The sequence below is a fragment of the Rhinoderma darwinii genome, chromosome 6 (genome assembly GCF_050947455.1).
Source record: "Rhinoderma darwinii isolate aRhiDar2 chromosome 6, aRhiDar2.hap1, whole genome shotgun sequence".
In the NCBI taxonomy this organism is placed as follows: Eukaryota; Metazoa; Chordata; class Amphibia; order Anura; family Rhinodermatidae; genus Rhinoderma; species Rhinoderma darwinii.
The window spans coordinates 21300942-21553831 of NC_134692.1; the positions used below are offsets into that span (position 1 = coordinate 21300942).

A 252890-nucleotide genomic window follows, 5' to 3' on the forward strand; every position below is an offset into this window, starting at 1 on the left:
GTTTTTACCTGCGTATTGCTGCGGTTTTGGTGCATATTTTCCGCAGCAAAGTATGCAACATGTGCATGTAGCCTAAAGCATGCTTCTGATATAAAAAAATGTTTCGAAATCCAAACTTGTCCGTAAAAAGCGTTTACATCTTCCCTAAAAAGCACAAGGGGGAAATGTTTCCCCAAACATCTGCAAATCATTGAATTTTGGCAAGGGTTAAATAATGGCATTGTGTAGTACAGAAGTGATATGGCTCTTACAATTCTCCATGTACTGACTAATATGAGATCATTTCCTTTGAAATGCCAGACATGCAAACAAAACCTCCCTGTCAACTTCAAGTCTTTTTATAAGTTGTGAAAACTATAATTGGTGCTAAGTTAAACCAGAATTGCTATTGCTATACTGTATGTAGACAAAACTAAACTTCCCTGTCACGGCTTCTTGAATCAGAAACATATACTGGAACCGCAAGTAAAAAATGTATCAGTCTCACGCAAGGCAAAGGAATATGAATTGATTCCCTATTTGCTTGCTGAGCACCACCACAGGACATTTCAGGTTAGGGGTGTCACACCCTTCCTCAGGCCTCCATATGTTTAAAGGAAGACTCCACTTTTAAACAACTTTTTACAACATGTAACTTTGTAAATACTTTGCTTTACTTATCTTGTTTTGATTTAAAGTTACATGTTTTATTCTCCACTCATTTCAAAAGCTAAATTCAGAAATCTTCTGATCCCCCAAAGATAAATTGATTACAGGGTGTCTAGTTGTAGGAGCCCACAGCGATCAGTTGTAATCTGTGGGGGGAATCCAGCATTAATTGTTGAGTTTGCCTGCAGCGCCAGCTAGGAGTAAGGAAGTATTACACAGTTCTCATTTAAATCAATGGGCTGTCCATGTAATGCACGGACGTGTTGGGTCCTCCAGAGTGTGGGACACTCTTTGCAGCTGCTCTTCGTTCTGGCGAATAGATGAGAGTCCGGAATGGTGGAAGAGAAATTATGAGGGACATTAAATCAGAATGCTTTAAAAGTACCGTATATATATATAGTATAAATATATACAAAAAAACAGGCAGCTCTCCAAAATAGTTTATTGATGTAAATTAAGAACTTTATTAGCCAATATGTGCAATGTTTCGGCCCACTATACTGGGGCCTGCTCACTATACTTGGCCTTTCTCAACCTTGAGGGGCCCCAGTATAGTGGGCTGAAACATCACACTAATGGCTAATAAAGTCCACAATTTATTTCACCAAACTATTTTAGAGAGCTGCCTATTCTTTGAATGTTTATGGATTGGGAGGATGTGGAGTCGGGGTCCTGAGTCTTGCACCCATGCCGGTGGCTTCACATTGCTGCTCTACTCTTTTTTATTGGTGTATTTGTGTGTGTACATATATATATATTCTGTAGTGATAACGGGTCATCTCTGACGGCAGTCAGGCAGGCAGCGGCAGGTTGTATTCCTCTTCCATCCAATTTCCAGGTAATGCATCATGGGACTATTTATGTCCTATGGCGGATTACCAGGATTTCCTATCGGGTGCTAAATTATAAAAATGTTACCGTACATGCATTGCATGAGTTGCTTTTAAACAGTATAAAATATATATAGGTCATACCTCAACAGAACAAACCTCGTGTTTGCATTTACATCCAATAAACCTCCCCAGGCCTTTCCATGCTGCGCAGTATAAGTGGTTTTATATGTACCGTTTATCTAACAAACAGCAAGTTAAATTGACTGCAGCAGCTCACATGCCAACATCTGATCTGTAATGTCGTATTGTAACCGTGGAAGAAATTACAAGCCATTAAATGCAATTAAGCCTCGCTGTTCTGCTTAAAAGCAAATCCGAAAAAGTCAAGTGAAAAACGTTTCCTTTGTACACTAACGTGTGATTGTTTCCACCCTGCAGGGTTCCATATCTGTGCTGCTGGATGGCTACACAAGGGGAGAGTGGGTTATCCCATAGTCAAGCCTACGTTCAACTGTGGATTTGGAAAGAAAGGCATCATTGACTACGGTTACCGGTTAAACAAGAGCGAAAGATGGGACGCCTATTGCTACAACCCCCATGGTAGGTTAAGTGTAAAGTTTAGATTATGGAAAAAGTGAGGAGTTAGTTGAAATTTAGAACTAATTTAGCAATTTTAGGAAATTAGCTCGTTAGTATCAATTATGCAGAAAACCTCTTCTGGCTGAACTCTACAAGTGACACCAAGTAACCCTCAGTCCAATTTATATAGCCCTAGAAGATATAAAAATAGATATTTAGTGACGCTGAAGAAATTTATAGTTCATGAAAAACTTTTTGAAAATGTTTTATTAAAGCTGAAATATTCAGACATGATGTATAGTCATTTTTCCCAAAACCACCAAGTAATTAAGTTTCATTAAAGGGTTATTCCTATCTTATGAAGTGATGGCGTATTGCTAGGATAGGCCATCATTTTATGATCGTGGGGGCTCGACCTCTGGGACCACCACCGATCCTGTAAATGAAGGGGCTGCAGCTCTAATTTAGCACTGCATCTCCTTTACTGGTTTTCCCTGCGCAGCACTGCCCCGGCCACCCGCAGTGCAGGCAACTGGAGAACGGCTCCATTCAAGTGCACAGGACGCAGTACTGTGGCCCCATCATTCTCAGGATCGGTAGGGGTCCCAGAGGTCATCACTGTGATATGCCATCACTGTATAGGATGGAAATTTCCCATAAAATAATTTTCTTTCAACTCTGCATTCTACCGTAAATATGTTATTCCTCCTGTAAATTTTAGAATAAATAGATAACTGGGTGTTACCATTCCCCATGTCAGTGAGGTGTTTTGCCCAACACACTCTGACACAGTTCAATTGGTGTTGACAGTGTCAAAATGTGTTGGGACACATTATATTGAAAAGTGCAATGGTAACGCCCAGCTGTAAATTTGTTCAAACATTTCCAGGAGGGATAACAGAGGAATTGCACAGTGCAAAGTTCTAAAAAAAAGATGCTCTAGAATTTTTATTTCACGGGGAATACAAGTATTTACTAAAATAAACATGTCAGATGTCAGGAAGGTGACTATGCTCTTTACCAAGCTTTTGCTAATGAGTATTCGTTATTGAATTTCTACAGTAATGACACTGAAATAGAGTGGACAATTGCCCCATATAAATTACACTAATGAGTATATATGGTGGGTCCCCACTTCTTTGAGCCCTGAAGTCCATGCTGAGAACGGTCTCGGGATACGCTTCCCTACAACCATAAGAGGAAGGATTCTGTTTCGAAGTAGTATGGGGTTTCTTCTGGCCACTATGGCAAATTGAGGAATGTCACTCAATGGGTGCAACAATTTCTGCTAGTTCAGCCTTGACTGAACATTGGAAACATGGCCTCATGTAAATGGAGCACGATCATGTGACAGGTCCCCTATAAAAAGAAAACAGAAATCGCTAGAGCAGATGAGCGATATATTATCTATAGACTACGACAGAAACACATTTGTATCTTCATAGCTAAAAAATCCAAGTGTGAAGGCTTAAAATAGGACACTGTAGATCCACGTCCTTCTGCCCAACTATAAAATTATTCATACCACATAACGTAAGTCACAAGGTGCCTCAAATAGCGCTAAATGCCCCCAGGTCTGCTGTTTTTTTTTTATTCTGATTGGGTATCTCGGATCCTAAAAAAATAACTATCAATCAAAACAGTGGTTACTGCCCTTCTTCCAACACAAAAAGGGGACATAGATATTGTAAACTTGGGACTTCCAGTTTTACGTATTGTGGACCAGGAGGCCCTCTGTGAGGCAGTATGGTGTATGGTGTTTGAGGCACTATATTTGGGTAATATGGCATGCAATTCTTCTCAATTCCATATAAAATAAAAGCGACACAGCGTTACGGTATGTGCCCATACAATATGGATCCATGTATGGCCATGTGCATGAGGCCTTTGTGATTCATTTAAATGGGCCCATGCACACAACCGTGGTTTCCACGGTCCGTGCGTCGCCCAGGAGCCTGGACCGCAAAAAGATAGGGCATGTCCTTTTACGGCCGTATTTTGCCATCCCGGCTCATAGAAATGAATGCACACGGCCCGCGATTTTCAGGTGGCCCGCGGGTGACATTCCGCGGCCGTCCGAGCCGCAAATCTCGGCCGTGTACACCACTACGGTCGTGTGCATGAGGCTTTACCCTTTAGGAAAGGGTCAGGGTGGTCCCTGTTACATAAAATTATTGCAAATGACATAAATATTCGTAGATATTTTTAGGTTTATAGGCTATGGCTGTAAAGTAGGTGCGTCCAGGAATATGTTTCTCCCAGCAACACCTGGGGCCAGCCTTAACCAGAGCATCAAAGATCGGACCGTTCTCTTCAGAGTGCAGTTCTTTACGTTGTTACTGCAAGTCCCAATCACTACTATGGGAGCTATGGAAAAAACGGAGCACATAGAGCTCGACTGTTTCCGTAATCCTGGCCACCTCTTCGTTGATTCTTAATCAGGATGCGGCAGGATAGTGGTCGGGGGACCCCTATTATGGAGATAGGTGCAGGTCCCAGAGGTGGGACCTACATCTACCAGACATTTATGGTGTATTCCATCGATGTATTAAATGGGAATACCCCTTTAAAGTATTACCCATCTAGGCACATGATAGATGATTCATATAATCTAGAGATGCCATATACTATGGGAATACTGGATTATAAAACATAGGCCTGTAGGTCCAGAAAAAAAGCATTTCACAGCCTTGTTACAATATACGGTAATGTTGTTGCTGAATAAACTGTGTTTTGGGTAATGCTTTATTTCTTTTCTTTAATTATGTCTTTATGGCTATTTTTGTTTTGCTCTAGCTATAATAAGTGACTGCGGTGTACTTATATTGTATGATGGCAGTCTAATGAAGTCTCATAAGAAGCAGAGGTTATTGCTCTGTCCCTCCCAATGCTTTACACTGCTGGTAATGATTATTACTGATATTTTCTTGCTTTTTTTTTTACCCAGCAAAGGAGTGTGGAGGAGTCCTGACCGAGCCAGAGAGAATAATTAAATCTCCAGGATATCCTAACGAATATGAGAATGAACAAATCTGTTACTGGCACATCCGGGTAAAAATTGGTCAACCCATTCTTCTGCAGTTTCTAGAAATGGATATTGAAGAAGATACCGACTGCCTGTCTGACTACCTGGAAGTATATGACAGCTACGATGATGTTTATGGTTTAGTGGGAAGGTAAAGTATATAAAGATAGATATATATATATAGTTTGGAAAATGTTATTAAATGTATGCCCACATAGCACACATAGAAGTTGCGCAGTAATAGGTGCACTTTATTGAAGTTAATGACATTCGATGCATTTAGAGGGAATCTGTCACAGTTTTGAGGCCCCAAAACTGATAACACAGATATATATGGGACAGGGAGGGCATTTTAAACATGCCTTTTGTCTTTGTCATGCAGATTCCCTTTAAAATTCTGCAAAATCTGAGCTAAAATCTCCAAACATATCCTTCCTGTTCAGTGTCTGCACAGCGTCTCCTTTGGTTATTTGTTTTTTGGGATGTGTCGTTTTTATACCAGGTACTGAACAGTAATCTAATATAAAAAAGAACTCCTTCAAAATACAGTGTAGCAGAGAGATAAGCTTTTAGGGGTGTGTCTGACAACAAGCTCGTTGACTGTTTCCAATGACAATCAGCAGAAGTGTGAATGCAGCTCTGAACTAGAATGCAGACACTTAACTCAGTACAAATAATGCAATGTGCTGCCCTTCTTTTTTTTTTTTACAAAGCAAAACTTTTTATATAAATGATAAACCTGTGCTTTATGGAGGAATACAAAGATTTGGCCATAGTGACACAAAGGTTCCAATATCAGAACATTTGTCTTTCAATCACATGAATGCAAATACACTTTTACCAATACTGGAAATAATGACTGAGAATAATTGTTGGGACAACTATTTCCATATTGCCTAATAGGCCATATGCATGTAGTTGAGGGGGTGCCCTGTTTAGGACCACCTCTATGAGCTAAGAGTGGATAGCCGCTGTAAAGAGAGCCTTAAGCAGACTCAATGCAATCATGTATAACGTCATCACCTCGACATTTCAATTGGCGCCATGAAATACAGTACAACATATCCCTGAGCTTCCCCTGACAGAGAGCTGATCCAATACATTTTCAATTGCTATATTTCACATAAATAACTAGAACATATACAAACTAGTAATCCAAAATGTACACAATTTTTTTTTAAATGTATTTTATCTTAATTGTTTTAGATTTTGTGGAGACATGCTTCCTTATGACATCATCAGTACAGGTATGACTAATTGTGTGACATAATAATGCTTGGCAGCTTTACACTACAACAATTAAACAACAGCTGATATATCTCTTTACTATGTGTACTATTTGTGCTATAATTACTTTGTATACCATTATAATCATAGGGCCCCATAATAAATGTTAAAATGGTCCCACCTTATTTCTTTTGCTGCCGTAGTTTACAGTAACTTCAGTGGCAAGAAATACGGCACAAGAATCCCCACACCAGTTGCCTGCAGCTGTCAGAACATGATGGGAGTTATAGTTTTGCAATAGATGCAGAGCCACCGGTTGAGAAGCACTGCCCCACATATCAGTATCAATAAACAATTTTTTCACAATGTCTGTACTATGGAGCTCTAGGCACTCAATGGGCTGCCGTATAGTATCTATGTATGGCACCATATTCATATATTTTCCACTAGAAGCAATGCCTCTAGTGAAAAATATATTTATGATGTGGCATAAGTTATATGGAGGTACAGCATGGCCCCATATGAATTCTATGGGTGCCATATTATAGCTTCATAAACTCGGAGTTTGCAGAGCCGTGGTACACCTGTGTACATCAGGCCTAAACGCATAATGTGGTGCCCGTACATGGGTGCCAGACAGCCGTGACAATTGAGTACAACTACAAATCCAATTCAACATAGCAGTGCCATAAAGCAATGTCCAAATAGCAATGCCACACAACAAAGCTCACAAGAGCTGAGCAAATTGCTATATAGTTTTGTTGAAAAATATTCTATTTAAAGGGGTTGTACAGGTTGGGGCTGTTATTTATACTGATGACCTTTCCACGGGATAGGTCATTAGCATATAATTGGTGGGAGTTCGACACCAGGATCCTGCACCGATCAGCTGTTCCGGCTGCCTCCTGGCACCAAAAGCTATGCAGTGGTCGGTGCCGGAAGCAGAAGGCTCCAGTCACTGTATAGTGGCTCTGCTCCAGTACTGCAGCTCTGGTCCTATTCAAGGGAATTGGAGTAGAGCTGCAGTGACCCAGCGCGGCCGCTATACAGTGCTACACTCTATAGAGGCCATGCTGGGTTACTAAAGCTCTCCTCCTAGTCACTTGAGTAGGAGCAGAGCTGCAGTACTTCAGCACGGCCACTATACTGTGACTGGAGCCATCTGCTTCCGGCACCGACCGCTGCATAACTTCTGGTGCCAGGAGGCAGCCGGAACAGCTCATCGGTGTGAGGTCCAGATCCCACCGATCATATACAGACGACCTGTGGATAGGTCATCAGTATGAAAAACCGCACCATGCCCGGAAGACCCTTAAGTGCTCAATAGTGTCCAGGAGAAGGCAACACATTATGAAATTGTATGCAGGACCAAGTAATTATAATTGGATCCACTAATTAATCGAGGCTGTTATTCTAACATTTAAGTGGAGATTTACACCCAAACAGAGTTGTACAAATATTAAAAATTCTTACTCATACCTCAGTAAAAGTTTTGTTTTTCTGTTTCAGGGAATGTCATGACGTTAAAGTTCTTGTCAGACGGTACCATCACGGGAGGAGGTTTTCAAATCAAATACACAGCACTAGAGCCGTACTCCATGGGAATCCCCGAAATGATCACAAACTTCACCTCCGAAGCCAACATTGACTTTTTACATTAAAATATTGAATAAAAACAGTTAAAGAGTACGTTTTCAAGGCAAGAAGCAAGAGAAATTATATCAACGGTGGTGATTCATCTGTCCTCACTTTGGCTAATGTGGACTGTTCTGGGCAAAGCTCCAATTGACTTGAATGGGAAAAGACGGGAACACTTAACGTCCAGCAGACTTTGATAGATTACTTCTTCAAGTTTCCATGTTACATACTGTAGTGACGATGTTACTGATGAGAAAGCTGGTGGGTTGACATTTGTACATACTCAGACTGGTTAAGTATTATTGGTTGTTGGGTTCTTTGATACAGTTCAACTAATATCTCTGGAAATAATGTAAAGGTATAACTTTGTATTCCTAAATTAAACTCGGTTAACTAGATCCAAACCATGAAGTTGAGAAAAAAATCATAAATTATATTCACAATAAAAAACTTGGTATGGAATGGAATAGGACGGGTGAGATTTGATGTGATGTATTTCATAAAGACAGATCTTCAATAGAATTCGAGGAAAGGAGAAATATTCAGAGACTTCTGCGAGTGCGGATGGACCAACGATGATCGATGACAGTTATACTGAGGCCATACTGGTCTCTTCTTCAGCTGCATGTCTATAATAGACAAACCTCCTATCGCTCATACAGAACTCATTAAAACAGAAGAGCCCTGATCAGGTTGACCTCATTTTCCTTTTCTAGTGGCAGTATGAACCTGTGCAATGCTCCATCGCTCCTCAAGAGGAACCGGGAACTGGCCAAACATTAAGGCTAAATTCACACGAGCGTGACAGATTTACGCGTGTAAAAAACGCTCGTAAATCTGTCCGTGTGTGTTGCATTTTTGCATCAGTGTGCTTTTATGTGTGGCATGTGTTTTTCACGCACTTGCAAGCACTTTTTTTTTTTTTTTTCAATGTATTTCATGTGTGAAACATGGACAGCACACGAATGTTTGTCCGTGTGGGGTCCGTGGATTTCACGCACCTATTGACTTCAATGGGCGACTAGGTGCGTGAAAATGCACCAATATAGGACATGCAGTGAGTTTTAGGGTATGTGCACACACACTAATTACGTCCGTAATTGACGGACGTATTTCGGCCGCAAGTCCCGGACCGAACACAGTGCAGGGAGCCGGGCTCCTAGCATCATAGTTATATACGATGCTAAGAGTCCCTGCCTCTCTGCAGGACAACTGTCCCGTACTGTAATCATGTTTTCAGTACGGGACAGTAGTTCCACGGAGAGGCAGTGACTCCTAGCGTCGTACATAAGTATGACGCTAGGAGCCCGGCTCCCTGCACTGTGTTCGGTCTGGTACTTGCGGCCGAAATACGTCCGTCAATTACGGACGTAATTAGTGTGTGTGCACATACCCTTACACAACGCACCCACGCTGCATGAAAACTTCTGCATTTCTGAATTGCCCCATTGAAATCGATGGGTCTGTGTTCCTTGCGTTGTTTCCACATGGATGAGACTCACACTCGTCTGAATGAGCCCTGAGGGTATGTTCACGCCGTCAAACAAAAAAATGGCTGTAAAATACGAGCTGTTTTCAAGGGAAAACAGCCCCTGATTTTCAGCCGTTTTTAAAGCATCAAGCGTTTTTGGATGCGTTTTTTACGGCCGTTTTTGGAGCTGTTTTTTTCTGTTGCCCCAATGAAAAACGGCTCCAAAAATGGCTCAAGAAGTGACATGCACTTCCTTTTTATGGGCCGTTTTTTTTACAAAACACCCCATAAAAACGGTGCGTAAAAAACGCCCCGTGGGAACGAAACGCCATTTTTCCCATTGAAATCAATGGGCAGATGTTTGGAGGCGTTCAGACCCCGTATTTCCAGATGATTTTCGGGGCGTTTACTGCCCAAAAAACGGGTGAAAATAGGCCATGTGAACATACCCTTATTCAACCGCATTCTTCTGCATGCGTTAAAAAGTTCAACACCTCTCTAGAAATTGGCCAACTGTGTAGAAAGAGGCCTACACCTTAAAGGCTTTGAATGGCATTTTTTTTTTAAATATAAAGTTCAGTCGGTGTGATGGGTGCAACTTTCTGAATAGTTTTTTATTACAAATTATTTTTACTTTTTGAGATACAGCTGCTCTGTATTCTCTATACCAGGGGTCAGTAACCTCTGGCCCCAGTGCCACAGCCGGCACTTTGGGCATGGTTTGCTGGCACACTTCCCTCTCTTAGTGTCCAAAGCCGTTATGTGCTTAAGGGCGCTGCGCACAGGGAGAGAAAGCAGCCCTTCATAAGGCGCTTGGCGGAGCTGATCACCAGGAGAGAGCAGTACTTCATTTTGTTTGTCGCTGCTGTACCCTTAAAAAAGCACACAATGCAGCACCACTCTCTCTCCCTTTGTTTTCAGTGTCGCCAAGTGCATAATGAAGCGCTGCTCTCTCCTAGCGATCAGCACTGTAAGGACGGCGTTCAGTAACCGCTCTGTAGAAGAAAAAGTTATCAAAAGTTGTCAGCTCTCTGTCCTCTGTGCATCCCCCTAAGCTGGTGTTCAGTAGCCACGGTCTCTCCTATGTGCACCACCCCCAGCTGTTGTTCAGTAGCCTTGTACGCACCACAGATGGATCATCTTTGCAAAGAAATTCATGAACAAGGGTTACACTGAAATATAAGTTTAATTAACTGATTGTTCTATGCAGGGCCGGCCTTAGGGGTGTGCGACCTGTGCCATTGCACAGGGCGCATCCCTCCAGCAGGTGGAAGGGGGCACAGTGCTGGCTCCCTTCCCCTGCTTGTGTTTCAGAAGCGCCCAGCTCAGCAACTCAGCAGCTGCCTTTTCACCTGGGCGATTCTTCTCTCAGTGGCGTTGCCACCACTGTAGCAGCCATAGTGGCTGCTAGCGATGACACTGGGCATGAGGGCACCCGTGCCGCCCGTCGGGATGGCTCCCCCCCATGGCCGGTGGCTGCTACACCGGTAGCGACGCCACATTCAATAGTATCTGCGTCCTTAGGTCGCAAATACTATTGAACACTATAGCAGAGCAGGGAGGTATCTCCTTGCTCTTCTATCTACTGGCGCCATTGTAGCTCCCTGAAGGAGTGGAATCCCCATGTGGCCGGGGATTCCGCTCCTGGACAGATCACTTGATGTCTCTGTTCATATATGGACAGTGACATCAGGGGCAACTCCTGAAGCGGAATCCCCGGCCACTTCATTGCCGACGCTGTGACCGGGGATTCCAGTCTACGAGAAGCTCCTGACGTCACTGTCCATAAATGGACAGAGAGGTCAGGGGCTTCTCCTGGTCTGCGCTGGGCATATGCCTATTAAGACATGCCAGAGGCACGTCCTAATAGATTGCCTGTGAGACTTAGGGTATGTTCACACGCACTAATTACGGACGTAATTCGGGCGTTTTTGCCCCGAATTCCGTCCGAAAAATGCGCCTCGATAGCGTTGACAAACATCTGCCCATTGAAAGCAATGGGCTGACGTTTGTCTGTTCACACGAGGCGTATATTTACGCGCCGCTGTCAAATGACGGCGCGTAAATAGACGCCCGCGTCAAAGAAGTGACCTGTCACTTCTTTGGCTGTAATTGGAGCCGTTATTCATTGACTCCAATGAAAAGCAGCGCCAATTACGTCCGTAATGGACGCGGCGTTCAAGCGCCTGCACATGCCGTTACGGCTGAAATTACAGGGATGTTTCCTCCTGAAAACATCCCCGTAATTTCAGCCGTTACGGACGCTGTCGTGTGAACATACCCTTACACTGACAGGCAATAATGCTTTGGTATACGAAGTATACCAAAGCATTATAGCAGCGATCTGAAGATCGCATAGTAAAGTCCCCTAGTGGGACTAAAAAAAGAAATAAGTAATGTGAAATAAAAACTATTAATAAAAATTACAGTAAAAAAAAAGTGGTTTTATTTAGCAAAAGTGTATAGAATAAATAAAAGTACACATATATGGTATCTCTGTGACCGCAATGACCCAAATAATAAAGTTAATATGTAATTTAAACCGCAAGATGAACACCGTAAAAAAAACAATGTTCCAGTAGTGATCAGCACATATTACCTAGCCCTAGTGATAAAGTCTAGAAGACTAGATGGAAAACACCACATTATTGTTGAATAAGATTTAAATGATATATAGCTTATTTCTTCATGTAAAGATTTCGGAAGGTATACTAGAATTCCACTTTTACTTCCTTTATACAAATTTTAATATAATGTTCTGCCACCTTCTGGGCATATGTGGTACAAGAGAAAAACGTCTTTACTTTTGCACAGTAGTGATTATTCCCATTAAAGCTTTAAAGAGACACTCCAGTGAATTTTTTTATTGTGGCTACCATTTGTAAGGTACACCCAGTAAAAGGTAGGGCAGATCAACCTATTACCAGGCGCAATTATGGCATGTGACCGCAATGTGACCGGCCGATTCCTGCAGCGCCTGCGGTGTGGACCGGAAGTCACTTTCACTGTACAATCCTATGAGATACTCAATATGAATGAATAGTGAAAAAGACTTCGGTCCACACAGCAGATGCTGAAAGAATCGGCTGGTCACAATGCGGTCACATGACATAATTGCGGCCTGGATAATTTGGCAACAAAGCGGCCGGTAAGAGGTTAACCTGCCCTAACTTTTACCGGGTGTACTTGACAAACGGGGGCCACAATAAAAAAATTCACTGGAGTGTCTCTTTAATAATTGGCTGCTAATATTTTTGTAGACTCAAATTTAGGCCTCGTGCACATGACGTAACAGTAAGGGTTTTTACTGTCCGCAAATACCGATCCGGAAATAGCACATCCGAAAGCCGTTCGCAATTGCGGAATCGCCCATAGACTCCTATGGGCGAGTCTGTGCCGCAATTGTGGACAAGAATAGGACATGTTCTATATTTTGCGGATCATTTCTACAGCCCTTACACACATCCGTAAATAGGCGGAAAAGTGTCCATGGCCTATAGAAATTAATGGGTCCACAATTTTATCCATGATTACGGATGAAAACTAGGGTCGTGTGCATGGGGACTTAGTTATAGGAAAAAAATTGGTGCTCAACTACAGGCTAATCAGTCCCTCTGTATTGTATAATCCATAAATTAGCATTAATTACCTAAAAGCCTCAGGACTCATTCACATATGGTTTTTTGCATGTTTCTTTTTTTCCTATAATTGATGCATTACTATTTTTTAAAGAAAGTATTCTAGGAAAACCTGCACAAAAGTGCTCGCTTGTCCGTAATTAAATGTTTGTTTTTTTTCTGAGAAATGTCCTGTTAAAAAGAACAAAGCTCATTAACAATATAGGAAAATATTTAAAGGGGTTGTCTGGCGGCAACAACCCCATACCCTGTCGGGGATATGGCTTTCTGATGCCCCAATTGGGACTCCTTTTTATTACATAGAGTATGACTGGCTGCAGCTTCCCAGACAGATAACTATTGTGCGTTGGACAAGGGAATACATATCATAAAGGCAAACTAAGCATCCAACATAGGGCTCTCGAAGAGACAGGGCCAAGCCCTGGTTGGTCCTATCCTTTTTGTTATAGTGGTGAGAGCCTGTGCAGGACTCCCTTCTAGAGAAGAACTGCAATGTTGGCCAGGAAGGGAGTGAGAAATTGATCGAAAGGTCATGGAAAGGGTGTGAAGTGGGAACCCACCACAAGGCCCTTCTGTCCTGGGGGAAAACAAATGGCACAATGATGGGGGAGCCTGTATTGAGCTTTGCTATGGGGTCTCTCCCCTTATATGTACGCCACTGTTGTTGGGGGTTCCAGGAGCCGGACCCACAGAGATTAGCTGATCACCGGGGCAGCTTTCTTCAGAGAAGGGGTTGTCAGAGGAAGGAAAAAAAGGAGCTTGTCACGTCATTTGCCATTCCAGGATGCAGTATTGATTAGATTTTTCTCAAAATAAATTTAGGTGGAATAGATAAATTATCTTCTTAGTTATCTTACAAGATGATGAAAACTTTGCCAAATGATTTGCTCATCTAAAACATTGTTAGAGTAATCATCATTGACCACTCAATTTTACAATAACAGAAGTTGTCCAGGACCATCAAATTTACCACCGGCCGTGAGAAAACGGCACGCCACACTAGTTGGTGTACAAGAAGTCTGCGAGGCTGAAAACTGAGCCTTTATTTATACCTTCACACTTAATACAATTAATACACATCAACCAATCAGATAATGACCACTGTAGAATACATGCGTCCAATGTTACGTCTACGTATGGTAACGCTTCCTTCTTCCAAATACATCTACCACAAAGAGACAGAAAAAAGCCTTTAACGCCAATATATATATAAAAGTATAAATCTTTATTACACAAACACTGTACATAATATAAAATAACATAAAGAGACTCAAGTATAGAAAAGCGGAGACCGCATCAAATGTTATTGCTACCTGTCATCCAAGAGTAACGCTACGACTATTTCAGCAGTTCTCTAAATATCAGTCATCAGAACAATAATACACCATCCTTGAAATGTAAGAGAAAAAAAGGGGAGAACGATGTCTCCATAGGTAACAAGTGTATCAAGGAACAAAAGTGTAGTGCATGTCATAACAGACAATAATATGCTCAAAGCATGACTGCTAAGTCACAGACTTACCCATAGATAGAATCAGGTGAGTGTAAAAGAGTGATGTCCGCTCCGCTGCAAAAACGTCATGTGTCATAAAGTGAAGGGAAAGGAGAATGTGCAGAAAAAATAATAATAAATAATAAAAAAAAAAATTATATATATAATATAAGATATTACATAAAAAATAGTACATAAATTGCACTTTATGTACTATTTTTTTATGTAATATCTTATATTATATATATAATTTTTTTTTTTTTTTATTATTATTTTTTCTGCACATTCTCCTTTCCCTTTACTTTATGACACATGACGTTTTTGTTTGTTATTTATAAATGGGTCATATACGTACCCCTGATTAGTAGCACATATATATATAATGTGAAAAAACTCTTTTGGCACGTTATGTATCACATTTGTTATGTATATTCTCTTCTCTTCTTCCTTCCTCCTATACTATACTTATAAAAGCCCGCATACGTCCGGATCTGTGCATATAAACTCTTTCACACTAACATACATATAAGAACATATAATGAAATAAAAATATCTTTTTTTACTTTGCACATATATTCCTCTATATAGCCAAGACACAAGGATACATATGGGTAGTTCATGGCCAGGGCTATAGGTCTATGGCCATGGCTATTTAGTCTATTAATAAGTTCCGCGACAGCACTATTCATAGTGAGAGGTTAATGGGAACAATTGACATAAGGTCTGTATGCAGGGTTTTACACTCAGACTCTGGTGCCGTTGTGCGCATGCTCGCTGTGGTGGCTGTCGGCGGTGCCGTCCCCCTCTGCTTCCTTCGGCGCACTGCGCATGTCCGGAACTCCCGTTACGCGTCGGGAGCCCGGACGTGTGCTGCCTTGCTGGGAGCAGGATGTGGGGACTGCCTCGCTTCCGGCGGTCCCAGCGTGGATGCGCCGCTGTATGACATCACAGTCTGAATACTTAGGACACCATATAAGGGCTAACATGGAGCACACAGTAGTATACATCCACCTGAGGAAGCACTACGTGGCGAAACGCGCGTCGGGGTTTATGCAGCGGAGCGGACATCACTCTTTTACACTCACCTGATTCTATCTATGGGTAAGTCTGTGACTTAGCAGTCATGCTTTGAGCATATTATTGTCTGTTATGACATGCACTACACTTTTGTTCCTTGATACACTTGTTACCTATGGAGACATCGTTCTCCCCTTTTTTTCTAATACATTTCAGTTCTGATGACTGATATTTAGAGAACTGCTGAAATAGTCGTAGCGTTACTCTTGGATGACAGGTAGCAATAACATTTGATGCGGTCTCCGCTTTTCTATACTTGAGTCTCTTTATGTTATTTTATATTATGTACAGTGTTTGTGTAATAAAGATTTATACTTTTATATATATATTGGCGTTAAAGGCTTTTTTCTGTCTCTTTGTGGTATATGCATTATTAAAGAGCTGCCTATAAGATATGGGGGGACGGTTGTGATATAGACAGCTCCCAGCCCTTGTTAGTACTCTGTTTGGAGTCTATATATCTGTCCCTTACAAATACATCTGCAATATCTCATGAAGTTATCTACATCCTGCCTCTATGTGATGGGGCATGTTATTCTTTTTAATAGAATCTTTCATGCAGAATTTTAACAATGGGGCTGATGTACGCAACCAAACTTAAAACTTTTACATATCCCTTTAATGGTTAAATGCAGCTATTTTCTTCCTGAATGTACTTTTAGGTTATATGGACATCATAGAGGAGCTAATAAGTTACAGCTTTCACTCTGGCGGACTCGGGATATCCATATATTAGATGCACAGCCAGACATTTAAGTGACTGCCATGAAACATTGCAAAACTTGAGCTGCCGGCCTCATCTTCACCCGGCTATATTGGCTGTTTGCCAGGTTCTTGGGCCCCCGATCTGTGGTAAGAGACATCTTTAAATAATCAACATAGGTTAAATGAGGTCAGCTAGCACCGGCTGGCAGACCATATCACACATCCTTAAGACCTGGTGGGATAACTTTTCCCTCCTCTAAAAGGAACACAAACAAATAATTTTCTAGAAAATTCTCCTAAATATTAATTTTAGTTGGGCCTTTCTATAGGAGTAGGGTTTTCAACAGGGGTGAGTCGTTAGGTTGGCAGTATCCACGCCTCTCTCCATAAGGTCAAAGTTTCTTCTATTCCCGTCATATAAATAGAGCTGAGGTTTACTGCTAGAATTGTGTGGGAACTTGAGACCAGAGAGGCCATAACAGTGTTGCCAATTATAGTACATTGCTGGCCTAGATTGTCATCAAAGTGCGATGATGCTAACCAATGTTGGCCTAGCAAAGACATGCAGACATGCTGGGGCCAGGGCCGGCCTTAGGATAGATAGCGCCCTGTGCAAATTTTCTTTCGGCGCCCCACCGCACCATAAAAAAAATGCCCCATAATAAAGTATTATGCCCCCCACAGTATAATGCCCCTTATAGTACCCCCACGCATATATAATGCCCCCTTTAGTGCCCCCCACACAGTTTGATGTCCCCTAAGTGCCCCCACATAGTATATTGCCCCACACACAGTATAATGCCCCTTTAGTGCCCCCCACACAGTATAATGCCACTTTAGTGCCCCTCATACAGTATAATGCCCCCATAGCTGCCCCATACAGTATAATAATATTTAATAATGTAATATAACCCCTTTAGGGACATAGTATTTTGACCTTTAAGTGTGCCCACACAGTATAATGCCCCCCTAAGTGGGACACACAGCATATTGTCCCCTGTACTGCCTCTACACAGGATAATGTGCCTTTAGTGGACCCCACACAGTATAAACCCCATTGTGGCCCTCACAGTATAATGCTCCCCTCCCCTGGGTGCCACAAACAGCACCCCCTTGTAGATAGTGCCCCCCTGTAGATAGTGCCATACAGCCCCCCTGTAGATAGTGCCATACAGCCCCCCACCTCCCCCTTGCAGACAGCTAAAACGAAGTGGCAGAAGTGCTCGTTTGAGCGCTGAGCTGCTTCGTTTCTGTTTGGCTTTTTCCGGAAAGTCGATGTATCAGAGTACGGGCTCATAGCTTCTATTGAGCCAGTGCACCGCTACATTGATTTCCGGAAAAAGACAAACAGAAACAAAGCGGGTGAGCGCTCACATGTGCACTTCTGCCTCTTAGTTTTAGTGATTGGTGGGGGTCTCAGTGCTCGGACCCCCACCAATCAGAACTTCTGACATGTCACCATGACATGTCAGAAGTTTTTTGAATGTTTAGTTACCCTTTAAGGAGTTAAACGGCTGGGATCGGAGGTTTCTTCCCTTCCTATGACGTGCAGGTACGTGATAATGCTTTAAGGGGTTAAACTGATAAACACCTAATGACAAAACTATTTCCTGTTGCCGCTCTGTCTATCCTCTAGACATCACACACAAGCGGAGTTACTGTGTCACAACATTCTGCTTTCTTCACAGCTTTACCGTCTTTTTTTGTTGGCCGTCACTATCCTCCTTCTCTCACCCTTTAGGCACTCTATCTCCATCTTTCAGAACTTACCTCCAGGGCGCCTTGCCACCTAATAGCTACCACCCCGGCTGACAAATACATGTATTCACCAGGCAACCTTCCTCAAAGGGCCCGCCCCAGTCCGTTCTAGACTATATAAGTAGTCGGCTCACATTCTTCTCCATGACTCTTGCCTCTTGCTTTATTCCACACAACAGCAGTCTTCTACTTCAGTTCTGCACATGGCTTGTCATCTACAGCATCCGACTGCAGAAGCTGCAGTCTCCAGCCTTCCACTGCCCTCCCGCAATAAGACCCCCCAAAAGGACCCCCTTATAGGGACTGCTCATTGTCCCTCCTCCTATCAGCCCGATGACTTACTTTAAAGTGGCTGGTTCCAGGCAGACTCCACTTTCTCTAAGTGTATCAGCTCCCTCTGCACTCCATGTGGCTTCAACCACAGACTGTCTGCACTTCATACAGTAAGTCTCTTTAACCCCTTCTCTCTGCACCCATTCTTCGGTTTTTCTTTTTCGCTTTTTCCTCCCTACCTTCGAAAAGCCATAACTTTTTCATTTTTCCATCTATATACCCGTATGAGGGCTTGTTTTTTTTGCAGGACGATTTTAAGTTTTTTCATGGCACCACTTATTTTACCATATAATGTACTGGAAACTGGGGAAAAATTATTTGTGGGGTGGAATGGGAAAAAAACTGTGTTTCCCCCATTGTTTTTTGGGTTTCATTTTTGCGGCAATAACCGTGCAGTAAAAATGACATGTTAACTTTATTCTGCGTGTCAATACTATTACGGCAATACCAAATTTATAAAGTTTCTTTTGATGTGTTTCTACTTTCACAAGGAAAAAATAAAATTGTTAAAAATAAGGTTTGTTGTCGCCACATTCTGAGAGCCATAACTTTTTTTATTTTTTAGTCAATTGCGCTGCATGAGAGCTTGTTTTTTGTGGGACGAGCTGTAGCTTTTATTGGTGTCATTTTAGGGTACATACAACTTTTTTTTATCACTTTTTGTGTCTATTTTTTGAGGGAGATGAGGTGACCAAATGTCACAGCTATGGGGTATGTGGACCCACTAGGCCGATCCGCCGAAGCGGAGTAGCAGCTGGCCAAACAAAAGTCAATAACAGTTTCTAGGACAAGAGTACCTGGATAGATGATTTGGCAAACACTCGGCGTGCAGACACTAGGCATAGCAGACACGTGGCATAGCAGACAATTGGCACAGTTGATACTTGGCACAGGTGACACTTGACACAGATGACACTTGGCACATATGATACTTGCCACTATGACACTAGATTACGCACTGGAACAAACACAATTATTGGATACGGGATAGAGGAACACTGGATACAAGATACAACTAAGGGACCATTTGCAAAGACTAACATGGGCAGACACAACAATGCCAGGCAAGGAGGAATAGGACACAGCTTTCTGGGATAGGATGGGGGGATTTTCTTGGTGCGCGCGCTGGCCCTTTAAGGCCAGGAGCGAGCGCGCGCACCCTATGCACAGTAGCAGCAGCAACCGCCGAGGACAGTCTTGTGTGCCGGTGTCTCACAGGTCTGCGGTCTCACAGCTCACAGCTCGTCAGTCACGTCCGTTGGCGGGTAAGTAATGCCGACGGTCCGCGACTGCAGCCATTACAGTACCCCCCCCCCCTTACGCCCCCTCTTCTTAGGTCCAGAGCGTGAGAGGAATTTCCTGATGAGAGCCGGAGCATTCACATTTTCTTCAGGCTCCCACAATCTCTCATCAGGACCAAACCCTTTCCAGTCCACGAGGTAGAAGGTCCACCTCTTATCCTCTTATAATCCAGGATCTCTCTTACTTCAAAGATGTCAGAAGAATCACAGGGAGCGACTATAGAACCAGGGGATTTGCTGAAGCTGTTCAGGACCACAGGCTTAAGAAGGGACACATGAAATGAGATTTTAGCTTATAGGACACAGGGTTTATTTGTTGCAGAACTTCAAAAGGACCAAGAAATCTGGGGGCGAATTACACAGCAATTCTGACATTTTTATTTAATTTATATGCGTTCGCTGGGGGGGTTACATAATGTATATTGTGATAGTTCAGACTTTTATGGACACGGGGATACCAGTTATGTTCATTTTTTTTTTACATAGCTTAGGGGGAAAATGGGGAAAAAAACTTTACTTAACTGTATTTAACTTTTTTACTAGTCTCCCTTGGGGACTTGAACCAATGATCGCTTGCTCGATATACTGCAATGTTAATGTATTGCAGTATATTGTGATATTTACAGACTCCTATTAAGCCCTCAGGCATGGATTTATAGGAGCACAAAGATGGCAGACCTAGTGGCCTTTATTAGGACCCGAGGCTGCCATGACAACCATCTCTTGATCTCGTCGCGGGAGGGGGGGGTTTGGGATATTGAAGGGGGCCGTTCCCCTCTTTCTAAAGCCTTAGATGCCGCGGTCGCTATTGACCGCGGCATCTAAGGGGTTAAACGATCGGGAACCTGCTCGTTGCAATAAAGTTGATAGTTACATAGGTTCAAAAAAGACGCAGGTTCATCAAGTTCAACCTTTCTTACTCAATTACACATTTTTCATTGCTAGATTAATTATAACCCTTAATGCCATTTGTCAGTAAATAATCATCGAGCCTTTTTTTAAATGCAGACATAGTATCTGGGGGTAGGACATTCCATAGTTGGACTACTCTAACTGTAAAGAACCCTTTCCTATATTGATGTCTGAAACGTCTTTCTTCCTCATGCAATGAGCATTTTCCAAGCTGAACAAGCGCAATTTTTCTAGCCTTTCATTGTAACCTGGATTCACACGAACGTGGCGTTTTTGCGGACGCAAAAACGCGGCGTTTTGTGCGCGCAAAAATCACTTGCCAGCTCCGTGTGTCATCCGTGTATGATGCGCGGCTGCGTGATTTTCGCGCAGCCGCCATCATAGAGATGAGGCTAGCCGCGCCCGTCACTGTCCAAGGTGCTGAAAGAGCTAACTGATCGGCAGTAACTCTTTCAGCACCCGCGGCAGTGAGTTCCGATCACCATATCTAGAAACCTGTTAAAAAAAAAAAGAGGTTCGTACTTACCGAGAACTTCCCGGCCGTTGCCTTGGTGACGCGTCCTTGGTGACGCGCCTCTCTTGACATCTGGCCCCACATCCCTGGATGACGCGGCAGTCCATGTGACCGCTGCAGCCTGTGGTTGGCCTGTGATTGGCTGCAGCTGTCACTTGGACTGAATTGTCATCCCGGGAGGTCAGACTGGAGGAAGAACCCGGGAGTTATCGGTAAGTTAGAACTTTTTTTTTAACACGTTCATGTATATTGTGATCGGAAGTCACTGTCCAGGGTGCTGAAACAGTTTAACTCTTTCAGCACCCTGGACAGTGACTATCTCCTGACGTCGCGTACCGGATATTTTTTTGCCGGGTTCGGCCAAAACGAGTTCGGCCGAACCCGGTGAAGTTCGGTTCGGTTGTCCGGGTTCGCTCTTCTCAAAGACACTCCGTTTGGATGTTTGTAAACAGAAAAGCACGTGGTGCTTTTCTGTTTACATTCATCCTTTTGACAGCTGTTGCGCGAATCACGCAGTTCGCACGGAAGTGCTTCCATGCGGCATGCGTGGTTTTCACGCACCCATTGACTTCAATGGGTGCGTGATGCGTTGAAAACGCTGAATCAACGGACATGTCGTGAGTTTTTTGCAACTGACCAGCGCAGCGCAAAACTCACGCACATGTCTGTACGGCCCCATAGACTAATATAAGTCCGTGCAACGCGCGTGAAAATCACACGCGTTGCACGCGCGTATTTCTCGTTCGTCTGAATAAAGCCTAAGCGAAACCTCCCATCACTTTTAATAATCTAGTCACCCGCCTTTGAACCCCCTCCAGTTCTCCTATATCCTTTTTACAATTTGGAGCCCAAAACGAAATTCCATATTCAAGATGTGGCCTTACAAGGGATTTACAAAAGTGTAATATTACATTTAAAGAGGCTCTGTCACCAGATTTTGCAACCCCTATCTGCTATTGCAGCAGATCGGCGCTGCAATGTAGATTACAGTAACGTTTTTATTTTTAAAAAACGAGCATTTTTGGCCAAGTTATGACCATTTTTGTAGTTATGCAAATGAGGCTTGCAAAAGTACAACTGGGCGTGTTTAAAAGTAAAAGTACAACTGGGCGTGTTTTATGTGCGTACATCGGGGCGTGTTTACTACTTTTACTAGCTGGCCGTTCTGATGAGAAGTATCATCCACTTCTCTTCAGAACGCCCAGCTTCTGACAGTGCAGATCTGTGACGTCACTCACAGGTCCTGCATCGTGTCGGCCACATCGGCACCAGAGGCTACAGTTGATTCTGCAGCAGCATCAGCGTTTGCAGGTAAGTAGCTACATCGATTTACCTGCAAACGCCGATGCTGCTGCAGAATCATCTGTAGCCTCTGGTGCCGATGTGTCCTCGCTCGTCTGACACGATGCAGGACCTGTGAGTGACGTCACAGCGTGATCTGCCAGAAGCTGGGCGTTGTGAAGAGAGGTGGATGACACTTCTATACACAACGCCCAGCTAGTAAAAGTAGTAAACACGCCCCGATGTACGCACATAATACACGCCCAGTTGTACTTTTACTTTTCAACACGCCCAGTTGTACTTTTGCAAGCCTCATTTGCATAAATACAAAAATGGTCATAACTTGGCCAAAAATGCTCGTTTTTTAAAAATAAAAACGTTACTGTAATCTACATTGCAGCGCCTATCTGCTGCAATAGCAGATAGGGGTTGCAAAATCTGGTGACAGAGCCTCTTTAAGTCATGGATTTTTCGCTCTCTTTTTATACACCCTAAAATCCTATTTGCTTTTGCAGCTGCTGCTTGACATTGAGTGCTGCTGCTTAGCTTATTTGATACCAGAATCCCCAGGTCCTTCTCTTGTTCCGTTATCTCCAGTTTTATTCCATTTAATGTATATGAAATAATACAATTATTGCTTCCTTGGTGCATTACTTGGGGCGACATCCAAGGAGCGGCACCAAGCGGAGATAGGTCTCCAGGAGTGGGTTGGCGTGTCTGTTTCTCCAAATGCTGTACATATTGATAATGGCAATTTATGGAGCGATTTCAAAAGTAATAGAGGTAATATCCGGAAAAATTGACCGACTCCTAAAAGTCCTTTAATTGCCACCCCATCTCTCCCTCTTCAATAATAGGCCACGTTTTACCATCGGAATCACCGCTAAACTTTTGCCATGTAAAATATAAAACAAGATTTAAAAAAAAAACGTAAGGCAAAATAAAATAATAAAAAGTCACAATTTTACCAGAAATATGTCTGAACTTGTTACATGGAGGCAGATTGTTATCAGCCCCATCGATAAGTTCTGTGTTCTACTATCTTGTCTCTGGCTTCCTATACCTCCGCTCAGAGCTCTATTGACGAGCACATCGACCAGCTCGGTACTCTGTTAATCAGTTTCGCTTCAAGCTCTCCTCTCCAGTCTGGCTTCCAATCGATTCGCTCGGCGTGTTGATTATTCATTTATGTCAATACCAATCGACGAGCTCGGTCCTCCATTAGTGAGCCCCCTGCTTTTCATCCAATCTGGCGCCATTTTAGTCGGCGGGAGCTGAAGGGGGAGGTGTCAGCAGAGCGCGGGTAAATCAGGAGGCGACAGCAGCAGCGGCAGCAGCATCAGTGGCCGCGGCTCGGGATAGCGGCGCTCCTGTGTCTCGGGCCTCCCCGGTAGTGTTGATTTCAGAACGGGTGAGCCTGGGAGGGGGCTGTTGAGGGGAATGGGGACCTTGTGGTAGTCCATGTGATCCCGGCGGTCTTGGAGTTAAAGAGGGCTGGTGACATGGAGTGGATCGTGTCTTCTGGACATCATGTCAGACAACCAGTCACTTCATGTGTAACTTATAAAGAGGTTCTGCAGCAGCTGAGATGGCTGATGGGTGTGCACATGGAGCAGACTGAGGATGGCCTGGGTTGTTATATTTGGGACTACAAGTCCCAGCGTGCCTTATCAATTAAGGAGCATTAGATTGATTTTGATTGTTTTATATGAGACCATGTGACTTGTTAAAGGGGATGTCTATATTAGAGCCTGCGGATGCCATAGTGACTGTCTCCTCGGGGTCCCTATTAGTCAGATCAGAGGAGTCTTCTCCACCATGTAACCCCCCCCCCATGTCAGGTAACATGGACACCGGCCACCCTCCTGACGGTCAGCTGACTGGGGGGGGGGGTTGTCCGCTTTGGAGATCCAGCGCAGTTTCTCCGGTGACAGTACCGGTGTGTTATTTACGTGCTTTGTATGTGACCGCTGCAGCAAATCAAAGGGCTCAGAAGCCACATGTTGCATTTCGGACATTACGCCAAAAATACGTCACAGTAGAGCCCCCATGAGCCCTTTAAATGGCTGCAGCAGTTACATGTTAAACAGATGGTTACTAGCGGCAACCGTAGCCTACAATGATATCTGTTTAACGTATATCATTAATAGGGTCGTGAGATTTCATAACGTGCGCCATTAAACGCTGCGGTGACGGATGTCGCTGTTAGGCCGTGAATAAGGGCCCATTCACATCACCGTTCCGGGGTTCCGTCGGGTGAACCCCGCAATGGAAAGTGACAGCACAGCTTCCGCTTCAGTCACCATTGATCTCAATGATGACGGAAACATCGCTAATGCTTTCCGTTCGTCACCATTCCGGCAGGTTTCCGGTTTTCTTATGGAATCAATAGCGCAGTCGACTCCGCTGCAAATGTAATGGTGTGAGCAGAGAGGAGAACCATGTAAACAATAAAGGGGTCACGGCCCCTTCACATAGCTGATCGCCGGGGTACTAATGGTCAGGCCCCCACTGATCTAATATTGCTGGCTATCCTAAGGATAAGTCATCAATCTTAATCACTCCTTCTATGATCGTCAACCCCCAAGGACTGTGACAGGTGTCATCCCCTGCTGTGTCAGAATATACATACACATGGAGTTCCCCTTTAATTTCTGATAGTAAGCATAGCAGGTAATAAGATTGATGGGTGTCACGTGACACCCCCCCCCCCCCCGTGACCATGCTCATGGAGTACGAGGATCGTGTGTACGTTATTATGTTAAAGAAAGTGCGGGGCTTAATTTCAGTCCAGGGGGTCCCCAATTTGCAGCCATAATTGAACGGCTTTGGTTTGTCAAGCATATGAGCGTGCTCGCATAACGCACTGATGGCCAGAGAAGCCGAAATCTGTAGTTCCTCGATGTGTGACGAGACGTTGGCTCTGTAATAAAGGTGACACACGTGCGCCTCCGTGTTCGTTGGTTCGTGCGTCGCTCTTCTGGTGTAGTTAAGGCCAAAATGGAGAAAATTGCGACTTGGACAGTTAGAGCGTGTTCACACGCAGAGCTTCCAGGCGTTTTTTTGAGGCGTAAAAGCCTGCATTCATCTGGCCATTGAATTCAATGGGCTGTTCACACGACCGTTTTTTTAAAGGACCGTGTGAAGTTCCCGTAAACAAATTTGGGACGTCCGATTTTTGGCCGTTTTCATGGATCCCTGAATAGATTTAAAGTGCAGCTAAACGTTTGACAAACTTCTCACATGTCATAGTGACATGTCAGAAGATTGGATTGGTGGGGGTCCGAGCACGGAGACCCCCACCAATTGCTAAAATGAAGCAGCTAAAGTGCTTGTGTGAGCGTTCAGGCGCTTCGTGTCTGTTCGGAGTCCGTACTCCGATACATCGGCTTTCCAGAAAAAGGCAAACAGACACGAAGCGGCTGAGCGCTCACACAAGCACTTCAGCTTAGTTCTAGTGATTGGTCGGGGTCTCCGCGCTCGGACCCCCACCATTCCAAACTTCTGACGTGTCAGAAGTTTGTCAAACGTTTAGCTACACTTTAAGGGTATGTTCACACGAGGGCGTCCGTAACGGCTGAAATTACGGGGATGTTTCCGCCTGAAAACATCCGCGTAATTTCAGCCGTAACGGCATGTGCAGGCGCTTGAACGCCGCGTCCATTACGGACGTAATTGGCGCTGCTATTCATTGGAGTCAATGAATAACGGCTCCAATTACGGCCAAATAAGTGACAGGTCACTTCTTTGACGCGGGCGTCTATTTACGTGCCGTCATTTGACAGCGGCGCGTAAATTACACCTCGTGTGAACAGACAAACGTCTGCCCATTGCTTTCAATGTGCAGATGTTTGTCAGCGCTATTGAGGCGCTATTTTCGGATGTAATTCGGGGCAAAAACGCCCGAATTACGTCCGTAATCAGTGTGTGTGAACATACCCTAAGAGATCTGTGAAAACGAGTCCTGCACGGGTGTGAATCGGATGTGAAAAAAGTCTGTTTTTCATGGCAGATGGACATGTGCGGAATCTGACTACAGCCTTCGCACGGCACACTTAGAATAAAGTGGAAGGGTTTATGCTTAATGGCCGCTGGCGAAAAACGCAGTGAAAATCGGCGTGCAGGCAGAGGAAAATCTGACTAAAAATTCCAAACAAATTTTGAGGCAGATTTTCCGCCTGCAAAAAAACTGTGTGAACCCGGCCTAATGCCAGAGTATTTTGACGAGTTTTTTGACGCGGAAACCGCGTCACAGAACTAGTCAAAAACGGCCTGAAAATGCCTCCCATTGATTTCAATGGGAGGCATCGGCGGCTTTTTCCCGCGAGCAGTAAAACTGCCTCACGGGAAAAAGAAGCGACATGCCCTATCTTCGGGCGTTTACGCCTCTGACCTCCCATTGACTTCAATGGGAGGCAGAGAAAGCTTATTTCGCTGTGTTTTATGCCCGCAGATATTCCTCCTGCAAAATACCCCGTGTGAACATAGCCTAACACTTGTGGTCGTATATATTGTTTTTGTTTTTTTTTGTTTTTTTTTTCATTGAAAAAGTTTTTGTTTGTAAAACGTTTTGTTTCTGACTTGACATTTAGGAAAAAAAATGGCTGCTGTGTTGGATGATTCACATTTGGTGCCTTTACTAGAAACATTAGAGGACTCCTCTACCTCGCACACAGAAAAGACAGATGCCTACCTCTCCATTGCCAAGTGAGTGACTATTGCTGGATGTAATGTTCAGCCTGGGGATACATCGTTTTTATGTTTGCGTTTGTTTCAAAACTTTAATGTAAAAAGGTGTTACAAGGACGCAGAGAAAGTTGAGCCCCCCCCTCCCCCACCACCACCCACACTTAGTGATTGACAGTTCTCCCTGCAGACCATCTCATACATCTGTATCCGTGCTGTGTAAAGCTGCCGTACTGGGTCAGTGCACGTGGCACGTCCGATGAAAGCCGACTGGAGATCTAATGTGACTGGGGATCTCCCGACTCTCCTCCCGATGACCCTCCTCCCGTCTGTTGGGGGCGAAAAAAGGATCGGTTATGCTGGATTCCCAAACCTTTTACCTTCTCTCCATTAAAATAAACATGCGGCGAGCGTGCATGGTAATGGTGGAGTCAGGAGCATCTAATGCCAACAGCGATCTAGAGTGTACGGGCGTCTTAAAGGAGTATTCCCGCCTTAAACATATATAGAGAATATGCCATGTCTGATAAATGCAGGTCCCAGCTCCTATATCCAGAGCCGGGGTCACCTGAACCTCGCCGGACGCAGTTCTTTAAATGGGGTGATTTATGGAGGTTTTCTAATATATAAGGCCCTCAAAGCCACTTCTGAACTGGTCCCTGAATAAATAGGCTTTTGAAATTTTCTTGAAAATTTTTCACAAATTTATCGACCAAATTTTTTTCACTAACAAAGTACAATTTGGCACAAGAAAACCATCTCAGAATCGCTTGGATAGGTAAAAGCGTTCCAGAGTTATTACCACAAAGACAGACATGTCAGATGTGAAAAAATCGGCCAAAACAGGCTGCGTCCTTAAATCCTCATCCCATGAGACGTTTATAACATATCCACAGGATATGTCAGATAGGTGTGGGACCCGCATCTATCTTAAAAAAGGGGCCCCCTCATCCCCGTTCGGCCACTCTGTGTTGCGGCTGAATGAGGTGAATTCCGACCATGAAAAAGGTTATATGGTCGGGAGTTGCGTAATCAGAGTAACTTGCTGGGTTACGCTGTTTCCGTAAGTCCCATAGAACTGAATGGTAGTTATGGAAACAGCGTAGCCCAGCAAGTTACTCAGATTATGTAACTCACGACCATATAACCTGGAAGTGGCCGGGAGTCAGCGAGATCAGACCAAGCTAGGACGGGGTTTAGGGGGCCCCCTTCTAGAGATGGGTGTGGGACCCGCATCTATCTGACATTTGACACGTCCCGTGGACATGTCATAAATGTCCCTCAAGGGAAAAGCCCTTTAAGGGCTTAAAAATAAACTTTTTACAATAACCATTAGAATAAAAGTCTCAATACATAAAATATACACAATCGGTATCGTCGCGACCGTAACAACAAATTTATATCATCATTTATGTTTATGCTGTTAAAAAAAAACTAAAGAAAAACCTTTCTTTCACTTATTAATGTGAGGCACACGGAGGTTCAAAATTCATCACACCTCGCGCCTCCTCACATCAGAAAATGGAAGAACTTTTTTTTTTTATTATTGTTGGCTATCGTTTTGGTATAGAGTATTGCAATACTACACAGAGTATCGGTATCGAAGTCCAAATTCTTGTGTCGTGACATCCCTAATGTGCGCTCCTCTCTCCTTTCTGTTCTATGGGAGTTACAGAAACTGCTGAGCAAGCGTGCTCGGCTGTTTCTGCAACTCCCATTGAAGTAAGTGGATAGGGCGACACACAAGCGCGCCTACCTCTCCATCCATCCATTCACGTGTGGTGGCCGCCTAGCCTGCCGGGATGACCGTGGCATGACCCCCGTTCAGGGGAAAGTTTGGACTTTCATCTATTAGACCTTTATAGTATATTTCTGGATTTGTGACCGTCCAGAAAAATCCCTGCCCTCCTGATCACTACTTTATTTAGCATTTCTCCATTTCTTAAAAACTCCAGATACCTTTTATATACATATGTGAAAATAATACTAACTTTCTATACATTTCATCTATGTTGGCTGCCGACTTTATGGTTAGGCCATGTTTTATCCTTGGTGGATTTCAGTGCATGCCGCAGATCTTCATACCTACTCTATACCCAATATGTCCTGGTTGGAGGCATCTGGTGCTGGTTTTCTGCACTCCACCCGAGATGACAAATTGTCTATACTGATGAAGCAGAACCAGATTACCCGCTGTTTTTTTTTTGTTTTTTTTCTTGTTCTAGCCGTATTAGTGGAGAGGATGGCAAAGAGTTTACAGCCCTGGTTGGAAAACAATTCTCACGACTTTGCAAAGCTTTTAAGGTACGAAGATTAATTGTCCTGTTCTCGAATAATGCTGGACCCTAAAATTATAGATTATTTTCCTGGTATGTGACTGTGACCCCTTTTATTTAAGAAATGTATGTGAGAGCCATTCGCCCCTGTGCCTATTAATGCCTTTTTGGCACAACACCGCTCCTCTGCTACATGGTAATGGCTACTGGATCGGGAGTGGAGCTGTGCAAAGAAGAGAAGCCTAATCTGCAAGGGTCCTGTATACTAGGGAGTTGGGGGAGGGGATTTACAGGTCAGCCCTCCACGTATCTGTATGTTATGTGTAGATACTCCCCTGTAAATCTGGTTTGAGGCGGAAGCCCGGCTAATGCAGTCAACGTTTAATGTTTGTCGTTTCTCTTACTGGATACGTCGGTGTAAATAATCTTCTTCTATCTCCCAGACTCACATTGATCACCAGGATTCTGATCTCAGTAATGCGGCACTTCAGACGCTGGGATTTTGTGTTTTTAACAGTACGATCGCGTCTGGCGTATCAGGTAACTTCACGTTACGGAGTGTGCGGCTTTTTTTTGTATGTTCTTGCGCTTGATCTGTGTTTTATTGCTGGTATACAATTGTTATGTTGCCATTATATCTTGTGTTATGTACCTTCTGTTGCAGTGTCCTTTAGATACTTACATTATACTTTGGGGTTGGCTTACACATACTTCAAGAAAAGCAAGCCAGTGGTAGGAACCTGTTCCCCCCCCCCCCCCCCCCAATCTGAACACAGAGGTTGCAGCACTCTGAACAGACCACTCCGGTCACTTGGCCACTTTCTTGTTTACTTTGCTATATTTGCGTATTTTTTTTTTTTTATTTTTTTTTTTGCGAGCGCCAATCAACCAGACAGATCGTTGATCGGCGCTCGTTTGCTCCTGACACAAGGAGCTATGAATGGGGACTAGCGGTCGTCACTCCTATCGCTCGTCCGCATGCGTTTACACAGGTAGATGTGCTGCCAACGATAATATTTTACTTTTTTACAAACTATACGACCAGCAGATGAACGAGCGTTTGCTCGTTCATCTGCTGATCGTTCCCCTGTTTACACCGAGCAATAATCGTCAACGAGCGTTATATGAACGCTCCTCTGCACGATAATCGCCCAGTGTAAAAACCCCCGTAACCCAAGATTGGGAAATTGCTAAAGATAAAAATAGCAACACATGGCAAATGTTGCCGTTCTGCCGCAGAAATCGCAACTCCACTAAATAAAATGAAAAGCTTCTAGTTCCCCTGTTCTCCGTAGTCATGGCGATGTGTCCCCCTCTTCTCGGACTGGCCTACTGGGATGACATTTCATCCCATGTAGTCAAAAAGGAAGAAGCACGGCAGCACTTCTAACACAAGCTTGAGAAAGGTCCTGTCGGACTGAAACGCCGCATGGGGTGAATAAAGCTGCCGCTTGTTTTGGAGGTGCTGCCGTGCTGCTTTCTCTTTGCCTATTCCAAGGGACTTTGGATGAAGTTCTGTTGAGGCGTTCACCCATATCTTATCCAGTGCTGTCATATTGTTTTTTTTTGTTTCATCCCATGCGATTTCTGTCCTTGCAGTGGATGTTCTGCCTGAAAAACTGCACCACAATTTGGTGCGGTATTTCAGCCAGGGTTCCCAGCGGGTTCCAGGGTAGATACGCGGTGTACTTTTATCCTCCCTGTGTGAACACATCCTTAAGGATTCTGAAGGGTCTCCGTATTTTACAGCAAGGATAGCGATGCAGACTGTGCTTTATCTTGCCGTCAAAATACCGGAAAGCCAGACAGGTCCCTGTATTGCCACAGGTTGTCCCGTAAATCCTTTTCATACAAAGAGTCCTGAAATGCTGCGCGTTGCTGTTTTTAAAGTAATTTGTAGTGTTTCTAAAAATTAATACTACTTTTAATTATTTTGCTTTCCTGAGTCTTCCTTGGTGTTGCTGCCGGTGGAGGGGCTTTGGGCTGAATTAGTTCTTCTCTCCCCCCCCCCCCCCCCCCCCCCTCTGGCAGGTGACAAAATTGTCCCTTAATTTACAATCCTAACCATAAGAAAAGTCGTTTCCTCAGCTATACTGCCGTGTTACTGCAGAGACTCTGCTCCTTCCCTGACAAGCAGGGAGGAAAGCTATTTTTATTGGCTGCTCTGCAGTGAAGGGAGAATCACTATGCAGAGACCCGGCTGTGTGGAGAGCGACTGAGCAGTCTTGGCTACTAGCACTCCTCATTAGGATGACGTTCACATTGCTTACACTTTGAACACCAGGGGGCGCCATACTATATAAGTAAATGTAATAACTCCCTGGATTATTATAAAAAAAAATTTTTTTAATTCTCTAAATAAAGATAATCTTTGTGGGATAACTCGTGTGGGCTTTTTCAACTAAGCACTACAGATAAGTGTCTGATCAGTTCTATAGAGGGGCCAGCAGGTTAATGGTGCTGACAGATCTTCTTTAGAAATGTAAGATCATACGCCGCTAATCATACTTGTGTATTCCCCTTGTAGCATCTGAGGTGCAAGAATTGCTGTCTACACTAAACCGTATTGCTGTGAAAGCAGTCGATAAAAACTCATGCACTAGAGCACTTTGGGTAATTTCAAAACAAAACTTCTCCCCTGAAGAAGTTGGGAAGGTGGTAAGTGGTTTATTTTTTTTAATGTATGTTTCCATCTTGAAGCAGTGACTTGTCCCTTGATTGTGACGTGGTCGCTCTGTTGTCTTTTTAGGTTCCCTCTATACTTTCTACATTAGAAAACGTACTTAATAAAGATGTGCAGTCACTTGTCATTGCCTATGAAGCACTTAATGTTGTGATCAGGTAAGAAGAAATTCTGTCTACAGTGTTCACGTATGTCCTGTTCCAAATTTCCTGTCTGGACTGCAGTTCTCAGATGTTGCATGTCTTTATACTTTGTTGGTACCAGTTATATTGTGTGTATGGCGAGCCGACAGTTTGTCACCACATATGCTGCCCTCTCTGGCCGCAGCATGAAGTCGTGACAATCTGATTTCAGCTCTTATACGTACGTGCCTGTGGTGTACTTTTTTTTGTGAGATGTACACTCTCTTCTAATTATTATTTCTGAGCTGCAGACTATCCCTGTGTACAATAATAGGGAGATAGCTGTCAATCAGCGGGGGAGCCCGCAGCTCATGAGTACTGAGGACTCCTGTCTCACAGGGCGCTGGTGACTACAATAGTGCACCACAGACAAATATAACAGATGCAGAGCTGAAATGAGCATGTCTGTCACTACTTCATGCTGCCCTCAGAGGGCAGCATAAATCGGGCAACAAAATCCCTTTTAAAGGGGTTGTCCGAGCATGGACCGTTTTTTTTTTCCTCCTTGAAAACCTATCCTGTGGATAGATCAGTGTGTGATCGGTGGGTGTCCCAACACCCGGACCCTGCACCGATCAACTGCCTCCGGGCACCGGATGTCCATGCTGGCAGCAGAATGCTCCGGTCACTGTATAGCGGCTTAGCTGCAGCTCTACTCCTATACAAGTGCATAGGAGTAGTGGCAGTACTGCAGCATGGCCGCTATGCAGTGTAAGGAGCCATCTGCTTCCGGCACTGAATACTGTGGAACAGCTGATCGCTGCAGCATCCGGGTGTCTGACCCCCCCCCCCCCCCCCCCGATCATATACGGTGGCCTATACTGTGTATAGGTCATCAGTATGAATAACTGGTCCGTGCCCGGAAAACCCCCTATAAGCTGGCACATACACACAATATAGCTGTTGGCTGAATGGAGTGAGGTAAGTGCTGTTCAGAAACTTAGACCCACCCAAACTGACCTTTTGATTCCTTCAATGGAAGAAACCGGCAGGATACTTGTCCCCGTGCAGACGTTAGGTTGCCGTTCGCTCCAGCAGACATTGGATGTGTGGCCACAATGCTGTTATATTTGATTTCAGAAATTCTTTGTGGCCTGATGCCTTTTTTTTTAAAGTTGTTTTTTTAGTATATGTGATGCGAAGGCAAAAGTGTTTCCCAACCGCCTTCATCCGTATCCAACTACAGTATGCAGATACGTCAGTCCTGTGTTGTATTCAGCCTTTACTGTGTTTCAGGCTTTTGGAACAGAACCCTGGACAGATGACAACTGAAGCTGTTCGATGGGCCAAGTTAATTATTCCGCTAGTTGTTCATTCTGCACCCAAGGTTCGGATAAGAGCAGCAACAGTCCTAGAAATTGGAGTACCGCTGTTACTTCAGAAACCGCAGGAGGTGGCGGCGGTAACAGAACAGCTCATGACCTCTGTGAGTAATCTGATTGCATGCATTATTTAATGGGCTCTTCCACCCGTAGACATGGGATACAGTGGCCCTGTTTTGGGGAGTAGGTGGCAGAATTATTTTTTTTTTTTTCGATTCCTGGACAACCCCTTTAAATTTACATAATGCTTAGAAATAGTTTGTGCCAATAATACTATTTTCTCTTTTTATACAGAAAATTATTGCTGAGCTCCACAAACTGTTCTCATGTAAAAATGAGACCTATGTGCTGAAGTTGTGGCCCTTGTTCGTGAAGCTGCTAGGGAAGGTAATGGTTATTAACCGTTTGGGGTTGACTGTGGATCGGTGGTTTATTTTGGTTTACAGTAATGTATTTTCCTTTTTTGATATTAGACTTTGCATCGTAGCGGCACCTTTATTAACTCTTTGCTGCAACTGGAAGAACAGGGCTTCCGAAGCGGAACCCCAGCTGTGAAGAAAATTGCATTCATCGCTTGGAAAAGTCTTATTGATAATTTTGCGTTAAATCCAGGTAATCTACCGGTTTCTGTTCAATAATCCTATGAATTGTGCAACCAGCTGCTCCATAGACTGGCGCAGCAGAAAATGTGTAATAAACAATTGTGGATCGTGATATAGCAGAAGTAACGCACCTGTACAACCCCCCCCCCCCCCCCCGTTGCTTATATAGTGGCAACATATTCCATGTTGCTGTAGAGAATGAGAATTGTTGGTCTGATTTGAACCCACAACCCAGTGTTGTATAGGGATAGTGCTGCCTCTTTTCCAAATGTAGACCTGCTGGCAATCCGCTTGTTATATCTAGGGGCAGCTGTGGGCAGCCGCACCTCTCCCAGCTGCTGGCACTACTGTTATTACATGGATGCCCATTCATTACTTGGCTGTTCCCTGGGCCACACGCAGTACTATGCCTGAGCTATATCCGACCTGATGTCTCTAGACATACGCACCAAATTCTATCACTACATTTCATGTACTTTGCGTTTTGTATGAGCGTCACAGATTTGCGAATGTGAACTGGGATGTAGCGCCTCTGGGATCGGTTGGCTTCCCAAGTACGTACGGTGGCATGAGGCTGTGAGCTCATCCGTTAACCCAGAGGATTGAGACCCCACAATGGCGGTGCCAGGGTGGTAAATAAAATGACAAAGTAAGAACATTGGAACATCTGCCATCGAGAGAACCACTTGAATTCTAGGTGTAGGTTCGCTGCTGTGGTAGAAAGTGATGGGTAACAATGGTCCGATCTTAGCTATTTGTGTTCTTTTCATGTTGTGCAATTTTTTTCTAATGCATGCACATTATTTAATATCTCAGATATACTCTGCAGTTCGAAGCGACTAAAACTACTTATGCAGCCATTAAGTTCTATCCACGTTAAGACCGAGCTTCTGGCTCTCACAAAAGTCGAGGTCTGGTGGTATCTGCTGATGCGTCTGGGCTCTCAGCTGCCCGCTCACTTTGAACAGGTAACTATGCTCCGCTCTGGTGCTCCTCTAACCCGGGCATTACAAGTGGTAGAAACAACCCAAAAACTAAAATGTTACTATCACTTTTTTTTTTTTTGTATTAACTAAGCTGTAGCCTTAAATCGGATGAAGTTTTTTTTAGTTCATAATGAGGTAGATGGCTTACGGAACTTAATCTCTTTGCTCAGGTCTGTTTACCGCTAATTCAAAGTGCATTAAGCGTAGACTCTTCTTCAACGACGCCATTACGTTCCGCCAACCAGAGTCTGACTTCATCAACACCTCTTCAGAAAGGTAAAACACGTCATAAACCAGCCGCACGGTGTTCAGTGGGCATGATCTGTTGTCTTACTACTGCCTTATGTCTTGTATAGTCTAATTTTTTTTTTACAGGTTTGCTTAAACGGGAACTAAACTTTCAAAGAACTTTTGGCATGTCAAGAAGTCTTGATCAGTAGGGGTCCGAGCACTGGTACCCCACTGATTATTAAAACCAATCTGGTTAGCACTGTGCCGGTTAGTTTCTGACCAACTTTCCTCTGAGCGGTGTACGGGCTCAATAGAAAGTCAATGAGCCCGTACACCGCTCGCTCGGCTTTAAAAAGGAAAGCTGATCAGAAACCGAGCACAGCGCTCACCCGAGTGCTTCTGCCACTTCGTTTTAGCGATTTAATAGGGTTCTCAGTGCTCGAACCCCCACTGATCAACTTTTCTGACGTCGCTATGACATGCCAAATTTTTTTAATAAAAGTTTATAATTCTATATTATGCCCTAAACATTTTTTACTTCTGATCAATGTGTTACCAAGTCTTAAACATACATTTTTATGCTAAAGTTTTTTGCTGATCATAAAGTGGTGAAATTGCATCCTTTGGGTGATGCTCTCAGAAGACTATATATTATATAATTCAAACATCAGTGATCGTACGCTCCCCCTAGTGGTTCCTACAGGAAACCAGGAATGTATCATTTTTACCTCCTGGTTTTGTGTAGAGCAGATGATTTGGGGCTCTATTAGAAAATGGAAATCCTATTTATGGTACTTCTATTATAAAGAGATATTTTGAAACAATAAAAATAAAGCTACTTTATTAGATACGAAACTCTAAGGCCACATTTTATGTATTAGATCTAGTAAGTGTTAAATAGTGAAACCTGTGAGTTATAATCTCTTGTTACTGCTGTTTTTAGGAAGCTTCCCCTTCGGCAGTCCAACAACCCCAAAAATAAACTTGAATTCCAGCCTTCTGGCGACTGTTGCGTTTCCGTCAGTTCATCTCCTGGGCGTTGAGATGATGCTTCATTTCCTCCTGGGTCCAGAGGTGGTTCAGTTTGCTGCTCAGCACAAGCTTGCGCTTAGTTTAGGTATGTGATCGTTGAATGTTTTTTGGTTTATTAGATCTTCTTTGTTCCTTCACTAAAGAGCATATTAAATCTCTTCTGCAGAACCTCTCCAGCATCGCTTGGTCAGCAGCTCGACGTTCTTCACAAAACATGCGGGCACACTTTTTGGCGCTGTACAGGATGGCTTTATTACCATAGGAAAAGATGCCTCAGGTAAATCTTTCAGCCTCCTCCGGTAACCAACCAATTATTGGATACAATTTATATATTTTTGATGTGCAAATTTTTACTGTAATATTTTTCAGGTGCGGTTCTTCATGCTGTTTGGAAGGACATGATAGAATTTGTAAAGACAGCAATGGAAACAGGTACTATAGATTTCATATTTTTTTTTTACCACCTTTAATGGAGGTTGATGTTGGGCTTAAGCCGCCCATACCCATTAGATTCAGTAGATATTCGCCTGACCAATGCGTATTTTGGTTTCCTGACTTTTGCCCCTGACACCAAATCTCAGGGGCGGAGGGGGTTGGACATGTTGGATTTACTTTGTCCCAGTGGGAGATTAGCGGCTGCCAATGGTGTCCCGCATGTAGGATGTGTGAATAGAGACCCCTTTACAAATTCCACTCCTATACAGAATCCTGGTATATGGACCTCCATCCCTGCAGTTCTGGTCCCGAAGATCGGTGCAGATATAAATATTGACAAGTTGCAGTTCCACACGGGCTCAGTTATTTCTAAGCTTTAGATTACTAAAATATTTAGTCTTTCCCACATACACAGGATGTTTAATAAATGTCTGACAGATGGGGGTCCCACCACCCCGGCTTGCTCCGCTGGTTTTTATAACTTCCCCATAGACTTATTGAAGAAGCTGCGCACGTCGGCATTCTGTCTTCGCCTTGACGTGGCCAGAAGTGGCGGCCTCTGCTTGCAAAACCGGTCAGCGGACCCCTGTTTTCTTAAAAGGGTGGGGTTCCTAGAGATGCGACCCTCCATCTATCATGTTTATGGCATATCCTGTGGCAATGAAATAACTGTAAGGCCATGTTCACATGGTATTTGTTCAGGCAAAAAAAATACGAGACAGATTTTTAAGAGAAAAACGCCTCTAAAATCCTGCCATTCTTAGAGCTGTTTTTCAAAGTGTTTGAAAAAGGTGGTAAATACTCATGTAAAATGCTTCAGCAACGGACATGTCACCCCTTTGTCAAACTTTTTTATTTTTATTTACACGCAGCGTTTTTATAATTCAGCAGTATTAAAATACACTTTGTATGAACTCGTGTATTTCCCATTGACATCAATGGGAAACTGTTTGCAGGTGTATTTCAAGATCGTTTTATGCCAAAAAATATGGCGTGTGAACATGGCCCAAGATGTGAAATTCCACTTTAAACACTTGTAGTACTTTATTATCCTTTTATGTGGTATGATAGGGAATAATATAACCAATTTACAATAAACCTTATGTCTTACATATCGGTGTTCATCCGGGTGCTCTACCTTTTTATATAGCCGTTCTGTATTCGAGTGATTTGTTGATTCTAATTTTTACTCATTGCTAATAGGAAGCAAGAAAGAAAGGCAAGGCTCAGACGTACTGACGGTCTTGCTGCAAACGTTGAAAAACATCATTGCAGCCGACGTTCTTCAAGTGGAGAAGTGTCTGGTAAGTCCAAAACTAAAGTGGTAAATCGGATTCCTTTTATTTAGAATATTAAGTTTTTATAAAATTCTTTCCCTTTTTCCACCAGAGTCTGCTTGAATGCACCGTGAAGGGACTTCCTCAGAAAGTGCTCGCGTCTGCAGCTTATCAGGTGGCAAATATGGATCTTCTTAATGTAAGAAATTGTTAGGCATTTGCCACTTCGGTGCGATTTGGATCAATCTTTTGCACTTCTATAAAGGACCAATAACTCTAAAATCCAACAGTAGTTTTTAATTAGTATCCAGGCAAAATGTAATGGAGGTCAGAGCCGCACAAACCTCCCCATGGTTTTGAGGCGGACGTTAAAATGCTGCGTAAAGCTGACCTTGGGGCGAAGTTATGGCGTGTTGATGATCTGGCATTAAAAAAAATAATAATAATAATTGTGCAATGGCCTTTCTGTTCTGATAGAGCGTAAGCTACATGCACAAGTTCCGTATTTGGCTGCGGAAAATACGCCGCAAAACCAAGAAATTGGCAGGAAAAAAGGCACCCGAAGGTTTTTTTTGTTTTTTTTTACACACTTTGCTTCGTAAATTGCAGCGTTTCCATGCTGCCGGTTTTGCTGCGTATTTCTGTAGAACTACAGGGATAGAAATCACAAACTGAGTCGCAAGAAATTGACATGCTGCGGTTCCAGGAATACGCACCGTGGGTCAATTTACGTCCCAAAAAAATACCGCAGCGAGGGTGAGAGATTACCTGGAATCTCATTGACTATGCTGGTACTGTATTGCGCGGCACTTTTGCCGCACGCAAATACGTGTGGCAAAACTGCACGTAATACGCATCGTGTGCATTGACTCTAAATGACCCACATGCTGCACCGTATTATTGGATGTTGATGGCAATGTTCGTTTAAGCACCCTGCATAGTCTCACAAGCCTGCGCACGCGCACCCTCGGCTGAGAATAGGAACTTCTACTTTATTGTGGTGTTTGCTAAGAAGCAATTAGAATCATTACTACGGCTAACAGAGTGCAACGGGGACCCGGCTCATCCATTCATTTGAATGGTTATCAAGTGATACTGCACTCTGCTCTCCTCCCCCCCCCCCCCCCCCCCCCCAGTCTTTCAAATAGTGTTTTAGGTTTATTGGTCTTTTATTACACAGGGCGCTCATTTGCCTCTGTGATGTGCAGTTTCTGTGGCCCTTAAGAGTTTTTATAGACATATTTGTGAACATTCAATCCCTGCGTTTGTTGCTTGTGCGTTTTCTTTACATAATCTATTTATTGTAGGGAACTCCAGCCCTGTATTTAATCCAGCTTCATTTTCACCCTGGACTTCTGGAGCGTGTTGTTATGGAGGAGAGGTAAATTGCTGCAGGCTTATGTGCGTTTTGATGTCTTTGATTTTCATTATGTTTAAAGTCACGTTCACATGTCGTTTGTTGTGCAGGAAAGTACAATCCGAGCGCGTTTTACAAAAGCCCGTTCATGTGCTGGGGGAGAACTTGAGGGACTGCTGCAAATGATAAAATCCAAAGCACATCTCTATTCTGCTGCAGAGTGGTCTGGGTTTTTTTTTTTTTATGGATTTCACCCTTGGCATTCCAATGGGTGAGGGTAAAATCCACACTTTGTAATCTTCCCTGTTCCACTTGAATTTTGCCTTTAACCTTTTAAGGACTGAGCCATTTTTGACTTTTTCCGTTTTTCACTCCCAGTATTCCAAGAGCCATAACTTTTTATTATTTTTGTATTTTTAAATATTTCCGTCAAATATCCATTTCCTGGACAATCTCTTGGTGGGCGCTCTATCCAGAGTACTACCTTTTAGTGCCTTTGATTGGATTAACAGCAGAGAGAAGTCGTCCCTGGTGCCAGTCCAGCACATGTTATTCAAGGGAGTTATTCTCTCCATCAGGTCTACCAAGTATTCCTCCTGCAAGAGCAGATCAGTGCCAATCAAGTCGGGTGGCTCTCCTGAGGGATTTTTTTTCTTTGCTTCTGCATGTGGGCACTGGGCAAGATGGTGTCCGTTTACAAGGCGATTCCTTAACCCCAAATTCACACGTAGCCTCTGCTTGCGGACATGATCTATCATGGCGATTTCGGCTGCGTCACAACCTCCTTTCCATGGGTCCACTATGCCCACCTGACTTTTCCTAAGTTTAGTTTAACAACGTGGCTGTTCAAGCCGGTGTTTTGAGGTCTTGCGTTTTCTAACCCTGTCATTAGATGCTTCTTGTCTGAAAACCACAATCGGCCAAGGTACATCACCGCACCGGTGGAAGAGGTGGCCAGGTATGCCTCTATCCTTTCCCAACTCATGTTGGCTGTTTGTTCCCAGGTCAAGATGCTTTTGCTGCCCTATCTGAAGGCCGCATAAACTAGTGCCAGAGACCCGCATTCCAACGCTGTATTACTTGGCAATGTTTAGTAGTTTAAAAAAAAAATTAGACTTTCTCAAGCAGCCCCGTATTCATGAGTTGTGGCTGGCCCTGCCAATGTCCGATGATTGGCCACGTTCTCCCTAGACTGTACAAAGGGAGAAAGCTGGCAGTCAGGGGTGGCCGGGGCTACCCGCAGCTCAGGCGTACAGGCTGCATGACCAAAATAAATCTACTTTATTCTGCCCTCAGGCCAGCATAAACCTGGTGACAGATTCTCTTTAACCCCTTCAGGACACATTTATTTTATTTTTTCACTCCACCTTCCAAGAGCCATAACTTTATTTTTTTATTTTTTCAGTCAGGTCTTTTACGGGAGGAGTTGTAGCTTTTAACCCCTTCAGGACACAGCCTGTTTTGGCCTTCAGGACGCAGCCAATTTTTTCAAATCTGACATGTTTCACTTTATGTGGTAATAACTTCGGAATGCTTTTACCTATCCAAGCGATTCTGCGATTGTTTTCTCGTGACACATTCGACTTTATGTTACTGGCAAAATTTGCTCGATACATTAAGTATTTAATTGTGAAAAACACCAAAATTTAGCGAAAAATTGCAAAAATTTGCATTTTTCTAAATTTATATGTATCTGCTTGTAAGACAGATGGTAATACCACACAAAATTGTTGCTAATTAACATCCCCCATATGTCTACTTTAGATTGGCATCGTTTTTTGAACAGCCTTTTATTTTTCTATGACATCACAAGGCTTAGAAATTTAGCAATTTCTCACATTTTCAAGAAAATTTCAAAAGGCTATTTTTACAGGGGCCAGTTCAGTTGTGAAGTGGATTTTAGGGCCTTATATATTAGAAACCCTCTAAGTCACCCCATTTTAAAAACTTCACTCCTCAAAGTATTCAAAACAGCATTTAGAAAGTTTCTTTACCCTTTAGATGTTTCACAGGAATTAAGGCAAAGTAGATGTGAAATTTTCAAATTTCTTTTTTTTTTTTTTTTGAAGAAATTAATTTTTCATCTATTTTTTTTGTAACACAGAAAGTTTTACCAGAGAAACGCAACTCAATATCTATTGCCCAGATTCTGCAGTTTTTAGAAATACTCCACATGTGGCCGTAGTGCACTTACTGACTGAAGAACAGACCTCAGAAGCAAAGGAGCACCTAGAGGATTTTGGGGCCTCCTTTTTTATTAGAAAATATTTTAGGCACCATGTCGCGTCTGAAAGGCTCTTGCGGCGCCAAAACAGGGGAAATCCCCCAAAAGTGACCCCATTTTGGAAACTATACCCCTTGAGGAAATTATCTAGGGGTATAGTGAGCATTTTGACCCCGCAGGGTTTTTGGAGAAATTATTGGAAGTAGGCCGTGAAAATGAAAATCTACATTCTTTCAAAGAAAATGTAGGTTTAGCTAATTTTTTCTAATTTCCACAAGGGCTAAAAGGAGAAAATGCACCACTACATTTGTAAAGCAATTTCTCCCGAGTAAAACAATACCCCACATGTGGTAATAAACGGTTGTTTGGACACACGGCAGGGCTTAGAAGGGAAAGAGTGACATTTGGTTTTTGCAGCTCAAATTTAGCAGGAATGGTTTGCGGAGACCACGTCGCATTTGCAAAGCCCCTGAGGTACCAAAACAGTGAAAACACCAAAAAAGTGACTCCATTTAGGAAACTACACCCCTTGAAGAATCCATCTAGGGGTGTAGTGAGCATTTTGAACCCACAGGGGTTTCATAGATTTTATTAGAATTGGGCAGTGAAGATAAAAAAAATACTTTTTTTTCCAATAAGACGTAGCTTTAGCTCTAAATTTTTCATTTTCTCAACAAATAAAGGAATAAAAAAAAAACAACAACATTTGTAAAGCAACTTCTCTGGAGTACGGCAATACCCCATTTGTGGTCATAAACTGCTGTTTGGGCACACGGCAAGGATCTGAAGAGAAGGAGCGCCATTTGGCTTTTGGAGCACAGATTTTGCTGGATTGGTTTCTTGACACCATGTCACTATTGCAAAGCTCCTAAGGTGTCAGTACAGTGAAAACTCCCCAAAACTGATTCCATTCACAAAACTACACCCCTTGAGGAATTCATCTAGGGGTGTAGTGAGCATTTTGACCCCACAGGTGTTTCATAGATTTTATTAGAATTGGGCAGTGAAAATTAAAAAAAATCCTTTTTCTTCAATAAGACGTAGTTTTAGCTGAAAATGTTTCATTTTCTCAACAAATAAATGAAAAAAAGCACCACAACACTTGTAAAGCAACTTCTCCTGTGTACGGCAATACCACATATGTGGTCATAAACTGCTGTTTGGGCACACAGTAGGAAAGGAGCGCCATTTGGCTTTTGGAGTACAGATTTTGCTGGATTGGTTTCTGGGCGCTATGTCACATTTGCAAAGTCCCTGTGGGACCAAAACAGTGGATCCCCCCCCCAGAAGTGACCGCATTTTGGAAACTACACCCCTCAAGGTATTCACTTAGGGGTGTAGTGAGCATATTAACACCACAGGTGATTGGCAGAAATTGGTGTGCACTCGATGTTGCAGAGTGAAAATGGGATTTTTTTCTATAGATATGCCAATATGTGTCGCCCAGCTTGTGCCACTGGAGACACACCCCAAAAATTGTTAAAAGGGTTCTCCCGGGTATGGCGATGCCATATATGTGGAAGCAAACTGCTGTTTGGGCACACTGTAGGGTTCAGAAGGGAGGTAGCGCCATTTGGCTTTTGGAGTGTGGATTTTGCTTGTAGTAGTCTTGTATTGAGTCTTACTGGTGTTTCCGTTTATAATGTGGGGGTACATGTAAGCCGGGAGGAGTATATAAGGGGCATAGTCAGTTGGTATAGTGGGGTAAAAAAACGCAATAAAATAATCCATAGATGTGTGTTACGCTGTGACACAATCCTTTCTGCACAGGCCGGTGTCGCACTGATAAACTGTGTCCTTTCTTATCCCCCTTTTGGATCACACTCCGCACCTTTGCAGTTTGAGGAATTTTGCAGGAAAGTGTTGTCCTGGTATAATACGGGCACCCTCGCTTTCAGCAGATATGTTTGGGCTCTCCCCTTCCTGGTTCCCTAATTTTAGGGGCCTTGATAAATCGCCACTTGAAACAGAAGAAATGTTCCCCTTTGGCCGGCACATCTGCATATTTTTATTTCCTGGCTTATTGGGGCCTTGACTAATTTTATTTTTTCATAGACGTAGTGGTATGAGGGCTGTTTTTTTTGCGGGACGAGCTGTAGCCTTTATTGGTACCATTTTGGGGTACATGCAACTTTTTGATCACTTGTTATCCTTTTTTTTTGGGAGGCAAGGTGACCAAAAAACAGCAATTCTGACATTATTTTTTTAATTCTTTTTACACCACGCGTTATAAATTACACGTTACCTTTATTCTGCGGGTCAATCCGATTCCGACGATACCTAATTTATAGAACTTTTTTATGTTTTACAACTTTTTGCACAATAAAATAACCTTTGGAAAGAGAATGGATTTTTTCTGTCGCCAAGTTGTGAGAGCCATAACTGTTTTAATTTTTTCGTTGACGGAGCTGTATGAGGGCTTATTTTTAGCGAGACGAGTTATAGTTTTTATAGGTACCATTTTTAGGTACATGCGACTTTTTGATCACTTTTTATTTCAATTTTTGGAAGACAAAGTGACCAAAAAATAGCAATTATGTCAGTATTTTTTAGTTTTTTTTTTACGGCGTTCACTGTGCGGAATAAATAACATAATATTTTTATAGTTACGGTCGTTACGGTCGCAGCGATACCAAATATGTATGGCTTTATTATTTTTTTCAATAATAAATGACTTGATAAAGGAAAAAGGGCGATTGTGTTTTGTGTTATTATTTGAAACTTTTATTGTATTTTTACAACTTTTATTTTTACTTTTTTGACACTTTTTTTTTGACACTTTTCTTTAGTCCCACTAGGGAACTTGAAGGTCCAACTGTTTGTTTGATGTTCTAATACATTACACTACCCATGTAGTGCAATGTATTAGAACTGTCAGTTGTTCACTGACAGCAGGCCGATCAGGCTCCACCTCCGGGCGGGGCCTAATCGGCTAACATAATGGCAGATAGGAAGCCTTTGTTAGGCTTCCATTTGCCATAGCAATCGCCCCCCCGCAACAATCGGCCCCCGCAATCGCGTAGTGGGGTGCCGATGTTGCTATAAGAACTTAAATGCGGCGGTCACTATTGACTGCTGCAATTAAGGGGTTAATCGGTTCGGATCACCGCTGTGATCCGACCCGATGTTTTCCCCCAGTACTAAGGCTGCTAGTAGCAGCCTGTACTGGGAGATGCCGGGCTGCGGGGAGCGTCTGTGTGCTCTGTTAGGAGCACACGTGGATTAACGGGCTGCAGGCACAACGACCAGCTTTGCAACCCGTTAATCTACGTGGGGTGGTCGTGAAGGGGTTAAAGCACCAAATGTACTAGGAAGTTGAAAAAATACTAATTCTTTGCTGGCTGAAATTGGAAAAGAACTGCCATTCCACTATTGTTTTTTATGGCTTTTACCGTGCGGTAAAAGACAACGTAACTTTTTTCTGTGGCTCAATACAGTTACGGGGATACCAAATTGATATTTTTTTTTTAAAATATTTTACTACATTGAAAATTCTATTTTGTGTCACCGCATTCTAAGAGTCGGAACATTCTTACATTTTCTATGGATTGAGCGGTGTGAAGGCTTATTTTTTGCGGGACGAGCTGTAGGTATTATCGGTACCATATTTTGATACATACAACTTTTTTTTTTTATTTCTTTTCAATGCTAAGTTGACCAAAAAACAGCGATTTGATGTTTCAAATGTTTTGTTTTTTTACTTTATGGCGTTCACTGTGCGCATTAACTAATGGTATATTGTAATAGTTCAGACTTTTACGGATGCAGTGATAACAATTTTTTGTTAACTTTTTTTATTGTCTACATTACTTTAGAGGAAAAATGGGATGTTATTTTTTTGTTTTTTTTTGGTTTATTTTTGAAGTTTTCTAAAAAAAAAAAAAAAATGTACACATTCCATTCGTCACTAATGTAATGCAGTATATTGTCATTTTTACAGGCTTCTATTAAGCCCTGCCACAAGCAGTGTTTAATAGAGGCATAGTGAAGGCAGTCCTAGGGGGTCTTCATTAGGCCCCTGTGCAGCCATGACATCCCCCGATCTTCTTGGGGAGGGGGGGGGCGCGCGCGATGAGTTGTCCCCCTCTTTTCAATTCCTCAAATGCTGCGGTTAAACACTATTGCTGTTCCTGGCAGTTAGTCCTGGGTGTCAGCTGTTAAACACAGCTGACACCCGCTGAGTATGGAGTGCGCTACATACATCACCCTGCGCACTATGATGTACCTGACATGTAATTTTGTGGGAAGGGGTTAACCTAGTGCTGGGGGTTCTTCAGGCTTTCCCCTCTTAACCATTGGGAGACGTCTCTCTGGTTTCCTTCTTTTTGTCCATATCCCTTCCATCAGATGGGTTTGGGTGGTGACAACATTATCCTATAAATCGTGTCATCCATAAGAATATAGTGGTGTCCCAGCTAGCGTTGGCACCATACCGCGATTTGTATTTGGGTACCGATAATTCATGTAGTATTGCTATTCTCTCAAACCATACTCTGCCAACAACTAAAAAAAATAAAATAAAAATAAAGTTCGTCTATTTTCTAATGTGAGCGTTTTGTTATTTTGAACCTCCATGTGCCTCACGTTAATAATTAACCCCAACATGAAGTCATAATGGTCTACATTGGGTTAATGTGTGAGGTGCATTTTGGGTTTAGTGTGTGTGTGGGGCGCGGTTTTTTGCACAAACACTGATCATTATAAATGACACTGTAAATTTGTTGTACTGGTTATTATGGTCGTGATTTATACAAAATGTGTACTTTATGTATTAGGGCTTATATTAATTTTTTATAATTTAAAGATTTATTTCATTAAAATTACCTTTTTAAATTTAACACTTTCTTTTTTTACTTTTAGGGTAGGAACACACAACGCATTCAGGGCAGATTCACTGTGTCAAGCTGCACAGCGTATCCGCCCTGAACACCACAGGGAATCCCGCCCGAAATCCCACACCACGCTGTGGTGCATTATTTCGGGCGTACATTCTGCTGCATAAATTAGTGCATATATTTACCCCCCTCACTCCCTCTGACATCCCCTCCGGCCTCCCTGAATGATGATGCAGGCCAATGTGACGTCATCCAGGGAGGCCAGACTGGAGAAGAAGCAGGGAACTCTGGGTAAGTCTAAATTTTTTTTTTTTTTGCGTCACTCGCTGTGATTCTGCTGAAAATATCGCAAAACACAAACCTTTGCGGGTTTAAGCACCCCATTGAATTCAATTGGTAAACCTGCAACGGAAGAGTTGCGTATCCGCATAATTAATTGACATTCTGCAGTTGAAGTAACCGCACCGCAGGTCAATTTATGTGCGTTCTTTTCGGCGGAAATTTATCAGTGTGGGGATGATTTGTTAGAACCCACACTGCTGATACTGTAAAACGCTGCAGAATTTACGCAATTAATCCGTTTCGGAAAACCCGCAGGGTTTACGCTGTGTGTGTTCCTACCCTAAATGTACTTGCATATATCTATGGACTGATAGTTCACAGGCAGTTGTTAGAACATACCTAAGTATGCCCTAACAGGAAATTGTGGGCAGATATCCCTGATGTCCTTCAATGGACCCTGGGCTGTCTATCCATAAAAGGTATGTCTCTCGATTGTGTCACAGGGATTCCCTATGACTCAATCAATGGAGGAGTCCCCCCTTCTCATTTTCCCCTTGAATGCTGTGGTCTGCTTTGATCACGGCATTCAAAGTGATATCTGCAGAGATCAGAGGTTTCTCTGATCTCTGCTGTTAGAACGGGTCTCTGACTGTATTTCAGCCATTGCCCCGCTCCTGATCGCTGAGCCAACACTTACTTAGTTCGTGTCAGACTCCTATTGGGGAGGGCATATACGCAAGCTGTTGTCTACCCCAATGACTTTAACAAGAGGCATTTTAGGGTGAGTACAAATTTTCAATTATTTCTTGTACACATATAAATATTTAACAATATTTTCCACTTATATGCTGTTAAAAAGATTATCCAGGGAAGAGCAATTGCCTATTAGTTTGACGCCTACTGGTGGTCAAAGTATATAGTGATGGGCACGTCCACCTAATGTGCTGAGTGTTGGACACGCCTGCTCAGTCACTCTCCCCACAGCCTGTTCTTTCCATAGTGATCTTCTCTTCGCTGTAGAGCCGCTAAATTAAATCGCATTCTGGCCTTCTTGTCAGGGAAGGAGCAGAGCCTCTGCAGTAGCATGGCAGTATAGCTGAGGAGACTCCTGCAGAGTAAGAAAGACAGGACTATATGGTCAGGGTCCAGATGGAAGGAGACTGGTTCTTCTCAGAGCCTCTATCCAAGCAGCACACGGAACACATGGAAGCAAAAATTATAGAAAAAAAGTGGTGTGTGCGCGCTCTAAAGTGGCCAATACACCCTGTCCAGTACATCAGTAACGTTCTATATACTTATTTTATTTGTGTTTTTTTGTTTTTTATTCTCTATCTGCTAGATTCTTTATGAATTATGAAACTCTGGTAAGCTATGTCTTCTCGGGTCCTACTTCTCCTCTGGCATTTAGCCAGTCTGTGCTCCACGAGTTAAACCAAGGAGCCAAGTTACTTGAAAATAAAGAGCTGCTTTGGCGTATGTGGAGTATTTTAATTAACCCATTGACAGAAAGGATAAATCAGGTGAGTGTTCTTTGTATACGGATATTTAACGTCACGTGGTCGGCTTATATTTTCTGGTTTGATCTTGTACTAAAATGTAAAGTTGAACTTGTTGTTTTGGGGTTTTTTCCCTTAAATATTTTAGACAAATGAAGTAAACCAGGGAGATGCTCTAGAGCACAACTTCACGGCTTTGCACAATGCTTTGATGCTGCCTCTAAATCACATCTTTCCAGTGGCAGAAGTCCCTCAGGTAAGTCATGTTTATTACGGACTTGTAAACTGGTGGTCGGACACGTGACAAGTTTTGATTGTATTCATTTTATTCATCATGGCAGCCCACTATGAAGACTTTGATGCGCACATGGTCAGAACTATATAAGCCATTTTCCCGCTGTTCTGCGCTGGTCACAACCACCGATGAAAATGTCTGTTGTGAAGAACTCTGCTCCCGAATTCTTGCTGGACTTGGCGATCAGGCCTTGGTGTGTAATATAGTATGACTATTAATTCCACTTTTCTAATGATATATTGTAGTAGTTTTGTGTTTTTGGTGGTTTGTGCTTTTTTTTTTGTTTTTGTCCCCCCAATTTGTTTAGCTTTCAAACAATTCTTGTGTTTTTGGATGTTTTCAACAATGTCCAAACTAATATATATATTTATTTTTTATTTTTATTTTTTGAATCCTTTTTAGAGTTTGCCACTTTTGGAAAGACTCGTCCAGGTCATCGCAGTCATTGTGGAATGTGTTAACTTCTCCCCTTACAGCACAAAATTCCAACCCAAAACAAAAGGTATTGTGGTTTTGCTGCTATCGTGTCCCTAGAACATGTGTGATGTGAAATTTAAAACTATAAGGGCTCGTTCACACGAATGTGTATCTAGTCCGTGTGACACTGTTAAAACAATGACCGTATCACGGACCCATGCATTTCAATGGGTCCGTTCACACAACAGTTTCATTAGGGCATGTGAACACTCAGTTGAAAAAATAAGACTTGTCCTATTTTATTGCGTGTCACGCATCCCTCTGTAGTCTGTAGGGGCCCGCACGGGTCCACCTCGGACGTGGAAAAAGGCCGTTTTTCACGTCCGAGCTGGGTTACGTTCGTGTGAATGTAGCCTTAGGATTGAGGCTACACAGTAATGTGAAACCATTATTTCCTTATTGAGAATAAAAATTGTATTTTGACCTTGTTGGAATTTTGATGTTTGCAAATACCCCCTTGTGAAAAAATTGGCGTTGCATCGTAACCACAACGTGGCTGCAGCCTAGAGATGAACACGCTGACCTGCTTGTTTTGTGGGCTGGGATTACAGACTTTGCATTCTACTTCAACTGTTCATGAGATCTTAAAAACGAACTGCACTTACCTCAAACTTTTTGTCAGAGACCTATCAAAAGGTTTGATTGTTGAGGGTCTGGGTAATGAGACCCCCACCGTTGCTGAAACGAAGGTGTAGAAGTGCTCAGATGAGCGCCGTGATTGGCGCTACCTGTCAGTCTGAAGACGGCTCTCATAGATTGTCAGCTAAGCGCTTCTGCACCTTCTTTTAAGCAACGGTTGGGGGGGGGTCTCCGCACCCAGACCCCCATCGATTCAAACTTTTGGTAGGTCAGAGGCATATCAAGAGTTAGTAAGTGTAGTTACTCTTTAATGAAGCTGTTGTGTAACAAATATATAAATAAGGAAGACATGGGCTAATAAAAAAACTGGATGCAATGCTATAAAGTCTGTATAAGCCTCAGGCTTTCCACCTGGATCTATTCATCTAAAACTGAACTGAATCACTGGATCTCTCGCCTCCTGGTTGCAGCATCTATAGTGAAGGTGCATTGTCCCCAGGTCTCTGCCTCCCCACACCGCCGCCTGACTCGAGGTTACTGTGTCTCAGGGTATGTTAGTATCTTTGCCGTGTTATGGGCTTGACTATTATCCCTTATTGGCTCGTTTTATGGCTTACAATCTTGTGCTAGGGATTCTACATTCATTGGTCAGTACCTTCTGACCTTTGTATTTTTGTATGTAGCCGGCCCGGTACGTCATTTTTCATCCATAGCCCATACAGTTATCGATTGTTCTTGAATGTGTGGGTGTTTATGTAATATTCCATGTTTGCGTTACTTATGGTTTGTTTTTTTACTATCGTGCCTTTGTGGTGTCTGGGTGGTTGTACTGGATACCACATGGCAGGTTTTCCATCTTGCCCTTGCTGTATCTGTCTAGTTATGGTCCTGTTTTAACGGCTTTATTATGTATTATATTTTGGCTATTCTATACGAAAGATTTACTATTTTTGGGCCCTTGAGTTTGCGTATAGGTTGTCTACTTGTCATCTAAGAGGCCCCCTTTTTGTATTGGTTCTAGTTAAGAGGTATTTTGTAGGTTGTGCATTGTCCCCCGTAAACTAGATACAAAAAAAAAAAACGTACTAAACTTTTTATCCATAATTCTTTTTTTTCCAGCTCCTCAAACTCCCACAGATTGGGCTAAGAAGAAGAAAGGACCCCTGGGAAACCTGCATTCTGCATTGAAGCTACTTGAGAAGTTAATTGAAGCATTTCACGCATTGTGCTCTGATCAGACTCTCACAGAGGACCGTTGCCCAACTCTGACTACCGCTGGCTCTTCGATCATAAGCTGCCTATCTACCTGCATCAGCCACATAAGTTTACCGTCAGTCCTCAGAACAGTGTTTTCATCTCTCACAAAGCCCATCTCTGTGTTCTATGCAAAAACCAAGTAAGTAGCTGGTAATTCATTTATTATATCTTGTTAAAGGGCCAACCTCTGTCCTATATGCCAAATTAGAGCACATGGGCGACAGGGTTCCTCCGCTCCGGATTCCTTTTCCCAGCGGAGTCAATACAAAGCAGCAGCACTCGCTCTGGAGCTTTCCGAGTGCATGGCTTCCTAAAGAAAAAAAAAGAAAAATTGACCTTCGGAGTGGGTGTCCGAGAGGGAATTTCTATTGTCTACTCCATTGGGGATGGACGAATTTGAATGGCGACAATTTGTGCAGCATTGCGGAATATGTTGGCATTATGTAAGCAAGATAAATGAATACGCTGAACAGAGCCTAAGGCTTTGTAGCTTCAAATGTATAGCAAAAAAATTATACAAACTCGTGATATTGATGAGATAGATAAATAAAGATTATATATATATTTATATTTGTTAGGCCTCAGGGCAAAGTTGTTTGTTTTTTGTTTTTTCCTGTTTTTCAGACTGATTAAGGGCCTGTTCACATCACCGTTCATTTCCGTTCCGTCGGGTGAACCCTGCAACGGAAAGTGACAGCACAGCTTCCGTTTCAGTCACCATTGATCTCAATGGTGACGGAAACATCGCTAATGCTTTCCGTTCGTCACCATTCCGGCTGGTTAGTGGACTCCGCTATTGATTCCGTCGGAAAACCGTAAACCTGCCGGAATGGTGACGAACGGAAAGCATTAGCGATGTTTTCGTCACCATTGAGATCAATGGTGACTGAAACGGAAGCTGTGCTGTCACTTTCACTTTCCGTTGCAGGGTTCACCCGACGGAACCCTCCGACGGAACCCCGGGACGGAAGTGAACGGTGATGTGAACAGGCCCTAACTTAGTCATTTATGTCAATTGTTTTCTGCTCTGGAAGTAACGTTGTGTTCTGTCATAGATCTGAATCACCAAAGGTTTACAGTAGTCTCAACAGTAAGGTAAAGATGGCTTTGATGTTCCGTTCTATTGTCCTATTATATTTGCACTGACCTATTAAAGAGCCTCCATTTCTTTTCTCTTTAGTTGGATAAACTCCTCGGAGATGTCCTCTCGTGTCTCGGCTCCCGGTACACCGGTTCCTATGACAATGAACTACTTGACGTACTTTCACCTCTACTCTCTGCCATATTTCTTCACAAGAACAAACCTTTCAGGAATCAAGTTGTCCAGTTTTGGAATGGGTCATTTGCCAAGGTTGCTGCATTGGATTATCCAGAAGAGTTGATGTATGAATTTTCATAATTTTGTAACTTTTTTTTTTTCTTTTCCCCCCTTCTTGATTTGTTTTAGGAAAGTTGTATTTGTGACATGATGAAAATGATTGAAGTGCCGCACTCTAGACACTGGGCCTGTGTGGTTGTTAAATGTGTTCTTTGTTTTGGAGGCCAGTGATTTGTCATATATAAAAAATGTAAAAAAAAAACTTGACTCTGTATAAACTCTGGCAATGTAATATTTCTGTATTCATTCTGTTTTTTTTTTTTTCTTTGAACAGACCTGTGTTAAGCCAAGTTAAGCAAAAAACGCCGATACTGCTGCCTGGCTTTACCTGCTCAAATCCAGTGGACGAATCGATCTGTTCATATTCTGATAACGTAAGCTCCTTTTAATTTTAAAGGGTGACTGCTTTAGGCCTAATTCACACGAGCGTGTTCGGTCCGTGATATATGGGCCGCATTTCCCGGACCAAGCACAGAGCAGTGAGCCGGACTCATAGCATCATAGTTATGTATGACGCGAGGTGTCCCTCCCTCTCAGCGGAGCTACTGTCCCGTACAGAAAACGTGAGCGTTAATGGATCCGCAATACAGCTGTATGTACAAACCATTAAAAGTGATTTTCTCAGAATGATCATTTATCGCTCCACTGAGAGGCTGCATGATGGCCGAGCTTTCTTCGGTAGCCCCATAGAAAGTGACACGAGTGGTGGCAGAGCATGCTACATTCACATAGGACACTCCGGGACCCCTGTTCACGAGATCAGTGGGGGTCCCAGCAGTCAGACCGCTGCCAATCAGACACTTACCTATCCTTAAGGGAGCTGTTAAATGGTCATTATGCGAGAGCCCCTTCAAGAGCTACCTTTGCAAATTGCAGATTTTGGGTGCAGTGTAAAGCGCTGTTTACCCCAATAGCATTGCTCCGGGGGATACGGAGTGTCTCCAGCTTATTCCCCCCCCCCCCCCAACTATAGCAACTGGTTGTGGATTTGGGGCCACCTGTGATCAGCTCACCACTGTGGAATAATTTTGGTTTTTTTGGAATATTATTTTTTTTTTTAACTCATTTTGTTTGATTTTTGTTTCAGATGGACTGCTCTGAGTTTGGGACGAAAATTAGTGGAATAGAAGTGAAGTCTGCAGGGAAAAGAGAATTCCCACTGTCCAGATCTGAAGAGTTGAAAGATAAAGGAACTCCAACTAAATCAACTCCGACCAAAGCATCACAAGCTAAGGTGAGATTAAAAATTCATTACCTAAAAAAAAAATGAAACTGCTAGGAAAATATCTTGTTTGATCTATGTTGGTATCTGCGTGTTTTCTAGTTGAGTGCTTGGTTTTTTGGGACTGGATGTGGTGTACCCCACCCCTGAGCTCGGGTATTCTGCATGCGTGCTGGTTCAAGCCTCTATGTGCATCTTATTGATGCTCTTAAGAGCTGGTAACGCTTTTAATGTCAGTGGAGGTTTAAATGGTCAGTTGTGTAGATTCGCATTGAAATACTGTTGGCACAATGTAAGGGCTCTTTTACACGGGCTAATCTGCAAACAAGCGTTCATATGATTGTATCGTTTATGCAGCGAGAAATATGATCGTTTTCTGCACCGTATCTCCCCGTGTAAACAGTGACTTATGCTACTGACGTGATAAAAGGTATGAGGACGAGCGATCGTAGTAACAACCACTTGTCCCCATACATTACTGTTTATTTCCCCTTTTGAAAGGAGCAAACGAGTGCCGATCAACGAGCTGTCTCCATCGCGCTCATATTCGCGGCCCATGTTCACTGCTCATATACCTTAATTCAGCGTCTCTTTAGAACCGTTAATAAATGAGGCGAACCTTGACTCATACTATAAAAATACTTATAACCTAATTTGATTCTCCATTGGCACCACGTATACATTTTTTACTACAGAATCATGATATTGAATTAACTTGCATGTTGCCCTTCGAAGGCGAGGTGCACCGAACTTGCAGCGAACTTGTGTCCTATGTGGTTTCTCCAACACAGGATATTTGGGGGAGGGGTTCTTCCAGCACATGGACCGTGCTTTTTAGGGGGGGAGACACTCAAACTCAGGACCTGCTGAACGGGAGGCAGATACTGTTGACCACAGGCTGCACTGCTTTCTATGAAAGGGTTTTTTTGGTTGTTTTTTTTTCCTCTGCTTGAATACCTCAATATTATTATTCCTCAGAGGCATCATATACTGGTACATAGGGAGAGATCTGTATATATCCGTACATTAAAGACAGAAAAGACACATCAGAACTAACCCCCCGCCCCCTCCCCTAATGACACTAATAAAAAAAACCTGTCTGTTAACATTCTTAAAAACAAATTGCAGTCAACACATTTTTAGAACACTTTATTTAATAACCCTGTTTGGTATGCCCATAACTGTAACAACCCGCACAAGACAGTGAACACAATTTTTGTAAATTTCTTTTCATCCCCCACCATTGAAAACTTAAATCTAAATTTCCTATAAAAAAAAAAAAAGTACGTCTCGCAAAAAACGACCTTTTTAAACCGTTACGTTGACTTATCAAGAAAACGATAGCTGTTGGCGAGCTCTGTTTGGGGGGCTGGCACCGGGAGCAGGAGTCCAATACATTTGATAGCTGCTCCTCCAGCAGCCTCCTGGCTATGATTGACAGGTTTTTCACGATCATTAATCTTAGTTGGTGGCAGGAGAAGATTATGTGGAATATCTCCACCTCCTGCTGCCAGCGCACAGAAAAAAACAAAGCAATGAAGGTCAAAATCAAGAATCTCCTCTAAGCTTGATGACCATTAAGCTTTTGTTTTCAGGCCATATGATCCAGCACCCTGTAACCTAAAGTTACACTTCTATTATCTGACACTAAAGTATCCTATCTTTTTAGAAATACTTGTTGCTGGATGTCTGCAAATGCAAGTCCTCCATATACTGCCGATGTGTTCAAGCCGTTTGTCATTGAATTATATGTGGTAGTCTTTTAAGCTAACATGGTGACCTATTTGCGTCTTTCCAGTTGAAGTTGGATTTTTCTTCTCCAAATACAAAAAAGAAACTTTTAGAAGAGGAACAATCTGTTGACTTTGTATTTATCCCTCCTGAAACAAAAGAGCGAATACTAACCGAGCATCAGAAAGAAGTTCTTCGTACAAAAAGGTTGGTAGTTCGGACCATAGAATGTTTCAAAGTCCATGAAAGTCCACAAGTGGGACAAAGTTCAGTTCTTTTGAAAAACTTCTAACATGTCAGAAGTTTTGATCGGTGAAGGTCCGAGCACTGAGATCCCCACGAGCTCGTACGCCTACTGCTCGGCTTTCCGAGAAGAGTATCAGAAACCCAAGCGGCTCAGCGCTCACCCCACAACTTCTGCAGTTTCATTTTAGTGATCGGTGGGGGTCTCGGTGCTCGGACCCTCACCGATCAAAACGTTTGACATGTTACTATAAGTTAATTTACATTTTAAAGAATAAACACATTAAAGTTGTCTGCGTGTGAGGTTACCCTCTCAAGTGACTGTGGCTCTTCCTACTTTTGATTCCATCGACCCTTTTAGTTCGACTTTCTTCTTTCTCTTTTTAGGGTGGGCATACCGACCATGTACAACAATTTGGATGCATCTCAAGACACCACTTTATTTTCACAGTATTCGCAGAGCCAGGAAAACTTGCTGTGAGTGTACATACATTTTTGTTTTTCATTCTTTCACTAGCAATAACTTTTTTATATGTATGAAATTATTTTTTTTTTTTTGTTCTCGCACTAGAGAGAAGCCAGAAGTTTTAGACGAACCAAAAGAAGTTGCTCCTGAAGTAAAGGTAAGTTTTAATACATCTCAAGGTGTCTAAAAAAAAAATTACTATTTTCTTTGCTGACATGTGCAAAACTGCTCTCCTCCAGAAAGAACACCAACTTACTGGGTAGTAGCGCTAGAGTCCATGTCTGATCCTTTGAAAGGGGTTGTCGCAAGATTAAATGTTATCACCGAACCACAGGATAGGTGATAGATAACATGCTGATTGGAGCGGCATGTCCATCATTCGCACTACCGCTCCATTCACTGTCTATAGGACTGCCGGAGGCAGCCGAGCACAGCACTCTATCTCCAGTAGTGCCGTAGAGAGTGAATAGAGTAGAAGCGAGCGTACTCTACCTGCCGCTCTATTTGGAGGAATTGGGACCCTTGTTATCAAGATCGTTGGGGGTCCCAGTGGTTGAACCCCACTGATCAGAGTGTTCTCAGCTATTGTGTGGTTAGGGGAGAACATTTAATCTTGGGACGACCCCTTTAAATAGTTAAAACAGAGTTTGTGGATGGCTGATAACCAGTCGTCGTGTTTCAATGTTCTTTAAATGGCCGGAAGTTTCCTCTTTTTAGTGCCTGCAGCCCTGTAATTTAGTAATCTTTCATCTGGAGGAGAGCTTTTTTTGTAAACCAATTTCATCAACTTGTTCTGAGTGGTCATTTCATGAAGTTAGTCTTAAATTTGCTTCTTAAGGGTAGGGACACGTAGCAGCCGTGATGCAACCGAGCACCGAGCTGCCATACTGTTCCACCGCAGATCAGTGCGGTTTTTAAATGGTGTTCGTGCATTTTAGCAGTTTACCTGCAAAAACATGCAAACGTTAACCATTTAAAAAAAAAAAAAAAAAAACACTTTGTCCCCACCCTAAACCCTTTATACTTCTACTATGAAGTTCATTGTGTTTGTAAAAGAAACCTGAGAATAATATATAATTAAAACCAAATGGTAACGCTAGGAAACGGCCCGTGTTGTACAATTTATTTGAACCATTTTACTTTGTCTGTGCAGGTAGAAAAAACTGAAGTTGAAATATCTGAAGCGTCAATTAAGGAAGAAAAGACTTTGACCGATGTAATAGATGTTGAGATGTTGGTGGACAATGCTGAGAACTCCAAAACCATCAATGATTCTTCAGTCTTTAACGCATCAACCGATTGTCAAACTACATCAAATGAGGCTCCGAGTACATCAAATATAAGCAATGGTTCTGCCTCGTCAGATATGGTTTCAGGTACTCCTCCCCCGCCAGTGAGCAGGAGGCAGTCCTTCATCACTCTTGAAAAATTTGACAGCTCTGGAAATTGTTCCTTTAGTCCCTTGGCAGACAAAACATTTGCAAAGTCAAAAGAAATTATTTTGGTTCCAGATAGCCAAGAAGCTGTGGAGACCACGAAAAAAGACGGCGAAAATATAGAGAAGAATACAAAAACCTTGCGTACTCCACCAACAAAACAGCAACAAAATGACGCCTCAAAATCTGTATCGAAGAGGGAAAGGAGAACATCACGCGCTACTGAAAACTCTGAAACCAACATTTCTATATCCGAAAGCGATAATAAGAAATCTAGCAAAGAATCTGTAGAGATGGAAGAAAGTGATGTTGTACCTGATTCTCAACCTCGACAGGTGGAAGAGAAAGCTGAGGAACTTGATCAAGGAAAAGCTGTAACAGTTAGCAATGTCAACACCAAGGAAAATACTCCGTCAGACGCTGATGGCAAAGTCCGAAGCAAAGGTCATCCTCCGAAAGCTACAAATCAGGTTCCTTCGAGACGTTCCTCCAGGCGACAGTCTGAAATATTAGAAGCTGTCAAAAATGAGAATGAACCAGAAAAACCAATCCAAACAAAGGGAGAGCCAAAAATGGTGTCGAAAAAGACGATGTCTACTAGAGAGACTTCCAAAAGGCAACAGAGTGGGACACCTGGGAAAAGTGAGGGTGAAGATGACCAGAATTTCTCCAGGAAACCTCAAGCTGATGCTGAAGTTAGAAGTAAAATAACAAATTGTGAGAATGAGGAGGAACTTCCAGATTCTAATTCCAAGGACAGTCAAGAGAAACAACAAGTCAGACCCCATTATCAAACGAGACGATCTCTGCAAGCGGTTCTGCCTGCCGTGGACAATCCAGAGACGGATGATTCGGAAACACTTGAAGGCTCAGGCAAAAAAAGGCGACGGGGGAGACCAAAAAGGATGGAAAAATCTGAAAAGGGCGAATCTCAGATCGAAATGGAACTTTCTTTAAAAACTGAAGATTCCTCCGACCTCAAAGTGGAGAAATCTCGCTTAGAGATAGATGATAAAACGTATTCGTTAGTCTCGGATAGTTCTGCATCGCATTCAAAGGTTTCGCAGTTTGAGTCAGACGGACTTGCTCGACTGGACTCTAAATTGGTGACAACAGTTAACAATAAAACCTATGATATTTCTAAGGTTTCTACCGAGGTTAATAGCACCATGGAAAGTTTAATGACTGAACCCACCGCTGGAGACTTCTCAACTGCTGTCTCCGATGTTTTTCAAAGTGTTTGTTCCCATAAAAGAAGTAAGAGAGTAAGAAGGTCCAAGAATTGTGACTGCTGCTGTGAGTCCGTAACTAAAAGCTTTAAATCTGAAGAATCTGAAAGTAACAACCAGAAAAGGCACATGTTGTCCACCTTGCAACTTAACGATACGACGTTCTCTGGGCCGTGTGCCATCAGCACTCCACTAGCAAATGATCAAGTCTTCTTCAAGCTGGCTGGCGAGATCAAATCTGATACAGAGTCCGAACAAGAGCGGACGATCGCTCCCTTAAGTGACAGTAACGATGACACTGATGAAATAACACAAGTTTTTGTCCCGGAAAAGACGGCGCAAGCCCCTGAGACTTTATCTGACATCAATGTTGATGAAACTGTGGTAGCGGGAAGTCCAAAGGAAATAAAGTCCGAGTCTGTGGTTTTGGTGAAGGAGTGTGACGGTGCAGAATATGAAGAAATGGAGGTAGGTCACCTAAATCAGGAGGCAGCGGTCTACAAAACATTCGATATAGAGGACAATAATGTGTCTACAAGTAGCATCGTTGATGAGGAGGACTTGGAAAATGCTCAGAATATAATTACTGATGAGGATGGTAAGGAGAGAAATAACACTGAAGCTGAGACAGTCCTAAGTGGTGGTGAAGACGTTCAAATTCGAGAGGCCCAAGAGTTGGAAGAAAACACTGAAATTGTTTTGAAGGCTGCGGAAGGAAAAAGTTTTCCAGCAGATGAGACCAGTACTGTCAACCGGGAAGAAAAGACTGGTCTGCATGATATAAATGCCCAGGCCGTCTCTGAGGAGCGTGCCCAGGCCGTCTCTGAGGAGCGTGCCCAGGCCGTCTCTGAGGAGCGTGCCCAGGCCGTCTCTGAGGAGCGTGCCCAGGCCGTCTCTGAGGAGGAGAATGAACTTAGTTCTGCTCAGTCTGATGCCCTAGATGCAGAAGCTGATGAGGAGAAAGGTATTGAAAGTCTTTCAGCTGCTACAGAGACATCTGCTGCAACAAAAATGACTGAGAAAATGGTATTCGAAGACTTTGGTGAAGGACGTTCCAATATTGAGTCTCCAACAAAAGTAAAAGAACTGACTTCTATGGTCATGGCCAACGACAGCCCCAGTGGAAGTTTCTCTTGGTCTCCATCTGCATCTCCTTCTACAAGTATTTTAAAGAAAGGGTTAAAAAGACAGCAGGAAGTTGACGCTACATCTCCACTCAACAAGGTAATATGATTTGCCTTTCTTTATCCTTCCGGTTCTGTGTCTGTACTGAGCATACGTTGTGTTGCATTGTGGGTAATGTACAAACTACCGTAGATGGAGAACCACGTTTCCTACAATGCTGTACAAGGTATACCGTCTAAGTTGTGGGGGTTGTTGGATTCAGACTTTTTTGAATGTGAATGAAGTCTAATACAAGTGCAGCAGTTTATTTTTTATTGCCACTTTTTTTAAAACCTCTTTTTATGGTAGAGCTACAAATCTGACGACATAACTAAACAAAGGGCCATTCAATGTGGCACTGCTTAGTTGTCCAGTAAGTGTAACCTGTGATTTTGGGCTTTCCCTGATTTAAAGCGGCTCTGTCACTACACTATAAGTGGCCTGTATTGTACATGATGTGATCGGCGCTGTAATGTAGATTACAGCAGTAGTTAGAAAAACGATCATTTTTGCCGGCGTTATGACCTATATTAGCTTTATGCTAATGAGTTTCTCAATGGACAACTGGGCATGTTTTACTATATGACCAAGTGGGCGTTGTACAGAGGAGTGTATGACGCTGACCAATCAGTGACCAATCAGCGTCATACACTTCTCTCCTTTGATTTACACAGCACATAGCGATATAGCTATATCGCTATGTGCAGCCACATAAACACACTATAACGTTACTGCAGTGTCCTGACAGTGAATATACATTACCTCCAGCCAGGACGTGATGTGTATTCAGAATCCTGACCACTTCTCTGTGATTTACAGCACATCACAGCGAGATCTCGCTGTAAATGACCGTTTACAGCGTAATCTCGCGAGACTACGCCTGCTATGCTGTAAATCACAGACGCTACAGAAGTGGTCAGGATTCTGAATACACATCAGGTCCTGGCTGGAGGTAATGTATATTCATTGTCCGGACACTGCAGTAATGTTATAGTGTGTTTGTGCCTGCACAATATTTCTATGGGGAGAAGTGCATGACACTGATTGGTCAGCGTCATGCACTTCTCTCCACAACGCCCACTTGGTCATAAAGTAAAACACGCCCAGTTGTCCATTAAGAAACTCATTAGCATAAAGCTAATATAGGTCATAACTCTGTCAAAAATGATCATTTTTCTAAATAAAAAACACTGCTGTAATCTACATTACAGCGCCGATCACATAATGTACAATATAGGCCACTTATAAGGTGGTGACAGAGCCTCTTTAAATCAGTGGTGATCTGCACTCAAGGACTTGGCAGACTAGGATTTCCATCATTCACCATCTGTCTGCGACCTGTCAGAAGATCAGAGTATTGCTACTCAACACACACCTGAAATTTAGAGGTTCTGCAACTTCATATTTGTTTTTTTGCAGATCCGGAGAGTTTCTTTTGCTAATCCGATATATCAGGAAGGGCTGGCAGACGACATTGATCGACGAAGCCCTGTAATAAGGAATAGTTCCTCTCCGTCTTCGAAAAGCCTAAAAATGTTGAGCAGCAATCAGCCAAAGGTAAAAATTATTTCCAGTTCCAACTCTTCTCAGTGATTTAAAGGGGTCGTTTGGTTTAGGCCGGCGTTTAAGTGGGGACATAATTAGTCGACGTCGTCCTATAATATTGTGATGCTGCTGCTATTTGTCATTGATGCCCTGAAGTTGGTGACGGGGGAGTGGGTGCTTTCTTCACATGACGCATCGTTAAATATGCGGGGGCATGGAAGGGGTAAGTGCATGTCTCCAGCCTTTGGAGATGGATTAGAGGGCCATAAACATGTGGAATACTGTGCCGGTCTTGACACCAGTACCGGCGCTCCCCATGCAAATCAGTCTTGTTACCTCAATTTAGGCAATGACACCTGCTCCATCACAGCGCCACTTAACAGAGCTTGAAACTACCTGCAGCAATGCTCCGATGAGGGTCATCCTGCAACGGTGGAATAAGGAGGGTGTCTGACAAAAGCAGGTCCTTGGTGCACACATACACCCCCCCCCCCTGTTCTGTGGACTCCCCGGGGTGCACATATCACCGGTTAAGAAACTTTGGTATAAACAGCCCCTTATTAAACTTCCTTTTGCTCTTTATTGACATTTTGATGCTCTTTAAAAGAAAAAAAAAAATGGAGTGCAGTCATTTGGTACCAACATTTTTACTTTCCAGGTCTACACCACTCCAACCAAGGGATTTGTGTCTCCTGGGCCCCGAGCGCTCGGATTTAAAAGTTCAAAGAAGAGTCTGGTAAGCAGCGAATGTCTTCGCTGGAAAGTTAGAGATCTCCTCTACATGAACGTCTGCCGATATCTTCACACTCGTAGCTTTAATTATATTGGAAATCTACTTTACTATTTCTGAAGTTGTCCTTCAGCATTAACCCCTTCCAGACCTCTTTCGTAGATGTACGGCGCCCGTCGTGTGGGGGAGTATGGAGCGGGCTCACAGGCTGAGCGCGGTCAACGCCGTAAAAAACTAAACCCCCGGAAAGATTGCGGAATCGCGATTTCTTTTCCTATTCCACCCCACATCTTTTCCAGTTTCCCACTATTATATGGGACAAGAAATGGTGTGGTAAAAAATCTACAACTCTTCTCTCAAATAAATAAGCCCTGATACGTCTCTATTGACAGAAAAATAAAAACGTTATGGCTTTTGGAAGGTGGGGAGGATAAAACTAAAGTGAAAATCTGAAAAATGGCTGTGATGGGAAGGGGTTAAAACTTCCAGAAGAATTGTCCATATTGATGGAAATAGACCCTGAAGGTTTTCCAATGGCTCAAACGTCCCAGTTCTGTCTTAGACCACTGTAAGCCTATTATGAAAAATCCAAGTAATCTGAAACTTAAAGGGGTTCCCCACCCTCTGACCTATCCATCGGAGAGGTAATCAGTACATGACCTGTGGGGGTCCGACACCCGGGCCCCGCACAGATCCGCTGGTCCAGTGCCTCCAGACGTACATGCCGGAAGCAGTTTGCTCCAGCCACGGAACAGCGGCCGAGCTGCAGTACTATAGCATTCAAGTGAATAGCAGCAGACCTGCAGTTCTACAGCACGGCCACTATGCTATGGACGGAACCAACTGCTTCCGGCTCCGTACATAGCATTATGTGCCACAACATCCGGTGCCCGCAGGCCACCGTAGCGGCTTATCGATACGGGGTCTGGGTGTCTGACCCGCACCGATATACTGATGACCTATCCGGTGGATAGGCCATCAGTTGTCAAAAGGTAGAAAACCCCTTTAATTGGAACGCTGCTTATCAATGTGAACACTTTTTTTTTTTTTTTTTTATAGAGCGCTCCATGTTAGGACATACACATTGTAAATACTTAGAGGCTCTGTCACCAGATTATAAGTGCCCTATCTCCTACATAATGTGATCGGCGCTGTAATGTGGACAACAGTGGTTTTTAATTTGGAAAACAATTTTTGAGCAATTTTATATTTATGCTAATTAGTTTCTTAATAGACAACTGGGCGTTTTATAGAGGAGTATATGACGCTGACTAATCACTGACCAATCCGCGTCATGCACTTCTCATCGTTCTAGCCCGGCTTCTTTCACTGCACACACAGCGTGATCTCACAGAAACTTTACCGAAGTGTCGAGAGTGTGAATAGACATCGCGTCCTGGCTGGAGGTGATGTCTATTCACTCTCAAGACGCTTCGGCAAAGTTAATGTGTGAATAAGTGACAGAATAGCGATCTCGCTGTGCGCGCAGTGAAAGTAGCTGGGCTGGAACAATGAGAAGTGTATGATGCTGATTGGTCAGCGTCATACACTCCTCTGTACAACGCCCAGTTGTCTATTAAGAAACAAATTGGCATAAATCTAAAATTGCTCATAACTTGCTCAAAAATGATCATTTTTCAAAATAAAAACCACTGTTATCTACATTACAGCGCCGATCACATTATGTAGGAGATGGGGCACTTATAATTAAAAAAAACACTTGCTACCCATTCGCTGGTCCCCATGGATCCGTGCTGCTTTCTTGTGAATGCCGCATGTGCCGTCTACTAATAAAGTTCTGCTCTAAGGAAAATAATCCTAAAGGCTGGGGATATCATCTTGTCTTTTGCCACTGTTTCATTCCTTATATTTCTGCGTTGTTCCCCAAACCATTCATTGTCTGAAGCTTTTGTATCGTAGTTGGTCATTTTATAGATTTTAGGGAATGAGTTTTTTTTATTAATTTTTTTTTGCCCTTTGCCCTACATTATAGTTACTGAGACTTTCATTTTAGATTTCAGAAATGACAAAAGAATCCATGCCTTCTCCTAAAGAGAGCGTCTACCCAGCACTGATGAACTGCACAACTTCTGTGGATGTCATATTGCCTCAGATTACGTCCAACATGTGGTAAGTTTTTGGGGAATTTTACTGCATTAAAAGACCTCAGTCTATAAATTTAAATGTATTTTCTAGAATAAAAGGATTAAGGAAAATGTTTACATTTTAGAGAATGTATAATAGATTTAAATGGTAACTAAACTTTCAAAATACTTTTGACATGTCAGACACCCACCGATCAAAACTTTTGACATGGCACGGAGACCCCCACCAATCGCTAAAACAAAGCAGCAGAAGCACTCGGGTGAGCTCTATGCGGTTTGTGTTTCTGATCGGCTTTTCTTGGAAAGCTGAGCAATTGGTGTACGAGCTCAATAGAAAGTCTTGAGTCTGTATACCGCTTGTTTGGCTTTGAGGAAAGCTGATCAGAAATTATGCGGCACTACGCTCACCCAAGCACTACGGTCTCTTGGATTTAGCGATCGGTGGAGGCCTCAGCGCTTAGATCGCCACCTACCAATTTTTCATGTCACTGTGACATTTCAAAAGTTTTCTTTGAAAGTTTATCCTTTAACACTTAAATGCAGCTGGTGTTGGTGTCAGGTAGAATTGTCTGCGGAGTGGCTGCCCTCCGGCTTCACCTACTAGGTTCACTATGATTTGTAGGTCTCTACCTATTTGTGTTTAGGGGAGATCGATCAATCACAGAGATCTGTCTTCACTAACATGTGCCAGCCCTTTAGCACTAAAGTTAATTCCTTTAAGATTGCGGTCTGCACAGCATGAACTTGCTGACTGGTTCCATTCTCCAATGCAAATCTGACAAGTTTCCTCTACCGTGTGTAACTTTGATGAACAAATTTATTCAGTTACAAAATATTTTTGCACTTTTTTTTTTCCTCTTCTATAGGGCAAGAGGATTGGGACAACTGATCCGTGCTAAAAATATTAAAACCATTGGTGACCTTAGCACCCTGACCCCGTGTGAAATAAAAACTCTGCCCATCCGTTCTCCAAAGATTTCTACAGTGAAGAAAGCCCTAAGAGTCTACCATGAGCAGCAGGTAAGGGCCAATTCACACCAACGTGCATGGAAATCACGCGCCGCACACGGACCCATTGATTTCAACGGGGCCATTCACACATGCGTGAGTTATCACAGTGAGAGTCGGCTGCGTGTAACTCGCTGCATGTCCTACATTGGTGCGGTTTCACGCACCTACGCGCCCATTAAAGTCAATGTGTGCCTGAAAATCACGCAACGGATGCGGTGCGTGATTTGTGCATCAATTAAACTGAAAATAATAATAAAAAAAATGTGCTTTTCGCAAAGCACACTGATTCAAGACGCACGGACACGCTTCACGCGCGTGAATCTGATACGCTCGTGTGAATGTAGCCTGAGAATTAAAACTTCTAGATGTGTCGAGTGAGTAATTCAACCCCCCCCCCCCCCCCTATCTGTTCTTGTAGACGAGGTCTAAAGGTTATGATGAATTTGCTGCTCTCGATGAAGTCGATAAGCCGTTAAATGGTGTTGCTGAGAAGCCGGTGACGGCTGATGAAGAGAAGATTGAGACAGGTACTGTGACCTCACTATGTTACCGGTACTGTGACCTCACTATGTTACCGGTACTGTGACCTCACTATGTTACCGGTACTGTGACCTCACTATGTTACCGGTACTGTGACCTCACTATGTTACCGGTACTGTGACCTCACTATGTTACCGGTACTGTGACCTCACTAATGTTACTGGTACTGTGACCTCACTATATTATGTATATTACCGGTACTGTGACCTCACTATTATGTATATTACCAGTACTGTGACCTCACTATATTATGTATATTACCGGTACTGTGACCTCACTATATTATGTATATTACCGGTACTGTGACCTCACTATATTATGTATATTACCGGTACTGTGACCTCACTATATTATGTATATTACCGGTACTGTGACCTCACTATATTATGTATATTACCGGTACTGTGACCTCACTATATTATGTATATTACCGGTACTGTGACCTCACTATATTATGTATATTACCGGTACTGTGACCTCACTATATTATGTATATTACCGGTACTGTGACCTCACTATATTATGTATATTACCGGTACTGTGACCTCACTATATTATGTATATTACCGGTACTGTGACCTCACTATTATGTATATCACCGGTACTGTGACCTCACTATATTATGTATATTACCGGTACTGTGACCTCACTATTATGTATATTACCGGTACTGTGACCTCACTATTATGTATATTACCGGTACTGTGACCTCACTATATTATGTATATTACCGGTACTGTGACCTCACTATATTATGTATATTACCGGTACTGTGACCTCACTATATTATGTATATTACCGGTACTGTGACCTCACTAATGTTACCGGTACTGTGACCTCACTAATGTTACCGGTACTGTGACCTCACTAATGTTACCGGTACTGTGACCTCACTAATGTTACCGGTACTGTGACCTCACTAATGTTACCGGTACTGTGACCTCACTAATGTTACCGGTACTGTGACCTCACTAATGTTACCGGTACTGTGACCTCACTAATGTTACCGGTACTGTGACCTCACTAATGTTACCGGTACTGTGACCTCACTAATGTTACCGGTACTGTGACCTCACTAATGTTACCGGTACTGTGACCTCTCTAATGTTACCGGTACTGTGACCTCACTAATGTTACCGGTACTGTGACCTCACTAATGTTACCGGTACTGTGACCTCACTAATGTTACCGGTACTGTGACCTCACTAATGTTACCGGTACTGTGACCTCACTAATGTTACCGGTACTGTGACCTCACTAATGTTACCGGTACTGTGACCTCACTAATGTTACCGGTACTGTGACCTCACTAATGTTACCGGTACTGTGACCTCACTAATGTTACCGGTACTGTGACCTCACTAATGTTACCGGTACTGTGACCTCACTAATGTTACCGGTACTGTGACCTCACTAATGTTACCGGTACTGGTACTGTCTTCGCCGGTTGCGGTCTCCTGCTGCTGACTTTCATAGGGGGTGTCTGATTACGTTCCAGTTGCTCGGCCTGCTAATGAAGTGCCTCTGTGTCTAATACATTCATTCTAATAAAACAACATAACACTGGCACCGTTGGCATTGGGGTGGATACCCTATTTACATCCAAATCTTACGTGTACAATCGTTTACATTCCCTGCACTGTACAGATGTTAGTGGACTTGGCAGCATATCGAGCGGTTGGAAAGCCACAATGAGATCATTGGGGTCTTTACTACCACAGCTGTACCCCTCCCCACTTACCACCTATAGATAGAATTTTATTCTTTTTTTTTTTTTTCTTAAAGAACTGCAAAGTCCATGGTGCGTTTTTTTTTTTTTTGTTTTTTTTTTTAAGTTGCAGAACCTTTTTAAATCTGATACTAGCAAACTCACTGTACAGATGTCACTGCAAGGACTTGCTCTGCATAAAGGGCGTTAGAAGGAGCGCATGCTGCTCTGCTTACTATGCATTCTCTGTATTGTCCCTTTGTTTGGGGACTTCCGGGGGCTCTAGATTTTATGCCAATGTAGCCAATAGGTTAGCACGGTTATGGCTTCCTAATAGGGGAGAGAGGTTGAGGATCTGTTATAATTTCATCTGACTCTAACGAACATTTTATGGTTTCCACATTCCCAGATTTACCAGAAGCATCGGCTACAGCGTTCGCCATAGAGGCATCGGCAACTCCAGACATTGTGGCCCAGATCAATGCGCTTTCCATACTGTTTACTCCAGAAGAGCTTGGGAAGTATTCGGGAAGCCAGCTATTCGAGATACAGGATAAACTTGAAAAATTCTCACACTGTGTTATCCAACAAGTCCAGTCCCGGTGGCGCTCTCCACCTCATGATGGTTCTGTGTGACGCCTGGACTGGGGCCTTTACAGGACCTTTTATTCTTTCTGGAGTTCTTCTAAGACTGAATAGCTTTTCCTTTTAAGAACTCCTCATGGGCGGTCCCTTCGCCTTGTCTAGAGTCTTGCTGCTATATACATAGTGCATTAAGTGCCAGGTTTCTACTTTTGTCTTTTTTTAATAAAGGGTCAGTCTAGTATAGTACCAGCCATCTATACTTTGCTTCCGCTCCGTAGTATTTGCTTGGCCCATAACATGGCTGCTTCCTCTTTAAATGTGAGACAAAATATTGAAAGTGTTTTTTCAAAGTTTCCATTTTGTACATAATTCTAATATTTACACGTCAGATCTTTATTATGGAAATAAATACTAAAGTTGTTGGGGAGATAAGATGTAATGCACCTTTTTAAAGGTCTTGTCCAGGCACGGGGTGGCTTTTCATACTAATGACTTGTTCACAGGATCGGTCCTCAGTATGTGATCGGTGGTGGTCGGACACCTGGACCCTGCACTGATCAGCTGTTCCGATGCCCGGAGGCAGCCAGATGTCTGTGCTGGAAGCAGATGGCACCGGTCACAGTATAGCGGCTGCACTGCAGTAACCCGGCACGGCCACTAGACCATGTACAGAGCCGTCTCCTTCAGACACTGGCCGCTGCATAACATCCGGTGCCCAGAAGCAGTAGGAACAGCTAATCTGTGTGGGGTCCAGTTGTCGGACCCCCACACATCATATGCTGATGGCCTATCCTGTGGCCAGGTCACTAGTATGAATAACAGTGTGCCCGGACAACACCTCTTAATCTTTGGTGTTCCCCCTTTATAATTTTTTTTTTCCATACCCAGCCAACGATTAAGACCGATTGAGTTATCTAACTGAACTCTGGTGTTTTTACAGTTCCCTTTCCCACCCCCATTAGTTAAATGCCTTTCTACAATGATCTAGATAAGCCCTTGGATATCTAAGCAATAAATGTGATTTTGGATACTGCGTCTTCAGGGAATAAGGGACCTTTTATATACTCTTGTCTATATGGAGATGGTGCGTGCCTAAATCACTCAGCTGCTTCAACTTTTCTCTTTCAATGTATCCAAAGTAAAAAAAAAAAAAAACTTTGCTAAAAGTCGTTTAATGAAGAGCATAATCTGACAGCAGTGTATACAGCTCCTGTGCAGAGGTGTCACTTACAAACAAACCATACAGTCGTGTGTAAGGCTCTGTACACACTTGCGTTGGTTATTTACGGTTGGGTTTCCGGTTGGCGTGTTTTGGTCTATATAGGATACCATGCACCTCTATCCAGTAAAGAGAAAGATACCTGATCTAACATGAGCCAATGGTGTAGAAGGAAAAAAACCAAACCTGATCAGAATGGTTTAGTCAAAAATCTCCAGTATGAACAGGGCCCAACTCTCCTTCTGAATGACCTAGAGAACAAATAACATGACTGCAATGTGCTTGATTGCATTCTGTAACCATGGAAACACATAACTGTATAGGAGCTGTATACATTAAGAAAAAATCTAACTAATTTTAATCACTTCTGCAAAGTTGCTTTTTTAAAAAAAATATATTTGATGCTTTGGAGTGAGAAAAAAAATCTGTGACAGTGCAAATTTAAAGTTTTATGTAGGGGACATAGTCTGAAAAACTAGCGTTAGAACGCAGGGAGCTTTAGTGTTAAGAGCCTCATTTGTTTCACTTTCCATATTTCCTAGTACAATTTTTACCTCACCCCTTTATAACAAGTTTTGACTGTCCGCTCTTCTTCTAGTACTTTCTGAACAGTCCTTTTGTATATTCTGTATATAGTGTTGACTGCAGACACTGATCCCTTGTTTTTGATGGTAATCCACATTGTACATATAATTTAAGTCGGTTCCTCCGGGCTTCTTAATGACATTTGCTGCATATGTTCCCTTGTTCCCTTTTTAGAATTTATTTGTAAAATTATTAAACTATTAAAGTACTTTTTCATGTTTACAGAACTTGCGTTATTTGTAGAAATAAACCGTTTTTATAGTCGCTCATTCAGTTCTAGTGATTGAATCACCCGTCACCGTAGCGTGCCGCCTCGGACATTATACTGGCGGTGTTCAAGGACATTGTTCTTCCTCCAAACCAAATATAAAAAATTTAATTGCTGCAATTTGTATAAAGTAAAAAAGGCAAATTCATAAATATTCTTCATTAGATCTGCTGTTTTGTGGCTACAGCTTATGTGCAGATCTGTGACAAGGTTGGCTTGTTGTGTGGACACCGTCTGATCCTTCACTCTTATTCTTCCATTTGTCCCTTTTTATACATCTAAGGCCGGATTCACACGAGCGTGTTCGGTCCATATGGACTATATGTTGGCAGTATTTCCTGGACCAAACACCACTTCATGGAGCCGGTCATGGTTACGCTAGGTGTCCCTGTCTCGCTGCAGGAAGACTGTCCCTTACCGTAATCATGTTTTCAGTACGGGACTGTTTGACCCTAGGAGTCCCTGCCTCTCTGCGGGAATAGATAACTGACGCTAGAAGCCCGGCTCCATGAAGTGTGTTCGGCCCGGGAAATACTGCCGACATACGGTCTGTATATCACGGGCCGAACACGCTCGTGTGAACCGGCCTAAATATGCCACAATGGGTTAGGGGCTGTATGAAGGTCCCTGGGTCTGCATCTTGGTCTGCCAGTAGCCGGGCTTAATAGGCGACTGTTAAAAGTGCAATACAGAAGTATTGCTCCAGTGCATGGTTTTAGTAAACCATATATCGCTGTAATTCTGATGACCCGCAGAAGAAAGTTAACATTTTTACCGTAAAGATGAAACCCTAAAAACAATGGAGAAATTTTGTCTTTTCCATTAGGTTCAAAAAAAATACTTATTTTTTTATTTTTTAAAAGTTTCTCATTACATTTTATGGTCCTCTAAGCGTATGTTCACACAGGGCGGATACGCTACGTAAAAGTACACAGCACATCCGTCCTGGACACCGCAGGGAATTCCAGCTGAAAAACCACCAAATTGTGAATTTTTTCAGCTCTAATGTCCGCTGCGGAAAATAGCAGGTAAAAAAACCCGTCTACTTAGCCATGGTGATGCGTCCATCTGATGTCTGTATCCCAGAAGGCCGGGCTGCAGGACATCACATGGGCTGAAACGTCCGAAATAAAGATCTCACTCACTGAGCTTTGATTTTTGAAACCGAATCGCAGCTTTTCTGCTGCAGAAGTTGCGCTATCTGCTATTTGTGGCGGGTTTTGCTTTCCTATTGAATTACAAGAGCAAAACCCGCAACAGAAAAAAATAAAGCGATTCTGAAGCATAAATTGACATTCTGCAGATTCAAAAAAGCGCACCGCAGGTCAATGTATGAGCTATTTTTTTCCACAGGGTGCGGATGTTATTTATTAAAATCTCATCCACTTTGCTGCTGCTGTATTATGCTGCAGATTTTTCACAATGAAATCCGTTGTGAAAAATCTGCAGTATTTACGCTACGTGTGAACCGGGCTTTAACCCTTTTTGGACCAAGGGTCATCGATGCCTGAATGACCAGGCCTAAATTTAAAGTTTTGGCATACATTCTTTTACACAGTTATGACTTTTGACTTAACCATTTTTTTTTGTTTCGTTTTTCAGCGAACTTAAGGCTCTGTTCACATCTGCATCAGAAGCTCTGTTTGGGCCCACAGTCGCAGATCTGGCAGGGTTTACATGAGAAAATAGCGCAGCATGCTGCAGTATTGCGGCCGGTAAAATCGGACACCACGACAGAAAGCCAACGGAACCTAGTAAAGTCAATGGGTTCCATCAGCACTGGCGATGTCCGTTGGTTCCGTTATGCCCTTGTTCTGCTTCTCTGACTGAGCCGAACAGAATGATACAACGCAGGTGTGAACATAGCCTTGCCTACTATGCCTGCTTGCCTATTCTAAAACTAAAAGGCACAAAATATATACTTTCTATATACTTTGAGAGAGAATACGCACGTTTCTCTTGCCTTCTCTCACTCTTTCACACTCACGACACCGGGCAGTGCTTTATATTTTCTGCAGCCTGAGAAGAGCCGGGGGAGAAGTAAATAATTTTATTTTATGTCCAATGGAGGGGAGGGATGGGGTCTGCCAGGTGGACCCAAAATAATTACGCCGTGCACCTTTTAATAAATCTGTTGTATCTTACTCCAGTTGTGTAAAAAAAAAACGGGTAGGTTCACACGCAAAATATTTCAGACGTTTTTGCATGTACTCGCGTTTTTCGCGGCGTCTTTTACGGACGTAATTGGAGTCCATGAAAAACTGCTCCAAATACGTCTCAAGTGTCCTGCACTTTGACGTGGGCGTATTTTTACGTGCCGTCTGACAGCAGTCTGCACAGAACCTCGTAAAACCCATTGCAAGCAAAGGGCAGATGTTTGCAGATGTAATGGAGCAGTCTTTTCAGGCGTAATTCAAGGCGTAAAACGCCTGAATTACGTCTGAAAATAGGTCGTGTGAACATACCCTAAGGCCTCATGCACACGACCGTAAAAACACCCGTTATTACGGGTTGTAATTACGAGCATGGTCGTGTGCATGAGGCCTAAGACTGGCATATGAAATGCCCGTCTTTGTAAGTCTGCCCCTAGGGATTGCTGTAAGGCATAATTCAAGTGAATGCTTTACCTGGCACTGGGTCCTTTCATTATAGGCAATGGTAGGAGTTGAAGCGGCTATTCATCCATATCCCAGCACTATAAGTCCATGTCTGTGGCTCTTCCCTGTAGTGACCGTGCCACACCTGTCCATGGGTTGTCTGTTATTGAAGCTTGTCATCTTACAGAAGCAAATGGGACTAAGCTGCAAAAAACAAACAAAAAAAAACACTAAACCGTGGCCCCGGTCTCTGTCTGATATCTGGAGATTAAGTCCTGGTTCGCACAGTAACAACATTACTACAAAAAAAGAAGAAAAGTGATTAGGAGCACATTAGCCCAAAAACTGTTATGGTTTGGCTGTTATTCTATGGTGGAAAATGTGACCGCTGTAGACAAGAAAAAAAGGAGATATATTGCGGTGTTTGCGTCTATTACCACCTGATCTGTGAAATATTCACTGTTAATAGGGTGTTTTTGCTCCTGTTTGTCCCTACAGGGGACATAACCAGTAAGTAAATGTATTTTTTGCTCTGCAGACTTTTTTTACAATCTAAACACAATCTTAAATTTCGAAGATCAAGTTCTTCTGTATGGTATATGTTGATAATCACTACAGAAAGTGTTACAAGACCATGTAATAAGTTCACCTTTATTTTCCCCCATTTGTAATTCGAGGGCCCTTTAATATTCCCAGCCGAGTGCCCTCCATCCACAAAAGTACCAGCAGAATATAGTATTGTGGTGTAGGGCAGCAAAGGGGTTAAAGTGACGGTCATGATCTAATAGCTGCATCTCCTGCTGATTGCAATCGGTGGGATGAGATACAGTATTAGAGCAGGGTGGTCCACTTACCGAGGCAGCTTGAACCGCCCTGTATCTCCTGTTTCAAATTTCAGAAGAGTCATTAAAGGCAAGGGGTCATGGAAATATTATTTTTTTTTATCATTTCTTTTAATATGATAACAAATTTTATTTGTGCTCTCATGTTCTACTTTTTACTTTGTTTTTACTTCTCTGTGGGGGCTGCCATTTTTTTTTTCATCTCTGTGTGTCGATTAACGACACATACATCCCCATAGAGAATGCGAACTGGAGCCGTTCCATTCTCTGAAGCGTACGCCGTCTGTGTGGGAACGGCACATGCGCCGCTCCCACACAGACCAAAACAAAGCTCGTTCGCAGAGCAAAATCCGGCGCCATTTTCATGCGGATCGGAAGCCACTGCCGGACAGTAAGATGACGACTTCCAGCCGCGGCTTCTGGCCATATGTTCAAGGAAGCGAAGGCGCAAGGAATAGGAGCGGAGGCGGCAGCGGCGGCAGGAGCAGGTAATTTATGTTTCGTGTTTGTATTATACTGTCTGCTGAGCACTGTATCTAATCCTCCTACACTGTGCAGTTGCGCAGAAAATGGCGGCACACGGTGTAGGAGGTTTGAAGATTCAAACACCCTCCTTCTGACACTAGCCAGAAGAAGGGAGGGGGTATTGTGTGAGGACACTAGAGAGAGTGTGTCTACCCCACATTTGCAGCATAAAGCAATGAGGTTGCTTTACCACATTGACCATGCTGCAATTTTGGGAACTGCTCCCTCTAGTGGCCAGCACATGGAAATGTAATAAATTAGAATCTAATTTATCATATTTCCTGACTGGTGAAAAAATAAAAAAAAATTAAAACAATGTGTAATCACTTAAATAATTGGTTAACTAAAAACAAAACAAAAACATTTCTAGCGACAGATTCCCTTTTAACTAGATTGTGACAGCGTCGCATTAAAGCATTAATATATTTTTATTTGTCTAAATAGAACCAATGTCCTTTGCTGATACTTCTCTATACTTCATTTACACAGCTATATAATTGCCATTCAATATTCTGGTGGCCTACCGTTGCCACTAGAGCAGGGGTCTCAAGCACCCGGGCTGCTTGCGGCCCCTGAGGCTGTCATCTGTGGCCTGCGGGACACAGCCGCTAGTACTGGCTCTGCTCCGGTACTCTGTCAAATCCCTGACATCGCTGTCTATGAATGTGCACGTGATGTCTCGGTCTTCCCCAGAGCGGAGTCCCGGGCAGAGCGCTAGCATAGGCTCTGTTCCTGGACTCTGTGGAATCCCCTGACATTGCTGTCCACATATGGACCGCAATGTCTAGGGCTTCCCCAGAGCTGGACAGTGATGTCAGGAGCACAGCTAGAGTCCCAGTAGGAACGTTAGTAGCGCTCTGCCCGGGACTCCAGCTCCGGGGTTGCCCCTGACATCTCTGTCCATATATGAACAGTGATGGCAGGAGCAGAGCTGGAATCCCAGGCAGGGTGCTAGAAGCTGCTCTGGGACACCAGCTCTGGGCAAGCCCCTAACAGCACTGTCCATATATCGACACTGATGTCCGTTGCTTCCCCAGAGTTCCGGAGCAGAGCCTATACTAGTGCTCCGCTCCTGGGACGCCGGCCCTGGGGTTGCCCCTGACATCGCATCACATTCCGGTCCAGGAGGATCCCCTGACGTCATGGTTTATGAACAGTGACATTAGGGTCTCCTCCAGCAGAGGAATCCCTGGCCAAAGCGTCGGCAATGCTGTGGTTGGGGATTTCACTCCTAGAGGGAGCCCCAATGGAGCTATCTACTGGGGGTGTCTGTGGCACTATCTGCAAGGGGTGTGTGTGGCATGATCTACAGAGGGCACTTTGGCACGATCTAAAAAGGGGCTGCCTAATTTTGACATTTGCCTGTCTGCCAAACTCTGCCAACTGAGCTGCTGGACTGCATTTAGCTAAACTTAAACTGGAAAACCGGATCGTCGAACTCTTTACAGTAAATTTAAACCTAGCGCTATTATTATAGTAATGTAGTATTGTTATAGTAATGAAGTATTGTTATAGTAATGTAGTATTATTATAGTAATATAGTGTTAGGCTGGGTTCCCATAACCTATTTTCAGGCATAAACGAGGCGTATTATGCCTCGATTTACGCCTGAAAATAGGGCTCCAATACGTCGGCAAACATCTGCCCATTCATTTGAATGGGTTTGCCGATGTACTGTGCCGACGACCTGTCATTTACGCGTCGTCGTTTGACAGCTGTCAAACGACGACGCGTAAAATGACTGCCTCGTCAAAGAAGTGCAGGACACTTCTTTGGATGTAATTTGAGCCGTTTTTCATTGAATTCAATGAAGAACCGCTCTAAATTACAGCCGTCAATGACGCCTCGCAAAATGCGAGGACGAGCAATTACGTCTGAAATTACGGAGCTGTTTTCTCCTGAAAACAGCTCCGTAATTTCAGACGTAAATGCAGTTTACGTGTGCACATACCCTTATAGTAGTTCAAATAACTAATTGATTAACAATTTTGTGATGTATCAAATTTGAAAGTAATGCGGCCCGTCAACTTCACATTTTTTCTATATGTGGCCCACTGCACTAGAGGGAGCTCACTGCATGTAGACTTATACAGCTCCCATGGAAGTCATGGGGAGATGTAAAATTGCATGTGTGTCAAGCTTCCACTAGTGGTGGATTTGGAGAATTACTGTCTGGACCATTGCAGTATCAGACTGGTGGAAGCTCTAAAGAAGCACGCACGTTGCGAATGTAACAGACACGCCTATAGAACTTCTAAGGGAGGAGAATCATGTTGTTTTTTTGTTTTGTTTAGGCCATTGAAATAAAACAAAATTATAAATTATGCACACTGACAAACATGGTATGTACTGCAGGAACCCCAGTTTTATTGTTCACTAATGTACAGGGAGCACAAGTTGTAGACCCTAGAACATAATCATATGCATGCAGCGTTTACAAGCAGAGGAGGGTAGAGGCTCTTCCGTCTTCATATATCCTACAGTTATTATGTCAAATAAGTGGTGGCATTTTCCCCACCAAAAATGATGCTACGTCTGTGTACAGTAAAATGCTGAACATTGAAATATCCAGTAAAAATGCAGATGGCGCAGTCCAAGTCAATCACAATATACGTGAGCGGTGAATTAATTGGTAAACAGTGACCCTCTATGTAATTCCTAAATTAGTCAGCTGATGTCACAAACATAGAAAAAAATAACTAGTATAGTCTTATAAAGTACAAATCAAGTGTTAGGAAAATGCTACATAAGATGTTAATGGTTTGAATAGTTTTTATTTCATAGATATAAGGCAAGATGACAAAAATAAAACAAAATATCTTCCGCTCCTTTAACAGATGTTTTTGCGATGGGTCTTGTTGGGAAGGAGCGGGCCTTTCAGTGGTGCTTTAAATGGCTTCCACGTAATTCGCTGGCAGCATGCCAGTCTTGCCAGTTCTCTGGACTGTCCCATACATCCAGCCTTCATCTATGGTCTGGACGTTTAGTATAGTATCACCATCCTTGAAGGACACTTCATCGGCATCTGCTGACCTGTAGTCATACATGGCTCTGAAGGTTTTCTGGAAAAGGAAATATAGTTGAGTGTCTCTGCAGCATGTTTGATACCACAATATGGTTTATGGCTATTGCTTAACCAAAGACTATATTGAGCTCATAGTATAAGAGACTGATATCTGGGTGATATTTTTTGAAATGTTTGCACTGATTTAGACTTATCTCCATTTTTTTATTTTTTTTTATAGCTGCTTTCCAAATATTGATGGTTGCCCTTGGAAACAGACAGCAGTTTAGCTCCACCCCTGCTGTCAGACATGTGACCTAACAGCTTAGCTGTACTTAGACCTCTGAAAATAGAGTCCTCCAAGACTCTAACCTCAAGCTACACACGAAAAAAAATGTTTGAGACTTCTAGTTAATTGTTACAACCATATATAAAAAGATTCAATGAGATACTTACTCCAGTAGTGGATGGATGTGACGGGACGGATGATGCTGTGGTTAGCTGGGTGGCCACAGAAGAAGACCTCTGTTGGGGAAGCTCAGTAGTTTTGGTTTGTTTGTAGCCTACAATGGAACATAAAACTCATGAGAACACGGAACCTCTATGAATTTTGTGTAAGCGGTAATTGCTGCTACAAGCGGTTATTTATTGCTCGGCTGCCTTGTGAAGCTCTACTGAAGTACATACCTTGATAAAACAGTATATGTGAACTTTCCTTGTGGCCTATAGGTATTATGGAATAGTGATATGATAAGTATTTATGTAGGGCTCTACGATTGTTATCTCACATATTAATGGTCATCATACCTGTTGCAACAGTAGTTGTGAAAAGGCCACCATTGCTATAATAGGACTGGTGGTGGTCAGCGGCTTCGGAGAGTTCCGATTTCTCATCTCCTGCGCTCAAGCTCAAGGCACTTGCAGAACGGGACTGTTCTCTGCTGCGACGGGCTTGAACTGCAAATTAAACGTAGGTGTTACTCGGTGCTGTACCTAGGAAGGAGGGGTTCCCGTAACAAAAAACAGAATGGGCTCCTCATTATGTTGCTGTGTTTTGCTACACAGGTCAGAGGTGCCTGGTGGTTGTCCCCTCTGCCCTTTTCATGATTTTTGGATCACTCCCCAACCACTTCAGGGGAGTCCTGCACAGGTTCTTCCTACCCAGTAGCAAAGGTAATGGAACCAACCAGGGTTGGGCCCCCTTGCTCCAAGAGCACCACTGTGGTCTGCCTCTATGGTATATACACCATTGGTGTTACTCTTTATTCACCAATGACACTGTACAGCCATGTCCAAAAATATATTAAGCAACGCACCAGAAAGCATGTGTAGGCTTCTTGATTGGATATTGTCTTCTGCAGGGTCATAGTCAAAGACTGATCCAGGATTTGTACGCCAGACTCTGAGATCTGCGAGGAGAAATATATAGTGTTAAATCTTCAATGAACTGGTTCTTTGGCCAATGGCTATGTCATAGAGAATTGCTGTAACTGCTGCTGCTATATCATTGTTCAACCTTGGACAAAAAGTTCAAAGTTTTCTTATTTTGATCAGTTGTTCCGAAGGGCCACAAGGAGACAACATCATAATGTGTCCAGCACCTGTTGCATCCTGATCCTGTTCACTCCTCTTTCGTTCAATCTCCACGACCTTCCTCTGAATTCCACGGTAGTTAATGTCACTGAAGTCAATGGTATTCTTCTTCACCCTCTCTGTTATTGGGTCACTAACCACAGGTGTGAAGCTTCCCTTCTGCTTCTCAAATTCTTCATGGTATTTCACCTAAAAAATACGAAGTAATCAAAATGATGTTGGTTTTCGTAACACAGTGAAGGATGATTTTTCTTCACCTAATTAAGGCACATTATAAAGGGGGTTCCGAGCTTGGGCCCAGTTTATGGAAGAGGAACGAGTTAGTGCAAACAGCGACTCCCACTATGGCAGACTAAACACAAGTATGTATTACATGGTGCCCGTTTGAATGGGGGCCGGATTATATTCGATTGAGCAGCTGCATGGAGCCTCCCCCGGTAAAAAGAGCGGATTGTCAGGGGTTAGAGTAGCAGGACCTGTGACGATCATGTGATCACTGGGGCAACTTCATTCTAAGGGTATGTTCACACGGCCAAATTTCAGACGTATACGAGGCGTATTATGCCTCGTTTTACGTCTGAAAATACGGCTCCAATACGTCGGCAAACATTTGCCCATTCATTTGAATGGGTTTGCCGACGTACTGTGCAGACGACCTGTTATTTACGCATCGTCGTTTGACAGCTGTCAAACGACGACGCGTAAAAATACAGCCTCGTCAAAAGAAGTGCAGGACACTTCTTTGAACGTTTTTGGAGCTGTTTTCTCATAGACTCCAATGAAAACAGCTCCAAAAACGGACGTAAAAAACGCCGCGAAAACGGCACGAAAAACGCCGCGAAAAATGCGAGTTGGTAAAAAAACGTCTGAAAAGCAGGGTCTGTTTTCCCTTGAAAACAGCTCTGGATTTTCAGACGTTTTTGTTGACTACGTGTGAACATACCCTTAGAAGGGTTTGTCCAAATGGGGCAACTTCTTTGAGAGTTAGGGAGTCTCTCTTCTTCTTCCTCTGACTATCCTATCCTGACAAGGAAGGGAAATTTTCCAGACTCGTTTCCTTCACGCTATAAAAAAAATATTACAGCCATTGCCGGATCTAAAAGAGTACTACAACCATTGATGGAACCCACAGAGGTGTTCTGGGAAGCAAGTCTGAAACCTTACAACCATGTTCTCTATGACTTGTAATAGGCAAGGTGGGCAGCTTGTGGGAGAGCCTAGACCAAGTAGACACTTATGCAGAACTCTCAAATTATGTGTGGAGTTTGTTTTAAATTAGTGCACCCACAGAGCTGTTAGGGGGGGGGGGAGCATGTCTGATGCCTTACAACCATGTACCCTATCACTTGTATAAGTGAAGGGAGCAGCTTGGGATGGGGAGCCTAAAGGAAGTAAAAACACTGCTGCAGAACTTTTAAGCTTTGGGTGGAATGTCTTCATTGATCAATGTAATATATTATTCACCTTGTTAAAGAGTTTATATGAGATTGGCATCTAGTATTGCAATACCAGACACAGCCTATGTATAAAAGTGGCGCTGTGTCAAGAAAAAAAAAATAGTTCCTTTTTTTTCCTAATCCTATACAACACCATAGTATATACGCGCACACGTAGCAGATTTGTAGCGGTTTTCCGCAATATTTCTGGAGCAAAATCCGCACATATTATGTGCATATTTTATAGCAAATCCACTGCTGATTTCACTCCATCTACCATGAAAAGCGTGACCGAATTTGAAATTCCGCAGCATGTTCGATTTTTCAAACAGAAAATGGTCCTCAGCATGTGGATGAGATTTGTTCAATTTGTACATAATTTCCCTCTCATGTAAACCCGTCCTTAAGGGGTAACTAAGCGCTCAGCAAACTTCTGACATGTCATAGTGACATGACAGAAGTTTTGATTGGTGGGGGTCCGAGCACTGAGACCCCCACCAATCGCTAAAACGAGGCGGCAGAAGCGCTCGTGCGAGCGCTGAGCCGCTTCCTTTCTGTTCAGCTTTTTCCGGAAAGCCAATGTAGCGTTGTACGGGCTCATAGATTTTCTATGGAGTCCGTACACCGCTACATCGATTTCTGGAAAAAGCCGAACAGAAACGAAGCAGTTGAGCGCTCACCTGGGCGCTTCTGCAGCTTCGTTTTAACGATTGGTGGGGGTCTCAGTGCTCGGACCCCCACCAATCAAAACTTCTGTCATGTCACTATGACATGTCAGACGTTTGTTGAGCGTTTAGTTACCCTTTAAGCTAAATGACAAAATCATTTTAATATACAGAATAGAAATTGTAAATAAGGCAGTGATACAGACGCAGTTAAAAATACGTTACCGCTGAAATGTGGCGCTGACTTTCGCGGACACGTCTCATTTCAGGAGTATCCATCAAATAGGCGGCTCTACCTTGTATCTGTTTGCGGAAGCTGTCAGAATACAGAACCTGAAGGTAAAGACGGGAGTAGTCAGTGGATGGCGGAGGTTGTCCGGCTGCGGGGAGGTTATTACCGGTGGCATTAGTAGTGTGAACTAGAAGCAGACCGTGAGTACTTCGAGTCTTAACAGGTGTGAGACACTGAAAACAGGTTTCTTACCGGATCTTCAGAAAATAACCTCAGACTGAAATCTCCAGTAAACTTGACTCTGTTACTTGTCAGCAATTCTTCATCACAGAAGACTAATACACTGACTAGTACTTCCCGTTAGATCTACTATAATGGATGTCCTCAGCTTATAATGGTTTTGTAGTAAATACATATATCGCTTTTAACTATTCAATACTTCTTATCTACTCATCCTCCGTAAAATCATGTTTTATACTCTATTCACATCCAGAGCTCCATTCAAAATTCTGCTGCATTCCTGTTAGCTCCTAGGCTACAGAACCACTTTTGCTACCCCTGCTGGTTCTGTGTCTTTACAGAGCATGTTATAATGTGTTGCATTGTGTGCACTATATTGTAATATTAGAGCTGTAAGACAGCAGGATTCTGAATGCGGCTTTGTATGTGACTGGAGTATAAGACATGATGTTACCCAAGGGCAGTACAAAATAAGTAACGCCAAAGATACTCAAAATGAAATGTAGGTTGAAAAGTGAAACTTTGCTTTACAACGTGAACTACCAGAAGATCTATATTCTATCAATCTTATACTTATACTGTTTTAACACATTTACCTTTTTTTGTGTTTTTTTTAAATTATTATTAAGTAGAGTAAACATAGATTAAAGTTACAGGCCGTCCCTGGGCAGAGCTTCCCTATCTGTATCCCTATGCCAATACTGCCTACCTTGTGCTCTGGACACCAAGTGGTATCATAGGGCCTCATTGCAACCAATCCGATCTTTTCTTTTGTTACCCATACTAGGAAAATGAAAGCCAGATTCTGGTTCCCTACGATAACACTGAATTGCCACAGGAGCAGGAAGTGTTATCATGGGGATACAAGCAAGAACATCCTTCTTAAAGGAGACCTGTAGCTTCAACCTCTAACTTTTTTCCACTATTTAACAAAAACACTTTAGTATAGATTTTTGGTAGAAATTTTTCTTTTCTATTATTTTTATTTCTGTTACTTATGTAGTCATTTTAGCTTGTCCATGAGGTTAATGTCTCTTACATCACAATGAATATTCATTATTGGGGAAATCCCAGCCATTGACGGCGGTGATAATTTAGTATAAACCTGGGGATGTTATAGGATTGTAATCTGTGATTAAGAGAGGAGAACACCGCACATATTAAACCATTATCAGTGTTATATTAATAGAAGAATAGTGGCTCTTATACAAAAATACCGAGCTAATATTTTCCTGGTTGCGTTTAACCCTCTCCATCTCTGGAGTGACAGGCGTCGGTGTCGATTTTCCCATATTTTCTTTGTATGTCACCTACAGCGTATAAAGAAGCATCCACATATCACTATACAGAATTCTAGACCGCGGTGTAAATGTGTAAGTCCAGGAGACACTGCACAGAGGATGACGGTGTAAAGAGGAATACGGTTATTCGTAAAGCAAATACAGGCACATTAGTTTGGAGCCTTCCAAATCATAAACCAAAAAGTTCTCAGATGGTCCCAGTTGGCAGGTTTGATATGAGAGACTTGGCAAGCAAGGTGTAAATTCATAGAAGATATCATTGGTCAATTCCACATTAACCTTTGATATCCTAAAATAAGTGCATAGTGTCCTAAAACATAAAAGGGGAATAGCTATAGGGGGTGCAGGGGTAGCAGTTGCACCTGGGCCCTAGTGTCTCTCTGGGGCCCCAAGGCCCTCTGCCACCAGTATTCTAAATGGTACATGTTAAGTAGGGGACCTGTTACAGATTTTGCATTGGGGCCCAGGAGCTTTAAATTAGGCCTTCGAAGCATAGGTTCCCCTTTGTTATTCACATGTGGATTCACAATTCTGCAGGCTACTAAGCTAACACCTCCAAGCAGTCCCTGCTGGATCAGAGTCCATATGGAGGATGCTATTCTGGGAGGTGTCGCATTTACACCAGAGATTCTAATCTACTACATTAGATTATGGCTACAAGGTTACAAATGGATGTGAGATGGTTCTTTAAGTATCGTCCAATGTGTAGAAACTTTTTGTATTAACGCAATAGAAGTGCGCCTTCCTGCGATACCACTATGGAATGTGTGAATCCAACCTTAAAGGCACCGAAGAATAGCATTTGGTTCCCACCAACCATCAGCGCCACATGGTGTCAGTGTGTTAGATACAATGGGTATGGTTATGACTTTTTTGTAAACAATTGGGTATATTATTTTATAGCAGGATTACTGGATCAATTATAAGGGCATAGGGTTACTGCGGAGTAACAACTCTTGGATGGAGCTTTGTTACTTGGGTTCATCATAGGTGTATACACAATAGGTGGCTAAGGGAAAGCAGTTGGATTGTAGAGCGTATTGTCCAGTTGATACCATGCTAATGTTTTCTTGATTGCGTCTGACCCTCTCCATCTCGGGAGTGACAGGTGTTGGGGTTCCTTGCCCCAAGTTCTCTTTGTAAAAAACCTACAGGTTATAAAGGCAGTCAGCATTAGCTATTTCAGACAACAACTAAATAACTCCATAGCTGCCAAAATAGTATAAGGGTATGTTCACACGCTTAGCCAGAAACGTCTGAAAATACGGAGCTGTGTTCAAGCGAAAATAGCTCCTGATTTTCAGACGTTTTTGTAACAACTCGCGTTTTTCGCAGCGTATTTTACGGCCGTTAATGGAGCTGTTTTTCAATGGAGTCAATGAAAAACGTCTCCAAAAACGACCTAAGAAGTGACATGCACTTCTTTTTCGCGGGCGTATTTTGACGCGCCATATTTTGACAGCGACGCGTAAAATTAAGCCTTGTGGGAACAGAACACCGTAAATCCCATTGCAAGCAATGGGCAGATGTTTGGAGACATAATGGTGAAATTTTTTCAGGCGTAATTCGAGGCGTAAAACGCCCTGAAACCACTGCGTGTGAACATACCCTTATACACAATAAAAAAAAATTCTGTTCTCCATTGATTCTCCAAGATGTGATCAGTCTGAGGCCTGATTTATATGGGCATAGTACGGTCGCAACAGCCAGACCCCGAGTGGTTCTTCTGATCGGACTTAGATTACCATAGAATTGAATGGTTCACGGCGATCCTCGCAGTGTGGTAAGTAGAGATAAGTGGATCGTTCTGTACTATGTGCTAATTGGCATTTTCGCCAATCCTTAGAGTTTAATCGGAGAATCTATTTGCCTACTATTTTGTTAAATTTGCCAAAAGTTTATCTCAAACCTGGTAAATCGATTGGCAGAATGTATCTTAATGTCTGGCAAATCTTTTCTGAATCGGTAAAATTCCTATATAAAAAAGTTTGCTCATTTTTTGTAGTAAATCAGGCTTCTGAACGCGTCAATTCATGGGATAAATTGGTTAAAATGTGAAATCCTCATAATAGTCCAAACTGTAAGGAGTAGTAAAACTACAACTCCCAGCATTTATCAGATATTGGAGTCCGCAACTCCAGAATGAACATTGCTACGCTGTAGGCCAATGGCTCCCAACCTGTGGCTCTCCAGTTATGGTGAAACAACAACTCCCAGTCTGCGGCTTTTAGGGCATACTGGGAGTTGTCGTTTTGCCACAGCTGGAGAGCCACAGGTTGAAGACCAGCATTATAGTGAGTAGAGAATCATATAGGAGACAACACTGTAATCAATAAATACCATACAAAACTGTTGAGGATTCTTATAGGAAGAAAGGGAAGGTTATAAAAGGGGCAACAGAAAAAAGGTGGAAGTTCTAGTCCGGGATCATATGGGAAAAACGTTAGCAGACATGACATGTGCGTGAAATGGGGTTTAGAGGGAAATGGGTAACTGGAACTGTGATAGGTAATTGAAAAGGAATTTAGGAAGGAAGATGTGTGATTTTTTTAATGCAGATTATTGACAAGAATCGGCCGGGAGGGCATTTAGTTTCAAAAAATTTTTAAATACTGTTAAAGGAATCTTTTTGGCTTTATAAATACCGAGCTTATATTTTCTTGATTTCGTTTTACTCGCTCCATCTCTGGAGTCACAGGGACTGGGGTTGCTATTCCCAAGGTTTCTTTGTACATAACCTGAAGGTACAAAAAGGTACCCCAAAAATATTATAAATCATAAGGCAAAAAATATATATATATTTTAGACTTCTGTGCAGTGATTGACAAGTTACAGATCAGTCAGATCAGTGATATTCGGCACTTATTTAGTAAGATAGTTAAATATTGGTATAAAAGGTAAAGGTAAAATTATTTATCACGCTTCAAAAATAATATAATTTTAATTTAATGTTAATAGAATTATTCTACAGTTTGAGTGTAAATGTTAACAGACACTCGAAGAGAAATGTCAGTCTAGAAACGTAAAAAATTAAAATTAAAATAAAAAAGTCCTGTATTGGTTACAATGTCATTGTTTTAGAAACTTTTTGTTAAGGGGGAGCGGGGTTTAAACCAACTCCCAACATATGACAGTACCATGCTAATGTTTTCTTGGTTGCGTTTGACACGCTCCATCTCAGGAGTCACAGGAGTGGGGGTTCCATGCCCCAAGCTTTCCTTGTACAAAACCTAGAGACACAAAACAGCGGCCAAGATAGCACCGATAACCAAATGCGAAATTCACTCAATTCAACTAAGTTAAAGTCCAATTTCGTATAAGTTGGTTTTTTTGTAAAATGTTTTGAAAATAAAATTACTAAATTTCTATTATTTCTAATTGTTTGCCTTAATAAGGCAAAAGGTGTTTATTTGCGTCGCAATCCTGAAGCATTTTTTTCCATCCCCATTCTCTACAAATTAAATATCCTATGTATAAAAACTAGCAAAGACAGAGGGGGCAGCACTTTCTTAATGCCTGTAATTTTTGGGGAAGGGCGCTGAGGTTTATTTTCCCTGCCATTTACCTCTCTGCTCTTAAATAACCACACGCTCCATATATCACCAATTATATTTCTATCCATTCTTGGGCTGGCCCTCTGTAGGCCGGGCTCTATGTCTCAGAAGGCCGGTGGAAAGGGCCAATACCATAATAAAAGATAATAAAACTAATTTTATAAAATTACTATGTTTGAGAAATATAAAAAATTAACCTATACAAATTGCTGACCAAAGATTTTTTTTTTTAAAACTTGTCACTTTTATGAATTCGGGCCATAACATAAACCTACATAAGCTTATATAACCTTAGGAAATAGGCAAGGAATATCTCATTTGTACAATATTTATAACATGCTAGTTCCAGAAAGTCTTGCCAGTTAGAGTGCCACTAATATAAAACTCAAATGGCTTTGAAAAAAAATTTAATCTTTACATTAAAAATATAAGATAAAAAAACATGTAAATGTGCTTGTGTACATACAGGATGATTCACATTTTCTAAAGTGAAAAAACTATTGGAATCAGGAATGTGAGGATGTTGGGCTGCTTTGACCAACTCAGGGGAGTAACCAAATCTGGCCCCACCCTCGAGCAGTCATTAACACCCGCATTTTAAAGTTTTGCCTGGTCAAAGTGAGAAACACGCACTTACACTTACACTTACACTTACTTTGTGCCGGTGTTCATCTACAATGTAGTGATTACACCCTCAACTCAATTACAACTGTCTAACATGATATTCTGATAGTGGTTGACTGATGTAAAGTAATAATACAGTAATAAACAGCTGAATCAGACAACTTGTACTGATGTCTGCTCATTATTGGCTACAACACCGTTATCCATATTAACATTATTTTCAATAATGTCAATATCTCAATTTGAAGATTTTTTTTTACCTATTTACAACATGACTTTCCGGAATCAAATCGGTAGAGACTACAAACAGTTAAGGTAAAAAAAAAAAAAGAATCTGTCACCACTATCAAATACCAACTGTATACAGAAAACAAGCAGACCTATCTATCTATCTATCTATCTATCTATCTATCTATCTATCTATCTATCTATCTATCTATCTATCTATCTATCTATCTATCTATCCCCTCTTTAATATCTATCTATCTATCTATCTATCTATCTATCTATCTATCTATCTATCTATCTATCTATCTATCTATCTATCTATCTATCTATCTATCTATCTATCTATCTATCTATCTCATATCTATCTATCTATCTATCTATCTATCTATCTATCTATCTATCTATCTATCTATCTATCTATCTATCTATCTATCTATCCCCTCTTTAATATCTATCTATCTATCTATCTATCTATCTATCTATCTATCTATCTATCTATCTATCTATCTATCTATCTATCTATCTATCTCCTCTCTCATATCTATCAAAAATCTATCAATCTTTCCCATATCTATCTATTTACTCTCATATCTATCTATCATCTGCTATTTGTCTATCTGATACCTATCTACCCAAAATCTTCTATCATTTATCTTTGTGATTTTTATTCATCTATATTCTGTAACTTATCATTTAATATTGTTGCAGCTTATAATACACATTTTCACAACAATAAAGTATTAACGACATCAGTTATAAAATGCAGTTATGGAGCATATACCTTATTACACGACAGTAGGAATGAGGAAACAATGAAGACAGATCTACTAGATACTACGTTAGTTATGGAATTAATGTATTGTTAAAAGAAGATCATATAATACCTCGGCTCTATTGCATTCTGAACACAGGGTGAGACGTTTCTATCGTGTAATGGATTAATATTGAGGCGTATGAGTGATACTGACATTAGGCCGGAAGTGAAGGACCATTTAGTAAAGGGAGAAGGGAGGGACGTTGTCAAACACAATGACTGAGGGGGAAAAAACTTATCAGCCACTACCGAGCTGATGTTCTTCTGTGTCTCCTTTACTCGTTTGACTTCTGGCAGATCAGGAATTGGCGTTCCTTTCCCAATAGTTTCCTTGTATTTAATCTATGAGATTACACATAAAGGAGAGACAAAAAACCATGGACATTTAGCACATTGGACACTTCCATACATGACTGCATGTATGATCGTACACAGATGTCATACATATAGACAATGGAAATTAAGACCCATAAAGATCCATAATATTGGTGCCTGCTGCATACTCAGATCCATTATATTAATGTTTGCCGTGTAGTAAGATTGGTGTTATTGGTGTCTGCCGTGTACTGAGGGCCATAACATTGTGTACTAAGACCTATAATACCGGTGTCTGATGTACGGAGATCCATGACATTGGTGTCTGCCGGATACGAAGGTAAAACATTTTTTGTTGTCTGCCATGTACTAAGATCCATATTATTAGTGTCTGCCATATAATAGGATCCATAATATTGGTATCTGCCATATACTAAAATCTGTAATATTGGGACCTTATCATCTCATCTAAGAAATTAGAGAACATTTCTAATAAAATAAATTTGTGGATGGCTTTCATCTTAAGCAGCTTTAATGTATAAATACAAAATTAAAAAATCCTCAACCCTTGTCATAGTAAACCTAGCCTGGCCATGTTTTACACACAAGCTCCGTTTCCCTTCACGTTAATGTGGGGGAAGGGACGTGACAACCACTCGGCACATTCATGATTCGGCGTCGTAGTTGTCACTATTTACTTCTGTATTATGGGTGCTGGTATATTGATATCTTGAGATTTGACTAAAAGTGTTTGATGTAAAGCAATATTAACTATTATGGCAAAAATAACCATTGTATGTAACAATACACAATACAGTTTACAATGAAGGTTGTGTTATAATGACATACTAGTTATTTGTAATCAAACAATTAGCTGTGTTTATTTTAAGCACAAATACTTTATATAATGATCATACAGTCACTATAATGTTATATATATATATTAGTTATACAGGTGTTGTAATGTTATATATAGTTACAGTTATTGAAATATTATAATGTAGTTATTGTAATGTTATATATAATTATACAGTCATTGTAATGTTATATAGTTATTGTAATGTTATATATAGTTATAATGTAGTTATTGTAGTGTTATATCTACAGGGTGGGCCATTTATATGGATACACCTAAATAAAATGGGAATGGTTGGTGATATTAACTTCCTGTTTGTGGCACATTAGTATATGGGAGGGGGGAAACTTTTCAAGCTGGGTGTTGGCCATGGCGGCCATTTTGAAGTCGGCCATTTTGTATCCAACTTTAGTTTTTTCAATGGGAAGAGGGTCATGTGACACATCAAACTTATCGAGAATTTCACAAGAAAAACAATGGTGTGCTTGGTTTTAACATTACTTTATTCTTTCATGAGTTATTTACAAGTTTCTGACCACTTATAAAATGTGTTCAAAGTGCTGCCCATTGTGTTGGATTGTCAATGCAACCCTCTTCTCCCACTCTTCACACACTGATAGCAACACCGCAGAAGAAATGCTAGCACAGGCTTCCAGTATCCGTAGTTTGCTGCACATCTCGTATCTTCACAGCATAAACAATTGCCTTCAGATGACCCGAAAGATAAAAGTCTAAGGGGGTCAGATCGGGAGGCATTTCTTCTGCGGTATTGCTATCAGTGTGTGAAGAGTGTGTGAAGAGTGGGAGAAGAGGATTGCATTGACAATCCAACACAATGGGCAGCACTTTGAACGCATTTTATAAGTGGTCAGAAAATTGTAAATAACTCATGAAAGAATAAAGTAACGTTAAAACCAAGCACACCATTGTTTTTCTTGTGAAATTCTCGATAAGTTTGATGTGTCACATGACCCTCTTCCCATTGAAAAAACTAAAGTTGGATACAAAATGGCCGACTTTAAAATGGCCGCCATGGTCAACACCCAGCTTGAAAAGTTTCCCCCCTCCCATATACTAATGTGCCACAAACAGGAAGTTAATATCACCAACCATTCCCATTTTATTTAGGTGTATCCATATAAATGGCCCACCCTGTATATATAATGTAGTTATTGTAATGTTATATATATTTACAGTGTATATATACCCAGCAATGGTAATATTTATCACTATATTTAATACAGTTATGGTAATGTTATAAATAACACAGGGATAGTAATGTTCGGCTCTGTTCATATGGCATATTTTGGCGCGTAAAATGCTCTTATTTCACGTTGAAATACACTTGCAATACGTTTGCAAACAACTTCCCAATTTACTGAAATGGGAAATACGCTGTGTACTTTATGCAAAGCATCGTTTTACACTGCTGAATGAAATGGTGCTTAAAAAGACGCTTCAAACTAAAATACGTCTTTAAAATAAACTTCAAATGCGCTCGCAAAACTGAAAAATGCTTTGAAAATACTCGAGTAAACGGCTGGATTTAGAGGTTGATTTCTTTTGAATTCGGCCTCGTATTTTTCAGTCATTCTGCCATGTGAACATAGCCTTTTATATACGTGTAATACAGTCTTGGTTATGTTCTATATATTAAAGTGATGCCTATGTTATATATAATAGTTATGGCAAATTTATTTGTAGTTATAGTGGATTCTAAATTGAAAGATAAAAGCATTAGTAATAAGATTTTTTGGTTTATATGATTTTTTTATACTTCAAATAAATTGCTTAGAAAAAGTTAATATAATGAAGTATAAAACTCTTGCAGCAAGTGCTTATTAGATCATATGTAGGATTTTAATGTGTTATTCTGACAAGTCATTTATGTGGCTTCAATGATTTATTTTTTAATTTAATAATTTTGTACCGTGCTAATGGCGTCCTGTGTTCTCTTAATTCTCTCCATCTCTGGGGTGTGCCCAACAGATGTTCCTGTTCCAATTTCTTCTTTATACTGAATCTTAATAGTCGGAATCAAGGTGACAGGTTAACAACACCACAAAACCATTTGGGGGGGGGGGGGGGATTATGGTTTGTAAATGCCGATGTTTTTAATAGCTCCAATCTTCAGAATTTGGAAATTTATCATTTATACGTTTTAGTATTGATCAAAAAAATTGGTCATCTAATCGGTTATTTTGGAATTGCATCTTGAAGTTAATCTGGAATCCGGAAATTTCCTAGTCATTTAAAATTTTTGGACCTTATTTTTTATAGTTTTTATTTGCGTAAATGAAAATATACATCACGTAATATAAAACAGATGACTTACTAAGACAAGACTAAAAAAAATGGACACATTTAAAAACATACAAGCGGGACAAAGTACAATTTTGATCAGACCCCACAAATATAATAAACTGGATCTATCTAGCCTATTAAAAAAAAGGGATCTAATAATACGGACACAGAAAGCAGGAGCTGATCAGATCAGTGGCCGTTATCTTGTTAGCTTGCTCTATGTAGGACTCGGTTAGAGTATTTGTCTCATACAATATTATGGTATTATTTTTGTTAGAACTTTTTGTAAAAGAATCTAAAAATAATATACCGAGCTGAAATTCTTTTGATTTTCTTTAACACGCAGAATTTCTGGCGTGTCTTTAACCACTGTGACTTTTCCTTTACTTTGTTTAAGGTCAACTTGGTACTGTAGCTATAAGAAAAGAGTAGACATTGTATTAAGGTTTAAATTAAAATGAATCTAGAATTCTAGAAGATAAATCAGTGAATTAGATAATTTATGATGATCAAGATCAAAATCAGGACATGGATACAGACTTTACGAATAATTTAACAAAGTACCGTTATTGCATTACACAATGTAATGCAATATATATGACACTAATATATTTAAGTCAGAACAATAAATAAACATATATGTATCACATGGCGGGAGACAAGCAGTTGACATGTGATCACATTTCGAGAGGATAGACGGCATTCTGGACGAATGTTTTTGAAAAACTGGTATTTGTGTGTTACAGACTTTGGCACAGTTGGAGTTATATATAAAAATATAAGTTTTTCTTCGGTAGAAGTGTCAATTCAAGTCCTAATGTATTAGGATATATGAAAACATTAAATATTCTATAAATATTCTAGAGAAGTCGAGTAAGAAGAGTACTGATATATATATATATATCTCAATTTAATGTGCTTGTACGCTTTGGACAATCCATTTTTTGTTGGAAGGGTACCCCAATGATAAGCTATTCACAGGGCTTGGACCTTCAGTGATCAGCTGTAATCCGTGGTGGAACTTGTCAGAAAGGGTTGAATTCTCCTGGCGGTAGGGCATTACATGGAGTCCATTAAAGTCAATTGGCTGTCCATGTAATGCACAGATGTTTTGTGTCATCCAGGCACACTCTCTTGGTAGCGGCTTCTGCTCCAGCAGATGGGGGTCCTTCATGTTCTTACAATGGGCAGAGACGTACATAGAGTGGTCCTATAGCAGAATTCAAAATGGGGCCCCACCTCTTTTACCAGTTCACAATGTTGCATACCTGTATTAAGGGTCTAAAGATAACAGTGCTTATTTGCCTAATACCCTTCTCACATTCTCACATTCCTTACATAGAGTGGAAGGGCAGAATGATCCTCTGTTTACAATGCCATTTTTGTAGAGGATTGTCCTTCTTAGGTTCCTACCACCCAATGGGTACTGGATCCAACAAACCTGGTATAGGCCCCATCTTCTCAATGGGCCTCCTCTCTATGGTCTCATAGCAGGTGAATGTTCTTCATCTACTGTATGTACTTTCTTTACAATGTGTTCTCTAAATCCGACAAACCCTTTAACTGTATCAGTTGAAATTAATGTCATGTTTTAATAATATTAAAAAGATGAAACAGAACATGACGCAATGTTTTTTCTTATGACTATCTTACCCATCTTCTGGGTTCTTCCCGTAATTGTGAGGTACCAAGATTGTCATAGTGTGAATTAATTTTACTGAGAATTTTATTTGAATGTGACCTTTTTTTTTTTTAAAGTGAGAATTTTTTCTAGTATTTTTAGTTTTGGTAAATGAAGTAATAATTGTAATTTATAGAAATGGAATATCGTTAATAGACTTACAGTACTGAAGTTCTTCTGGTTTTCACGGACTCTCTGCATTTCTGGGGTGTCTACTACAGGTACATAACAAGACATTGTTCTTTCTGCATCCTCTTTGTACTTTTTCTGTTGGAGTTGAGGAATAACCAAGTAAGAAATGTAAAAAAAAATATAAAAAAAAATTGAAATGTTTTGTACTTTCTAAGTTTTCTCCCTGTAACATATAGGAAATTTCAACTATATAGAAATATGTATGAGATTTTAATAAAAAAAAAAAAAAAAAAAGTTAATATAACCACAAAGAACATATTCATACATGACCGCCATTGTGGTTTTGTAAGAAAAGGATTGTCATTCAATGTGCATTACATTACTGTGCTTTACAATGCCTCATGCACATGGCAAAGACGTGTTGGTGGAGCCTGTATGACGTCACACAGAATCTCTATAGTTCTGTATCATGGGGCCAAAGCCACTTCATGTACTGCCATGCGGTACTTTTTGTTTTTGCCCAAGAACGCTGCAGCCAGATGTTACTTCAAAAGGGTTTTCCACTTTCTGAAAACTGATGATCGGTGCGTGTCCGACACCCGGCCTCCAGGTGGCGGACGATGTTGCCGGAAGCAGCTTGCTCCGGTCAAAGAATAGCGGCCGAGCTGCAGTATTGCAGCTCTGCTCCTATTTAAGAGAATAGGAGCAGAGCTGCAGTTCTGCCGAACGGCCGCTATGCAGTGGTCGGAACCATCTGCTTCCGGCTCCAACTACTGCATCCCGTTCCAAACAACCGGTACACCGAGGCAGCCGGAGTTGCTGATCGGCGCGGGGTCCGGATGATGGACACGCACGGATCATATACTGATGACCTATCCGGTGGATAGGTCATCAGTTTTCAGAAAGTGGACAACCCCTTTAAGGTTTGTATTAAAATACAAGAAAGCCTACATACACAGAGTTTTGGTTTGTGCTGTTTTTGTGGAATTTATGGGGTCAGCATGCTCTAGGTATGGTGTTTTTTCTGACATTTTTTTCAATAGGCGTCTCTGTAAGATGTCAACAACACCAGAAAAATGCATGTACAAAAACTATTCTAAATAAAAAATTTTAAAAAAAAGCACCAAAAATGCAGCTTGAAACACTAGACAAAAAAACCTGTATGAAGGAGGCTTATATGGCATGCAATGGAATATACCACAATTCTTTTCTTATGGTTTCCGTAAGCCTCCATATGAAATCTGAGGCATGCAGAGTCTATAGATTATTAGCCTATAGATAGTAAGCCTATGACCATGTCAACTTGACATGTACACAACATATTTTCTTAAGAATTAGACTGGATAAAAAGAAGTCTAAGGAGTAACATTATGGAGAATGAGTATTGTTTTTAAAATTTCCCTTCGTTGAGTAATATGGGTAGTCCCATCACAACTGGTCATCTCTCCGACCCTAAGCTTACTCAATCCACCTGATGGCACAGCAACAAAGTATTATTTTTACTAAAGCATCATAAGGAAGTCCACAGTTAATGAAGAATGAACCATATGATCACCTGGCTAGAAAGATTTTTGACTTGTTGAGCATGGATAATTTCCGGTGTGTCCACAACCGATGTGTAATTGGCCTTATCCATTTGGGCAGATTGCTTGTATTTCACCTATAGTAGGATAAATACAATTTAAATGAAACCTAAAAATATGTTACTATTATTAGTTATCACATTTGCCTACGAGTGAAAATGTTCAATGGGCCACTATTCAAATTCCCCCAAAGTCCTACCTTTTAGCTTGGCATTGTTTCACTACAGATGTGTCCACCCTTAACTTTTCATGAACTGCGTTGTTATATGATTTGTGATGATACTAATTCACTACAATCTTGAGGTATCCGTTTGATTTTTTACATGTTTGTTTAACATCTCGGGCCATGCATCTCGGGATATGTTGGGTTTGGAGATGAGGTAAGGAAGGACACATCTGTATGTTCATACAAGGCTTGACTTCACTAGTCTTATACTCAGGCCCGGACTGGTATTCTGCCCAACTGGGCAGATCCCCAGTTGGATGCTCAGGTTGGCACTCTTTTGTGGGCTACCCACCAGACAGTGGCGTCGCTAGAACAGAGCGCCACTTTCAACAGTATCCGCGTTCTTCGGCTGTGGATACAGTTTAAACATATGGCAAAGCAGGGAGCCAATGGCACCCTGCCCTGCCATTCTTTGTCTTGTAGGCCATGGGCCGCTGTAGCCGGTGGGGTATTTGTACCAGGACTGCTTTTTAGTCTCAGTTAGACTTTATATGAAATATGGTTTGTGCAAACAATCAAGTACCTGGCTTGCGATATCAGTTGCGTTCTTTGCTCTCATGTAGTCTGGCGTTTCCATGACCAATGTTGATAGACACCTTCCTTTGATCTCCAGTTCCAATGTTTTCTTATATTCTTTCTGTTTTGTAAAATAAAAAATGGGTATGTGTTTATTAAATCGTTAAGAAAAAGTGTTAGTCAAGAGGTCCATTGTATTAATATGACATTATTCAAGATTCGACACAACTCAATACCACTGCATGTATTTTTTTTTCACAGCAGTATTTTTTCTGGTTGCATGAAAGTCCATTATTGACCATGACATGAGTAGTTCATGCAACGATGGCCAGCGGTTTAGGGAGGAGAATAGAGTTACATCATAAGTTGTCTATTTAGTTGTCCCATATCAAAAATGTGCGTATGTGTGTGGCTTCAGTCATAAAGCTGTAGTCATAACTTGTCATCTCTTTCAAACAAAAATGAAGAACGATTTTGTAATGGAGTGGCCCTAAAGGGGGGTTGAGCCCTGTATAGTTTTAGAAATAGGCAAAGGTCCAAGTTTATAGACTGAATCTAAATGGTCATTGACATGTCTCAATGGAATCAGTTTTCCTCTTTATGTTAATGTCGTGATACCTTTTTTAGAGGTTTTCTGTTAGTTATAACTCAAACTAATAAGATTATCAAAGCCAGTATAACTTAAAATGCTCATACCGCATTTAATATTTGAGTTGCATTTTTGGCTCTTAATAGCTCGGGAGTCTCTTCCAATGCAGTGAGGCCTCGTCCTTTGATAGTATCGTCCCAGTCCTTTCTGTACTCCTTCTACAGGGTTAACAGAGAAAAAAAAAATTCTAGGCACAACCACAAATTGCTCAAAAAAAAAATCCAAAACGACATACAAACAACAAAAAAAAAAACAATACAAACTACCAAACAAACACTACACCACTCAACTGTTATAAACACACACTATAACATACAAAATCTTTACGTACAACAGTTATTTGTTTTATTTTAATAGGAAAATGATCTAATAATTGCTGAGATTACATGTCAAGATTAAGCGGAAACCGTTAATTGGTTTGAAGCGGTATTTAGTATGAATCTGCTATATAAATAATATCTCAAATACAATGAGCACATACAACAGGCGTACACATACGAGCAATACTGTGTACAAGACAGCAACATAAAGAAATGGGATGTAGTGGTTATTAGTGGAATTATTCTGATTGATTGTAGAAGTGAGAGATTGAGGAGATGCTACCTCGCTTGCTATTTTTGTTGCATATCTGACATGTAACAATGACGGCGTAACCTCCAAACCAGTAAGGTTTCTGCCCTTAATACATTCTTCCAAGTCTTTCTTATATTCTTTCTGATGAAGGTAGGAAGAAAAATATGACACAGAGTAGAATGCTATTATTTCATTTTTTATACTCAAGACCATAGTTGGGATCAATGGCTCTATCCGATACAGGGTAAAAATATTTTGTTTCCATTCAATTATTTTTATATGCTATTTCAAAAGCGCTGGCTTTTTTTTTATGGAAAGTAACTCAAACATTTATGACATATGGCATACCACCTCTGGAACCGGCACCTATATCCAGAATAGTGGTCACCCAACCTACTTGGTGAGGCGGCATCCAGGCAAAGAATATATGGAGAGGTTGACGCAAATGTGTTTGGCTCTCTCCATTCATTCCTATGGGAGTTACGGAAACAGCCGAGCCCACTGCTTGGCTGTTTCTGTAATGCCCGTAGAAATACAAAGAGAGCCTCATCAGACGGGACAGGGGTCGGTAAACCCCTGTTTTGGAGATAGGTGTGGGTCCCAAAGGTGGGGCCCGCATCTGTCAGACATTTTTGTCATATCCCATGGATATGCCATATATGTTTAAGTTGGGAATACACCTTTTTGAATAACTTTGAGAATACATTTTTTCACTTATCGTGTACAGATCCTGGGATATAGCTATGCATTATAGTCCAGAGCTGCATTCACAATTCTGAAGGCTTCTGACCTGAAATCTCCCAGCATTCCTTGATGTCTTAGTATCTGCGCAGAATGTCTGCTTGCTCTGGTAAATTGCATTCTGGTATCTTCCAACCAGGCAATGTACATGAATCGACTGTATGAAAAACTAAACTATTCTAATGCATTATAGAAGCTCAGCTAAGCTGCCAGCCTAGGGGTGTGTCTGTCAACAAGCTTGTCGATTGTTTACAATATCAACTAGCAGAATTGTGAATACAGCTCTGGAGTATAATACAGCATGAAACTCAGGATCATTAAGTAATGTATACATAAGTTACTTAACTTTTAATCTTGGCTTTACACACAGCATTTTGCTGTGCTTTTCCTAGTTTTTGTTGGTGTTTTTTTTGTGAGGTCAGATGTTATATTAAAGTCTATAGCCAAATATAAAATGCACTACATACACTGTGTATTGGTTTCTGGCGTCTTTGTAGTCAGTGGCATTTTTTTTTTTTAAACGCAGCATTCTCTGGGTGTGGCGTTTTTCTGGCTTTTTTCCCCCCATAGGCTTCTCTATAATACTTCAAAAACGCCATAAAAAAAATGCCAGACGAAATCTGTATAAGGGAATCCCTATATAGTATATAAAATGGTGTTCAAATGTGAACATACCATTCAAATATTGTTGAAGTGGCTATTTTTTTTTTCGTGTTTAAAGGAAATACATAGACTACATTAAATGAAATCTGAATGGACCAGTACAATTATATTTCTTATACCTGCATATTTCAGCTTGTATAAGTTTTCCATTTAACATAAAAACAACTTCAAGCTTCTAGGCTTGAGTGACTAACATATCAGTTCATATACAGCGACGGCTTAAACGAACATGGACCCAACTGTGTCTTTAACACTACAAATATATTTAAATATATTTGAGAAGGAAAATGTAATAATAAACAAAATACATTTTATTTAAAAACTAAAAGCAGACCACCATGACAGAAAAAAAACAAAGATATTCAGAAATAAAATCAAATTTGTAAAAAATAAAAAAATTAAATAATTTTAAACGTTGCATTAACATCCAAAATTAAAACCTGGGGAAAAAACAACAAAAACAATAAAAAGTAAAAAAATAATTTTTTTGTTTAATATTTTTTTAAAGATATTTAAGGAAAATTAAAAGGAGTTGTCCCCCTAATAAATATAATATTTCCCAGTTCAAACACGCAAAACATAAGAATTTTTCAATTGAAATAATTTTGAAAAAAATGCTCCTGTCTCTAGATATTGCTGTTACATACATGTTTTGGCGCCCCCTGGTGTTCTTTTGATTCCCTCTCAGAATGTCCACCTATGCTGTCCAATGCCGGTGGTCACACATGTTTACTAGCTCAGTCCCACCATATGAACCCTCTTATATACGGATGACGGAGTGATTCCTGCTCTTGTGCAGGCCAGACAGTATGATTCAGCGCACTAGAAGCTTCTTCATAGCACTTAATGAAGTGGAGATTCTGAGAGTGAATCAAGAGAATAGGTGGACAATGGAGAGCTGAGAGGAGTCGTGTACGGGATCATAGAAAGTCTATGAGCGTGTACACCGCTATGTTTGGCTCTCCGAGGATCAAAGCCGATCACAGCTGAGTAGGTACAATACTCAACTGATTGATTCTGCCGCATTATTTCAGCAAACAGTGGTGGTCTTTGCACCCAGACCCCAACCGATCAAAATTTCTGACATCTCACTATGAAATTTTTTTCACAACTTTTATTCAATAATTAGACCTGATGCTATTAATATTATCTAGGATTAAACTTGTTACTATATACATCAAAACTGACTTTAATGAGTGCTGCTGCCCCTGCGTTTCAGAAATCGGTGGAGGTCTCAACACCCCGACCCCCAGCGATCAAAACTTGTGGTCTGCAGAAATTTTTTCAAATTACATTTACCTTTTAAGCAAATTATTTAACACCAGTGGGGTATATATGTTCCCTGTAAATATGTTAAATACAGTAGTAGCCACAAGTCTATAATACTTACGTCACTTTGCATGTGTTGTGCCTCTTTAGCTGTCACATAGGTTGGGGTCTCAAAGTCCAGCATTGCTTTACCTTTTTCTTTTTCATACTTCTCTTTATATTTAACCTAATTGTTGTAAAGTGTAAAAAAAAAAAAAAAATAAGCTCAAGAAACCAATTGTTGCATTAATATTTTCAATATAGTTAAAAAAAATTACTATTTTTCAATCGCTAGCTCGTTCATGATTTTTGGCAAAAAAATAATGTTTATATAATATTAAGGCCCAGTTTTCTATTAGGCTTCGTTCACATCCGTCATTTTGACAGAATCAATACTGTAGTCGGCTGCGCTATTCCGGGAAAACGACGGAACCCTTACTCAACTGAGACAAACGGAAACCATTGGCACCGGATCCATGACCATTGAAATCAATGGTGATGCAAACGGAAACCTATGGTGTTCATTTGTTTCAGTCAGGGTCCCGTTCTGACGGGAAGCTCAGACGGAACGTCAGAACGGGACCCTGACGCAGATGTGAACGAAGCCTTAGATATACATTTTTAGTAAATACCATTTTCACTCCCGGTTATCTTAGTAAATAGTTAACAATCTCACACTTTTCAATTACTTTAGGAAAAAATTATTTTCAGGAGCAGAGCAATATCTGTAGGAGATTTCTAATTTTGGAACATACTGGGCAGCAGATAATAGTTATTTCACAGTAGCTTCATTTATAAAAGTTCAAGAGATTTTATCTTTATGAAAAATACTAAAAAAAGATGTATATACTACTTGTCTTCTCCACTGTCGAAAAATATAACAAAGGAAATGAGTCTTTGATACAAGACATTACAAAAAAAAAAAAATCATGTTACAAATAAATGACTCCTTGTTCTCTTTGCTGTTGGTGAAAATGGTATTTGCAAATTTTTCAAAAAGACTTTTGTGCATGGAAAGCTTGCAATTATTTTTTTTCAGTTTGGTTGATAAAGATATAATATTTGTTAGGCCCCTTTCACATTACATTATGTTCAACGCATACGCGTTTCACTTATATGTCATGAAAAGCTATTGAAATACTCATGACGTTACCTATAGGCTCCCATGTTAAAAAAAAAAAAAAAAATGTATACTTTTTTTTTCGGAATCCTGTGTATGGAATAGTGTCGTCTAGTAGGCTGTTCCATAGCTAAAATAAAAAAAAACTATATGCCAACATATACGGTACCACCCGACGGAACCCATTAGGACACTCTTTTGGCCTCCGTCGAGATAATGGAGTCCAAATATCACATTTAGTACGTACGTTGGGAGCTTTCTTGTTGTACATTCTAAATGTAGGCGAAATGTAATGTGAACAGGTCCTTAGTAATGTCTTTTTTGGAAATAAAACAAAAAAAAGGTGTAATACCATACTGTTTTTTTTTTGTTTTGTTTTATTTAAGGAAACCTGTCGGCTGTTTTATGCCCCTTCAAATGCGATATAGGTGCTGGAGAGTTTTTTCTGAAGATACCCATGTGTGCCACAATAGTCTTTCTCAATGGCCAGCATTGGTGGCAGACATGGGTATAACTTACAAATATTTTTCCATCGACTATATTGTGGTTACAGCAGTTTAGGTGGCATAAAATAGTAGGTTCCCTTTAAACCATTTTACATTTTTTCCTTTTTTTTTCAAATGTGTACTGTGTTATTTATTGATTAAATGGATTCAATTTATATGGATAAATGAATGATATAAAATTACTGTATTGATTAATTAAATATTTTAATATTAAGTAATTATTCAGAGAGCCAATAAAATGAATCCATTAGGCCTCATGTAAATGACCGTATTATGTATTCACGCTGTATGAGTCCATAATACGGTGCCCATACTGGTTCAATGTTATATGGAGGTTTTCTAACAGATTCATATGGAAGGATTGCGTTTAGAGGAGAATACGGTGCCTATCGGGGAGCGATTTCGGGTCCTTGTTAGGCCTTAAATTCATACAATACATCATAAGGATAGAATTTCCATACAGTATTAGACTTACTATGCTCTGCAGTTCCGTGGCCTCCTTTACATGAACTTGTTCAAGTGTATCAGGCACTATTTGGTAGTGACCCTTACTCTTCCGATATTCCTTCTTGTACCGGTACTGAAGGGAAGTGTCAAAAACTGCCTCAATCATAGCCTAACAAGTCATCTGTCTGCTATTGGACCCAAGGTTATTTTGCGACATTAATTTAAAATAATCTAATTAAATAATAATGCTAGAAAATAATAAAAATAATATAATAATCTTTATATAGCGCCAACCTTTTCTGCAGCGCTTAATATAATTCTAGTAATACATACATCAATATTTAAGGATTTATCTAAATAATATTAATATAAAATACAATTAGCCTTGTTCTTTCGTTTCTTATATAATATATATCGGTTGGTTGAATCCTGCTAAAAATATCCATAAAAATAAAATATTACTTTTTTTTTCTCATATATACGTTGACGTTTTGATAAATGATATTATTATTTTTTTTAAATGTCACTTTTGTGAGAGGAGAAATCAAACCAAAATTAAGGTTATGAAAAGAAATATCCAAACTACTGTATTATTATTAGAAAAATAAATAGGTTACAGGGATTTTATTTTGGTTTATAAATTATTTAGAATTATTAATGACTATATTATTTTGTCTAATAGTTGTTATATTAAAATATCTGAAATATTATTCAGCATAGTTAATTTGAATGAATAAAAGAATGAAAATAGTTAAGGACTATTTGAATTAGTGGTTATGCTCATTATTTTGTAACGTAAAATAAGGGTCTACCCTTAAATACCATTTTGTTATTTTTGTCTAAATTGGTTCAATAGTATGCACTGATTTAATTTCTTACTATATCTTCATAGTCATCTAAGATTTTTTTATACAGAGCTCCAAATCCCCTGCATAGACATAGAGATAAATGGTAGAATTCTGTCTGCAGCCACCACTAGAGGGAGCTTGCTGCATACAGTCTATACACTGAACTCAATAATAAACCAGTATGCAGTAGCTCCTTATCTCCCTCTAGTGGTGACTTCAGGCAAAATAAATGTTAAAGGGACACTCCGGCCAAAACTAAACTTTCCCATGTGTACCATTATGGTATTCCATGTGTCAATCTCATCTGTTATTTTTCTTGCTGCTTCTATCTCTATATATCAGACTGGGATGGTTGCTTAGCAGCAGTGTGAATCAGGCTCAGTGACACACTTTCTCTACTTGAGTCTATGGAGATCTATGTGTCACCCATCACAGGCCTTAGCAGTTCCTTTACCACACTAGTTTTGCACACGGGGCGACAGAAATGTCTATCATCAGCTACCACTGATACTTGGACAGGTTCCTGTCACACAGGTATAATGTAGAAGAATATAGTGCAGCATCCCTGTGTGTATACTTATGGTTTGTTAGCTTATTTAGGAGAATATTGAGAAAATGATAATCGCAGTGTCCCCCAGCATGCAGAAATGGTATGGTCTTTAGCTGGTCATGTGATGCTGTGCTGAAGCATCATAGGATTGATAGCAAAGCAGAAAGGAAGAGAAAGCTGGGGAAATCTGAGAATCAAGATGGAGGCTTTTTTAAAACACAGACAAGGCAGCAGTTCAAAAAGTAAGTAGAGTATATATAACAGAAGTGTAGAGTGCGGAATACAGTCAGGTGGGGGGTGCAGACATGGAAAGTTGTGTTTACACTGGAGCTCTTCTTTAAGTTTTAAATCTATGTCTAAGCAGGGCATTCGGAGCTCTGTGTTTTAACTATAACCACTCTAAAATTATATTAAGAAATTAATCAGCACAGAATTTTGAACCCCAAAAAAACAACAAGATTATAAAGGGTGGAGATTCACGTTCAGTTTAACGAGCTCAGCTTTATTAATATCTAGTAAAGAGCTGAATGGAAATTAGGTGGGTAAATAAGAAAAGGATAGCTACCAACTGAGGCCCAAGACGAAATGCAGAGCAATTAGCTTCATCGGTTATAGCAGGAAGAAATAGAAGTGAGGATTATGGAGGTAAAGTGATTATTTTTGGTTTGGGACTTACATCACTTGATAATTTGCTTGTACTAGTGATATGCTGCATGTTCAAGGATTCCGCCATATCTGTCACTGGTTTGTGGAGCTTCTTAAGGTCGGCCTTATATTTAACCTACAATCAAATGATGAAAAAAAAATTGTCAGCCTAAAGCATATATAAAAAATAAATAACAATGAGCCTCATTTCCGAAAACTGTCCAAAAAGTAAAAAAAAAATGGCCTTGTTGCCAACAGGAACCAATCAGAGCTCAGCTTTCATTCCATACATTTTTTTGGGAAAATAAAAGCTGTACTGTGATTGGTTGCTATGGGTAATAAGGTCGGTTTTTCTGTTTGACAGTTTTGATAAATCGGGTCTAATGTGTTATTTAAAATAAATATCTAATGCTCCATTTGACAGCTTTGCCATCTTATAATTTACCTCACTAGCAAATGTGTTTGCGTCCTTCATTGTCTGGTAAATTTGGGCCTCCTTGTGGTCGTATTGAGGTTTCTTGCCCTTATCTTTTGAAAAGTTTTCCTTGTACTTCACCTGTTGAGTAATATCATGAATGTCAAATTAAGCAAAATCGTGAAAAGAATTCCTATATTCTCGTGAGACGGAAACACCTAAAATAAAGGCAGACATAATAATAACAACAAGTAAAATGTAAAGATTCTTGCAGAAACATTCTCCAAATCATTACCTAACAAATATATATGATAAGCCTGTTTATGTATGTAAAAAAAAAAAAAAAAGTGCAGGATATCAAATAAAAGGGCAAAATGATGTGCATTCTGTGTAAGAATTTGAACAAGAAATGAGCTGAAAAGCAATTTTTGTTCGAAAAAGAAATTCCCAAAAAGTTAAACATTTGGATATGAAAAATAGAGGTCTAATTACTTGCAGTAAAAATATTTGGTTCGATTCATTTACTAAGTACAAACAAATGCACATTATTTATGATTTAAAATTGCGGAATGCATGCGAGAGACATAAAAAATAAATAAATAAAAATGTACAAAAACCTAGAATATATTTAAAAAAAAAAAAAAATACAAACAAACCTCAACACCCATTCATTGAAATGATGTACATCTATTACATTATACTGTAAACCAGTAATCTTTAACATTAAGTTTTCCAGTTGTTGGGAAACTACAACTCTCAGCTTGCCCAGACACCTGTAGTTTGTCAGAGCATGCTGGGAGTTGTAATCTCCCAACAGCTTGTTAGCTACAGGTTGGAGACCACTGCTATAAAGGGTAATTTAACACGACTTCACTAAAATATTGTGCACTTACTACAAACTAAATTTGACAGCACATATAAGGTACATGAAATAAATCAATGTGCAGATATACAAAAAGTTGTCTGTGACTTACAAAAAACAACAACAGGCAACTTTTACTCCAGCATGCACGATGGACACTTATAAAGTTTTGCTGTCAATTTACATTACAAAGAAGCAGTTTCCCATTAAAACATGTAACAGCAAACAATTGTAGGTGTCCCATGAATTAAAGCCACTTAGGCCTCATTCATACGGGGGTATTGTACCCAGACCCCAACGCTGTTCTACTCAACTGAATTTACAGCACCATGAACCCCTAAAGTGCTATAAGTTCAGTTTAGTGGAACCATGTGGATGTTGGGTGTTACACCTGGAATATGAACAGTTAAAGGACAATACACCAGTGTGAAAAAGGCCTTAGGGTGTGTTCCCACATTCCATTTTAGTGCTGTTTTTGCAGATATTTTTTTTCCATTTGTTTTGCCACTTTTTAAGTTTTTTCTAATTACAGTAAAATCTTTAGCTATAATAGCAAAAGTTGTGGCAAAAACGGCATTTATTAGTAGAGTCTGATGAGATCTAATCATAAAATGAATTACTAATACTGGTTGCATGCTTTTCCATGATTGGCCGAGAATTATTATTATTTTTTTAATTTGTTCAAATTCAATTTTTATCATGTTTTAAAGGAGAAAACTGCAATTTTATGGAATTTTAAAAATCTTGCAGAGAAAAAATAGAGCACAGGCAATGCACCACATAAGTCACCCTATATATTGAAAAACCAATGCATTGACGAACATGCTCATCTTACATTACTAGTGAGATCATTAGCTTTCTTAAGTGTCCGCATCATGGGAGTGTCATAAGATGCTGCTCCGTGGCCCCACAGTTTTCCTTTGGCATACTCAGCCTACAATATGCAGCAAAACATTGGATTAGTAAAGCATGTTAGGTCTCCTCCAGCCTCAGAGGACATTGGAGTATCCATTGGCCTAGCTCCTCTGAATATGGATGAAAACAAGGCATGGTTATACAAGATAATGCTTTTACAATTATTAAAATTTTTGTAAAAAATTGTTACGTTTTGTTTTGTAATTTTTTAATTTGTCCACAGTCCAGGGGTTGCCTCATAAGTGGTAATATCCCCAGTAATTACCAGTTGTGATCTAGAGTTACATACACGATTGGAGATAAGTACAATAGGTTTCCTTCAGATAATTAAACTTTTTTATTTTATTTTTAGCTTGTAATTTCAAATCAATGGCCATAGACGAGCAGACTTCCCCCATTAGATTATTACAATTTTAATGACTGAATTTCCAAGAAATCTACAAATTCTTTGAACTACAGGGGCTTATAGCCAATCTGCTCAAAAGTTCCATGAACACTAAGATTCAGTTGGGATAGGAGTACTTTGTTAACGTTCTTAGTGTCCCAGGGAGGGTGGTAGGGTAGATGCAGATTTTCCCACCAATAAGTATATTTTGAAATGTTTTATTTGAGTGATTTGGGGTCACAGGCCAAATGTGTAAAGTGTTCTTTAATACGTTGTTTTCTTTTTATTATTTTAGTGGCCAGGGTACAAATGCCCCATTAGGTCTTACTTGGCTTGTAAGTTTGGACACCTCTTGGGCTAACTCAATGTCAGGTCGTCCCAGGGTAGTGATACCACGGCCAGCTTCTTCTTTAGCCTTTGCTTTGTACTGGATCTAAAAGAGACGTGGAGCATGTTATATTATATTACACACATGTAACCCTGTATCATTAACTATATAAAAACTGGGTACTCACATTGCTGACCAGCTTGGCCACCTCGGTTGCTTTCTTAATGTCAGGTCTATCGACAATAGAGGTGTAGTTGAGGTTAGCTTTGGCATCTTTCCTGTATGACACCTGCAAAATTAATTTACGAGTCATTTTTCCATATTTGGCTTTCTATCATGCAGAACATTAGATAAATACAAAAACATTATAAACTATTAGTCAACTTTCTATGTACTTCTTTACAACATTGTCTAAATAGGGCCGCGCAACAGGAGATCAGATTGTTGTCTTGGCCTCTTGGAGCCACCATTAGTGGTCAGAGTAGATAAGACTACGTAATATGGACTCCTCCAGGTAGAGAAGTCCTTGCATGCGGAAATGTCATTTGCCTGGCCAATGTACCTTGCAATACAATTTTTCGAAACATAGGTATATATACTATACAATCAGCATGAACTATAATCCTACAAAATCTAGCGCTGTCTTCATCATGTAGCAGTCAAACTGGGGTGTGTTGGTGATGATCAAACTATAGACCCCTTCTGCCTATATATATTTTTCATTTTTGATAACCCACCAGGACCACGTTTACTTTATATGTAGCATATAACCCACAAAATATGTTGCATTTTATCATTTACTCACATTACTTTGGGCTTTGGCAACTTCCATCGCATGTTTCACCTCAGGTGGTTCCTGCATGATGGCATAGTTGGACTTGCCCTTATCCTTCTGGAACTTTTCTTTATATTGTTTCTAAAAAAATATGGATTACACAAAAGAAGATAAAAAAAACAATTGTGTAATTCAATAAATATATAAATCAGTAAATTTTAGGATGTCATTCTTCTAGGTCCTTTAGTTAATAAATAAATATCTATTAATGTTTCATCAAGACAACCCCTTTTTAAAATGAAGCCGTTCCAGCTGATCAGCAATCCCCGGGGGAAGCCGCATCTGGCCATACATTTCTCTTCTCAAGAGTTTTTGAAATGATAAGTCTTTGTTCACATCTGGGTTCGGTATTTTCGTAGCTCTGCTCCATCATAGGAGCAGAGCAACAAATATACCAGAAACACCGGATCTGTTGCATGATGGACACTGGCCGACGGAACTCATTGACTTTAATGGGTTTCCGTCGGGTTTCCGCCATGGTTTCCGTCATTTTACCAAACAAAATAGCGCAGCATGCTGTGCTATTTTGTTTGGCATTTTTTACTGCTTCTGTGACAGAGACCCCTTAACGGAGCCTCCAATGCAGATAAAAACAAAGCCTAATTCAATGGTGACAACCGATATGGCTGCACTTCCCTACGAAACGGCAATATCTTTTTAGTGAATAAAACTTAATTACCAAACTTTGGTTGCTGATCTACTAATTTATGAACATGTTTAAGATTTGGCTGGAAATCCTCTATAAGATTTGACAAAGATGGATCACCTTAGTGCCAGGTCGGACTGGATCACCAGAGAATCCTCTGGTGGGCCCATGCTCCGACACGTTTATGGTCCAGCAGAAGGCAATCCCATTTGGAGCTGACTGTGGAGCCAATCACTTGCCACTAGGGTCCATTTTTTTAAAGGATGATTTACAAATACCCTAATAGATCTTATTAATGATATGTCCTGTGTACAATGATAACAACAACGATTACAATACACAGGTTCTGTATAGATGAAGGACAGGCACGGTGTAACCATCCAATGCCGCCTTGGTGGATGCCCTTGGAGTTGGTCACATGCATAAAGGGGCTGTACAGGAACAGTGTCCCACCTCTTCACAGGTTGTGTGCAGTATTGCATCTCAGCCCCATTCACTTCAGTGGACCTAAGCTGCAATACCAGACACAAGCCATGGACAGGTGTGATTCTGTTTCTGGAAGAAATCAGCCATGTTTTTCTAATCCTGGACATCCCCTTTAATATGATGCATATGTTAGTGGCCGCTAAACAACCCCCTGAAGTCGACTGATTAGCCCTCCACACTAATAACTGTTAATAGTCATAATGGTCTCATGACTTCCACTATTTATTACAATCACACTTTTGTAAGATGCCATGCTCACCTCACTAACAATCTTAGTCACTTCTTTGACATGAGCCGTGTCTCGTGTCTCAGGCAGGGTTGTAAATGTGCCATGTTGCAGTTGCTTCTTCCCTTCCTCCTTGTATTTGTTCTGGAAAAAAAAAAAAAATACAGATTTCATTTTCTACCAGTCAATTTTTCATTGTTGATTTCAGTACTAGCTGTACACATCTATATTTAGTTAGCTCCCCCTAGTGGTGACTACATATAGACAGAATGATACCATTTATCAAGTCAGAAAATCAGAGCTCCGCTATTCTGTCATATTTTGTGATCGTTCTGCACAAAAGTTTCATTATTTTATTTTGGATTGAATAGAAATTTAATTGCAGTCGATTGTTACCATGATTGTTACCAAATCTAATAAAGACATTTCTGAAAAAAATAGAAGTGTTGTGCATTAGGTGGAGGTCTTAAGTGGTGCCCAATCTGAGCTTTTCATTGTTTGGTGTTTGGCATCTGGCAGGAACTTACATCAGATACAAGAGTGCTGACCGATTTAGCATGGAGGATCTGAGGTGTATCTGAAACAACTCCAAATTCTCCTTGGTACGTTCCTTTTTCATATCTCTTCTTATATTTCACCTGCAATGCCACCAAAATATCAGTTATATTACATAAACTGCACCAGTGGATTAGAAATGCACAGAACTCTTAAGACTTTTAAAGTGAAGACGCCGGTGATCACTTTTTTTTTATAAATCTAAAAAGGTCTAAAATGTTGGGCTATATATCTTTATAGTGGTTAAAGTCCAGTTTTCCCTGATACAAAGCACCAAATCCCCTACAGATAAAATAAAACATACTGTCTATGCAGGGGATTTACAGTTTTGGATTAGAATAAACTGTGACCGCTATAAAAAATAGTTTAAGAAATTAATCAGCACAGAATGTTGGACATAAAATTACATTGTGTTTGAAAGGTGGGGAATCACTTTAAGACCGAATATTATGAGACGCATCTTTACAGTCCAATATATTGAAGGATGAAGAATTTAAAAAAACATATAAACTATCTCAACTTAAACTACATTAAAACAACCTTTTTTATTGGAAAGATAATGCCCGCCAATATAATATATGTATATGTGTGCAATAAATACAGCATTATATATATAAATCGTCCATTAAAGTTTATGGACAAATTTTGGGCGACGTTGTTATTTTTCTTGCATGTATTTTGGGCTATATATAATTTTTTTATTTGATTCAATTTTAGTTTAGATCAGTGTTCAGGAAATCACAGGAGCCACTGGAGATTGACCCCGACTATTGGATTTCACAGTGAATGGCATTATGCAGCCTGCTTTGTATTGGACTCCATGCAGGCTGCAGAATGTAAAAAGGTTCAGATTTAAAAAAAATAAACAACAACCAAAAAACAAAAACTATTTCAAAAATTATTTTTTGGGGACCAAAATACAGGCAATAATTAAAAAAATATAAAAATAAAATATTGCCCCAAAGGTGTCCATAGCCTTTAACAAATCTAAATCTATGATCTTGAAATTTACTACCCTGATGCTTTGCAGTAAGGGAAATATTGATACTGGACAGGCCTTCCCCCAACTTTAGATAAGAGTTTTCAATCCCTTAATGTTAATTTCTAAATATCTAACAATCGAATGAGTTGATGTTTTTGTTGATTACTTACATTACTGTTCATTTCTGCATTCTTGAGGGCCAGGACAGTATCCATGTCGTCGGTGACTGAGAGCTTGCATCCTTTCTGGAACTCTCTATCCAGTTTGTATTCATACTGGGAAATAATGTCATATGTGATTTAATATGAAAACTGATATGGAGATGATAAGAACTGACATGCAGATAGAGGCATAGTGGACCCCAATACAAAATTGGTACCAGGTCCCCCCAAAAACATCACATGCAAGGAAATACACCTTATTGGACCAGTCTAGCTGCTCATTGATACAACTGTTGACTTTTATTGCATATGGTGCCTTTGGGTTCTCATGGGTACCTGGACCAGGGTATGACTATATACCTGTAGTACTGCATGTATAAAGATATTTGTTAAAAGTACTGGCTCCAGCTGAAAGTGGGCATTTGGGCTACAAAGTCAAATTAGGCCCATTGTCTACCCCACCATTAGCTTTGACCAGAACACCATGGTTCCCCCGAGCCCAGCGGACCCTGGCATCCGCTAATGTTTGCCTGGTGCTCAGGTTGGTCCTGATTGTTGACAATACAACCCCCGAAAGACAATAAATCATGATATTTTTTTAAAAATTTCCTTCCAAAATTTCTCTAATTTTTCAACAGACTTAGGACTTCCTGTAAATTTTTCTCATTCGATACTGAATCAGATATCGTATGAGAAAATACATGTGCAGCAATGTCCACGAACAATATTTGGAATGACTGTCCATGTATGACCCTTTAATGACCAGTGTTCTCATATTGGATCACATTGGGGGGGAAATTGCCACATGTAAGGACCTGTATGAACATTTGGTAAGCACTAAAAATTAATGAAATCCTTTAATACTGAATAATGGACCGGTATTATGTTGTCTAGTCGTCTCCAAGAACTAAGCCGCTTACATCACTCTGCTGCAAAGATGATTTCGCATTTTGCAGAAAGTCGGGTCTATCGACAGTCCATTGCCATTGAGCCTTTGTGGCTTCATACTTCTTCTTGTAATCCAGCTATACGAAAACAGGAATAATGTAGAGGATCAATGTCCAGATAGAGGAGACGGGGCTTATAATGAGAGCTAGCATAGCGACAACTTACATTGCTAATGGATTTGTAGGCTTCTTTGGCCGTCTTGATCTGCACGGCATCGCCCACCATGGTACAGTGCCCTCTGCTCTTCTCATACAGTTCTTTATATTTCAGCTGTGAAAGACAAAATCAATTACTGATCGATATAATTATTGTCACTTGTGGTCAGCTTCAGTTCGGAGAAGAAGGTGAAGTCTGTTCCTAATTTCCAGTCCATTATGGACGAGCTATAATTCCAGCTTGGCTATTATCAGGTTATTACTTACCTCACTGATCTTGTCTTTGACCTTGCGAGCATGTATCAGTGATGGCGTGTCGTGGATCGTGGTGTAGCTTTTGGCCTTGGCTTTGTTCCAATCCATTTTGTAAATAATCTGTAATGTCACATCAAAAACATTAGTACATATGGAAAACCCAATTTCTATTACATCAAATAACTAATCCGAATAGCTTAGTAACAGAACCGGGAAGATTTGTTGATTACAGATTGCAGGGACAATTATTTTTCTTGTTTAAGAACTTCATATGGCGACTGCAATTTAAAAAAAAATAAAACTGCAATACTGGTGTCTTCGAATTTTCCAAAAATCCTAAATTTGAATACTTTCAAAAATGTTATTATACACAATAGAGTCAAACATTAGTTTTGTTGATGGGTCACATTCCAATATTTCCCCCATTAGACCATGGAAGCTGAAATACTAAAAAACATTATGGAAAATTTATTAATACTGGCACATTTTAAGGGCGGTGCACCAGAGGCACCAGAGTCACCAGTGTCAGCGCTGGACCAGTGGGCATTTCAAAGGGTAAGTACCTTATATTATTAGTATATAATTATATTTGAATTTTTTTTTCTGACCTTATGTAAATAATCTCCTTCCTGTATTAAATCTAGGTACTCTTTCCTGCCATAGACCAGCACCATTAACCCCGTCACCATCCCACACCATCAGGCATATTAGTTGTTAATTCCTGCAACCAACATAGATCATCATGGATAATGGATATTGCCATTAACCCCTTTATCACCCTAGACCACCAGAAATACTTGGTATTTCCAGCTATACCACGATAAGCCTTTAATGAATATTACAGGTATAGTATCACTAATCCCCTAAACCATTCCATTCCAAAAATATGTTTGGTTTAGTACATGTAAAAAGTTGGCAAAGTGAGTATAATCAGAGGGAATTTCGCCATGTCCAACATGTGTGGAAACCCCCTTTAAAAATACTTCATTCGCTCTTGGTGAGTTCATATACCTAGGTAGTCTATGGACACCATACCCCTGTCTACTTACAAGAGGAACCTATCACAATACTCACGTCACTGCTCTGTTTTCCGGCCTTCTGAGCGCGGTTGTGCTCGGGGGTGTCTATGACTGACGTGTATTTGTCTTTTCCCTTTTCATAGTTCTCCCTGTACTTCCACTATAGAGAGAAGCACACAGTCATATACACCAGGCTCAGCAAACACCCTTATTTTGTTTTATTATACGCATGAGGCATCTAAATATTTATAGGTGTTTTCTGTTTGTTTCGTTTCAGTTGTTTTGTAGTATACAGTATAGTATAACATCAGGTAGTATATAATGTAGTATATTAGAATTTGGTATAATGTGCTATAGTATAGTATAGAAAAGTTTAATGTTGAGTACAGGGTATAGTGTAGAATAATCTACTGTAGTATATAATAATATAGGAACAGGTAGTATATAATGTAGTATATTGATATATGGTATACTATAATGGTAGCAGCATAGCATCAGTTAGTATATAATAAAGTATATTAATATGTGATATGGTATAATATTATATAGTATTGTGTAGTGTATTATAGGGTCATTTAGTATATAATAAAGTATATTGATATGTAAACTAATATATTATAGTGTAGTATAGTATGATCTAGTCTATTATAACATCAGTTAGTATATAATGCGCTATGGTATAATATAGTATAGTGTGGTATAATATAATTTAGTGTAGTATAGGGTCAGTTAGTATATTGTAAAGTATATTGATATGTGGTATAACATAGCATAGTGCAGTATAATATGATCCAGTCTATTATAACATCAGTTAGTATATAATGTAGTATATTAATGTGTGATATGGTATAATATATTAGAGCGTAATATATTACGTATAATATAGTGTGGTAGAGTATAGCATCAGTTAGTATATAATGAAGTATAGTGCAGTCTAACATAGAATAAGTTACCATTGCACTGTAGATGATAGTCAAAACAACATGTTCTTACTAAATCTACATATATCTTATATGACTAAGTCAGAAGACCATCAATCTTATGCAGCAGTCCAGCTGAAGCATTCCCACACCATGCAAAACATAGAAACGTCTACCACGGACACCAGACCCTAAATATTCACATCTATAACAGAAACGGACAACTTTTCTGAAACAAATAGCATGCGACCTGAGGGGGTGGATGTGATCGCTGCGCTCGGGGGTTTTCTGCCACAATGTTTAATTAAATTGACAGAAATAATGGCGTTCTCCCCATGTCTCTGAACCCCGATGGATGTGCAGTGCTACCTGTCTCATCCCATTCAGACTGAGGATTATTTGATTGTAGTTGTGCAGTCTCTTCACTCCCACGTTAGATCTCCTTAGTGACAAAATGACACTTGCCTGTCCGTGTGATCAGTCCAGATGAGATTTCTTCTACACAGAAGCTGTTACTTATCCGATGAACTGAACAAGTGGCAGAGACATTGTGCACATCACGGTAAGCGGGGCCTGGTCGGCACTACAACGATCTGCTCCACCAGCGAGGAGGATTACATCGCTCATTGTTCATTATGTAACAGGTGACATTTGCAGTTAGACCTGACCTCCGCATACATTGTGCTGATTGGGCATTCTGAGCCCTCTCTATACATCATGTGGTCGATATATTAATATACCGCATTGGATTGGGATGGATTTTTGATACATGACATTACAATTAAAGGACATTTCCCCTTTAAAAAAAGTGGAAATATAATTCCCTATCTTGTCGACTTACGTGTTCGATGATCTTTAAGGCCAGGATAACACACGCAGTACCAAAAACTGTATCAAAACTGTGTGTGTGGGAACCCAGCCTAAGGTTATCATGATCACCTAGACCAAATCTTTACTAAAAAATAGATGGACATTCAGGTTTAAATCCCAAATATTTCCACTATATTGGGTTATAGAAAAATAGTGTCTTTATTATTTACAGAAACAGCATCACTCTTATCCGATATTGCAGTTTTTGAGTGAATGGGGTCGACTTGCAATACCAGATATAGCCAGTGCAAGTAGGGTGGTGCTGTTTTTTGGGGGAAATAAAAGTAGACCTTTTTCTGATCTCATTCAATCCCTTTAGGATTTAGGACATAACATCTACCAGACAATCGTTCAATATGTAAAATTAGTATTATCTGAGCATATATGTTAATATGGAGAAACAGGGAGTGTAGACAGTAGGCTCTTGTATCTACAATATTGGTAAGTTCTAACTCTGATTATACCCTCAAAATTGGTCTTCTAGGATTTTTTGATGGGGCTCCTAGACATAGGACTGGTACGTAATGTATTTTGGCACTCTTAGTTTGTGGCTTAATTCTAAGCGAAATTCTTGTTATACGTCTCAATGTACCAAATTGTAGAATATAATTGTAGTATCATTTTTTATTTTGATTTATATATATTTTGGAATGTAATATGACTAAATGGGTTGTTGGGGCTAACAGGACGGCAATCAATCTTTTTTCCTAGGATGTTTTTGAGCCATGACCGGTATGACAGATTCACTGTCAAATGCAACCCAAAAAAATCCTGTTGGATCCCAATGACTTATAATAGGGTCCATTAGGTTTCCGTCATGTTTCCGGTGATATTGACAGATGTTTTTGAGACTATGCTATTTTTTGCTCTCAAAATCACCAGATGCTCGGCGGAATGGAACGAAATGCCAATGTGAACAGAGCCTTAGAATCATTTCTGTTAAAAAGGTTGTCCAACATTAGAAAAACATCCCTGCTTTCTTCCAAAAACAGCACCACACCTGTCCACAGGTTGTGTGTGGCATTGCAGCTCAGCCCCATTCGCTTCAATGGAGTTTAGCTGCAATACCAGACACAACCCCTGGACAGGTGTGGCGCTGTTTTAGAAAAAAGCCGCTTTTTTTTCTCTAATCCTGGACAACCCTTTGTGAAATATATACACACAGTTGCATTTAATATTACAGCATTTCATTTCTGTAGTTATTCTAAGATTAATTGCATCTAGTCTAAGAGTGTGGCATATTATTGCTGTATTAGTCCGCAGTATGGCAGCATTCTTATGGGTAAGACGAAAGCTGCTGCTTTTAATATTTGACATAGCGTAAAATGAAACACGTCTTTTCACTTTTCATATTACCTGACTCCACATACTGGTGTTGTAAATTGCCCGTAACATATCTGGCCTTTGAATTTCATTGCATCCATGTTGGAGCAGCCTCTTGGCGTTAGATTTGTACTTTTTCTGTTCATGCAAAGACCAACGGGGTACAGAAAAGACATGTAAGACAGCACTAGATCCCTTAAAATGCATACGAAGGGATGTAGGCGGAGAAACTCCATGTACTAAGGTAAAACCTGGCAAACAATACCATTTTTGTTTTTTTTTGTTTTTTGCTATAGTTTTTTTTTATATTTTTTTAACCTTTTTTTTTTATATAATTTTTTTTTCATTAATGTTATAATTTCAGATCTGTATATTTTCCTTTGATCCGGTTTCTAGCCTTGCGAGGAAAGTTTGCCATGTTTATTTCAGAGTACATAAAGCATTCTTTAAATGCTCACTCAAATATGTTTGAGACATTTGAGTGGCGACCACATATGAAAATAAGACATCCTAGCCTGAAGACACCCTACACAGACGAAGGACAGAATGGCCACCAGCCACGATGTGCCGCCACTACCGGGCAACTTCGTTACCTGACTAATCTGTTCACTTGCACTTTTAGCCAGAAGGTGTCTAGGATCATCCACCACAACGCTGTAATGTGTTTTCTCCTTCTCATATTCAGCTTTGTATAATTTCTGCTCAGAATAGCACATTGGGTTATAGTTTAATAGCAGCATATTTTTCAGATAATTTTTGGGATTTTAAGATAATAATTAAAAAAAATGATATTAATAATATTTATCTGGACAACCTTCATGGCACTCGTACTTCAGAAATGGAAAATAATAATAAATAATAATAAAAAAAATAATCATCATTATTGTCATTCTGACAATAATGCCCCTGATGCTTTGACATTTATATTAATAATTTAAAAAAAAAACCACATATGTATGCATATAATATTCTCAATAATTTTCAAAATAATTTTGTAAAAAAAATTACAATTATTAATAGCAAAAAATTCTTAACTGCATAAATCATATTACAATATCTGTAAATCCGGCTTTCAAATTGCATATAAATAATAAAATAAAAAAAGCTAAAATCCGTAAAAAAAACTTCTAATTGCATATAAATAATAAAGATAAAATTCTAATAGTTTACCTAAAACCAAAGTAAAAGAGAAAATAAAGACATAATTAGTAATTATAGTCTATAAATCCATACATTTAACTCAATCAAATATGTATGATCTACATTTAAAGTGACACGGGCTGAGATGCGACTAGGAGTTTGTAACTATTACTTTCATTCTTTTATATTGCATAAAAGGATCAGTAAATGTTATATCTAATAAATAGCTATTGCATAAAGTAACATATTATCCCCTTTATATAATAGTTAAGTAATAGCTATAATATAAGTGTCAGGCTTATAGCCCAATTCGCATATTTTTTTGTATCATTTTTGTATGTATAATAATGCATTATTATTATTTTTTTTTTAAGGTGGTACAGAACTACCCCCTAAACTTGTATTCATGAAAATAAACTTTAGGCCATGTTCAGACGTGGCGGAATGTTTCCGCTGCAAATGTTGGTGCAGATTCGGGGCAATTACGCAACTAATCTACACCAACATTTGCATATTTGACAGGTAATTCAGACGTTGCAGATATCACAGCGGACTTCCCGCAGATTTCAGTTTTTGCATTGCAAAGGCTGAAATCTGCAATGAAATTCCGCTTCTTCTCCGCAACATAATGTGCATGTTTCCTAAAAATGTATAGAAAGAAATGTAAAAAACGGCTGCTGCAGAATTCCATTGCGGACTGTCCACAGCGGAATGCAACTGCAATTCCGCTACGTCTGAACGTGCCCTTAAATAACATAGTATCATATAATATAATGGAGTAAAGGAAATATGTATATATATATATATATATATATATGTATGTGTGTGTGTATATATATATATATATATATATATATATATATACATACATATATATTTATTTAATTTAACCAGCAATTAGCATCTTATGGTCAAAGGTTCATTACTGGCCTTAAGGTATTAAACAAAAATTCTGATGCCCATTTTTTCTGTGGTCGCCGTACCTCGTTTGCCAACTGAGTTGCGTATTTGAAGTGGTTAAACAGAGGAGTATCGGCAGTGTATTTGAATACCGACTTTGTCTTTTCGAAGGACTCGCGGTACTTGTGCTGAGGAATAAAGGAAAATAAACAGTTAAAAGGAAATAAGTTTTTTCTATTATCTTAAATATTTTATCCTTCAAGATTCTAAACTGCAATGACTAAAGTATTACAGAGCTCTGCTGTGCAGAGGATGCGGCTGCTTTTCTCACCCAGAATACCGGCGTCCTCAGCCTATGGGGGAAAGTGAATTGTGCACAACACACCGAGCCCGGCTATAACTTCATAAAAAAAAATATTTTTTTAACCTGCCTCCCTTATGATATGGGAGGCAAAAATAATCTGAGCTAATAAGCTTTTCAAGTCCTGCTGAAGGGGGTTACAATGAATTGGGGGTACTATGTATTTTCTATGGGGCCCCCACTGCTACTGGCTTTGCCCCCTGATGCAAATGGCTAATGTTTGCAGCTTCCTCTAGGATAGACATGGTTATAACATTTCCTCCGTATATAGTAAGGAATGATTTCTGTAACAAGCCCCAAATAAATGCTCAGTGGGAGATCAATAGTTTTGAGGCTAATGTGAGGCACATTGTAGGGCTGTGTGGCACTACCAGGGAGGGTGGCTGTGTGGCACTCCCTGGGAGGGGGGGGCTGCGTGGTAGTACCTACGAGAGGGGCTTTGTGGCACTACTGACAAGGTGGGCTGTGTGGCACAATCTACAAAGAAAAGAGGGCACTAAATATATGGGGGCACAAAATCTGGGCCTAACTTCTATATGGGGGCACAAAATCTGGGCCTAACTTCTATATGGGGGCATAAACAGGGCTTAACTTATCTCGGGGCACTGAGTCTGTGTCGCCCAAGGGCCCACATAAACCTGGAGCCGGCCCTGTTTACAGCCATGTCAGATATATGTCTCTATACTTACTCCACTGTACAGTGCTTTGTTTTGTCCTGCAAGAGTAAAATCAGGAGTGTCCCAGGCGTAGCAGCCGATACCCTTCAGCCAGGTCAAGTCCTCTTTGTATTTGAACTGCAAGTAAAAATACATATGATTAGCATTTCATTATCAAATAGTCATTACTAATCATTAATAGTCTTCAGCCACAAAACGGGGGACTCGGAGACTTTAGTTACATTAGGGTGGCATATGCCGCCTTAAACCTCATGCACATAAATTTAAAGGCTATGCAGTCCTTTGAAAGTGATTTATTTTTATTTTCTTTATAAAATTGTCAGTCAGTGTGTTTGGTGCAACTTTATAATTCGTTTTTATCAAAAATCCTTTTTTACTTTTTGGGATACAGCTGCTTTGAATCCTGTATACAGAGCAGCTGTATCTTTTGCTAAGACCTGAATCTGCAAGTCCTGTGCACCTGACGGGTTCAGTGTCAGTGGGTCCTGCATATCGATCCACCTGGAATCTGTCACATCTAAGTTATGAACTTAGATGTGCAGGATAACAGGTGGATCCTGCGTGTCAGAGACCCGCTTTCACAGAACCCGCCAGTCCTGCGGACCTGACGGGAGCAGGATTCAGAAAATGATACAGCTGTTCTGTATACAGGATACAAAGAAGATGTATCTCAAAAAGTGAAAATAATTTTTAATAAAAACGCATTATAAAGTTGCACCAAACACACTGACTGATTTTTTTTAAAAATAAAATAAAATAAATGTCACTTTCAAAGGTTTACATAGCCTTTGATACAGATTTGTACTAGATAGATTTGTAATATGGTGGCCATACACTCCCTTGGGCCCATACTTTACCTCCACTGGTCCATTTTTTCTCATGGATTTATATTAAATCGGTGAGAAAAAAATCGAGACATGACCTATCACATGCCATATAATGGAGGTAATCTACCCTGGAAGTATTGCTTCAGGAGGAGAATACAGTCCTCATGGAAGAGTGCCTACCGGTCCATGAGCCCTAATGTAAGGCATTCCCGATATAGTGAAAACAGAGACAAAACCCTGTATCAATGTAAAAGTCGGATTTCTAACAGGTCAATACCTATAATGACATAAATCAATTCGCTCTTTTGCACATCATAGAAGGTCCTCTATGAGCCAGATGGAGAGTCGCATTATGTTAGCCGTCCATTACATGATCACCGGGGGTTTCTAAAGCTGGACCTGCGGCGATCAGGTGATTATCAGGCCGGCTTTAATTTGAAAAGGGAGGTCTCATGAGACAACGTCTACAATATGAATGAAGACATTCATTTATATTTGAATATATATCAATATATATATATTAATATATATATATATATATATATATATATATATATACATACATACATATATACATATATATGTATACATACATTTATCTTTTTATTAGATTTTTTTCATTATACAGAATATAACAACATAAGTATTGTTACATGTACAGACAGTTATTCAGAAATACATTGGATGTCAATTAATAATTATTATTATTTTATTAGCATATTATGAGATATAAACAAATCATATCATATTTTATTATTATTCCTTTGCTTGAGCTTTTGTTTTTTTACTTTTAAGCATTTTTTTACAACGTCCTGTTAGTCATATACTTATGGTACGATCCAATCAGCCTAACAGCTCTTCAAAATGTAATTTTCTCTATTTTAATAAGCTTTTTTTGTGAAGAGCTTTTATCCTCGAGATGATCACATAAATAGTTCCATGGACCGACCGGCCAGTAGTACGTTCTATATTATTATATTGCTTCCAGACATCAGAGGCCTGGCTGAGGCTCAGTTCACATCTCCTTTTTCAGTCATTCACTGATGTATTCTTTGACGTGCCTATAGGCCCCTGTGCACTAAGCGTATGGTAAAAAAAAAGTGTCCTTATGGAATATGCTGAGCCGGTATGTGTTGACATATCTATTTTATAACTGTATAGAAAAGCGTTGTCTACCACGCTTTTCTATGCAGGCGGACGCAGTAAAAAGCTTATATCATGCGGTATATGTTTTTGTTTTTTTACAATGGGTGTCAATGGCCTACGTATGCAACTGTATGCTCTACAGTGGGACATGTTGGAGGCATACGTCAGAGGCATACATGGGGGAATACTCCCGACATATAACTGATGTGCCTGAAAAACTAGGTGTGAACTGAGCCTAATGCTGTTTGGATGGATGAGTTATGCTTAGTGTCTAATAATAGTATATAGTAGTCGTATATAGTAGTGTCTATAGGTGCCCTCCTACACAATCGGAAGACTTCATGGCTGCTAAGAGAAATCCTAGGGCATCTAACCTCACTCAACTAAGAAAGCAGCATTGTAAAACCATTGTCCCCATCTAGCCCCTACAAAAGTTTTCCTAATTACTATATTTTAAAAAAAATGTAATATTTGTCTTTGTTCCATGAGGTGTATGTAGGGCGATGGTCCCCAACCTGTGACTTCACTTTCAATGTTAGGACATGCTGGGAGTTGTAATTTCCCAACAGTTGGCCGCCACGGGTTGGAGATCACTGATGCAGATTATGGACTATTGTACAAAAATAAAAGCACAATTCTAATTGGTTACAATAGTCAATGGAAGCCCAATGCAAGATATGATCTCCCTTGTAAAAACAAATTAATTAGTACCAACAATACCTTGTCAATGGAAATGATGTAACTATTAGTAGTATGAAAACTGTTCTACTCACATCACTAACTGAGTCTGTAACGGCACGATGATGGAAGTATTCGGGGCGGTCGGGGATGGATCTCCAAGCACCCAACTGGCTCACATACTTCTCTTTATATTTTACCTAAAAAAACAAACAAACAAACAAGGCAAATATAAAATGCGGGACCATACTGGAACAGGTTAACACCTTTCGCTGCCACAACAATTTTTATACTTTTGACATACACAAAAAAAACTAAATTATACAATAAAAAACAAATCATATTTTACCCCCATACCCATATATTTTCTGAAAGAAGACACCTGCCACGTTGTAAAATTGCCATCCTGCTACTTGACTTTAAACGAGTGCTGGACCCAAATATTACACCTAGATCTTTGAGTCTGATATCATTTGAATGCAAATCATTCTGGACACCATCTAAGTTGTAGTCCTTATATTCTAGTTGCAGCAAGCATTTTTAGAGTCGCCACGACATTACATACGTCCTTGGCAGTGAAAAGGTTAATATATTGAACCAAAGGTATTTCTATACATACGTCACTGATGTCGTCAGTAACCTTGCGATGATAGACGATATCCAGTGCGTCTTTCACGGTATGGTACTTGCCTTTGGCATTCTCAAAGGTTTCTTTATAGCGCAGCTGAAAATTAGAAAAAAAGAAAAAATCATAATTTAAATATTATATAAATGATTTAATTCATATTATTAAATAATAATGTCATTATTATGATTAATTTGTTTCGTTATTTCCCCTTGAAAATAATACCTGATACATGATTTTTCTAATTTATTAATTAATTGTTGTTACATTTATATCAGATGGCATGAATATCATTATTTATGGCAAAGTTGCGCTTAGGGCCTCAATTTTACACAAATTTGGGTTCATGGACTGTGTATCCTTCCAATATGTCCAAGAAATCCAGACTCTGGCCAATGCCCATGCGGCCACCCTGCCAGTTGAGGTTTAATTACGTATTTGTTTACTTTTTTAGTACCTTATGATCCTCTGGTGGGCCTAGGCCCTGACACAATAATGGTCCCCAAAGGACCAGCAGAAGACAACCCCATTTAGAGCTTGATTTTGGAGCCAATCATCTGTCACTAAAGTCTATTTCTTATGGGTTGATCACAAATAATCTACTAGATCTTATTGATTATATGTCCTGTGTGCAATGATATAAGCAAAGATTTAAAGTAAATGAAACGGGTATTCCCATCATAGACATTTATGTCATATTTACTGGACTTGCGTCTATCTACTGGAATGTTGTCCCTCAACCCCAACAAGGTAAGGCGGCCACCGGCCACTGCATCTACCTGGAAAAGAACAGAGAGGTGGTCGCGCATGTGTGTGGCTCCATCCATTCATTTCTGTAGGGAGTTACGGAAACAGCTGAATATGCGGAGGTGGGACTCGTACATATCAAACATTTATGGCGTATCCTGTAGATATGTCATAAATGTCTATGATGGGAATAACCTAAAAGTGGATGTGAACATGTTCCGCATAGCTGGAGGGTGGACCTCAGAATCACGTTTTCTGGTGCGCTGTATATTCAAATATAGCATTTATGTAAGAGACAATAACTAATATATATGACTTACATCACTAGCGTTAAGGTAGGCTTTCTTGGCTCGCAAAATGATGGGAGAATCAGTAACTGATGTATATTTATGCTTCAGCTTCTCGTATTGTGCTTTGTATTTTCTCTGGAAAAGAGGAAGGAAAATGTCAGTGCATAGAAATAATGACTAGACTGGTATCTAAGGATATATTATTATTAGATTTACACATATTCCCATTTGCTATACACGCTTATGTGTGTTCAATATATCTAACAATACATCTACTCATACTTCTTGCTATCATATATTCAGTAGGTTAGAAAGAAGTAGGGGACAGATGGAAGGGAGAATGAATGCAGGATCAGACTACACAAGGTTAGTTTGTAGTCTGTAACCATGGAGACACATAGGTGTGCATAGGAGCTGTAGATGCAAAACAGTAGGAGATTTTTTTTTAATAAGGACTATTTACAAAGTGGCTTAATTATTTTTTTAGATGTATTTGTGCAATAACACATATGGGTCCCACACCTTAAGTATGAAAATTGCAGCTGTTTGATCTGATATTTTTCCTTGCGTAGTGCCATTGAATATAAATAAGGGCTAGGTATGGTTTTATTAAATCTCATCTCTATCTTGAGGTCTTACCTCACTGGTCAAGTCTTTGACATGCTTAGCCAGTTGGAGGGCAGTAGTCTGTCCATCTGCATGGTGATGGGGTCTTTCTTTGGTTGCAACTTCAACATACAGGTACTGTAGGGTGAAATAAAAATAGGCGAATTATAGTCACATGACAACTGTGCATTTTAACAATCAAAACAAATTTAATGCATTGCAATATTTTTGAAAAACGTGATCTTTTACCTTGCTCTGCATTTCTTGTCCTTTCTTTGCTCTGAGGAAATCTGGAGTATCTAGAACTGGTGTATATTTTGATTTTTGCTTGTTACCAGCTGCCCGGTATACAACCTAAAGACATAGAAGAAATTCCATATAAAATGTCAATTCATAAAACCTAATGTTCATAAAAAACATAATAAAAAGCAAAATTAGATAATTATTTGGCTTTTATGCGTAAAAGCTTAGCGAATTAACCGCTTAAGTACTAAGCCTATTTTAATCTTTTTTGTTTTTGCTTTTCATATTGTGTTTTTTTATGGCACCATATAATGTACTAAAAAAAAATATTTGTGGGGTATAATAGAGAAAATACAGCAGTTCCCTCACTGTTTATGGGGTTTCGTATTTACGGCGTTCACCATGTGGTAAAACAACATATTATCTTAGTTTTTATAAAGCTTTTTTATTTTTCTATCAATGGAGTGTTGTGAGGGCTTGTTTTTTTTTCGGAGAGACTGTAGTTTTTAATGGTACCATTTTGAGGTACGTATGACTTTTTGGTCACGTATTCCACTTTTTGTGAGGAGATGAGGTGACCAAAAAACAGCAATTCTGTTGTTTTTTTTCTTTACGGCGTTTACTGTGCGGGATAATATTAATTATATTCAGACATTTACGGAGGAGACAATGCCATTGATGTTTATATTTGTATTATTTGCATTATTTTACAGTAAAAACTGTGTTTTTGAACTCCTAAAAAATTTATTTATTATTTTTATATCAATTATTTTAACTTTTTTTTTTTAGTCCCATTAGGGGACTTGAACAAGCAATTATTATATCATTAGTGCACAGCACAATAAACTGTAATACTTATGTATTGCAGTGTAGTGTGTATTTTGCTGGCTCATATTAAGCTCTACAGGGTGGGCCATTAATATGGATACACCTAAATAAAATGGGAATGGTTGGTGATATTAACTTCCTGTTTGTGGCACATTAGTATATGGGAGGGGGGAAACTTTTCAAGCTGGGTGTTGACCATGGTGGCCATTTTGAAGTCGGCCATTTTGTATCCAACTTTAGTTTTTTCAATGGGAAGAGGGTCATGTGACACATCAAACTTATCGAGAATTTCACAAGAAAAACAATGGTGTGCTTGGTTTTAACGTTACTTTATTCTTTCATGAGTTATTTACAAGTTTCTGACCACTTATAAAATGTGTTCAAAGTGCTGCCGATTGTGTTGGATTGTCAATGCAACCCTCTTCTCCCACTCTTCACACACTGATAGCAACACCGCAGAAGAAATGCTAGCAATTGCCTTCAGATGACCCCAAAGATAGTCTAAGGGGGTCAGATCGGGAGGCATTTCTTCTGCAGTGTTGCTATCAGTGTGTGAAGAGTGGGAGAAGAGGGTTGCATTGACAATCCAACACAATGGGCAGCACTTTGAACACATTTTATGTGGTCAGAAACTTGTAAATAACTCATGAAAGAATAAAGTAATGTTAAAACCAAGCACACCATTGTTTTTCTTGTGAAATTCTCAATAAGTTTGATGTGTCACATGACCCTCTTCCCATTGAAAAAACTAAAGTTGGATACAAAATGGCCGACTTCAAAATGGCCGCCCATGGTCAACACCCAGCTTGAAAAGTTTCCCCCCTCCCATATACTAATGTGCCACAAACAGGAAGTTAATATCACCAACCATTCCCATTTTATTTAGGTGTATCCATATAAATGGCCCACCCTGTACTTCTGGCAGGGATTAACAGATGGCAGACATAAGGGCCTTCATCAGGCCCCAAGACTGCCATGGCAACCATCCAGCCCCCTGCGATCACTTCGCATAGGGGGGGCAATGGGATGACAAGTGGGCACCTCCCCTGTCTAATGGCCTAGATTCCGCGGTCGCTATTGATCATGGCATCTAAGCAGTTAAACAGCCGGGTTCAGCCTGATCTCCGATCCCGGCCGTTAGAGCGAGGTATCAGCTATAATATACAGCAGCCACCTGCAGTGTATGGACCAAACTAGGTATGTCAGCTCACGTCACACTTCTGTCCCCGATAATCGCGTACCGTTACATCCTGATGGGTTAATGGGTTAAAGGAGTAGTCTCATCTCGATAACCCCTTTTTCAACTGAAGCCGGTCAGACTGCAAGCTTTAGAAACACTCGAAGAGGACGCATTTCCCCTGCATTTTGTAGTCCAATCAATGGCCGACCATGTAACACATGGACAGACAGGGTCCACCAGAGTGACAGCAGCTCTTTGTTGGCTGTTCTCTGTTCTGCAATCGAAGAAAGGAACTGCAGAACTGCTTGATATAGACCCATTGATGGGTTGAAACTTTGCAAGTGTTTTTTTCTTGGTGAACAAATCAAATACACTTCTTTGGATTATCTTGAGTGCCGCAGTTCCTTTCTTCGATTGCATATTGATGGTCTCCCTTGGACCTGGGATTCTTTGCTGCGTGCACCACCCATGTCTGGGGAGTTGTCCTTTCACACTGAAGAATTTTTTTGTGGCTGTGCTGCTGTTTTCCTGAATAGGTTCTCTGTTCTGGCTCATAAAGGGGAATCCCGAGAGCGGGACCACCTTCTATGATGTCCATATGGAAAGAAGTTGTCAAGATGGGTCAACCCCGTTAAACCCTTAAGAATGCAGAGAGAATAATCTAATGGAACCTATACTTTATACAAAGAAATTATTTTTCATTTGTTAAAAAAAGATACTAAATTATTTCTTGGGGAGTGCAAAATCAGAAATTGAAAAATAATATCTTTAAGGAGAGGTGTAGCCTGAAATTCTTGGCACACTAGTGCAAAATCTATACTTGGCTCACCACACGTTGGCACCACAGATGACAACTTAATCTTCTATCATAAATTATTACATAATTCTATCTATCTATCTATCTATCTATCTATCTATCTATCTATCTATCTATCTATCTATCTATCTATCTATCTATCTATCTATTTATTTATATATATCAAGTACTTATCTAAATCACCATGATAAGTCACTGTGCCTCTAAACTACTCACATATGATGCTACTCTTTTCTTTCAGTGGGCCCCCCAGGAATAGATTCCAGGTTGTGCCTGCTATACCTGCACGCCATATATCTATCCCATTGTAGGACAAAGTTTTAATAATAAAAAGTTCTTGCCTGGCTGAGATGTGTCTTCAACTCCTGGACGGTCCTGTATTCTGGAGTATCCAAGACCACAGTGTATTTATCCAGCATCTTCTTGGCAGGTGTGGTGTACAGATAGTGGGACTGTTAAAACAGGAGCATAAATAAATATGTTAGGATTACAGCAGTGGTAATAAGTATTCCAGAAAGTAATAAAGTAAGTAAGAATTTTCACCTACCCAGAGTTTGCGGAGGTCACGTGCCCTCACCATGTCAGGAGTGTCATACATGAAGCACCCTAGGCCTTTCAGCCACTGTAAGTCTTCCTTGTACTTATTCTAGTAAATACAATTAGACATAGTTTAGTGAGTATTGTATGGATAATCACACATTGACATCTATGGGATCACTAGGACCTCTCAGGAGAAAAAGACTTACATCACTGGTTATTTCTCCAACATAGCGGCAGTGAATAGTCTGGGGGGTGTATGGCAAGGAGGTCATGTGACCTTGGAGTTTGTGGTAATCGGCTTTGTACACCAGCTAAAAGACAAAGTAAGGATATATAAAGATCTCGTGGTCAGCTGTGGCTTCAGAAGCGACTGTGACTTCAAATCTTGATCTTTAATAACGTACATCACTAATAGCGTCCTGTGTGGCCTTGACTTGCCGGATTTCTGGAGTATCTGGAGTGGTGTGGATCTTATCCTTCTGCTTGTGATACAATTGTCTATAGAGCCTCTGAAATACAAGAAAAAGAAGTTGACAATGTGTTGGAAAATGTAATGGATATGTTCCTAAACTTCACAGATTATTTGGCTTTCATGGGTTTAGTTAAAAACCTTTTTCATATACCTTACTGATAAATCCTAGGCAAATAGAGGGGAGTGCCCTGAGATCGGCTACAAAGAGTGTCTCTCACTGTGGAGGACCTGGCATGCTCAAGTGTTACACAGTGAGGCCATTGATTTTGATGGAAACTGTGTAATACTTAATTTCCCCTGCAGAGGCGCTGCAGCGGAGTTACACAATTGTTGCCAGATTCTACCACGGATTACAGCTGATCTATGGGGTCCACAGTTTATCATGGTTGGATCTTTCTAACAAAATAAAGGATTGTGTAACGTGAACAAACCCTTTACGGTTTGATTGTATTTCATAATTTGATTGAAAAGTTTTAAAACATCTAAATATTTTTTAGAGAAGTTGTAAAATTTACCTAAGATTAAAAGACACCATTTTTGATGAAATCTTAAAGATAAATTAGTTACCTCATTAATGATATTGTTCACTTTCTTTAAGTTGACAAAGCTGACGTTGTCCGGAGGTAGAGTGTAAGACTTGGCCTTCAGGTGCTCGTATATTTCTTTGTACTTCAGCTGTTAATAGACAAGAGCAAAGACGAGAATGAAAAAATAATATATTTATAAGGAGCAATGAGCTATCACCTTTACATTACTGTATAAATGGGAGAATAAGATGGAGAGATTTATTACCACTAATAGGGATACATTGTGTTACAGAAGGTGAATATACAAAATGACAATGTACATATTTATATAAAACACTGTCTAAAGATATGCAAACACAATATAGGGGAAAATCTCAAATGTATATGGACCCGTCAGTACCTTGAGCAAAATGACAAAGTTACAAAGAGCGCTATTACTTACATCACTGCCGATGGTCTGGGCTTTCTTGGCATGTAAGATTGATGGGGTATCTTTAGGAAGACTATAACCTTTGGGCAGGGATTTGATAGTATCATCACGATACAGATTCTGTATAAAACAAAAGAATATACAAGAAAGTCAATAAATTATCTATCATCTATCTATCTATCTATCTATCTATCTATCTATCTATCTATCTATCTATCTATCTATCTATCTATCTATCTATCTATCTATCTATCTAAAATACAAAGAGAGCTGTACTATACAAGACCATAAAAAATAGTAGGTGCAAGCCTCAGAACTCAGACTCCCAGTCCTATAATCCATAAGGAATATTCCAAGCAATAGGCAGCACCCAGTATATTAATCCAGTGAAAAACATTAGGCCTGCAGCATATAAGGTGCTGGGAAGACTCCCTGCGCAGGTCAGCGTGATGACATCACTGCATCTCGCTGGTCTGGGCATGCGTCCCACCCGGAGGATGTGAAACGCTCCGCCCGTCGCAGGAACGGGGCAAGGTAAGTACAATATATTTATTTTTTGGGGGGCTGTATGGATATATTACAGGGGGGAGTAGGGTGGCATTATATACTATGGTGAGCAGGGTGGCATTATATACAGGGGGGGAGCAGGGTGGCATTATATACAAGGAGGGGATCAGGGTGGCACTATATACAAGGGGGAGCGGAGCAGGGTGGCACTTTATACAAGGGGGGAGAAGGGTGACACTATATACAAGGGGGGCTGTATGACAATTTACAAGGGGGAGGGCTGTGTGGCACAATCTACAGGGGTCTCTGTGTGGCGCTATCTACAGGGGACTGTGTGGCACTATCTACAAGAGAAGAGGGATTGTGTGGCACTATATACAAGGGGAGTGGCTGTGTGGCACTATATACAAGGGGAAGGCTGTGTGGTATTATATATAAGGGGGGGCTGTGTGGCACTATCTACTAGGGGGCCTGTATGGCACTATTTCCAAGGGGGGAGGGCTGTCTGGCACTATCTACAGGGGGCTGTGTGTGGCAGAATCTACAGGGGGGGGGCTTGTGGCACTATATACAAGGGAGGAGGGCTGTGTAGCACTATATACAGGGGGAGCTGTATGGTGCTATCTACAGGGGGAGGAGGGGGACACTAGCTACAAGTGTGGTGTGACACGGTCTACAGCGGGACTATATAGCACTGTTTAGAGCGGGACAGTATCTACATGGGGCACTATCTATAAGGGGGCTGCAGGTAGCACCTAGGGGGGGGGGCCCCAGTCAAAAGCTTGCTATAGGACCCAGACTTTTCTAGTTATACACCTGCCTATCTATCTATCTATCTATCTATCTATCTATCTATCTATCTATCTATCTATCCATCTCTACCCATCTATCTATATTTTTATCTATATCTATCTATATATATACAAAGTTGGCAGCCCTCCGATTCAAAGTTGAAAAAGTGATTTTCTATCTATCTATGTTTTAACTTTATCTTAAAATCTCCCATGTTCATTTAGAAAACCAGCTTGTAATAACAGTATCGATTTTTATCCTGAGTCACTACAAAGTATCATAGAAATGTACATACGTCACTGCGTATCTTGTTGGCATTGCTGGCTCTGTCCAGTTCAACTGTGTTTGTGGTTGATGTTACTTTTCCTCTAATGTTCTGCTCATAATCAGTATGATACACAACCTATTGGAAAAAACATATTGTTAAAATATTGTTAATAAAGTTTACATTTCATATGCAATAGAATGAAACTAGCTATATACACAGTATATTGAACAATATAATGCAAAGTTCACATCTGCGCTAGGGTCCCGTTCCGTCGGAACGGGACCCTGACTGACACAAACGGAAACCAAAGGTTTCCGTTTCCATCACCATTGATTTCAATGGTGACGGATTAGATGCCAATGGTTTCCGTTTCTCTCCGTTGTGCAAGGGTTCCATCGTTTTTACGGAATCAATAGCGTAGTCGACTACGCTATTGATTCCGTCAAAACGACGGAACCCTTTCCTCCTCACGCCTCCTGAGAAATACCATTGAGAGACACGCGTCGAGGCGGCTGGTAACACTTTCAAAGGACTTACAGCTAGGTGAGCCCCTATAGCTTTTTACATACTATTGTTGTCTACCCTGTTTCTTTGGCATCCCTCTTGGCTGTTACTACACTATAGTGTACAAACGAAGGAGTCCATTTCTTAGGATCCATGTATACATGAATCACATAGTATATCATATGCATTATAATTACGTATATAGTATAGGGTCTCCATGCATTACATATTATTCAAGTTCTAGATACATCTATACATTCATATACTAGCTGAATGGTACATCTTATATCCCATGTTTACCAGCTTCATGTTGTTTTCATTTTTATATTTTTCTCTGTGCATTTTTATTTAATACATATTTAATAAAAGATATATTTTATATTTACACATTTGTCATTTTGGTTTGTGTAACTCCGTTCAGGTCGATTTTGAGTTTAGAGTATATACTATATGGAGTATTGAACTATGTTCAATTGTTGTTTTTTGGACCTTAATAAGAGTATATAAGACAATAGAGCCTGACATACTTTAAGGCTTTATTTACACGAACGTGTTAAACGTCCATGGGACGGCCGTTGAAATAGGTCAGTTGGAAGGTCGCTATGTAATTCAATGTGGCCGTTCACAGAGCCGTTGTTTCAACGGACCGTGTGAAAATAGGACATGTCCGTTCTTTTCGCGCATCCCTCCATAGACTCTCAACTATGGGGGATGCTTGACATCGCGTCCCGCAGCGCTGAGCACGGATGCACCTCGGACTTGAAAAACTGCAGTTTTTAACGTCCGAGATACGCAGCGTTCGTGTAAATAAGGCCTAATACAGATCTCTATTTCCGCCTCCATTGTCTTATGAGGGCAATAAGGTTCCACTACAGAAATTTCTCCTGTCCATTTTAGTTCAACCTATCATCATACAGTGTGGAACCAAAAAAATATATATACTCGACAACTGCCCTCAAGTTAGGGGAAAATAAATCTTTCCTGACTCCAGATATGGCAATCAGAATAAATCCCTGGATCCACAACCTCCTCCAGAGATCTAAAGCACGACAACCTGTCACGGACAGTTCCATAGTTTTGCTGCTCTTACCTTATACTTTTTTTTAAAGAAAAAGAGAAATGACTCACATCACTGCTCTGTTTTCCACTGGCGACAGCTTGAACATAAACTGGAGTCTCCATAACTGAGGAATAATTCTTCTTCATTTCCTCGGCTTTAGCTTTGTATTTGTTCTGAAAAAAATGTTTTTGTTTTTTTTTACTATTCATTTTGTATAGAAAGCCAACATAGTACACGAACTAGATCACTTTGCTTACATCACTGCTGAGGTTATTTGCATGCTTGGCATGTAGAATCTCTGGTGTATCCCAAACAAAGCAGCCCACTCCCTTCAACCAAGTGAGGTCTTCTTTATAGACGATCTAGAATGGAAAAATATCAAGACCAAGAAGAAAAGGTTAATATTTCATCAAATGGTTCCCAAAAATGTAATCCATTTAGAACTATTGGTTGAACTCTACTCACATCACTCAACTGATCGTGGACCTTGCGGGCATGGACGTAGTGCTGAAGGTCGGGGAGGCAGATCCATTCATGGAGATACTTCCTGTAGTCAATCTCACTGACTTTATTTTGTGTTTCCCGGGCAGCAATGATTTCCATCATATCAGGAGCGATGTGAATCTTAGCCTTGTTCTTTTCATAGGTATCTCGGTACAAACGCTACAAAGAAGATTTGGGACATTTGAGAATGAAAAATAGATTCTGTATATAATTCCCAATTACATATGGAAGACTATGTTGACTTTTGTGGACGTTTTAATCTTTTCGTTTTTATTATTGCTTTATTGTATCTAAAATAAATAATGAAGAAACTTTTCAAATAGGCTCGATTAAAAGATATCCTACTTTTAACAGAAATGTATTAATTTACCATAAACTCCTCGAAGGAGGAAAAGTGTAGGATGTACAGAAAACAGAAACTACAAGAAAAATTAGGGCATACATTCATGTAGGGCGACGCAGTGCCTCAGCATATCAGTCAAATTTGGGGGGAGAAATAATATCCTACTTTTTTGTGTATACAGCTCCTATGCAGACCTATGCTACAAACAAACCATGTTTGACTGCTGCTTCTTTTACTGTTAGTAGGCTAGCAAGAGTATGGAGCAGATGGAAAAGTGTAACCACTGACTGCGGGATCAGATTACACACAGGGTTTGTTTGTAGTATGTATAGTATTTAAAGAGGCTCTGTCACCAGATTTTGCAACCCCTATCTGCTATTGCAGCAGATAGGCGCTGCAATGTAGATTACAGTAACGTTTTTATTTTAAAAAAACGAGCATTTTTGGCCAAGTTATGACCATTTTTGTAGTTATGCAAATGAGGCTTGCAAAAGTCCAAGTGGGTGTGTTTAAAAGTAAAAGTCCAAGTGGGTGTGTATTATGTGCGTACATCGGGGCGTTTTTAATACTTTCACTAGCTGGGCGCTCTGATGAGAAGTAACATCCTCTTCTCTTCAGAACGCCCAGCTTGTGACAGTGCAGATCTGTGACGTCACTCACAGGTCCTGCATCGTGACGGCCACATCGGCACCAGAGGCTACAGTTGATTCTGCAGCAGCATCAGCGTTTGCAGGTAAGTCGATCTTACCTGCAAACGCTGATGCTGCTGCAGAATCAACTGTAGCCTCTGCTGCCGATGTGGCCGTCACGATGCAGGACCAGTGAGTGACGTCACAGATCTGCACTGTCAGAAGCTGGGCGTTCTGAAGAGAAGAGGATGTTACTTCTCTTCAGAACGCCCAGCTAGTAAAAGTATTAAAAACGCCCCGATGTACGCACCTAATACACGCCCACTTGGACTTTTACTTTTAAACACACCCACTTGGACTTTTGCAAGCCTCATTTGCATAATTACAAAAATGGTCATAACTTGGCCAAAAATGCTCATTTTTTAAAAATAAAAACGTTACTGTAATCTACATTGCAGCGCCTATCTGCTGCAATAGCAGATAGGGGTTGCAAAATCTGGTGACAGAGCCTCTTTAACTATGGAGACACATAGGGCTGTATGGGAGCTGCAGACATAAAATGGTAATATGTTCTAATCAAGACTAGTTATTGAAATTTTTGATTTAAGAAACATTGGAATAATAAATTGGTTTCAAAAGTGTGCAAACTGTTTAAGTAATTTAGTCTTTATCAGGGCCTGTTCACATCTCTATTAGAGGCTCCATTAGGGGCCTCCATCACAGATCCAGCCGAGATTACCCGTAACAATAGCGCAAAATACTGCGCTAGTGTTTCTGGTCAATGGGTTCCGTTGGCCGCTGGTGGTGTCCATGGTGCAATGGAACCATTGCGTCAAGTATTCCTTTGTTTTTCTCCTCGGATTGAGCAGAACAATGGAATGGCTCAACGTAGATGTGAACAGGACATTAGCAATCAGGTTACATATTAGATTATTCGGCCATTGGCTGACAGCTATTTCCCCTAACCTCCCTATAGACATGCATACTTGGCTCAGCCAAGAGAGTGTGTTTATTTTAATAGGGATTAGGGAATGTTCCCTCTGGCATCGATTTTCTCCTGCAGGAATAAACAATCAGGCCTGGTGAAATCCAACATGACCATTTCTTTTTCCCACAAAATCTTCTGTCTGCTTTCCCATACAAATTACAGTTAACACCGATCCTGCTGAAATTGGTGGGTTTGGACGAGTTTGATCTAATGTCTATGGCTAACCTGAGTGTGAATTAAAAGCAATGTTGTTCTTTGAAGATCTAATAAAATCCCAACGCGATTTCAGAATACTCACGTCCAGAGGAAGCTTGCCCACTCGGAGGCATCTTGCAGTGTTTGGATCATCCTGAATACCTTTTGGTATTGTGTAGAGCGCTTTAAACTTCTCATATTCCTCACGGTACTTCAGCTAGACAAGACAAGACGATAATAAACATTGTATGACATATATGATCCAGAATAACAACTTTTAACAGGCTTGGAAATGGTAACATGTACTTACTGTGCTGGCAATGTGCTTATTCTGTTTAGCAAAGGCCAAGGCGACTGTATCTGGAGGAAGCTGGTAGCTTGTGGCTTTGACGGTATCCCAGGCTTGTTTGTACAAGTTCTAAGGAATAAAACACATTTCATTGTTGACCTTGAATTTCTGATGGTGGATTCCTCATTTATCACCCACAAAACATTATATAGGAGTACATACACTGCTGAAAAGATCTTTCATATTCTGGGTACGGTTGTAGTCTACGGTTTCCAGAACTGTTGTGTACTTATCCTTGTTCTTGTTGAAGTCCTCTTTGTATTTGAGCTGAATTGAAGATAACAAACATGACAATAATGAGATACATTGATCAGCTAGATAAGCAACGAATGTTATTATAAGTAATCTGATACTCACATCACTAGCGTTGATGGCACTTTGGATGGCTGTGACATATACTGGTGTATCAGTGACAACGCTGTAGTTCTTAAAGTTTTCTTTACTGGCATTGGTGTATTTGATCTAGAAATAGATCAGAATATGCAATTGCTGTTGTAGAATTTAAAATAGTAAATATAATTTTCTATTTCTTATATAGTGGCAACCTATTTCTCAGTGCTGTACAGAGTCAAGTAAGCCATTCACATCAGTCCCTGTCCCTAATGGGGCTCATAATATTCTCAAACACACACACACTTGGACTAATTTTATAGAAAACCAATGAATATATCAGTATGTTTTTGGAGTGTGGAAGGAAACTGGAGAAACCCATGCAAACAGGGAGAACATACATACTCCATGCATATGTTGCCTTCAAACCGGGATTCCTGCACTGGAAGGCTACAGTGCTAACCACTGAGCCACGACAATGCATCATGTCGCTACTACTGGTACAAGAGACACATTAAAATCTTACCAAGACATCTTATATATCATGCGATAGAGAAAACAATGGAGAATTGATGTGTAACAATTTACTAATTTGGAAAGCTCAAATCCTTTATATGACTTACTTGACTCTGAAGATCATAGGACTTCTTAGCAAGCAAGATTTCTGGAGTATCCCACACATAACAACCAATGCCCTTGAGCCATGTTAGGTCTTCCTTGTAGAGTACCTGTAAAGAAAAAAAAAACACCAATGAATAAGATTAATTAAAACATTTTGATACAAATATTCAATGAAGGAAAAATGGAATGTTACGTATTTTGCTACATACATCACTCAAGATCTCATTGCCTTTTTTGGCACGAATGACCCCTTGTTCGTCAGGTAGACATGTCCATTCATGGAGATAGCGGCGATATTCAATGTCACTAAGGATCTGTTGGCATTTCTTGGCAAGGACGTTGTTAAGCATGTCGCTTGGAATATTGATCTTTGTCTTGTTGTTTTCATAGTTCTTCTTGTAGCCCAGCTAATAAGAAAAGAGATAATTGACTTATTGAGTTATAAAAACGTAAAAAAACATGTGGAAAAGTCTTGGCCATCAAGGATTTTATATTCTAGGTCTACATGGAATCTATCATCAGAAATTTACCTATTTTTTGTTGTTTTCCTTGACTATACTGTACACTGGGGGCAGGGTCGGCAATCATCAAATTATGATCAGAGGGCAGGATTGCAATGAAATGTACAGTAGCATATCTATTATAAAGGAATCGAACACAGTTTATAGGTGACGAGGAGAGAGAGCACAGCTCCCTCCTCCCTCTCCCATCACAGTGACCTCTACACATGGCAAAATGGCTGACCACATACTTATGGAAAGATAACAGGTGATACATTACACTTAAGTTTAGAACTAAGTGACTCATTTCTGCCACACATTGGTACATGACATAAACTGTGTGATTGACTGTATTCCAAATGTATTCTGGATATAAATACATTGACCTGTACAATATGCTGGATTCAATGTAGTAGCTGGAAAATTTCTGTTGAAATTTGTCCAATTCAACACTATTGCCGCAGTCAGAAACTGTAGAAATCAATTAAAGTTGTTCTTGATGGCAACAGTACCACCCAGTGATAGGGAAAGTTGAACAACAGGAGCAGCAATGTAATACTAATCTAAATAGAATATTATTTATTAAAGTGGCTGTCTTGTTTAGAAAATGCATTTTCATGTACCCTATTAGGGAATCCTGAGATAATAGAAGGGGGCCCTCTGTTCAGGATCCTCCTCTAGTGGAGAAAGGTTACCAAGAGCCCTGGAGGACCTGACCTGCATTGTACAGGCACCCTATTACTATGAATGAGCACTGTGTAATACATAATTTCCCCTGTGGTGGCACTGCAGGGAAATTGAACACTTAAGGCCCTTTTACACTGTGCGATTATCGTGCAGACGAGTGTTCATATAACGCTCATTGACAATAATTGCCGTGTGTAAACAGGGCAGCGGATGAGCAGATGAACAAGCAAATGCTCGATTATCTGCTGATCGTATCATTTTAAAAAAGTAAAATATTATCATTGTCGGCAGCACATGTGTAAACAGGGAGACATACTGCCGACATGATAATAATGTATGGGGACGAGCGATCGGAATAACTACCGCTCGGCCCCATCCATAGCTCTGTGTGACAGGAGCAAACGAGCGCCGATCAACGATGTCTCATTGATCGGCGCTCGCTGCATCGGCCCTTTAGTGTCAGGTTTCCCCTCAAATTACAGCTTGTAACTGGGGGATCCAGCAGTGTACATTTTGTAATTGTACTCATTATGAAAGGACCCTTTTAACAACTAAAGCATTAAACCTTTTTAATATTAACAAAAAAGGGTCTCCATGAATAAGGTTTTGGATAAACCTAACCCTCTATAGACCATCATCATTTTCTTGTTTCTTGAAAAAACACCAAAAACATCACACAACTTAATCTTACCACGCTCTTCATCTTCTGGAAAGCCAATGAATGCACAACACTGGGGAAATCACTAATATGGGCACCAGCAAGATAGTGACCCTTTTCCTTTTCGTGATGCTCTTTGTATTTTAGCTGGAATCAAAATTGATCAATTGATTTAGTGTTATACATGTCTGATAGTCTGATACGATAATAAGACATGAGATACATATTAAATCTCAAACATACCTCACTGGAAACAATCCTAGCATGCTTGGCACCAACTATGGGTATATATTTGGCGTCCAGTTGGTAGCCCAGTGCTTTAGTATTATCCCAAGAATCCTTGTACAATTTCTGAGGAGAAAAAGAGATAACACATTTTCAGACTGACTTATATTCACTGAAAATTGGTCAAAATTTATAGTAGAGAAAGTCAATTGGGGAAGGTCTGTACACAAAAAACAATCCTACTGTATATAATTCCCATGACAAAATGCACAGATAGAGAACAGATGAGTAGTATTTTCTCTACCTACCATACAAGACGAAAAGGACAAAAAACTATCCCTTGTGTATCGATAAAAAAAATTTTGATTGAGATCTTTGGGATGGCATTAACTTAGCAATGAAAATATGTCATTCAATGTAATGATGATGTGAGAGAATATGATTATGTTGGTCATTTTGAGACAAAAAAAAATCTAAAATAGTCTAACAAAAAAAAAAATGTGAATAAATTCAGATCAAATAATAAACTGGGGTTAGAAAAAGAGACTGGGTTATCTGTAATGTAGTGAAAGTAGTACGTTATTATTTATTATCCTGAATTTATATGTAAGAGCATAGTTCTTGTCCAACTTTATAGTACTTACATCACTAGCCAGCTTGGACATATCTCTAGAATGAGAGATTTCCGGAGTTTCTGCAGAGCCGATGTAGTGACCTTTTTCCAAGTTGAAGGTTTCCTTATATTTCAGCTACAAAAAAAAAGAAATCAGAATGATAGATAATTAGATACTCTAGATATTAGATAGATAGATAGATATTCATACATTGCAAGACACTGTAACCTATTAGATAGGATCTATGGTCCCATGGACAACATTTTTTTGTCATGTTTATAAGTCCTGGCAGCAATTAAAATTATCCAAATAAACCCCCAAAAAAGCAAAAAAAAAAATTAAACAAAGTAACAAATATAATGTGCAGAGAACTCACATCACTTTGGTTGATGGCATTCATTTTGGCGAGCACAACGTATGGTGGGTCAACCACATGAGTGTAGTTGGAAAAGTTGCTGTGTGCGTCCTTCTTATAGGCTCTCTACAATGCAAAAGAAAAAGAAGACAATGATAAGTCACGGTTTTTAGCTCCAATGAGTAACATTCACTAATTTTAAGTAATTACCGTCAGAAAGTATTTATTAAATCTGTAACATAATTGCACAAGGAAGGAATATTTAGCTTCTCTTGGCCTCAGCTTGATCATAATTTCTGACGTGACCAGGAGATCCACTTTGAGTAAGATCTTTGTGGACTATAAGCATAGAGTCATTTATCTTTGAAACGAAAAAGCAATCAGTTCATACAAACCTCATTAACCAGTTCTTGAGCTTTCCTCACTTTCTGGTGCTCTACAGAGTCTAATGGAACCCATCCACAACCACGAATCCATTCCAGGTCAGATTTGTAGATACTCTAGAGGATGAAATGAGTTGTTGTCAAAGTATACTGTACAGAGAACTATATAGTAAAATATTCAAAGGGAATCTATCTTTAGAAACATTATTTAAATCAGGTTTTTATTATTAATTATTATTAATTATTTTTTAATGTTTAATGGTGTATTCTTTATTCTTTTATGTGACTATCCACATAAAAAAATCTTGAAACTTTGCAGTTTTTAGACTGGCAACTACAGCAGTCATAATACCTGATATTTTCTGTTCGCTATAGCTCACTTGTCTGCTTTGCTGTGTTGACTGGGACAGAATGAACAGAGTCATGTCATTATCATTTGAGGTTGGGCAAGTTAATGACAGCTCTATAGTACTGCTGGATGACTAGATAAGTTAGTACAGCACTATACACAAAGGCTCTGAACGCATCTCTTCTGTCACTACCTGGTCTCTGGGAAAAGGCACTGCCCTCCATCACTTTCTGGAGATTGTAATAATCTATGACATTTCTCTGCCCATTGTCTCCCATTCATTTCAGCTGCTATAAAGCACACATACCCTGCTGTACTGTCTATATCCGAAATATAGGAAGGAAGTGTATGCCTACAATATCGTCGCCCCATGGAAGTTTTTATATAAAAAAAAACATAAATAGCCACAATTTAAAAAAACAAAACAGAATAAGCATATTATTTGTCATCTATGTACCTAAATCTAATTATTAAAACTACAATTAAATACATGACACATTCCCTTTAAGAATGTCTCCATAACTTACATCACTCTGCAAGTCATAAGCCTTCCTGGCTTGGATGCAGTCATTTTGGTCAGGGTGGCATGTCCACTGGTGAAGGTAATGACGATAGTAAATATCACTGGCCAAGCTCTGCCCTTGTTTAGCTGATTCGATTGATACCATGTCACCAGGAATATTGATTTTAGACTTGCACTTGTTATAAAGTTTTTTATATTCTCTGTCATTCTGGATCAGGTTGGTATGTTTGAACCATTTTAGTTTAGGATCAGCATCAGCATTTGGAACGCCAACGTAGTGACCTCTCTGTTTGATGTATTCAGCTTTGTACTTCAACTAAAATAAAAACAAGAAAAATATAAAAAAAAATAGGATAAGTATTTGTATTTAGAATATAATTTTCAGACACAATAGAACAGTGAAGGGCGCCATTTTGTGGTGAGAAATTTTTTGTTTGATTATTTTCTGGCAACCAATTAAGGGAGAAATAATCATATAAGCAAACCAGAAGATGCTATAGGGCTCAGTAAAACAGGAAACCCATTTTAGCCTAGTCTCCTCTACAAATTATGGGAAGTGTGGACCAAAAGCATTGGAAGGGCCGGGCCAATGGTCGAAAGGGAAGAAAGTGGCCAAAAAAGCACTTTCCCTGTATGTAGGGATGGAGTAGTATGAACATAAGCCAGGAGGAGGCCCCATTTTGAGGATTGATAAGCATACGTACTTCTAATATATGTGGATTCAGGAAATATATGCTTTGATATATAAGCACGTGCTATGATAATTCGGATATTTTGTGCTCCAAAAAGTTTTTACAATTGTATCTCCTGTTGTGGCACAGTTCAAAAATCGTCTCCACATGGCTCTAAATAATCCCCTAAAAGTAATAAATAGTTGATCGCTATCTCTAATTTTTAGGCTCCAATTATTAAAAATTTGATTCCTGGAAATTATTGAAAATTAATTACATTTTGAGTACTGTACTACTGTATAGTGCAATTCCTTATATAACACATTGATGGAGTGTCTTCTATTAATTCAGATATATAGGTAAATGGGACATGATTACCTCACTCTGTGCAGTGTCACTCTTTCTGGCGTGCTTTATCTGCACTGCGTCATGGGGTAATAGGTAGCCAGTTGCCTTAATATTATCCCAGCCTTCTGTGTACAATTTCTAGAAAAGAAAAATACAAAACAATTAAGCGTGAAATTAAAATAGAAAAATAAATAAGGGCATAGATAGATATGAGATAGATAGATAGATAGATAGATAGATAGATAGATTAGATAGAGAGAGAGAGAGAGATAGATAGATAGATAGATAGACAGACAGACAGACAGACAGACAGATAGATAGATAGATAGATAGATAGATAGATAGACAGACAGACAGACAGACAGACAGACAGACAGACAGATAGATAGATAGATAGATAGATAGATAGATAGATAGATAGATAATCTATCTATCCCATATAAGTACAATATTGTATTCCAATCCCCATAAATATATACAGACCCACATATGCGGTATATATATTATGATTATATGTACATACATTATTGACATTCTTGGCTGCTTCTTTTGCCGTAAGCAGCAGGGGAGTATCGCTCAAAGCTGTGTAATGTGACTTAATGTTGTTCCAAGCTTCATGATATTTAATCTAAAAAGAAAAGAATAAAATAATAGTTAGGTAAGAGCATACAGGATACTAAAATGGAACATTATCTATTTGTTTTTTCACACCAGACCATCATGAAATGCTGGTTCCTACCAATACTTAATCTCTTATCAAGATAGCCCCTGTACATATGCCCTAAGGGCGTATGGACTACATAGAGGACCTGAGGCGTAGCTAGGGGTTTATCATAGGGGGGGACGAAACATAGCTGAGGGGGCCGCAACCCAGTAGGCCCCTCCAATGCATTTTTACAACTGCAGAGGCGCATCCTAATCCTAGTGGTTCTCATTGTGAATGAGCAGGAGTGCTGTACTGTATACGCTGCTATATTATCCATGATAATTACAAGTTTGAGATCAGTATAAAAGGCTCTTAAGTACATTACACATGTATAGCCGAGTTTAAATGCTATCTACTACATTGTGCAAAACATTAGAAAAGAAGGGGACAATTGCATTAAGAATGATTAACAGGAGAAGACACGGCAGCCATCTCAATATCAGAGACACATCCTAATCTATGGAAGTTTAATAGCCGAATATAATACCAGGTCAGCCGTATATCAAAAGGAGATACACATCCAAACCAACTTGATACTTGAAAGCAGTAGACCAGCCAAATATAAGCAACGAGAACATCGGCTCTAATCCATCACATAAACCTTATCATATACAAATCCCAGGAGCAGAGCAGGTGAGCGGCTAGAAGTACATTCACAGTTAGGCCTACAGCATGCAACTATTATAATTCAGATAGAAAAACAATTTAATATACACATAGAAAATACATTTAAAAAAACATGTTACTCACCAAGTCGAGTTCCACGTTGGCTCAAACTCAAAAATAATCATGTGATCCATTTTTTAAAACTGATACAGGTATGTGAGGGTTATACAGTTATATAAAGGGATGATGGCTAGTACATACAGGGATGATAGGGGATTGGGAACAGAGATGATAGGGGTTATATACATGGATGATGGCTGCTCCAGCTATCATCCCCATATATAACCCCCATCATCCCTGTACATACCAGCCACCATTCCTGTATATAACCTCCATCATCCCTGTTTAAAAACAGCCAGGCTGGTATATACAGGTATGATGGGGGTTATATACAGTGATGATGGGGGTTATATACAGGGATGATGGCTGGTATATACAGGGATGATAGGGGGTTGTGTACAGTGATGATGGGGGTAATATACAGTTATATACAGGGATTATAGGGGGTTGTGTGCAGTGATGATGGGGGTTATATAGTTATATACAGGGATGATAGGGGGTTGTGTACAGAGATGATGGGGGTTATATACATGGATGATGGCTGCTCCAGCTATCATTCCATATATAACCCCCATCATCCCTGTATATACCAGCCATTATTTCTGTATATAACCTCCATCATCTCTGTATATACCAGCCAGGCTGGTATATACATGTATGATGGGGGTTATATACAGGGATAATGACTGGTATATACAGGGATGATAGGGGGTTGTGTACAGAGATGATGGATGCTCCAGCTATCATCCCCATATATAACCCCCATCATCCCTGTATATATTAACCATCATCCCTGTGTATATACCAGCCATCATTCCTGTATATAACCTCCATCATCTCTGTATATACCAGATATGGCACAAAAAGGAAGAGTATAGAAAGCAGAGATTGAGTAGAAAGAGTTATCTGTGGAGGACTAGTGACATCAGACTGATGTCTGGCGGGCTATCTAGGGAAACTGGTGATGTCACTGCCCATTTTAAGTTCCAGACTCCTTGGACTTTACTGTCAAGCATACCTTTATGCTCTGAATGGAGAACAGTTCCCTAAAGGACTGGCACTAAATATAGCCTAATCCAAAATCAATTTGCATAAAACGTAAAAAAAAATCCACTAGTAACAATTTTTTTTAAAGGATACTTACATCACTCAGGATTTCTGCGCCTTGCTTAGCTGAGACATAATCCACTCTGTCAGTGACGGCTGTGAAGCGGAGAGTGTCTGGTTTAGTTCTATACTTATTCTGCAAACAAAAAAGTATTTTAATGTTTTTTGTTTTTTTTACTATCATCGTGTAACCAGACTTATTGTTTTACAATTTTCCATGATCTATTATAATAAAGAAGAATTAGCTGTACCTCACTTATGATTTCCTGGGCAAACTTAACCTTCTTAACATCATGGGAGTCATTTGGCATCCAACCAATTCCACGGAGCCACTCCAGGTCTGATTTGTAGAGTGCCTGCAAATAAACAGAAATAGATTTTTATTATTAACACATTCGAATTCATTTTTGGAGGTGAGTTTATTATATTTTTTATGTGATTATCCATACAAAATAAATCGGAAATATTCCAGTTTTAACACTAGACACCAAAGCTTACACAATAGGCTGACATTTTTTCTGTTTTCTGCACCTCACTTTCAGCTTTCTGTGTAGATTGGGACAGGGTCAGCACAGGCGTCTCATTATCATGAGAGGACAGGGATTCAATGGCAGAATACAGCTCTATTGTACTGCTGAAGGACTAGATAAGGCAAGATAGCAACACTATGCACACAGATAAGGCCTGTATGCAGCTCTCTGGTCTCTGCGACAGGAGCAGTATGTCATTTCTTCCTGGAGACTATATTATTCTATGGACACTCTTCTGTCCATTAACTCCCATTCATTGCAGATGCCACAAAACACACATACACCCTGCTGCACTGTCTATACAGACAATACAGGAAAGAAGTGTTTGCCTCTAATATAGCCGCTACCAGCCATATTACAACAATTATTTTATTTAGAATTTCTCTTTTATCTTACAACCACAGAGATTTTTAACCTAAGGCCTTCCATTACAGGCCAAACCATGTTTCGGGACCCCAGATGGTTCCTCTACAAACTACCCAGAGGTATATGTATACTTTTTCCCTTTAACGTGCCATGATGTATTAATAGAGTACATCAACCAAATTTAATGACAAATAAGCATCATGTCAGCTCTTATGTAAACAAAACTTTAGAAATGATCTGTATCATTTATGTGATTTATAATGAAATTGTGTTCAAGTTAAATTCCATATAATCAAAATTTTGTCTTTGCCTTGGTCGAGTGTTTGGGATAGTCTCTTCAAACAAGTACTCAAATTGGTAACTTACATCACTCTGGAGGTCGTAGGCTTTTCTAGCTTGAATGACGTCATTCTGATCCGGCAGACATGTCCATTGGTGCAAGTAGCGTCGGTAATCAATGTCACTGACCAAAACTTGACATTGCTTGGCTGCAACGATCGACACCATATCTGCTGGTAGGTTTAACTTTGTCTTTATTTTTTCAAAGTCCTTCTTGTATTCCAGGTTACTGGGAAGTTTAGATGTCTTCAAATACCAGGCCAGCTTGTTGTCATCATGAGCTGTGGGAGTTCCGATGTAATGACCCTTCTGTTTCTCATGGGCAATCTTGTATTTATACTGTAGGAAGCAATGAAATCAAGGAGAGTGCAAAGAGTGTCAATCCACCATATCGCTATATAAGGTCAAGAATTTTGTAATGTAGATAAAGAACTTGGAGTTGAGATTCTCTTCATTGTAAAAATAATTTAAAAAAAACTAACATTTTTGTCAAACATTTTTACTGATTAATTATACAGTATATTATACAGTATATTATATAATAACACAATACTCACATCACTTGCAATATCTCTTGAGGCCCTAGCTGCTTTAATGGGAATTGCATCTGACCTGAGGTCATAAATCATTTTCACCTTATCCCAACCTTCTCTGTAAAGTTTCTGAAATAAGAAACATGAGTCTAAGAACAGGAGCACAAAAATGTTTCTTAAAGGTTTATTAGTATCTAAGCCTACAGTGTTAATTAAAGGTATCAGACAAGGGGTGCACAAACTTTTTTGATCTCAGAGAGCCATATTGTTGGATTACAGTGCTTGAAGGGACTCCAATAAAATTTTGACATACAGTATATTACAAACTTTTCAGGCGAAAACAGCTCCTGAATTTCAGACGTAATTGCATTTACTTGCGTTTTTCGCCGCGTCTTTTTCGGACGTAATTTGGAGCTGTTCTTCATTGGAGTCAATGAAAAACGGCTCCAATTACGTCCCAAGAATTGACAAGCACATCTGCACAGAACATCGTAAGACCCATTGAATTCAATGGGCAGATGTTTACAGCTGGTTTGGAGCCGTATTTTCGGGCGTAATTCGAGGCGTAAAACGCCTGAATTACATCCGTAAATAGGGCGTGTTTACATACCCTTAGAGACAAATTTATTATGACTGGAATTTCATACATCAGTCTTAAACTGAAGTACGTTGTGAAATTTGCCAAATTCGGGCACCTGTTAACAAATTTGGCGCATATTGAACTGCACTAATGCCAGAAATTTACATTTTCGCTATAATTTGCATTAATTTCTGGCGTACATAATATTTAATATGCCAGTTCATCGTGGTCCTGCCCCTCCCGGTTAACACTTTTCTCGCCTCTTTTCAAAAGCATCAAGAGCCCTTTCATTTACAAAAGCTAACAAATAATATGTTGAAAATAAAACATTGTCTGTATACGTTTGTAATCGTCTCTATACTTTGTATATTCAATGTGTTCAATAAAAATGTTTTTCTTAAAAAGCATAAAGACGGAAAGAGTTGTACATTTTCGTGTAAATATGGTGTGCACCAAAACGTACTACTTTTTTACGCCACTAAAGTGGCGTAAACCAGTTGATAACTTTCCTTCTTAGTGTTTAAGAACTTAACAACTTCTTTGAGTCTATTCTGGTGCTCTGATGAGGACCAGATCTACATGGCCACCTGGGATGTCGACCCCTTGCCACATTACATCCTGCCCCAGGCCACAGGTAGTACATCAGACCGGTGAACATTCCAAGGTTAATTACATACTTACTTGGGAATAAGATAGTCCTTCATGTGAGATTACTCTAAATTTTAGTCTTAAAACTTGAAAACCAATGTGGTAATGCAAGCCACATAGATACTTACATTGCTGACATTTTGAGAATTAGCCTTTGATAGCATAATCTCAGGAGTATCCGGCATGACATGGATGGTTCTCTTGTCTTGTTCCCAAGCCTCTTTATATTTGGACTTAAGAAATAAAATAAATCAAGTGAATATATTATTACATTTTGTAATACATTCTAAAAAAATGAACATGAAGCCATATTGTCAACTCAACTTACCTCACTGATCTGGTCAGCATTGGATTTTGCCAAGACGACGGATGGAAGGTCCACAATACTGGTAAACTTCAAGCCGCTGGCTGGTTGACGATAAAGATGCTCATTCAAGATGTCTTGAGCATATTTAACTTTCTTAACTTCCACTGAGCCATTTGGCATCCACCCACATCCTCGAATCCATTCCAGATCTGATTTGTAGAGGTTCTAGAAGAACAAAGAGTAAGATACTTACATTTTAGATATCTTTCTTCAGTATAAAGTTTAATAAATGTGTTCTACCTACAAATTGGAATTATGGACTATCAATTAATGGGGTTGTGTAGACTACATGGATGTAGTCTTCAGTTCCCACATGGACAACTATCTATTTTGACTCCTTCTACGGCAACAAATTAAAGGTGTTGTAAAGGATTACAAAAACATGGCTGCTTTCTTCCTGAAACAGTGCCACACCTGTCCATGGGTTGAGTCTGGTATTGCAGTTTAGCTTTATTGAAGTGAATGGGGCTGAGCTTTAAATAAAACTCACAACCTGTGAACAGTTGTGGCTTGTTTCTGGAAGAAAGCAGACATGTCTTTCTAATCCTGGACAACCCATTTAAATTTTATCTTGCTAGTAACCTGGAAGAATCTATTCGGTAATTGGTGGACATATTAAGAAGATTATTAACATCACTCAATGTAATTCTATCTGTGGGATATTATTTAATCTTGATAATGAATATACATTATTCTTCTTTAAAATATAGTCAATAAACAGGTCAACCCAACCAGTAGCCCAGTCATTCATTCCACTCAATATATTGTCAGATCTCCTTCCCACCAACTAATGTCTCATTCACACGACAGTGTGCATTGGCCGGGTCCCGTCAGTGATCTGTGGAAAGATAGGACATTTCCTATCTTTCCATTGATCAGAGAATCGGGTCAGTTTTCACGGACCCGATTCACCTGCTAAAGTGAATGGGTCTGTGAAAACTATCCGGTGCCACTCGGATACTGTGAAAAACGGCCCGAGTGGCACTCGGTCGTGTGCAACTGCACTTAGTGGGTCTATCTGTAAGCTGAAAAGACTAAAGTTGATCTTCCTTTCCTGGCTCTCGTCTACCCCAGCTAAGGTCATTATTAAGGATGGGGTAGGGATTTGAACAACAAGACATTTTAGGAGAAAGTTGACCAACCTTAATACTATTGACCTGTGGAGGATGACTACAATGACCATCCATATACTTATATCACGCCATAATCTCTTGAATAGACAGGATTAATTTAACCAAAATGTGGCTCATGCCCAAAATACTTTATTATCTACGCACTATTCCTTTACAAGTGCTATTGTCAACCTTTATGGACATCCAAAATGTGCTGCTTAAATTGATATGGGAGAACAAGAAGGCACGCGTTTCCAAAACCTTAATGATGACACATGTCTCTAGGGGCGTTTTAGGAGTTCCAAATGTAAACTATTATTATATGGCAGCAACATTAGCGGCTATTAAACATTGCTGGAGTTCAGATGTATTTACTCATTGGAAACAAGTAGAGGGACTTTGTTCATAATTTGGATATAAAAGCTACTTTGTTGGGTATTCTAGTGGGGGTTCAAACAAATAAGCATTTTTTGCCGACTACCAAACACATGATCCTGACCTGGGGTAAAGCATACTCAGTTTATAAGATATATAATGGTTCTTTAAAATGTTGTCCTATATCATACTTATCCTTTTGGATCACTAACGTAGATCTCTCCCTATGGATTACTCTGGGAGTCAAACTTATATCTAATATCTATGGGGGTTCACATCTCTGCTCTTTCAGCGACTTGCAACGGAAGTATGACATTCCAAAGAACCAATTTTATATGTTTCTGCAGATACGACACATCTTTCAAAAGTATACCGTAGGCAATATGATGATTGGAGTTCCTTCTTTATTCCAGAAATTCCTAGACTCTGAGAAGACCCTCCTTAAGGTTTTGCCTTCGGCCTATAATTCTTTAGTCACTCATGACTCACTTATCAAAACAAAATACATAACCCAATGGGAAACCGACTTAGGACTAAATTTCACGGAGGATGAGTGGAAAATGCTTTATCTCATAAAAATAGAATTTCTAAATGTGTCAACCATTTGGAAGCGGATAGGAAAATACAACTAAGGCTCTGTTCACATCTGCGTTGGGGTCCCGATCTGACGTTAAGTTGGAGCTTTCCGCCAGAACGGGACCCTGAACAGACATAAACTGACACGAACGGAAACCAGAGGTTTCCGTTCCCATCACCATTGATTTCAATGGTGACGGATCCGATGCCCATGGTTTCCGTTTGTCTCTGTTTTGCACCGGACCCATTGTTTTGGCGGAAACAATAGCGAAGCAATGGCGTAGTTGACTACGCTATTAATTCTGGGAAAACGACGGGTCCGATTCACAACAGAGACAAACGGAAGCCATGGCCACCGGATCCGTCACCATTGAAATCAATGGTGATGGAAACGGAAACCCCTGGTTTCCATTCGTGTCAGTTTGTGTCTGTTCAGCGTCCCGTTCTGACGGAAATCTCAGACGGAACGTCAGAACGGGACCCCAACGTAGATGTGAACGAGGCCTTATATGGTGTCTTACTACGGTTTGCTTACAGCATATGTCAATAGGTGCTTCACCTTTGTGTTGGAGAAATTGTGGAGCTAGAGGTACACTATATCATTTATGGTGCACTTGCAAATCTGTTTATCTGTTTTGGAAACTTATTTTCAAATATATCTCAGATTTGATGGGAATAGAATATAAACCGACTCCTACACGAGCCTTACTAGATCTACAATGGGATTCTGTGCCGATAGTGTTCAGGTGGCCAGCAGGACATATTATTATTGCTACAAGATTTCACATCGCTAAAAGATGGAAATCAGGTGATGCGTTGAACCTCTCTCAAATACTCAATAGGGTTTTCTTACATTTCCAATATGAACTACACTTTGCTACCTGTAGAGGACTTAGACAATAATGTTTGTGTAATTGGGCCCCCTGGACAGACCTGCCTCATGTCCATTTGCTTCTCCATTAACACTCTATTAGTTTATAAGACCTTAATTTATTCCAATACACTACATGTAACTGTCAATATAGCTCCTCAAGCAAGGAAATGTAGACTTCATATCCAATATGCCTTTTTTGGTATATATGTCACCACCACCAAATATGTTTGTTTTTGTATTATTCTATTTTATGTATTCATATCTAGCTTCTTATTTCTTGTTCTTCTATGTACATTAATATGCACTTTGTTACCAATGTGTATACTGTATATATGCTGTGTACTTTACAATATTGTTTCTATTGTCTTTTTACAACTAAAAATGAATTGAACCTCATATACTTACATCACTCTGCAATTCATAAGCTTTCTTGGCTTGGATGCAATCATTCTGGTCAGGGTGACATGTCCACTGGTGCAGGTAATGACGGTAATCGATCTCACTGGCAGCTGCCTGGACTTGCTTGGCTGTTACAATGGACACCATATCTGCCGGTATGTTAAGCTTGGTCTTTGTTTTCTCGTAATTTTGCTTATATCTTAAGTTACTTGGAAGCTTGCCGGCATTGATCAACAACATCAGCTTAGGGTCATCCTTGGCTGTGGGGGCTCCAATGTAGTGACCCTTCTGTTTCTCATAGGCAATTTTATATTTGTACTATAATGAGAAAATTAACATGATAATGAATGAATTGTGCAGAATATATTTATTATACCATTCTAAGCACACAGAAAAATAAGTTCTTGTTGACGACCATTGGGTTCATAAAGTGTCAAAGCTTAAATATCAACGTGGTATAAAGTTTTTCTGAGGTAAAAAATTTGGCTTGGGGGAAAGAGGCGTATTATTCCTAAAAAAAAGGCCTATTACAAGTTGACCGAGGTGTGGCCTATACTATAGGGAAATGGCTTAAAGTGGATCTGTCATCAGGCTATGCTTCCCTATATAAGGGCAGCATAGTATAGGGACAAGTCCGCTCTCCTATGAGCCAAAACAGTACAAAAAAAATATTTTGCCATTTCGCTAATAGGACTGATTGAAGAATATGGCAGAATTATAGTAATGATCTATTGTATTCATGAGGGGAGCACTTTCTCCACCCTACTTACATTGATTGATGGCCTGGTATGTATGCAGCTAGCCGCCAATCATCGCCGAGAGGGACGGGGGGCAGTAGAGAGAGCATTCACTTTATGAATTTACCAGACTCGTAATTATGAGTCTGGTGTATTCTTTGAATGCTCCTATTAGCCAAACATCACAATATTTTTTCGTGCTTTTTGGCTAATAGGAAAGTGGACCTGTCCTCATACTATGCTGCCCTAATATAGGGCAGCATAGTCTGATGATAGATTTACTTTCCTTTGTGATATTTTTTTTTTTGGGGGAGCGGAAGGGGAGTATTTAGTCATTACAAGTAAAACATGCAATAACAAAACTTGTGGTATAATTCTTACGTCACTAGCAATGTCTCTTGAAGCCCTGGCACTGCGGATAGGGATGGCATCTGCTCTTATGTCATAGCCCTTCTTGGCTTCATCCCAATCTTTCCTGTACAATTTCTGCAAAAAATGTATATAATGTCACATTTATGTAGATTAACTTCAATATCTAAAATTGTTACATTGTAGATGGACTTACATCGCTGACGTTTGCTGCATTGATCTTGGACTGGACCATCTGTGGAGTGTCTGAAGGGAGGCTGAATTTCGTTTTCACTTTATCCCATTCATCTTTATATACACGCTACAGATAAGAATAGATACATACATGTTATTTATAACACATTAATCAAAATACAAGACTTAAGTGGTTCTTATCTAAATCTATACCCCTACAGACAGTATTTAAAAAAATATGGAATGATTTTCATCCTGGAAACATCGGATGACTGGGCTCATATTAAACTTTAATGTGAATAAATATATTGAAAAAGACTAACCAAAAATCCCAAAAATTCTTCGACATTATAAAATACGAAACATACTAATTCAATACAAAACCTAACTTCCTAACCCAAACTGTATCAAAGGCAACTCTGACCCAGTTCAAACAGCATCACTCACATCGCTGATCTGTAGAGCATTGGTCTTAGCCAGGACTAATTCAGGAGCATCAACAATACTGGTGAATTTGATGGTGTCTGGATGCTGACGATACCGGCGTTCACTTATAATTTCCTGAGCCTTCTTAACTTTGTTGACCTCAAGAGAGCCATTGGGAATCCAGCCACAGCCGCGGATCCATTCCATGTCAGATTTGTAGAGCCACTGTGGATAAAATCACAGACATCATATATGTTGTTGAGAATAGTCATGTAACTGACACTAATACTAATTTTTTAAAATGTTAAAGTATTTTGGGCTCATGACATTAAAAGGGTTGTCCAGTTTAGAATACCCAGTTTCATATACCCTATTAGGGAATTTAGGGTTAATAAAGGGGGGGGGGGTCCTCTGTTTCGGATCCTCATCTCTTGGCCAGGGTGAAGGGCGGTTACAAGGAGTGTCTCTCGCTCTGGAGTACCTGTCCTGTCCTGCATTACACTGACAACCTGTTGATTTAAATGGGCACTATGTAATGCCTAACTTCCCCTGTAGTGGCGCTGCAGTGAAATTGAACACTAAGGCCCCATGCACACGACCGTATATTAATCTATCCGTAAATACTGTCCGTAAACACGGATTTGTAGTCATCCGTAATTCATCCGTATAAACGGAAGGGTGTCTGTAAATACAGTCGTAGTGCATCCGTATTTCATCCACATATACGGATCCATAAAAAAAGAGGGAGGCTGCAAATTATGTCACTAACATGTTGCATAGCAAATCTTCTGTAAATACGGACGGTTTACGGATGAGCATCCGTAGCCGTCCGTATTTACGGAAGCGCCCATAGGCTTCTATGGGAGAGTTTGTGCCGTAATTACGGACAAGAATAGGACAGGTTCTATAATTTTTTCAGCACGGACACCCATCAGTAAAAATACTGAAAGCTGTCCGTGGTCAATAGAAATGAATGGGTCTGTAATTACGGTCTGTAATTACGGTCTATAATTACGGTCTGTAATTACGGATCAAATATATGGTCGTGTGCATGGGGCCTTACTGCAAGTTTCCCCATAGATTCTAGCCGATCGCCGAGGGTACCAGGAGGGGGACACTTTCTTATCAACATATTGTCAAGGGACTCTTCTAATGTAGGGATTACCCAAAGTAGAGAATCCCTTTAACCATATCAGTCAACCAAGATATCATATACTAATATATAAAAAGTTCTGATCCTGTAAAGTTGCTAATGACTAAAAAGAGCAAAAATGTTGATGAATTAATGTGTAGGAATGTTTAGAAATGAGTTATAATAAACACAACATACATCACTCTGGAGTTCATAGGCTTTCTTGGCCTGGATGACGTCATTCTGGTCAGGTAGACATGTCCATTGGTGAAGGTAATGACGGTAGTTAATGTCACTGACTAATTTCTGGCAGTTCTTGGCTAAGAGCACAGACAACATTTCCACGGGGCTGTTGTACTTGGTCTTTGACTTCTCAAAGTCCTTTTTGTAGACTCGGTCACTCTGGATCTTGGCCACATGCATGGCCCATACGGATTTAGGATCATCCAATAAGCTTCTGAACCCAACATGATGGCCTTGCTGCTGACGATATCCTTTTTTGTATTTGTACTGTGGAAAAAAATATACAATTTACTCATTAGTTTTCATTAACAATATAGCTTTCTGAACCATGTTAGAGAGTATGATTTCCAGAAATATACAGGGGGGTTTACATTCTCTTTTATTAACACTTACATCACTAGCGATGTCTCTTGATGCTTTGGCGGCCTTGATTGCAATCGCATCAACTCTGAGGTCATATCCCTTCTTCTTAGTATCCTCCCAGCCAAGCTGGTATTGTTTCTGTAATACAAAAACTCCAGTTAAAGTGACAGAAGATACAATAACCAGAGATAAACTAAGACCATAGAAAATACAAATGGTACCGACTCTAAATCTGGATGTGTAAACTTCCAAAAATTATTTGTAATATTTTTCATTGACATTTTATTTATTTGTATGAGTCAAAAAGGGTAGAAAATAAGGTAAGGTAGCTACAAGCTTGTAACAGGGCCAAATCAAGGTTATATACGGTAACACATTAACAACAAAATACTAGTACCATACAGTGCCCAAATAACACCACCATACAGTATACAAAAATAATGCCCCTACAATGCCCAATTAATAGAGCTACATAGTACCTAAATAGTAATGCTATAGAGCGCATGAATAACAGTAACAGTCAGTGCTACTGTGCATTCTGTGTAGGCTAGTGGAGGCCCCAAGATGACAGAGACCACGGGGGCATTTGACCCTCCTATAATCTTTCCTTTTAGTTATTTTTGTGATGTTTTGTATTCTTTAACAAACATTTTTCTCTGTTAGAGTCATGTTTTAAGTTTTATTAATCTCCTAGTACTTACATTGCTAATGTTGACAGCATTGATCTTGGATTGCAGCATTTCTGGTGTATCTGAAGGCAGGTTGAAATGTAGCTTATCCTTATTCCAAGCATCTTGGTAAAGGCTCTAATAAGGAGTGAAACAGGAAAAAATTTGATGAAAACATGAAAAGTACAATTTGGTTTTTATCAAAAAAGTACATAAAGCGGGAGAAAAATCTAACATGACTCACATTGCTGAGCTGCAGGGCATTTGCTTTGGCCAAAACTACTTCTGGAGTATCGACAATGCTGGTGAATTTGATGCGGTCTGCAGGTTGACGGTACTGACGTTCACTTATGATTTCTTGGGCCTTCTTTACTTTATTCACTTCCAGGGAGCCATTAGGAATCCATCCACAGCCACGGATCCATTCCATGTCAGATTTATATAACCACTGAAAAAATAGGATTAAATGATAAAATTATATTATTTTTCATATTATTATTAATATTATTCATTACTTTGACCCTAAAGTGTTTTTATTATTTATGTGACAATTTTTGTTTTAACATTTTAAGTTAAATCATATCTGCATTCATTTACATAACTGTTTCCAAATGTCTGCTGGTTGCTCTTGGAAACAGACTACGGTTGATTGACAATCCGCTGTCAGATCTATGTCCAAACAGCTTCTGCTCTTCCTCAATACACTGCACTCCTTTTGGAAAGCCAATCCAATTTTTTATTTAGTTTTTGATGTGAGTGGGGAAGAAAACCTATTATCACTGAAATTCTCCTTTCCGTCCTCTTTGTTGAACTTGAGCAACGTAAGAAAAGAGGAGTCCGAATAATCACAGAGTTTCCTTATCTACAATCCCCAAATCTACATGAAGTGGGTTTTAGTAGATACACCAGTGGATCGGGTTGGATTTCCACAGCTATGATTAGAGGTTCACAAAAATACCTTATATTATTCAACATCATCTGCCTCAATGCTGTTAGATCTTATACCTATCAAAAGCAAGGTGTTTTTTTTAAAGTACATATTATTAAGTATAATAAACATAGTTTATTAATGACAAGTCCTATATTAACCCCTTAGTGACCACCAATACGCCTTTTTACGTTGGTCACTAAGGGGCCTTAGGCTAGGCTGACGCCTTTTTACGTTCGCCTAGCCTAAGTCCTGTACGGGTCTCCCGTGCAGCCAGGAGCTGGGGCTCTGCTGTCTGATGACAGCTGAGCTCCTGCTCCAACGCCCGCGATCGAAGTTTACTTCGATCACGGCCGTTTAACCCGTTAAATGCCGCCGTCAATAGCGACCGCGGCATTTAACTTTGTTTACAGAGGGAGTGCGCTCCCTCTGTCACCCATCGGCGACCCGCGAATGCAATCGCGGGTCTCCGATGGGCTGTCATGGCAGCCGGGGGCTTGATAAAAGCCCCCAGGTCTGCCCTGGACATATGCCTGTTAGGACGCGCCGGAGGCACGTCCTAACAGATTGCCTGTCAGATTTACACTGACAGGCAATAATGCTCTGGTATACGAAGTATACCAAAGCATTATAGCAGCGATCGGAATATCGCACAGTAAAGTCCCCTAGTGGGACTAATAAAATCAGTCATCAAAGTGAAATAAAGATTATTAATAAAAAGTACAGTAAAAAAAAAAATATTTTTTTCCATAAAAAGTGGTTTTATTTAGTAAAAGTGTAAAAAAAAAAAAAAAAAAAAGTACACATATGTGGTATCGCCGCGACCGTAATGACTCCATTAATAAAGTTAATATGTAATTTAAACCACAAGGTGAACACCGTAAAAAAAAAACGAAAAAAACAATGGCGAAATTGCAATTGTTTTCCATTGCCCCCCAAAAAAGTCATAATAAAAATGAATCAATAAGTGCCATGCACCCCAAAACAGTACCATTCAAAACTACGTCTTGTCCCGCAGAAAACAAGCCCAAAAAATCACTACATTGATGGAAAAATAAAAAAATTACGGCTCTTGGAAAGCGATGATGCAAAAACAAATTATTTTAGTTCAAAAGTGTTTATATTGTGCAAAAGTCGTAAAACATAAAAAAAACCTCTACATATGTGGTATCGTCGTAATCGTACCGACCCATAGAATAAAGGTAACATATTATTTACGTCGCATAGTGAACGGCGTCAATTTAAAAACGCATAGAACAATGGCGGAATTTCAGGTTTTTTTTATAATCCCCCCAAAAAGGTTAATAAAAGTTAATCTAAAAATTATATGTACCCTAAAATGGTGCTATTAAAAAGTACAACTAATCCCGCAAAAAACAAGTCCTCATACAGCTATGTAGACGAAAAAATAAAAACTTTATAGCTCTTTGAATGCGACTATAGAAAAACGAATAAAATAGCTTGGTCATTAGGGCCTAAAATGGGCTGGTCACTAAGGGGTTAAGTTCTGCAACAAGCAAAATCCACTTATTGCAGCAAAATTTAACGCAATTTTTCAACATTGCCAATCACATTGAAATTTGGAAGTCTGCAAGAAAGTGAAAATATTTCGGTACCCGTAATTTGCAACCTATTTATTGGCCTTTTATATATGGTAAATGACGATAGGACACAAAACTCACATCACTCTGGAGATCATAGGCTTTCCTTGCTTGTATGACATCATTCTGGTCAGGCAGACATGTCCATTGGTGAAGGCGATGACGGTAGTCAATGTCGCTGACCAGTTTCTGGCAGTTCTTGGCCAAAAGAACTGACAACATTTCCACGGGGCTGTTGTACTTGGTCTTTGACTTCTCAAAGTCCTTTTTGTAAACTCGGTCACTCTGAATCTTAGCAATATGCATGGCCCATACGGATTTAGGATCATCCAATAAGCTTCTGAACCCAACATGATGGCCTTGCTGCTGACGATATCCTTTTTTATATTTATACTAAAAGAAAATAAATGATAAATTATCTTAAAATTGATATCCAAATAGACTCACATTGTATTATTGTCTGCTGTAGTTCATTTGAAGCATGTAATGTTATGACGTTTCATGAACCTGACGGACTCCTAGATGTTCCACACAAATGACTATGACTTGGAGCACTTATCAGATATCTTCTATCATCTACTTTACTTTTAAGACTCTGTTATTAATTTGAGTTATGGAAAAATGTAAAAGTATATGGTGAACATACAGAACATATCAATTTCAGTCAACAGAACTTACATCACTAGCGATATCTCTGGAAGCCCTGGCAGCTTTGATTGCAATGGTGTCAGCCTTCAAGTCATATCCTTTCGCCTTGGCTTTATCCCATCCAAGGGTATACATTTTCTGCAGAACAAATAAGTCTTTGTTAGCTCTAAATCAATTTCAATGATATACATTACTCAAAATGTATATGATTCTTCTATCACCTAGGTAGTACTTACATTGCTAATATTTACAGAGTTGGCCTTAGCCAGTAAAATTTCAGGAGTATCCGGCATGACGTGTATAGTACGTTTATCATTATTCCAGGCATCAGTGTACAGGCGCTGAAAGACAAGGCATAGAAGAAAGTGAAAACCGTGTAATATGTATTGGCAGTGGTAAACATTGGTGCTGTAGCTACTGTAAAAATATGAACATGAATGGTGGGATGTGGTCTGCAGTTCTGGAGTGTCTGGATTACGACATTTTGGAAACATGGCATAGTGGGACTGTTTGAAACATATTTTTTATATATGATATATGGTTCTTTACTCTTGTACAACTTTGAATTTATTTATTTTTTATATCAGTGTGATTGGTGCAACTTTCTAATTACTTTGTATTAAAAATAATTGTACTTTTTGAGATACAGCTGTTTTGTATTCTGTATACAGAGCAGCTGTATCTTGCGCTGAAACCTGTATCCGTCAGGTTAATTAAAGGAGAGGGGATGTGGAAAAGAGAAAGAGGGCAAGAAGTATTAGATCACAAGATCTTTAGTAAAAAAAAAACGGCTATAGTGGATATCGATTACCATATAGGGATAGGGTGAACGGTCCCTTTTGGAACACCCTATTATCAGATCCCACTTGGCTATTGAATATTTAGATGTTGTATAAAGCTTTATAGAAAAGAGCCACTCGGGAATAGAGAGGGATAGTAAATTTAACAAGTCTGAGTTGTATACTTAGGTGCTCGGACGGCAAAATTTGGGTGCCCCAATCATACTTACCCCATTTTACTTATATACAGCGATCACACAGCAGGGTAACTATATCAGAGTAGCGGTAATTAACACCGCTCTGACTGAGTTATCGACATGCATGTCTGCTGTATTTAATACAGTGCACGTCTGCTCATTGTGACCGTACAGGGAGAGAGCGGTATTAAACCACTGCTCCCCCAATTGAACAGCTGACTCGCTGTGATTTCGGCCTGACACACAGGCTTTAAAGAGTCCGCTCTCAGCATGTACATGTAACTGTTGCATTTTCTATTGCTCCTCCAAAAGCTGACTCGCCTCGACTGCTGCTTGATACACAGGCATACACTGATGAGTCCTCTCCAAAATAGGAGAACTTTAGATGCAACAGTTGTATCTTTGACTTAACGGTCACCCTGTCAGCTCTAAGTTAAATACATAAATGTTGATAATGTTCAAGCCCCAACAAAAAGAGCTATTTTTTCCAATATTAAGATACAAGTGTGTGTTTTCATTTTTTTTTTTTTAATTTACATTTACATTGCATCTTTTGAAGGAAGTCCAAATTGATACTTTCTGGCATCTCAGTTGCTTTATGCAACCAAGTCTTACTGTTTGTTTGTCTTGCCAGTATCTACTATAGTGCTCATTTTGACAGCACCCAAATTTTGCTGTCCGAGCACCTAAGTATACAACTCAGACTCGACAAATTTACTATCCCCACTTGGCTTTTTTCTCTAAAGCTTTATACAACATCTAAATATTCGATAGCCAAGTGGGATCTGACATTTAATAGGGTGTTCCAAAAGGGACCGTTCACCCTATCCCTATATTGTAATCCATATCCACTATAGCCGGTGTTTTACTAGAGATCTTGTGATCTAATACTTCTTGCCCTCTTTCTCTTTTCCACATCCCCTCTCCTTTAATGAATCCCTACTATTGATGGTGTACATCAGGGCAATAAAACAAGAAGTTTAAGATCCCAAAAGAGGTGTTTCTTATTTCTGTATCCGTCAGGTCAGCAGCACTGACGGGTTCAGTGTCAACGGGTCCTGTGTGTCTCTGACATGCAGGATCGAGCTGTTACCGATCACATCTAAGTTTATATCTTAGATGTGATCGATAACAGGTGGAGACCCGCTGACACTGAATCCGTCAGACCCGTTGACCTGACGGATTCGGGTCTCAGTGCACAATACACCTGCTATGTATACAGAATACAACATAGCTGTATCTCAAAAAGTAAAAATAATTTTTAATAAAAAGTAATTAGAAAACACACTAATACACATATCATATATATATATATATATATGTGTGTATTTAAATCGTTTTCAAAGGTGTACATAGCCTTTAAGATAGATATTATCTACTGTCGTAGGTTGGACAAAGCTTTCAATAATGATCATTAGGTTATAATGATTACTTGAAAATTGATGGGAAATACAGAAAATGAGGGAACGAGTAATGTTTGAGTTTGGCTCCATTGTTACTTACTTTATTCATAAGCTGAGCACTGTTCTTGGCAAGAACCAATTCGAGTGAGTCAGGAACAGATGTGAACTTCAAGGTGTCCGGTTTCTGACGATAAGTATTTTCACTCAGTATAGCTCCAGCCTTCTTTGCTTTCTCCACCTCCAAGGAACCAACAGGGACCCAACCGATACCTTTGAGCCATTCCAGATCAGATTTGTAGATGGCCTTAAAACAATGGTGAAATGATTATTTACATATCTGGTACATTGGGACATGAGATAATTGAATGAACTGTATCACATACATCACTCTGGAGTTCATAGGCTTTCTTGGCCTGGATGACGTCATTCTGGTCAGGTAGACATGTCCATTGGTGAAGGCGATGACGGTAGTTAATGTCGCTGACCAGTTTCTGGCAGTTTTTGGCCAAAAGCACAGACAGCATTTCCACGGGGCTGTTGTACTTGGTCTTTGACTTCTCAAAGTCCTTCTTGTAAACTCGGTCACTCTGGATCTTGGCCACATGCATGGCCCATACGGATTTAGGATCATCCAATAAGCTTCTGAACCCAACATGATGGCCTTGCTGCTGACGATATCCTTTTTTGTATTTGAACTATGAGAGAAAAAAAACATACAAAATATTAATATTATACAATAATACATTTTGTTTTTTATTTATCTCTATTGCTTTTTTGAAGCTCTCACGGAGAATTTAAGGTCCACCACTGCAAACCATCTTTATATATAACAGTACAAAATTGGGTAATATTATTTCTGAGAGTTAGGGTATGTGCACACACACTATTTACGTCCGTAATTGACGGACGTATTTCGGCCGCAAGTAGTGGACCGAACACAGTGCAGGGAGCCGGGCTCCTAGCATCATACTTATATACGACGCTAGGAGTCCCTGCCTCTCTGCAGGACAACTGTCCCGTACTGTAATCGTGTTTTCAGTACGGGACAGTAGTTCCACGGAGAGGCAGGGACTCCTAGCATCGTACATAAGTATGATGCTAGGAACCCGGCTCCCTGCACTGTGTTCGGTCCAGGACTTGCGGCCGAAATACGTCCGTCAATTACGGACGTAATTAGTGTGTGTGCACATACCCTTAATGTTTCATCAAATATAACTAAAAACTTTTGGCTCAGCAGGACTTACATCACTGACTATATCTCTCGAAGCTTTGGCTGCCTTGATTGAGATGGCATCCACTCGTAAATCATAACCTTTCTTCTTACTTTCTTCCAAGGCAAGTCTGTACTGTTTCTGTAATAAGAAAATAAAAATAGTATATGTTAGACAGGAAAACTTGACTGAGCAGGAACAAAAAAATTGCCAACTGAATGGGACGGAGCTGCAGTACTAAGCGCAGGCGTCCGTACGGATGAGCCACCATAATTGTGTAAACAATTAAGGGGATGCAGCGCTTACTGGAGCACCGCAAACTGCTTATTCTTCTGATCAGCAGTGTGTAGTCGCTCAATGATCAAATACTATCAGAATATTTTCATATCACATCTTAGGCCCCATGCACACGACCGTAATTTTGATCTATATAAAGATCTTGGATGTTGCAACTTTTGGCAATTTATTTGGGTACAGTTCCCCAGCCTGCACCCACATTGGCGATACTTACCTCACTGAAATTGATGCGATTTTGTTTTGCCAGTTCGATCTCAGGAGTGTCCGGCATCACATGGATTGAAGTCTTATCCTTGTTCCAAGCTTCTGTGTACAAGCGCTGGAAAAGAGAAACATTTGTATAATTACTGCCATGTATTCTATTAATCGTAGCACATAAGAATGAACTCGGCAACACACGGCGTATGTACATCCTGACAAGTGAAGCTCTAGGACACCTCTTATGCATGTCTTCATATATTTGGCGCATGTCCCGAAGCACGTTAGATACATCTCTCTTCTTCAGACCACCTCATGCCTGACACTTATATATATATATCAATATTTTGTGCCAAAGAATGGCGCATGTCTTTAATAAATTTGCCGCATCTGCATTTTACAAGGTAGATGCAAAAAAAAATATAGAAAAACATAATAAATTTGGACGTGCTCCACTTTTTGGGGGAGAATTTTTAAAAATTTTAGGGCATTTTGCTTAGTAAATTTCCCCCAATGTTAAATAAACATATTAAACACTCCAGACTTTTCCTAATGATTACCTTATTCATGATCTCTGCATTGGCTTTTGCGAGGTTCAACTCCAGAGAATCCGTCACACTAGTGAACTTCAGGGTATCTGGTTTCTGGCGGTACTTGCTATCACTTAGAATCTCAGCCGCTCTTTTGTTCTTCTCCACCTCCAACGAGCCGTTTGGTGCCCATCCGATTCCTTTCAACCACTGCAGGTCTGCCTTGTACAAGTTCTGCCGTAGAACAAATGACAGAAAATGTATTCAGAATAGGCCGGAGAAGGTTTGTGAAATTGTATGTATTTCCTTTGGTGTACTGCACTATAACAAATAGGTTTACAGAATATAAATCTATTTAGTATGATATATGTGTCCTGATTTTTTCAATGGGGTGAAACATTAATTAAAACTGCTTTTGCTAAAGTAAGTTTGTATATGATCTATCTATCTATCTATCTATCTATCTATCTATCTATCTATCTATCTATCTATCTATCTATCTACCTACCTATCTATCTATCTATCTATCTATCTATCTATCTATCTATCTATCTATCTATCTATCTATCTATCTATCTATCTATCTATCTATATCTATTAAACTATGTTTCATGTGTTTCCACTACATCTTATAGCTTAAAATTCAGAACAACTCCCAGGTACAATAAAATGGCTGCAATATATTTATTTTCACAATAACAATATATTGAGATTCCGAGGGTATTATTATTTATTAATTATTGTATTTATTGTATTAAATATATTTAGTATTTAAATTCCTCACCATTTTCAACATCTCTGCTTGCTCTGAGTAAATGAAAACATTCTTATTTAGAGATATTGGAAACTTGTGCAGACCTAGTCCTGCACTTCGCTGAGAAGTTGATACAATTGTATCCAGTCAAGATTAGCACACATTGTATACTGATTAGTACATTGTAGGCAATTAACAAGACAGAAGAGAGCTTTGAGCTGCTGCTGATGTACAGTTTGTACCTATGGGTCTGTTCATACTGGTGTCATGGCTTCCATGTTTACAGTCAAGGCGTAAATGACAGCCTCTGGATGTAAACAAGAATATTTCCATTCACTGAAAGCAAGCTGACATCTTGAAAATAATGAAAAATTGAAATACAAATTCGAATTGTGCAAAACTTAAATTTAATGTTAATGTGATAGATGAAGTATGACATTTAGTGCCAGTCCAATGGTATATACAATCTAAATTATTGAGACTGTTTTTATGGATAATATATATATATATATGTGTGTATACCGTATATTCTTGACTGCACTACTAAACTAGTAAAGAATTGCAAATAATACTTACATCGCTCTGGATATCATATGTTTTCCTGGCCTGGATGACGTCATTCTGATCTGGTAGACATGTCCATTGGTGCAGGTACTTTCTGTAGTCAATGTCGCTGACCTGAGTCTGGCACTTCTTGGCCAACAATAAGCCCAGCATGTCCGCAGGCATGTTATACTTCGTTTTCCATTTCTCAAAGTCTTTATGGTACTCTCTCTGGCTCTGCATCTTGCCCACATGCATGGCCCATAGAGATTTTGGATCATCCTTGATGCTGCGGAAGCCAACGTGGTGTCCTTGCTGTTTACGGTATCCAGTTTTGTATTTGTACTGGAAAAGAGAGACATGAACCATCAAATATCGCATTCATAACATTAATGGTGGCTAGTCTAAATATGTACATTAATTCATTAAAATATAAGATAACTAATATTCCATCTATGTTTATTATTAATATCCAATCATTAATATTATATTCATAGATATTTTTTTTAAAGGATTCTTAAAGGTGCATTATCATATATAGTAGTTTCACAATCTTTTAAAATGGGCGTGGCATGGGAGCGACAGGGGTGTGGCTTGTTATATTTATATTAGATATTTAGCAGTCTATTGACAGACTGTAGTACTGAAAAAATAGATTAGATCTATGACCGATCAGACCTGGTGCAGAGGGATCATAAAAAATATTTATTATAAGTCATACAACATTTTACTGAATGCTAAAAATGCCTTAAAAATAGAACAAATGGCATCAATTCCCCCCTTTTCATCAAGATCTAATTCTGTCTCATTTTGCAATCAAAGCTGTGAGAAATATATAAAGAATTCTTCTATATGTGTCTCAGGAGATCACCTCCCCTCCTCCTTTCTATGTCTGACTGTAAGGCAACTGGCTGCAGCAAGAGCCTTAACTCTGCCCCCTTTGCTAAGTACCGCCTCCTCATAAGGAGAGTAACACCTGTATTCTCTGCAAGATTTCTACATTGTTATATTTCCTGCATGATCCTGAAGCAGCACATTTTCTACTGTTCACTTCTATTATTCATTTTCTAACTTCAGTGTTCCTTTAAAACATATATGGCAGATATTGTTAAGGAGAATGTTTACTCATCTGCCCCATTTACTGGATTAGCTCGATTGTGTACTTACATCACTGGCAATATCCCTTGAAGCTTTTGCAGCTTTGATGGCGATGGCGTCAACCCTCAAGTCATAGCCCTTCTTCTTGGATTCTTCTAAAGCTTGCTTATATAAACTCTATATGGGAAAGAGAAAATCGGTTCAGTTCATATCACAGAAGATGATCATTTAACAGGAAACTTTCTTTTGTGGATATTTGGATTATGGGAAGAAGCCCACTGAAACACGGGAGAACAAACTATCTCTATTCACGATGGTGGAATCTGGACCCATGTTTCCAGTGCTGGAGTATTGCACCATAAAATATGTTCCTTTGTTTAAATATTTTCATGCACCCGATATATACATATCCTTTTAAATATTTGCTTACAGTGCTGTAGTTAAATTTGTTCTGTCTGGCCAGCTCAATTTCTGGCGTGTCCGGCATGATGTGAATGGAAATCTTGTCCTTATTCCAGGCTTCAGTGTAGAGTCGCTATAAAGGAAGATACCATATGTTATTGTCTTGGCTGTATACAATTATACATGCACTTTACTTAATATTGATACATATATTAATACGTATTCATAAATATATATGGCCCATCCTGTAGAGGATCATCTGTTTCTAAAATGTGCTCAGTGTATACATGACCACTGACCATAGAGCATATTATGCAGAGCAGTATATTTTCCTTTCATATACAAGAAAATCTAGGGAATCCTAAGTTGCTCCTTAATAGGATAGAATTCTTTCTTAGAGAGCCAGAGGAAACGGCAATAGCTAAATTTTCTAAATTTTGGTTGTTTCTTCTTGCATAGTAAATACTGTAAGTTGCGTCACACATGATCTTTGTATGAATTTACCTTGTTCATTATTTCGGCATTGGCTTTGGCAAGGTTGAGGTCCAGAGAGTCGGTGACACTGGTGAATTTAATGGTGGCTGGGTGCTGCTTGTATTTCCTATCACTCAAAATCTCTCCGGCTTTCTTTGCTGTTTCGACATCTATAGAACCAATAGGGACCCAGCCGATACCCTTCAACCATTGCAGATCAGCCTTGTACAAATTCTGTGGAGAAAGAGAACATATTAAACATAATATTCATTTCAGATTGACACCCTGAGTGTGGACCTGTTCTTAGGGCCAGATCAAGGTCTGTGGGGGATCCTGCGCAAACCATTCTCTACAGTATTTAAATAATACCACCATACAATGCACAAGATAATGCCACCACAATGCCCAAATAAAAGAGCTAAACAGTACCCAAATAATACCAACAATCACTGCCTAAATGACAGTACAATGCCCAGATAACAGTGCTTGGGTCCTGGGTTTCCAAGCATCAGGGACTTGTAGTTGCTGTGGAACGTCCTGAGGAATTTGGTGGAGACTCTCGGGCATTTGCCCCTTTTTACCCCCACGATCCGGATATAATTTGGTAATGTCATTCTAGTTCTAAGCTTTTGTTTTAGTTGTTAACTCACGTCACTCTGGAGATCATAGGTTTTCCTGGCCTGGATGACGTCATTCTGATCTGGTAGACATGTCCATTGGTGCAGGTACTTCCTGTAGTCAATGTCGCTGACCTGAGTCTGGCATTTCTTGGCCAACAAAAAGCCCAGCATGTCCACAGGCATGTTAAATTTGGTCCTCGACTTTTCAAAATCTTTCTTGTACTCCCTATCGCTCTGCATCTTAGCGATATGCATGGACCATACCAGTTTTGGGTCATCTTGTAAACTGCGGCATCCAACATGGTGTCCCAATTGCTTCCTATAAGCAGCTTTGTACTTGTACTAAAGAAACAAAGGATCATTTTTGAAAGTTAGAAAATATCACACTAAATCATTTTTGGTTTTATTATTATTTTTTAAGCTCTATCCCTAAGATCTTTTTCTTTATTCTAATAGTAAAATCAATAGTACACTCAAATGCAACTCTATATGAAGCTAAATATGTGTTGTAAGTTGCAACATAAGACCCACAGGTGAATACTTTAAAAAAAACGTACGTCACTCGCGTTATCTCTGCACGCTCTAGCTGCCTTTATCTGGATGGCATCGGAACGAAGGTCATATCCCTTTGCCTTGGATTCTTCAAGTGCTTGTCTGTAAAGTTTCTGCAAAAAAAAAGAAAAACAATAGGCAATAAGCTTTCTCATATTATAAGTAGAGGAAAAGGATTTTAAGACTTACCTACGGGTCCAGCAATTTTTAGAGAAATCAATTATTTGTATACATTTTTGTATTTATTTAATAAAGCAGCCAGTCTCCATTTCTTTAGAAAAGTGCACCACCCCTCCCATAGAGATAATGTAAAGGATCTGCCAGACATGCCCGTGGTTAATCAGTCTACATCTGCTCCTAGGTCTGATAGTGACTCGATCTGCTACCACTCAGGCTGGTAGGCTGAGGTGTGGGAGAACCTATCACAGCCTGGCCAGACGGTTCTAGCTCCCGCCCTCGGTCTTTTATACCTTCAGTTGCTGCTTGTCTTTTGCCTGTGATTCTTTCTTGTTTCCTGGCTCTGCTGTTCCTGCGATTACTATTGACCTCTGCTTCTTATTGACCCTGGCTTTACTGACTACTCTCCTGCTCTGCGTTTGGTACCGCGTACACTCCTGGTTTGACTCGGCTCTTTCACTACTCTTGTTGCTCACAGTGTTGCCGTGGGCAACTGCCCCATTTCCCTTAGCTTCTGTGTACCCTTGTCTGTTTGTCTGACGGGCCGTGCAAGTAGGCAGGGACTGAGTGGCGGGTAGATTAGGGATCACCTGTCTGTCTCCCTAACACCACATTACAGATAAAACATCAAAATGCTGGAGGCCACTTTCACCACTAGGGGGCCAATCTGCATACAGCTGTATACTGTTCCTATCCAAGCCCTTACAGATCCAATATACTTGTAGAAAAATAGGGCACCAGTATATTGACAAAATGACTATGTAGGGAGAGAAACTAAAGAAATATGTTAAATAAATAGCAAATTTGCCGAAATGTATATGTACTGCAGTTTTGGTCATGCATAGACGACATGATAGAGACACTTTAAATAACTGAAAAGGTCTCATATCGCCTTTACTTACTTCACTGTAGTTAATCTTGTTCTGTTTGGCAAGAACGACCTCCGGTGTATCGGGCATTATGTGGATTTGTGTCTTATCCTTGTTCCATGCGTCAGTATACGTGCGCTGGAATACAGAAAAATGTGTAAAAATCACCCATGTATAGAATCAAGTCTAAATAATATCTAGATAAAATGAAGAAAAATAATACCTTGTTCATAATCTCTGCATTGGACTTAGCTAACATCATCTCCATGGAGTCGGTGACGCTGGTGAAGCGGAATTTGTCGGGGTGTTCACGGTACTTTTTATCACTTATAATGGCTGAAGCACGTTTGTTTTTCTCATTATCCAAAGAGCCAGAAGGAGACCAGCCGATTCCTTTAAGCCACTGGAGATCAGACTTATATAGAACCTAAAAAATGCAAAACAATGGTACATATTATATTATATGGTGAGAATACGTGAATTGGCATAATATCAATCAACTGTGGGATAAATGACTTCCATCATTGCAATTATCCTTAAATGCATAAACGGTGGTGGGATCTATTTGTTTTTGCTCTAGCAGACTATTCCGCCTGTCATTCATTTCAATGGGAGACGGACACTTCTTTTTCCTGCTAGCTAATTTTTGTTTTTAAAAGAAGTGCGCTGGCCGATTTATGGGCGGATTCTGCTGCCCAAACTTCCTATTGAAGTGAATGGGAGTAAGAATCTTACTGCTGATGGCAGGAATAATTCTGCAGCAGATTTTGTGGCGGGACCCACCAAGCAAAATCCGCCGTGTGAACATAGCCAGAGGGTACAAAGGGCGGGTTAAGCTATAAACTGAAGAAGAACAAAGATGAAGGTCAAAGTAAAGCTGGCCATAGACGTGAAATATTTGATGGCAAATTCAACTAATTTTAGTGGGATCTGTAGACAATCTACCATGAGCCATATGCTGGCCATACACATAACTACATAGCTTTTGAGGACGGCTATCTCTCCCAACCTTCCCATAAATGTTGTATGATCGGCGGTGTAGGCATGTTTATTTCAATGGTAAAAAGGGATAAGTTGGTGCCAGACACCGACTTATCTCCCAAGGGAACAAACAATTCGACATGTTGAAAGGCAACATGCCCAATCATTCTCTACCCTGATGTGGGATGTTTCCATACACAGTCGATTTGTGAACAATCCTACAAAAATGTAAAAGTCCACCCGGCTGGGTAGGGCCAGCTATAGACATTAGATTGATAGAAGATCCCACCAATATTGTCTTGATGTGCCAACAACTATCTACTCTCTATGACCACTCTTAGGGCTGAGATGAGCCAAGGCTCCGATTTTGGTCTGGACCATGGGCATAATTAGCATATTTGCATTAATATGACCCTAATATTCATCACATTGAATTTAGGTGTATGGATGGACAGAAGTATAAGGGCGCTGTGTACTTACATCACTCTGCAGTTCGTAGGTCTTCCTGGCCTGTACCACATCATTCTGGTCAGGTAGACAGGTCCATTTATGAAGACGGTGTTTGTAGTCAATATCACTGACTAATGTCTGGCATTTCTTGGCCAGCAATATTCCCAGCATATCAACTGGTGTATTGAACTTGGTCCTCCATTTTTCATATTCTTTCTTGTATTCTCTATCGCTCTGGATCTTGCAAACGTGCATGGCCCATACAGACTTGGGGTCATCCTGGAGACTGCGGAACCCAATGTGGTGTCCTTGTTGCTTTCTGTAAGCAGCTTTGTATTTGAACTGTAGACAGGAAAAAATGGTAGAAATATAATTTTTTGCCTCTATTTCTACCCTTTATGCAGCTATGAATGCAACTTAGCTGAATTGACTATAGACAATATTATAAGGTAGTCCTATATCAGCTTCTTGTCCCATCAGATGCTCAAGCTGTTGTTTTATCTCTCCACCATGCTTTACAGTCCAGCTCCACCTGTTTAGATTGTCTGTTAAAGATCATTTCCACCACAGCAAGAATAGAATAATTTTAAACAGCGAGCAACTAACTTTTTTGCTTTTTAAATTGTTGCTTTTAGGTTAGGTGTTTTATTTCTTAATCGACCACTCATCCACTCATTCATTTTAGCAATGAGATTTATGCAATAATCAATCAGAAGCCGATCTTACATCACTGGCAATGTCTCTTGATGATCTGGCAGCCTTTATTGGTATGGCATCGACACGTAGGTCATAACCTTTCTTCTTTAACTCCTCGTAGCCTGCTTTGTAGAGTTTCTGTGAAAACCATTATATTGATAGTTAAGTTTCGAGTGGCAAACATAAAGTAAATAAAACATAATGACATTTGCTTATTCGAGATACTAACATCTATTTAGTTCTATTAAATATTTAGTGGCAATGAGAGAGAATTTATCAGCAAAATAAATAAGCCGATCTTTAAAGAACTTGTGAAATGCAAAATATTATTATAATTTCGCTTCTTCATTTATTTTATTCTTTATTGTGCTGATTTATTTCATAATAGATTTTTATAGGGGTCAGAGTGTTTTTTCTAATACTAAATTTAAATCCCTTGCGTCCCATCTGTCAGGGTCACTGCTTCCCCCTGGTCCCGCCATATACTTACCTCTCCCCAGCATCTCCTCTGTCCTGGCCGACGTCGCTCCTCACGTCCGACCGGCTCACAGCATTCCCTGCCGCTGCTCTCCTCCTGGTCCTCTGACTTCTGTAAGGGCGCGCACTGACCTACCTCCCTTAAAGGGCCAACGTGTGCAAAATTAAGCCAACTTTCCAGGGAACTTAAGGTACTCTCCCCCTTTGCTTTGGGTCTGAGCAATTGGATTTCTTACAAGCCTGCTAGTTTGTCTGCTGTATTGCCTTCCGGATTTACTGTTACCGACTCTGCTTGACCTTGACCTCGTCCTGTCTGCCCATCTTCAGTCAGCTGTGAGTAAGAACCAAATGGTTCGAAACGCATAAGCGTTCTTCACCCGGGAATTTTTTATTTATTTGTTTTTAATTTTATTACAGTATAGCAGCATTGATTATATCTGCATCGTGTGCCAGTCCACTCTGTACTATTTTGGATCCTCATCTACCTCCGACGTAGAACCCTTGTCCTAAGCACCGATATAAAATTGATTTGGTAGTCGGATCTTCAGGTGTGGTGAGCGGATCAAAGTTTATATCAGCATCTTCTGTTGCAACCTTCGGCCTGTCTAACCATGAGTGAGCGTCTGTCACCTGCCCTGATTTCTGCTTGTATTGGCATTGTAGCTTGATTACTGTTTTGGTACTTTATTTGGTCACATCAGCCATTGTCAATGGAGACTACTCTCAGGTAGTGACCTGGGGATTCCTGGCAGCCAAGCCCACCTTTCCGCATGGACGTTAAAGGGTGAACACCTGGGAATTCCTTAGACTCCGCTCCTTAGATTAGCCCCACATCAAATCCGTTGGCAAAACAGAGGGCGTACACTATCCTCTGCTGCCCTGTGACACCATCACACAGTCAGTGAGTTAATTTAAAAATTCTACTGCCACCACTAGGTGGAGCTTAAGAGCTTACTGCGTACTGATTTATTATTGAGTTCAATAGGAGCTGTATACATTTGTATACACTAAGCTCCCCCTAATGGTATGTGCAGACAGGCAGGAAGTATAATGGTTCCTATTGAGTATTTTTTTCCCTGATTATTTTTAGCAGGTAGAATATCACAGCAGACTAAAGATATTATATAAAATCTATGTACATAATAAGATATATTTCTTGTATAGTGAAATCGCTTTCTTTTGCAGGATTAGATTATGACCCATTTAGCAGCCATTGACCGCCTTCTCATATAGCTGATTTCTTCTATGACTGGCTGGACTATGGGCCGACAAATCATGAAGGCATAGCATTATTTGCGATCTCTGCAACCTCTATATATATGTAAAATAGAATAGTGTTAATATAAGTGAATTACTACAGGTTTGGTTTTCTTTCTTAGCAAATATACTGTGTTTTTTTTAGTTTCAATCTACCGATTATAAATACTCACTTCACTTATGTTGGTAAAATTAGCTTTTGCTAGTAGGATCTCCGGAGTGTCTGGCATGACATGAATTTTTATCTTGTCTTTCTCCCAGGCTTCTTTGTAAAGTTTCTACAGAAAGAAATTGACATTAAAATTGTTTATTGAAAGAATGATTGTAAATTGAAGAACGTTAGATAAAAGCAGTAAACAAGCTCTAAAAATGCCTCATCTGCAAATAAAACATTGCAATCCAAACCTTCATACCTGTTCTCCATAGCAAGAAGACTACATCCTCTTCACGACACCCAAAATCTAATAATTTGTAGGTGACCTATCAACAAACATGATCCCTCAAATACTTGATTATATATTCTTGGACGATTTTATACTGAGAATGTTATACTTACATTAGAAATGTTATATTAAAGACATTAGTACTAGGACTTGTGAAAAACCTAGGGGCCCATACCAAAGATATAAATTAGGCCCCTTTCAGGAGCTGCTTGACACCAGCACACTCAAAACCACCTCTAACAAGGAATCCTGGTGCCCCATTAATCATGACTTGAGGACATTTATGACTTCCTTGCTACCATTGCAGCACATTGGAGACCACTTCTCTGTGTACCAAATAAAATGGGTACGAGAGAAAACTAAACTGGAAAGGGACCATTCTCTATCTGTCTATATAATACATATGCCCTAAGTTAGTATTCTTTGAGTATGACTTAACTAAGTCTCAATATTTCATGTGACGGGATCAATATAGACAGTAGAAGAAAACTGGACATGAAGATTATTGTAGGATATGACAACATGGAACAACTTCCATGCACTTTCTTACCATTCCCAATGACCACATTGATGCACATAGGTTTACCTTGGTATATAGATCACATTTATATATTATTTACATATAGTAGCTCCTAGCTAGTTTCCAATATTTCCACCTTGAAGGATGAACTTACATTGTTCATGATCTGTGCATTAGTCTTGGCCAAAACAAGCTCCATTGAGTCGGGCACACTTGTGAATTTCAGTTTGTCTGGGTGCTGGCGGTATTTCTTTTCACTTATAATATCCATGGCTTTCCTGTTTTTCTCAGCTTCCTGAGATCCATATGGAATCCATCCGACACCCTTCATATATTCATTGTAATCTGCTTTGTAGACATTCTGGAAAAAGAAGAGATAGCAGGTGTTCATCCGTGTCTCCAGGTCCTCAACAAGCACGGAAGATGCTATTTGTACTTCCTAGGAAACTTACCTCACTCTGGATCTCATTCATCTTCCTTGCTTGGACGAAAGCAGTCTGGTCAGGCAGACAAGTCCAGTTGTGTAGAAGATGTTTATAGTCAATGTCGCTGACAAGTTTCTGGCATTTCTTGGCCAACAGGTAACCCAACATGTCTACTGGCATGTTAAACTTGGTCCTCCATTTGTCAAAGTCCTTCTTGTATTCGCGATCACTCTGGATCTTGGCCACATGCATGGCCCATACAGACTTAGGATCATCCTGTAGGCTGCGGAAGCCAACGTGGTGTCCTTGTTGCTTACGGTAGGCCTGCTTGTATTTGAACTAAAAAGAAAGAAAAAAATTCTGATTGCTTACAGAAGACAAATACACTAAGGGTCAGTTCACACAACGGATTTTCCATGGTGGGTCCCACCGCAAAATCCGCCGCGGAATTATTCCTGCCGTCGGCAAGAAGATTCCTCCTCCCATTGCCTTCAATGCCCGAAGATCGAGCAAAACGCTTCTTTTTCCTGGTAGCTGAAAAAATCAGCTAACCGGAAAAAGAAGCGTCTGACTCCTACTGAGATGAATGGGAGGCGGAATTTGTGTGAACAGGGCCTAACCGTGTAACTTACTGTACCTATTACTGAATTTAGGGTTAGGTCAAACATATTATTATTATATTATGATTTACTTTCATTATCCTGACTGATGAATTCCGTATTTTTACGAATAGAGAAATCTAATAATATACTATACTTACATCACTTGCAATATCTCTAGAGGCTTTGGCAGCTTTAATAGCAATAGCATCGGACCTGAGATCGTAGCCTTTCTTTATTGTCTCTGCCCATCCAGATTTGTACTGTTTCTGCAATGAAAGACAAATATCAAGAATATTAAAGAAAAAAATATTTAAAAAGTTAATAATCACTTCATAACAGAGATCCATGACAGCATTACTTAATATTTCTTGTGTGGACAGTATGCATTTCGCACATTTTATTCGAAGTGATTGTAGTGTAACTCTCTGCTGCACCGCTACTTAAAGCGGAAAAGTGTACGGCTCAAATGTAGTGTTACACAGCTTCCATTGAAGTGAATGAGCCACCATATAATGCAAGGATAGGCTAAGTCTGCCAAAGTGGTAGTCTAAAGGAAGCCCCCACACATTATGTCCATATGCCCTAACCGGGGATACGGAACGGGGTGATGTTTCTAAGACAACCTCTTAAACCTGTACATACCTTGAAGTGAGTGTAGATTTTTGTGTTATAATTTTTAGGTCCAACATTCTGCGCTCATTCATTTAATAATTTATCTTTACATCAGTCAGAACACCATTTTTCTGATACAGAGCTCCAGATCCACTGCATAAACATACTATCAAGTTAAATGATAAAACACTGGCTGCCTGCAGTCACCACTAGGGGGAGATTAGGAGCTTACTGCATACTGGTTTATTAATGCGTTCAATGTATAAACAGTATGCAGTAAACTCATACACTCCCACTAGTGGTGGCTACAGGCAGTCAGAATTTTATCATTTAAAATATGTCAATGCAGGGTATTTGGAGCTTTTTATATATAAAAAAAATGAACCCCCGACTGCTATAAGGATATAGTAAGAAATGAATCAGCACAGAATTTTGGACTTATTAAACTTAAAAAAACCAAAATGGTGTTCAAGGGTTAATATTCAGTTTAAGTTAGTAACCCTAGACACAACACAGTAGCGGGACCTTGACCTGCGCAATTTCTTACAGTATAGTACAGTAAATATAATGACACCTGTATGTTTTTTAATTGTGATTCTAGTGGACAATGGACCTTTAACAGTGTAGAGTTGGTATCCGTGGATCCAGCATTTGTGGAGCTCCTAATAGTTTCCATTTATCTGTGGTAAATAACGTAAATGGCGATATTACGTACTTCGCTAAAAGTGATCTTGTTCTGTTTGGCTTGGAGTATATCGGGTGTATCTGGCATCACATGGATCTTTGTCTTATCCTTCTCCCATGCATCAGTGTATAAGTGCTACAAAGAAAGTAAAGAATAGTAGAGAATAGTTGAGAATGTTAGGTTTACCATAACATGGATACAATGGAATTATTCATATACAAATAATATATATAATATATCATGTGAATAATCACAAAAAAAATATCTTAAAAAGTCACGTTCACTTTCAATTAGCAAATTTAGCAGAATTCATATTTTGTATATAGGTAAAAAAAAAATTGACTGATGCTTTTCCTCCAGGTTTTTACCTTGTTTATAACAATAGCATTCTGCTTGGCTAATTCAATGTCCATAGAATCCATAGGTTTGGTGAACGCGAACTTGCTTGGGTGCTGGCGATACTTGGATTCACTGATAATTTCTGAAGCTTTCTTGCTTTTCTCCACATCCAGAGACCCTAGTGGACTCCAGCCCATACCCTTGTACCAGGTCTTGTAGTCCATTTTGTATTCATTCTGCAAAGAGAAATGATAGCATGTCTCAAAAAGGACAATAATAGAACGCTCTCGCGCGCTCTCTCTCTCTCTCTCTCTCTCTCTCTCTGTCTCTCTCTCGACCTAGTTCACGCAGAGTTTTTTGACAGGCAGTAAAAATCTGCCTCAAAATTCCTGAAGGAGTTTTGAGGCAGATTTTGAATTGCAAGTTGTTTGATGCTTTTTGTTTTTTGTGGTTTCTTTTGGTGTTTTCCGCCCGCGGCCATTGAATCTAATGCAAAAAACACAGGCAAAAACCACCGCAAAATATGCTCCAAACGAGCACCGCAGGTTATTTCTGCCTCAGATTGATTTCTTTGGGAGGTCAGAGGCAGAAACCGCTTGAAAAAAGAGCAGCTTTTTTTTTCTGCGAGCGGCCAAGAGCAATCCGGGAAAAAAAAGCCTCTGCCTGCCATCGAAGTGATTTGGGGCCTTTGTTGATGATGATTCCGTTGCAGTTTCTGCACTAAAAAGCAATGTGTGAACTGACCCAGAAATGTTTTAACTTATTTCGATTTGCTCATGTAGTAACAACATATTCTGCAGCGCTGTCCAGAGATGGGGCTCACAACTTAATTGTTGTTGTCCACTTTCTGACAACTGATGACCTATCCACCGGATAGGTCATCAGTATATCATCGGTGTGGGTTCGACACCCGGACCCTGCACTATAAGCCACACCGGTGGCCTGCGGGCACCGGATGTTATGGCACATAATGCCATGTACGGAGCCGGAAGCAGTTGACTCTGTACATTGCATAGCGGCCATGCTGCAGGACCGCTCATATTCACTTGAATGGGAGCAGAGCTGCAGTACTGCAGCTCAGCTGCTATTTCGGGGCCGGAGCTAAGTGCTTCCGGCATTTACCTCTGGTGCACGGAGGCACCAGACCAGCTGATCTGTGCGGGGCCCGGGTGTCGGACCCCCACAGATCATGTACTGATGACCTAGGTCATCAGTTGTCAGAAGGTGGAAAACCCCTTTAATTTTCCTATCTCAGATGCATACACACTAGGGCCAATTTTATAAAAAGCCAACAGACCTTCATAGTGACATGTCAGACGTTTTGATTGGTGGGGGCTTGAGCGCTGAGACCCCAACGATGGCTAAAACAAAGCAGCTGAAGCACTCATGTGAACGCTCAGCTGTTTCTTTTCTGTTCGGCTTTTTCCAGAAATCAATGTATCGGAGTACGGGCTCAATAGAAAGTCTTTGAGCTCAAACTCTTCTGCCGCTTCGTTTTAGCGATTGGTGGGGGTCTCAGTGCTCGGACCCCTACTGATCAAAACTTCTGACATGTCACTATGACACGTCAGAAGTTTGTTGACTATTTAGTTAGTAAGGACAAAAGTAATATTGGCAATCATCCCTGTCTATGAATGCCCTAATACAGACAGTTGATGATCCAGATACAAGATACTAATCCAATTAATCAGGGACATAAGATATTAACACATTTCCCTAAGGGCTTATTCAGACGAACGTGATATACGTCCGTGCTACGCGCGTGATATTCACACGCATCGCACGGACCTATGTTACTCTATGGGGCCGTTCAGACTGTCAGTGATTTTCACGCAGCGTATGGCCGCTGCGTAAAACTCACGACATGACCTATCTTTGGCCGTTTTTCGCGCAGCACGCACCCATTGAAGTCATGATGCGCGCTACAGTAGTCAAAACTATGAATGAAAACAGAAAAGCACCACGTGCTTTTCTGTTTACATACATAAAAACAGAGTGTCACAATGATGGCGGCTGCGGGAAAATCACGCAGCCACGCATCATATGCTCATGACAAACGGAGCTTTTGTGGACCTTTTGCGTGCGCAAAATGCACACGCTCGTGTGAATCCGGCCTTAAGCTGAGAAGAGTTCAAAAACATTCCCACTCTCCTATGACAAGATTGTTCGGCACCAAATGACAACTTACGTCACTCTGGATTTGGTTCATCTTCTTGGCCAATCGAACTTGCATTGCATCCGGTAGAAGAATGTACTTGTGGATCAGATTCTTGTAATGCACATTTGAGGCCGCAGCTTGAGCCTCTTTGGCTGCCATGACACTAAACATGGACACAGGCGTGTGGTATTTGGTCTTCGTTTTCTCATAATCTTTCTTGTACTCCCGCTCGCTCTGCATCTTGGCCACATTCATGTAGTGGACAAGTTTGGGGTCATCCTGCAGGTTACGGAATCCAACCATTTTTCCTCTGTTGCTTTCATAAGCTTTCTTGTATTTATACTGAAAAGAAGAAAAAAGTGTTTAAAGGTTTTGTACACATTTGAAACTATGTGTGTGTGTGTGTGTGTGTGTGTGTGTGTGTGTGTGTGTGTAGCAGTGTTTTTGGTGCAACTTTCTAAATGATTTTTTCAAAAAATTATTTAGACCTTTTTGAGATACAGCTGCTTTGTATCCTGTATACAGAGCAGCTGTATATTGCACTGAATCCTGTATCCGTCAGGTTAATTATTTTCATTTGATCACCTGATGACAATATTTCCTCAGCAGGAGAACCCATATATTCTTAAAAATGTTACAAACAGCAGTTTCCTTACTTTTCTGGAACACTGTTCGTCAATATTACCACTTTTTAGCTAACCATATAGACCAATACAAGGCCGTATCCTTGGCGGGACAAGTGGTCAGGGTGCGGGTTCTCAGGAACGGGGGTGGCTACAAGTCACTCTGCCTTGGTCAAGGTATTCCAGGCTACGGCAGAATTTTTGCCTCAGGTGAAGGAAAGCCTCGCTAGGCTACTGGACCTAATAACTTGACACTTGTGGAGAAATGTCGAGAAATACTAAATTACTCAGAAATTTCTAAAACCTAAGCCTAAGCAAAAAATCATTCTTGTTTGATTAGAATTTGTTCACTGTCATTGATCACTTCTCGTCTATCGCTGTAAGGGCTCATGCACACTCGGATTTTATACAAAGACATATAAAGGTTTCTTCTGTTGGATTTCATACGAAATCTAACCGTAAAAAAAAAAAGGTGGCGCGTTCCATTGGATTCTGTATTATGCAAAAAATCCAGATGCAAACAAATTTAAGTTTTATTGCAACAAAAGATGGTAAATTTGAGGTGGAAAGCGACTTGGTAAAGAAGTTTCGGCCGAACCTCGGCCTTTGTCACGGTCGCTGTAAGACGATATCACTGGTATGGGATGTCCGCCGGATATCACATACCAGTGATATCGTCTTACAGCGACCGTGACAAAGGCCGAGGTTCGGCCGAAACGTCTTTACCAAGTCGCTTTCCTCCTCAACTTTACCATCTTTTGTTGCAATAAAACTTAAATTTGTTTGCATCTGGATCTTTTGCGTACCTCTGTGTGTGCTGGGGTTATATATTTCCAATATTGTGGGATTCTCGTCCCTACCTTACTAGCACCACGCCAATAGATTGAGGAGTGCATCCCAATATCTATTTTGGATTCTGTATTATGGCGGTATTCTATTCTATCGGAGAATACTCCTGTATGTACGGCCCCTGCAGAGCCTGTATAGCAGCACATGAAGGCTCTGTCATGTGCATGAACCATCTTGCATTATAATTGGATGTGTGCATCTTGATGTAATCGCAACCCGTTATTACCATTATTATAAAATAACTACATGCAGTAGTTGTACTTCCAACAAACAGGTACCGATACGTATCCGGATTAGATTGCCCATGATGTAAACTCAACTTTCGAACTTTTTAGTAACTTATACCCATCATAGTGTAAGAATAATGATGTGATTTCTATATATGGAATCCTCTTACATATGTACAGTTGGCATGTTAAAGGTGTTTTCCCACCAGATACTTTCAAGGGATGCTAATAGGATATCCCAAAGATGTCTGACATGTGGGCATCGATTTTTAAAATGAAGGAACTGCACCGTATTTCCAAGTACACTGCCCCTTTGACTTCATTGGTCACATTGGCTACACTTGAGTGACACAAGATCACCCGGTTACAGTCAACTGACGGTCTCTTGTCGAGCCGAGCCAGCTAGAGCCGAAGTGGCATGGAGCTCTGAAGATCACCCCCACCCCTTCTTTTAGGGCTACAAGACACACCAGTGAACTGGTCATTCACACTTACATCGCTGGCAATGTCCCTGGATGCCTTTGCAGCTTTGATGGAGATGGCATCAACTTTGAGATCATATCCTTTCTTCTTAGAGTCTTCCAGGGCTTGCTTGTATTTTTTCTGGAAAAAAATAAAAAATAAAATAAAAATATATATGTATATATATAATGTTCATAGAAGGAAGGAGATAATGTACGACCTGTAAGGACTGCTAAATAAAGCTCCTCTGGAAGAGGTCAGAGGGATTATGGGAAGGGGAAAGATAAAATGGCTCCAACCATGTAAAAGTACATTTCACATTTTCTCCCCTATGTAGAAGGCATCATGGTGTCTTTGACTAAGAATTATTTTTCCAAGTTAAAGTGTCATTCCCATCACATAAAGTAATGGCATATCGTTATAATATACCGACACTGTATGATCAGGGGGCCCAACTTCTGGGACCCCACAGATCCTGAGAATGAAGCAGACGCAGCACTGCTTTTTAGCTGCATTAGGGGGCAGAAGCGTCGCTATACAGGATCGGTGATGGTCCCAGAGGTCAGACCCCTACCAATTAGAAAGTGATGGCATATCTTAGTCATATGTCATCACTTTATGAGATCGTAAAACCCCTTGAAGTTGGTTGAATTAAAAAGTACAATTTCGATTCCATACTTTACACTTTTTATGTAAATTATTATAAATGTATAATAAATAGCTCTGCAGCTACGTAATATACTTTGTCTATCAATTTAGCACAATTTTTAAGATCTCAGCTTGCAGTCAGTGCATGAAAAAAGTCTTGCTAACATCCAGAGGCTGAAAACCTATCCTGATCATATCCTGCTCACACAGGTGCAGGGTTTGTTACAGTCTTTCAGAGCTCTCTCTAATAACCCTTGCACTTGTGTCAGCAGAATATGATTAAGTCAGGTTGTCTATAGATGTAAACAAAAATATTTCAATTTACTGAGAGCAAGCAAAGTTCTTAAAAATGGCGATGAACTGATTCACAAAGTATATAGAAAGTTGCTTTTAAAGGAAATTAAAACTTTTCATTGTTTTTTATTTAAAAAAAGGGTAATTTTTTAGATAAAACTTCTATGTATCCTGTATACAAAGAAGTTGTATCTTTCCATCAATGCTGGTTTCCGTCGGGTCAGCCGCATTGACAGCTCCAGTGAAAGCAGGTCCTGCGTGTCAGCTAATAACGATCACATCTAGGTTTATCAGCATTGATTGTACCATCAAATAATAAAAATGATAAATGCCCCCCTTTGACCTATACTGCCCTTCGATAGCATAGGAGACTTGACGGATCCACTTGAAACACTTATATCAATCTTCACATCAAATATATTAAAAAGGAGTTGATCTTCTCTAGACAACCAGTTCCTAAATGCCTTACTAGGGCATTTTCAGGTAATAGGGGGAGGGGGGGGGGGGACGGACCAGGATCCTCCATTATTATCTAGACCAGAGAGCCATGGCTATGATTGTAGTAGAATGGCACTTTAAAAATCCTGTTTAGTGTTTAACATTGAGAATGGGCAACCCCTGTCCATGTGCCCTACAGTATAAAAACATATGGACGTCATAGAGAGGAGGTCTTCGTTTAGCTGATCTTAGGGTATGTGCACACGATAACTGCATTTACGTCTGAAATTACAGAGCTGTTTTCAGGAGAAAACAGCTCCTGAATTTCAGACGTAATTGCATGTACTGGCGTTTTTTGCCGCGTCTTTTACGGACGTATTTTGGAGCTGTTCTTCATTGGAGTCATTGAAATCGGCTCCAATTACGTCTCAAGAAGTGTCCTGCACTTCTTTTGAGGAGGCTGTTATTTTACGTGCCGTCGTTTGACAGCGACGCATAAATTTACAGGTCGTCTGCACAGTACATTGTAAGACCCATTGAAAGTAATGGGCAGATGTTTGCCGACGTATTCGAGCCGTCTTTTCAGACGTAATTCGAGGCGTAAAACGCCTCCAATACGTCTGAAAATAGGTCGTGTGAACCCAGCCTAAGGGGTTGATTTAGAGAAGGGAGTGTGTTAGTAAGATAACCCCATAGATAACATCTCATCACTGTGGTCTCAGCTTGTCTATAGTGGATCTTCAATTTAAAAAAAGTGTTTGAATGAGCGAAGTGCTTAAAGGCTATGGATAACTTTGGTGCAAATTGTCTTTTTTATTTGACTGCATTTTTTTTTGTGTGCAAAATTTTTGCTGAAAGTTGGATCAAATAAAAGTTGATCAACTTTCATTTGATCATACTGCAGCTTAGATCTGCATTCAGGACATCACAGGAGCCGTTGGAGGTTCAGCCTGTCAGACAGGCCGTCTGTTGGATTAAACGGGATTCTGCAGCCTGCTATGTACTGAAATACATGCAGAACAAAAACGGTGTATGATTTTGAATAAAAACCTATTACAAAAATAATTTGAAAAACAAAATACATGCATTAAAAAAAAAAATTTCACCAAAGGTGTCCATACTTTTTAAGGGTATGTCTACACGTAGTGGAGACCTTCTGCTGAAGATTTTGCCGCATTTCTATGGCACATCCACAGCAATATGGCCAACAAGACCTCATGGGTTACCGGTGGATTATGATGTGGATTTGCTGCGTTTAAGCATTGCAAAGGGTGAATTCCCCAGCAAAAATCCGTAGGATCTCCGCAACAGACTGGGCATGCTGCAGATCTAAAAATTTGTAACATGCCTTGATTTCCACATTGATGTTTTTCAGCTTCATGTGGACAGGGCTTTGAAAACCACATCAACATGTATTGTACTGGAAAAAGTTGCAGATATTTGGTGCGGAATCCGCACCATAAATCCAAGATAATTTCGGCAAGTCTGTACAAGGTCTTACTTTTCCGGGTAAATCTAGTTACATTCTGAGTTTGGTTCAGATGTGCTTGAGGTTTGCGTCTAATGGAATATAACATGTCATATGCATAAAGTACTTACCTCGCTTATATTGATAGCATTAGCCTTTGCCAGAAGAACATCTGGTGTATCCGGCATGACATGAATGGTTCTTTTATCCTTCTCCCAGGCTTGCTTGTATAGGTTCTAGAAAAGAAAACCAGAAAACATTTTAATCCATATGATTTCTATAAATCAGCTTCAGTGTATGTTGATATCAATATGGAGATGGAGAAGGTCAGGTTATACATAGCAAAAATTACAATGGGGTCCCTTGCATGTCTTTGCTTCTGGGTTAGAGGGGCCCAATACTTGCTCATTACACATCCTTTGTAGTAGAAAAGGTAGGTGGAAGCCCCCGTGATCCTGTCTCCTCCTGCCTAGTATTGTAGAGTCTATGAGAAGGAGAACCTTGCATTATTGCCCTCTGCCCATTGGAGGATGGGAGCAACTTGAGCTGGACTCGTCTCTTGATGGACCCCGAAGCAGCCTCATGGACTGCCCCTATGGTACATATACCCTTTAAGGGGTAACTAAACTTTCAAAAAACTTCTGACATGTCATAGTGACAAGTCAGAAGTTTTGAGCGGTGCGGGGTCTAAGCCCTGAGACCCCCACCGATCGCTAAAACCAAGCGGCAGAGCACTGATCGGCTTTTCTTGGAAGTCTATGAGAAAGTCTATGAGCCCGTAAACCGTTTGCTCCACTTTCCGGATAACGTCGTTAGACACGAAGCAGCACAGCGGTCACCTGAGCGCTTCTGCAGCTTCGTTTTAGCGATCGGTGGGTCGCTCAGTGCTCAAACCCCGACCAATCAAAACTTCTGACATGTCACTATGACATGTCGGAAGTGTTTTGAAAGTTTAATGGGGTTAGTAGGTTACCTTTAAATAGTGTCAGCGTCCTAAGACGTGTATAAGAACCATCCTAATGTGCCAGAGACTTACTTTATTCATGATTTGTGCGTTATTCTTTGCTAAAACCATTTCCATAGAGTCTAGCACACTGGTGAATTTCAGGGTATCTGGGTGCTGGCGGTATTTCTTCTCACTGACAATTTCCATGGCCTTCTTGTTCATCTCAGCTTCCTGGGATCCATAGGGCATCCATCCAACGCCTTTGACATAGTCATTATAGTCTGACTTGTAAGCATTCTAAGAATAAAGGAGGCAGCTATATTATTTATTATACATTTTATTCCAGAATTCAACCAAATGTTTTATCAGCACCAAAAAAAGTTGCATTCCAAGTCCATAGCCCCATGCTTGTACCTAGAGATGCTAGAATCAATTCGCCAAGTTCGAGATTCACATTGAATCAGAGTGATAGACATTGTGGTGAATCAATGGAGATGAGAATATTAAAATATATGCTCATTGCTATGGATTGTAGAATTGATTCAGGGTGATGATCCGCAATACCAGACACAGCCCATGGACAAAAGTGGCGCTGTTTCTAGAAAAAAGGCAGATCCCTTTATTTATTAGTTTTTTTTATTAATCCTAGACAACCCCTTATAAAATTCTTGTTGACTGCAGAAGTCACTAGGTGGAGCAATTTGCGCATGGATTTATGCTGCTCCCATTAAAATCACTTCTGTACGCAATGAGCTCCCCCTGGTGGTGGCTGAAGGCTGAAAGAATTTCAATTTTGTACTCTATGATGGGAAGTAGAGTATTGAAAGATCCGTTTGAGAAAAACTGAGCTTTGACTACATAAAGATGTATGTTTCTAGGTAGTTTTGTGGGTGCCCCTAATACTCTGCTCCTCTGGGAATTGCCTGATTACCCTGATGGTCAATCTGCCCCTGTCCTTGGAAACCATTTGTTGTCATATGCCGGTATATAACGTACATCACTTTGTATTTGCATTCTGTTCCTGGACAGCTGGAGCTGCATTGCATCGGGCAGCAGACTGTAGTGGTGGATGAGCCGCTTGTAATTGATATTAGTTGCCACATTTTGTGCCAGTTTAGCAGCAGTAACACTGAACATGTCCACAGGGGTGTGGAATTTAGTCTTTGACTTCTCATAGCCTTTCTTATATTCCCGGTCAGACTGCATCTTGGCCACATTCATGAAATGCACCAATTTCGGGTCATCCTGTAGACTCCGGAATCCAATGTGCTTTCCTCTGGTCTGTTCATAGGCTTTCTTGTATTTATACTGTGAACGACACCCAATAACCAAAGATTAGTGCTGAAGAACATAAAACATATTTTCTGCTTTTATGTTAAGTTTTATGTTTTTGGTTTCCATGAATGAAAAGTATTATTATTTTTTGTTTTTTTTGTATTGATAAGAAAACGCTTACGTCACTGGCAATATCTCTCGAAGCTCTAGCTGCCTTTATGGATATGGCATCTGATTTCAAGTCGTATCCCTTCTTCTTAGTGTCCTCCCAGGCTTGTCTGTACTGTTTCTGAAAAGGGACAGAAAAATGTACTTAGTGCATAAAAATCCCCTGACAATGGCTCCAGTGCTTCTATATTTCTTTGCACAGTCCATACTAGTGCACGGTGATTCACCTGTGACTTTGAGAACAGGCCATAAGTCAACGCACTGTAACATATGGCTCTCCAGCTGTAGGCTGGCAGGGCATGCTGGGTGTTGTAGTTACACAATAACTGGAGAGCCACAGGTTGTAGGCTACTGCTATACACTATGCATGTTGGTTACTAGAGATATTGTGTAGTCATAGTTACTCTGAATTAGTGTGGCCATATAGAAAGAATTATATAAGTGGGTAATCTTTGTCATGAGCTTGTTAGGTTGCTTCATGTTGCTTTAACTTTTAGTAACCAGCCTCTTTTGCGCCTTAATGACCATCAGTTTTTTTCCGGTTTTTCATCATTGTATTTCAAAAGCCATAACTTTTTTATTTCTCCATAGACATAGCCGCGTGAGGGCTTGTTTTTTTGCAGGACGAGTTCTATTTTTTAATAGCACCATTTAGTGGTAAATATAATTTATTGATTAACTTTTATTAATGAGGCTATCCCACCACAACAACTTATTACCTATCCACAGGATAGGTGATAATTGCTTGATCGCTGGGACCCCCACCAATCAAGAAAAAAATCCAAACCGGAAAGTACAGTGCTCGGCTATCTCTGGCACTCCTATAGAGAATAAATGGATTGACCGTCGCTCCGTTTGTTCATGGGTACAAAATTCTGTGCTGAATAATTTCTTAATATATCTTTATAGTGATCGGAGTTCTGTTTTTCTGATACAGAGCTCCAAATCCCCTGTATAGACATAGAGTGTAATGATAAAATTCTGGCCACCTGCAGCCACCACTAGAGGGCATCTGGGAGCTCACTGCATACTGTTTATACATTGAACAGTATGCAATAAGCTCCTAACTCCCCCTAGTGGTGACTGACGATAGCCTGAATTTTATCAGCACAGAAAGTTGTACTTAAAAGAATATAGTGTAGTGTGGACATTTATTTTATATGCTTCAATTCTGATACTGGTCTGTGAATAAAGTCTACCTTCTCAAAGATAATTGTGCCTCACTTGTCCGTATCCCTCCCTAACTCCTCTAATTCCAACATTAAATACCTTGTTACTGATTTTTTTCAATCACAATCTATTCAATTTCATGCTTATGTGTAACTTACATCACTCATGTTTATTTGGTTAGATTTCGACAGGACTATTTCTGGGGTATCGGGCATCACATGGATCTTGGTCTTGTCCTTCTCCCAGGCAGCTGTATAGAGTTTCTGCAACGATAGATACCAGTATTACAGAATAGTAATAAAAGATAGACACGTGTATACATTTTTTGTCCTGATAATACTTTAGACTCGTGGAATTGTAAAAATTAAAATCTCTTCCTTTTTCCTTTTTTTGCAGTCAGTTCATATATATATATACAATTTGTAACATATCTAATTAGCTGCAGTGTCACCTTTCAACAGCCTGTAGACCATCTTTCCATGCCTGTAGGCGCTCTATAAGGGTCAGTGCACACATATATTGCAAATCCTGCAGTGAATTTTGCTCCATGGAAATTGACCAGCGGTGCGGATTTAAAACCCTTTCAATTTAGAGTTTTTCTGGAGGTAAGGAGCAGATTTGCAGCAAAATTCGAAGGTGTAATAGCAGATTTTTCACAAGTCTTGGGTGCCTGACCATTTCTGCCAGACCATCTGTGGCGCCACTTTTAGCGGTAGTAGCTGATGCACCCAGTATGAGTGCCTACGGCCGGTCATGGAAAGGGTAGCGAAAAGACCCGAAATAGTTGGTGAGACACCAAATTTCTGCCAGCACTACAACTAGTCTACATCTACAGCTGCCTAAGGAGAGATTGGGATTTGATGCCACACTGACTGTTTTTGGAGGGGACCTTTACCTTATTCATTGTCACTGCATTTGCTTTTGCAAGAACTTGATCCATTGCATCGTTTGGAATGCTAAATTTCCATTGATCTGGATTTTGCTTGTACTTTTTGTCGCTGAGAATGTCTTTGGCTTTCCTGGCTTTTTCAACATCCAAGGAACCAATTGGAACCCAACCAACTCCTTTTAGCCAGTTGTTGAAGTCGGTCTTGTACAGGTTCTGCAATATAAGAATAAGACAATAAACAGTTCAATTATTTAAAGGGGTTGACTACTTTTTACAATCCATTTTCTTAGCAGTATCCCCTGAAAATAGGCTTATCACAGGTTGTCACGCTACTGAAACCCCCAGGAGAGCATGGCAGTAAATGAAGCGCTACCATGGTAGAAACTAGTTGTTGCCCATTAAAATCAGTGGGTTGTCCATGTAATGTATGTACATGGTATGACTGTTACTTGGCACTACCGTCAAGGCTGTCCAGGATCGTGGGCAGTAGGTAACGCAGTATAAACTGTACTATATGACAATAGGTAACAATTACTTACATCGCTCTGGATCTGCATCCTGTTCCTAGACAGCTGCAAGTGCATAGCATCAGGCAAAAGAGTGTAATTGTGGATCAGCTGTTTGTAGTTTACGTTGGATGAAATTTCCTGAGCTTTCTTGGCCGCGGTGATGTTAAACATATCCAGGGGTGTGTGATACTTAGTCTTGCTCTTTTCATAGCCTTTCTTGTACTCACGATCGGACTGGATTTTGGCAACGTGCATGTAGTGGACCAGTTTAGGATCATCCTGTAGACTGCGGAATCCCACGTGGTGTCCTCTGGCTTTTTGATAGGCTTGTTTATACTTAAACTAAGGGCCCCATGGAAAGAGAAGTTATCAAGGTCAACGAACAATTCACAAATGAATTGTACAATGCATGGAATAACTAGAATATGATACTCACGTCACTTGCAATGTTTCTTGATGCCTTGGCAGCCAGAATAGATATGGCATCTGGTTTAAGGTCATATCCTTTAGCAAGGTGCTTGATCCAGTCGGCTTTATAGTACGACTAAATTGGGAGAAAGTTACGACAAATTGATTGTAGACTGGGGTTATGCCTTTGTATTTAATTTATTCTTTATATTGTTTACATGGTCATTTTCTGCGTTATTAGAAATGTCGACACTACCCCTCGAAAATTCTAGACTGCTGCTCCAAGTACTCCCACTACATCCCCCCCATCATTATTAAACCCTAAGCCTCCTCAGTACCTGATATAGACCTTTATTAAAGGGGTAGTTTGAGATTATAAAACAGCGCCGCTATGGTCCATGGTCAGTGTCAGGTATTGCAGCTCAGTCTCATTGAATTTAATGGGACCGAGCTGAGCTGCAAAACAAGACAAAGCCCATGGACAAGAGTGGCTTTGTTTCTCGAAAAAAATGCAATCCTATATGTTTTCTTTCTCACCAAGTATTTACCCAGGGTATTACACGCGAAGGTCATACTAACCTCACTTATATTTTGGGCGTTGACTTTGGCTTGGATAAAGTTGGGATCATCTGGATTCAGATTATACTTGTGTTTTAGTTTCTCACCAGCTGCTTTGTATGTGATCTAAGGAAGGACACAGAAAAATAAACAAGATGACAACGTAGTATGATGACAACTTTCCAAAAGACCACCTCTCTGAGAAGACCAAGACTAACTTGATGGACATGTGTCTTTTTTTAACCGTACGAACTATGTAACTATGTAACTATGTAACCCAGATCTAGACCAGACTTTTTTGTGATGGATTCAATTCCCATATTGGCCTTCTTCTTTAAAAAGAACGACCACTCAAGAAGACAATGTTTACTGCAAGTTTGGGTGGTTGTCTCAAAGAGGTTTCATTGTCAATGTTTTAGACACAAGTAAAAACTATATTTCTCAGTCTCAATATAGCAATTCAGGTAGTATATAGTGGTATGTGCAACAATTAGCTGGGATACTTACATCACTTCTCTGTTTAGTATTGCTCTGAGCCAAAGTCATATCCATAGAATCAGCGATACTAGTGAATTTAATAGTGTCGGGGTGCTGTCTGTACTTCTTCTCGCTTATAGCATCTCCAGCTTTCTTTGCTTTTTCTACGTCCAGAGAACCCAAAGGTGTCCAGCCAATACCCTTAAACCAGCTGTTATAATCTTCTTTATATAAATTCTGGAGTAAAAGACAAAAAATTAATTGGTCATGATCATATGAAGTCCTAGATAGACCATGAGAACTTTTCGGAGACCATACTTACATCACTCTGGATTTGCATCATGTTCTTCGACAATCCAACGCTCAACGCATCTGGCAGATAGGTGTAATGATGGATCGGCTGTTTGTAATTGATGTTGGTGGCAACTTCCTGGGACTTCTTGGCAGCAGTGATGCTGACCATGTCTAGAGGAGTATGATACTTGGTCTTGCTGGTTTCATAGTTCTTCCTGTATTCCCGGTCTGACTGCATCTTGGCCACCGCCATAAAGTGCACTAGTTTAGGATCATCCTGAAGGCTTCTAAAGCCGATCTGCTGACCCCTTGCTTTCTCATAAGCTTGCTTGTATTTGTACTAAAACAATAAATATTCAAAGGAAATATTTAGTATCAATGTAATGGTCAAAAGCCACATTCACAAAGATGAATTAAAGCAAAAAACTATTGTATGTAGTGCTTGACGTGTATTGCCCTAAATAAGTTGCCTCATCTGACTTCGCCTTTTTACTCTTGAACTTTACAAAGCATAAAGGGGTTATCCAATTTGGACAATGTCTTTTTGATAAAAAGTGATCACAAGGTAATCCGCTGCTGAGAATCCTAGTGGTCAGCTGTAATCTGTAGAGTAACCAGGCAGCAAGTCGTCAATTCTAATGCAGCACCCCCACAGGAGAAATGAAGCATTACACAGTTCCCACTGAAATCTATGGACTATTGATGTAATGCATGAAGGTGCCGGGTCCTCCAGAGCATAGATTTTTCTGGCTCATAGATGAGGGTTCTGAATGTGGGCCTCACTCTTTTAATGCGATTAATTCCATAATTTAATCACAATTACTACAGGACATTATATTATGATTGTGCTATAACCAATCTGTGTATGCAGCAGAACCTTGAAGTTACCTTGGACTTTTTTTGTGTTCAGAATTATGGAGGGGCCATTCCATATCCAAGGCACCTGAATCTGAGGTCACATTTGTAACTTTTGCTATTGAGTGTTAGTTCATATCCAGACAATTTTTATTTTATTCTATTTTTGTTTGTTTTTTTGTTATACTACTACTTCTCTGTGGGCTTGGTTTTTTATATAATGTCTTCATGATGTGTACAACAAATTTTAATGGCATAATTTAACACTTACATTACTGGCAATATTTCTAGAAGCCTTTGCGGCGACAATAGAAATTGCATCCCCCAAAACATGGTGTCCTTTTGCGATTGTTTTCTGCCAGTCATGCTTGTAGATGCTCTGAAAGACAAAATATCAATGATCTCACATTACTGAAAACTTGCATAGAATTTGATGAATTGCTTATTACACTATAATTGGTATTTCCAGTTACTACAGATTTAGGGGTCATTCACATGGACGTTTATGGAGAATTAACTTTTTTGGGGATATCCCATATTAATACAAATAGTGTATTTCCAAGATATTGGTTCCTATATGGGTTGGACACCCACAATATTAACTTCCGTATTAAAATTCAACAAAAACTTAGGGGGGGGGATTCCTAAAATGGTACTTTTATTTAGGAAATAATTCTTGATATTAAAAAAAAACAAGATCCAGGCCACAGTTCATGGGTCTGGTTGAATCCCATATTAATATGTTGCAGAATATGCTGACGCTATGTAAGCAACAGGAAATCCGTAAAATTTATTTAACCTGTAATTTACGGGATCGGATAGATGCTGAGCTCAAACATTCTGGATGCTTGGATGGTCATAGAAAAGTATTTAAACTTGCTTGTAAGGGTAGAGAGCCCAAAAAAATCTGTTACTACACTCGTAGTGGTAACGGTGCAGCAGAAGGCTCCACTCCGGCATAATCTGCATGTAAATACTGCGGTTTTTGCGGTGGTTTTACCACAATTGCAGTATTGGCTTTAGAAAACCATAATTGCAATAATCGCAGTTAAACAGCGTCAAGAATCGTAGTGACACCGTATTATAATGGTGCGTCACTATAACCATTGCCGCCCTCTTGCGAATGTACCTTCACTTTTTGTGCTACTATCATATTGTAATTGGTTCTTTCTGCTCAATCCTCTGCTTCTGGTTTTGTAAAATTCCACATAATGCTGGAAACAAGTTGTGGATTATCAGACTTTCTGGATTACCAGATCCGGTATTAAAGAAATGTCACTGTACATACATATGTAATAAATAAATATACTATACGTGCAAACTTTATCAACACCCATTGAACTTGTCATATAACCATGTTTAAGTTATGTGGATGATCTTGACCGGTAATGATACGCTATAATAACTTACATCACTAATATTAGCTGCATTGTACTTGGCCTGGATAAACTGAGGAGCATCAGGAGTTAAATGATACGTGTGCAAAGTCTTCTCTCCTGAAGATTTGTATAGTCTCTTTAAAAAACAGCAAGAAGAGAGGTTAAATAGTTAAATACAGAAAAGTTAACGCTATAGAGCATATTATAGAGCCTTAAAAATGTACAGTATGCAAAAGAATAATAAAACTTAAGGACAATACGATATGCACAAAAATTTGGCTTGTTTAAAGCACCACAACAGATATACAATGGAGGTGCACATAACATGATAGGATATGTCTTAAGTGAGTGGTACATTTATATATTTGTTTAAAATCGTGTCACACGCAGTGTTTTCGGGTGTATTTCGGGGAGTAAATGCCTCGAAATGCGCATTGAAAGATGATACTGATACTCTGACAACCACCTTCCTATTGTAATCAATGGAAAAAACGGTGCTTAGTTCAGATGGGGCGTTTTTTTAAGCCGCTTCTTTAGCCGTTTTGTGTGTGTGAACATAGCCTTAAAACTATTGATTTCAATGGAGGTTCAGGGATCAGAAACCGCTCCAAGAAAGGACACAATGCTTATGCTATTATGCTATTTTACAAAAAACGGGAAAGAAAACGCTCTATACATTCCATTAAATTCAATGGAGAGAGATTTAGGATGTTTTTTGCTGCTGATTCCGATGTGGTTTCTGTGTCAAAATCAGTGCCAAAAAAATGCTGTGTGAACTGGGCCTTAGAGTTTAATGATAACATTCTGACTGCCTGTATCTACCACTAGGGGGAGCTTAAGAGTTTATTTGCATTCAAATTCATATATTCATATTTTGTCAACCTGGTCCCTACAGGTAGCTAGGGTTCTATTATCCATCTCTATGGTTTTGTAAAGAGTAGTCTGTATCACAATTTTGTAGTCTGTATCAGGAAAAAAAAGCTCCAATCTGTATCAAGACATATTATGAAATTTATCAGCACCTAAAGTTGGACCTAGAAACAAAATGGTTTTAAAAGTTGGATATTTTGTAGCCTAATGTATATACAGTCAAGCACTCATCAACATGCAGTGGAGAATCATGTTGAAAAGCGAATGTCAAGTAAAGTAATGTCTGGGTACTTACATCACTGAGCTGAAGGGCATTTGTCTTAGCCTGGACCATGACCGGAGAGTCAGCGATGCTAGTAAATTTGATTGTATCTGGGTGTTGTCTATATTTCTTCTCGTTTAAAGCTTCTCCAGCCTTTCTGGCCTTCTCAACATCAATGGACCCAATAGGTATCCATCCTGTGCCTTTCATCCAACTGTTCAGATCTGACTTGTACAAATTCTACAGAAAAGAAGAATTATGTGAAGAATTAACTTAGATGAAGGCAAACCCATTACACTGAAATACTCAATGTCTGAGAAACTCACATCACTTTGTATCTCCATCATCTTCTTGGATAACTCAACGCTCATTGCATCTGGAAGGTAGGTGTAGTGATGGATTGGCTGTTTGTAGTTGAGACCGCTGGCAATTTTCTGTGCTTTCTTCGCAGCTACGACATTGACCATATCTAGAGGAGTATTATACTTGGTCTTCAGCTTCTCATAATCCTTCTTATATTCTCGTTCAGACTGCATCTTAGCCACATTCATGTAGAGTACAAGTTTGGGGTCATCTTGAAGGCTTCGGAAACCTACAAGCTTGCCTTTCTGTTCCTCATAAGATTTCTTATATTGCACCTGTAATTAAAGGTTAAGACATTTATAATTTTTGATTTTAAAAACGTTTAATCCACCGCGTTGAATCAGATTTTGTACATATAACCTTAATACCACACACACAATTTTTCTAATGGTCTTCTGCAACATTGAATTATAGGTTGATCCATCACTGAAGCGTTTATGGTAGGGGTCAAGAATTGTAGAATCACTGGATAAAAACAGGTTATGCCAAGTTGTTCTCACAAGGGGCCAATTAAACCCAAAGGGGAAGCAGAAGAATTTTCCTGCCGTACTTGTAGGAGTGGTGGTAGGTATATAGCATTATACTTTTTTTGAGAAGAATGTAGAGGTTGTTTTTGTTCCCTTACCATCCGTAGGATAGTCAGTAAAGACCTGTTGTAAAAAACCCAAAATCTTCTTACTCATGGTCTTAATTTGTAGAGTAAAGATAGATATTGAGGCAATTGCTCTCTGCTTATCTGGCCAGTGATTCATTGACTGAACCATTTTGATGCGAAAAAAAACAACCCCAAAAAAATCCCAAGAGCACTTACGTCACTGGCTGCCTTGCTTGCAGCTTTAGCAGCCCTTATTGAGATGGCATCAATTTTGAGGTCATATCCTTTAGTCTTTAAATCTTCTAATCCTTGTTTGTAGCAATTCTGAAAGTAGTAAAAAAATATATACTTATTGTAAAACTGAAGGTTCAAAAGACTGGATCTAGGGAGTATAGAAGCTGAGGTCCTTACATTACTGAGATTATAAGCATTCACTCTGGCTTGTAAAAGTTCTGGAACATCAGCAGGTAAGGAGTACTTGTGAATGATCTTCTCACCTTCTGCTTTATAAAGAATCTACAAAAAGAGGGGGGGGGGATATGGTCTGTCAAAGAAATGTAAAAAATCTATTTTTTTACAATGTTAAATGTTTTATCTAGAGCCTTCAATGAACACAATGAATAGGAGATACTTACATCACTCCTCTGTTTCTGGTTGATTTTAGCTTGAACCAGAACAGGGTCATCTTCTATAGAAGTGAACTTAATAGTGTCTGGATGCTGGCGATATTTTCTCTGGAAAAATAATCAGAATATTGGTAAATATAGTAATCCAGATTATGATATTGGAGATACAATATATATTATGCATGGAACTTTATCCCTGCCCTGTTCTCTGCAATGGCGGAGCCTCCCTGCCCTGTACTCTTCATGGGTGGATTTTCCCTGCCCTGTTATCTTCATAGGTGGGGCCTCCATGCCCTGTACTCTTCATGGGTGGGGCCTCCATGCCCTTTACTCTTCATGGGTGGATCCTCCCTGCCCTGTTCTCTTTATAGGTAGGGCCTCGATACCCTTCACTCTTCATGGGTGGAGCCTCTCTGTTTACTGCCATGCCCTTATGGGAATTACGGTCTGTGACCACAACAAGATCTGTTAGTAGACTAGACTCTGTGGTCACGAAGGGCAGGAAGTGACGTAATTTGATTGACAGATGCAAACAGTAGAAACTCTTTTAAAGCAGAAAGGGGTATCCCAGAGAAACATCATTGTAATGATGTTCCATGACACGTTTGATATTTTACACAAATCACATGATGTTTTGTTACTGAACTTAGACTGAAGCTTGATTGGATGGTATCATATTCTTAGGTTGTAACAGATGCTGGTGTAGATCTGAACTATGCAGTACTGGCCAACAATATAGCAAGATGTGAGGAGAACTGGTTCTCAATAGGGTTTTGCTTGCCATGGAACAATATGGATACATATATATATATATATATATATATATATATATATATATGTGTGTGTGTATATATATTGTGTAATTAAACATTATATAATAAAGAACTGGAATTTTTTTCAGTTGCACTATGCATGAATGTATTATGAAGGGCCAAAATACCAAGGCCAGATATGACATTACACTATGGTCCCATACGCAAGGTGTATGACTTCCATGTATGATAGTGACCAAAGCATCAATATACCTTCAGATATACAATCAAATAGGACATTGATTTTATTCTATATTAAGTATAGCTATTTATAAAGATGAATATAGTATGATGGTCTTGATCGGAATATGTCTGAGAATGGACTGATCACTGAACTATAACATAATTACCTCATCAAGTATCTGTGAAGCTTTCTTGGCCTTTTCTACATCCATGGATCCATAGGGTATCCATCCACAACCTTTTACCCAGCTGTTAAAGTCTGATTTATAATCAATCTAGAAGACAAAAAGGTGCATGATATGAGACATGTAATAAATAGTCGGTATCCGGAGATCTACAATCATATTAAACAAGGTTTTTAAGATATTATACAAGACCTCCAAATTGGAGTACCATGGTAATAAGCAGATTAAGGTAACTCACGTCACTCTGAATAGTGTAAGCCTTCTTGGCTGATGATAGACTGACACAGTCAGGAGGGTAGAAATAAGAATGGATTGGATGCTTATAGTCAAGATTGCTGGCAATAGCCTGAGATTTCTTTGCCAACTGAACTGAGATCATATCCAGGGGTGCCGAGTATTTGGTCTTTGTTTTTTCATAGTCCTTTTTGTATTCAATCTAGAATGAAAAACATGAAAAAATGAATTTGTAACATAACGGGTTAAATCTGAAGGCAACATAGTGTTATATACTCAGATATCTGTGTCTTGTACTGGGTTGTCCTATATAGCACTAGACATGGGAAAACATACCATAGCGGTAGCCCATGCAGTCTCTATGAGGCGAAGGTTTCCCATTCCACATAGGTAGTATGAACTATGGGGGTCTCCTTTTCCACAGGAAATACAGCTTTAGCAAATAACAGGGGATTGGGAGGGTGAACAAGTGCTGGGCTCTCCTTCTTGGAGTTGGTTGTAGTTTGAACCATGGGGTCCGCTTAGATCTTTGCTATGAGGTGCCCCCCCGTCTCCTCTATGTATAACACAGGCACTATATCATGTTGTGATTTTGTAGCTATGTTAACTATAGTGGGGGAAGAGGGTCTAGTCACAACTGGGGCCCGGTGCCCGATGATTGGCACAATGTCCTCTCAGCCAGGTAAGAACACAGCATTTGGACTTACATCACTTTGATTATGCGCCACTTTCACGGAGTGTAACATCTTGGGGTCATCTTGGATACTAAGAGCTCCCACCATCTTCCCTCTGTTCAGCTCATAATCTTTCTTATATTGCACCTGCAAATAAAGGAAACACATTGCGAAGGAAATGTAAGAACCAGTAAATATCCAAATGTCCTACAGAATAAAGGCTCCAATGTAGTAACACAAAAGTACAAACACATCATTAATAACTAAATAAAAAATAGCAAAATGGTTCCGAATAGAATTTTATACTGCTGAGTGTATAGATAAATGCAATTGTTGCCCATAATTCAAGACATTTTGTGACAGAAGATGCCTAAAAAAAATAATAACCATTTATGACCTACAAGAGTCTGCCCCTTTTTTAAATTTTAACTTCATCTTTTTGGTCCAGCTCCAATACTCAGGTCATTTGAAAATATAGAAATGGTAAATAATAAAGTGCATTTTAGTCCTAAAAATAGTTTGTGCACAAAGTATTTATTTGTCAGAACAGCAGTATGTGCTGCAGAGCTGTTCTTCCTACTATAACTGAGGTCAGGAAGTTGCAAATATAATCAACCATTTTGTACTTCATTTAGTTAGAGGCATTGTAAGAGATTAGAGAAAAAGGTTTTTGTTTTTTTTTTGTTTTTTTTTTACAGAAACAGCGCCATTCTTGTCCATGGGCTGTGTCTGGTATGGCAGCTCATCCCCATTTAAGTTAAAGGGCTTGTGCTGCAATACCAGAAACAACCCATGACAAGGGTGGCACTGTTGCTGGAAAAAGAGAACACATTTTTCCTAATCTCATACAAACTCTTAAAGTCTTCAGGTCACCTGCATAAACGTATACGCAAATACTACCTCCCTGGTCTCGTTTCTTCTCCATTTTTGATCATTTTGTGCATCTTATTTCCAAAACTATCATCATCTATGTCTTCTTTTTCAGCTTAGATTAATACACAAGGGGAAGGCACTCCTATACTGAAGTAGGAAAACCCCAATATGAAAGGACTTGGGCGCACTGGGAGTTAGATACAAAAACGTCTTTCTCTTGGCAAACCCATTCAGCCCTGATGGATCTGGTTTACTTTGATGGGGTCCGTCAGATTTCCGTAGGGTTATGAGATTTTGTACAGCAAGGATAGCGCTGTAGACTGCAGTATTCTTGATAAAAAATAACATGACCCCTAATAGAAACCTAAAAATGCCAGCGAGAACAAAGACTTAACATTCTACAATTCTCTACAAGACTTAGCACCCTACAATAAAACACATCAATCACAAAAATGCCGTCACGTTACTCACATCACTGGCTTTCTTACGATTTGCTTTTGCCGCTACTAAAGGAATAGCATCAATTTTGATTTCAAATTTCTTTGCCTTGGACTTATCCCAGTCATATTTGTACCATTTCTGCAAAGTAAAAATTTGTTTTTAAAAAAATGCAATATATGGAACGTCGTACCTATTATGTATCTCAATAAATAAAGACGTTGGGCCTTATTTTTTTGCCTCGTTGCCCATGTCAACCGATCATAGTGAAACTGTATTGGCGGTGTACTCGATTTGCAGCATTGTTTGTCATGACCATCGGCGAATGGATACATTGGCAAACTTTTTGAAAAGGAATTGTTGAATTTGTAATTCATGAATTTAGTGACTGGGTTGTGCTGAGGCATTTACAAAAGCGACGGTATTTACCTCCATTATTACATAGGAATGAATAGGAATTGACTTACATCGCTGAGGTTATATGCATTCAATCTGGACTGGAGGATAAAAGGTGAATCTGAAGGAATAGAACACTTGAATTTATCCTGTTCATGTTTTGCTTTATAATTGAGCTGAAATGAATGAAAAAAAAAAAATCATTATTAAATTCAATACTTCAGCGTGCCATTTGCAAAACACAAATACATTATGAGAGAGAACTTGCTTATTATCCCACTGAGAACTATCTACCATCACTGAAGTTTTGACAGTATTGGCTTAAAACTCCAAAAATTTGATTGTTGTTCCAGAACATTGGGATATTATCCGAAAATCCTGGCTCATTATCCCAGGAAATGTGCTTTATATCCCTGAACACTGATGTATTATCTGACAGCACTGGCTTCTTATCTCAGAACGCTGAGATTTAATTAACCAATTACTTAACAAATTCATGTATTTAGTTAGTTGGGTTTAGAATTTTCTGATAGCTAAATTATGTCTAAGGCTCTGTTCACACCTCATCCGGGCTGGGATGTGGGGTAGGCAGAATATGCAGTCGCCCCAGGGCCCTACTGAAGGGGGGGGGGGCACAATTGATGGATTTAAGAAAAAAAAGCCCTGCCATTTCTTTTTACAGCCTTCTATATTAGACATTGCCTGCCATTTGATATTAAACAATAAATGTCATTCTATATTAGACAGCGGCTGTCGCTCCATGATAGACACTAGCTGTTATTCTATATTAGAAATCGGCGGTTACTCTATATTATTTACTGGCTGTTATTCGATATTAGACACTGCCTACCATTCTATATTATATACTGGCTGTTATTCTATATTAGACACCAGCTGCCATTTTATATTAGACACTGCCTGTCATTTGATATTAAACAATAGATGTCATTCTATATTAGAAATCGGTTACCATTCTATACTAGACACTGGCTGTAACTCTATATTTGATACTGGCTGTTATTCTATATTAGACACCGGCTGTCATTCCATGATAGACACTCGCTGTTATTCTATATTAGACACTACCTGCCATTTGATATTAAACAATGGATGTCATTCTATATTAGACACTGCCCCCCATTGTAGATTAGACACTGGCTGCCATTCTATATTAGACACTGCCATTCATTGTAGATTAGACACTGGCTGCCATTCTATATTAGACACTGCCCCCCATTGTAGATTAGACACTGGCTGCCATTCTATATTAGACACTGCCATTCATTGTATATTAGACACTGGCTGCCATTCTATATTAGACACTGCCCCCCATTGTATATTAGACACTGGCTGCCATTCTATATTAGACACTGCCCCCCATTGTAGATTAGACACTGGCTGCCATTCTATATTAGACACTGCCATTCATTGTATATTAGACACTGGCTGCCATTCTATATTAGACACTGCCCCCCATTGTAGATTAGACACTGGCTGCCATTCTATATTAGACACTGCCCCCCATTGTAGATTAGACACTGGCTGCCATTCTATATTAGACACTGCCCCCCATTGTAGATTAGACACTGGCTGCCATTCTATATTAGAGACTGCCATTCATTGTATATTAGACACTGGCTGCCATTCTATATTAGACACTGCCCCCCATTGTAGATTAGACACTGGCTGCCATTCTATATTAGACACTGCCTCCCATTGTAGATTAGACACTGGCTGCCATTCTATATTAGACACTGCCATTCATTGTATATTAGACACTGGCTGCCATTCTATATTAGACACTGCCCCCCATTGTATATTAGACACTGGCTGCCATTCTATATTAGACACTGCCCCCCATTGTAGATTAGACACTGGCTGCAATTCTATATTAGACACTGCCATTCATTGTATGTTAGACACTGGCTGCCATTCTATATTAGACACTGCCCCCCATTGTAGATTAGACACTGGCTGCCATTCTATATTTGACACTGCCATTCATTGTATATTAGACACTGGCTGCCATTCTATATTAGACACTGCCCCCCATTGTAGATTAGACACTGGCTGCCATTCTATATTAGACACTGCCCCCCATTGTAGATTAGACACTGGCTGCCATTCTATATTAGACACTGCCATTCATTGTATATTAGACACTGGCTGCCATTCTATATTAGACACTGCCCCCCATTGTAGATTAGACACTGGCTGCCATTCTATATTAGACACTGCCATTCATTGTATATTAGACACTGGCTGCCATTCTATATTAGACACTGCCCCCCATTGTATATTAGACACTGGCTGCCATTCTATATTAGACACTGCCCCCCATTGTATATTAGACACTGGCTGCCATTCTATATTAGACACTGCCCCCCATTGTAGATTAGACACTGGCTGCCATTCTATATTAGACACTGCCATTCATTGTATATTAGACACTGGCTGCCATTCTATATTAGACACTGCCCCCCATTGTAGATTAGACACTGGCTGCCATTCTATATTAGACACTGCCCCCCATTGTAGATTAGACACTGGCTGCCATTCTATATTAGACACTGCCCCCCATTGTAGATTAGACACTGGCTGCCATTCTATATTAGAGACTGCCATTCATTGTATATTAGACACTGGCTGCCATTCTATATTAGACACTGCCCCCCATTGTAGATTAGACACTGGCTGCCATTCTATATTAGACACTGCCTCCCATTGTAGATTAGACACTGGCTGCCATTCTATATTAGACACTGCCATTCATTGTATATTAGACACTGGCTGCCATTCTATATTAGACACTGCCCCCCATTGTATATTAGACACTGGCTGCCATTCTATATTAGACACTGCCCCCCATTGTAGATTAGACACTGGCTGCAATTCTATATTAGACACTGCCATTCATTGTATATTAGACACTGGCTGCCATTCTATATTAGACACTGCCCCCCATTGTAGATTAGACACTGGCTGCCATTCTATATTTGACACTGCCATTCATTGTATATTAGACACTGGCTGCCATTCTATATTAGACACTGCCCCCCATTGTAGATTAGACACTGGCTGCCATTCTATATTAGACACTGCCCCCCATTGTAGATTAGACACTGGCTGCCATTCTATATTAGACACTGCCATTCATTGTATATTAGACACTGGCTGCCATTCTATATTAGACACTGCCCCCCATTGTAGATTAGACACTGGCTGCCATTCTATATTAGACACTGCCATTCATTGTATATTAGACACTGGCTGCCATTCTATATTAGACACTGCCCCCCATTGTAGATTAGACACTGGCTGCCATTCTATATTAGACACTGCCATTCATTGTATATTAGACACTGCCCCCCATTGTAGATTAGACACTGGCTGCCATTCTATATTAGACACTGCCCCCCATTGTAGATTAGACACTGGCTGCCATTCTATATTAGACACTGCCATTCATTGTATATTAGACACTAGCTGCCATTCTATATTAGACACTGCCTCCCATTGTAGATTAGACACTGGCTGCCATTCTATATTAGACACTGCCATTCATTGTATATTAGACACCGGCTGCCATTCCATATTAGACACTGCCTGTCATTTGATAACAAGCAATGGATGTCATTCTATATTAGATACCGGCTGTTATTATATGTTACACACTGGCTGCCATTCTTATTATAATAGATAATATCCAACATTACAAACATACAGTGATGGTCAATACTTACATCACTAAGCTGCTTGGAATTCACCTGGGCTTGGATCTGTACTGGGGAATCAGTCACTTGAGTGAATTTAATTGTATCGGGGTGTTTCTTGTAGACATACTGAAAAAAACAATTGATCAAATTAGAAAGATGAACAGTTAGAGCTGAAGTGTCCTCATGTGCTTTATTACACGACTGAATTCAAGTTTATGCATTTCTCCATAATGTTCATTTGGAATTGTTATGCGATCAGTCTCACATAGAGATAAGTGTGAAAACTAATATCCACGGAAGCCACAAGAATACAGTCAAAAACTTTTTGTAAATGTATTCATTCACTAATTTGCTCAAATCCAATCATAATTGGGTTTTATCTAAAGTTTAGGTTCGGGTTATAAGATATAAGGATTTGAATATCATTAGAAAAAAGGGGTTTGCTTTGAAACAGCGCCACTCTAGTCCATAGGTGTGTTTGGTATTGCAGCATATGGACGAGAGCGGCAGTGTTTCTGGAGGGAGCAGATCAGTTTTTCTATTCTTATACAACCCCTATTACTGTAGGTTGAGGAACTGATGGCATCCTCCAATGTAAAAATAAATTTCACAAAATATATAGGGGGGAGTAAGAGGGCAAATGTTCATTCCCTCTTTCGATGGTCATATACAAGTCCCGCAATTTGGCAACTCTATTTTGAATCTGAACTTTATTATGTGTCACCAACTTCCAATCAAACTCAAAAAAGCAAGAAATTCTTCATTGGTCAGCTTCTAGCAGAAAGCGCTATTTCCACAGTACCCTTCCCTCCCATTTACTCAACCAAAGGGGCAACTTGAAGCTCCTGTGTCCTTATGAAAATGTGTAACAGGGCCCCCAACTATTATGTATCATATATAGTACTGGTCCCCTCCTAGGAATCTTTTGGCCCCCTGAAGCTCCAGGGCCCAAGTGCGACCGCAACCACTGTAACCCCCATAGTTATGCCCTTGCCCCCAACCATACGCCAGACAGGATGCAAAATATACATTATACACAGATTTCAAAAATGAGTAGGGTCTCCTTTGGAAGACTTACATCTTTACACTGCTGTAACTTCTTGCCAGCTTCGTATTCGGGGGTAAGAGTCTGGGGGAAGTAACAATTGGTCTTGTCTTCTTCATAGTCAGCTTTGTAATTTTTCTAAAACAAAAAGAAAATGGTAAAAATGTTTTGGGCTTGTGTCTCATAATGTCAAATTTCTCGCTTAGTTCTAAGTACACTTACTTCACTTAATAAGTTGGAGACTTTGGCGCAATGAAGCATGTATGGATTCTCGTAGCTGCCAATGTAATGTCCCTGCACATTCTTCTGATAGTGATCCTTATATTTCAGCTGAAATATAGAACGAAGGAGATATATAAAATAGTGAAAGGCAAAAGAAGAAAGGATTTAATGTATATAGAGGTAACATCGCTTTAAGATGGCCATAATACTGACGCATTTTGAAATCCATATTATGGCTTCAAGACCCCCCATTTCTACGGAACCAAACAGGTCACCATGGAACCCTAAGGTGATCTCATTTTGGTTCCGTAGAACCATGCGGAATACACACACTAAATTGCTGCCATATTACAGCAGTCTGCAAGCCGTCTTACTTGTGTCCTTTTATATGTTTATGTCTATTTTATTTTCTCATTTCTATCCATTTTGTATTTCCTGACTTATGCAAAATTTTCTACCCAATAATGTAGCTGCACAGAAAATGGTATTCTATATAGTCACACTGAAATGCTGAAAATATAAATTATATTAACCCTTTATAAATTATCAAAGACAGCATTAGGACTGGTGCCCCGTACAATGTTTCCTACTGACACCCTCCCCCTTACGGTCAGTTCACAAAGAGTTTTTTTTGCACTGATTTTGATGCGGAAATTGCTCCACATTCATTTCGATGGGACGCAGAGGCATTTTTGTTCCCGGGCGGCTTTTGGCCTTTTTTCGTGGAGCGGTTTCCGCCTCTGACCTCCCATTGAAGTCAATGGGAGGCAGGAAAAACCTGCAGCGCTCGTTTCTAAGCACTTGTTTTCAGCATTTTTTGCATCGTTCACACAGAGTTTTCTGCCTGTTTAAAAACTCTGTGTGAACTAGGTCTTATAGTGTAACATGTAGTGCCCAAATAACACAATCATACAGGGTATAAATACAATACAGTGCCTGATTACCACCACCATATCCATATAATGCCCAAATAATATTGCTGGAAGGTGCCAAAATAACATTGCCAGACAGTTGTCTTACCCAATAAATAAATTAGGAAATGTAGCTGCATACCATACAGCTGACACTCCATCAGTTCATGTACTGAGCATGGGATTGCGGGTGCAAGCCCCAAGTTCCCAGGACAGCAGGGGCTCAGGGCCTATGTTGCCCCTTTCAGTAGTGACAGGTGAAGTGCCCTGAAGGCCAGCCCTGATTAGTACTCACATCACTGTAGTTCTTTAGGACATTATCAAGCCGAAATTTGGGGGTATCGCAGTAGTTAATACTAGTTCCTCTTGCTTTTTCATAAGACTCCTTATATAATTTCTAAAAGAAACAAAAATAATGTGTTGAGAGAAATTGATAGGTAGACAGACAGATAGATCGACGGATGAAGATAGATAGATAGATAGATAGATAGATAGATAGATAGATAGATAGATAGATAGATAGATAGATAGATAGATAGATAGATAGATAGATAGATAGATAGATAGATAGATACATAGATAGATAGATAGATAGATAGATAGATACATAGATAGATAGATAGATAGATAGATAGATAGATAGATAGATAGATAGATAGATAGATAGATTACATACATCTCTTTTTCATGCTTATACTTACATCGCTCAGGGAGTTTCCAGCTTTTCTGAGTTGCCGCAGTAATGGGTTCTCTGTGGCGGGAAGAGTGTGGTAAGCTGTGGGTCCTTTGGCTTTCTCATAATCTGCTTTGTATTTCACCTATAAAAATAATGTGGATAAAGGATTTTTTTTCTCATAAACAGACGTGTTCCCAGCATCCAATTTGTGGCTTTATTGCTGTTGCATTGAAGGACTACACTAGTTTAGTTTTCTCAATATCCACCTTAGCTACTTACCTGAGAATCCTTCATTGTCTGTCCCTGGATATTTGCTCTCTTATTTTACCTCTACATATGATATACAATGAGAATCAACCACCCATTGAGATATTAGAAGTGACCCTGAATCGTCATGAGGTCTCTGGTCTTGTTCCTATTTGAGCTCATTCCCACGGGCACAGCGAGATGCAGCACAACTTTTTTCCAGTCTGTACCATGATTTCTACAAATGTATGAAGAGTTCTACCATAATGAAGCCCAAGTTTATAGAACAACATGGCAGGACTTGCCCAGTAAAAATGTAGAATGGACAGAGGTTTTTCCCTTTTTTCCCAGGTTTCCCCTATTCCAAGGGCCATCATGTAGGGAAAGAAGTAGTCCAGGAGACTAAAATCCTGACCCCATATGTGGTAGACGGACTCTACAGTATATGTGTCTGGGTTTCTGCGATACATACTGTATATTGCCCTTGGTGAACGAGCTCCATTGATTTCTAATATCATTCTATGGTGGATATATAGGAACGTATGTCGATTGAGTCTTCCTTTGCTTTCTTACCGTGCTAGCGTTTATCCTGGCTTTCTTATTCATCTTATACTCCGGAGTTTCTGTCTGCATGAAGTAGATTTGGTCTTTAGAGTTCTCAAAGTCTTGCTGATATTTCCTCTGTCGGAAAAAAAAAAAAAAAAAGGCTTTTATAAGGGTTCACTTTGTTTTTAATGTTATTACATTAGATGTATTATTACATATTCTACTCACATCACTCAGATTGTCGGAATTCATTCTTGCAACTGCAATTTCATAGCAAGGAGTCTGACTCCATTTGCCTTTAACTTTCTTCTCATAATCCTCATGGTATTTTATCTGTCCGGTAAGAAACAAAAGTATGTCAGAACATTGGGGGAAAAAAACTATAAAATGAGGGTAACATGGTATAAGCAATATATCAAACAAAGGTATATAAAAAAATAGGTGGAAGGGGAAATGGTTATAAGGTATTCCACTACCCACAAAAAACATCTTTATTGGTGGAATATTGTAAAGATCGATGGTGGTGGTGGCCTCCATGTCAGAGGCTCTGCCATGACTAACAACAGGACCATTTGGATTTTCCCATAACCCAACATGTTACCTGTTCTGAAAGCTGGAAACTCAAAAAAATCAGCATGTGGAAAACATAATGGGAATTCTAAGCTATAGAAAAAAGTAGTACCAAAGACGTTCTGGCACATAGTGCGATTAGTGATGAGAACCACTAGACCCGGTAAGAGGAATTCCCATTAATCGTAATAAAATTTTTATTCAACTAAAATACTAACAGGAGATCCAGCCATGAAAGCAAAGAATCTGTATGGCAGAAATCACTCCAAAAAACAGACATCATGTTGACCAGGCCTTAGACCCCATTCACGTCACATTTTTGATCTCTGTTTAGCGTGTGCTTCGGGAAAGCTCCCGACGTACATATTAAATGTGCCCATAAGACTCCACTAGCTTGCCGGAGGCCAAAATAGTGCCCTTTTGGCCTCCATCAGGCTTATATATATCGGTATACCCTTTTTTTTAGTAGACCACGCTATTCCATACAATGCGATCCCACATGACAACGGAAAACCGCGCTGTATATGTTTTTTTATGATTGGAGCCTATGGGTGACATATGCCACTGTATGGCATCCATCCATGGTATACATCATGGGCTTTTCAATAGCTTTTCATGACGTATACGTTAAAACGGATACTATAATAGTTTATGGTTGACGGATGTGACAGCTGCCTAACAGTGGTATCCATCACCCATAGAGTAGTATAGTATCCGTTTAACGTATACATCAGGAAAAGAGTGACAGTTCATAATGTATATGTTTTATATATCCCATAAAAGCCTATGGAGGATGGATGCCACTGTTAGGCATCCGTCACAGCCTACATTTAAGGTATACGTCGGAAGCTTTTCCTGGAGTAAACTTTAAAAAATTATTCGCTGTATACTCACTGTAGTATGTGATACACTCGCCAATATACATTCCCGTCCCCCGTCGCACTGATTCTGAGATTTTCATAGATTTTTATAGCGCAGCCTTCTTTGATGACGATACGACTCTTCATCATGTGACGGGCCCCGCTGTACCCTATGTACAAGCAGTAGCAGTAATACAGCGAGTACATAGAGTACAACGAGGCCAATCACATGGCGAAGTTGTATTGTGCAACTAAACTTCCGGTCCCCCGGCATCGCTTTAAAAATGTATGAAAATCTCAGAATCAGCGTGACGGGGGACCGGAATGTATATTAGCGAGTGTACTCACATACTGCAGTGAGTACATTGCTAATAATTTTTGGTCCCCACATAACCCCTTCAAATGTAGGCCAAAAACCTAGTGTGAACGGGGCCTTACATTTTGAGGCATGACAAGTAAGAGTAGTTGTGCCGAAAACATGTAACTATGATCCACTTAGTATCTGTTTCATGGGTGATTTATACAAAAAAGATTCAATCCTTATATACTTATGAGTTCTAGATCTTCTACCAATATTTCTAAGACCTAGTGTTCATGCACCTTGGTGGTCCACGAATCCTATAAAGGATTGACAATGAGGGATGAGCTGGTTCCAAGTGAAATACTGCTTATAGAAGAATACCGGAAAGGTTATAGTGTTACATAGTTCGTACGGTTGAAAAAAGACACATGTCCATCAAGTTCAACCAAGGGATGGGAAAAGGGAAGTAAAAAAAAATTCTACACATAGGAGCTTATATTTTTTTTTCTAGGAAATGATCTAAGCCTTTTTTAAAGCCATCTACTGTCCCTGCTATGACGGCTCCTGCGGTGACTATTCCATAGATTCACAGTAAAGAGGGCTTGTCGCCTCTGCAGGTTAAAACTTTTCTTCTCCAGACAGAGGGAGTGCCCCATTGTTTTTTGAGTGGGTTTTACATTGAACAGGATTTCACCATATTTTTTGTATGTGCCATTCATATATTTATATAAGTTAATCATGTCCCCCCTTAGTCGTCTTTTTTCAAGGCTAAATAGGTTTAATTATTTTAATCTTTCCTCATAACATAGATTCTCCATGCCCCTTATTAGCTTTATTGCTCTTCTTTGTATTTTTTCAACTCCAGGGCATCCTTTCTATGAACTGCAGCCCAGAACTGATGAGGCCTCACTAATGCTTTGTAAAGTGGTAATATTACATCCCTGTCCCGCGAGTCCATGCCTCTTTTAATACACGACAATATCTTGCTGGCCTTTGAAGCAGCTGATTGACATTGCATGCTGTTATTTAGTTTATGATCTACAAGTACACCCAGATCCTTCTCAACAAGTGAATCCCCCAGTGTAGCTCCCCCTAGGACATATAATGCATGCAGGTTGTTGGTACACAGATGCATAACTTTACATTTATCTACATTAAACCTCATTTGCCAAGTGGATACGCAAACACTGAGTTTGTTTAAATCCGCTTGAAATTCACAAACATCTTCCATAGACTGAACATTACTACATAGCTTGGTGTCATCTGCAAAAATAGAAATAGTGCTATTAATCCCATCCTCTATATCATTAATAAATAAGTTGAATAATAGTGGTCCCAGCACTGAACCCTGGGGTCACCACTTATAACCAGGGACCATTCAGAGTAGGAATCATTGACCACAACTCTCTGGATACGGTCCTTGAGCCAATTCTCAATCCAATTACAAACTATACTTTCTAAACCTATAGTCCTTAATTTACCCATTAGACGTCTATGAGGGACAGTGTCAAATGCCTTTGAAAGTCCAAAAACACTATATCCACAGCGGCCCCTCTGTCTAGGCTTCTACTCACCTCTTCATAAAAACAAATCACGTTGGTTTGACAGCTTCTGTCCTTAGTAAAACCGTGCTGGCTGTCACTTATAATACTATTTTTTGTCACATAATCCTGTATATAGTCCTTAAATAGCCCCTCAAACCTTTTTACCCACAATGGATGTTAAGCTTACTGGTCTATAATTACCCGGGGAAGACCTAGAGCCCTTTTTGAAAATAGGCACCACATTTGCCCTGCGCCAATCCCTTGGCACTATACCAGTCACTAGAGAATCTCTAAATATTATGAAGAGGGGGACAGAAATAACTGAACTAAGCTCTTTAAGAACTCTAGGGTGTAACCCATCTGGTTCCGGGGCCTTGTGTATATTTATTTTGTTTAATTTAGCTTGGACCATATCTACATTCATCCAATTCAGTATATCATCTGAAATATTAACAGCACTGGCACTGGCTACATCAGCTGCTCTTTCTTCTGTTGTATATACAGAGCTGAAGAACACATTTAGTAACTCTGCCTTCTCTTGATCCCCTGTGACCAACTCCCCGTTACCACTATCTAGGTGTCCTACATGTTCAGACCTTGGCTTTTTTGAATTTATATACTTGATGAATTTTGGGGGATTTGTTTTACTTTCCTTGGCCACCAGCCTTTCATTTTGTATTTTTGCTGATTTTATTACCTTTTTACAAATTTTATTAAGCTCTTTATAATTTACAAAGGTTACAGCTGTACCCTCATATTGGTATTTTTCAAATGCCCTTTTTTGTCATGTATTGGCGTTTTACAGAAGGTGTAAGCCATATGGGGTTTAATTTTAGTCGTTTATACTTGTTACCTATAGGAATAAATTTTGCACTATAATTACCCAAAGTAGATTTGAAAATCTCCCATTTATCATTTGTACCATTACTTGACATTAGTTCTTCCCAGTCTTTATCTTGAATTGCAGCCCTCATAGTGTTTTTGCCCTCCTAGCCTGTGTTTGTTTTTTAAAGTATAGGTAAAATTTTACTTTATTATGATCACTGTTACCGAGGTTTTCACGAACATTGACATTCCCAACAAGCTCTGCATTATTAGAAATGACCAGATCCAACAGAGCTTCACCTCAATTCGGGTTTTCCACAAACTGGCCCATAAAATTTTCCTGCAACAAGTTGAGGAAATGTCTTCCCTTTGCAGTTGAAGCCGAACCATGACACCAATTAAAATCCCAGTCATTAAAATCTCCCATTATTGCTACAGTACCCCCCGTGCAGCCTGCTCCATCTGTTTATATAGCTGAACTTCCATCTCCTCGGTTATATTGGGGGGTCTATAGATTACACCAAAAGTGTTTACCTCCCTTTGTAATTCCACCCACAAGATTTCAACCTCCTCACAATCTTCACCCTCTAATATCTCTTTCACACTCACCTTCATATCACTTACATACAGACATACACCACCGCCTTCATATCACTTCTTACATACAGACATACAGTACCGCCTTCGTATCACTTCTCACATACAGACATACACCACCGCCTTCATATCACTTCTCACATACAGACATACACCACCGCCTTTCCTATTCTCCCTGTCTTTCCGAAACAGTGTAAAACCCTGTAGATTTACAGCCCAGTCGTGTGAAGAGTCCAGCCATGTTTCAGCAACACCAACTATATCTATATTGATGTTGTTGATGATTTCATGATAATTTGCAAAGAAAATGTAATTTTAGGTTTATGTTTATAAGATGAGTGGGCGACATGGAGACATGTTTTCGCCTTGGGGTTGATGTTGACCCGGGTACTATGTACATGGCATAATATGGATAATAATATCTCACATCACTCAGTTGCTGGGACACTTTCTTGGCCATCGCAATGTCAGGTCGATCAGCCAGCGAGGTGAACTGAAGGTTTTGTTTATTTTGTCCCTTCTTATAATTGATCTGTAAGAGATGGAAATTAATTATTAACATTCAAAATAACAGCAAGTTGTGAATTAATATGTTTTTATTGCCCATGGATACAACTAATATAAACATATACTAGAAAGTTAAAATCAAGCTGTATATTAGGGTAGAGAAACTCCGGGCAAAAAATGTAAATTCAGTTCGGCCAGTCCCAAAGAGCTCTACATCTACCCAAAATTGTAATTACTTGAAACTCACTGATCCAGAGATCCTCTACTGTCCTTTATAAGACCACAGCTGAAGTCTGTGCTGGTCATGACGACCGAATAGCACTGGCACAAGGGCAGCATAGAGAATACAACAACTGCCAACTGCAGCGGTTGGCAGTTGTAGTATCTACTGCCAGGTGGCTCATGCCAATGCTGCTCCGTCGTTGTGTTGTCATGATCAGCATAGGCTTCAGCTGCGGCCTAGTAGAGGACGTCAGGAATGATGCCATTCAGAATAAAATTTTGGAAAAATTTTGCGATACCTGGGTGTGGTCTAAAGCTAGGTTTTTGGTTTTTCCCCGGAGTTAAACTTTATAAATACTTTGTCTTGTATATTTAGAACGTATGAATATTACTGAATAATTCTTAGTTATTTGTCAAAGAGATATAGTCTCCCTGATATACATACATCACTCAAAGCTTTCTGTGCATGAGCAACTCTCCTCAGTTCTGGACTATCCGAGTAAGGGAAAAAAGTTGTCTTGTCCTCTTCCCAGTCTGCTGTGTACAGTTTCTAGAGAAGAGATAAAAAACAAAAATGACTAAATACTTAAAGATACACTAAAATAAACTTCAGTCTTCCATACCTGGGAGTGGAGAATGAATACAATGCTATATCATAAGACTTACCTTGCTGAACATTGAAGAATTTTTCACTGCCTGAACAAGTTCAGGAGCGTCAGGGGGCAACAGGTACTTTTCTTTAGTATCTTCCCAATTTTGCTTGTACAGAATCTAAAATGACAAAATATTGGGTAACTTACTTCCATTATGTAACGGCCACTGAAATGCTATAGAGGAAGCATGTGCCTGCTGAGATGGCGCTCACTTACCTTGCTCACTTGTTGAGAAACCTTTTTAGCATGCTCTATATCTCTGGCTTTTTCATCAACGTGACAATTGGTTCTGGCAACATTACCATCCATACGATACTTCACCTACAACAGGATGGAAATACAATCAATAGACAATTATCCTTCATTTTACTTAAACGGGACATGTGAAGCCACAGGACATATACTACAACTAGAGTCTCAGAATATTTTTAAGGTCCCTTAATAATTTATATCGCTCCCTTGGGATCGTGGAATAAACTGACACAATGATAAGACTACTCTGAATCTTGATAACCCCCAATAGGACTACTCTGATAACTGTAGTCCCTGAATGAGAGGCTAAGGATACTTGTAGACCTGGGAAAGAAAGAAAGAAAGAAAGAAAGAAAGAAAGAAAGAAAGAAAGAAAGAAAGAAAGAAAGAAAGAAAGAAAGAAAGAAAGAAAGAAAGAAAGAGAAAAGAAAGAAAGAAAAGAAAGACAAGAAATGAAAGAAGAAAGAAAATAAGAAGAGAAAGAAAAGAAAGACAAGAAAAGAAGAAAGAACGAAAGAAAGAAAGGAAAGAAAGGAAAGAAAGAAAGAAAGAAAGAAAGAAAGAAAGAGAAAAGAAAGAAAGAAAAGAAAGTAAGAAAGAGAGAAAAAAAGAAAGAAAGAAAAAAGAAAGACAAGAAAAGAAAGAAGAAAGAAAATAAGAAGAGAAAAGAAAGAAAGAAAGAAAGAAAGAGAAAAGAAAGAAAGAAAGCAAGAGAAAAGAAAGAAAGAAAAGAAAGAAAGAAAAAAGAAAGAAAAGAAGAGAAAGAAAGACAAGAAAAGAAAGAAAATAAAAGAAAGAAGCAAAAGGAAAGAAAAGAAAAGAAAGAAAGAAAAGAAAGCAAAATGGAAAGAAAAGAAAGAAAAGAAAAAAAAAGGAAAAGGAAGAAAGAAAGAAAAGAAAGAAAGAAAGAAAGAAAGAAAAGAAAGAAAGAAAGAAAAGAAGGAAAAGAAAGAAAGAAAAGAAGGAAAAGAAAGAAAGAAAGAAAGAAAGAAAGAAAGAAAGAAAGAAAGAAAGAAAGAAAGAAAGAAAGAAAATAAGAAAAGAAAGACAAGAAAAGAAAGAAAAGAAAGACAAGAAAAGAAAGAAGAAAGAAAGAAAGAAAGAGAGAAAGAAAGAAAGAAAGAGAAAGAAAGAAAGAAAGAAAGAAAGAAAGAAAGAAAGAAAGAAAGAAAGAAAGAAAGAAAGAAAGAAAGAAAGAAAGAAAGAAAGAGAAAAGAAAGAAAAATAAAGACAAGAAAGGAAAGAAGAAAGAAAATAAGAAGAGAAAGAAAAGAAAGACAAGAAAAGAAGAAAGAACGAAAGAAAGAAAGAAAGAACGAAAGAAAGAAAGAAAGAAAGAAAGAAAGAAAGAAAGAAAGAAAGAAAGAAAGAAAGAAAGAGAAAAGAAAGTAAGAAAGAGAGAAAAAAAGAAAGAAAGAAAAAAGAAAGACAAGAAAAGAAAAGAAAGAAGAAAGAAAATAAGAAGAGAAAAGAAAGAAAGAAAGAAAGAGAAAAGAAAGAAAGAAAGCAAGAGAAAAGAAAGAAAGAAAAGAAAGAGAGAGAGAAAAAAAGAAAGAAAGAAAAAAGAAAGACAAGAAAAGAAAAGAAAGAAGAAAGAAAATAAGAAGAGAAAAGAAAGAAAGAAAGAAAGAAAGAGAAAAGAAAGAAAGAAAGAAAGAGAAAAGAAAGAAAGAAAAGAAAGAGAGAAAAAAAGAAAGAAAGAAAAAAGAAAGAAAAGAAGAGAAAGAAAGACAAGAAAAGAAAGAAAATAAAAGAAAGAAGCAAAAGGAAAGAAAATAAAATAAAAGAAAGAAAGAAAAGAAAGCAAAATGGAAAGAAAAGAAAGAAAAGAAAAAAAAAGGAAAAGGAAGAAAGAAAGAAAAGAAAGAAAGAAAGAAAGAAAAGAAGGAAAAGAAAGAAAGAAAAGAAGCAAAAGAAAAAGAAAAGAAGGAAAAGAAAGAAAGACAAATAAAAGAAAAAAGAAGGAAAGAAAAGAAAGAAAGGAAAGAAAAGAAGGGAAAGAAAGAAAGAGAAAGAAAAGAAAGGAAAGAAAGAAAGAAGAAAGGAAAGAAAGAAAAGGAAAGAAAAGAAAAGAAAAGAAAAGAAAGGAAAGAAAGAGACCCAAATTTGTATGAAGAAACTGACTTACCTCACTCAATTGGTTTTGGACTTTCTTGATCCTCCTGAGTTCGGGAGTATCAGTAGTGCTGGCGATCGGCTCTCCCCTCTGTTTTTCATACTTCTCTTTATATTTATTCTAAGACAAATGATATTTATAATGGCACAACCTCCTCCACCACTTCTTACCAATATTCTCCAATTATACACAATATTGTTTCAAATGTAGCCACCACAATTATTTTCTAAGAATTCAACATAAATTATTTGATATGATTAGAAAATTATATATTCTATAATATATTATAATATTCTAATGGGTGAAGGGGCTCTGATGATTTGTTTCTTTAGTATTGTTACCCCACACACATCCTTTAAGAAAAAAATAATTCTGCCTGTTGCCACTATTAGGGGGTAAATCTGTACGTGTCTCCTAATCAATCAACAGAGGCCCTGTAAAAGTATGGTGGCAACAGCAAGCCAAGATGTTTATAAGTATCTGTAAGGTGGAACAGAAGAATTGTGCTCTGTACTACAAATATGTAGCCACATAGCCTAAGGCTCCATGCACATGGCTGTAGCCGTAATCCCGGTCCGTGATTACGGACCGTCGCATTTGTGTGCCGTGCTCCCATTATAAAGTATGAGAGCACGGTCTGTAAAATAAAAAAAATAGGACATGTCCTATTTTTTACGGAAGCTTTCTACAGCCCGGAAAACTTCCCGTAAATATACGAGAAGGTGTCCGTCAGCCATAGAAATTAATGGGTCCATAATTATGGTCCGTAATTACGGATTAAATCTATGGTCGTGCACATGGGGCCTTATCAAGTATAAATATGAAGCTACAGCTCCCAGCATGTCCCAACAGCCACGGGTTGCAGACCTTTACTTTAAGTGAATATGCATCTTTTTTTTTCTTTTTTTTTTTTTTTAATGTAAATATGTCCCAAATTCTGTGCTTCTTTATTTTTAACATCTCTTTTTATCTATCAGAGCTCAGTTTTTCTGATACAAAGCTCCAAATTCCCTGCATAGGGCATATGGGAAATTTATTAGAACTGGCGTTTCATACACCAATCTTAATATAGAGAAATTAGACAATAATCACGGTGCCAAATGTGTCGCATTCTTCGGCCGACAGTGCGCCACAATTGTGAGACAATGAACATGGCCTTGCCCCTTCCCATTGGAGATAAAATAAAGAAGAAATCTCACCGCTACTCTTCTCCCCTCCAGGTCTCTCAGCATGCTGCGGCCCATAGAAGGTTCTGATGCTGAACAGCATCAGGGCTTTATATGCGACGCAGCATTTAACGTCCTGAGTGCTTGGTCACATACAAGGTCCTGAGGCTGCCCGGCATCAGATCGTTGTATGAGCCGGAACATGCTGAGGAAGGGGAGAAGAGGAGCGGTGAGGTTAGTATACATGTATACATATATTTTTTATTTATTTAGGTTAGTCCGATCTGGAGTAGTCAGGTCTGGGGGGGGGGGGGGGGGACAGGCCTCATTCCTTGCTACGCCCCACTGAGTGAAATCTACACAAGCTTGGAGCTGGCGAATATTTCTACAATAATTTATGCCAGTTTTCTAGCGTAAATTATAATACATTTGTCAATCTAATGTGGCCCCGCCACCCTTTAGAAAGTCCCCTTTTGAGCCTTTTTCGCTGCTTTTATACACCAGATAACGTAGAAAGGTTGATACCTTCCCCCCAATAGAGATAAATGTCAAAATTCTGTTTGCCTGCAGTCACCACTAGAAGAACCTTAGGAGAGTACTGCATACTATGTTATTATTGAGTTCAATGTTTGAACAGTATGCAGTAAGCTCCCCCTAGTGGTGGCTGCCTGCAGCCAGAATTTGGTCATTTAACATGCTGTGGAAATGGGGCTGTGTGTCAGAAAAACGGATGTGTTAGGAAACGAATGACCAAAGAATGCTGGTGGTCCTTAAAATGACATGATGACAAATGGTGGGGATTCACATTAAATAATGAATTATATTTTGGCTCTCATCAATCTGATTACAGGCAGAATCTAATTTTAAGCACATCATTTGTTACTCCACTAGATGGCAGAACAGTCTCACAAATTAGTACCTGTAAAGTACAGGTAAAATATTGAGTATCTATGAGTGGTGTTACTGCGATCAATATCCAGTACAACACATATACACACCTGACTGAACATGTCTTGCATTTTCTTGCTGTGTGCTATGTAAGGCGTCATAAACTTTGACGTATCCACCTTTTTCCGAATTTTCTTCTTCCTCTCGGCAGGAGCAGAGTCCTTCACAGCTTCAGGTTGAGGCTAAAAAAATAACAAATTAGTCAGATTTTCCATGTTTTTATTTTTTTATTTTACCCCTAGTACGTGCCAGATGTCCCAATCTGGTGTTCTCGGCCATTGAGCAGCCATCAGCAACTTTCCCCAGCAAATTCAGCTGATTGCCAGGGGTCTTATATTAAAGTGTAAAAGTGTAACTAAACTATTAACATGTCTTAGTGACATGTCAGAAATTTTGATCGGTGTTGGTTCGTGCACTGAGACACCCACCAATCGCTAAAATGAAGCGGCAGAATCGCTGGGATGAGCGCTGTGCCAATCCGTTTCTGATCGGCTTTTCTCGGTTTGGTTTACAGGCTCAATAGAAAGTCTATGAGTCCGTACACCGCTTACTCAGCTATGTGAGGAAAGCTGATCAGAAACAAAGTAGCACAACGCTCACCTAAGCGATTTTGCCACTTTGTTTTAGCGATTGGAGGGGGTTTCAGTGCATGGACTACCACCGCTCAAAACTTCTAACATGTCACTATGACATGAAAAGAGTTTTTTAAAAGTTTATGTCCCCTTTAAGAGGGCTGTTTGTGTTGAATTTACCGTTTGATGATAAAAATATAATTTGTGTTCTATATCTGAAAAGCAATTGTACGTTGACATATAGCAGACAGCCAGAAAGGAAGCTCTTTGCAGTAAATGTCCATATTGAACGGCGACAATGAAGATGAAGGGCATGCAACTCAAATGTTTATGGCAGATTAGCAGCAATTATTTAAATTAAGCTTAATCAAAATTCTGCAAATTTCTAATATACTTTTTTAATTTCCTCAATTTTTTCAAAAATCTTTTGCAGTCGGTGAATGGAAACAGTTGGTGAATGGAAATTTTTGTTTACATTCACAGCTTGAAAACCTGTCTTGATCATGTCCTATTGACACATATAACTTTGCTATACATATAAGGGTAAAGCCCTACGGAGCGGCATTGACTTGGACGCTATGTGGCCGAAAACCGCACTGGCACGCTGTTCAGCGTGGTTATTAAAATACTTGCTAATGGCCACACCATGTTGCGGTGTTTACCTGCAAAATCGTGCTGCCATTAATGAATAGACCCTGATGGCCACACAATTTTGCAGGTGACCAGCAGTTTGAGTGGTAAGAAGGGTTATTTTTTGGGGGGAGGAGCTGTAGCTTCTATTTGCACCATTTAAAGTACCATATAATGTACTGGAAAACGGAAACAAATTTATTTGTGGGGTGGAATTGGAAAAAAACGAAATTCCTCCATTGTTTTTTAGGTTTTGTTTTTACGCCTTTCACCGTGTGGTAAAAACGACAACTGAACTTTATTCTGCGTCCCAATACGAATTGATATCGTTTGTTTTTATATTTTTCTACTTTTACAAAGAAAAAAACTATTTGTTAACAAAAAAATTGTTCCGTTTCACCACATTCTGAGAGCGATAACATTTTTTTATTTTTCCGTCAATTGATTGGTGTGAGGGCTTATTTTTTTGCGGGACGAGCTGTAGTTTTTATTAGTACCTCCTTTGGTACATACGATTTTTTGATCACTTTTATTTCATTTTTTTTCAGCACTAAGGTGACCAAAAAGCAATGATTCGGGTGTTTTTGATAATTTTTTTTAGGCCGTTCAATAATGGTATATTGTGATAGTTCTGACTTTTACGGATGCGGCGATACCAATTTTTTATTTTTTATTTATTTTTTTACTTTTTGCTTGAGGAAAAATGGGAAAAGGTTTTTTTTTTTTTACTTTTTATATTTTAGTATTTTTTTTACACTTTTTAAAAATGTATTTAACTTTCTTTTACAAATTTATTAGTCCCCCGAGGGAATTTGAACGAGCGATCTTTAGATCGCTGGAACAATACGCTGCAATACAAATGTATTTCAGTATATTGTTATTTTTACAGGCTTCTGCTAAACCATGCCGGAGGCATGGCTAAGCAGAGGCAGACAGAAGGCAGCCGCGCTGCCATGACAACCATCGGCGCCCCCGATCGCGCTACGGGGGGCCGTTGGGCTGTCGGAGGGGGCCGCCCCCTCCTCCTAACGGTTTAAATGCCGTGGTCGTTATTGACCGCGACATTTAACTAGTTAAACGGCCTGGAACAGCACGATCGCTGTTCCTGGTTGTTAGAGCAGCGTGTCGGCTGTAATACACAACTGAGAGCTGCAGTGTGTGGAGCAGGCTCAGCGCGTGAGCCCGCTCCAAACATCACCCCCCTGCTCCATGACGTGTATTTTCGTCATGGGTCCTTAAGATTTAACAAGTATTTTGACAATTTGAGTCGATTGGCGTGCTGGCACAGTTTTTGGCTGCAGCCGGGTCAATACCGCTCCGTGGTGCTTTTCCCTTAGAGTTCTCTATTGTAACAAGCCCTGCAGCTGTGTGAGCAGAACAATCACCACAGGTTTTCAGAATCTACATCTAAACAGTAGATGGTTCCATTCACTGACAGTACTGAAAATGATGGTGAATTGATACACAAAGTAAATTAGAAAGTTTCAGAACTTCTCATTATAGAACAATTAAGTTTTAAGCCCCTTAAATACAGAAAGCAAGCTTTAAATAAACAACATGGCTGTGCTGCCAGATAAATGGCGCATCAGTAACACAATAACATTTCAGCAGCATTGGTCTGTGCTACCACGGGGAAAATGACAATAAAATGAATGTTACTGAAGTTAATGTAAATTTAAGGTATGAAAAAGTAATAATGAACATGAGCGTAAGATGAATAAAACACCATATGTGATCATAGCGAGCGCGTCATCCTGTGTTGCTGGATGTCAGTGCGTCACGTCCAGAAGCACGAGGGTTAATACGCTTTATTTTTATTTTTTTATCCTCATGAAGCTGCTGTTATAAGGGATTTTTCTACCGGAAAATACTATTGTCTGTATATATCCTAATAGGTCCACCTAAACATTTTAAAGATTACATATAGGAGAGTGCCCAGGGCTGAGAATTAATGGGTGTTTAGAATGGCCGTCCATGCAGCCACCTGGGGAAAGCAAAGTGGCCTAATTCTACTGCTACTTCTGTCTTGAATTTGGCGTGGGTCACAGCGAGCAAACCCCTGCTGATCAGACAATCTTGGCATATCCTAGCAACATGCCACCAATGTCTGTAATGACACAACCCATTTAAAGGGGTTGTTTGGAACATTGAAATATGGTTAATTCCATTCAGAACGGAGAGTGCCTAAACTTTGGTATGTGTTCTCTGAGTCATTGCAGTCACTTTTAAAGAAACTTTTGGCAAAACTTACTCACTGTGTTAGGTCTAGTGGAGGGACTAAGGAGGCGGGGCATGACACATGGATTATTTTTTTTTTTTTTGTTCTTAAAATCCTTGTGTCAAGCATCGGCCCTCATGTCCTGCACTAGAATAGAAGTGAGTCATTTTGCTCTGAGTGTTTATTTTGGGTATAAGAGATTATCCATTTTGGCCCTGTTAGGGTATATGGAGGTAAAATGGAAATAATAAGGCCAAGACTCCCCAATTGTAACCTGAGCCACAGCAAAGAAACTGCTCCTGCTGTTCAGCCCACAGGTACTCACTTGTTTCTCCAGGTGGCCTGTGATGATTCACCAGGTGCCTCCCCTGGAGATAACAGCTGATAGTGGGGGTGCCAGCATCAGCGCATGGGGTTGTCCCATGGTTTAAAGGAGTATTTTGTAACAATCAGTATGTATGACATCATTATTTCTTGACTATATAAATGGAGTAAACATTTACCTACTTCTCTCGTAAAACTTTCCAAACAGTGGATCTTATAGAACCTTTAATAAAGTTTTCCAACAAATTTTTCTTAATTTAAAAAAAATACATACAGATGTAGCCATCTGTATGTTGACTTTTAACGCAATACACAAAATCTAACTTGAATTTTTCAATGGCTTTTCAATAACTTTTGTTATGTGATATCGCACTGCAGCAAGTTATCAGAGTAAAGATGAACTTGGCTACGTCCGTACCTGCTTTTCAATTAAAATAAGTTACAGTTATATTTTTGGGGGAAATTCAAAAGAATAATTATTAATTTATTTATTTACAGATTTAAAAATCCAAGTTGACCATTGAGCTGAAAGTGAATCTCCACCTTTTGACACCATGTTGTTTTTAGCTCCAATATTTTGTGCTGATTCTATTCTTAATATATATTTTTAGCATTCAGAGCTTTGTTTTTTTTTATACTGAGCTCCAAATTGCCTGCATAGACATAGATTTTAAAGATAACATGTTGGCTACCTGCCGCCACCACTAGAGGGAGCTTAGGAGCTTACTGTATACTGTCTTATTATTGAGTTCAATGTATTACAGTATTCAGTAAGCTTCTGAGCTCCCCCTAGTAGTGGCTGCAGGTAGCTAGCATTTCAACTTTTAAATCTAAATTAAATTAAGTCTATGCAAAGTTTTTGGAGATTTTTTTAAGAAATTAATCACCACCAATTTTGGACCCTTTTAGTTAACAAAAATAATGTTCAATGGTGGGAATTCATTTTAACTCCAATTTAGATATTATTGGGTTCATCCTGAGTACTATACAGACATTTCCACTAATGGTTGATTCCTAGATCCCTATTGGGTATAAGAACTAAATTTAATTTGTCCAATACAAATATTGAATAGCTTTGTCTTACAAAATACCAAGATTATCCAATAGAAAAATCCCTGAGAGCAGAGTAGCTTAATAGCGGGCTAGATGAAAGATTTTTACTTTGCTTTGAGTGAACGTCTCGTGAGGTGTTGTAACCTCCTCCGTTCCCCCATCTTCAACGATTGTCTCTTCATAATAGTACTATAAAAAGATGGTAAATCCAGACACACTCAGAACATACTGGTTATAGTCACATTGGACACTTACCTGCAGAGCTCCTAACCGAGCAAATAAAAGCATTATAAAGTACAACCACAACAAAAATAAAGAATATTCATACATACTGGTCACGTGTGATAGATCGGGCGGGAGTGGTCAAACTACTGGCTACCAATGTATAATAACATGTTATACCAGAAATAGAGATTATTCGGGAGTATAATGAAACCAAAATTACCATTGGTTACCTTGCCCCAATTAAAAAAAAATATATATAAATAAATATATATATATATATATATATATATATATATATTAGTCTTTCTCAATGAATTAGAATACCATCGAAAAGTTAATTTCAGTAATTCAGTTAAAAAAAAGTGAAACTCCTATATTATATAGATTCATTACACTCAGAGTGATCTATTTCCAGCATTTTTTTCTTTTAATGTTGATAATTATGGTAACAGTTAATGAAAACCCAAAATTTAGTGTCTCAGAAAATTAGAATATTATATAAGCCCAACTTCAAAAATGATTTTTAATACCGAAATGTTGGCCTATTGGAAAGCATGTCCAGTATCTGCCCTCAATACTTGGTCGCGGCTCCTTTTGCATGAATTACTGCATCAAAGCGGCGTGGCATGGAGGCGATCAGCCGGTGGCAGTGCTGAGGTGTTATCAATGCGGCGTGGCATGGAGGCAATCAGCCTGTGACACTGCTGAGGTGTTATCAATGCGACGTGGCATGGAGGCGATCAGCCTGTGGCACTGCTGAGGTATGATCAATGCGGCGTGGCATGGACGCGATCAGCCTGTGGCACTGCTGAGGTGGTATGGAAGACTAAGTTGCTTTGATAGCGGCCTTCAGCTCGTCCGCATTGTTGGGTCTGGTGTCTCATCTTCCTCTTGACATTAACCTATAGATTCTCTATGGGGTTTAGGTCAGGCGAGTTTCCTGGCCAATCAAGCGCAGTGATACTGTTGTTATTACACCAGGTATTGGTACTTTTGGCAGTGTGGGCAGGTGCGAAGTCCTGCTGGAAAATTAAATTAACATCTCCATAAAGCTTGTCAGCAGAGGGAAGCATGAAGTGCTCAAAAGTTTCCTGGTAGACGCTGCGCTGACTCTGGACTTGATATAACACATTTTTTAAATTGGGCTTATATAATATTCTAATTTTCTGAGACACAAAATTTTGGGTTTTCATTAACTGTTACCATAATCATCAACATTAAGAGAAAAATATGCTGGAAATATTTAATTACTGAAATTAACTTTTTGATGATATTCTAATTCATTGAGAATGGCTAGTATATGTATATATATATATATATATATATATATATATATATATATATATATATATATATATATATAACTATTTCCAAGCATTCTCCAACTTAAGTTCTGTTCACATTTACATTCTGGCGAGGTTTCGGTGTCTTTGATGGTATGAATAGTGTGGTTCACAAAGCAATTCTTGCATTAAAAACCACAATAAGAACCTGTTGGATCGCATTGTAATTCAATGGGATCTGTCAGGATCAGTAGGTATCCATTTTAAATGTATCTATAATACTACCGTGTTTCCCCGATAGTAAGACACCCCCGATTGTAAGACGTATCGGGGGTTTCAGGGGGGTCGGCTAATATAAGCCGTACCCCGAAAGTAAGACATATGTCTTACTTTCGGGGAAACACGGGGGTATTGCCGCCTCCTGCCCACTTCCGCGCCGCCCCCCTCTCCATACGTCTCCATCAGCGGCAGGAGCACGGCTGTTATACACAGCCTGGCTCCTGCTGCAACTGCCGGAATCGAAGCGCGCGCCGATTCCGGCAGTTTAACCCATTAAATGCCGCTGTCAATAGTGACAGCGGCATTTAATGTGTTTGACAGAGGGGGGAGCTCCCTCTGTCACCCGATCGGCGCCCCCGCAAACAAATCGCGGGTCGCCGTCGGGTTTCCATGACAGCCGGGGGTCTAACAAAGACCCCCAGGTCTGCCTTCAGCATCTGCCTGTTAGGCGATGCCGGAGGCATGACCTAATAGGTTGCCTGTCAGTTTTACACTGACAGGCAATAATGCTTCGGTATACTAAGTATACCAAAGCATTATATATGCGATCGGCACATCGCATAGTGAAGTCCCCTGGTGGGACTAAAAAAAAAAATGTAAAACAGTTAAATAAAGTTTGTGAAAAAAAAAAAAAAAAAAATTCGACAATTTTTTTACAATATAAGACATACCCCGAAAGTAAGACATAGTCGGGCTTTTGGGGATAAAAAGAAAGTAAGACACTGTCTTACTTTCGGGGAAACACGGTAGTCATAGCTCCATTTAGAAAGGCAGTGTTAAATGAGCCGAATCTAATCATTTAGGTTGAGATTTATACAGCTAAGAATTGCTGCAAAAAATGTAATGCAAGGCCTAATACATGCATAGGTAATGCACAAAATATGCTAGGTGTCCCCAGTCATAGCATAACCACACAGAACACATGGCATCCGTAGACTTTCTGTATGGATGTTCATGTGCAAGCAAACTCAAGGTCTTGGCTTGAGAAGCTGGTAAAGTAAATATACATTATAAATTTATAGAAATTTTAGTATTCAGCTATCTGAGCACTAACTAGACAAAAGTACTGATTCTTATCTGATATTCTTTGCAGTATACACAGAAAGTTAGCACTGAAATTATTTTTCAGAGCTGAACTCATGGCCCACATCAGCTTGAATAATTTTTTCCTGTTTACACAATGGGTAGATTCCTGAGACGGCTGTCCCTCTTTCCTTGACGTATCTAAAATACTTTTGGAAGTGTTTTCATTGGGGATTACATGTATGACAGCGCACATGTGCTTGCAATGGAATAGGTTGCCAAGAGTGCTCTCCCGCTCCTGACACCTGAAACATTTACAGAGATTAAATATTGTGTCATTGGGCTATGATCACAGTAAAGAATTTCTGCCATGTGTCCAGCAAATACCAGATTCCAGTTACATCATTGTTTCTTAAGGTACTGAATTAATTTTAAGGAAAAAAAAGGTAGTTGTTTTCTGAAACAGAAATATATCATGGGGCTGAGGTAGACCCCATAGCAGTACCCTAAAGAGTATTAAAGAGTAGCTAACAACACTATCCAAAATGTGCTACCAAATACTGAGCTAAAGTCTTGGCTTAATTCTTCAAAATGTATGCTTTTAATAAAAGCTAAATACTTTTGGGTTTTTTATGTATCTTAAACCATATAATTGATATAACATACTATTAATGATAATTCATATTATAGAATAACAGTGGCTTTTTTTTTCTATTGATTTAAATCAAGGCATTTACATGGGACTAAATCAATCTTCATAGTCATCCACCAGAAAGTGTGAAAGTTAATACCCAAAATTCCTTTCTGCACAGAGGAAGTCTAACATTGCATTGCAGTAGTTATTTTTACTCTTCAGTCATCAGGGTTAACCAATGTAGCACTCTACACCTATCAGGAAGATTCTAGAACAGCTATGACTGTAGACTTCACGCATCAGCAAACATTTTCCTTTACCTAGCTCTCATTGAGAGTTTTTAAACATTGATTCCTGTATGTGTGTGGTCCAGCATCTATATATTATATATAATTAATCAAGGGTTAAATATTATTCACTAAAGTCACGGTTCCAACTATACCTAATGCCATATTGCACTTATTACTGTTCATGGCAAATGCACAAGCAGAAATTATAATATAATATATATTCTAGCATAACAATATATAAAATAAATAAAATAAAACCTTAACCAGCAAATATATATCTAAACATTTTAATTATTCATTTTAAAGAGAAAGAATTTGATTATTAAATTATTATAATTTCTTGTAAATTATATTTATTTTTAATAATAATTGCCACTTTTTATAATCCCTAACATAAATCTCTTGTAGTAATCAATACTGGGTGATAAATATAATCTTTTATTAATATCTTTTATTTCCACGTCAGATGAACTTGTAGAGTTTGCAAGCCCGTGATCACATACAGCAAATGCTAATTTTAAACACTTATGCAGCAGAAAGTTACAGGGGCTGCCTCTAGTATTAACAACCCCCTCTCATATTGCAAGTCCCTCTACCAGAAGTTCCTTACAGAGGAGCTCCGCTTCCCAAATCATCTGTTTGCAGTTGGGGGAGGGGGAGTTGGACCACAAAACTTTGCAGGGAAAGCAAAGTATAACAAAACTCTGATTTGAATCAATGTATATCCATGCCATCCATTTTTTACAGTGGGCACATTTTAAACAGGTTGTTTAGTTTAGAAACCTCATTTTCATATACCCTATTAGCGAATTCCGAGTTAATAGATGGGGAGGTAGACAGCGGTTGTTATAAAGAGCATCTCTCGCTTTGGAGGACCTGTCCTGTCCTGCATTACAAAGACAACCCGTTGATTTGAATGAGCACTGTGTAATGCTTAATTTCTCCTGTGGTGACGCTGCAGGGAAATAGAACACTTATTGCCTGTTTTCCCCATAGATTACAGCTGATCACTGGGGGACTGAACAGGCTGACACCGTGTGATCTGCTTATTATAATGGGACCCTTCTAACAAGTAGGGATGGTCCATAGCGGAGAACAACATTAAGCTAATAGAGTGGGTTCGTTAACAGGAGACGTGCCCTGTGTAGTTTAAAACTCACACGTCATCATGCTCTTTAGGCCTCATGCACACTTCCGTCGGCCGTTGAACGGCCGCTAATGACTGTTCCGTCAAACACGGGCCGCACACGGATGGTTTCCGTGTGCAGTCCGTTGTTTCACGGACCAAATTCAATGAAAAGGCCGAGACTGTTCCGTCAATAACGGGCAGGCGTAGAACCTGCCCTACTTTTGACGGAACAGTTCTGTTAAAACAACGGAAGTGTGCATGGCCTCATTGGAATGAATGTGTTAGGGTGCTATCAGTTGAAATAACGGATAGCACCCTGACTAAAAAAACTGAAGTGGGCATGAGGCCTAAGATTAAACAATTAATATAAAATTTGGGCAATGCAAAAACGTATTTATTTTTTTTTTACAGTTGGAGTTCCCATTTTTCATGGAAAATGGTTTGTAGTATCTCAAAAGTTTTTGGCTAATTGAGCAGATTGTACAGCCTCCAAAATGGTTTATTGATAGTGTTGAAATTTCTCTGTAATATAGTAAAACACCTTATTGTCAAAGCTTTCTAAAGGGCTTTAAAGAGAAGAACAAGGGCTGGGCTTACAGTATTATTTTTAAGTAACATTCCCAAAATTTTTAAAAAGCAGTCATTTATAAAAAGTTTTGATAGGGCTCTGTTCACATCTGCATCTTGACACGACACTGTGTCAGATTTATTGTACAATGGATCCCAATGGCGCCTGACGGAACCCATTGACATATAATAGGGCTTTTTGGGGTTCCGTTGTGGTTTCCGCCATTTTAACAGCAACAATAACACTGCATGGAGCCTCCAGAGCAAATGTGAATAGAGTTTTAGACCTACTTCACAGTATTTTGGGTTTTTTGTGTTGCATTTTAAAATGCAAGTAAACATTTTTTATGTCCTTTTATACAATAGTTTTTCCAGGTATTTTTTAAGTTCTATAGAAAAGCCTATAGAGGAAAATGCCTACAAAAAACACCAAACATAAAGTATGCCGCTGTTTGATAAAAACGCCATTGAAACCCAAAAACACTTAGGGTGAAATCTATTAAGACTGACGTCTTAATATAAATATAGCTTGAGTAAAATGCGTCTAATTTATTAAGAGGCGCACTTAATAAATCAGGCGCATCTCTGACTGTCTATAGGCTAGAAAGGGAAGATTTCCGCTTTAATTTACACCAGTTTCGGCGTACATTATAATGAATTTGTCAAGCCACGGTGCCCTCCCCTTTGCACTAAACCTTTCCCACTTTTTTTAAGTGGCGGAGGTGATGTTAACTGGCAAAAAGTCTAAAATATGGCGTGCGTCATAATTTCCAACTACGCCATAATACTCGTATATAGCCATTGATACATTCCAACCCTATGTATGTAGACATTTATATTTTACTATAGACCAGTAACTAATATTTGGCAGCTGCAGTTAAGCAAAAAATGACGGAAAAAAATTATGCAAAAAATTTCACGAAAAATGTTGATAAATGTTATATGTGAAACCGGCTTAAGGGACTCAAGTTATATGTAAAATCAGACTCAGGCTTCGTTCACATCTGCGTCGGGAATCCGTTTATGGGTTCCATCAGACCTTTCCGTCAGGGGAACTCATGAACGTAATTCTAACTGAAACAAACGGAAACCGTAGGTTTCCGTTTGCGTCACAATTGATATCAATGGTGACGGATCCGGTGCAAATGGTTTCCGTTTGTCACAGTTGTGTAAGGCTTCCGTTGTTTTGACGCAATCAGAAGCATAGTCGACTACGGTATTGATTCCATCAAAGCAACGGAACCCTAACACAACGGTGACAAACAGAAACCATTTGGACCGGATCCGTCACCACTGAAATCAATGGTGATGCAAACGGAAACCTATGGTTTCCGTTCATAGGTTCCCCTGACGGAAAGGACTGACGGAGCCTATGAATGGAGTCCCAACACAGATGTGAACGAAGCCTCAGACTGAACCACCAGATGACCAAAGGATAGTCTGCTGGGCTCAGGCTCAGATATCGTGATCGGATCCACCCACAACAAGATTCATGAGGTCCAGCATCATATATCTGCAGCTAACAGTGGATCACATCACTTACTGCTGTCACTTTTTTACATTGTTAACCCTTATTGTATAATAGCCCTGTGTATACAATGCCTGCTGGCAGCCGATTTGTATCTGGAAATGTGGGTCAGGGGACGCCTGTACTCTTTATAGGTGGGGGGGGGCAGAGATGGATATGTAATAAATGCTTGATATGAGAAAACCCCTTTAATTCTGCTCGCCCTGTCCTTACGTTGGATGATGCCCTGTGCAATACCTTGTGTGGGCATCCCACCACCATATTGTGTTTGGTCATACAGTGCTGCTTCATACACTGTAAATAAAATATACTGTACAGTGCCTAAGTAGCAGTGCCAAACAATGTCTAAATACCACCATATAGTGCTCAAATAATACCAATACCCTATAAAAGCTACATACATAGGAAAATCTAATAATAATGATACATTGTCTAAATATAACTGCCATATAATTAATGTTAACCTGTTCCCGTACATGTACGTCAGAGCAGGGAGGGGGGTGTGGAGCGGATTTACAGGCTGAACACACTCCATACCTCGCGGGAGTCAGCTATAAAAAGTGATAAAAAAGTTACATGTGCTACAAAAGGCTACCAACAAAATAAGCCCTCAGACAGCTCCATCTATGAAAAAATAAAAAAGTTATCGGTCTCAAAATAATTTTGAACAAATTGTTTTTCATTTGTAAAGGTAGTAAAAGATTTGGAAAAAACGTTATAGATTTTGTATAGCCTAAATGATATTGACCCGCAGAATAAAGTTAACATGTCATTTTTACCGTTCGGAAACCAAAAAAACAATGGAGGGATTGCTGTTTTTTTCCATTCCATCCCACGTATGGTAGATTAAATAATGCCATTAAAAACTACAACTCAATCCACAAAAAGAAAAGCCCTCTATGGCTATGTCAACAGACAAAAAAAAAAGTTATAGGATTATGGCTGTAGCCTGTGCGCTAATATAGTTTTGTTCTCCACATAAAAGAGGGGAAAGTCACTAGAGCGCCTCATTTACTGTATTAAAACGATCTAACAGAAAAACTGTGTGCCATAATTTGCGACTATTAACACTATTAACACTATTAACACTATTAACACTATTAACACTAGCTTAAAGCTGTTGATAAATTTCTCCCATCGTTGTATTTTTATACTGATTATTCATCTTTATATTTAGCATTTTCTCTGCTTATAACCATTTTGGGGATTTTTTTACTCTATTATTAGATATTTTTTTCATTGTTTTTATTTATTTTTTATAATGTAAAAAAAATGCATAATAAATGTTTTACTTAGTAGCAAGTATGACTAAAAGAAAGATTTTATAATACTTGGCTATTATAAATCTATTGTTTCATATGGACTCCAAGCAAAAACAATATAAAAAAAAAGTAACCATCTAAAAAGAATAATAATAATAATAATAATAATTATAATAAAATATATATAGATATAAATCACATCCAGTACTGTAAGTCTGTAAGCACACAGCATTAGCACAGCCCAGCTCTCATTACACCTACAGACCCTAAAACTATTTTAGCCGACATGCCATTTCAGTGTTAACATACAGTAAATTATAGAAGCAGCCTCCTATTTCCAATCCAAGCCTGAGCCTGCACCCACCAACAGACTATTAACTGAGAACTCCGTCTCATCTCTTATCATTTACAATTTCAGCATCTCCACCATCAGATCGTAGTTGCGGGTTATGATGTCATAGCTGTCTGTTCTCGTTACAAATAGTGATATGAGACATGGGAAGGCACGGTATGATGGGAACTGATAGAACACTTCTGTGATTGGCATCTATACTAAAAATAATAGGACAAAATTAAAGGAGGAGATATTTTGATTTTCATAAATATCGCCATATGTTTGTTTTATAGGCAGCGTGCATAGAAAAAACCTTCACCTCCAGAATAAAACTAGTAATATGAAGGCTTAGGGTATTCTATTGGGGGGTTTTAATGGGACTACGCCATTGATGGCCTCTCCTTAGGGTCTTCTATCCTCCAATATTTGATCACTGGGAGTCCTCTTCTCACGCTCACTGGTCTCCAGAAAATTGAGATTTGAGAAGTTGTTTGGTGGGGTCTCCACATTGTACAGTGGCTTTAGCTCCCCCTGTGTCTGCCTGTGACACGGTCTCTGGTTCTTTTGTCTGATTCACGACCGTTTTTACACAGCTTGGTGATCAGGGGAAAAGAACACTCGTTCCCGATCTTCGGCCCATGAACAGCTGACAAACAAGGAAACGCTCATTTGCAATGCCAGATCCGTTGTACATCTGATTCCAAGATCAAGATGGACCCCCATTGACTTCCATGGGTCCCGCCATGGTATCTGTAAATTTGACAACAAAAATAGTACCGCATACTGTACTATTCTTGCCGTTAAATGTGACTAAACTGCCGATTGAGGCTCCAAACAGAGACTGGTGTGAACACAGCCTAAGATAGCGAGTCTGAAGCAAAAATATTTATATATTTTTTGTTTCTTTAAGGGAGTTGTCACATGATGACAACCCCTTTCTATATGCCCTATAATGGGCCGCCCCCTCCATGTATTACATAGTCGGCCATTCATTTCAATGGACATCCTGTAATACTGCATTCTCTATGCAGCGGTGGCCGCAGGAGAGATGAATGGCTAGATGTGGTTTTTCCTGGTGATAACCAGCTAAACACAGAGGGTTAGAGAGACTGGATCATTGATGATCATCCGGTTGCTGGGCTGGCTTCTATTTAAGAAGATGTCTTCATCATACCACCACTTTAACCCTACAGATCTGCTATAGATAAGATAGCTATCCGCTAAATGCTTGTTTTTTGTTTGACAGCTATATTCCCCCAACCTGGCCATAAACATGCGCACTCAGTTCAGCCAAGTATCCACATTTATTCAATAGGGTAGAAAAAGTCAAGCAGCTGCCGGACACTTCTAGTAAAAATTAATCTCCCGGCAGAACAAAGGATTTGGCCTGTTATTGTCTTGCAAGCCTGATCCTCATTTCCCCAAACACAAGCCATCAAGGGATTGCCGCTATGCCCCTATACACATTAGATTACTGGCGGATCTCACCAAAATCAACTGGATCTACCAACATGGATTATGTTGTGTATGGGCAGGTAAATTAGAGGAAGAAAACCCCAGATGACCACAGTGTTCTCTCTAAATTTCAAGCAGACACAAGGAGAATTAAACCGCTCTATGATGTAATGACCCCACCAAACAACTCCTCAGATCTCCTCTTCCAGGAATCCAGCGTATGAGATCCAGGTTGACTTATATCTCGGAATTAATTGAACATTCAGGTTTTGGGCAGCATTGGGCATTACAGGGATTTTCCATGATGGATAATTGCAGTTTATTGAAGTGGATACGCAATGTGCTTACAACTTGCATGTATTTTATGTAGAGATTTGATGACCAAGGACAAATTCGGAACGGTGACTTCTCTTGATCCTGTATTTGTCTACATAGCATTCACTGAAGAGGAGAATGTAGATATGTGGCGACTCTCTACGTAGAATATATTATTTCTGTATAGTAGTATATAATGTTCTCACCTTAATAAACTGTATTTTCAGTCCCAGTGAACCCTTTAGCCTAAGTCCAGATGATGCACAAAAATCCGCTGCGGATTTTGCTGTGAATCCTCAGCAAAATCTGCATTTGTTACATACAGATTTGATTGTGGATTTGATGTGCATTTCACCCTCTACATTGCAAAGGGGGAAATCCGCAATGAAAATCTGCGGCATTACCACAATAGAATGGGATTCTGCATCATACCATGACTTTGGCATGGTCTTTTTGAAACCCCCATCCACATTTATTGCACTGTAAATTACCACAAATTCGCGCTGCCGAATCCACATCTGAATATACCCTAAAAATGTCCTGAATGTGATTCCCCTCTTATTACAGCTAATGGAAGTCTGTAACATAACTGTGACATGAGTATATGAGGGAGCAGCCATCTTTTGCTCTGATGAGGTCCTTGTTGGCAATGTTATCGTAGTTCTCTGGGTATACTGCTGCCCATTTCAGGCGACATTAGGTTAATTTTTTAAGGGAAAAAATATTGTACTGCATTCAAACAACTTTCTGAGTGTACTGCAATATGACCATAGACTCAAAGATTTTCCTTCGTCTATCAAATCAGATCATTTTTCACAGAATGAAGAGTTGTTGATTTTTTTTTTTTTATTACTACAATCAAAATATTTTTTTCTGCCCATGGGAAATATTTCCTATAATATCTATACCCGACAGTTATTGACTGTTATAATGCCCATCAGCAGAGGGAAATATAAGACTATACAGTTAACTCTCAGTATTGCACAACCCTGTTGGGATCGGGGAAGCTGAGATATGGGGTGTTGTTAGCACACCAGAGAGTTGGTAGTCATAGGTGATTTTCTTGTTTTGATAACAAACAAAATATCGCCTCTGAAGGGTTAATGATTTTCTATCAAAATCATAGAGCTACCGTGTCAGAAAAAAAAATTGCAATTGATTATTATGGAAGAATAGAGGACGACAGGAGGAATAGGGGGGTTGTCATAAAGGTTTAATGAAGTCGCCATGACAGCTATGATGGATCCATTTTCAAACAGATCCCAATGAATCGAGATGGATTCCATTGATCTATAAGGGGTCACACATCAGGTTTCAATTGGAGGTTCTGGTATTATTGACAGCAACACTTGTGCTGCAGACTACACTATTCTTGCCGTAAAAAAACCGTAGAGACCTAGGCTTTAGGTATATCAGAGAATAATATGGAGAAAGACCACAGGCCATATGAGAAACTTTTCTAACCAAGATCCAAATAAAGGCCTTTTTTTTACCATTTCTTTATTTATAAATTCCCACGTTTTAAAGGATCACAGCAATAAGTGCTACTTGTAAACCCAAATAATTTATAATATTATGTAGAGAAACAAGAGATAATGAGAACTAGTGCTGTCTGTCACTAAGACATTAAAAAGAAATTAACAGATCGAGGGATTAATGACAAACTCAAAAAAATTGTTAATTAATTAAATAAATTCTGGATGTTTTTTGTTTTTTTTACTGCATTTATTACACAAAGTCAAATTCACCGCTGAGCCCATATAGCAGCAGTAGAGCCGTCACCAGATTAGAACGGAGGACATGACAGGGTGCTTGACGGCTGCATCCTGGTGATGGCACATACCTATCATATCTCTGTATGTTTCCAGATCTGCTGACTTAATAGGTATCACAGTACACCAGGATCACTCTATCTGCATCAAACCTGTTAGCTGAGGTAGTAGTTAGATGAATACTACATGTGTCGGCTATAAATAACAGTATATATTGCAGGAATGTCACTCTACAAATCTGCAAAACACCTCAAGAAACCGAGAGCCAGGGCACGCTGCCACCATGTAAAGGACAAGATGCCCACTTATCCTCAGTCACTTCTAACGTGACCTGCAGCAAGAATATATGAGAGCAGCATTTATCAAAACTGAATTTCATACCTCATATTCCTCAACTTCCTCGTCGTCCGCCATGTTGAGGTTTCTACCTACAAAACTGGTGAAAAGATTTACTGTTACAAGTAAAATATAAATACATTTGGAAAAAAAACAACTTATTATTGTTATTTAGAAAAGATAGACAGACAGACAGATAGATAGATAGATAGATAGATAGATAGATAGATAGATAGATAGATAGATAGATAGATAGATAGATAGATAGATAGATAGATAGATAGATAGATAGATAGATAGATATTAGATAGATAGATAGATAGATAGATAGATAGATAGATAGATAGATAGATAGATAGATAGATAGATAGATAGATAGATGGATATGAGATAGATAGATAGATAGATAGATAGATAGATAGATAGATAGATAGATAGATAGATAGATAGATAGATAGATAGATAGATAGATGATAAACTGCATGGAAATACAGTTGATATATTGTATATCTGACTTAATATACAGGTTATTACATTGTTTATTATATGTAACAAACACAAGATTGATAGTAACCTTATGGGATTATATGCCTTCTGCACAGCATGGGCCTGTTCTGTTGCTCCCTGCTGTGTTTCTGCAGCGGTTTTTTTTTGGATCAGACCTAGAAAATATCAAAATGTATTTTTTTTAGTCTTTCCCCCGGATTGTGAGGATGACGGGAGGCTTTATTGGTTTGTGCTGGTGTGGAATGCTATAGCCGGGCCTGTCAAACTATTCAGTTTTATAACCGTGCAGTCCCCACACTTAGTAGTTGAAGCCTCGGAGCAGCTGCTGCCTGGTCCAGAGTTATGTGGCATGTAAGTTAATACCACCAGTTGATTGGTGGGTTTTGTTTAGCCAGTCCAACTGTAATACCTTCTGAGGAAACTGCAGCCCACCAGTGCAGGTTAAATATAGGAACACGTAACGCTGCTCCTTTTTAGTGCCAACAAAAAATAACTCAATACAAAAATGAATTGAAATATTATAAAATGAGTGAAAAACTCATCAGTCCATTGTGCGTTCCCAAAGCCCCATGGCGTACGTCACCATCCTATATACCATATGAACAGATGGCTGACTATAATATTTAGTGTAGCTGTTACTTATCATCCGCTTGGCCACATATTCTAATGCAATCACCGACTAAGAGAGGTCCAGGCAAACTATTGATATACAGTGACCACTGGTCAGAGAAGAGATGTTCTCAACTAAGACTATAGTACAGGTCGGGTTATAATCCTAGAAGAAGTCTCCATGTCAGCCAACCAGCAATGTCCTAAGCAGGCAATACAATAGTCTTCAATATGGAAAGAGGAAAGAAAAAAAAGAAGCTCTTACCAGTGATATTTAATTAATTTCCTTAGCAGCAAAGCCTCCAACTCTTCCCTCCTCAGAAACGCTGGTCAAGAGCAGAGCAAATGCTCCAGCTCCTAAATTATCATGTGCCTGCGGCAGCCAATCCTGGGATGGTTTGCTCAGGTTTCAGATGCTAAATATACTTGGTGACCCTTTTGAAGACCACCTGTTCAGCAAATCCGTAGAGAGCAGGACTTGTAGTCATTTTCATTCTGAGCAAATAATAACAAGTGAGGTTGCTCCCAAATATGACATTATTCATTTATTTATTTCTTTATTTTTATGTATTTATTTTTTATTTCTAGTTCTTTTTTTTGTTTTTAAGGCTTCGTTCACATCTGCGTCGGGACTCCGTTCACGGGTTCCGTCGATAATCAATACCGTAGTCGACTGCGCTATTGACTCGTCAAAGCGACGGAATCCTTACACAACGGTGACAAACAAAAAACATTTGCACCGGATCCGTCACCATTGAAATCAATGGTGATGCAAACGGTAACCTATGGATTTCATTCGTTTCAGTTTGGATTCAGTTCATGGGTTCCCCTGACGGGAAGCTCCGACGGAACCAATGAACGGAGTCCCGACGCAGATGTGAACTAAGCTCTTATTTTTTTTTTTTATGTATTTTTTGTATTTATTTATGTATGTATTTAATATACTTGGTGACCCTTTGGAAGACCACCTGTTTAGTAAATCCGTAGAGAGCACGACTTGAAGTCATTTTCATTCAGGACAAATAATACAAGTGAAGTTGCACCCAAATATGACATTATTCATTGATGTATTATTATTTTTTTATGTGTTTATTTTTTATTGCTAGTACTTTTTCAAATGTATTCTATTTATTTATTTATTTTATTTTTTTAGGGAAAGGATAATGAATTCCACATGTATATAAAATAGCAAATGTGAAATATTTATTTTGTGGATGTCTCATACAAGTGTCAAGTTATTAAAAGTTTTGGACATCGGATATCATATTAAAGGACTAATAATATTAGTATATTGAGTAAATAAATTAAATGTAACAAAAAGCTATAAAAATGACGACAATCACAACAACAACAATAATAATAATAATAAAAATAATAAAAGCATCAACATAATAATAATAATATATAAAGAAATATTTTAATTTAAAAATGGTCAAAAAATAAAATATTAGACTCAAAAATGAAATATGCGAGCATTTAAGACCTGCGTCTAAATTGATAAATAGGACACTAAATATGGATCAATATAAGGCACTGTCCATTTTTGTCCATTCAATTCTATAGGTAAAATTTGCCATTGATACAATTGAAGGGATTATTTAGGATTAGAAAAACATAGCTGCTTTTTTACAAAACAGTGCCACACCTGTTCACAGCTTGTGTGTGGTATTGCAGCTTAACCCCATTAACTTCAATGGAACTGAGCTGCAATTTCAGACACAATCCATAGAGATGTGTGGCGCTATTTTCTAGTCCTGGTCAACCCCTTTAACACGAGCTGTGTATTCAGAAAGACCTTCAGGAAACTGAGAACTGAATAGCAATTTCCTTATAAAATGTTATTACTGGAACTGCACCGTCTGGTACTGAAAAATATTGTACCACACTGTACATCCATGGACGATGTGGTGCGTTTGTTGCATCTCTCAGTATATTCTTGTCCAATTTGTTAGGAGAGATAGGGTATGTTCACACAGAGTTTTTTGTAGGCAGAAAAATCTGCTTCAAAATTACGTCTGGAATTTTGAGGTAGATTTTGACCTGCCTGCACGCCATTTGCCGCATTTTTTTGTGACGTTTTTCGCCCGCGGCCATTGATCACCGCGGGCAAAAAACGCTTTCTCTGCCTCCCAATGTCAATGGGAGGTCAGAGACGTACACACCCGAAGATAGGGCATGTCGCTTCTTTTTCCAGCGAGTATTTTTTTTGCGCGTTTTCCGACATGGTTTCCACGTTAAAAAACCTCTGTGTGAACAGGGCCAAACAGTAACAAATACCGCTAAGAAATAAGCTTACAAATATCTAATGGAGTCTATCTCCCTGATGATTCTATTTAAAGTGGATGTCCATATCATATATCATACAGACATATTAGACAAGGGCTTTGATTTCAATGGAGTAATGTGGCACCCTCTTTTGCTAAAGCAATAAGGATCCAAGCTCATGGGCCTTCAAAGAATTGCCCATGACAACCAATCACAATGCAGCTTTCTTTTTTCCAGAGCAGTTTCATAAATAAAAGCTGAATCCTGATTGGTTGCTATGGGCAACAAGGCCTGATTTATTTGTTAGACAGTTTTGAGAATTGAGGCCTAATGTCAGAAAATATAAAAAGACTAGATTTACCACATCAGAGAATTTTCTTATTAAAAACAGAAACAAAAAAAGGGCCTAAGTCATCCTCTCAAATATAGACTAATATAGTATCGCTTATATAAATGTCTCAGGAGGTTCTCAGAACTGGTGCATACTAAGGCCCTGTTCACATCACGTTTTTTTGCATATATATACACGTTAAATGTAGGCTGCAACAGATTACCAACAGAGGCACCCGACACTGGAGACTTTAATGGTATCCGTTAAAAATGGATACGTCGTAACCTGGGGTGATGAGAGTTCATGACGAATCCGTTAAAAAGAAACCATTATAGTCTATGGGTGATGGATGCTACTGTTAGGCATCCGTTTTTTATATACCTGTGACCTGTGCCATACAGTGCAAAGCATCACACATCGGCTCCCATGTTAAAAAGAAAATATACCTCGCAGTATACGTTTTTGCGTGATCCGATGGGATGGAATAGTGTAGTTTACTACTCTGTTCTACCCTTCAAAAAGAAGGTATTCTGATGAATACCAGCCCAATGCACTTTTGGCCTCCCTCAGGCTAATGGAGCTCTATGGACACGTTTAGCGCGTATGTCGTGAGCTTTCCCGAATTACACGCTAAACTTAGCGCTAAAAACGTGATGTGAACAGGGCCTAGCTAACAGTTTAATACCAGTTGTGCCCTGTTCTACCCAGGAGCACAAGACTATTGGTCGAGTATACTGGTTTGATGTGAGATAAAGAAGGGATCGCACAGGCGGACATTTCTCTTGACTTCCTGTCACTATCGCTAATGAGGAACACTATAGTCAGCTTCTACCCAGCTCAAAATGGCTTCTCCCATACGCCAAAATATAACATTCAACTACACAGTGAATAGAGGTAAGATAGATGAAAGTGTTTAGTGTCCGTTTAAATAAAGTTTTGTTTTTTTAAATATACAATTCTACCAATTCCGAGTCTTATTTACAGCTAGCCGATGCAGGATGATGACTAATAATGGCTGCCATTACAGTGCCCACTGGGGTTCTTACCCAGCTTTCCACAGACCCCCATGCTTGACTGTTTTCGTAACTCCCATAGAAGTGAATTGAGAGCGAGCCACCTCTCCATTCATTTTTAGCCTTTATGCGGTGACCTGCAGCTATCTCACCAGACGCGACAGGAGTCAGGAGACCCCCTGTTTTTGACCTTGGTGCTGGTCCCAGACCTGGGACTCGCTTCTATCTGACATTTATGGCATATCCCATGGATATCCAAAAATGTCTCAGATGTGAAGAACTCTTTAAAAAGGTTGTATGGGATTAGAAAAGCAATGCTGCTTTCTTCCAAAAACAGCGCCACACCTGTCCACAGCTTGTGTGTGATAGTGCAGCTCAGCCCCATTCACTTCAATAAGGCTGGGCTGCAATACCAGGCACAGTCAGTAGACAAATGTGGTGCTGTTTTTGGAAGAAAGCAGCATTGTTTTTCTAATCCGACACAATCTTATTATCCTGTACAACCAATTTAAGCATTTATGGCACAGGATATGTCATAAATGCCTGATAGGTGAAGAGACCACCTCTGGGACCCTAACCTATTGGTAGAACAGGGGTCCACAAAACTTATTTTACCGATTCCTGTCCGCTGCATTCCACATACACTTCAACGGAGAGGTGGCCAGCTTGCACGTGGCTCTTTGTGGGAATTACAGAAAAAGCTTGGCACTGGGACCCACACCTAGATATCTGGTATTAATGGCCTATCCAGTGGATATGCTATAAATGCGCAAGATTGAATATCCCTTTAAACAGATAATGTTTTAAAGATATGCTTGGGGAAAAAATATTGTTTTACATGTATGAACAAATGTTAATATTATTACATTTCCTAAGGGGAATGGTTTAGAGCTAGATATTATCAGCAGTACTTTTCCCACACTGTGACTAGGCTTTGGGCGGTTGACTTGAAAAAACAAACAAAAAAAAACAGCCCAATTTTGCAAGAAACCCACCTACCCTGGTTGTTTGATTAATGAATGCAGGGTGATCAGAGTTATGGTAGGAAAGATAGTAGAAATTAGGCCATGTGAGCCCTCCCTTCTTAGGGTATGTTCACAAGCAGTGACCAAAAACTTCTGAAAATACGGAGCTGTTTTCAGGCAAAAACAGCTCCTGATTTTCAGACGTTTTTGTAGCAACTCGCGTTTTTCGCTGCATATTTTACGGATGTTACTGGAGCTGTTTTTCAATGGAGTCAATGAAAAACGGCTCCAAAAACGTCCCAAGAAGTGACATGCACTTCTTTTTCGCGGGCGTAAAATTACACCTCTTGGGAACAGAACACCGTAAAACCCATTGAAAGCAATGGGCAGATGTTTGTAGGCGTAATGGAGCTGTTTTTTCAGGCGTAATTCGAGGCATAAAATGCCTGAATTACGTCTGAAAACAGTGCCTGTGAACATACCCTTAGTGTTCGAGAGGACTTACATAAGTGCTCATCCTGGCCGCTTAGAGTCGTTAAAAAAATGTATGGAGTTAGCCAGAAGTAAGGAAAAGATTATGACTGCAGGATCAGACTACACAGGGTTTGTTTGTAGTCTGTAACCATAGAAACAAAGAGGCTGTATAGGAGCTGTAGATACAAAACGGTAAGAGCTTTAGGGTATGTTCACACGCAGTAGCAAAATCCGTCTGAAAATACGGAGCTGTATTCAGGCGAAAACAGCTCCTGACTTTCAGACGTTTTTGAAGCAACTCGCGTTTTTCGCGGCGTATTTTACGGCCGTTATTGGAGCTGTTTTTCAATGGAGTCAATGAAAAACGCCTCCAAAAATGTCCCAAGAAGTGACATGCACTTCTTTTTCGCGGGCGTCTTTTTACGCGTCGTCTTTTGACAGCGGCGCGTAAAATAACACCTCGTGTGAACAAAACACCGTAAAACCCATTGAAAGCAATGGGCAGATGTTTTTAGGCGTAATGGAGCCGTTTTTTCAGGTGTAATTCGGGGCGTAAAATGCCCGAATTACACCTGAAAACAGTGCGTGTGAACATACCCTTATTATGATTATAGGAATCAACGATCATTTTAATATTATTTCTACATATTTATCGTACTAAATCTTTTTAGCTGAGAATTTTGGGCTGGAGCTCAAAAGAAATAGAATGATAATAATGTAATATTTTCTATTCCTGTCTGCTGAGGGTACGTCTTCCAATCTCATATTGCTGCATAACCTTTTTGGGAACTGTAATGGCGGCTATAATGGTATCCACACAGCTTTTCCAAAAACAGATATAAAAAAGAAATGGCTGATAAAAAGTTGACATAAATTTACAAAATACAACAAAAATATTTTGATTTACGTAAGATGACTTTTTTTTATGTGGTAATGCCTTTTCATTATTATAACTATGTAAAATTCTATTAAATATACAAAATAAATGAAAGGATAATTAAAAGATCACATTTATAATAGTTATTAAAACCTTATATTTAGCAGATTAGCTCCTTGTAAATCAGTCAGTGCAGAATTAACAGGGTTGTAGTTAAATTGACACCTCCCTTCTAAAGCCCCTCTCAGCAGTCAGAGTCATTACGGGCTTGTCTTTATATACAGTCTCCGGAATTATCCGCTATAGAACACTAACATTAATTTGTATTTACAATTAAATGCTGTCAGCGAACCTGTGCAAACACTTTATACATTAGGAGCCGTGTCTACTAAATGGTGCTATAGGATAGGATATACAGTATTTCAATCTATATGGCATATCAGCGGGTGATAGTCTGGACATAATATGCAGGATTAGCACCACTTAACTGTGCAGTGTCCTTTTAGATGTCGTGTAACACTGATGAAGAGTATACACAATAACTCAATCCCATAAGTGGAACTCTGAGGTCCTAATTATAGATACAGGAAAGTAGACTAAAATTGTTTTAATGAGATTATACTATATCTATCTATCTATCTATCTATCTATCTATCTATCTATCTATCTATCTATCTATCTATCTATCTATCTATCTATCTATCTATCTATCATCTATCATCTATCTATCTCATATCTATCTATCTATCTATCTATCTATCTATCTATCTATCTATCTATCTATCTATCTATCTATCTATCTATCTATCTATCTATCTATCTATCTATCTATCTATCTATCTATCTATCTCATATCTATCTATCTATCTATCTATCTATCTATCTATCTATCTATCTATCTATCTATCTATCTATCTATCTATCTATCTATCTATCGCATATCTATCTATCGCATATCTATCTATCTCATATCTATCTATCTATCTATCTATCTATCTATCTATCTATCTATCTATCTATCTATCTATCTATCTATCTATCTATCTATCTCATATCTATCTATCTATCTATCTATCTATCTATCTATCTATCTATCTATCTATCTATCTATCTATCTATCTATCTATCTATCTATCTATCTATCTATCTATCTATCTATCTATCGCATATCTATCTATCGCATATCTATCTATCTCATATCTATCTATCTATCTATCTATCTATCTATCTATCTATCTATCTATCTATCTATCTATCTATCTATCTATCTATCTATCTATCTATCTATCGCATATCTATCTATCTCATATCTATCTCTCATATCTATAGCTCTCATATCTATCTCTCATATCTATATCTCTCATATCTATCTATCTCATATCTATCTATCTATCTATCTATCTATCTATCTATCTATCTATCTATCTATCTATCTATCTATCTATCTATCTATCTATCTATCTATCTATCTACAAGAAAATGGTGACAGCACTCTGCAAATACCAATGCCACCTAAAACACTATAAATAAATAAATAAATATGCATTATTGCTGAATCTACTTACAATAGTGAGGTTCTTAGCACACATTTTGATCAAATTGTGTGAGTCCACCTGCCACGACAAGGCAACCTCACTTATAAGGTGTGTCCCTACTCTAAACATAGACCTCTGTTCTTGGTCTAAGGGCTTATTTACACGAACGTGATATACGTCCGTGCAATGTGCGTGATTTTCACGCGGGTCGCACAGACCTATACAAGTCTATGAGGCAGTGCAGACTGTCCGTGGCTTTTGCGCAGCGTGAGTCCGCTGCGTAAAACTCACGACATGTTCTATATTTCGGCGTTTTTCGCGCATCACGCACCCATTGAAGTCAATGGGTGCGTGGAAATCACGTGCACCGCACGGAAGCACTTCCGTGGGACGCGCATGATTCGCGCAACAGCAGTCAAAAGTATGTTTGCAAACAGAAAAGCACCACGTGCTTTTCTGTTTACAAACATCCAAACACAGTGTCATAATGATGGCGTTTGCGCGAAAATCACGCAGCCGTGCATCCTATGTGATGCCACATGGAGCTGTCAAGTGCCTTTTGCGCACGCAAAACGCCGTGTTTTTTGCGCGCGCAAAACGCACACACTCGTGTAAATCCGCCCTTACCCTGCAGAATATACTTGGGGAAGGTAGGAACCAACTAATTAAAATCACCCTAGGGCAGAATAGGAGGAGGACCTAGCATCACTTCTCCAGACTATAATATCAAGGGTCCATGTTCAGTATACTAGGGCAAGAAAGGTGGTTGTGGGAGGTCTCTGTTCAAGCTATTGGAGAGGGACCTAACTGTTCATATATATGATGGCACAGTCCTGCAACTTCTCCCTCTCGCCTGTCGTGTCTAAAGGTAACAAAGTTAAAAAAAACTTCTAATATGTCATAGTGACATGTCAGAAGTTTTGATCGGTGGGGGTCCGAGCACTGAGACCCCCACCAATCGCTAAAAAGCTGTGAGCCGCTTCATCTCTGATCAGCTTTTCTCGGAAAGCCGAGCAATTGGTGAACAGGTTCAATAGAGAGTCTATAAGCCTGTACACCAACTGCTCGGCTTTCCGAGAAAAGCCAATCAGAAACTAAGCGGGTCAGCGCTCAACCAAGCGCTTCTGCTACTTCGTTTCAGAGATCGGTGGGGGTCCCAGTGGTCAGACATCTACCGATCAAAACTTCTGACATGTCAGAAGTTTTATGAATGTTTAGTTACCCTTTAAAGAAAGTGCCCCCTCTGACCTATTCTAGTGATAGTTCCCAGGCTCACATTCAGGGCTATTAATAATATATATCTAATAATACATAAAGTGATAAATGAGAAAGAATGATGCTGAGTGCACAGATAAATGAGAGGAGAGCACTGAACTAATGTGCTGCCGGTAGTGCTCATGGCAGGACGGGTACGCATCAGTGTCGGATTGGAGTTTCTTTGGTCCCGTCAGAGGAAATTACTGTATTATGCCTACTGCGCCCCGAGGGGCAGTGACACCAAAGAACACCAAAGAGAGAATCCTGTGTCATGCTCCGCCCCTCAGGTCTTGCACTAAGCATAACATAGTGTATCAGTTTTGCCTGACATGTTCCTTTAAGTTTGTCTCCCATAGGGTAACCCTATCTTTATCAGTTCAAATACACTGACCTTCACCCAACATACAAATGTCCCTCTTCTGGAACAATGACGGCTGCCGTGTCCCCTCATGCGTGGATGACCATGACTGCTGAGACATTAATAGAAATCAGATCAGGAAGGATAACATGTTGATATGTGGGGCCTAGCTCATTTAGAAATTGCTCATCGACAACAGCATGTTTTCTTGTCCAGTTTAGATCATGACCTCCCATTATAATCCGTTTTAAAGCGGGCGGCGGTCAAGTTACCGACCTTTATGTGTCTCCTGTTTTTTCTGTTTACAACACACAATCTGAATAAACGTGCGACACAACGAGTCCGGTCAGATGTGTCTATTGGTCAAAATCTAAATACTTACAAGGGGGAATTAATTAAGACTGCCGTTTCATACGCCAGTTTTAATATAAAAAGCGCTGGAGTGAAATCTCCGGCTGTCCGTATTCCAGGAAAGGAAATCTACGCCAGCTACGCGCTCTACGTCCTCTATAATTTACAACACTTTCTGTCGTAAATTATAGTAAATGTGTCAGGCCATGGGTGGCCCCGTCCTGTTTGCTAAGCTCCACCTGCTTTTTTAAGAGATGCGAGTGTAAATGCATCAAAAGTCACTTTTTTTTTTTGCCAAATGCGTGTCTTGACGCATTTGAGACTTTTCTACGCCAGAAAGCTAGCAACTAAAAGTTTATAAATTCCCCCATAGTTAAGATTTGTATCTACTACACGTAAACAATGAAGGATTTTCTCGAATGACAACAAGCAGAGATCTTGAACAAGGAATTGACACAAAATATATTGGAAACATGTCGTTTCTTTTAAATCTGAAACAGTAATACCCCTTTAAGGATGAAATAGCGTAGTATGTTTTTTTCCATCCTGCCGAATCTCATGCGGTATATGTTTTTTTAACATGGGAGCCTATGGGTGACAGATGCCCCTGTATGGCATATGTCATGGGCTTTTAGATAGCCTTTCATGGCGTATACGTTAAAGGGACAATATTAAGGTCTGCCATGTTAGGCAACCGTCACAGCCTATGTTTGATGTCTACGTTGCGAGCTTTTTCCTGGCGTAGACCAAAAACGTGATGTGAACAGGAGGATGATCCCATAATACGTCTACATAGAATCAAGAGGCACATGATTTACAGCTCAGTCCCAGCTGCACCTGTGGATTTTTGACACGTCCTGAACATGGCTGCCAGCTGTTATTATGCTACAGTTTGGGGCTGTTTTAAAGAATATATTAAGGGATTGCATAAATAGCAATTCCCTAATACAATATTATCATCTGAGACATATGATGATAATAACATGAAATGATCTGTTCTTGTTGTTCAGATCCATCAGCGAGCAATGATCACGCTAAACAAGCTGCAGTCTCCTGATGAAATCCAGATTGAAATTCCCTTAAGGGTATGTGCACACACACTAATTACGTCTGTAATTGACGGACGTATTTCGGCCGCAAGTACCGGACCGAACACAGTGCAGGGAGCCGGGCTCCTAGCATCATACTTATGTACGATGCTAGGAGTCCCTGCCTCTCCGTGGAACTACTGTCCTGTACTGAAAACATGATTACAGTACGGGACAGTTGTCCTGCAGCGAGGCAGGGACTCCTAGCATCATACATAAGTATGATGCTAGGAGCCCCGCTCCCTGCATTGTGTTCGGTCCGGTACTTGCGGCCGAAATACGTCCGTCAATTACGAACGTAATTAATGTGTGTGCACATACCCTAAAAGTGTTGTTCCTTCTCAAAGAAAGTCACCCCAATGATCAGTTGATCGCCAGATCCTGAAACCCCCTGGTGATCATCTGTAATATTAAACAGCAGCCATTCAAATACATGGCAAATACTGCCAAAGAAATAGCCAGCTGATTGGGAGGAGGAGATGGTCCTGAGCGAGGACCCCACCTCTATAACATCCATTTGTTGGAAATCCCCTTTAAAGATGACCTGTCACCTCTCCTAACATGTCTGTTATAGTAAGCACTTGTATTCCCCATTACGTAACACCACTGGATAATTTTTTCTTAGAACTCTACGTTGTACCATTTCTTTGTTACTCCTCCTAGAAATGTATGAATAAATTGACAACTGGGTTTTACCAGTTGGGGGTGTGTCCTTACACAGATGGACACTTTCCAATCAGTGTTGACAGAATGGGACTGTGTAGGGACACGCCCCTTCGATGAGGGGAACAGTAACAGCCAGTTGTCAATTTATTTCAACATTTCCAGGGGGAATAACAGAGGAATGGCACAAAGCTGAGTTCAAAGAAAACATTTTCCAGAATTGTTTTTTATACGGGGAAGTATTTACCAAAATAGACATGTCAGGAGAGCTGAACGCTCCTCTTTAAGTCCGGTGTGTATATTATTGGAACAGTTTCACGGCAAGAGTAGGGTTTCAAAATTTTGCTCGAGAATTGCTAATAAGACAAGTACCTACAAGTAAGCAGTTCCCCAGGTCTCCAATATATATCAGACCGGATCATTAAACTCCATGAATTACCTGTGAAATTCTGATCCAATTGAGGCATGAGGCACTGTGTACTTCATGCCTCAGTACTGAGATTTTGTCAAATCATTCCGCACGACACCATCCCTTTATGCATTGAAATTTGATAGAAAGGTATTAAGCAGATTGGTGGGACACGGGGATGTCGTAGATTAATTGTTACATGACACTGGTCTGGAATTTGGATAGTCCTAAGGGAATCCCAGATGGAAAAGCAAAGCCAAAAGTGGGTTACTCCAGGGCAAAATATTAGACGTTGGCCCCGGCCCTTGACAGGTGACATTAGAAATAGCTACAAAGTTCCCTTAGAAATAAATCTATATTATATCTGCACGAACAGGACATAAGTAATAAAGGTAAAGAAGCCGAGTACTGGGGATACAGGCACCGCAAATAAACCTGAGGCATATAGAAGCTGCCGGACACTTCTCGCCTCTGCTGGAAGACGGAGCAGAACAGCTGCACTCTCTCTACGGAAAACATGACATCAGCAGAGGAGGCGGCCAATCACCGGAGAGCATGGCTGCCTGTCTATTATATATATATAGCAGCTCTCTGCTAGAGGCTAAAAGAGCAAGAGAGGAGGATCTGCAGCAGTAATGGCTCTTGGGGGTCGTTCACACTCACGGTTTTATTTGTGATTTTAAAATGTGAATGTTTTTGTTTTTTTTAAATGTAGTTATACAATGCGAAAAAACAAAACAAAAGGATCATGGTAAAACTGCAGTAAAAACAACACGTATTAAAGGGGTTTTCCAGGACTTTCAATTAATGGGGTATCATTAGCAGAACAGAGGTGCAGCGGCGCTCCAGAAAAACAAAGGGGAGCGCAGTTGCCTCTTGTTTACCCAGGTACAGCGCCATACATATGGGTGTGGCTGTAGCCTGGTACCACAGCTCGGCCCCGTGCATGTGTATGGCCTGTGCTACAGTACCAAACCCCCCCCCCCCTTTCCCATCATAATTTGATGGCCTATCCTAAGGACGTGTCAGTATTCGGCTTCATTTAGATGGCCATAAAGCGGCCACATTTTAGTGTCTATATTATGGCCGAAGTTTTAGGGCTGACCTTCACTAACAGAATCACAGTGATGAGAGTGTCTGTGGCATATATCCGGATGCATCCAGTAGGTGAAGACAACTCAGGTCAGATAAAAAAAATACGATGTTTATTCTTTTTTGTAAAACCCCTTTTGTAGGTAGCTGGACTTGACACATGAGCGTCTCTCCTAGGAGTTGCTCTCTTTTTTTCTCCTCAACCAGATTCCTCACCGGCGTCAGTCGTTTCCACACGCACCCCCGATGTTCCACTCCTGAGGCTTTGCATACTGTGGACTCCATCCACTCTGCAGTGATATGCTGCTACACGTCTTACAATTGAGTTGTGCCGGCCATCTTGCACAACCCCAGTAGGTAAGTGTATCACTACCTTCTTTTTCACGCTATAGTACCTACGTTATTTACCTCAGAGGAGCGCCGTTTTATGTTCTATTTCCCTCTATCAGAATCCCAGTGATCTATGATGCCGTTAGTTTGGGTCAGTAGGCCCCTGGTTGTAATACAGTCGCTTAAATGCAGCCACAATACTGCCAGAGGCTAATATGTGATAGTTATCAGATAATTTTCCCAATGGTAACACTAAGCTGCACAGGGGCAGGCAGTGTTGTCATAGAGACACGAGTATAGAAGCTTTCCTCATGAAAGGCCTAAATCTTTAACTCATCACAATTTTACGCACCTTCGAGGGGTTCTAATATAGACGCTCAGCCTTCACTAAAATGAAGTGACCACGCCTGAACTGGCCAACTTACCACTGGGTATAGAGAAGCAGGCATCTCCGTTCTTGGAAACAGTGGGAGACCCAGAGGACAGATTTCTACTGAAAACCTCTTGCCTTAATGGCCCCTGCGTACTGTACATCTTCACACCAGCACACAGTGGGGAAAAAATAAAGAGAGTGTAAAATAGCCACAGGACTCTTGTAATAGGATTATAAATGAACCTCATGCCACTGCTATACGCGTACAATAAAAGGACACTGGTTTTGTTTAGGAACCAATCAGTATGGGCGATGTGATTGGGCAAGATTTAATACTAGAACCATATCAGTTATTTGTGGTTTGCATTTAGTGCAAAAGTTCAACTGAAATAGAATGAGAAGTTTTAGGCACCGCTTATGTCTGCGCTCTATGTAACCAAAAAAACTAGGAACCTGTAGTCATCAAAATCCTGGGAGCTAACCGAGCTCCCTCGTGTGGGCAGAAGATGTACTACCCTGCTAATGTGTAGTAGTCACCTAAGTCCTATATAGGAATGGATTTTGTATTTGCAGAGGATGGATTTGTATTAAATCTCCATGAAAAGAGGTAAAGGCACATTAATGCCAGATTTTGGGTACCTTTAAGGATTTAGATAGCGTCAAGGAAATTCAGAGTTATAGCCATCATTATTGATGTGCAATATCAAAAATACAGAAAGACTTGGGGAGACAGACATGTAAATACAGTGACCGTATTCAACATAATACATATAAAATCACAAGCGGTCATTACTTTCATCCTGTCTATATTTGGATTACCGATTAGTGAAAGTAAATACTTTAGTCAGCAACTTGCACTAATTCAAGGTGACTGAGGGAGTCAAGTGCTAGTATTAAATGTAGTAACCACAAAGTGTGATCTGCTATGTTACCCAAAGGGGGCTGCAGAGTGTAGAGGTTAAGACACTGAGCTTGGAGTGTATATAGTTTTTTGTATTATTAGATAGAGTTTTTATATCAAAAGCTCTTTACATGCTGTTAGGAGTGATTGCCAGCTTTTCTAGTATGCCTGTATGGGCGGGGAAGCAGAAGTCACCAGCTTTCAGTATGGGTCTACTGACACGTGATTTCACGAAAACCGCAGCAAAAAAATTATAATTACATACTGGTAATTTGATTTTCCAGAACCCATGACAGTACCAGTGAGAAGATCCGCTCCCATTACAGTACCAGTGAGAGAGGATCCGCCCACATGTCAGCACCAATGTGAATCCACCCCATGACCGCACCAGTAACAGCGGATCCACCCCCACGACCGCACCAGTGAGAGAGGATCAATCACAGCACCATTGAGGGAGGATCCGTCACCATGACAGCACCTGTGAGGAAGGATCCGCCACCATGACAGCACCAGTGAGGAAGGATCCGCCACCATGACAGCACCAGTGAGGAAGGATCCGCCACCATGACAGCACCAGTGAGGAAGGATCCGCCACCATGACAGCACCAGTGAGGAAGGATCCGCCACCATGACAGCACCAGTGAGGAAGGATCCGCCACCATGACAGCACCAGTGAGGAAGGATCCGCCACCATGACAGCACCAGTGAGGAAGGATCCGCCACCATGACAGCACCAGTGAGGAAGGATCCGCCACCATGACAGCACCAGTGAGGAAGGATCCGTCACCATGACAGCACCAGTGAGGAAGGATCCGCCACCATGACAGCACCAGAGAGGATCCGCCCCATGACAACACCAGTGAGAGGATCCGTCACCATGACAGCACCAGTGAGAGGATCCGCCCCCATGACAGCACCAGAGAGAGGATCCGCCCCATGACAGCACCAGAGAGAGGATCTGCCCCCATGACAGCACCAGAGAGAGAGGATCCGCCCCATGACCGCACCAGAGAGGGAGGATCCTCCCAGGAACGCACCAGAAATTGGATTCTCCCCATGACAGCACCAGAGAGAGGATCCGCCCCCATGACAGCACCAGAAAGAGAGGATCCGCCCCATGACAGCACCAGAAAGAGAGGATCCGCCCCATGACCGCACCAGGGAGGGAGGATCCGCCCCAGGAACGCACCAGAAATTGGATTCTCCCCATGACAGCACCAGAGAGAGGATCCGCTCCCATGACAGCACCAGTGAGAGGGGAATAGCCCCCATGACAGCACCAGTGAGAGGATACGCCCCCATGGCAGCACCAGAGAGAGAGGATCCGCCCCATGACAGCACCAGAGAGAGAGAGGATCCGCCCCCATGACAGCACCAGAGAGGGAGGATCCGCCCCCATTACAGCACCAGAGAGGGAGGATCCGCCCCAGGAACGCACCAGAAATTGGATTCTCCCCATGGCAGCACCAGAGAGAGGATCCGCTCCCATGACAGCACCAGTGAGAGGGGAATAGCCCCCATGACAGCACCAGTGAGAGGATACGCCCCCATGGCAGCACCAGAGAGAGAGGATCCGCCCCATGACAGCACCAGAGAGAGAGAGGATCCGCCCCCATGACAGCACCAGAGAGGGAGGATCCGCCCCCATTACAGCACCAGAGAGGGAGGATCCGCCCCATGAACGCACCAGAGAGAAGATCCGCCCAATGACAGCACCAGTGAGAGGGGAATAGCCCCCATGACAGTACCAGTGAGAGGATATGCCCCCATGGCAGCACCAGAGAGGGAGGATCCGCCCCATGACAGCACCAAAGAGAGGATCCGCCCCATGTCAGCACCAATGATAGAGGATCCACCCTGTGACAGCACAAGACTGGATCAGCCAACGAAAGCAGAGAAAGGATCCGCCCCCATAACAACACCAGAGGATCCGCCCCATGACAGCACCAGAGAGAGGATCCGCCCCCATGACAGCACCAGAGAGGGAGGATCCGCCCCCATGACAGCACCAGAGAGGGAGGATCCGCCCCATGACAGCACCAGAGAGGATCCGCCCCATGACAGCACCAGAGAGGGGATCCACCCCATGACAGCGCCAGAGAGGATCCGCCCCATGACAGCACCAGAGAGGATCCGCCCCATGAGCGCATCAAAGAGAGGATCCGCCCCATGACAGCACTAGAGAGAGGATCCGCCCCCATGACAGCAGAGGATCCGCCCCCATGACAGCACCAGAGAGGGAGGATCCGCCCCATGAATGCACCAGAGAGAAGATCCGCCCAATGACAGCACCAGTGAGAGGGGAATAGCCCCCATGACAGTACCAGTGAGAGGATATGCCCCCATGGCAGCACCAGAGAGGGAGGATCCGCCCCATGACAGCACCAATGATAGAGGATCCACCCTGTGACAGCACAAGACTGGATCAGCCAACGAAAGCAGAGAAAGGATCCGCCCCCATAACAACACCAGAGGATCCGCCCCATGACAGCACCAGAGAGGGAGGATCCGCCCCATGACAGCACCAGAGAGAGGATCCGCCCCATGACAGCGCCAGAGAGGATCCGCCCCATGAGAGTATGAGAGAGGATCTGCCCCATGACAGCAGAGAAAGGATCTGCCTCCATGACAGCATCAGAGTGAGGATCCACCCCCATGACAGCACCAGAGAGGATTCGCCCCCCATGACAGCACCAGAGAGGATTCGCCCCCCATGACAGCACCAGAAAGGATCCACCCCATGACAGCACCAGAAAGGATCCGCCCCCATGACAGCACCAGTGTGAGGATCCGCCCCCATGACAGCACCAGAGGATTCGCCCCATGACAGCACCAGAGGATCCTCCCCATGACAGCACCAGAGGATCCGCCCCATGACAGCACCAATGAGGATCCGCCCACACGACAGCACCAAAAAGGATACGCCCCCATGACAGCACCAAAGAAAGGATCCGCCCCCATGACAGCACCAAAGAGAGGATTCACCCCCATGACAGCACCAGAGAGAGGATTCACCCCCATGACAGCACCAGAGAGAGGATCAACACCATGACAACACCAGAGAGAGGATCCGCCCTACGAAAACACCAGAGAGGATCTGCCCCATGACAACACCAGAGGATCCACCCCATGACAGCACCAGAGAGGATCCGCCCCATGACAGCGCCAGCGAGAGGATCCGCCCCCATGACAGCATCAGAGAGAGTATCCACCCCATGACAGCGCCAGAGAGGATCTGCCCCCATGACAGCATCAGAGAGAGGATCCGCCCCCATGACAGCACCAGAGAGAGAATCCGCCCCATGACAGCACCAGAGAGAGAATCCGCCCCCATGACAGCACCAGAGAGAGCATCCGCCCCCATGTCAGCACCAGAGAGAGGATCCACCCCCATGACAGCACCAGAGAGAGGATCCACCCCATGACAGCATACGACTGGATCCACCCACATGACAGCGCGAGAGGATCCGCCCCATGACAGCGCCAGAGAGGATCCGCCCCATGACAGCGCCAGAGAGGATCCGCCCCATGCCAGAGAGAGAATCCGCCCCCATGACAGCAGAAGAGGGAGAGGATCCGCCCCCATGACAGCAGAAGAGGGAGAGGATCTGCCCCCATGACAGCACCAAGGAGAGAGGATCTGCCCCCATGACAGCACCAAGGAGAGAGGATCCGCCCCCATGACAGAACCAGGGAGAGGATCCACCCCCATGACAGCACCAGGGAGAGGATCCGCCCCCATGACAGCACCAGGGAGAGAGGATCCGCCCCCATGACAGCACCAGGGAGAGAGGATCCGCCCCCATGACAGCACCAGGGAGAGAGGATCCGCCCCCATGACAGCACCAGGGAGAGGATCCGCCCCCATGACAGCACCAGGGAGAGAGGATCCGCCCCCATGACAGCACCAGGGAGAGAGGATCCGCCCCCATGACAGCACCAGGGAGAGAGGATCCGCCCCCATGACAGCACCAGGGAGAGAGAGAGGGGATCCGCCCCATCACAGCACCAGAGAGAGGATCCGCCCCATGACCGCACCAGAGAGAGGATCCGCCCCATGACCGCACCAGAGAGAGGATCCGCCCCATGACCGCACCAGAGAGAGGATCTGCCCCATGACAGCACCAGAGAGGATCCGCCCCATGACAGCACTAGAGAGAGGATCCGCCCCCATGACAGCAGAGGATCCGCCCCCATGACAGCACCAGAGGATCCGCCCAATGACAGCACCAGAGGATCCGCCCAATGACAGCACCAGAGAGAGGATCCGCCCCATGAGCGCATCAAAGAGAGGATCCGCCCCATGACAGCACTAGAGAGGATCCGCCCCCATGACAGCAGAGGATCCGCCCCCATGACAGCAGAGGATCCGCCCCCATGACAGCACCAGAGAGGATCCGCCCAATGACAGCACCAGAGGATCCGCCCCATGACAGCACCAGAGAGAGGATCCGCCCAATGACA

At 40.2% G+C, this 252890-nt stretch overlaps 3 protein-coding genes across 4 annotated transcripts in view; 2 read left to right on the forward strand and 1 right to left on the reverse strand.

The window, feature by feature from the left end:
• The window catches only part of TNFAIP6 (TNF alpha induced protein 6), a 24593-nt gene extending 16232 nt beyond the window's left edge, over positions 1-8361 (forward strand). Inside the window, exons 3-6 of the mRNA XM_075831087.1 lie at positions 1920-2081; positions 5008-5236; positions 6292-6332; positions 7822-8361. Coding sequence (XP_075687202.1) covers positions 1920-2081; positions 5008-5236; positions 6292-6332; positions 7822-7973 — 584 coding nt within the window. The 3' untranslated portion in view covers positions 7974-8361. The remainder of the gene's footprint in view (positions 1-1919; positions 2082-5007; positions 5237-6291; positions 6333-7821) is intronic.
• A 15311-nt stretch (positions 8362-23672) lies between these two features.
• On the forward strand, positions 23673-70070 carry RIF1 (replication timing regulatory factor 1). Of its 2 annotated transcripts, none has more exons than XM_075829274.1 (36): positions 23673-23843; positions 27025-27139; positions 29344-29422; positions 29838-29934; positions 31922-32052; positions 32144-32235; positions 33496-33685; positions 33876-33968; positions 34055-34193; positions 35000-35151; positions 35340-35445; positions 36344-36517; positions 36599-36709; positions 36802-36864; positions 38071-38171; positions 38257-38343; positions 39452-39525; positions 48182-48362; positions 48487-48594; positions 48680-48826; positions 49036-49135; positions 50809-51085; positions 52002-52041; positions 52127-52329; positions 52599-52698; positions 53412-53558; positions 55345-55484; positions 55908-55997; positions 56092-56143; positions 57140-59875; positions 61235-61372; positions 62019-62096; positions 64105-64220; positions 65062-65215; positions 65625-65733; positions 67864-70070. In XM_075829274.1, exons 2-36 carry the CDS (start codon positions 27033-27035, stop codon positions 68088-68090), a joined length of 6939 nt encoding a protein of 2312 aa, XP_075685389.1. In that variant the 5' UTR covers positions 23673-23843; positions 27025-27032; the 3' UTR covers positions 68091-70070. The 2 variants fall into 2 exon arrangements, with proteins under 2 accessions (XP_075685389.1, XP_075685390.1); XM_075829275.1 differs by having other exon boundaries at positions 38257-38319.
• A 6370-nt stretch (positions 70071-76440) lies between these two features.
• Positions 76441-233106, reverse strand: NEB (nebulin). The gene is made up of 144 exons (XM_075831032.1): positions 233074-233106; positions 220705-220785; positions 215850-215981; positions 213698-213805; positions 211534-211638; positions 211331-211435; positions 211110-211214; positions 210363-210467; positions 205467-205571; positions 205266-205373; positions 204472-204588; positions 204066-204167; positions 202860-202967; positions 202671-202775; positions 201620-201718; positions 197948-198052; positions 197514-197621; positions 196203-196316; positions 195500-195697; positions 195244-195351; positions 194091-194189; positions 193867-193971; positions 193672-193779; positions 192824-193135; positions 192531-192737; positions 191397-191501; positions 190258-190365; positions 189160-189471; positions 188868-189074; positions 188382-188486; positions 187831-187938; positions 187425-187736; positions 186892-187098; positions 186155-186259; positions 184840-184947; positions 184380-184691; positions 183474-183680; positions 182569-182673; positions 179623-179730; positions 177459-177770; positions 175300-175506; positions 174962-175066; positions 173793-173900; positions 173060-173371; positions 172762-172968; positions 171818-171922; positions 169941-170048; positions 169245-169556; positions 168007-168210; positions 167817-167921; positions 166743-166850; positions 166216-166527; positions 165596-165799; positions 165120-165224; positions 164759-164866; positions 163625-163936; positions 162325-162528; positions 161781-161885; positions 161303-161410; positions 160442-160753; positions 160159-160362; positions 157916-158020; positions 157710-157817; positions 157113-157424; positions 154747-154950; positions 154536-154640; positions 153865-153972; positions 153427-153738; positions 152118-152321; positions 151693-151797; positions 151509-151613; positions 150397-150708; positions 147016-147219; positions 146816-146920; positions 145484-145588; positions 144954-145265; positions 143943-144047; positions 143729-143827; positions 141676-141780; positions 141183-141290; positions 140138-140449; positions 139274-139378; positions 138900-139004; positions 138554-138658; positions 137928-138035; positions 137718-137831; positions 136049-136246; positions 135842-135946; positions 135246-135350; positions 135051-135155; positions 134850-134957; positions 134643-134756; positions 132346-132543; positions 132138-132242; positions 131949-132053; positions 130344-130451; positions 128762-128869; positions 128360-128467; positions 127725-127829; positions 127527-127631; positions 127328-127426; positions 127122-127232; positions 123962-124066; positions 123746-123850; positions 123137-123241; positions 122064-122168; positions 121540-121644; positions 118806-118910; positions 117839-117943; positions 116309-116413; positions 112658-112762; positions 111596-111703; positions 111339-111443; positions 111146-111250; positions 110235-110339; positions 109055-109165; positions 108561-108671; positions 107140-107250; positions 106522-106623; positions 106335-106439; positions 105542-105640; positions 103875-103985; positions 103461-103565; positions 101415-101519; positions 99396-99500; positions 96632-96742; positions 96076-96186; positions 95387-95500; positions 94610-94714; positions 93085-93189; positions 91552-91656; positions 90868-90960; positions 88016-88108; positions 85684-85776; positions 85192-85284; positions 83602-83694; positions 82463-82555; positions 80999-81106; positions 78681-78861; positions 78396-78488; positions 77887-78036; positions 77767-77802; positions 77536-77642; positions 76441-77137 (listed from the first exon to the last, which is right to left on the reverse strand). Exons 1-144 carry the CDS (start codon positions 233104-233106, stop codon positions 76964-76966), a joined length of 19908 nt encoding a protein of 6635 aa, XP_075687147.1. The 3' UTR covers positions 76441-76963.
• Between the last annotated feature and the right edge of the window lie 19784 nt (positions 233107-252890).

What these genes read in the sequence shown, in the direction of transcription:
- RIF1 (XM_075829274.1), top strand. Translation starts at nt 27,033, where the DNA reads ATGGCTGCTGTGTTGGATGATTCACATTTGGTGCCTTTACTAGAAACA. An exon ending in GACTTTGCAAAGCTTTTAAG is followed by an intron (nt 29,423 to 29,837) that starts GTACGAAGATTA and finishes TCTATCTCCCAG; the next exon opens with ACTCACATTGATCACCAGGA. An exon ending in CAGAGCCAGGAAAACTTGCT is followed by an intron (nt 55,998 to 56,091) that starts GTGAGTGTACAT and finishes TTCTCGCACTAG; the next exon opens with AGAGAAGCCAGAAGTTTTAG.
- NEB (XM_075831032.1), bottom strand. Translation starts at nt 233,106, where the DNA reads ATGGCGGACGACGAGGAAGTTGAGGAATATGAG. An exon ending in ATGCAGCTAATATTAGTGAT is followed by an intron (nt 190,366 to 191,396) that starts GTAAGTTATTAT and finishes TTTGTCTTTCAG; the next exon opens with AGCATCTACAAGCATGACTG. An exon ending in CCGGAAAACAGAGCAGTGAC is followed by an intron (nt 111,704 to 112,657) that starts GTGAGTATTGTG and finishes GTGACATTACAG; the next exon opens with ATTATTTACAAAATGGATTG.